The sequence below is a fragment of the Podarcis muralis genome, chromosome 14 (genome assembly GCF_964188315.1).
Source record: "Podarcis muralis chromosome 14, rPodMur119.hap1.1, whole genome shotgun sequence".
Classification (NCBI taxonomy): Eukaryota; Metazoa; Chordata; class Lepidosauria; order Squamata; family Lacertidae; genus Podarcis; species Podarcis muralis.
Genome location: NC_135668.1, coordinates 44,232,407 through 44,504,606, shown reverse-complemented (window position 1 = coordinate 44,504,606; position 272,200 = coordinate 44,232,407). Strand labels below are relative to the sequence as shown.

General features: G+C 45.0%; 2 protein-coding genes across 11 annotated transcripts; one reads left to right on the top strand and one right to left on the bottom strand.

The window, feature by feature from the left end:
• Window positions 1–61,731: 61,731 nt before the first annotated feature.
• TMEM130 (transmembrane protein 130) lies at window positions 61,732–75,327 on the bottom strand. 2 transcript variants are annotated; one of them, XM_077918589.1, is made up of 8 exons: window positions 74,788–75,327; window positions 71,783–72,082; window positions 70,663–70,834; window positions 69,482–69,654; window positions 67,991–68,075; window positions 65,785–65,933; window positions 64,195–64,307; window positions 61,732–62,825 (listed from the first exon to the last, which is right to left on the bottom strand). In XM_077918589.1, exons 1-8 carry the CDS (start codon window positions 74,867–74,869, stop codon window positions 62,643–62,645), a joined length of 1,257 nt encoding a protein of 418 aa, XP_077774715.1. In that variant the 5' UTR covers window positions 74,870–75,327; the 3' UTR covers window positions 61,732–62,642. The 2 variants fall into 2 exon arrangements, with proteins under 2 accessions (XP_077774715.1, XP_028562898.2); XM_028707065.2 differs by having other exon boundaries at window positions 61,734–62,825; window positions 65,785–65,987; window positions 74,788–75,324.
• Window positions 75,328–80,149: 4,822 nt separating this feature from the next.
• Window positions 80,150–246,265, top strand: TRRAP (transformation/transcription domain associated protein). Of its 9 annotated transcripts, none has more exons than XM_077918583.1 (73): window positions 80,150–80,302; window positions 83,924–84,090; window positions 84,879–84,928; window positions 85,820–85,930; window positions 86,150–86,254; window positions 87,496–87,579; window positions 89,464–89,520; window positions 90,323–90,448; window positions 91,429–91,506; window positions 91,742–91,830; window positions 91,988–92,084; window positions 92,708–92,846; window positions 94,165–94,243; window positions 95,552–95,786; window positions 96,426–96,753; window positions 97,456–97,553; window positions 97,734–97,928; window positions 98,457–98,648; window positions 101,148–101,313; window positions 101,433–101,689; window positions 103,544–103,744; window positions 107,937–108,088; window positions 109,518–109,717; window positions 110,797–111,014; window positions 111,119–111,316; window positions 113,045–113,305; window positions 114,892–115,053; window positions 116,099–116,195; window positions 117,655–117,776; window positions 119,527–119,697; window positions 121,162–121,230; window positions 130,318–130,371; window positions 130,512–130,532; window positions 132,305–132,424; window positions 133,409–133,528; window positions 135,007–135,171; window positions 136,047–136,228; window positions 137,155–137,353; window positions 138,286–138,414; window positions 138,792–139,058; window positions 140,960–141,166; window positions 143,543–143,701; window positions 143,822–143,956; window positions 144,141–144,251; window positions 145,740–145,886; window positions 154,111–154,324; window positions 155,259–155,384; window positions 159,823–159,969; window positions 160,185–160,387; window positions 164,108–164,229; window positions 165,571–165,784; window positions 169,040–169,219; window positions 170,106–170,252; window positions 170,519–170,638; window positions 171,297–171,584; window positions 172,762–172,899; window positions 174,443–174,555; window positions 176,219–176,354; window positions 183,221–183,412; window positions 186,308–186,503; window positions 187,623–187,888; window positions 189,638–189,738; window positions 193,028–193,229; window positions 196,298–196,462; window positions 199,909–199,999; window positions 201,905–202,104; window positions 203,526–203,787; window positions 225,509–225,734; window positions 231,575–231,792; window positions 237,220–237,404; window positions 241,213–241,416; window positions 242,524–242,718; window positions 244,981–246,265. In XM_077918583.1, exons 2-73 carry the CDS (start codon window positions 83,991–83,993, stop codon window positions 245,263–245,265), a joined length of 11,589 nt encoding a protein of 3,862 aa, XP_077774709.1. In that variant the 5' UTR covers window positions 80,150–80,302; window positions 83,924–83,990; the 3' UTR covers window positions 245,266–246,265. The 9 variants fall into 9 exon arrangements, with proteins under 9 accessions (XP_077774709.1, XP_077774706.1, XP_077774707.1 ...); XM_077918580.1 differs by having other exon boundaries at window positions 155,244–155,384; XM_077918581.1 differs by having other exon boundaries at window positions 138,286–138,415; window positions 138,787–139,058.
• The last annotated feature ends 25,935 nt before the right edge of the window (window positions 246,266–272,200 follow it).

Here is a 272,200-nt window from a genome sequence, read left to right as displayed (position 1 = left end):
GGGTTGTGGGATCACGACCCGCCCACACTCGCTCTCGCGAGGCTGGCGTCAGCCTCGCGGGAGACAGGGATTCCCCCAATTAGCATACCCTGTGGCGCCAGCCAATCGGCTGGCGGCAGGGGCGGGCCTTCGTAGGGCCACTTAAGGTCAGGGCAGCCCTTGGCTCACCCCCTTTCTTCCCTGGAGACGACGCGGTTTCCCACCCACCCGCCCTTTAGGTTTTGCCACTGACCTTGCTATGGGCTTCGGCTGGTCGCCGCAAGGGGCCTGGTAGGAGTTTTTCCATTTGGCTAATTGGCTGGTTTTGTGAGCCACTTGGTTTTTTCGCCTACCTCGTAGCAAATCGTCACAACTCCCTCGGTTTTGGCGGTAGGCATTGGCCGGGGTATTGTCATGCAGATGAGGTTGGGGGGGAGGAACGCCATCACCTCCCCCAATGCTTGAAGGGTAGTTCGTTAAAGGACTCCGAGGGGCGACGCCTCGTCCGAAACCTACGGAGGCTAGGGCCTAAAGCGCGCCCCCGAGCGGTAACCCCTCGGGGAGCGCCTAGGGATATGCATCTCGGGTGGCTCCCCCTGTTGGTGTTTAACCCTTCCCGGTCAGACCGGATAGTCGGTTAGGGCCAATGCCTAAAGCCAATACCCTTCTTTCCTGTAATCAATAAAGTTGTGGCCATTTTCGCCCATTAACCTAAAACTCTGTGTCCGTTGTCTTCATTTATTCCACCTGTGGGGGGGAGGGAATAGCCACACAAACAGAAAAGTACAATCGAAAAAAGCAATAGAAAAAAGACATAAAAAAGACATAAAGAAAAAAAAAACCAGTTTCTTAGATATTATTCTCATAATCCTCTTTCCAGACTCCCTCACATCTCCCTTTTCTGTGTTCACTTTTACACAATCTTATTCAGCAATACCTCACCTTCTTTCAAATCTTAATTCATATTATACATTTCAACTATTATGCCTCCAATTTCCCCCCATTTTTTCATGTTATTTAAGTTTGACATAATATTATTCTGACTTTACCTTTGTTCTGTAAACCATTTTTTGCATACTCCTTTCATCTATATCACTAATACCATATTATCTTTATATCCCGCATCCTTCTAACATTCATACAATTTACAATACTTTTGCAAATAGTCTTTAAATTTCTTCCAGTCCTCTTCCACTAGCTCTTCTCCCAGGTCTCGGATTCTGCCAGTCATTTCTGCCAATTCCATATAGTCTATCAGTTGCATCTGCCATTCTTCCAGAGTGGGCAAATCTTGTGTCTTCCAGTGCTTTGCGATAAGTATTCTTGCTGCTGTTACTGCATACATAAAGAAAGTTCTGTCCTTTCTTGGCACCATTTGGCCGACAATGCCCAAAAGGAAGGCCTCTGGTTTCTTAGGGAAGGTATATTTAAATACCTTTTTCAGTTCATTATAGATCATTTCCCAGAAAGCCTTGACCCTTGGGCACGTCCACCAAAGGTGAAAGAATGTCAGCTACAGTACTTGTTGGATCTGAGGAGTCAAGAACTCCCATCAAGGGCTTTGGGAGAGCCGCTGTGAACAGTGGTGGCTGGTGCCCATTGGCACTGATAGGGAGGAAGCCAGGGAGACCACCAGCTTTTCCTCTACCACTACACAGATACTCCCTGTCTGCCAATGAGGAAGCAAGGAGAAGCACCTGTTCCTCCTTCCTTTTGATTAATTTTGGCCCGTCCTCCTACTGAGGTGTAGAAGAGGCAGCTAAGGAGGAAGAAGCTGACAGGTTCTGCCAGCCCCTTGCACTGGTTGTAAGTCAGAAGGCAAGCCGTTGGGGACAGAATGAGGGCAGAATGAGGTTGGTGGGGCAGCTCCCTATTCACTCTAATGGACCAGCCTCCATGAACTGAGCCAGAGAAAGAGGCAGGTGATGAAGCAGTTGCAATGGTGCAGAGAAGCAGCAGGTCCATGGGGGCTGTTGTCAGCAGGTCCCTGTTGTGGTGCAGGCCCTTGGCAGATGCCCAATTACTCTGTTCCCTGACACAGACACATGTTAGCAACTGAACGTACTGCAGGCAAATTGTGTGCTCTGCCGGGGAGTTATGGCATCCTGGTAACAGAGACAATATGTTATTTATTTATAAGAATATTGATAAATCAATCTCTCTCTCTCTCTTACACACACACACACACACACACAGAGAGAGAGAGAGAGAGAGAGAGAGAGAGAGAGAGAGAGAGACGGAGAGAGAGAGAAAGAGAACGGTTGTATACCTTGCAATTGATATATGGTGAACTACAGTTCCTTGAAAAGTTCCTTGAGAAGAAGGATTGATTGTTAAACCACACTGTATAGGAATTGCGTTTTTTCAACCCTCAAATATTTGGCTGAACAGGAATGCGTCAGAAGAGAAGTGCCAAAAATTGTGTACAAAGCCCCATACAGCTCGGGAGCAGGTTAGCTGAAAGATTGTCTCACCCATTATATACCCAAATAATCACTGCATTCTGCAGGATAGGGCCTTCTGCAAGTATCTTCTTACCACAAGGTCCATTACACACCATATAGGAACTGGGCCTTTGGTGTGGTGGCCCCTATCCTCTGGAATTTCCTTTAAAAATTAAATATTACACAGCTGCTGTGTCTGTTGTCTTTTCGGCACCTGCTAAAGACCTTCCTTTTCCAACAAGCCTCTTAAGTAGTATGTATTGAAATTGTTTTTAGCTGTTGTTCTACGTATTTCATTTGATTGCTAATATTCACATGTTTTTTACACTTGTTTTAATAGTTTTATCGTTGTATACTGTATTCTCGAAAGTTGTCCCGGTGCTTTACCGTAAAGGGAGATCAAGAAATCTAATAATATAAATAAAAATAAAGGAGGGAGACAGTTGCATCCTCACCAAGGAGGGCGTTCCCCAAGTGGGGGAACACCACCAAGAAGGCCCTGTTGTGGGTCAGTGCCAAGAGAGACACCAACAGGGCCACTGGTTCAGGGGAGCGTGGGGTTTCCATGGAATTTTGGACTGGGTCAAAATGTGTCTTGGGCCAAGATTCTTCTGTTTCCCTGTTCTCTTTTGCTATGGTTATCCTAAAAAGTTAGCAGCCAGTTAATTATGTATGATGAACTCTCCTTTTTCCACTTGGTGGCCTAAATTGGATTCCCCCCCCCCCATGGGCTTGTTTGTTTTGCCAGATGTTGGCCTCGCTCAATTTTTCTGTGCTGGAATGTTGCATTTGAGAGCAAACACACTGCTGTGTTAAATATATATATAGGCAGTGTTCTCCCTCCATGGATTCTTTTGCAGAACTTTTCACAGGATAGCCTCGGGAGAATGGGGTTAGCTTGGGCAGCTTTCGATCTCCGCGTGGTGGAGAGGCAAAAGGACTAGAAGAGAACTGAATTGCAAGAGGAGAATTGGGAAAATGAGAGAATGGTCCTCAAACCCAAAGTCAGGGCAGAATGTAAACAAATGAGCCAGAAAACAGCAAACACGAACACAAATCTATAGAATTAATGGAGTTCTTCAAATCAAGGGTCCCAGCAACCATTAGCAAGTTAACTACATCTTGAGGTAGTTTGACAATGTCAAAGGAACTTCTTTGCTAAAAGATCACTTTCAGTGACGAACCTGGGGGTTAGTAAACTGCTGGCAGAAATGAAGTCAGTGGAGACTGGTCCATGAGAACTTGCCTGGTTTCCTACTTGCAGCTAGTCCAGAGCATCGCCCTGCCTGCCAGATTAACTCTCCTTAGTCTTAGTCGTTCCCTTGTAGACCTCAGAAGGGGGGAGGATGGGTGCAAAGCTAGAATGAGTTGGTTCTGTCTGTCATTGGCTTTGGCTCTGCCTCCTGTTTGGGCTCCCTGCCTTCTGTTGTTTGTGCCACTGTGCAGTGCTTGGAGTCACAAGACTGTTTACATTCCAGACTGTTGGAAGTCTCACGGGAGATGGGAGACAGATGTTGATATTACTGGTTTCCGGTTCCTTTGTTCCAGTTGCCTCTCTGCTTTCACAGAGAGAGGATGTATGTTTTAATTCTGTCTGTGTAGTTAGAAATAAAACCTTTAGCAATGTAGCTCATATTTCTCGTCCTCTTCTGCTGCTTGGACACTCTGTGTAATGGGAACATGCCCGGAGCCTCATCAAAGGCTCAGGTCGTTAATCACCGTCAGAGGACTCAACCGGAGGAGTAGCTCAGCCGAACGCAAGTTCTGATACCTTCTGCCCCTCCAGTCCAAACAAGCACTCCATCCCTGAATGAAGTCACAGCAAGAGGACCACTGAAATCACAAGAAGAAGACACCTGCATGCTCAGGGGCACCCTGGAGTTTTACAGGAATGCAAACCACTTAAAAAAACAACCCTAGCAGCAGCCACAAGTCAGTGTGGACTGAGCATGCTCAATAGCCAAAGACTCAATTTCGAGAGCCAGTTTGGTGTAGTGGTTAAGAGCGGTAGTCTTGTAATCTGGGGAACCGGGTTCATGTCTCTGCTCCTCCACCTGCAGCTGCTGGGTGACCTTGGGCCAGTCACACTTCTCTGAAGTCTCTCAGCCCCACTCACCTCACAGAGTGTTTGTTGTGGGGGAGGGAGGGAAAGGAGAATGTTAGCCACTTTGAGACTCCTTAAAGGGAGTGAAAGGCGGGATATCAAATCCAAACTCTTCTTCTTCTTCTTCTGGTTTGCACGTCATGCTAAACCAAACAATGGCTTAGCACAAGCAAACGAGCTCCCAGAGAAGAGCTTGCAGGCACTTGCCTCCTCAGTATTTTTGCTGCTGGGTTACTCTGAGCTAAGGGCTTGTCTGCACTTTAGTTTGTCCTGGCAAGCACAGGCCCAAGCGGCTATGCTCTTGTCCCACCACTTTCCCAGGGAAAACTCACTCTTTAGCACTCTTTGAGAGCCAGTGTGGTGTAGTGGTTAAGATCGGTAGTCTCGTAATCTGGGGAACCGGGTTCGCGTCTCGGCTCCTCCACATGCAGCTGCTGGGTGACCTTGGGCTAGTCACACTTCTCTGAAGTCTCTCAGCCTCACTCACCTCACAGAGTGTTTGTTGTGGGGGAGGAAGGGAAAGGAGAATGTTAGCCGCTTTGAGACTCCTTAAAGGGAGTGAAAGGCGGGATATCAAATCCAAACTCTTCTTCTTCTAAATCAGAGCAAAGGCCAATCCATGGGGAACCTGAGGGATATTTGCTAGGGTTCAGCACTAGAGAGCGAGTTTTCCTGGGGGGAATCAGGAGGATAAGCAGAGCTTTGAATAATGGTCAGCATCTGTTGTCCAAACTGAGATTCACTGTTTAGCTCTCCTGGATAAACCACGGGACACGGACCATACAAAAACCTTGTTAACAACTCGTTGTTAAGTAAACCCATCTCTGTGAGAATGTTCAGGGTGACAGGAGAGGATATATTGTATATTAATATCTTTCCTAACTTGCGCTAGAAAGTTCCTTTACTTAGCAGAGTTACATTCCCCTTTTTACATGCACAGCAGGTAGCTGGTTGCAGGCCCATGTGAGCCTCTCACTATTATACAATTCAGTCTGTCTCAGATTGAATTATACGTACCTGGTAAGTTCCCTTGAATCCCTCTTAAAAAATATAAAGATGCCACAATCTTATTCAAAGTCAAGAAAAGAAGTTTACTCACATCAGTTCACAGTTGGATTCCTGAAGGCAGACTTAGTTACAAATATGTACATGTGGATCTACCCCATATGGGGGAATAATCCCAGACAGCTAGCAGAGCAGTCCTAGCTAAAAGCTGGTCAAATGAAGAAGGAAGTCAAAAAGAAGGAAGGGTGCTGCGTGACTCATCCTTTTGTTACCTGGACAGGTTAGGTCACGCCCACCTTCTATCACATGCAAAAGGAAGGATGCAGCAGCCAGGAGGAACAGGAAGTTTCGACTGGCTGGACCAAACATTCCCTCGCATGTCTTCTCTAGCATTACAAGGAATGTTGTACTTGACTGCCTCTCATGGTTCACATCCCACAATCTCTACAGCTTCCACCCTGCCCCATGCAAGCCAGCAGGTTGTTGCAGACAGTGGCTGACCCACCCAACGCACTTAGGATGGCACTGCAAGAGAAATAAAGAAACTCATTGCAAGGTTCATTGGAGTTTGTAAGCAGACCTTGCTTTCCTTGAGATTCCTGCATTGCAGGGGTTGGACTAGAATGGCCCCCAGGGTCCCTTCCGACTCTACAATTTGATGATTCCATGAATCTTTATAAAAGGGGCAAGAGGACAGTGTTGTGTCCTCTCAGTGTTTTGGACCACAGTTCCCATCAGCCCTAGCTAGAGCTTCATCATACAGTGGAAGTTCCTAGCCAGCGTTGCCAAAGGTCAGGGTTGATGGAAGGCACTGCGTTCCATCGCAATGGATGTGCTTCTGGCACGACTAAAGCAAAACCGCTACAGGAGAAGAAGCCATTGTACACCACATGTAAGTTATATAGAGAGAAGACGTAGTCAGAGAAAAAAAAAATATAGGCATCTGTACTTGATTGGCATTTGTTCAGAAGCTCAAAAGGCTTCCACACAGGAATCCAACAAAAACCATGGTGATGATCTTTTAAAAAAGCAGTTTGCTGCACTTGGTGAGTAAGTTTCCACATTGTCATAGTCTCCTACATTTTATTAATCCCCTTCTGTTCAGATGTCTGCTTTTGGAGGCTTCCGAATTCTGTGCTATGCGTGACTTTGGCAGTGCATACAATGACTAAAGAAGATCTTTATATAGGAATCCAGAGTCATTCGTTTCAGAGTGCGGAAGAAGGATTCGAACAGGAGGAGGGGACCTTTCTCATACACTTCTTAGCAATGCTTCGGGGGGGGGCAGGGAGCATGCAGGCTAGTGGCGGGTGTGGGCAGCAGCAGAGGTGGTCAGGACAATGGAAGCAATTCTTATCCTTCATCTAGTAGGCTACGTTACAGCTACAAAGGAGTCGGAGGCAGGGATGGGGGAGAAATTTGCTTCAGTCAACCTTTAAAGCCAAACCTATCAAATCCTCATTTTTCAAAACCGGAACTCAGCCATCATTTGAAATTCAGACTTTTTTTGTGATGCAATTCTCCAGCCAACTAATGTTGTTGTTGTTTAGTCATTTAGTTAGTCGTGTCCGACTCTTCGTGACCCCATGGAATAGAGCACACCAGGCACGTCTGTCTTCCACTGCCTCCCGCAGTTTGGAACACTATCCAACCATCTTATCCTCTGTCGTCCCCTTCTCCTTGTGCCCTCCATCTTTCCCAACATCAGGGTCTTTTCCAGACAGTCTTCTCTTCTCATGAGGTGGCCAAAGTATTGCAGCCTCAGCTTCAGGAGCTGTCCTTCCAGTGAGCACTCAGGGCTGATTTCCTTCAGAATGGAGAGGTCTGATCTTCTTGCAGTCCATGGGACTCTCAAGAGTCTCCTCCAGCACCATAATTCAAAAGCATCCATTCTTCGGTGATCAGCCTTCTTTATGGCTGCTCTCACTTCCATACATCACTACTGGGAAAACCATAGCTTTATACAGACCTCTGTCGGCAAGGTGATGTCTCTGCTTTTTAAGATGCTGTCTAGGTTTGTCATTGCTTTTCTCCCAACTAATATTTTTTAAAAAATGCATACACTGGTGGAACGGGTGCATAAAATGAATATGTTAAGGGAAACAACACCCTAAAATGCACAAATTTGGGGTAAATTGCTTGAAAATGTGTGTATGTTTGTCAAAACTGCATACAAAAGTGTTTTGGTTAGGAGGGATTTACACTAAAATCCTGGAGAAGTTTCATAAGTTTATTTCAGGTTGGTCTGATTTTTTTTGACTTATGTCAATATCCATGAAGACCATCACTCTCTGCCATTGGCTTTTAAACAGATCTGCTTAACTTGAAGTTCACTGATTTGTTGTTTTTCTTTCTTTATGTGTCCTCTCTCTTTCTCATACCCTCATTTCCTCCCCCCCCCCCCAAATTATTTTTATTGTTTTTCCAAATCAATACAAATCAAACCTAATTAATTTAATACAGTTTTTTAAATATCAGGTTTCCCGCTCCTGTTGCCAACATATGTCCATCTCTTCTGTTTTTGCTGCATCCTTTTTTCTTGAAATCCACTTAAAATTTCCATGAGATGTAATCCATTCTCACCGCTGCCAATATATCCTCTTTACGAACAGCATTCTTTTTAATTTCCATAGGTCTAAATTCATTTTCTTTTCACATGTGTAGTCATTCAAATCAATATTCTCAGACCTGTTGTGAAGGGATATTGGTTCACTGTTCTACATTTTTATAGTTGCCCATTGTTGGCTCTTTGTATTTCTTCTCTCTTAGTATGATATATTTTTACTTGATTGCGTCCAATGTTGTTATTAGGCATGTCACTCCATGTGGCCAGGATTATTCAAGTGGCATTTCCTGACTTCATCCATGGTCTCCCATTTATTTATTTATTGTGTTTTTATCCCACCTTTTCCTCCAAAGGAGCTCAAGGTGGCATATGTGGTTCTCCCCCTCCTTATTTAATCCTCACAACAGCCCTGTGAGATAGGCTAGGCTAAGAGGCTACGACTGCCCAGGGTCACTCCAGATTTGAACCCTGGTCTCCTGGGTCCTGGTCTGACACTCTAACCACTGCAACACATTGGCTCACTAGGCAGCAGGGCCCAGTAATGACCTTTGAGGGAAGCGGGTGTGTCTGAGCAGCTGGAGGGAAGTCTTTCATTTCTGGTAGCTGGAACTGCTGGCAAGAAACAGTCTCTGTGTGCCTGAATAAAGTTGTGTTTCACTCACCCATCAGTCTGTCCACGTGGTCTGTATGCACAGTTATTATTGCCTGCAGTTTCTGGCTGACAGCTCACACTTAGATTTCAACCAAATTGACAGTTCAAAGGAGGCAGCGTTAAGACAGGAGGGTTTTGCTTTGAAATCCTCAGCCTTTTCTCGTACGTTCATGGAAAGCAGTGATTCCAGGTGTGGTGGCTTCCAAGACGTCATTTCTCTGCACCGCCGTTCTTGACAGCTGATAGGAAAATGTAGCTGACAACACCTGCGATTCCAGTCATTGTGACCCTGGAAGATCTACAGCTGGCCTGAACTGTCTGCCTCCTTCACTATTTGCTTAGAATACAAACAAACAATTGGTTTAGATATTCTTTGCATTTTGATTTTCATATGGTATATATGAAATGTGCATAGAAACACATAGTGAGGAAAACATACAAAATGGCATTATATTAAGAGAAATTTACCTAATGTGGGTGTATAATAATATATATCAGAGATCTGGGACTCAGCTACACAGCTGAAATTATAACGTTATAAGGGCATTATAAAAATGTGGCACCAGATAGCACTGTAGAGCTCAATGGCAAATTGTGTGTGTGTGTATATATATATATATATATGCAGGTTTTGGTGTCCTCGGGTGTCTTCCCGTGTAAAAGTTGGGGTGTCTAGGCGACGTTTCGACGAGGTCTCACTCGTCATCTTCAGGCTGGTGCTTTCGGCTTCTTGTTACTGGAACAGAGCAGGATCTCAGTGTTTGAGTTCCTATAAATACTGTTGAGGAGGTGTGTTGTATAGCCTCCAATGTTCTGGGCAGAGAGGAAGTTCCCAGGCTAGTGTGCCTTTTCTTCTTTTGTTCCTTAATTGCTTGAGGGATATCTTGAGTGATTTCTTGAGTGATATCCTGAGTACCACTTAGGTGGGTCATTAGGTGTGGATTAGTTGCTAAAGCCTTTGTGTCTTGACCTCTTGAACTTTGTGAAGAGTTTTTCTGAGAAGATGGCTGTACTGCATTTAGTTGTGCTCTGGCTTGGCTTCGTGTATAGGGGCGAGCTGTGGTTTTGTGGCCTGTGCCAGCCAGATCTGTGTAGGGATTGCAGGGGGGTGCAGCATCCGGAGGTGCCACCATGGTTTGGCTACTGGATGGTGTCTGTAATTTATCTGTGGAGAGGGTCTGGGTTTGGGTCTGGTGTGGTTGATTGGTGATGGCGTTCTGTGTGCCTCTGGATCTGGTGTCAGTTTTTGTGGGGAGGGCTAATTTCCAGATGTCTGGCAAGCGGGATGTGTCGTCACGCTTGTTCATGTTGTGAGGGTGTTTCTCTATCTCGATGGCTTCCATGATTATTCTCTTGTGGTGATGTTCCATGTTAGAGAGCAATTTGGAATCTGCAAAATTAATTTCGTGTCCTGTTTCTTTCATGTGTTGGAAAAGAGAGGAAGTTTTTTCTTCTTTTTTGACGGCATTCTTGTGTTCTGCGATACGTGCATTTATTCGTCTGTTTGTTTGTCCAATGTACGTGGCTGGGCAGACTTTGCAGGGTATTTATATATATATACACATGCGATTTTTATATCTGTGTAGATGTGCTGGCCCCGGGGGTAAACCCGAGCAATGCGGTCCAGGTCTGGTCCCGAATCCAAGGATTCCGCGAGGAGTCAGTCCAACAGGGCCAAGGCAGGACACGAGGCAGGAAACCAGGCTAGGTCAGGCACAGGATCACAGGCAGGTTCTGGCAAACAGCAACATTGCTCCCACAACCTGGGACGGGGTCCAACAGCCTTTTATCTTTGTTGGGGTAACGGCCAATCCTGACCCCCCGGTGACTCACCTCCCTGTCTTGCCCGAAGGCGAGCACTGATCCTATGAGTACTCAGGTATCTCCTTCTCTCAGAACTCAGTCTCTGCAGCTCGGGAGATGTCGGTGGGTTACTAGACCCAGAGGCCGCCTCAGCCTCTCCTGCCCAACTGGTAGTGGAGCAGCTGTAAGTAATGGCCCAGCTGGAGGCAACGAGATAATCCCCACATCTGGAGCCAGGGCAGGCTCAGGCCCCTGACTCGGCCCAGCTGGAGCTTGTTGCAGGGGAACCTGTGCAGACTGGGGCTCTTCAGAATCAGGCCCCAGACTCGGTTCAGATGCCGCCTGAGGCAGAAGATCCAGTGCGGACTGAGACTCCTCCGGGTCTGAGCCTGAGCCCGAGCCTGAGTCCCAGGCCATCACAGTAGATCCAGCCCTGCCCTGGTTGCTCTTTTGGTACTGGGACAAGTTCAAGGTATATAAAGCCTGTATCAGCTTGGGGCCAGCTAACTTGCAAGCTTGCCATACACCAGTTATGCCAATTCAACCACTCCCATCTGTGGAACTGCCACTGTTACAGGTGCCACATAACACCCATTAGCACCTGGAAGAAATCCATCTTCAGCTGCTATGGAGGCCCACCAAACTCCTCCTTGGCCGCTTGGAGACCTCTTCAGTGAAGTCCTCACTCTGCTGAATCCAGTGCCGACTGAGGCCAAGTGAGGGGCACAGCTGGCTTATATAGCCAGGGAGCGGACCAGAGGGCTCTGGTCCAGTCCCAGAGCCACATCCCCAACTCACCTGTGATTGGCTGTAATCATGGGCAAGCACAAGCAGCCTAGTGCCAGAACTCAGCCTCGTACCATTGCGGCCACCCCAGATCCCAGCCACTGCTTCGTTCCAGCAGCTGGTAAGTGGTCCTTGTTTATATCTGTATCTAGTTGACTTAAGCAATAGAGTTGTGTATATATATGGGTATGCAGGTATGTATGTATGTATGTACTTTGAGGTTATAGTCACCAGTCCAGACAAATCTAGAAATTAGGACCAATATGAATTCATTTATGCTCATGGTGTAAATGGGCAAAAGGGAAATATTTGATTTGGGTTATTAAGGCTGATGTTTAAATATGTAGTAAGGAGTCTTCCCAAATATGCTTACAGATCTAAAATAATATGTGTGCATTACTATATTCTGCTTTTGTACTATATGTATAAAATGTATCTTGGACTGAATTAAATAATATTAGGTTTCTTCTAAGAGTGTGTGTGTGTGTGTGTGTGTGTGAGAGAGAGAGAGAGAGAGAGAGAGAGAAGTTCAGTTGCATGACTTAGCTTGTCTTAGTTGGCACATGTCTGCAGAGGTCTGGAGTCCTATTTTTCACTTGCTGTAGGACTCCTGAGGATTTCAGAATAATTACCCAGCAGAAGAAACAAATGGAAATAGAAAATATGGTTATGGTTAGGCTGCCTTGTGCCAAATTTATTACAAACTCAGTGTAGCTTGCTACTTCAAAAGGGTCATTGATAGCTTTATTTTTTTATTTTTTTGCCAATCAACAATATTCTAAGCTTTTCTAATGCAAGCCACACCTCCCTGAAAGACTGGGATCTCAAGAAATGTGTGTGCTGGGAGAGTAAATGGAACAATATGAATTTGACTGGAGAAAGAAAAGGCAGTTCTCAAGTTTGGGAACCAGTTTGGGGGAACCAAGGCAAAAAATGTCTTATACTGACTGTTGGAAGGAATTTTTTTGGTTGGGGTGGAGGTTGTTTTTGCTCTCTTTTACTGCTTTTTGCTAGTTTTAATAATTAAATTTATATTTTTTTATTGTTTTGTTTCCATGCCACCCAGGAAATATTTAATGATGAGTGGATATAGAAACGTAACAAACTGATAAAGGTGGCTGCTGTTGCTGTGAACTGACGTTGCCTTAGGGCTAACACTGCCTTCCTTTGGGGCTACTTGCTTTCTATCTGCTCAGCCTATATATTGGCAATAAACAGATATTACAAACTTTGTTTTATTTTTGTAGAAATGCGTATCCCAGCTGTATGCATATTTGTTCAGATGCAAAATCCTCTTATCATCCCCAAGTAAACTTGTTTGGGTTTGCAACCCTAAGACTGCAATAGCTGCCAGATTACAAGGGAAAAGAACCAGATGAAATGTGTCCACGTTTGGCATGTTACATAACCTGGTCAAATACTCAGGGCAATTCATTGCAATGAAACTATAATTGGATGAGGCTTTGTATCCGTAAATGGAACAATGGTTTTGCAAATATTTAGAGCTGTTCGGCATCGTGAGCATTAGCAACCAGCTTCGCACCAGATACTTTTGTCTTGTAAATTGACCTGTTCTTTTTAGCTCAAGCGCTTTTGCAATAACCTTTTTCCAGGCTTAGTAACATGCATTGAACTAGGGAAGATAACTGCTGATTGGCATTGCTTGAGTTGTATGTGCGTAAGCCAAGCTCTAGGTGCTTTTAACCCGAGGCAGAGTGGATTTGCTGACACCATGAGAGCCAGCGCACAGCGTGGCATGTGAGTCAGCGAAATCCAATTGTTTGAGCCGAGTCACATATTCAAGGGCATCCCTTGATGTCTCATCACACACTGACTCATTGATGGATGTGTCAAGTGCCTCCAGGAAGCAGAAGCGTGGAAAGGAGCCACTGGTTTTAGAACTCATAATTTTGGGGCAGCAAGAATACTATTGGCACAAAAATGGAAGCAAGAAGAATTACCGACGAGAGAAGAATGGCAAATGAAATTAATGGACTATGCAGAATTAGGTAAATTAACAGGAAGGATTCGAAACCTGCGGGATCAGAGATTCTTAGAAGACTGGAGTAAATATTTGAACTATTTGAAAAGCAATTGTAATAAACAGAGTATGCTAGTAGGGTTGCAAGAAGTTCTGTATGGAGGACTTTGTGAAATATTGCAAGGAAGACTTTGGAAAGAATTATTAGTTAACGACAATTAGTAATAGAGAAATTAAGTAATGCAGAATAAGTGATAAAGAATGGAAAATCTTCAGAGGTTGTTGACGGAAGTCTAAAATATTGTATAAGATAAGAAGTTATGTTAAACGATTATTGGAAATGATATTATACACACACACACACACACACACACACACACACACACTTTTGGTTCTCTGTGCCTTTGGTAGTGAGGAGTCAGGATTCTAGTTTGGAGCATCTTCCTGAGAGTGAAGAATTCTCTGCCTCTGAGAGGACCGCCCCCCCCAGGCTGGTCCCTGGTCCCTGATCAACAGGAAGGGCTATAATAGACTTCCTGTCTGGGGCGGGACTAGCCAATGATGGACAATTCAATTCAGTCCATGTTTAAGAAAGAACCCACCTCATTTGCACTTTCTGAAATAATATGCAGACTGAAACACAGTCATCCTTCAAAAAAATCACACTTCTCTGAATTTTGCAAGGCCAAGTAATGTGTACAGCAAAGCACATACTAGGGCATGAGTAGGCAAACGAAGGCCCGGGGGCTGGATACGGCCCAATCACCTTCTAAATCCGGCCCGCGGATGGTTTGGGAATCAGTGTGATTTTACATGAGTAGAATGTGTCCTTTTTATTTAAAATGCATCTCTGGGTTATTTGTGGGGCATAGGAATTCGTTCATATATTTTTTTCCAAAATATAGTCCGGCCCCCACAAGGTCTGAGGGACAGTGGACTGGCCCCCTGCTGAAAAAGCTTACTGACCCCTGTACTAGGGCAAAGTGTATTAGTGAAAACAACACAAAAAATGTGCTGTATCGCAGAATCTGAAGCGTAGAGTTGGAAGGGAGCACATTCAGATCTAAATTCCAATGTTGTTGCTATGTCTTTTTATGGAGGGAGTGGAGCTAATGTTAAATGACAACTCTTGCCATTTCTATTGCTGTGAAATCCACCTCCCAGGGCGCAATCCAATAATGTGCATGCATGTGGATCCATCAATACACATACAAGAAAGAAGCGAATGTTCAGAAGTAGACAAGCTCCCCTCCCCCATTTTCTTTTGCCAAGGATGTGTCAGGAGAATTGCTGGCTCTGTGTGCAGCTCCCCCATGTGGCAAATCACTGAATTGCAGAGGAAACTCAGTGAAGAACCTTCTGCACTGACTCCACCCATAAAGGATGGCTTTGGGATGCCTCTTCAATTATACTTTCGGCTTTGTGAAAAATTCAGTTTTGGATATCAAAATGGTAGCACACCTTCTGGCAGCTGTTCAGATGCTGGTTTTTCACAAATTGTAAGGAAACAAGAACTCCAGCTACGGAAGAATGGATGTAGTATATATGGTTAACTTAAGCAAAGTATTAAGGATCAGAGAGGGTAGGAGACAGAATAACTTGTTTATGCAAAAGTGGAGTATGTTTGCTGTATGTTGGAGCATCGAAGTACAAGGAGATATACAGTCTTTCATGTTATTGGGTTTATTGTAATACAGTGGTACCTCAGGTGAAGAACTTAATTCGTTCTGGAGGTCCGTTCTTAACCTGAAACTGTTCTTAACCTGAGGTACCACTTTAGCTAATGGGGCCTCACGCTGCCACTGTGGCGCGATTTCTGTTCTCATCCTGAAGCAAAGTTCTTAACCTGAGGTACTATTTCTGAGTTAGCAGAGTCTGTAACCTGAAGCACCTGTAACCTGAAGTGTCTGTAACTCAAGGTACCGCTGTATATATTACTTCAAACCAGGGATTTTTCCCCAGGGGGAACTCACCGGAACTCAGTTCCAGCACCTCTCAGGCGGGTGCCATTGCCATTCTAAGAGAACAAGGCAGGAGGTGTTCACGGTGAGTTCTGGCACCTCTTTCTCTAGAAAAACAGCCCTACTTCAGACTCATGTCTTTTATTGCTTCAGAACTTGTATGTTGTACAGTAGTACCTTGGTTTACAACCATAATCTGTTCTGAAGGTCTGTTGTAATCCAAAACAGTTGCAAACCAAGGTACCACTGTATATGTAAATGATGCTTAATCGACTTTTTAAAAAAAAATCCATTCTGAACACACAGATGCCTAAAAAGAAAAAGAAATCGGCTCAACTATTTATTTTATTTATGAACTGCCAATTCAATTTTAAAAAATGACAGTATGCAATGAAGCCACAAAAACATAAAATTATAAGATCATAACGTATAGAACAGATGATGAACACTATGTGTTTAGTAGCAGAGAGACAATGACTCTTCTGTCTAAATGTGAGTGGTGGATTTATGGAGGAAAAGGTCAAGTTATAACTCTGCGGTTGGAGGCAACCATACTTCTGAATACCAGATGCTGGGAATTGCAAGGAGCTAGAATGTGCTTATGTTCTGCTTGCAGGCTTCCCATGGGCGGGGTTGCCATATTCCCCAAAGTGGAAATCAGGACAAAGAAAACCCAGCCATATGGCAGCCCTACCTATGGGCAACTGGCTGGCTAATGTGAGAACAGGATGCTGGGCTGGAAGGGCTTTTGGGCCTGATCCAGCTGAACTTGAGTTTTTAAAGGCAAAAAAAGTAAACCCCTGACCATTAGGTTCTGTCATGGACGACTCTGGGGTTGCGGTGCTGATCTCACTTTATTGGCCGTGGGAGCCGGCGTACAGCTTCCGGGTCATGTGGCCAGCATGACTAAGCCGCTTCTGGCGAAGCAGAGCAGCGCATGGAAATGCCGTTTACCTTCCTGCCAGAGCGGTATCTATTTATCTACTTGCACTTTGATGTGCTTTCGAACTGCTAGGTTGGCAGGAGCAGGGACCGAGCATAAATGGCCCTAACTATGGCCTACCATATATCACACACCTATATGCCGCTCCGGGGATCAGGACCCGAACCAATGGATTCAAATCACAAGAAAGGAGATTCCAGCTAAACATCAGGAAGAACTTTCTGATGGCAAGAGCTATTTAACAGTGGAATGACCTCGCTCAGAAAGTGGTGGCCTCTCCTTCCTTGGAGGTTTTTTAAGCAGAGCTGGATGGCCATCTGCCATGGATGCTTTAGTTGAGATTCCTGCATTTCAGGGGGTTGGACTAGATGACCCTTGGGGTCCCTTCCAATGGTACAACTCTATGATTCTATATCTCGGATGAGAAAGTTTTGCTTTCATCCATACCTAGCTCAGGAATGGGGAATCTGTTGGCCCCCAGGTATTGTTGGACTGAATCAACCATGATTATTATTTGGATGCCAACAGGTTCCCATCCTTGCTTTGAATATGTCAAGACCTTGAACACATATGATGGAGGAAGAGGAGGAGAAGAAGACGAAGAAGAGTTTGGATTTGATATCCCACTTTATCACTACCCTAAGGAGTCTCAAAGCGGCTAACATTCTCCTTTCCCTTCCTCCCCCACAACAAACACTCTGTGAGGTGAGTGGGGCTGAGAGACTTCAAAGAAGTGTGACTAGCCCAAGGTCACCCAGCAGCTGCGTGTGGAGGAGCGGAGACGCGAACCCGGTTCACCAGATTACGAGTCCACCACTCTTAACCATTACACCACACTGGCTTTAGGAGATATCTCCTAAAGCAAACTTGTCTATCTTTTGAAAACCAGTCCTTCTTCAATATAGTGTTATGAAACAACATATTACAATGAGCAGCCCCCTGTCCGTCCGTCCTCCATTACTGGAGGCTACTTGAATGCAGGAACTATTTGAAATATGCCTCTGTCAATTGAAGACCTGAGCTTTAAAAGCTTCCTAAGTGGCCAGAGGGACAAGCCTGCATGCAAAGAGTTGAGATCAAAGCTTGCAGCTGGGAATCCACACAGGACCCTGCAGAAAGACGAAGTTGGGGTTGGGCATGTGGTAAGCACGCATTCTATGACATGGCCCAAACATGAGTAGCTTGAGAATATGTTCTGCAAATGTGTCAGACACTCTGTGAAGAGTGAATTAGAAAAGAGGATGGTGATTAGGTCAGGAGATGTGACTGGGCTACACAGAGGAGAAAAACAACATCTCAGGGAACAGGCTGCATGTTTAGTGTGGTTCTGAAATGGTTTCTGTAGTTTAAAATGAAAAAAGAAAAAACACAACTGCATGCAGTTTCAGACTGCCAGGCATTCTGTTTCCTTGCCAAGCAGTTATTTGCCCATAGTGATTTTTCTCCAGTTGCTTTTTCATCTTCTGAAGAAAAGATTCAAAGATGCTTGGGGAGAAAAGCATCTTGGAGGACACTTATTTGAGAGGACAAGTGTGAATCAGGAGAGGGGTGCCAAATGGGCCTCAAAGATCCCATAGAAGTGAACCAACCCGACTGACACTTCTTTACACTAATAACTTTCCTTGCATTCATTCTGATAAGTTCTTTCAAAAATCCTATTTCTGCATCAAATTTCTTTTTGTAATAAAAACAAAACAAAACTGCATGAAAATGCACATTGTATGCCTTTCCCCATAAAATATGCCTTTGCCCCTAAACTATATTTGTTTGTACGCATTTGGGGTTGTTTTTCTGAGCCAAGGAATTTCATCTCAGAATTGGGAGAAGTGCAAAAACTGAAGGGTCACAAGTTTGCTCCATCTTCTGTGCGACAGTCCTTCAAATATTTGAAGATTGTTGCCCTGTCCTTAATCTTCTGTCCACTGGGGGTGGACATATCCAGCTATTTTAACTGTTCCTCATAAGTTTTGGTTTCTAGACACCTCACTATTCTGATCACTATTCTCTGGGCACACTCCAGTTTATCAACACCTTTCTTAAAATGTTTCACCCATAACTCAGCACCGCACTCCAGAGGCAGGTTCATACTTTTTTACTTTCCATGATTTGGACACTGTGATTATCTTAATGGAGTCTAAGAACAAATTCACCTTGCACTGCTGGCTTATGTTAAAGAGCTTCAGGCTTGTTCAATACTTGGATGAGGAAGCACCTGGGAGACCCATTTCAGGGATGGACGAAAAGGACTCCAATATTTTTTAATGCACGCTTTCACCATATATTTTCAGTTTCAGTTCCTTGCAGTTTCTACCCCCCCCCCCCCCGTTCTTAAACTCAATTCACATCTCTGGAACAGTTTTTGATCTTTATTTTAAAGTCCTGAGGCAAGAGAATTGCATCACCATATTCGGAGAAGTGAAAATTCCAAAGGACAGCTGTGTTTCAGTTCACATGTTGTTTTGGGAAGTGCAAATATAATATAACATGAAGATTTGATCTGAACTGCTCCCCTATCTCTACCCCACGTACGTCACCTTGACCTCTATGAAAAAGAGAAGGTGCGATGGATGAATCTGGGATTCTTCAGTTTCTCTCATTATCCCCATCTTAAGCTCACCCTTTTTCTGCATCAGTTTGTGATTTTTTAATTATTATTAAAAAGCCAACATGAAATTTCATACACACTTTTGTGGTTCACTTCTTCAAATATACACAGTTCCGGATGCAATATTACCTCATGCATACACATTTTAAAAGCGATTTCCCCCAATATTTTTTGTACAGTGGTATCTCGGGTTACATATGCTTCAGGTTACAGATGCTTCAGGTTACAGATGCTTCAGGTTACAGACTCCGCTAACCCAGAAATAGTACCTCAGGTTAAGAACTTTGCTTCAGGATGAGAACAGAAATCGTGCTCCGGCGGCGTGGCAGCAGCAGGAGGCCCCATTAGCTAAAGTGGTGCTTCAGGTTAAGAACAGTTTCAGGTTAAGAACGGACCTCCGGAACGAATTAAGTACTTAACCCGAGGTACCACTGTACTCTGTTTTCACTACTATAAGAATATTTGTGTGCCCTATTCACTGACATACACATTTTGGGTTGGAGAACTAACAGCTTTCAGAGAAGTGCAGCTTTTGAAGGACAGCTCAGTTCACATATATGCCCTTCCCAACTATCCAGCTAGGATAGTTTAGCATTAAAATGCAAACCGGGCGATGCTCTCTCACTCCCCATAAGAAAAGCTGGGGTGTAAATGTAATAAATAAATGCACATCTGTTCCATTCTCTCCTCTCTTCTCCATTTGGTCAGTGCCTTGCTTCCATACAAAATCAGGCCAAGCTCTTTGGGTCCTCCCCGAAGGATGCTAACAGCTCTCTCTGCATCTCAAAGCTATCCTTGCATATCAGTGTCAAGGTCTGCTTTATGCTGCGCTGTGCCATCTTAGCTGAGTACCGTGTGCCATTTTCTTGACAAATTCTCCCAGGCCGCCGCAACCATGATCACTCCCCAGCCTCAAAAGTCGCCCCGGTCTTTCGCTCTTGCTCCCCAGCTGCAAATTCTCAGATCCTGAGGTTTTGCGAGATTGTTTCTGATCTCCCCGTAGGGAATTTGTGGCTGCTCTGTCTCTAGGCACTTTCCCCCTCTACTTTGTTCCATATTCATGATGGGAACATGAGAAGGTTAAAAAAATAAAAAATCTGCTAGAGATTCTTCCTTTCTCTTCTCTCCCTTCATCTTCATTTCTCCAATAAACTCATTATTATTTTGCCAGAGCGGTTTCTTTCCCCCCTCTAAAGCTTCCTACTTTTCTATTGGCCTGGGAATAATAATAATAAAACCCCACATTTTTATCGATAACAAAAGAAAGAGTGTCTGACAGTCCTTTCTTGAAATGTGTAAGAAGTTCTCTGTGGGGGGTGGGGAACGATCAACAAATTGTTTGAGGCAATATGGAGAAGAAAGGAGGCCAAAGTTGCAGGTTGGGGAAATCTCATGCCATTACATAAGTGCCGGGGCTTATGCTTTTTCCAATACCATGTCTTCCGATCTAAAAGCTCTTTCTTCCTAGTCATTGATGGTAGGGGAGGTTTGTGGCTATTGCATGCCGAACAGCACCCTGCACACGATCCAGAGACACATCCTCAGAGACATTCCTCTTTGCTCTGCCTATCTATGCTAAAAGGCACTCTGCACGTGCTCCAAAGGAAATCCTCAGTGGCATTGCTGATGGCTTTCAGTTTATTTAACGAAATTTTTACAATGCTTAACCGTACATTAAATATCTAACCAGTCTTACCAAAAAGATGTGCATTGAAATTCTCAGTGAAAAATCAACATTTAAAGCAAGTTTATATAAAAAAGTAAAATCCATAAAACCAACAACTGAAGTATGCGTTAAAGCTAAAATTACAGATTTAAATGCACTGCAACTTCATCTGTATTGGTAGGTTTGCCTAAACCAAAAAGCTTTTGGCAGATGCCAAAAAGAATACAGTGACTATCATACGTACATCTTGCTTTTCCTCTGAGGAGGAAATAAACCATTACATTCTCACAACAAACCTCTGTGGCAGGGCAGACCAATGGCATGTTTCTCAACAGCACCCAGTAAATTTGAGCTCATTTTCTCCACCAGGCGCCATGATGTTGTGGTTACGACAAATATTGCTTGCATGTCAACGCTGGAGAGACCACCCGGTGACTCAGTGTGCTGGAGAGACCTACCTGCCTACAACTTCTGCTGCAAAATGTTTCCGGGGCCCACGAGGCATTATAATTAATTAGCTAGTGGGCTGTGCTACTTGCAAAGCCATCACGAGCCACAATCTGTTCCGTTTGGGATTGTCGGTAGCGGTTACATTTGCATAGGCTTCCTCAGATCTGGCCATGTGGAGAAAGCATGGGTGCCGCTGAACTTTCGAGGGGAGAGGCGCATTTAAAAATGGAAGCTGAGGGAAGCATATTTCGCTCCGTGGCATCTTTAGATCCAGTAGGTAAGATAGCTGTGGGCTGAAGCGCACTGCCTCCCTCAAGCATATGGCTGAGTGTGGGGTTTGCGCTCTCGAAAGGCAACATTGGGCATGAATACTCCTCCCTTCTCCACTCCAGAGCATGATGTGCATGGTTGTTCCAATTTAAAAATAACAATGACTCATGCCCACTCAAGGGATGACTAATTTGATGTAAAGTTTTCAATGTAATGAACAAACCAAATTACAAGAGGTGCATGTGTGTGCAATCAGACAGGATGAGTGTTGGTTGGGGGTGTATGGTGGGCAGGGCCGGATTTAGGTATGATGAGGCCCTAAGCTACTGAAGGGCCCTTTATATGTCCAGTTGTCCTTTGTCAACAACAAATTGCCACTGTTTTTTGTGTTGAATATATGCTATGTGGTAATTTATGGACCTAGGAGTGCCTGGCATGCTCTGGTCCATGGGGTCACAAAGAGTCGGACATGACTAAACGACTAAACAACAACAACAACAATAGATATCTAAAGCCATTTTCACATAACAAAATATATATTTTATCAAAGTAATTGTTATTTCTCTTATATTTTGGAAATGTACATCCAGTTTTTCCCCCTTTAAATTTTTTTGGGGGCCCCCAAGAGAATGGGGCCCTAAGCTATAGCTTGTTTAGCTTATACGTAAATCCAGACTGATGGTGGGCCTTTCTGAGATATCTGGTTCAGGCTTCCACAATCAACGATTGATTAATCAGTCAATGGCCGATTGATTACTTAATTGCAATCCATTTTTTTTTGCCTGCCACCTCTGCACAAGATTTACGCCCCAGGTATAATCTGATTTCAACCGATCAGAAGAGAACGATTCAAGACAAGGCGAAGGAGACATAGCCAAGAAACTGAACCGCAACGTCTTATTTATTTAGACGTTTCAAAAGTATAAAGTAAATGTTTCATTAGCAATAATTCATCTCAACGATATTGCAGAACAGAGTGCCCAACAAGATGTCCCAAGTAGAGGCAGTTACTTGAATACCAGATGTAAAGCAGTAGGGACGGGGAGGGGGGACCAGCAGATAAATTGTAGATGTATCAAACCATGCCATCACAGCAGCCATGAAAAAAGGAATCACCAAAATCTTCCCCCTGCCCCTCAGGTGGAATCTCAGGGTATTTACTCTGTCAGGGCTGGGCTGAGGGCAGCAGTCTGGAGTGAGTCAGGACTGAAGAGCAATTAGGATCAGAGCCAGGCAGGAGCAAGGGCAGTGAACAAGTCAGCACCAAAGAACATAGTCAGAGGCACAAGACACATCAGGATTCAGGTAGACTTGAAAGACCCTTCGAGACAGGAAGTCCTCTTAAAATCCTTCCTGCCCAGAGGTAGGCAATGGCCAGCCCTGGTAGTCAGAGTCAGGTGTTGTTGGACTACAACTCCCATCATCCCAGAGCACTGGTCCTGCTAATTAGGGATGATGGGAGTTGTAGTCCAACAACAGCTGGAGACCCAAGTTTGAGAAACTCTGGAGAATGCTGAACTAGACGGACCCAGAACATCTGGTTCTGTATAAAGACGCTTCCTAGGTTTACCTCCGTGGAATTTAGCTGCTAGTCCGTTCCACATGCAAGGACAGGTGACTCAGTTCTGAGCTAGAAGACAACAACCCTTTTAGAGAAAGCACAAGGCTGTAGCTCTTAGACTCTCTCGCCGTTGGGTAAACAATGAAGTTAAAAGGTGGCAGCGTTGTTTCTGAAAGATGCCTCTAGCAGGTCGCCGGTGGAACAGATGACAAAGAAAGTGCCTGCTCGTGCTTAAAAAGAAGGCCAGGGTTGACGTGCGTCATCCTGAACAACAGCAGCGGCTTCTTTCATGCTTCCAGCATCCTACTCTCCACTTTGCCGGGGTTTGGATAGCTAGGAATCAATGTCTGCACCACTCATCTAACAGCATGTACGGCCTTTTAATAAGAGAGTTGAAACAGAAGGCAGCGCAGTATGGGCTGCTGCTTGAGTCACGGTTATTGAATTTGTCCAGGGTACAAAGGTTCTGTTTGCAGCGAGATGCAGCAAAGTGATGAAAGCGATGCCTGCAAAGAACAAAGAGGTGGGAGAGTGGCGTTCATCTTGTCCTGCTCTCAGCCAGCTTTTACTGCTCTGTATACCTTGCCGACAAAGGTCCGTACAGTTAAAGCTATGGTTTTCCCAGTAGTGATGTATGGAAGTGAGAGCTGGACCATAAAGAAGGCTGATCGCCAAAGAATTGATGCTTTTGAATTATGGTGCTGGAGGAGACTCTTGAGAGTCCCATGGACTGCAAGAAGATCAAACCTCTCCATTCTTAAGGAAATCAGCCCTGAGTGCTCACTGGAAGGACAGATCCTGAAGCTGAGGCTCCAATACTTTGGCCACCTCATGAGAAGAGAAGACTCCCTGGAAAAGACCCTGATGTTGGGACAGATGGAGGGCACAAGGAGAAGGGGATGACAGAGGACGAGATGGTTGGACAGTGTTCTCGAAGCTACCAGCATGAGTTTGACTAAACTGCAGGAGGCAGTAGAAGACAGGAGTGCCTGGCATGCTCTGGTCCATGGGGTCACGAAGAGTTGGACACGACTAAACGACTAAACAACAACAACTACTAGTTTTACAGCTGCCCATCACTGCTTGACAGATGCAGGCTATGGGCAGGGCTAGTGGTGAGCACCCCAAAACTGCTCCAAGCACGGTGGCTACCCTTTGGCCCTCCTCTTGTTGGGCTACAGTTCCCACCATTCCTGACCACTGCCTATGCTGGCTGGGGCTGATGGGAGTTGGAGTCCAGCAACATCTGGCCAAAAGTTTCCCTTCCCTATTCTAACCTGCTGCTTGCCATGTGATGCCGGAGAACAGAAGTCAGTGGACTTGGTGAGAAATGGCAGAGCAATCCAACCCACGGAAACCTGCCATTTGGCATGGCCATTGGCTATTCACTAGTGGGGAAAAACACTGCATACAAACCTCATTTGGTAAGAACATAGGAAGAGCTTTCTGAGTTAGGGCAACGGCCAATCTAGCCCAACATCCTGCTCTCACCATGAACAGTGGCATAGCTTCCAAGTGTCCTGATTTTCCTGGGACAGTCCTGGGATTCTGAAAGCCAGCATGGCTTTAATTTGATGCTGGAATGTCCCTGTTTCCCCTACCAGTGCTGCCACCCCCAAGCTCAGGGAGGAAGATGAGCCAGCGTGTCTTCTGAGCATCCCGTTGCTTCTTCATGGCCGCTGCTGTGTCAGGATGCTGTTAGTGGCTCCCGACTGGTTGCCCAGGAAAGTATAAAGACAAGGAAAAGTTTCTTACCGTCCTTTTTTATTTCAATATTTACAGAGAGAGGCTATAGAACCCAGCCTCTTGGGTAATGGCATTGTCCCAAGTGAATCTCCACTCCCCATCTATCCCACTTCCTCACTTCTACAGGTATTGCTACGTGCCCTCTGTCTTTGAGCTCTTTGCTCTCCTACTTTTAAAGCTCGCCGGGTTCTGGGAGATGGAGGGTCTGGAATGCTTTCTAGTGACAATGTGTCAGCCAGGTGCTCTGCCTGCTCCTCCTCTCCCAGTGTGGTGTAGTGGTTAAGAGTGGTAGACTCATAATCTGGGGAACCAGGTTCGTGTCTCCGCTCCTCCATATGCAGCTGCTGGGTGACCTTGGGCCAGTCATACTTCTTTGAAGTCTCTCAGCCCCACTCACCTCACAGAGTGTTTGTTGTGGGGGAGGAAGGGAAAGGAGAATGTTAGCCGCTTTGAGACTCCTTCAGGTAGTGATAAAGCGGGATATCAAATCCAAACTCTACTTCTTCTTCTTCCCATTATTTCCCAACTTTCCCCCTCATCTGCCTCTGAGCTGTGACCTCCCGCAAACCACTGTTGAAAACCTATAATGTGTCTTCCTCTTCCTCTTCCCTGGAAGGGTCAGGATGGGGAGGCGCTCTCCACCATTCCTCCTCTGCCCAGTCCCTGACATGCTGCCACCTTTTCCCCTTGGACAGCTCAAAGCGACTGCCAGAGAGCAGGTGAGGAAGAGAGGCCACCACCGCCGAGGTATTCCACAGATACCTGACTGGCCACTGTGACAACAGGAAGCTGGACTAGCCGTGCCAATGGCCTGACCCAGTTCTCCTTCCGTTCTCACCAGGTGTGTTGTCAATTCATTAGCTTCTCTGTGTGAGGAAGAGCTGGAATCTGTACTCAGCTGCTCCATGTGGTGAACGGCAGGGTGGTGCCCTTCTTAGGGAAGAACCTTCCAAACTGACTTCGCCTACCTTGGCTCACTATTGGACCTTTCTTGGCAGGAAGACACGTAAAGAAGGTCTTGCTCCAGCTGAGCTACAAAGTGTTCCTGAACTCTCCTGTCTTCCCCGTGTTCTGGTTTGGTCTTTAGCCCTTTGTAAGTCCGAGTTGCATCCAAAGTTTGCCCCTATTCAGATAAGCATATTGAAATCAATGGGCATGACTAACAGGTCTATTAATTTCAACAGGTCTACTCTTGAGTAAAAATTAGTTGGCGGCAACCCTACTGTCCCAGCTAAAAGGAAAGGCCAGGCAATGATTAAACTTCCCTAGGTCTCTCAACAGATCAATAAACCATCAGAAAGGAACGGTACCAATGAAGAGCAGAGATTAAGAACAATTACCTTTTTGTCTCTTGTAGAATCCCCTTTTGTGGCGAGAGTTGTCATCTCTCATTAAGGCACAGGTGGCTGCCTTTCTGCGCTGCCAGCCCTCTGTTGCCTAGGCTACATAATGGGATCCCATGCCTTTGAATGAAGGAAGGATAATATTTTTGTGGCCTGCTATTTAAGAGTCACTATGGCTTATCGCTTCTCCCGTAGCTGCCAAATCCTATTTCTACCTTTGCTGTATTGTCTCTGATCACAAAAGTCCTCTCAAAAGTCCCGATCAGCTGGCCGTCAAATGGCGCTCAAGATTCATTCCATGAACAGAGAGTGACGGCAAGGATGGGGGCGGGGATGGTTCTGGGGATTAGCAGCAGGATCCTTGTAGGGATGTGGGCCCTGGCAGGTGCCTGATGATGCCAACCCCATCCCTGGCAAGAACAGAACATGCACTGAATGCTTCAATTGATGGACGGCTAAGAGAGAAAGAAAAATCCTCCAAGTGGAGAGTTCTTATTAGCAGAACTGCCCACTGTCTCTGGTGGGGTCCCTCAGCAGTTGTATATGGTGTGGTGAAAAGGTATATTAACAAACACCCTTGCACTGGGCTGGTAGAATCAGAGTTTCTTCCTGCATAGGATCATAGGAAGCTGTCGGTTTGTTTCTGGGTCCAATTCAAGGTTGCTCATGCCAACATTTAAAGCCCTAAATGACTAAGACCCCAAATACCTGAGAGACTTCCTCCTTCCCTATAGACACTCCTGGGTGTTAATATAAGGAGAGGGGGCCCTCTGGGTAGTTCAGAAGTTCAGAGTGCTGGTGACCCAGGAGAGGACATTGTCTGTAGCAACCCCTAAGTCATAAAATTCAATAAATTAAATTTTCTTCATCAACATCTGACTTCCCGTTCATTGTACAGCTTTCATTGTATGCTGAAGACATGTCTCTTTACCTTTCAAGAGACCCTCTGTTCCCATGAATGTAATTTGTTTTAACTGGTTTTCATTTCTGGGTGTTACACTGTTGTAATCCATCCTGGGATCCACCGGTAAAGGGAGGGTAGGAAATTATAATGATTATAGCAAGCCAGACCAGTATCATCTACCCTGACTGGCAGTGGCAAGGGTCTCTTCCAGCCCCACCTGGAGATACCAGGGGCTGGAACTGGGACTGTCTACATATACAGAGCCCTTCGTATGTCTCTGCATTGCCACACTAGCGCAATAAGTCCCTGGGCGCATGTGAGGAGCTCTTCCCTACAGAGAAGGGTGACTAAGATAGGATGGGGGATCTGGAAACCAAGTCCTAGGAGGAATGCCTGAAGGAGCTGCATATGTTTAAGCCTGGCGTAGAGAAGATTAGGGGGAGGTATGCTAGCGCTCGTCAAATATCTGAAGGGCTGTCCTGCAGGCGACGGAGCAGACTAGTTCTCTGTTGCTCCAGAGGGCAAGACTGGAACCAGTGGGTGGATGCTGCAAGGAAGCAGATTTTGACTCAGCAGAAGGAGGGACGTCTTAATGGAAAGAGCTGTTTAGCAATCAAAGGAGGTGGTTGTCATGAGCCCTGTATCCAGCAGTGAGCTGGACACAAAGTCGGAAGTTGCTGGGGTACCAGATGGAGAGCTGGGTCTGGGTTAGGCCTCAGATCTAACAACAGAAGAGAGGCAGACAATTGCACCTCAGGCAGTTGGACAAGAAGTCCTGGAGGAACCCTCAGAGCCTATAGGGTCAGATCCTGGACCCTCATGGGCACCTGAGCCTGAAGAACCAGATGCCTCTCACCAAATATCACCAGCCCAGCAGTGCTGGGCATGCACCAAGAGGTTGGCTATGGAACGAAGGAGAAGCACTCATCCCCAGGCCAGAGGGTTAGCCTTTTCAGGGTCTGAAGTCCTGTCAAGGGGGAGTTCTGCCTGGAGGAGGAAATCTGGAGGCATAAATGGCCTCAATCTGCTTCCAGCCTTTGTTGAAGCATGTTTCTCACTCGGAGCTGTCCATGGTCCAGCAACCTTTTACTAGCCTTGCTGTTTCCCACATGAGTTCTGGCACTGGACCAGAACATAGCAGTGGTGGGCACACATAGCTGTAATGTGCACTGAAGGTGCTTAAACAGAGATTCGGCAGCCATTTGCTGTAGATGCAAGGTGCATACACTGAGTTGCAGTTGGTTAGGATGATGTCCAAGGTTCTCTTCCAATGCTAAAATTCTAAGAGTCTAAATCAGTACAAAACAAAAAAAATTCCTTCCAGTAGCACCTTAAAGACCAACTAAGTTAGTTCTTGGTATGAGCTTTCGTGTGCATGCACACTTCTTCAGATACACTGAAACAGAAGTTGCCAGATCCTTCTATTACTCAGAAGGGTGGTGGGAATGGGTGATTACCTGTGCAAGTTTCTTGGTGAGGTTGATGGACTTCCATTTCATGCGGCTCAATGTGGTGCCTTCCATAGTTCCAGTTACAGATAGGTAGCCGTGTTGGTCTGCCATAGTCAAAACAAAAAAGATTCCTTCCAGTAGCACCTTAAAGACCATTGAGCCGCATGAAATGGAAGTCCATCAACCTCACCAAGAAACTTGCACAGGTAATCACCCATTCCCACCACCCTTCTGAGTAATACCCCTCCCCACCTTCTCACTATATAGAAGGATCTGGCAACTTCTGTTTCAGTGTATCTGAAGAAGTGTGCATGCACACGAAAGCTCATACCAAGAACTAACTTAGTTGGTCTTTAAGGTGCTACTGGAAGGAATTTTTTTTGTTTTGACTATGGCAGACCAACACGGCTACCTATCTGTAACTAAATCAGTACAGTAAGCCTGCAACTTACATAGCAATTACAATCCAAGGACAGTGGCTAAAGCCAACACCGTTCCTGCCTCAGACACACACCCCCTTTCTGCTCCCTTTTTAATGTATTTTATTTTTTTGCCAGGCACTTAAAGCTGAATGTGCACAAGTTAAATGCACGTAAATTTGTGAGTGTACTCTTTCATCCTTCTGGAAAGCAGGGTAATAATATTCCTGTGTAGGGGCAATGTAACACGAGACCCTTCACTGTGATCTGGGGCTTCTTTGTGCTACCCTGGTGACATGGAGAAATGTTGTGTTGCAATAGTCGATTAAACAAAGCTATTCGTGGATGTTGTTCATGTAGGATAGATGCCAGAAAGTTCCTTGCCCTCATTACTGAAAGCTAGTTGTTGGAATTGAAGTAGCTTGCAGTCACATTTTAATTCTTGTAAACTTAAGGCATTGAGCTTCTGTAAGAGCTCATAGAGGCAGAAGTGTGACATATATATTTTTGGTATAAATAATATATATATATATTAAATATGGTGCTAGCATCCTGTGTGAAAGCAGGCTAAGATCTGGCATACTTCTGGGGAGTGCCCATAGCACAGCAGGAGATCCATGCATGGCGCAGGGAGAAGGCAAGTCTCTCTTTTTTTTTTTTTATAATATTTTTTATTGCGTTTCTTTTCATAATTTTGTAGATTCCAAACCATACAGAATAAATCAAATACAAGAAACAATTTTTGATTTTTTTACAAAAGAAAGCAACATTGTACTTCCCCGCACCTTCCAGATCTGCATTCTTTGTAATGACAATATCAGCAATTTGTTACCTTATTTCAAACCTTGTTACAACTTTCAATTATTATGTATCCGTATTCAATATATTGTATCTCAAATTTGTTACCTTTAAAATAAACATAATATGTTTGGTTCACTTTATCTTCTTTTCTCTTTTATCACTTATTTTGCCATTTGCTTAATCATATTTGCTAAAGCATAACATTTCCAATAACATGCACAATCTTAGGATTCATACAATTTGTAATGTTTTTGCAAATAGTCTTTAAATTTTTTCCAGTCCGCCTCAACCGATTCTTCATCCAAATCTCGGATTCTGCCGGTCATTTCAGCTAATTCCATGTAGTCCATCAACTGCGTCTGCCATTCTTCCAAAGTGGGTAAATCTTGTGTCTTCCAGTTCTTAGCGATGAGAATTCTTGCTGCTGTAGTAGCATACATAAATAACGTTCTGTCTTTCTTATGCACTTTCTGGTCCACCATGCCCAGCAGGAAGGCCTCTGGTTTCTTGGGGAAGGTATACCTAAATACCTTTTTCAATTCATTATAAATCATTTCCCAGAAAGCCTTCACTTTTGGGCAGGTCCACCAGAGATGAAAAAAGGTACCTTCTGCCTCCTTACATTTCCAACATTTATTATCAGACAGGTGATATATCTTAGCTAGTTTGACTGGGGTCATGTACCACCGGTATACCATTTTCATAATGTTTTCTTTCAGGGCAGTACATGCCGTGAATTTTATTCCGGTGTTCCATAACTTTTCCCAGTCTTCAGACATAATGTTATGTCCAACATCCTGTGCCCATTTTATCATGGCAGATTTAACTATCTCATCCTGTGTATTCCATTTAAGCAGCAAGTTATACATTCTTGATAATATCTTAGTTTTTGGTTCTAACAATTCTGTCTCCAAATTCGATTTTTCCACTTGGAACCCAACTTTTTTATCCGTTTTAAAAACCTCTTGAATTTGAGCATAATGTAACCAGTCTCGCACCTTATTTTTTAATTTATCCTGGCTCTGCAGCTTCCAATTGTCTCCAATTTTTTCAATTATTTCCCAATACTTCGGCCAATGCGCCTCCATATTGGGCCTTTTTGGGGCCTTGGCCTCCATCGGTGATAGCCACCTCGGGGTTTTACTCTCTAATAAGTCTTTATATTTCATCCAGACTGCAAAAATTGCTTTTCTGACAATATGGTTTTTGAACAATTTATGAACTTTAACCTTGTCGTACCACAAATATGCATGCCAACCAAAAGCATTATCAAAACCTTCCAGATCTAGGACATCAGTGTTTTCCAGCAAAAGCCAATCCTTCAACCAGCAGAAGGCTGCAGCTTCATAGTATAACCTCAAGTCCGGCAGGGCAAACCCTCCTCTTTCTTTCGAGTGGGAGAAGGCAAGTCTCAATGGCTACCAGCCTCCACTTTCAAATGCAGTATATCTGTGAATGAAAGTTTCTGAGAATCACAAATGGGGAGATCACTGTTGGCCTCTGTGAGAATAGGATGCTGAACTAGATGGGCCTAATCCACCAGCCTTTTCTTATGTTCTTAATGCTCCCAGTCTGCTCAGTGGAAGAGCGCATGCTCTCCGTTTTAGCAGTCCTACTGAATGTTGAGGAAAGATCTAAAAATTAATTGAATTCCTCCCACTCAAGACTGATGGCCAATCATTTATTTGGGGTTTCGAATGCCCTTGCTGTGAAATAGTTGGAGAGTGGGATTTTTTTTTTTTTTTTTACAGCTGCATTAGGGAGTTAATAAGTCTATTACTCACGGAAGATTTAATTTGCCTCAATAATCCCATCTGTAACCATATTTCTGAGCAGTTTCTGCATAATTGCTTCTCCCAGTGACTGATGTCGTCCTGAGCAACTTGTCTGGGCAGTGAACACTTGGTTAACACAATCGGAGGTGCCAGAGTTGGATTTCAGGTTTACTCTTCTAAGTAATGATGGGTGAGCTTGCTCATGTGGGATTTGGAAGAGACGCACTTAAAACAAGCTGAAACTGGATAGGATTGGCTGGCTTTAAATACTGCATTTTAAAACAAGGGGAAGGACTGCAACTCTTAAATGCAGGAGGTCCCACATTCAAATGCCAGAACCTTCAAGTAGGATTGGGAATGCCCTTAGTCTGAAATCCTGGAGTGCCCCTGCCAGGCAGTGTGGATAACACTGAGCCAGATGGTCCTGATTTGGGGAAAACTGCAGACAGTGAAGCAGATTAGATGACTTCAAAAGCATTTATAGTGAAAATAGTGCCCATCTGGCAGAGCTGTGCCAAGTGGGTACAGGAGTTGTTAACAAACATATCTACTAATGGATTAAAAAGGTAAAGGGACCCCTGACCATTAGGTCCAGTCGCGGACGTCTCTGGGGTTGCGGCGCTCATCTCGCTTTATTGGCCGAGGGAGCCAGCGTACAGCTTCCGGGCCATGTGGCCAGCATGACTAAGCCGCTTCTGGCAAACCAGAGCAGTGCACGGAAACACCGTTTACCTTCCCGCCGGAGCGGTACCTATTTATCTAGTTGCACTTTGATGTGCTTTTGAACTGCCAGGTTGGCAGGAGCAGGGACTGAACAAGGGGAGCTCACCCTGTTGCGGGGATTTGAACTGCCGACCTTCTGATTGGCAAGTCCTAGGCTCTGTGGTTTAACCCACAGCACCACCCGTGTCCCTAATGGATAATTTGAGTTATATAGTGTCAGGAGTGAGCTAGCAATATATCGCGTGCAGTAAGTGAAGTAAACTCTTTATTAGAAGAAATAGAATCTGCCCAGGAGTGTCAGATCTAATGAGCACAGCAGCTATTCTTTGGTAGGCCTTGCCCCTAGGTGAAAGGTGTGGAGACTGAAGACCTTCCCACAGCTGCCTGTCTCTTCCTCTCTGGGGTTTTCCCTAAGCAATCTGAGACTATGCTGCCATGCCTGCCTTTGCTCCTCCCACTTCATGCCTCTCCTGGTACTGGGAGACCAGGGGGGAGGGGAAGCTTGCCATAGCAGGGGGATGAGACACCCATGCGTCTTCATTAACCTGACTCATCTCTGCTTCTTGGCCTCCCTCCTCTCCTGCTTTAGCTTCTGATTCTGGGCTCTCTGATTCACAGGCTCTCCCTGCTCACTAATCCTGGTTATCTCTTCAGTTTCCAACATCTCCTCTTCCCAGTCTTCTCCCGCTGACCACTCTTTGCCATTCCACCACCACTCCCCAGGCTCTGAGCCTTCTTCCCTTGAGGGTTCCCCAGCTGCTTCCTCTCACCATTCCTCTGTTTCCAACCAGTCCACGACATATAGCTGAAGTGGTGCCACCTGTACATAGGAGGGAACTTAGCAGGAGCCCCAAGATTTGAAAATGCAGCCCTGCTTCTGCATTCAGAAGTGGTATACAGTGATATCTCGGGTTAAGTACTTAATTCGTTCCGGAGGTCCGTTCTTAACCTGAAACTATACTTAACCTGAAGCACCACTTTAGCTAATGGGGCCTCCTGCTGCTGCCACGCCGCCGGACCCCGATTTCTGTTCTTATCCTGAAGCAAAGTTCTTAACCTGAAGCACTATTTCTGGGTTAGTGGAGTGTGTAACCTGAAGCGTATGTAACCCGAGGTACCACTGTACTACTACTACTACTACTACTAAATTTTTATTTATACGCCACCCTCCCCGGCCAGAGCCGGGCTCAGGGCAGCTAACACCAGTAAAATTACAATAAAAACATAATGGGGGGGGGGACACACCTCCATTTAAAATATGGGTTAAAATACAATTTAAAATGCAGCCTCATTTTAATGGTAGCCCATAGATCAAAACCATAAGGGGAGGGAAACATAAGGCTCAGACTGAGTCCAAACCAAAGGCCAGGCAGAACAGCTCTGTCTTGCAGGCCCTGCGGAAAGATGTCAATTCCCGCAGGGCCCTAGTCTCTTGTGACAGAGCGTTCCACCAAGTTGGGGCCAGTACTGAAAAGGCCCTGGCCCTAGTTGAGACCAATCTAACCACCTTGAGACTTGGGACCTCCAAAGTGTTGTTATTTTTGGACCTTAAGGTCCTCCGCGGGGCATACCAGGAGAGGCGGTCCCGTAGGTAGTCCTGTAGGTAGTCCTGTCTGGAGGACTGTGCCACACACTTCCCCCAAAAAACTTTGAACAGGTTCCTGGGGTGAGAGGCTGGAGTTCCTGCTCTGGGAAGAAACCTTTGTTTGAGGTCACATGGCTTGGATAGAAACTTTATCAAGAGCAATACAGCCACATGGCTGTGTCTGTGGTTTCCTCTCATTATTATTCACAGGAGAATCTCGCATTCCTCCTTCTATTGCCTCACGGCAGGTGTCTCCCTTCCATTTTTATCCAGGAGGATTTTCCATTCAAGATGAAAGCGTCTTTATCACTCGGCGCAATGTGTGGAGCCTGCCAACATTTTAATTAGAGCATTCATTGTAGTGTTAACCAGCTTTCCAAGGAGGCATTTAACAACTTTAAAAAAGAGAAGAAGAAAAAGGGAAAGCTGCTCACTTTCACCGTAATTGTATTAGCTGGGCCGGCTGATTAAAGTTAAATTAGCTCATATCTCCAGAGGCAAGTAACCCTTTTTGAAAGAATGATCCTGGAAGGTGCTTTTATTCCCTACTCACCCGCCCATAAACTCAGTCGCCTTGGCAAGGCACAGGCAATCTCACACTGCCATCTCAGATAGTTAATATTGCATAGAGGCGGGAAAGCAAGTTCACAAAAAGCTGGCTTCTGAGGTTCTGAGCCAGTTTGGTGTAGGGGTTAGAGTGTAGGACTAGGACCTGGGAGACCAGGGTTCAAATCCCCGCTCAGCCATGAAGCTCACTGGGTGATATTGGGTGGGACACTGCCTCTTAGCCTAATCTACCTCACAGGGTTATTGTGGGGATTAATTGAGGAAGGAGAGAACTGTGTATACTACCTTGAGCTTCTAAAAACTAAATAAATAGTACTGCTGAGCACACAAAGGGTAGGACTCAGGAAAGAGTGTACAGTAGGTCTGTCCCCTTGCTGATGTTTTTGTCACCTGACTTGGAAGGTGACCGTGCCTCCTTCTGGGGAGCCTCCTATTTTAGAACCCTGGAAAATCAAGGTTCTAGGATGTGGGTGGAGCCTTGAGGATGCTCCCCACACATTATTGGGGCGCAGGTGGCACTGTGATCTAAACCATCGAGCCTCTTGGGCTTGCCAGTCACAAGGTCGGCAGTTTGAATCCCCGCAACGGGGTGAGCTGCCGTTGCTTTGTCCCAGCTCCTGCCAACCTAGCATCTGCAGAGCATACTAGTGCAAGTAGATAAATAGGTACCACTGTGGCGGGAAGGTAAATGACGTTTCTGTGCACTCTGGCAGTCGTCATAGTCCTCTGTGCGCCAATAGTGGTTTAGTCATGTTGGCCACATGACCCGGGGAGCTGTCTGCGAACAAATGCCAGTTCCCTTGGTCTGAAAGTAGAGATGAACACCTCACCCAGTAGTCGAATTAACTGTCTAGAGCAGTGTTTCCCAACCTTGGGCCTCCAGCTGTTTTTGAACTACAATTCCCATCATCCCTGACCACTGGTCTTGCTAGCTAGGGATGATGGGAGTTGTAGTCCAAAAACAGCTGGAGGCCCAAGGTTGGGAAACACTGGTCTAGAGGTCCTTTACCTTTACCCACACATTCTAGAACTCTGGTTTTTCCAAGGTTCTAGAATGTGGGCACAGCCTTGGCAAGTAACAGGAGGCTCCCACACCTTCTAGGACTCTGATCCTTGAGGGTTCTGGAATGTGGATGGAGCAATGCATATAAATGTTGCCTTTATACAGTAGGCTAGCTTTACAAATGCTCTCTCTCCCTCTCCTCCATCTAGGCAAGTCCCATGGGCCACAACAGAGAGTATTTGGCTTTGGTTGGCTTCTGGAATTTGCTGAAGGATATTTTCCTACGTGCAAATTTTCAGGGCATTGAACCGCTTGAAAAGAACTTCCAGATTTATTGCATTGCATCAACGTTGATGGGGTTTTTATTATAATGGGTGGTATCCAACACACACGTTGCATTATCACAAGGACTTTGGACTATTCAACAGGACTTCTTCCTCTCCCTCTTCTTCCCCTTCACGCTCTCTGTGTGAGTTCCCCTAATTCTCTATAGCAGATTTGGGGAGGGCATGTGGTGTGCATGAGGAAAGGAAAGGGGAGAGTTTTGTTGTGCAAACTGAAATTCTTGCAGCAATAGAACAAGTGCATCGGACACATCCCCATGTATTTTATAAATATTATTATCATTTATTAAATGTGTATGCCGCTCTTCATCTGCATATCTCAGGGCAGCTCACAACACATTTCACTCATGCTTATGTTCTTCAACATGTTGTAAGTCAGCTAGAGATCCTTTTGAGTAACAAGTGGCCAACCAAATCATGACGATAGAAGATTGTGTTTCAGAATTGTTGGATGCTGGCATAGAGAAGACCGCTTCTCCTTTTCCTTTTCTCCATCTATGAGCTGCCCCCTGACACACACGCCCTTTTCTAGAGAGAAACTAAATTAGAAGCAGAGATGTTACAAAACTCCAGCAACTGGATGATTTACTCGACCCTGAATTTCTCTCTGTCTGTGTGTGTTTTGAAAAACATTGTTTCTGTTTGAACTCAAGATGCTAGGCTTTGTATAGATTGGAGTATGTTGCCCTCATTTTTCCCCAAGGGGAGGCAAAAGCATTGCCAGGAAAGAGAAAACCCAATTTGTTGATCTCTGCTGCAGGGAGATGAATGTGAATTGGTTCCTTCGCCACTTTTCCCTGTGTCCTGGAATTAAATGGACTGCTCTCACTGCCAGCTGAGAAAGACCCCCTGATTCAAAATTTCTGCAAACAGGAATGTGTTCTTCTGTGTGGAGAACAACTTGTTGGATCTCTGCTGCAGAAGTGACGCACTTGTCCGGGGTGTGTGTGTAATTCTATTTATATATTTCATTTAGATCCCTCCTTTTTCTCCAATAACTTCAAGGCGGCATATATGAACCATACCCTCTTCATTTAATCCCTGTAACATCCTGTGAGGTAGGCTAGGGTGCCAATTTTTGCCCTTGCACAGGGTACTGCTGAAATTTCAAAGACCAAAGTCTGCCCCTATCCTGTCTCGTGGGATGAGGGCAGATTGAGTTAAGTTACATTTTGCAGGTAAGATTGCAGCCCTAAACACATTTACTAGGTTGGTAGCCACATCGAAGACAGTAGGAGTTACTGCTGAATAAACTTGCCCAAGATTACAACTGTAAATGCATTTATATGTTTTAAATTATTTTCTTTCCCCTTGTTGTGTGGTGCAGACTTGTTCCTTTTCCCCGAGCCTGGCAGGCTAGAACAGGTCATAAATAATAAGAATAATAAAAAGGAGCTATAAATAGATATTCTGCTCTGAATATTTGGCCCAGTATGCAAACACCTGTCTATGCAAAATCTGCCACAATGGCTGTTCCAGCCGGAAGCAATAAAAGTTTGGGAGGATCAAAATCCATCTTTATTTCAGCAATGAAATGTGCTACATTGCCCCTGGTCTCTTTCATCTGAAAAAGTCCAAACTACTTGCTGTAAAAACACTAATTAAATGCTGTAACATCCTTGCAGTGATTCATAAATATGGTCAACAGATGGCCACACTGAAATACTGCAGGCCAAAAAATTATTCGGCTGGGTTTCACCAAAATCACATCAGGGCCATTCAAATGTTGCATTCAGTGAATGTACAAGCTGTGTATGCAAATATACCTGGGCTGTACACTCATTGAGTTCTTCACATGCAGTGTTCAATGAGCGCACAATTCCTGAGCTGTACAAATTGATGAATGTGACCTCTTTCACACAAACACACTTGTGTGTGTGCAGAGACAGCTTGTATCTGTATTTGGTGTAATGCGTGAAGCAGCACATGCCATGTTGCAAGGAGGTTGCTGCTAGATATTTAAAAGCCTGTAACGCAAATTTGCATACGGTAATTGATATGAGTGTATTGATTAATTCATTCATTCCTAAAATGCATATGGCGCTTGACTGTTAAAAACCCCCAAACAGCAGTTTTTAAAAAAAATTATGATCAAATCATGCTGACTTTTTTTGTTTTCAGGGCGTACTCTGTGCTATGTGCACCAGCAGGATTTTACACTTTGGGTTGTATCCAATGTTAGTTACATTCAGGAGTAGACCCATTGAAATTAATGGGCATGACTTACCTTGGTTCATTAATTTCAGTTGGGTCTGCTTGGAGTAAAACACAGTTGGCAACAACCCTGTGAGTGGATTGGGCCCTCTGCCCAACCTTCCAGCTGCTGGCAGGAGCTGCAGCTTATGCACATTTTAAAACTAGCACAAGTCTTGCCCAACATCTGGAATGGCCTCTCCCTCCCTCTCTTTCTCCTATACACAAACACGTTCCTCCTCACACCATGACGTTTACCTCTATGCATATTAAATTTAGTGGCTGGGTGGCTTTTACTGCACTGTGTGTGTGTGTGTGTGTTTAAGTGTGTGTGTGTGTTTAAGTGTGTGTGTTTGTGTGTGTGTGTGTGTGTGTATTATTTATTTTCCAATTAATATTATACATTCACAACATCATTATCCACTTTACCACTTTAGCTCCTTAGAGCCTATCGACTTCCTCCCCATCCCCTGCTACCTGCCTCATGGCTTTCAAAATTAACCTTTATATTATTGCATTGTGTACGCTTTCCCATTCTACTTACACTCGTTACAAAATAGCTCAAAATTTAAATAGAAATAGAAATATAGAAAATTTCTCATCACAAGTCTTCAGACAACCCTGCCAGTGATGTTAATTGCTTACAATAATCTTTCAGATATCGTATAAATTTACTCCAGTCCTTTTGGAATACTTGAAGAAGAAGAAGAAGAAGAGTTTGGATTTGATATCCCGCCTTTCACTCCCTTTAAGGAGTCTCAAAGCGGCTAACATTCTCCTTTCCCTTCCTCCCCCACAACAAACACTCTGTGAGGTGAGTGGGGCTGAGAGACTTCAGAGAAGTGTGACTGGCCCAAGGTCACCCAGCAGCTGCAGGTGGAGGAGCGGAGACGCGAACCCGGTTCCCCAGATTACGTGACTACCGCTCTTAACCACTACACCACACTGGCTCTCCAACACCAACACTTGATTGTGTTGGTTTTGGATTTTTCCTGTCAGCTTCGCCAGTTCTGCAAAGTCCATCATCTTCATCTGCCACTCTTCTTTCATTGGTACTTCTTGTTGTTTCCATTTTGGAGCTAAAAGCATTCTTGCCTCAGTTGTTGCATACATAAACAGGCTTTTACCTTCCCTTGGTATCTCTTCATCCACTACACCCAGTAAAAAGGCTTCTGGTTTTTGTGTTTTAAGTTTTAAAACAGGGAGCAGGATGGTCCCGGTGTGAAAGACTCGTGGTTCAGTCCCCACGGCCCACCCGCTTAAAAACATTCCTGTGTTTGGGAACTGTTATAAGAATTTTAAAGTCAAAGTCGGAAACCTCCCCATTGTCTCCTTCGTCACAAATCCTGTCCTCACAAATCGTGTCTTAAGGGCACATTCAAGATATGAACAGGGTGTGAGCCTGTGACCTAGATTCAGGAATTAAGTAGTTATAATAACAAAAGAGTGGCCAAAACCCAGGTAACTTGCCAGACAGGAGATAAACAACGCACTCAGATTTCTGTTGTAGACCGCCTTTTCTGTGATGTAGGTATGATGTATCTGGGGGAGGTGGTCCTGGACTACTACATCCCTTCTGTGATGTATGTATGATGTTTCTGGGGGTGGTCTGGGGTTTGAGGGTGGGCAATTCCAAAAGTCTATATAAGGGGGGCACCCCTTTGTTCTGGGTCCTCCTCCTCTCTCCTTCATGTGGGGGAGCACCCTGTTGCATCGGTTAATAAAGATCAGGCTTACTAGCTGCTTTGCTTTTCAATACAGTGGTACCTCAGGATGCGAACGGGATCCATTCTGGGGCCCCGTTCGTATCCTGAAGCGAACGTAACCCACGATTGTGCTGCTATGCCCCAATTCGCCACTTCCGAGCATGCACGTGACGTCATTTTGAGTGTCTGCGCGAGTGGTGAAACCCGGAAGTAACACGCTCCGTTACTTCCAGGTCGCCACAGAGCGCAACCCGAAAAGGCTTAACCTGAAGTGACTTCAACCCGAGGTATGACTGTATTCTTTGGTTGGTCTCTGTTATTTCCTCCTACCGACAGAGAACCTCAAAAGAGGACTCTATATGGGCTCTTGGGTACCCCCATAAGGGAAAAAGAGCAGGTTTTTTTTTCTTATATCAGGAACTAGAAGCTACAATGTCCTCCTTTGCTAAAGCGTTCGGTCACTGACCTCTGCGTGACCTTGCGTAACTCTTTGGTTCTCCTCCTTTTGGTCCTCTACATTACATCCCACGTCAAAGCAGCCTTTCTGGATCAGACAAAAGGCCAGTTTTAATGCTACCTTGCTGTTTGGAGCTCCCAGTGTAATTAGGGAACAGGGGAGTCGGGTAAAGGTTAGCGGCAGAGACCCCAATGTGGATGAGAGCCACAATACTGTGTTGGGTGGACGGTCTTTCCTCCATGCTGCAGTAAGGGCTATAATTCAGTGGCACAGAATCTGCTTTGCATGCTGGAGGTCCCAGCCTAAATCGACAGCATATCCAGGGAACTTCTGCCAGTGTAAATACGGAGCGAAATGGCCCAATGGTCTGGCTAATGTAGCTTCCTATGTCCCGTGTCTTCATGCATTCATCCTCCAGGCTTCAGATTCCTCATCCGTGCCTTAAATGCAGCTTCCAATCCCCTCCTTCATCCCCCAAAAAATCCAGGGCTTTAAATAGCTGCTACACTACAGTTCGGCCCACTATCGCTGGCATCTTGACAGTTACTGCTGTACAAACAACAACAGGAAATTAAAAGGAGGAGATGACATTGAGCAAAACTGGCAAGAGGGGCAGAATCCAGCATAAAAAGCTCTCCAAAATGCCTGGTTTTCTGAGCAGCGTTGAAAGTTGCCAGCAGCTCTCTCTCTGCTCCCCATTTCAGCCAAGGCTGAAATGGCAACTCCAGGCGCAGCGAGGTCTCCCTGGGACTCATTAACGTGGTGCGGCTGTTGCTGTAGCTAACGGTGGTGTCAGCTGCCAGGGTGAGGAAGTGTCACCTGTGTGCAGCTAGCGACAATATCCATGCAGCAGCAGACCCTTGAAACAAACAAACAAACACCTGCAGCTTTGTATATGTATATGTGTGTGTGTGTGGGGTTTTCTAATCGACAGCAAATGAGCCTTTGTGAAGCCAAAGAACCCAATTTGGGAGCCGAGAGGTGGTTTCTTATAAAACGCCATTCAAACGCCCCTCGGGGAGTGTTATGATATTGAAGAGCAGTTGAAGAGGTGGAGGTTGGTCACATTTTCTAATAACCCTTAATGTCATTACAAGGCAGAGCGTTTCAAGGCAATTACATCTCTAATCCCTGGAATAAATGGATTAGGCAGAAGCTGTATGCATGCAGGATTTGACTGTTGTCGGAAATGGAAGTAATGTGCTTGGTTGTGTGTGTGTGTGTGTGTGTGTGTGTGTGTGTGTGTACACACAGACATGTGTTCCCTTCTTAAGCATTATCAACATTTCTTACAGCTGCCTTGCCCAACCTGGAGGTCTGGGGTTTCCTTTGCTTTCTATTTTATTACAGTTTAATTGCCGTTTATTATATTTCAGCGCATTTGTATTCTTAGCTGCTTTTCTGCACCGTTTAGTGAAGAGAGGTGGTTTTATTTATTTGGAGAATTTTATCCTTCCTTTTGTGCCCCCTGCCCCCCAAGTCTCCCAGAGTGGCTTATTTACATTCAAATCAGCCTCAGTCAGCAGGTGAACAACCAAGAAGACATGACGAAAAGATTCCTGCATTGCAGGGGCTTGGACTAGATGACCCTCGTGCGTCTACAATTCTATGATTCTATGGCACAAAAGGAAAAAGGGATGAGGAGGGGAGAGGAGAGAAGCAGCCCCAGGTGTCCATCCTCAAAGTTAAAGGATAGTTCTTACAATGACCAGCATGAATGTCGAGAGGAGAAGCCTGATGGTGCTGGCTTCTTGCCACTGGCGGGAGGCTGATTCAAACCTCCTTCCCCTCCACAGCAGCAGCAGGAGGAGAAGGAACTGGCCACTGGAGCCACAAAGTGCTCAGCTCCTTGCTTTACCTTTATGGACATTGGGGGAAGGCACACCTACCCCAAAATATTCATGGCCCCCAAAAGGGCTTTGCCCCCAGGAGCTAGTGCCCTGGCCTCGTGAGATTCTTCGCCACTCCTTGAGTTCCTGCTATGCTTGGCAAAATGTCCCCTGCCCAGAGGGAGCTCAGAGCTGGACTTGAGCTAGATAAAGTTATAGTGACTTTTTAGTATTGGATCAGATTGTTGCTATTAATGTCAAATGTTTTATTATGTTTTTATATGTGTTGGAACACGGGTGGCGCTGTGGGTTAACCACAGAGCCTAGGACTTGCCGATCAGAAGGTCGGCGGTTAGAATCCCCACAACGGGGTGAGCTCCCATTGCTCAGTCCCTGCTCCTGCCAACCTAGCAGTTCGAAAGCACGTCAAAGTGCAAGTAGATAAATAGGTACCGCTCCAGCAGGAAGGTAAATGGCGTTTCTGTGCACTGCTCTGGTTCACCAGAAGCGGCTTAGGCATGCTGGCCACATGACCCGGAAGCTGTACGCTGGCTCCCTTGGCCAGTAAAGCGAGATGAGCGCTGCAACCCCAGAGTCGGCCACGACTGGACCTAATGGTCAGGGGTCCCTTTACCTTTATATGTGTTGAAAGCTGCCCAGAGTGGCTGGGGCAATCTAGCCAGATGGGCAGAGTATAAATAAAAAAAGTATTATTATTATTATTATTATTATTATTATTATTATTATTATTACTACACTCATACCTTGGATCCCGAACGCCTTGGTACTCGGACGTTTTGGCTCCTGAATGCCACAAACCTGGAAGTGAGTGTTCCGGTTTGCGAACATTCTTTGGAATCTGAACATCTGACATGTTCCGTTCCACTTCCAAGGTACAACTGTATTATTATTAGCCCTGCACCCTATCCTAACAACTATTTATGCTAGGCCCTCTTTTCCTGTGCATGCTGGTGTGTCTCAGGGAATGTGGACGTATTCTAGCAAGGATTGTGCTAACAGAAAAAATGGAACTGCCAGCTCTTCAGATGTCGAATTCACTTGACAGTCAAGTCTTGGTGCTGGCAGTGATTACGTTTTCTTTTGATCACATACACACATCTTCTTTGTGCTTGAGTGTCATCGAGGGTCAGACTCAGACTCTTGTAACTAATGTGAGTTTTTCTAGCTAATAAGCAAAATGTTAGATGTCTTCTCTGGGTTTTTCCTTAGTGCTCTTTGAAGTATTCCCTCCCCCCCCCCCAATGAGTCTGACTTGCTTTCTAATGGCTTGGGAACTTAGGAGCTGCCCCCACCCCATCAATAAATTGGTCTGCAAATCCATCCCTGGGGGGGCACTGGACCCACCCACCATTGATTTGCCACAGCTGGCCTTGACACCAGACTTCTGGGTCGGGTGGGGAGGTTAAATGGGAAAAATTGTTGGTTCAATGTGAATGACTTTTGAACTAGGGGGAGTTTGAGGTTTTGTTTATTTTGCTCAATTAGTGGTTCAGACTATTGCTTCGTTTATTACTTGAGTGTTGTTCATGATGTTACATTATATGAAATATTAATGTATTATATGAGTATATTTGAGTACAGTCGTACCTTGGAAGTCAAACAGAATCCATTCCGTAAGTCCATTCGACTTCCAAAACATTCAGAAACCAAAGCAGGCTTCTGATTGGCTGCAGGAACCTCCTGCAGCCAATCGGAAGCCGCAGAAGTGCCATCAGACGTTCAGGTTCCAAAAATAGTCCGCAGGCTGGAACAGTCACTTCCGGGTTTGCGGCGTTCGGGAGCCAAAACGTTTCAGAACTAAGTGGTTCGAAAACCAAGGTACAGTGGTACCTCGGGTTAAGAACTTAATTCATTCTGGAGATCCGTTCTTAACTTGAAACTGTTCTTAACCTGAAGTACCACTTTAGCTAATGGGGCCTCCCGCCACCGCCGTGCCGCCGCCGTGCCATTTCTGTTCTCATCCTGAAGTTTTTAATTTTGTTAGCCTGAAAATGAAAAACGAGCGAGGTCCCAACCAAAGAAGAATGGCAACTTAAGTTGACATAATATGCGCAGCTTGCAGACTTAACGTATAGAATGAGAGAACAAGAAGAACGTATGTTTAAAGAAGATTGGAAAACGTTTATTGAATATATGGGAAATCATCATGTACAGCTGAAACGCTGGCAGCATTAAGATGAATTCAACAGTGTAAATGAGTTTTGATGGATGCAGTAATGGAATACTGAATGATATAGTTTTTTAAAAAATATGCATGGATTTATGATACACAAAATGAACCACGGAAAGAGAAGAAGGGAAGTCATTGATATCTTAAGGATGTAAAAATGAGTACTTTAAATTGTAAAACAGAAAATTTAATAAGCTTTATATATATATATATAAAAGAGAGTGACACCTCTGCCCCCAGGAGTTGGCGCCTATGCCTCATCTATGGTATTAGGTCTTTAAAAGTGGATTTAATGTTCTCTACTGGAAAACCAAACACCCTGAGCTACTCTTCCCCCCAAAATGTCTGCTGACGATACAGGATTCTCCCAATTTGGGGGCTCCTCTCATATGTGTAGGAGATACACACACACACACACACACACACACACACACACGTGATCTATTATTGATTGCAATCCTGATCCATTCTCTTCCCACACCCTGTGATTACCATCCCCGCCACCCCGCCTCCCTATTCGCTCCCTGCTCTTTTAATAGAGTAGCATCTTCAAGTGTGCAAACACCACATTAAACATGCATTAGATTGAATCAAATCGAAACCGCTTCCCTTCGAGCCGGGGCCTGCCTGATAAGCATAAAAACAACGGTGCTCACCAGGCTTTGGCACATTAACACGACACATCATGAAAGATGCATTTTCTTCCCCCCAAATAAGGCTAAGCACTAATTAATGAACGTTTTTGAAACTTCCTTGCCTCTTCTTGCCGCTATTGCTGCCCTCAAAGCTGCTGCTGTCTGGAGTGACAGGCGAGGGGGAATCTCCTTCGGCAGCAGCAGGCTGCCATAGACTGCCTCAAAGTCTGCAAACAGAGCCATTCCCTGTCTAGGGTGACATTTGCCAGCGAAGGAGAGTCTCTGGTTGGCCGTGGCTGGCTGCGTTTGAAATGCCAGCCAGGCAGGGATGTATTTGTCAATGACATCTGCATGTGAAATGAGCACAGGAAAGGGACCTGCCAAAAGTGTATTTTAGCCAAATATCTCAGAGCTGACTAGGGGAAGCGCGCAATACGCACGCACAAGGTCCCAGATGGAAATCTCCAGCTATAAAGGATCAGATCAGGCCCCTGGGGAGAGGGAGAAAGGGTTAAAATGCCTTACTGCTAAGTTGTGGGTGAACATAGCAGACGACACAGCGATTTCTCCAGAGCAGCTCTTTATTTGTAAGCTGGACAGAACTGAACTGCAAACAGCTCAGCCGGCCTGCTTTTATAGGCAGCCGGCTGTCAACAATGTAGCAACAACAACGCAGGGTTTCCCGCCTAAAATAACTGACGTGGACCTGAGTGAAAACTACATACACAATACTCCTGGTGGCCAGGGTGAGAACTTCAATACATAACACTTACCTCCCACAGGTAGGGGGTGTACCAAATTTTAGTGTTGCACAGGGCACCCTTGAAATATGAGAGCCCAATGTCTACCACTGCAATATCGCTGGGTTGAAGCTTGCAAGCTGAACACCAAGTCTTGTTAACAACAACTTGTTTGTTTGTTTGTTTGTACATACCCTGCCCATCTGGCTGGGTTTCCCCAGCCACTCTGGGCGGCTCCCAAGAGAAGATTAAAAACACAATAAAACATCAAACATTAGAAACTTCCCTAAACAGGGCTGCCTTCAGATGTCTTCTAAAAGTCAGATAGTTGTTTATTTCCTTGACATCTGATAGGAGGGCGTTCCACAGGGCGGGCGCCACCACCAAGAAGGCCCTCTGCCTGGTTCCCTGTAACTTCACTTCTTGCAGTGAGGGAACCGCCAGAAGACCCTTGGAACTGGACTTCAGTGTCCGGACTAAACAATGGGGGTGGAGACGCTCCTTCAGATATACTGGGCCGAGGCCATTTAGGGCTTTAGAAATCAGCAACAACACTTTGAATTGTGCTCGGAAACATACTGGGAGACAATGCAGACCTCTCAGGACCGGTGTTATATGGTCCCAGCGGCTACTCCCAGTCACAGTCTAGCTGCTGCATTCTGGATTAATTGTAGTTTCAGGTCACCTTCAAAGTTAGCCTCATGTAGAGGGCATCTTAAAAATTAAAATTAAAGGAACTTTCGCCCACATTCAAGCCAACATGGAGCCTTAAGGTCAGCCCTGGAGGTCTGGCTGCCCTAGGCCAAAGGATGTGGATCACAGTGGGGCAGCAACCCTTTTGAGCCAGTGGGCACATTCAGAATTTTGAGAGTACTGTGAGCACCAGCCACAAAATGGCCACCATGGGTGGCCTAACCCAAAATGGCCGCTACCTATGTAAAAGAGACAGAACCACAAAAAGGTACAGACATGCCCCAAATTAACCTCTCATTTATGTGAGGAGAAACACCTCCTGTGCTTGCTCACAGAGGGAAAATTAATGTGCCCCTCAGAATAAAAGTGAAAGGGTTTCCAGTCCTGGCATCCCATGAAATGTGAGCATGTTAAAGAAGATCTGTTTGGTGTAGGAGAGGCTGAACCAGTGCAAACAGGAATGGAGCAGCAAGAATCAAAGAATCGTAGAGCTGGAAGGGACCACAGGGATCATCTAGTCCAACCCCCTACAATGCAGGAATGTTTTGCCCAGTGTGGGGCTCAAACCCACAGCCCTGAGATGAAGAGTCTCAGGCTCCACCGACTGAAGAGCAGTCTCTTGTGCCTTATGGATTTTTGAATGGGTATTTACTGAGAGCTTTTGTGGGTGCCAAAAGATTGACTGGTTGGCACCATGTTGGCGTTTCCTGATAGTAGAAGTTGATCAAGAAAACTCTGAGCCCCTGGATTGCTGCTGCCAGTCAGAAGAGGCTCCACTGGGCTAAATAGATAAGCGATCTGTTTAGGTTTAAGGCAGGTCCGTTTAGGTTTAAGGCAGGTCTTTCTATTTCATATCCACCTGTCCCCTTTTGCTTTAAAGCATGGAGCTCTTTATACATAATTGGGTAAGATTCATGCTTCAACAAATCAGGCTGATGCTGTTACATCTGCTTTCAGCCTTGCAGGAGTTGTTGATGGTTGCTATTTTCTAGGCAGCATTTGTAAAATTCCTTGAAAAGCCGTTCATTCGCTCGGTGCGCGGAATCATTACTATGGTAACAAATGCAGAAATCTACTCAGAAGTGGCTGCCGTATGTGTAAGCCCGTGTGTGTGTTTGTGTCTCTCACATTACATCACGTGATGTTATCGAAGGGAAAAAAGTGGGTCATACATGACAAGCGCATATCAGGTAGGCTTGCAAAAGAATAAACAATGCAATAAAACCTTGGCACGCTGACTGCAGCTGACTTAGCACAGAAGGGAAATAGAAGGCAGCAATTAATGGAGGGCAAACTCTTGCAAACAAAATGCAAAAGCTTTTCATTTCATAGTGGAATTCCCCCCCCCCCCTTTACTGGCAATGGATGCCAGTCTAAGATTTGCAGAAAAATAATCTATTTATCATCTATCTATCTAATGATCCTGTGTATGTTTACTCAGACATAGGTCATAGTGCGTTTAGTGGAGCTTTCTCCAAAGTGGGTATAGGATTGCTACCTGAAGACTGCAATCCTATGCCCCCTTACTTAGGAGTAGAGATGGTGGACAGATTCAGCTTGGATTGCATTTGAAGATGAACCTCCTGAATTTAAACTTTCATGCTGTGAAAATGCTTTATATTAAAACATTTGGAAAAAAACCATTGAATTTTGCATAGCTCACTGTTGCCATCCAGTGTCACATTTGTTTATTGCACTTTACAGCACATTTGAAATGTTTTGTTTGCAGCTGAGTCCCAAAACAAATGAGTCCTTTAAATGAGTCTGCGACGTTGCTCGGTCCCTGCTCCTGCCAACCTAGCAGTTTGAAAGCACGTCAAATCGCAAGTAGATAAATAGGTACCGCTCCGGTGGGAAGGTAAACGGCGTTTCCGTGCGTTGCTCTGGTTCTCCAGAAGCGGCTTAGACATGCTGGCCACATGACCCGGAAGCTGTACGCCGGCTCCCTCGGCCAATAAAGCGAGATAATAATAATAATAATAATAATAATAATAATAATAATAATAATAATAATTTATTATTTATACCCCGCCCATCTGGCTGAGTTTCCCCAGCCACTCTGGGCGGCTCCCAATCAGTGTTAAAACAGTACAGTACATATTAAAAACAGTACATATTACAAACTTCCCTGTAATATGTACAGTACATATTACAGTACATATTAAAAACTTCCCTGAACAGGGCTGCCTTAAGATGTCTTCTGAATGTCAGGTAATTATTTATCTCTTTGACATCTGATGGGAGGGCGTTCCACAGGGCGGGCGCCACTACCGAGAAGGCCCTCTGTCTGGTTCCCTGTAGCCTCACTTCTCGCAATGAGGGAACCGCCAGAAGGCCCTTGGCGCTGGATCTCAGTGTCCGGGCTGAACATTGCTGAGATGAGCGCCGCAACCCCAGAGTCGGCCACGAATGGAGCTAATGGTCAGGGGTCCCTTTACCTTTACCTTACTCAAGAAATGGGGTGGGGGATCACAGGCCCAGGAGCTAGATGTGGCCCTTCAGACCTCACCACGTGGCCCTCAGATCTTCTTCATGCTGCACCCCTTACTGGCCCAGATTTCCGCCTGAGTATTTTGGCCTGGCTGGAATGTGACCTTGAACTCTGATCATTCCTCTTTGTTCGAGTGGATGGGGGGGGGGGGCAATAAGCAGCCACAATGCATTTGCTGGGAAGCTGGTGGGAGGTATCTGCCCCACCCAGATAGCTGCTTCTGCCTAAAATACACTTTCCTCCCTGAAGTTCTGAAAAAGTATTGCATACCTATTCTCTTCTGGGTCCCCAAAGGAGACAGGAAGTGCTGAAATGACTCTTAAAATTCTCAGTCGGTTTTGCAGGCTCATGACAATGTTCTGATAGATCCCACAAGCACCGAGGCAGCACCTGAACTTTGAGCCTTGCTTTTTACGCAGAAATTCTGAATCCTTTGAGTATTACCCATCAGGGTTTGATCTTTCGTAACTAGCCCCTGAAGGGGGAGGAGAAGAAGTTATAGATTTTATTCAGCAGGGGAATTCAGACCGAGTGGCAAATTTTTCTCTGCTGTAGTATTTTAGGATGCTCTTTTGTCCTTTTGACGTGCCCAAATGGCCTAATGCGAAGACTGAATCCTTTTGTCAGTGCTGGGCAGTGGGCAGCAGTTGGAGGTGAATTGGGAACAAAGCCAGCAGCCAGGGCCAAAGACCAGGGGCTGTATCCAGGTAAGTTTGACTCAGAGTAGACCCATTGAAATAAACAGACCAGATTTAGTCATGTCCATTCATTTCAATACTGGTACTCTGAGTAAAACTAATAAAATATTTCTGAGCACAATTCAAAGTGTTGGTGCTGACCTTTAAAGCCCTAAATAGCCTCAGCCCAGTGTACCTGAAGGAGCGTCTCCACCCCCATTGTTCTGCCTGGATGCTGAGGTCCAGCGCCGAGGGCCTTCTGGCTATTCCCTCGCTGTGAGAAATGAGGTTACAGGGAACCAGGCAGAAGGCCTTCTCGGTAGTGGTGCCTGCCCTGTGGAACGCCCTCCCGTCTGATATCAAGGAAACAAACAAGTATCTGACTTTTAGAAGACATCTGAAGGCAGCCCTGTATAGAGAAGTTTTTAATGTTTGACTTTTTATTGTGTTTTTAATCTTCTGTTGGGAGCCGTGCAGAGTAGCTGGGGAAACCCAGCCAGGTGGACGGTGTGTGTGTGTGTGTGTATGTGTGTGTGTGTTACTGGTTACAACTCTGGTGTACAAATCCATAAATAGCTTGGGACCCAAGTATCTAATGGAGCAACTTCTCCAGTATCCACCAGCCTAGGCACTACAATCAGAAGTGGAGGCCCTGTTCTGGGTGCAACACCTGGCTATTTCCCAGCTGGTATTGACCTGTGACAGGGCCTTCTCAGTGGTAGTCCCCTGTTTGTGGCATGCCCTCTCTGGTGAGGTGCCTCTATCTTCCTCACTATTGACTTGAAGGAGAAATGTAAAGGCATTCCTCTTTACCCTATTTGAGTGCTGAAAAATACTGGCCACGGCAAACTTGCTTTAATATGTTTTTTAGATATTGTTTTGTTGTCAAATATGTTTTTATTTTATTTTAAATTGTGTTGTTCTAAGATCTTGAAGTTTGCCCCCCTGGGCTCCTTTGGGAGGAAGGGCTGGTTACAAACCTAATAAATATACCCAAGAATGGAGCTCAGAAAGACCATGTTGCTTCAGCAAGGCTCAACTGAAACAGGAAGACAGCCCCCACTTTCCCCCAATGCCTTTCTGCCCAGGAAGATCTAATGGCAAGTCTGGGTGGTTGGAGTCACCCAAGGGTTCTTTGCTGAGAGGCTGCTACCTGCAGTTCAGCAGATCCCCACACGGGGCAGCGGTCCACATAACTGAGCAGCAGCATGGCACCTTTCTAGGAACACCACCGATGGGCCAGAGATCAGCTTCCATTGGGCTAAACTAGATCATAGAATTGTGGAGCTGGAAGGGACCGCGAGGGTCATCTCGTCCCACCCTCTGCAATGCAGGAATCTTTTACCCAATGTGGAGTTCAAACCCATGAATCTGAGATTAAGAGCCTCATGCTCTAACCAACGAGCTGTGAGACAATGACGCTTCACAACTGAAGCTTCTAACGTAGGAAAATACAACGGGATATGGATTGGGGCTGTGGTACCAGGGAGGTGGAGTGTTGACTTCATCTGTGCCAACAGACTGGGTTTTCAAGATCTAATCAGCTTTTAGGTGTGCATTTGGCAGCGAACTGCACACAATGCAAAACTACCGACAGAGTTGCACCTTGGGATGAGGTGGTGTCAGGCTTCAGGGACTCAGCTACCTCCCCCTCCCCCTTTGGTAGTAGATAAACAGAACAAAGCAAAAGGAGTCTCTTACCAGTTAGAGATTTTAATGATCACAGAGAGACAACAAAGAATCCATTCCTCATGACATACAAACTGCGGGACAAGGACAAATGTGACTTTAAGGAAGAATGGGAGCTTTTTACAAATTATCTAAAAAGACAGCAAAATGAACTGGACTCCTTGGCAGGTTTTGAATAAGCATACACAAATTTATTGGTTGATAACATGATAGACAAAGCAAGGATATGTATAATTTTAGAACATGCAGAGAATAATATGTGCAGAGAAATCAGAGAGAGGAGCTGAGGGAAGTCCCTGGTGGGGGGGGGGAGGGAGGGAGGGAGGGAAGGGGGGGAATGATGTATGTGATTATATGGTTTGATAATTTGTTATGATGAAATTGTTTAATTTTTTTTAAAAAATAATAATCAATTCCTCAGAATGAAGGTGCTCCCAATTAAGGGTTCCACCCACTTCCTCCCTAGCCACCCACCTCATTACTGCATCTTGTAACCTGATCTCGCAACCACTGTGCTTTCTGTGCCACCACCTTATCTGCCCTCCTTGACCTTGGGCTGATCCAGCGACATTGAGTCTGTTAGCTCTCTCTCTCCTAGTTCTTCTCCTCCTAACTGTTCACCCCCCAGTTCTCCCCAACTTCTGTCTTCTGAACTATGTCCCTCTGCAACCATTGTTCCAAATCTATGCTGCCCCACTGCTCCTGGGAAGATTCAGGATCCTGATTAGGAGCAGGGGGAGGCAGAGGCAGAGGCTCCCCCCATTCTTCCTCAGTGCCGCCCTCCCTCCGCACGGTCCCCGACAGGTGGACACAAACGCACACGCTTTGGTTCTGTGCAATAGTTTAGTTTGCTTGTCCCTGCCAAATGGAGTTGTGACCTTCTTCCCCACTGACAGTGCTGTGTGATGCTGCTTCAGCGCTTGGATTCCCCTTGTGCCCTTCCCTGCCTGTTAACTGGGATGCTTCTAAAGGAAGTGGCAGATGTTGTTTGGAGAGGGTTCCAAAGCCTCGTAATCCTTCAAGGCTCTCTGCTCCATTTCCCCAAAGAGATCCATCACGATTCTGCTTTTGGCAGCCTCTGCTTCTCATTATAGCCATCCTCTTTGATTATTTAAAGCTTTGTGTCTGAGCAGCTTCTCTTTCCGATAGTTCTTCCTGGGAAGATTTTGGATGGGGCGGGGGGTGGAGAGATGTGAAACATCTCAAAGCAATTTCACAATAAAATAAGTACCGTTTGTGCAACAACGGCACGTGTGTGTGTGTGTGTGTGTGTTTTAAATTATAAATAAATAAATACAGACACACACTGGGGTGGAAATCTGCATTTAGAAGGCATGTTGAAAGAGGGACATCTTCAACAGGTGCCAAAAGGACAGTAAAGGTGATGCATGTTTGATAGAGCTGGTGTAGTGGTTAGCGTGTCAGTCCAGGACCCAGGAGACCAGAGTTCAAATCCCCACTTGGCTATGAAACTGACTGGGTGACATTCAGTCTATCTAACCTACGTCACAGGGCTGTTGTTGTTTAGTTGTGTCCAACTCTTCATGACCCCATGGACCAGAACACGCCAGGCACTCCTGTCTTCCACTGCCTCCCACAGTTTGGTCAAACTCATGTTGGTAGCTTCGAGAACACTGTCCAACCATCTCATCCTCTGTAGTCCCCTTCTCCTTGTGCCCTCAATCTTTCCCAGCATCAGGGTCTTTTCCAGAGAATCTTCCCTTCTCATGAGGTGGCCAAAGTATTGGAGCCTCAGCTTCACGATCTGTCCTTCCAGTGAGCACTCAGGGCTGATTTCCTTCAGAATGGATAGGTTTGATCTTCTTGCAGTCCATGGGACTCTCAAGAGTCTCCTCCAGCACCATAATTCAAAAGCATCAATTCAGCAGAAGCTGAAGCATCAGCCTTCTTTATGGTCCAGCTCTCACTTCCATACATCACTACTGGGAAAACCATAGCTTTAACTATATGGACCTTTGTTGGCAAGGTGATGTCTCTGCTTTTTAAGATGCTGTCTAGGTTTGTCATTGCTTTTTTCCACAGGGCTGTAGTAGGGATTAAATGAGGAGGGGGGAGAACCATGTAACACCACCTTGAGTTCTTTGGGGGGGCGGAAGATGGGATATAAATGCAATAAATTAAAAACAGGAGTGAGCCATAAGTCAGTAACACGAAGCAAGTGGAATCAACTCTTTTTTAGGAAAGAAAAAACAGGATCTGCGCAGGTGTCAGGCCCAATGAGCGCAGCAACTCATCTTCAGTAGGTCTTGCCCCCTATGACACAGTTGCAGAGACTGAAAGCCCCTGCCTTCGCACAGTTGCCTAAGTCCCCTCCTCTCCAGGGTTTTCTCCAAGCAATCTGAAACTGCACCTGTGTGGTGCTCATTCTTCCTGTGCCCACTTCATGCCTCTCCTGGTTCTGGGTGACCGGGGAAATTTGTTGCAGCAGGATGTACCTCTTCACTAGCTACTTAGATTTAGATAATTTACTACGGTCAAAGACCAGCTCGCATAACACAATAAAAACAGCATTCATAAAGATAACATATAATAATCAGAGCAGATTGCAGCAATAGCTCATGAGTTAAAATTGAGATATATACACACACCTGTACAACTGAGATTTAGGCTACCATAAAAATTGACCCTGAGGCACCCCAAAGGGCGACTTCAGCATTTCCTTAATAAGTTATTTTATTCTAGAGGATGATCTGTGCCTACAAATCTGGGCGCAGAATCTGGCTACCAGCCAGGTCGTCTTGTGATCTTTGCTTAAGAGGAGAGAATTAAGTTTAGACTTGTCTGAAAGATTGGTGAGCCTCTTCAGCAAAGGATCAATAGTGTCTCTACGAATCTCAACATAAAAAGGACATCTAAAAAATATATGTCCGGGGCTTCCTATTTCCCCTAATAGGCAGGCGGAAAGTCTATGTGCGTACGGGACTCTTCTATAGGAGCCTTCCAGAACCGGTGAGGGCAAGGCTGAGCTTCTAGCAAGAGTGAAAGCTTTTCTTGCATAGCTAGACTTGTTTTTGTCTCTTGACTCCCCTCCTCTCCTGCCTTGGCTCCAGCTCCAGCTTCTGAACTTCCCTCTAGCACAGACTCTCCCTGCTCACGAAGCCCTGTTACCTCCTCAGCTTTCGCCACCTCCTCCTCCCAGTCTTCTCCCTCTGACCACTCATTGTCATCTCCCCCACTAATCCCTGGGCCTACCAAAAAGGCTCCCTTTGCTGCTCTTAATACCATGGGCGGTTTTTAGGGAAGGAGATGGTCTTCCAGGTATTTGGGAGTCTGAGTTATTTAAGAATTTAAACACTAACATGAGAACTTCGAATTGGGCCCAGAAACTAACTGGTAGCCAATGCAGCCATTTTAGAACAAGGCGTTACATGATTTCTGAAGGCAAGCCCTGCCAGCAATCTGACTGCTGCATTCTGCACCAGCTGAAGTTTCCAAGTTGTTTCCAAGGACATTGCAATAATCCAGTCTGGAAGTACAATGGGCAAGTCATCTCTCTCCAGTGACTGTTGAATCTAAGAGCATCCCCAAAGTACCCTGCAACTGACAGACATGACAGGACATTGCAGCAGCAGTGCATCAAAGCACACCTGTAATTAACATGTTGCAACATATGACTAATAGATTTGCATAGCAGGAAAAAACCCCTACATAAGCTGGAAACCATGAAGTGAATGGGACCTATATAATGTCTTGATTCATTTCAATGGATACACTCTGAGTAAGATTGAGGCTGGATATGGTCCAGTGTTTCGATATTTCTTAAATAAATCACACCTATGAATGTTGATTTTATGTATTTGGATATGCTCCTGTTAAAAGCTCCTTTGAGATCTGTTGGATGGCAAATAGCCTTATAAATGGACTGACTGACTGGATAATGTTCCCTCCAGTAGGCGGTCCAAAACACTGACCGCTAGAAGCGTCCGTGGAGATGGAACCCCATCAAAAGAATGGAATAATGAAACACATACATCGTGTTCCTTAGCACAAGTGCCAAGCCAATGCAATGCAATGAATGGAGATAAATGGAGCTCCCATTCATTGAAAAGTGGGCTGTGTCTATCGCCGACTCATTCTGTGATGCATTCTTAAGCAAGGGAGACATCTAGTGCTCAAAGGGTGGAGCGCGCACACAAATGTTGGAAGAATGGAGCCCAAAGATGCATGGTGTGGCAGGGAAACAGATGAGAAAACTTGTGAGCAACTTCTCCTCTTATTCATGTTCTTTTGTGAATGTGTAAATATCTACCATTCTGTTCTCTTAGTCTGCCTTATGCTTGTTCATCTTGCAGCTTTCCCATAGGCTCTGGCCTGGCAGGTCACATTGTTATCTGGCTCCACCCCACAGGCCAACTTTGACTGATGGCTGGGATGACCCACTGCCTGTCAAACACCCGGTGTCCGGTGGGTAGGCAGTCCCACCCACTTGTCAAATCCCATTGCACAGCAATGCTCAAGTGCCTGGCAGCCAGCCGCTGAGATTAATGCATGCCCAGAGGTGTGTGCTTAGCTTGCATTGGAAACTGGGTTTTTAGTGTTGCGGCTCTGGCCCTCTGGAATAAGTTGCCAGCTGAAATGACCAGCCTACTGAAGTTTTTGTTCAGAAGGCTTTCCCAGAAATGTGACCCTGTCATATAGGGAATATTAATTGCACAAACTGTGCCCGCTAGCATATTGGCAGCCAATCCAGCTCCCTCAACAAAGGAGCCGCATAGTGTTGATGTGATGTCCCAGCCAACAACTGTTGCATTCCGTGACAAGCTGCAGCTTCCCAGTTAAGCCAAAGGGAAGCACTACATATAGCACATTGCAGTAGTCCAGCCTGTTAGAATTCCTGCTCCATGATTGCAGTCATGGGATTTTTGTCTATCACATGACGGTATATGTTTTGACTCCACAGAGTGGGAAGTGACGGAGACAGGATGTTTGTGTTACTGTGTTCCGTGAAGTGGGACTATTGTCTTTTGTTCTTTTTCTCTTTGCTGTCTGATGCTAGAGAGAGAGGGAGCCATGTTGCAGTGCTCTGTGTGTGTTTATATGTAAATAAAGGAGATTAGCCAAAATGCTGAGTTGCTGAGGCCTGTCACACAAGGTGCGCAAACCCTGCGGATCCCTAAGTGTGCCGGTGTCAGTTGGCATCAGTTGCTGTGACGTTCGGGCTGAAGAAAGCTTTTGAAGCTCCCAAACGATTGACCAGGAGGGAGAGAACATGCCAGTCGTGCATGTGTCTCTACCAGGGTCCTACTCGAGTGTAGGCTGAGGTTTCCAATTGGCCCACAATGGCCAAAATAAATTTGTCCAGGACAGCAAAACCCACTGGTGACCCTCTGAGGCAAGAGAGAGAGGCTGAACAGCTGCAATTTACTCAGCCAGTGATGGCACATCTGGGAATTTATATATTTGCTCTGCATGCAAGATGTTTTGTGGAAGAAGCAGTCCCATGACAGTCTTTTGTCTATCTGGTTCCCTTTGTGTAGGCCTGAAAAGAAGACTATCCACATTGAGAGACTTCCTAGCCAAGGATTGCAAAGATACGGCTTTCCTCTTATTTCATTAAACATTCCTCCTGGCAAGAGTGCTTGTTTGTTTGTGGGTTTGTTTCAAGGAAAGGCGGAAATTAAATGGGTAGCTGTCATCTGACATTTTGTCAACTGTACAGACAAGATCCAAATAGCTCCTTGTTGATTTGTGAGACTGATAACAAAGATGCTGTGGCCAGCTTCCAACTTCGGAAGGCCTGATGTTGTTGACCTTGAAAGAACAGGAGCCGTTTTGACAGTTTCTTTTTATGCATTGTAAAGAGATCTTCACAGACCCTGGATCGACAGAGCTAAGTTTGCAAACTCATGCAAACACCCCATCGTTCCCATGATGGTGGACCCGGGTTGTACAATGTGCCAATTAATTTAGAGAGCAAATGGGGCAACTCCTAAAATATGGTTCTGACACATTCGTGGGACTCTGTAGCTATGCAGTCAACTACTGTATGTAAACGGAAAGAGAGAGAGACAGAGAAATGAGATCCTCAAAACATATACTTACAAAGACCTGTGATCTTCCAGGATTTACAGAATGTTGAGGGGGATTAAAAAGAAACCAGAGCTGTGGGGAGGGGATTGAACTGCCCAAGCCCCTAATGGCCTTCAGAAAGCATCCTAGAAGAAGTTGCGGGCAGGGGAGATTCCTGACCCTTTAATATGCAGGGATATTCCCTGGAAGGGATTCACTGCAAAGTTTTGTAAAATTTCAGCTCAGTGATTTAATCTTAATGGTAAAGGTAAAGGCACCCCTGACCGTTAGGTACAGTCTCGGATGACTCTGGGGTTGCGCGCTCATCTGGCTCTATAGGCCAAGGGAGCTGGCGTTGGTCCACAGACAGCTTCCGGGTCATGTGGCCAGCATGACTAAGCCACTTCTGGCGAACCAGAGCAGTGCACGGAAACGCCGTTTACCTTCCCGCCAGAGTGGTACCTATTTATCTACTTTGATGTGCTTTCGAACTGCTAGGTTGGCAGGAGCTGGGACTGAGCAACGGGAGCTCATCCCATCGTGGGGATTTGAACCGCCGACCTTCCACTCAGCAAGCCCTAGGTTCAGTGGTTTAGACCAGTGTTCCCCAACCTTGGGTCTCCAGCTGTTTTCGGACTACAATTCCCATCATCCTTGGCCACTGGTCTTGCTAGCGAGGGATGATGGGAGTTGTAGTCCAAAAACAGCTGGAGACCCAAGGTTGGGGAACACTGGTTTAGACCACAGCGCCACCCGCGTCCCTAATCTTAATGGTAAATACCTGCTAATTGTGATGAAGTATTTCAGCTATTTTTCTTAACAACCATTGTGCACTGCTCTGCTGTTTTTACGCCATGTCCTCGGAATATAGGCTTCTGTCCTAAGACTCGTTTCCTCATAATTTTGCTCAGAGAGTTGCATAATAAAGCACTTATCTTTATACTTGGTGCTTATTATTTTGACTGAATTGCTCTCTTGCCTGTACTCCTGCAACCCTTGGTTCCAAATCAGCAAGTTTCATCTTTTCTTTCTTTCTTTTTTAGCAGTGAATGTTCCTTTTTTCCAGGTCATTGATCTGTAAGGTTAAAAAAAAAATCAGTTCTCTGGATGACTTTTTTCCTCCTTTATCTTTTCTGGGCACAACCACTGCTCGCTTTGCCTTGCCCCCCCCCCCTCCTCTGTTGCTAGATTGTCTTTTGCTTTCAAAAGGTAGAATGTCAAGAGTCTTCAACTGCAAATTAATGAATCTACAGATTAATTCATGGAGGGTTGTTTTTTTTTAATGTCAGAGCAGGAAATAGCTTCTTGGGCCACATTCAGAATGACACTCTTACATTTTCTTTGACGTCCGTAAGGTGGATTTCAAGGAGATCGTTCTCTCTCTATAATAGCTAACTAGGGCAGTTGAGTGCCTATCAAATTGGCAGCAAAATGAGGTTCTCAGGTCTTGTGAAATGCAGAGATATATACAGATCTGAAATAGAAAACTGCCCTATGCAGTGTTGAGCACAGAGAGAAAACCAATCTCACGGTCACCCAATGAAGCTGAATGCTGGAAGAGTCAAGATAGATAAAAAGATAGTACTTCTGCATTTAGTGTAAATCACATGGTCTGCCATGGAGTGATGGTCCATCTCTAGATAGTTATCGAAAAATATGGCCCTCTTCCCCTGTTTGCATGGGCTTGTCTGGGAAACGAACCCTACATTCAAAGCCAGAATCCCCAACCTTTTAAGGCCATGGGCACATCTGGATTTTGAAGCAAGTCCCATTGCTTATCGCCACTTCTCACAGACTTCTCCAAATCAGCCCGCCCACCCCAAAAGAGAGAAAGAAGACACACATGAACACACTTTGCTTATCCAAGGAATCCGGGTACAAGTCGGATTCAGTAAGCCGGACCTGGGCTTTGAAAAGAAGCAAAGAAGCCAAAACAGAAGTGGGAAAAGAACATCCTCCTAACTTCCTCTTTAGGCTCTATGGTTTCAACTCAAGGGAGGAAAAGGTAACAGCCCCATCTACCACATGATGAAGGAGGTCCAAAGGCTTCAGAGGCATGGGGGTAGACCTCAAGGACGTCAAGCCCTAAACCAAGAAGTTAAGAGCGGTATCCCCCCTTCTGGTAACCTCTTTCTGCCAAAAAGTAACTTGCACACAATTTTTGAAGGGCACCAGAACTTGCTTTATTGAGGCAGTGAGTGGTAAAACAGAGGTGGCAGAGCCTATTCTGTTTTCGTTTGTGACGGGCGTCAGAGGGAATCTCTGGTGGGTGCCTTCCTTGCTGGAAATGCACATCCCAGAATGCACTTCAAGGTCTTCTTTTGAAATGTGACATCTTTATGTTAAGTATAAACAACATTTCGACAGCTTGCGGGCTTGACAGCCATATAACATCCTCAACACAGCCCTTGCTTCCTGCTACAAGGAAGTAAGTTACCAGATGGCGGCTTTCCCCCTCGGCTCTGGTACCATTTCCTTTCCTTTTCTTTCTTTCTTTCTTTCTTTCTTTCTTTCTTTCTTTCTTTCTTTCTTTCTTAATGGACCTCCTATCCCTATTCTGATTGCTGCAGTACATACGGACGCCTGCCAATATGCCTGCGCAGTAGACCGGCAGAGCTGGTGGTAGAAGTCACCTCTTCGCTGAAGTGCCTTCTGATTTTGTGCCATTATCAAAGCAGTGTCTGGAAGTGCCCTTCTTTTAAAGTGAGATCTACCAGTGAAATTGTAGTTGCTAGATGCCTTTTATGAATATAATTAATAGAACTGAGGCAAAAGGCAAGGTAAGAAGCAGGATGTCTGGTTTGTTGGGAAGAGGAAAATGAGGCCACCATCTTGCTAAAGCTACGCAGGTCTGTGTCTGGTCAGTCCCTGAATAGCTGACCATCCGGGAACCAAGCCACCTTGGGTTCCATGACAGAAGGAAGGAGGGAAATAGGAGTTTCCTTCAGATACGTAGCATATTGATTGGCAATCCAAAGGCACACATGTAGAAAGGCAGAGGGGGTGGGAATGGTCCCCCTTTAAGATTTTGGCTGAAAATGGAAAAACCAAAACAAAACATGGTCAAGTATATCTCATGGGTTGCAGAGGAACACATGCAATAGGGATGGATCTGTCAGTTTTTGTTTCCTTCTGTTTCTCTGTCTTCCAGTCATACTTTCAGTTCATATCTGCAGCCATTTGCTTTTTAAAAAAAAAATCCTCATGAAAATTCAGCAGCATTTTACGTGCGAATTTACCCTAATAAACACATCCTTGTACACAACTTTGATTAAGCCACACTTCTTCTTTTTGCAAACAACTCCCTAACAGAATGCATTTCTGTATGCTGTTTTCACTGCTGTACACACTTTTTTGTTGCAGAACAGAGCTGCAAGATTTGGAGACACGCAAATTCCAAAGGGTAGCTGTGTTTTAGCTGGCTTCTCCGTTCAAAAAAGTGCAAATTAAGATGCAAGCAAAATTACATTTCTCACCCCTCCCAATCCTACAAAATAAAATCATTTGAAGTTCTGACTAAAGTGTGACACTTACACAATATGAGTGCCATATATATGTGTGAGATAGATAGAGCATACATTTATTTTATTTAAAAACAAACAAAAACAAAACCAGCCATTTTAGACTGCAATCCTGAATGCACCTCCTGTGGAATATGTCTTAGTGAGCTCAGTTGAACTTGCTTCCCAGTAAGCCTGCATATTAGCAGTGGGTAGGACTGGGCGATATCTGGTTTTCAACATCGTGATATATTCCCAGCCAAACATCACGATATATATCGATATATGTCTGAAATAAGGAAGGAACTATGTAGAGGCATTGGTTGGCTTCACAGTTGTTCCCACATTGTGATTTTTGCATAACACACATACACACACACACACACACACACATCATGATTCGCGCTAGATTGCCAGCCCAAAAGTTATGAAACTGGTTTTGGACACTACAGTGGTACTTTGGTTCTCAAACGCCTTGGTACTCAAACAACTTGGAACCCAAACACTGCAAACCCAGAAGTAAGTGTTTCAGTTTGCGAACCTTTTTTGGAAGCCGAATGTACTCCGTTTTGAGTGTTACACTTCCAATCTGAGTGCCACACTTCTGTTTTGCGTGGCACACTTCTGTTTTGAGTGTTATGCTTCCATTTTGAGTGTTACGCTGAGGTCTGTCTGTTTTTGCTATTTCTTTTCCGTTTTTGTTTTTGCAGCTCTTTTTTGTTTTGTTTTTGTGACAATGTGGAACCCAGTTCAGCTACTGATTGATTGATTGTGTGACTGCAGTACAGTGGTGCCCCGCAAGACGAATGCCTCGCAAGACGAAAAACTCGCTAGACGAAAGGGTTTTCCGTTTTTTGAGTCATTCCCAAGATGAATTTCCCTATGGGCTTGCTTCGCAAGACGAAATGTCTTGCGAGTTCTTGCGAGTTTGTTTCCTTTTTCTTAAAGCCGCTAAGCCGTTAATAGCCGCTAAGCCACTAAGCCGCTAATAGCCGTGCTTCGCAAGACGAAAAAACCGCAAGACAAAAGAGACTCGTGGAACGGATTAATTTCGTCTTGCGAGGCACCACTGTACATTGTTTATTGCTTTCATTTTATGGGTCAATGGTCTCATTAGAATTTTAGGGTTACCAGACGTTCCCAGCTCCCGGGGACAGTCCCCAGATTTGTAAATCTGTCCCTGGACAAATTCCATCTCCAGAATGTCCCCAGATTTGCAATTCTGTCCCCGGGAAATGTGGCAGCGGCAGCCTCAGCAGCCTGGAGCCAGCCTGGTAGCACAGTTGGCTCTGGCTGACTTCAGGAGCTGCTCACTGCACAAATTGGGGACGTCCGGCAGTACAGATCTCCTGCCCCCTTCCCCCTTTGTTTTGACAGATTGGGGGAGGCTTGGGCGGGCAGGCGTTGCCCAGTTTTTTAAAAACTGTGCATTTATGTTTCACAGGGTGTGAAAGAAGGGCTTTGCACCTTTATACAATGTGCATGTGTGCTTGGGCCCAGGATCTTTTGCCTCACCATCCCCACTACTGACTCCCTGTTGCTACTCTGCTTCCAAAAAAAAAAAAAAAAGAGGGGAAAAAAGAGTGCCCCCAGATATCATCTGGTAACTGTACGTTAGATAGCAAAATTCATGTTAAATTGCTGTTTTAGGGGTTGTTTTTAAAAGTCTGGAACAGATTAATCCATTTTGCATTGCTTTCTATGGGAAAGCGTGCCTTGGTTTTGGAACGCTTTGGTTTTGGAACGGACTTCCGGAATGGATTAAGTTTGAGAACCAAGGTACCACTGTATATCGATATATCGCCCAGTCCTAGTGGGGAACCTTTTTCAGCTGCAGGGACACAGTCCCTCGTGGACAGCCTTTCCAGAGTCTGCATGTCTGAGGTAGCCGTGGCCAGCGGCAAAAGTGGGCATGACCAGAGGTGGAGCAGCACAATGGCTCTTACCATCTGGCAACAGGATACATTTCAGGCATGCTTCACACACGCAAGCACATCTCTTCATCTAGGCAAGCAAGAGGCATTGTGGAAGTTCTAGGGCAAAATCCAGCAAGGCAAAAGCACTTAAGGAAGGTGTGGAGCAGCCCCAAGGGCCAGACAGAGGAGATACCTGCAGGGCCACATTTGGCCCAAAGGGCTGAGGCTCCCCCATCCCCGCTGCATAGGAATGCATTCTCAGTGCAGATCCAAGTCTGCTCTTTTCGGGTGACCTGGTGAAATAACCTGCAACCCAGGGCCCTAGCACAGATGTCAACTTTTCATGCACCAGCAAAAGATACGGGTTGTCCATGCAGCACCCCTGCATGGAGACGAGAGGAGGCGGACAGGAGAAGGCCAAGCCAGCAGCAGTATATGGCAAACGAAGCTCCTGTTCTTCACATGGTGTACATTTTCACTGGCTCACGCAAAGGGCGCAGGAGGCGGTGATGCTCTCGGATCGTCTCGCAAGACTCCTGAGATGGCCAGAGGCAGCAGGTTTCGCAACACATTTGACGGCAGCTCCACTTGGAGCCAGAAGGTGAGGTGTCGGACGTCGGGGAGAAGTCAAAATCGGCAACCTGCGTTTTGACAACGGGGAAGACAAAGCCGGTTCCAAGAATGTCTCGGGTGACAAACCAACCCTCCCCGTGAAGGCTTAGAGAAGTTTAAGTATACTTGTAAGTTTGCATTTTTGGAAAATAGCCAGATGCATTCAGCAATGCATCTAATTCTGTGAAGAATTATGTAGGGTGGCGGCTACTGTGCTGGATTCGAAACCTGGGAGACCAGGGTTCAAATCCCCACTCGGCCATGAAGCTCACTGGTGACCTTGGTCCAGTCACTGCCTCTCAGCCTGGCCTGACTCACTGTTGGTGGGGAGCGTTAGGGTTCTTGCTCCGTGTTTGCAGTCATGAGATTCTTGTCTATCACATGACGGTGTATGTTTTCATTCCACAGAGTGGGAAGTGACGGAGACAGGATGTTTTGTACTACTGTGCTCCAGAATGTAGGACTATTGTCCTTTGTTCTTTCTCTCTTTGCTGTCTGATGAGAAAGAGGAAGGAGCTAAGCAAGAATGCTCCGAGTGTATTATATGTAAGTAAAAGTAGATTAGCCAAAATGCTGTGCTACTGAGTTCTGTTACGCAAAGTGCCAATACTTTGCAGGATCGTAAGTGTGGCGATGTCTGTTGGCATTGGTCGCTGGGATGTTCGGGCTGAAGAAAGCTTTTGAAGCTCCCGAACGACCGACCAGGAGGGAGAGAACATGCCAGTCAGGCATATGTCTCTGCCAGGGTCCTACACGAGAGTAGGACGATCCTAACGGGGGGACATCCAGGAACATGGGGTGTCAGGACCACAGGATCTAGCAGCGATCAAGGGTCAGAGTCAGGGGCTGCAGAGTCTCCATCTATGGAGTCATAGCCAAGAGACCATTGAGCCTGGGACTGATAAACAGGAGCCCATGGGAGGCAAGCTCTCATGCCTGAGCCAGGACCTTTGAGGGTGTGTTCCCCCAAGCTTGAGAAGCAAATTGCTTCCCGGCGCACATCACCAGTCGGGTGGCGCAGCTGAGAGCGTACTAGAAGGCTATGGAGTGGAGGAGGAATGACCTGCCTTCAGGCCAGAGTGTTGGCCCCTTTAAGGCACTAATGTCATGCACAAGAGGGTGGAGCCTAGAGGAGGTGGTCTGGGGGGCAGGCAGATGCTTTAAAAGGCTCAGTCTCCTCTCAGAAGCTAGCCTGGGGTCATACAGAGTGTGACCTGGCTGCCTGCTCTGTGGGATCTGGCCTCGGACCCGAACATGATTTGAGGAATGGAACAGAGTGGCAGCTGTGCTCCATGAGGCAACATTTCATTGCAGGCCCCGCTTGTGATGCAACTAAGGTTAAATTCGGCTTGCGTTCCTCAGCCCCCAATGTGAGCATAGCAGCCTTTACGGAAGTACCTCCACAAGATCCTTTTGCTGTGCGCTGCTCCGGAACGTCACGTAGGCAGCTAACCCCAGCATGGCTGATAAGAGGGTGATGCAAGGCAGCGCTAAGAAAGCTGGGTGGATGCCTGGAGAAGAGGAGAAGGAGGGTGCTTAGATTGGAAATCTAACAGGAAACATCTCAACGCCTTTGTGCGAATCTAAGGTGTGTGACCACACTTGGGCTTCTATGTCCAGCTCCTGTTGCCACAACTCAAAAAGGAGCAGCGTGATTTTTTTCCCCCAGCCCGAGGGCCGCATTGCCTTCTGGGAACCTTCTGAGGGCCACGTGTCAGTGGTGGGGGCGGGGCCAGATGCCAGAGTGGGTGGAGCAACCTATGCACATTTGACTTTGGTACAGCAGGGCGAGTTTCTACACACATTCACACGCCCTTCTCTAGCTGCCATCCAGAGAAGCGTTTCGGTGAGTTATTCCATGTAGACAGAAATGCTCAGGGTATAAAGCAGGGCTTGTGGGAAGAGATCTGAGGGCTCAGGTAGAGAGGCATGGAGGCCACATTGGCCCCTGGGCCTGAGGGTTCCTTGCACTCCTTGTTGTACATCTGGGAAAGGTATAGGAAAGGGGAACCAAAATGGTTGGGCGGTTAGAGCAATTCCCTCCCTAGGAAAGCTTATGGAATTACAGTGGAACCTCAGTTTGTGGACATAATCCATGACAGAGGCACGTCCGTAACCCACAGCTTTCGCATCCTAAAGCGGCGCATCTGCACAGGCATGATTTGGCGCTTCTGCGCATGCACGAGCAGCGAAACCTGGAAGTAGCCTGTTCTGGTACTTCCGGGTTTCCTGCGGTACGCAACCCGAAAACATGTAACCTGAAGCAGACTTAACATGAGGTATGACTGTAGTGGCTTTGCACTTGGGGGGGGGAGGGGAAATTGTGTGTGTGTGTGTGAGAGAGAGAGAGAGAGAGAGAGGGACAGAGGGAGAGAGAGAGAGAGGTGTGTGTAGGATTATGCAAGGGGTAGAAGAAGTGGATAAACTTAAGCCCCTTTTCTCATAATATTGGAACCCAATGGGGTCACCTAAATACGCTGATCAATCTTGTGCAGGAGGAGAAAAGGTGAAGGAATGTAAAGGGCCCAGTCGAAATGGAGCAAGGAGCACTGGTGCACACACCAAAACTTATACAGCACAAAATACTATTTATAATCTATTGGACTCCCTATCTAATGTAGCTCTTTGTTGGAGATGTGTAATATGGACAATGCTTCCTTGAAACACATGCTTTTACTGTGTCCCACACTAGGTTTGGGGAGAAAGTGCTGCTCAACAGAAGCAAGACACTACAGGAAAATTTAAGATATTCAGAAGTGAATAGGCTCTTGAACTATATACCCATTGTATGGAAATTGACAACAATTGACAGCGAAAATGGGTTCTAGGCACCCTAATGGTGGCCAAGAGACTTTTTATAAATGAAATTCTCCTAGTGTGTGTGTGTGTGTGTGTGTGTGTACGTACACACACACACACACACACACACACACACACACACATATATGTGCTTTCCAACTGTGGAGTAGCTTTTCTCCTAACTCTCACCTGACGGCCTCACTTGAATCTCCTGGTACGACTGCAACATGTTGACCCCATTCTCCACTCGCACGCTAAGGCAGTACTGCCCAGCATCCCTGAAGACGTGGCTCAGATTGTAGTGCGTAGCGTTCATCGCCACCAGGTGGCAGTGGTCCCTGTCGAGCGGAACGCATTCGGTCTTGATTAACCAGCACAAGTGGAGAGGCAGGCTGGGAAGAAAGAAGGACAAAAGCTCTATTCTGCTTTAGGTGGCCGGCGCTGCAATTTTCTGTGTGCCAACTCAGAATCAAGCTGAAATGGGACTTTATCCCAGGTAGGGATAAAGGATACATTTGATTCCTCTCCCATTTCAAAACAAGCCTACCAAACGGGGAGTTTCCAAAACAATGCGTGAACCGAAACACTGGGATCTTTTGACATGTGCTGACTCAATTTTCCAATGCAGCTCTCCAGCCAAGTAAAATGTGTACAGAAATGTACAGAAATGCACACACCAGGGTGGAGTGTGCATTTAAATGTGTACATTAGTGGGAAATGTGATTATTATGATTATATTATTATTATTATTATTATTATTATTATTATTATTTATTATTAATTGAATTTATATACTGCCCTACACCCGGAGGTCTCAGGGTGGTTCACAGAAAAGATCACAATATATAAAATCAAAATAAAAGCAATAACTTAAATAACACCCCCCCCAAAAAAGAGACACATTTTAAAAGGGTATAGGATGTCAATCAGGTCAACCAAAGGCATGTTTAAAAAGGAACATTTTTGCCTGGTACCTAAAGGTGTACAATGAAGACGCCAGGTGAACTTCCCTGGGGAGAGCATTCCACAAATGGGGAGCCACTGCAGAGAAGGCCCCGTTCTCGTGTTGCCACCCTCCGGACCTCTCAAGGAGGGGGCACACGAAGGAGGGCGTCAGAAGATGATCTCACCTGGTTGGCCACTGTGAGAACAGAATCCTGGACCAGATGGGCCATTGGCTTGATCCAGCAGAGCTCTTGTTATGTTCCCCTACGCACACATTCTACTACGTATTTTCTTGCCTCTGCCAAAGCAGAAGCGTGACAATCTGGCTGGCAGTGCAAATGGATAAGAGAGCCAAAAACAGCCGCCGCTCCAGATTCATTAGCTCAGCGACTGTTTTTAGAGATGATGTGGCAGATTTTGACCAGCAATGTGACTGTTGTGTCTTGAAGAAGAGTCAACAACAGACCTTTGTCCTGCTGCGTTTCGGGACAGATTCCTGCTCTTTGGACCTCCGTACAGACAGCAAACACCAGCTATCTCATCCTTCAGAGGTTAGCTGCTTGCTTCTCCCTGCTGCCCGGGGCGTAGTCTGCCCAGTGAAAGCAATGCACTTGGCCGTGTTTACTTCTGATCTAATAAACACCCTTGATTTCATAGAGCTGAAAGGGACCTCTGAGGGCCATCCAGTCCAACCCCGTGCAATGCAAGAATCTCAGCTAAAACATCCATGACAGATGGCCATGCAACCTCTGCTTAATAACCTCCAAGGAAGGAGAGTCCACCACCTCTCGAGGGAGACTGTTCCACTCTCGGACAGCTCTAACTCTCAGAAAGTTCCTCCTGGCGTTTAGTCAGAACCCCCATCGTTCTACCCGGACACTGAGGTCCAGCGTCGAGGGCTTTCTGGCAGTTCCCTCACTGTGAGAAGCCAAGTCACAGGGAACCAGGCAGAGGGCCTTCTCGGTAGTGGCGCCCACCCTGTGGAATGCCCTCCCACCAGATGTCGAGAACAACTACCAGACTTTTAGAAGACATCTGAAGGCAGCTCCATTTAGGGAAGCTTTTAATGTTTGATGCACTACTGTATTTTAATATTTTGTTGGAAGCTGCCCAGAGTGGCTGGGGAAGCCCAGCCAGATGGGCGGGGTATAAATAACCAATTATTATTATTATAGTTGGAAACTCCTTTCTTGTAACTTGAATCCTTGGGTCCAGGCACCAAATCCAGCCTCCCAAGACTTTCTGTCTGGCACTTGGGATGCTCCTCAAACCACCCACTCACCAGAGAATTCCTTAAGAGACAACTGATACACATTTCAGCTCCTGTTTCCTATGCCTTCAGGAGGTGCTTGTTGTCCTAGGAAACCCCAGAGGAGAATGCAAATAGCAGATCAGAAGGGAAAGCAGAATGATTTATATAGGTGTTTTTGTTTTTTTGCTGGCTGCTTACCTGCCTTGGATATGCAGCGATAAATTTAAGTTTTCCATCACATGAGCCTCTGTGGATCCAACAATGTTAATACCCCTGACAGCATCTGAGGTAGAGAGGTTAAGAACCGTAAGTTTGTGCTTTGAAGGAAGAGCATTCGGCGCTGGTGTTAATGTAATTAGTATTCTGGGCAAATCTGAGAGGGATAACATTGGAAGCACAACAGCGGGGATCATTCGGCTGGCAACTTAAGGGTTAATCCTGTTGCCAACAGAATTTGGTTCAAGCTGTGCACAGCCACCTATGCACAACCCGCATATCTGCAAACAAATGCAAATACTCCAAAATGTGCCACAGACCTCCTTACAAAGAGAACCCAACCTCCCCGCTCAGCAAAGTGAGCACAGTTAAGCATGTGCAAAGTGCTTTTCTCACTTCTTAACCAGATCCTCACAGCTGAGATGAGGGGAAGAATGCCCAGGCTAAAGAATGTTTTTTTTTCCTTCCCTGTGGGCCTGAGCTTAGACATGCTTTATTTTAGCGATGGGCAGAGATAACTGGAATCCAGCAAGCGAGAACATCTGAGGCCAGTTTGGGAAGGACAACACACAAACATTGTGTCTTTCGATCTCTGCCAAGCTAGACTGGTGACTGGGGGCGGCCGCTGAGACCACATAACACCGGTCCTGAAAGCCCTACATTGGCTCCTGGTACGTTTCCGAGCACAATTCAAAGTGTTGGTGCTGACCTTTAAAGCCCTAAACGGCCTCAGCCCAGTATACCTGAAGGAGCATCTCCACCCCATCGTTTAGCCCGGACACTGAGGTCCAGCGCCAAGGGCCTTCTGGCGGTTCCCTCACTGCGAGAAGTGAAGTTACAGGGAACCAGGCAGAGGGCCTTCTCGGTAGTGGCGCCCACCCTGTGGAACACCCTCCCATCAGATGTCAAGGAAATAAACAACTATCCGACTTTTAGACGACATCTGAAGGCAGCCCTTTTTAGGGAAGTTTCTAATGTTTGATGTCTTATTGTGTTTTGATTGTTCTGTTGGGAGCTGCCCAGAGAGGCTGGCGGGGTATAAATAAAAAAATATGATGATGATGATTTCTGAACCAACCCGGCATTACACTGAATGCTGCGGACTGTTCCTGTTCCATAGCCTACTCAAGAGTCTGTAGCTGCCCTGCCAATTTCAGGCTGCCCTCGGCCAGCTCCTCTTGTCTGGCCCTTTACAACAGTGGTCCTACCTGCCGCCTTCCTCCTCTGCCTCAGTGTCGCCCTTGTGGAACTCTGCAGGGAGGAGGGCGATGGGGACAAAAATAGAATTTGTTGGCTCTGGCTCTGGCCACTGTTGGTTTCCCTGCCTTTTGTGCTGCTAGTGCCACTGATCTGTAGGAAAGGAGACCAAGCCGACTCGGGTGGTCTTTGTTTGCGGATCAGATCTCCTGAACTTGTGTTCCTCACAGACCACAAGGGATGCTGAGTATAGCACTAGCTTTTCCCTGCCATTACCCATCAATTCCAACGCAGCAGAAAAATGCCCTGTTTTCTGGACCATCTTCCTTCGTTGCTCCATCCTGGTCCCATCTTGTCTCCATTCTGCTGTCACCTCCAGGTTCACGGTGCAAACCCCAAGTGTAGGGTAATTGTGGTAGACGGTGGGGTGTTCTGTTGTCATCTCGGTTCTGCAGGTGATGGGGAAACAGTGGAAATCAATTTCTTGTCACGCAGTGTTTGTGTGGGCATATTATTTGATGGTTTCATTCATGAATTGCTTCCTATGCATCTTTAACACCTGAGTAAGAAGAGACTATACGCCATCTGGACTGTGGCCTGGATTCAGTGGTGGAGTGGATCAGGGCCAATAAACTGTGTTTGAACACTAAGGATATGAGCTGAGCCTTCTGGATGGCTCATCTAGTCCACCATCCTCTTCTCCCAGTGGCCAACCAGATGCCTGTGAGAAACCCTCAACCAGGATCTGAGCATACAAGGACCCTCCCATCCTCTAGCCTCCAGCAGCTGGTATTCAGAAGCATTAGGGTCTCTAGCTGTGGAGCCTGAGCATAGCCAGCATGGCTAGTGGTCAGAGGCACTGTGGTTGAGTGGCTCTTATGTCAAAGAAATTGGTCAGCCGTCTACTCTAGACATGTTCCAATCCCTCTGAAATGAAGATCTAGGGCTAGGACTGGGAGATATATCAATATATCATCCAAAACTGTTTTGAAGTCCATACTGTGCTATTGGTTTCGTAATTTTTGACAATATATTGCGTATCATGATGTATGTGTGTGCTATGCAAAAATCACGATACAGGAAAAACCGTGAAGCCAGCCAAAGCCTCTTCATAGCTATATTCTTATTTCAGATATTGTGATATATCAGTATAACATAATGTTTAGCTGGTGATATATTGCAATGTTGAAAACCAGATATCAGTTACGACTGTTCTTGGCTAGGGGTAGTCTAGTCACAGTGATTCATGCCTGGTAACCTCAATTCTCAGTAACTGCAATGCGCTCTATGTGTGGTTATCATTCAGTGTGATCTCAGAGGTCCACCTGGTGAGAAATGATGTTTACGGGGGTGGTGGGGTCTGTCGGTAAGGATATATTAGTACAGGCATATAAATAATGGTCTCTGCTAAAAATCTGTATAAATAAAAGGGAGGGAAAGAAAAAATAGGGACATACCCATCTCCAAAATCCCATTTGTAAGTGAATGAAGCTGACTCGAAATAATTACTTGGGTCATGAAGTAAGAATGATACCCAGGTCTGGGCGCCTGTTGGAGTTCGGGAGTCAAGTTTGTCAAATACCTCATGGTCCTCTGTTTGGGTAATGGACAGATTTCCTACTATAAACTCTGTCGGGGGGAAAAAAATACAAAGAATATATTTAGTCACCTGAAGCTCTCTCAAAGACCTTCCCATCTAATGAGAAAATCTCTCGTTTATTCTTTTTGAGGACAGGCAAATACTGGCATTTCCCCAGCTTTGATCAAGTTTAATTGGTACATGGTATCAACTAAAATTTTAAGTTGCTCATCAGGGGGAAGTACATTTTAATGGAGCAAAAAAATTCTGAGTATTGGCTGAGACTAAAAAGTGGGAAGAATGGAAGCCAACCGCAATAAGTAGCTCCACAGACCAGTTCTATCTCTCTGTCCACCCTTCCTCTTAGAGAGGAAGGAATATAAGAGGACTTCCTGTTCCAGCTGAGCGTTGCTTATGCAACAGCGTCATCCTTAGCTTGGCTGTGTCTCCCAAACTTTGCTATACAGTACTTTTAGTCCTGACTTATGGCTTGCTGCTTCTTTGTTCACCCTGTGGTTCTTGTGTGGTCCTTATCACTGGTTGGTCCCATGATCCCTGGTTCACCCCAGCCAAGGCCTGGCTATGGCAGAGGGCTCTCATCAATTATGTGGGTGAGCAACAGAGATGAGCTTTGGAGTTGTATTGAGAAAGTATTTTTTGTGAAAAGGCAATGGTCACAGGGGAAGGCTGTCCCAGAGCCAGGAAGGGTTGGGAGGCGTCTGAGAACTGATGAGCCTAGGAAAACCAGCATTGTAAAGTTCCTGGACATAGTGGGAGTTCAACATGGCCAGTGGCTTCCCAGATCCAGCCACTGCCATCAAGGAAACCCTAGTCAGGTGAGTCATGGACAGGTAGACAAGGTCACAGGCAAGGGTGGAGAGTCCACCACAGATATTGCCTCCCTTCAACCTAGAGCTGGCCCTGTAGGACATCTTCAGAAGCACTGTACGAGACCCCCTTCTCTTACAGGAAAACATAATAAAATATGCACATTTTACCTGACACCTCTAGCACCGTTAGGTTTCTTGCAATGGTCTGACAGAGCCAGCAGTCTGTGTGCGTCACCTGAACGGAAACAGGAAAGACTCCAGGAAATGGGCTGGTCACTATAATTGTGGAGTCCGCGCCATGCTCGGAGCTCTCTACCAAAGTCAAAGGGGCATAAACCCAGTTGAAATGGTACTTCCGGTCACTAGCGGGTGAGTTGCCTCCATCCTTCACACGCAACGTGGAATGAATCGTAGCCTGTGCTTCTGTCGTGATGGGGCCATCATTGGTAATGTCCAAGTCATACAGGACTGAAGAAATAAAATCAATGTATACGATTTCAGAAATTCACAGTGCAATCCTAACCATACTGACTTCGAAGTAAATTTAAGCCCTGTTGAATTCAGAGTGATCACAGGTAAGACTGCAGCCTTAGCTATGGCAATAACAAAGCAAGGACCACTATCTGTTTTCATTTCCTAGACACACCATAGAGGAGCTCATAGTTGCTGTTTGTGGTCCCCTGTGGCTCAGATGCACAGCTCATATCTACAAAGAGCTGTGAACTCAGCATTGCGGGCCCAGTTTTGCAAAACTTCTGCCCTGCAGCGAACAAATAGGAACCCTCCCTGTTGAACTCCCAGGGCTTGGGGAAGACTTCATGATTTATTATTATTTCAGCAGGCATTTCAAGTTTTTATTTCTCCTAGTTTTACTTTTAAGTGAATTTTATGATGCATGCTTTATCCCTACTGAATGCTGCTTATGCAATATGGCATTAAGCTGTGCATGTACTACAGTCATACCTTGGTTCTCGAACGCCTTGGTACTTGGACGCTTTGGCTCCCGAACGCTGAAAACCAGGAAGTAAGCGTTCCGGTTTTCAAACGTTTTTCGGAAGCTGAACGTCCGACACGGCTTCCGCTCAAGTGCAGGAAGCTCCCGCAGCCAATCAGAAGCTGCGCCTTGGTTTTCGAATGGTTTCGGGAGTCCAACGGACTCCAGGAATGGATTAAGTTTGAGAACCAAGGTTCCACTGTATTTAAATAAATGAATGGTAGATTTTTCTTCTGAACCCAAAATATTTTCTGGGCAGGCGACAACTTGAGAATGAGCAACACTGGTTAGATATTAGTTGGATGGATTCATCTTGCTTTAAAACTGCAAATGATAAATGCGACTTATACTTCGAGCCTGGTGTTAATTTTGTGTTGATACTGATCTGGACATCTGGAGGGCTTTTATTAACTTAGATGTTAACCTTAAGACATATGTGCTGATGACTATTGTATCTGCAATGTGAACGAATGGTGGGGGGGGTTTTTTGTTACTATTGGTATTATTTATATATTATTTCTGTTTTTTATTGCCTTTAATTCTCTCCCCCCCCCTTCTGCCTTCCTTTTCTTTGTTAAACGTTAATAATAAAAAACGATAAATGGGATCCTTGAGCTTACAAGACTTTCCACAAAATGTTCTTCTGGAGACCAGCAGGCCAGTTCTTTGCCTCAGCAGAGTTTTCACTCTCACCTAAGGATAAATACACTGTACCACATTGCCTAGATTCCTAATGTACCTTTACCCAGCCATAACTGATGACAAATGTTAGCACACCAGTGTGATGAACAAATCCAGGAGTGTGATAAATCGCAAGCTATTTAAAGCCAGCTCTTTGAGAAACTGTACTTTCTCCTGCCACTTGGTTCCAAACTTTGGAGGGTGAAAAATGAGCAGGGAATGTAACATATTGGTATATGGTATATGGATGCTGCTTTTTGCTCATTTTATTATTACCGTATTTTTCCGTGTATAGCACACCCCTGTATATAAGACACCCACTTTTTGGGGGGACGACTCCAAATTAAGAAAATGGGGGGATACACTATCCATGTATAAGACGCCCCCAATTTTTAAGGTAACCCATGAAGAATTCCAAGGGCCACAGAGAGAGGCTTCAAAGGCCGTATTTGACCCCAGAGCTTTATCAGAACAATATCCTGCCGACCTGAATGGTGATGACTTTGGAAAAGAAACGAACATCTGTCCTCTGTACGTAAAGCAAATTTTGTAATTGTAGAGTTAAAGCCATCAGATCTGTTCAGCATGTTAACAGAGTACGGACTCAGTGACCGGGCTGTTTCCAAATGTTTGCATTAGCTTAAGAATACTATTAACAATTCCAGCAGCAGCAGCAGCAGCAGGAGCTTCTGTAAAGAGGTCATTTAACAAAAAGCAAGCTAATAAAGAATTACAATCAGGAACATCTTGTGGATTTGGCCAGGCTACTGAACCAAACAAACATTACCAGGACAATCAATTTTCACGTGGTGACTGGAAATTTTTCCACAAAAAGGCCAGAAAAGCATTTTTTAAAAAAGTGAATAGTAAGTTTATCTACCTTTCTAAAACTAATACTAATGTATTCTGATGGCCTGATCTGCACTGCAATATAAAATAATGTTTCAATGTGAATTCTTTCTCCTCATCTGTATTGCAGCGTAAACAAAGGTGTTCAAATCAAATGTTCAAAATTCCTCTCAGAGGCCCTGTCCCTAGGATTAAAAGTTTCTGATGCAGAACTGCTGTTTTTTGCTCTTTTCCCCCAATGGGGAAATGTCCTGGGTGAGAAAAGCTCCTGCCACGCCTTCTTCCATCTTGCACAGAAGCAGAACATAGAGCCATCAACTCCAGAGCTGCGAAAAGCCAGCTCTTCAGACAGTCACTGTCCACCAACTCAGGTGCCATTTATTATCTTTTAACCCCCTGGACCCTGAGATGTAAGGCAATTCTTGCCTGCCCTTCTTCTAGAGGTCTGGAATATAATTGAAATGAACGGTGCAATGTGGAACGCTAGATTTTAATGCAGCCCCTTGAATGCCAGCCAACACACCTTGATATTTATAGCCATGCTCTTGTGCCGGGATGCTGGCAGAATAAAATCTCCGGTGCATGTTTGCATCTCAGGGTTTACAAATCACATTGCTTCCCTTAGACATAGAGAGCTGACCAGTCTTACCTGATGCTGATCTGACATGGCAAAGGAGCAGCACACTGCAAACTACCTTGGAGAGGCTCAGAGAGGCAAGTGTCTGGGCCATTTAGAAAACAGCTTCCAAAGGAAATGTCATCGGCTTGGCTCCGGCAATTGCTTAGCTCCGGCAATCAGGCTTCATCTTCAATTGTGCTAGCTTGCCTTAAGGAGGAGACGGCCAAGTAGCAATGGCAAGTGCTGCCCCCTAAGGGCAAGCTGGTTGTACTGCACCTTGCACATTGTTCCTGCGCTGCAGATGCGGGTCGCATCCCATCCCTGCAGAAATGTTATTCCTAGATTTGTTTGTTTTTGTTTTAGATTAAAAGCAAAACAAATATACAGAAACGACAACCCCCAGAATATTGTGGCTGGGGAAAACTGCTGTTCTTTCTTTTAAATAAATTATGTTTATTGAGTTTTAGAGAACATACAGGAAGCACAGAATATAGGCAAAATCTGAAATCAACGGATTCACCTGTCCCTAAAATTAGGGGTAGGAAGGAGGAGGAATGAAAAACTGGATGGCAAAGGCGATGGAATGGAAGAGGCTGGCTGAGCAGAACACTGAACTGCTCCGCTACACTGCAACATTTTGTTGCAGGTCACATCTTTATTTCCAGTATGAAACAGAATGCAGGTTGCTAGCAGTGCATCCTTAGGAAATGAACTAAATACCAAACATTCAAAAATAAAAAAATCACATTCCTATATATATTCCTTTTCTAATTGATTTTGGTTTTTAAGTTGTAGCATTCTTCTGAATTTTTTTTTCATTTATTTTGCCACACAAGGACCTTATTTGATACAATTATGAATGATGACTAAATATGAAAGTTAAATAATATTCTAATACTTTAGGACAGATGTTTTGGACTACCCATCAGCCCCAGCCAGTCAGATTTGCAGTCCTGCTCTGGGTTGCTGAAAGTATCACATACAGTAACTTTATAGTCATCCACACAACAACCCTGTAAGGCTTGTCAATATTAATATCTCCACATCACAGGTGTTAGATTGAGGGTGACTGAGCATGGTGTGCCTAAAAGGATCTGATTCAAGGAAAATAGTGAAATTTCATCTGGGCTTCTATGGTTTTAAAATTTATAGTACTGCAGAATTATAATCTCTACCCTTCCTTTCTCCATGTATCGCTGGCATCATATACACATCTACTTAGAAGTATGGCATATTGAATTCAATGGGGCTAACTGCTCAGTAAGAGATGTTAGGATCGCAGCCTTACTTTTCTTGAAAATTAAGGAACTAATAACATTGTTGCTTGTGGCAGCCGGACAACTGATTGCACAAAACTGGAAAAATTGAGGGTAGTTGCAACTTTCCATATGGAGACAAAATGTATGGACAGTGGTGGCATTAATGGAGAAATTTAGAAAATATATGTAAGCTCCAAATGGAACTCAAGACTCCCAAAAATTGTATGGAATTATGGTTTGTTTTCATTACTTTCCTGTCTGGCAATCTATAAAACTGGCATGGACAATGGTTGTTTAATGTACTTCGTTGAATACATGGGTGAGAGGTGGGGGCGATTTTTATTGTGGTTGTTAAGTTTATTGATGTATAGGTATGATTTTGATGCTTACCATTGAGGGAAAAAAGGAAGATAAGGTTTACACAACCACTTTGCACACCCTTATTACAGAGCACGCCCTACTGAACGTAGAAGCACTTCCCAGTAAAGATGTATACAGTATAGGATTGCCCTGCGCGCCCCACTGTTTGCATAGGATTGCCCTGCGCGCCCAGGGAAGCGAGGAGGGGGAGAAAAGACAGCAGTGCGCTGATTGGTGGACGAAGGGCTAAAAGAGCGACGGACATAAATATAGGAAAAGTAGTAGAGTGACCCCCCTTCATGGATCACTGCCTTGCCGTGGCGAAGGGGCTTGAAGAAACTCAGAGAAGCTATGAACTATGCCGAGCAGGGCACACAAGACGAACAGGTCATAGTGGAGAGTTTTGACCAAACGTGATCCACCTGGAGGAGGAACCGGCAAGCCACTCCAGTATCCTTGCCAAGAAAACTCCATGGACAAAGACAACAGGCATATAAAAGTTATGACGCTGGAAGATGAGCCCCTCAGGTCGGAAGGCGTCCAACATGCTACTGGGGAAGAGCGGAGGGCAAGTACAAGTAGATCCAGAGCTGATGAAGTGGCTGGGCCAAAGCCGAAAGGACGCTCAGTTGCGGATATGCCTGGAAGCGAAAGGAAAGTCCAATGCTGTAAAGAAAAATATTGCATAGGAACCTGGAATGTAAGAACCATGAACCTGGGTAAGTTGGAGGTGGTCAAAAATGAGATGGCAAGAATAAATATTGACATCCTGGGCATCAGTGAACTAAAATGGACGGGAATGGGCGAATTCATTTCGGATGACCATCACATCTACTACTGTGGGCAAGAAACCAGTAAAAGAAATGGAGTGGCCCTCATAGTCAACAAAAGAGTGGCGAAAGCTGTACTGGGATGCAATCTCAAAAATGATAGAATGATCTCGATACGAATCCAAGGCAGACCTTTTAACATCACAGTAATCCAAGTTTATGCCCCAACTACTGGTGCTGAAGAAACTGAAATTGACCAATTCTATGAAGACTTACAACACCTTATAGAAGTGACACCAAAGAAGGATGTTCTTCTCATTATAGGGGACTGGAATGCTAAAGTAGGGAATCAAGAGATAAAAGGAACAACTGGCAAGTTTGGCCTTGGAGATCAAAACGAAGCAGGGCAAAGGCTAATAGAGTTCTGTCAAGAGAACAAGCTGGTCATCACAAACACGCTTTTCCAACAACACAAGAGACGACTCTACACATGGACATCACCAGATGGGCAGCATCGAAATCAGATTGATTATATTCTCTGCAGCCAAAGATGGAGAAGCTCTATACAGTCAGCAAAAACAAGACCTGGAGCTGACTGTGGCTCAGATCATCAGCTTCTTATAGCAAAATTCAAGCTTAAACTGAAGAAAGTAGGAAAAACCACTGGGCCGGTAAGATACAATCTAAGTCAAATCCCTTATGAATACACAGTGGAAGTGACGAACAGGTTTAAGGATTTAGATTTGGTGGACAGAGTGCCTGAAGAACTATGGATGGAGGCTCGTAACATTGTACAGGAGGCAGCAACGAAAACCATCCCAATGAAAAGGAAATGCAAGAAAGCAAAGTGGCTGTCCAACGAGGCCTTACAAATAGCGGAGGAGAGAAGGCAAGCAAAATGCGAGGGAGATAGTGAAAGATACAGGAAATTGAATGCAGATTTCCAAAGAACAGCAAGGAGAGACAAGAAGGCCTTCTTAAACGAGCAATGCAAACAAATAGAGGAAAACAACAGAATGGGAAGAACCAGAGATCTGTTCAAGAAAATTGGAGATATGAAAGGAACATTTCGTACAAAGATTACCATAATAAAAGACAAAAGTGGAAAGGACCTAACAGAAGCAGAAGACATCAAGAAGAGGTGGCAAGAATACACAGAGGAACTATACCAGAAAGAAATGGATGCCTCGTACACCCCAGGCAGTGTGGTTGCTGACCTTGAGCCAGACATCCTGGAAAGTGAAGTCAAATGGGCCTTAGAAAGCACTGCAAATAACAAGGCCAGTGGAAGTGATGGTATTCCAGCTGAACTATTTAAAATTTTAAAAGATGATGCTGTTAAGGTGCTACACTCAATATGCCAGCAAATTTGGAAAACTCAGCAGTGGCCAGAAGATTGGAGAAGATCAGTCTACATCCCAATCCCAAAGAAGGGCAGTGCCAAAGAATGCTCCAACTACCGCACAATTGCACTCATTTCACACGCTAGCAAGGTTATGCTTAAAATTCTACAAGGAAGGCTCAAGCAGTATGTGGATCGAGAACTCCCAGAAGTGCAAGCTGGATTTAGAAGAGGCAGAGGAACCAGAGACCAAATTGCAAACATGCGCTGGATTATGGAGAAAGCTAGAGAGTTCCAGAAAGACATCTACTTCTGCTTCATTGACTATGCAAAAGCCTTTGACTGTGTCGACCACAGCAAACTATGGCAAGTTCTTAAAGAAATGGGAGTGCCTGATCACCTCATCTGTCTCCTGAGAAATCTCTATGTGGGACAAGAAGCTACAGTTAGAACTGGATATGGAACAACTGATTGGTTCAAAATTGGGAAAGGAGTACGACAAGGCTGTATTTTGTCTCCCTGCTTATTTAATTTATATGCAGAATACATCATGCGAAAGGCTGGGCTGGATGAATCCCAAGCTGGAATTAAGATTGCCGGAAGAAATATCAACAACCTCAGATATGCAGATGACACAACCTTGATGACAGAAAGTGAGGAGGAATTAAAGAACCTTTTAATGAGGGTGAAAGAGGAGAGCGCAAAATATGGTCTGAAGCTCAATATCAAAAAAACGAAGATCATGGCCACTGGTCCCATCACCTCCTGGCAAATAGAAGGGGAAGAAATGGAGGCAGTGAGAGATTTTACTTTCTTGGGCTCCATGATCACTGCAGATGGTGACAGCAGCCACGAAATTAAAAGACGCCTGCTTCTTGGGAGAAGGGCAATGACAGGCCTAGACAGCAACTTGAGAAGTAGAGATGTCACCTTGCCAACAAAGGTCCGTATAGTTAAAGCCATGGTCTTCCCAGTAGTGATGTATGGAAGTGAGAGCTGGACCATAAAGAAGGCTGATCGCCGAAGAATTGATGCTTTTGAATTATGGTGCTGGAGAAGACTCTTGAGAGTCCCATGGACGGCAAGAAGATCAAATGCATCCATTCTTAAGGAAATCAGACCTGAGTGCTCACTGGAAGGACAGATCGTGAAGCTGAGGCTCCAAGACTTTGGCCACCTCATGAGAAGAGAAGACTCCCTGGAGAAGACACTGATGCTGGGAAAGATGGAGGGCACAAGGAGAAGGGGGCGACAGAGGACGGGATGGTTGGATAGTGTTTTCGAGGTTACCAGCATGAGTTTGACCAAACTGCTGGAGGCAGTGGAAGACAGGAGTGCCTGGCGTGCTCTGGTCCATGGGGTCACGAAGAGTCGGACACGACTAAACGACTAAACAACAACAACAACAGTAGAGTGACCATGCAACCTAAACTTCCGGTGAACAATTGAAGGCTCCGAATCTTTATGGCGTGAAGCGGCGCCGCTCTGGCTCTCAGCCGCTCATTGATGAACCCCGCCCCTTTTCCTGACATTCCTTTTGCCCTGAGAGAGCGGAAAGCCAGTTTTTCGACGGGAGGCCGGAAGTGATAGGAGCGCTTCGCTCTGTTTCTTTCGTATCTCTATAGAGAGGAGAGCGAGCCGGAAGTGGCGCTTGGTGTGCTTCCGCTTTGGGGTGGGCAAGCAGCAGGGGGAGGCTGGCAGGCGGGCGAGGAGAGGCGCCCATGCGCCGCTGGTGCCGCCGTCGCTGCTCCGGCCACAGCTGCTGTGCGGAGGCAACAAAGGAAGGCATGAAGGAGCCGGCGCGGCCTGGACTGGTGAGGGTAAAGTGGGGGGGAAACGGAGGGGAAACGGGGCGAGGGGAAAGGGGAGGGGGGACAAGAAAGGAGGGCGAGGCGAGTCCCCCTCCCGTTCTGAGGGGAAAGTGGGCGTGGCTGCGGAGCTTCTGAGGGAGGCCGGAGGAGGCGGAGTTTCTGCTGTGGAGGGAAGAAAGGGGCGGGGCCGAGCGCACGGGCGCCGGGGATTGGTCCGCCGCTGCGCGCGTGGCCTGCGAGGGGGAGGAGTCAGCAGAAGGCGCTGAGGGGCCCCTGACGCCTCGTAGTGGTTAGAGCGGCTTTTCCCTCACCTGCGCTCCCGCCTTCTGGGTGGCTGCTGGACTACAGCTCCCAGCATGCCTCGCCGCTGGCCACGCCGGCTAAGGCTGATGGGAGATGGAGTCCTCACGGGGGGGGGCAGGAAGTTGAGGGACTGAGCGCCGAGGTGCTCCGAGTTCGAATCCCCGCTTGCCCGTGACCCGCCGCCACTCGGCCTAAACTACTTCACAGGGGGGTTGTTGTGCAGATGACGTAGTACGTGCGTCTTACGTGAAAGGAGAACGGGGTGGGGGTAAGGAGGGAAGGGTCCGGCGTAGCAGACTTGGTGGCCGTCACTGCCTCCTGTGGGAGCCAGTTCCATAGCTTCAACTAAAATGGTGAAGATCCGGGTTCACGTGTGTACTGCTGTGCCTAACTTTCTTACAGGGTTGTTGTGTGGATAAATTGTGGGTTTGTACGTGTGCGCGTGCTGATGGTGTGTGTGTGTGTGTGTGTGTGTGCGCGCGTGGTAGAACCATGCATGCTCACCTGGGAGTCCAAGGAAGTCCAACCAGCTGTGCTTCCTTTTAAGACCTGGCACATTGTGGTTCTAAGATTCTGCAGGTATGATCTAGTTGAGATTCCTGCATTGCAGAGGATTGTACTGGATAACCCCTGGGGTCCCTTCCAACTGTGATTCTAAGAAAGTTTTTAGCCTGAGGCAGAATGGGAGGGGAGATGGGTTGCTCCTTTGGAGAAGTGAAGTGAGAGCAGTTTAGGGGGACTAAGAACATAAGAAGAGCTCTGCTGGATCAGGTCGGGCTCTTTTGACAGCACTTTTACCATCCTGCCATTTCCATCAACTGATTCTTAGAGGCATACTGCCTCTGACAGTGGAGGTTTTGTAGATTGTATATGGGCAGGGGGTCTGTTTGGATGAGAGGCATGGCAAACAGTCCAAAACAGAGGCAAGCTTTCATGTGGAAGGGGTTTATTTGTTTATATACCACCCTTCAACATAAGATCTCATGTTGAATTGGAACGGAGCAGGAGAGAGGAAGCATTTATATCTTTACTTGTCAAAATTTGTATCCTGGCAAACAGGGGATGTCTCTTTCTCTCTTTATCCTTACAGCACTAAGGCTTGCCTTAGACCAGACATGTTACTTTTTGAATTTCAGTGTATAAATTTCAGTGGCAAAAAGTTGGCCCATTGCTGAAACGTATTTGTTTAAATGGCAGGATTTCTCCTGCATGAACAACAGCGGTTGCAGTCATGCTCCCATGCTACTGTGTATTCTTTGAAACCCAGCTATTTTAGTGCATGTGAACTGTTACCAAGTGAAAACATCACATGTTTGCCCAGGTTGTGTTATGGCCAATGACTGAAATTGGGGAATTGAACCATTACAAGTTTTCCAGTAGGTTTTTAACAACAACAACAACTGGTTTAGCTCCAATATTTTGCATGATGGGTTGTACCCAGTGAAGTTCTACTCAGTGTACACACCTGAAATTAATGGACTCAAGTTAGTCATATCCATCAATTTCAGTGGATTGATTCTGAGTAGGACTAACATTGGCTACAGCCTTAATATATTTTATATAGAATGATTACCCTGTCACCTAATTAAATAAACATTGATTGAGCAATTGGATGGAAATGTTACTAAGTGTAATTAGTTTTCAAGTAAAGAATCCCACTGGCTTTAGTTCTAGAGATGATACACAAATGCACCATAGCAAGCACTTTAGAACAGAGGTGGGCATCCTTTGTGGCACTTGTGTGTTCCTGGGTCTAAGCCTGTGTGTTTTTAAAGCAGCCTTTCTCAACCAAGTGCCCTCCAGACATTACAACTTCCATAATCCTTGACCACTAGCCATTACTTGGTTAAGGATGATGGGAGTTGTAGTTCACAGCACCTGGAGGGCGTCATGTTGGCTGACCGTCTTGTCTGGCCAAACACTGTAGCCCTAAGAATGATTAATGAAGGACTTCCAACTACTGCACTGAAATGCCTACAAAATAAATATATGGCAAAGTGAAGTCATTTCCTTGCAAACAAGCCTTTGCTTTTGTTGTTGCTTAATTTGATATGTTTATTATTAGTTTTGGCTTTTTGTGTCTTTATTCCTTTGCTCCTGTTTTTAGGCCGGTGATGGTGTTTTTAAATAATTGATCATTGCTATTTTTGTGCTTCTTTTTATCTCTCCAAAGCTGCTTCAAGCAACTTCTTTTGGGAAGAGAGAACTGGGATAGGAGTTTTTGATATAAATAATAATTTATATAACAAATATTTTGAGAGGAAAATTAAAACATCTTATTCAGATGCACATATGCCCCACCTTCAAAACTTTTGTCAGTCGTATTTGACAACAGAGTGGGCAGAATTCATTTCAGTCCCCAAATAATTATTTCAGTGTCACACATGCAAGGAAGGAAAACATTAGCTCATTTTAAGGTAATTCTGTTTCTCCCTCCATAAGTTGAAGCACAGGAAGTATAATGCCATTACGTCAGTCTGTTCTGCAGTCACATTTTGGCTACTGCTTACTCTCAGAAAAGTACAGAAAAGGCACTTTTACATCTGGATCCTAAGCATGTTAGCTTAGAAGTCAGTCCAATTTCTACAGTGGTTCTTACACCTGAGTCACTGTGCATAGGCTTGGAGTACCTTCTTAGGAACATAGTTTGCATCCTTCTTTAGAGAATGCAATCTGACTACTGTTCAACATGCCATGGTCACATCCAGGTTAGATTACTGCAGTGTGTGGGGTTGGTTGTCTTTGAAAAGTGTTTGGACATTTCAGTTGGTTGCAAAATGCAGCAGTGGGAGCTTTGGGTCCTTATACGGCAAAAATTGAGTTATATAGATAGTGTGCCAGAGGCCTGCTCATGTGTGGACCTAGGTGAGCTGTTCCTTATGCAAAGGTGAAATTCAATGCATGAAGGGCAATTGAAGCATCCTATGTGGATGGTTGGGGTGATCCTGGTATCCCACTATGCGTGAGTTGACACCGGGCTTCAGTATAGCTGAATGAGCTTCAGTATACCTGATGAAGCGTCTCCACCCCCATCTTTCAGCCTGGACACTGAGGTCCACCTCTTGAGGACCTCCTCGGTGGTAGCACCCTCTCTGTGGAACACCCTCCCATCATATGCCAAGGAGATAAAGATTTACAAAACTTTTAGAAGACATCTGAAGGCGGCCCTGTATTGGGAAGTTTTTAATGTTTGTGGCATTTTATTATTTTTTATATTTTGTTGGAAGCTGCCCAGAGTAGCTGGGGATACCCAGCCAGATGGGTGGGGTCTAAATTATTATTATTGTTTGTTAAAGTAGCCTTGCATTTTGTTTTTAACAGGCTGAGTGATCCTTGAGGTCTTTAACTCTTCTTTGTAAGTGATAACTTACATTCAAACGAGGGGAAAATGGCATTTGTTTCAACGCAAGGACCCACTGTGGTTGACCAAACCACTTTAATGAAAAAATACCTCCAGTTTGTGGCAGCTCTAACGGATGTCAATACACGTAAGTTTGGTATTTTCAGGTTTTTTCTTCTATTTTTGCTTCATCTGCTAGACGAGTTATTCACACTGGCCTAGTGCAGGTGTATCACTGGCTCTTGCAAATTGCAGCCCGCAAATCAGAACCTAAATTTGGGAATGTCCTCAACCTTCATCTTTCCTGTCATATGTGAATTCTTATTGGCCTTAAGCATGATTTTGAATTTTATCTGTACCAATCCTGAGCATTCTTGATGCTAGCAGGAGTCCCCATCTTTACCGCAGTGTAAAGTCTTAAGTTTGAAGTGGGTTTGCAAACCTTGGGTGAAGAGTGAACCTGGTTAGCATTCACTTTAGGTAGTAGCATTGCTGTAGAGTGAATGCTAGACTGTGATTAAGGTCCTCAGGGAAAAAAGGAAATTGTTTTGGAGAGTGAAGGGAATATGGGCCTGAGGTTGGTTCCTGACCAAGAAATCAGGAATTGGAGTGAGCCAGAGTTGTGTCTGCACCGGGCCATGGTTCAGTAAACTCCACGGTCACCTTAAGCTTTGCTTTAATGAAGAAGCAAAATGATGAAAAATATTTTCTTGAACCCTGAAAAAGTAACATTGTGTGTGACTGCGTGGAGATGGATGAGTGCAGGTGTGTTTGAGTGAGAGTTGTGATTTGTGGAATTCAAAATTTGGGTCATGAGAGCTAAACTGATAAGATCTGACTGCTTCTTGGAGTGCGGTCAAAGAGCATTTCTTCAATATCTGTCAAACATGTCGTTTAACCCCCCCCCCTTTTTATTATTATATTCTTGATTTGTAGCTGATGAAACAAAGCTGAAGATGATGCAAGAAGTCAGCGAAAACTTTGAGGTAACGAAAATCAGATCGCTGTCGTACTGATCTAAACATTGTAGACCTTTGTGGAGAGATTTCAAACAATAATTATGTAAGGTGGCTTCTCTACTAGAGACCCACCCAACTGAAATCTGATCAGGACAGTTAAAATTGTCCCACGCCCCCAAATCTACTTAGGCTTGGTGCAGAGATACAAATCAAGCCAGCCTTGAGTATAACACGTTTGCTGTGAGCCATAGCCTACCAGGTATACCATACAGGTGAGTTTTGATCTGGTGGAGGAGGGACAGATAGTTCCAGCTCTCCTTCAGCAGTCTGCTTGGTTTCTGTGCTGGCCACAGAGGAAGGAAAATTTCTTCCTCCTTAACCAACCCAGAACCACAGTGAACTGGTGGAGAAGGGGTGGATCCCTCCATCATTCCACTGCTATCCTGCTTGGTAGGTTTTGTTTTTGTTTTTAAAAAACTATTCTGCTAAGAGGCCAGTAATCTGCGTTTCTAAGCTGGCCACAGTGGTGGGGGCTTCTGTTTTTTTGCAGCCAGCATTGCAAGGCAAATGACAAGTATCCTAGCAAATTTTCTTTTGTAAGGGGAGCAGGTTACTAACTTTTGTGGGCTTGCTGAAACACACTAAAGTTCAAGTATTGGGAAGGAGGCAATGGGATTGCAAGTTTCTTGGCCGTTTGCACAGCCCTCTATTCTAGCTTGGCAATTTGTATGCATTATCCTCAAAACGAGCGAAATAGCAGCTTGAAGAATTTTTGGCTTGTTTTGTTTTAGTAGCTGCAGCAGCTTGAAGTGGTTGGCTATGAAACCTTTGACTGCCATGCTTTCACTAAAGTACTTAATTCCACATTGTGTACATGTTTGAAATAAAGATCCTTAAAACATTGCTTTCTCCTACTAGAATGTGACGTCATCCCAGCAGTATTCCACATTCCTGGAACACATCATTCCTCGCTTCCTTACTTTTCTCCAGGACGGAGAGGTTCAGTTTCTGCAGGAAAAGCCAGCACAGGTATATTTTGAAATGAACTCTTCTCTTTCTCTCCGGCTTTGTCTTTCAATGAGTCCTTTTGAAAAAAACAGAAGGAAGCTTTATTATTTATGCATAATGGGATTTTATCTGTGTGTTTTTCTTGAATGTGTTCCTCAAGCTGTTAGGGCTTTACCATATGACTTTTCATTGAGTTATACATTTTGATTTGATGACCCTTCTTCTTTTATCTCTCCCCAGCAACTGAGAAAATTAGTTCTGGAAATAATCCATAGAATACCAACAAATGAACATCTTCGACCTCACACCAAAAATATCTTATCTGTGATGTTCAGATTTTTAGAGGTACTGTACTTTAAAAATACAATCTTGGCAGCATTTTTTTTTTTTTAAAGAATTAGTCCGGTTGTGGATTTAGCTACCTTTGAAACTTCATAACTGGAAAGATAACTAGAAGTGATGGAGTACTATTTAAATGTCATGTGTTGTTCTGTTATTCCAATCTGCTTGTATATGAGACACAATGCAGCGAATGAGAGCCCTTAGGGGCAAGTAAAAAAATAGACCGTTTTCATTTTATGTGGCATTAAAAAAAAATCATTTGTCAACTGAGATGCAAAATGCACCAAACCTCCAATTTTCCAGGTTACTTGTGTGGAGAGGTTTTGTAGAAGATTAACCTACTTTCTTATTCCTCTATATGATCGCTGTGTAAAGCTGCATTGCATGTTTTTGCTACATCCTGGTTTTCCCCTCCTCCTCTCCTAATTTATTATGTTTTATTGTTGTCCCCATTGTTGTAAAAAGTCTCTATTTTTTAAAATTTTATTTATAGTTTTTTGTTTATATACATTTCAATAGTTTAACAATAGTTCTAACATTTAAAACCTCGACTTCCTTCCTCCTCTTTCTGCAGTTCCTTAAATTTATTTTATCATTTCCTGCATATTCTAAATTAACAACTTAATCTTTTATTCATCTATTTTGATTATATGTCCTTTTGAAACTGCAGGTTATTACAGTAATTCTGCCAGTGTCTTTATCTGTTTACAATTTGTTTGTAAATATTCAATAAACCATTTCCCTTCTTTTATACATAAATAAATTTCTGTACTGTTTGGGTAGTTCTACACCTATAATTCCCAAGAGAAAAGCTTCTTCTTCTTCTTCTTCTTTTTTATATTACAAATGTTACCTTGAACATCTTTTCCAGTTCATTATATATCATTTCCTAGTAAGTTTTAACTTTACTACAAGACCACCACATATGATAAAAAGTACCTTCTTTTTCTTTGCATTTCCAACACTTAATTCGATTTTGATTTATGCGTTTTTGGCAATCTGCTATGTGTTAGATACCATCTATATAACATTTTCATGTAATTTGTGAAAAGTCTCTATGTACCTTGGGCTTCTTCTCTCATAACAAAATGACAATAAAGATTATTTTTAAGGAATTACTGTTTCACAGAAGCAAATACACTTTTCTGAATAATTCAGAAACTATGACAACTGTAACATTATTTTAAAAGTTCAGGAATTCAGTCATGAAATAATAAATCTGTTCTCTTTCCCCCTACACTTAGACTGAAAATGAAGAAAATGTACTTATTTGTTTGAGGATAATCATTGAATTGCACAAGCAGTTCCGGCCACCAATCACACAAGAGGTAAATTACTTTCTCCTGTACTATTAAAGTTTTATTTTTGTATTACTACTTGGATATGTTTGATTTGTGATTTTGCATTGCAGAAGGTTGGACTAGATGAACCTTGGTGTCCTTTCCATTTCTACAGTTCTATGATTCTGTGCTTTGTCATATTAGAAACATAATCTAATAATAATTGAAAATGCAATGGAAAAGAATTGTACCAGTGCTTCCATCTCCTTATGAAATCTCTGGGAGGTTTCAGAAACCTTAGAATATTGTAATTAAGGACTTAAGCTTCAAGTTATGAGAAAAAGTGCATATAGTTGTGGATTTTATGGATATATTTCATAAATTATTAGAATACTTGTAAAGGAATCATTTGTTTGCTGTTTTACTATTACAGTACACACTATCTTATTGGATGAGAAAACTTAGGCTGCAATCGTGTACTCAGTAAGAAGCCCTATTGAACTCATTGGGACTTGTTTCTCAGTAGATGTATAAAGGATTGTGCTGTTCAGTTCATATAAGGAAGGGTCTTGTCCTTTCCTTTTACCTATGCTCCACTCTGCCTCTCTGGAGTGTTGGGGTGTGTGTTATTCAGCAGGGGTGGCCAGCTCCCAAGAGACTGTGATCTACTCGCAGAGTTGAAAACTGGCAGTGATCTACCCCCTTTTCTGGGGTTCAGGTCAAAGTTGTTGAGCTTCTTTGGGGGCAGCCAGTGATCACCTGCAGACGTCCAGTGATCTACTGGTGGTAGATCTCGATCTACCTGGTGAACGTGCCTTTGTTATTGAATGTATAATGGACCAGGTCCATTAGGTGATGCTCTACATGGTGCCCAGGCTCTCTCTTAACTCAGTGGGGTGGGTGGGTGGTGGTGGGTGCTCCTAAACAGTGCGGAATGGGGCAAAGGGAGGTGCTACTTGGGGAGGAAATAAATATTCAAAAACTGGCTTGTTCCAAGCATTTACAATTAAGGCTGTTACGAAGGGGATAACTCTGAATCTTAACTACCATTTGAGGCTGCAAGTGGGAGAACATATAGAATCACAGAATTGTTAAGTTGGAAGGGACCCTGAGAGCCTTCAAGTCCAACAGCCTGCTATGCAGGAGTCTCAACTAAAGCATCCATGACAGATGGCCATCTCAGCTCTGCTTAAAAACCTCCAATGAAGGGGAATCCACCACCTTCCAAGGGAGTCTGTTCCACTGTCGAACAGCTCTTACTCTCAGAAAGTTCTTCCTTTCTTGTAATTTGAACCTATTGGATTGAGTCCTATCCTCCAGAGCAGGAGAAAGCAAGATTGCTCCATCTTCCATGTGACAGCCCTTTAGATATTTGAAGATGGCTATCATATCTCCTCTTATCCACCCTTACTGGTGGTCTGTTCCTTTTGAGCAGGTTATACCCCTCTAATTCTTCTTTCCATTTATAAGTCTCCTCCCACCAGGTTTCAGTAATGCCTATTAGGTCATATTTGCCATCCTGCATTAAGGGCTCAAATTCATCTTGCTTGTTTCCCATACTGTGCATTAGAATAGAGACAATTCAGATCACTTGTTGGAATTCTAAGTTCTCAAATTAAACTTAGGCATGGCCAATGTATAAAATAATTGAGCAATGGGTTCTGCATCCCCAAGGGACTTGGGTGTGAGTTTCTTAAACAGCTCCATCCTACATATCCATGAATACTGTTGTATCGGTGTAAGTTGGCAAGAGAGTGGTAATCCTACTGGGCATGCTAAATCATTGGATGCCCTAAAACTAGTTACTTAGAACCTGCCCAATTCATTTCCTTTGCTTTTAAAGTTGTTCAGTGTGAATACCTAGAAATAGAATGGCTTAAAAAAAGTTTTTTAGAACATAGACTCATCCTTTTTTTCTCTCCCTTTCCACAGATACATCATTTTTTGGATTTTGTGAAACAGATTTACAAGGAGCTTCCAAAAGTAGTGGTAGGTCTTAATTATTTTTTCCCGACTTCTGAAATCCACATTTTTGACCCATCATGGATAAAATACCCCAACTTGGTGTCTTTCCTTTATGCCTTCTGGAAGACTTTTGATTATTATTATTTTGCCTCGCAAAATTGGCAGGAACTTGCGGGTCTGGTAATCACCCAGCCACCAGCTCCATAAGATCTTGTCAGGATTCACTTGGAGATTCAAAGGCCGGGATGATAACAGCAGCAGCAGCAGCAGCAGCAACAACAACAACAACCTTTATACCACCTTTTTGTATAGTGCTTTCATGTGTTCAAAGTACCTTTTGGTACATGCAAGGGGCTGTAGTAGAAAGATAGGATTGCAATAGCCCTGAATGTATATTGAGAGGGATGCTGAAACACTTGGTGTGGGCTTTGTAAATGCCATATTATAAGAAAAGATGTTGGGAGAAAACAATTAATCATAGACGATCAGCAGTCCCTATTATTGCAGCAGTATAATCATGTGCTAATTGTATCCAGAGATAGCTAATAGCTTATTGAACTATTCTTAGTATGATATTCACAGTTCTGTATTAATTATCAACGATGAGTTTTGCCAAAGTTGCCTGTTGTCAGAGCTCATTGCCAAAGCAGTCGCTCTTCTTCCTCCTTTCCTCCCACCCCATCCCTCAGCAACCACGGAGTCTGGTAGAAGTGGCTTTCCCCTGCTTTAACCACGATTCACCTCTGTAAGCTTATCAGCCCTTGTGAAGTCAGCGAGATCTGCAGCTATTGTTAATGCTTCAAAATCTCTTTGCTTCTTGCCGTAGAATCGCTACTTTGAGAATCCTCAGGTTATCCCCGACAACACTGTTCCTACTCCAGAAATGGTGGGTATGATCACGACGATCGTAGTGAAAGTAAATCCAGAACGGGACGACAGCGAAACGAGAACGGTATGTATAATACATGACTGCAGCTTGTAATAGAACCCTGTGGTTTACGGTGCATCTGCGTTGGCATGAAGTGAATATGAACCTTGGCGGTGCCAAGATGGGAGACTGCGGAGAGCCCCACCTGAGCAATACATCTATAAGCAATAAATATATGTCACCTCCTGTCTGCCACCTGGTGGAGTTTGGTTATCTCTTTTCATCACTGGACACCACTCTTTTTGTTTTTATTTATTTAGCATTTCTGACCCATTCAGTGTCTCACTCCCCTATACAGCATCGGTTTCTGTCCTTTCTGCCTCTCCTTTCTCTTTCACTGACTTCCCATGGGGGTTGTGAGCCCTCCTAGAATCATAGAGTTGGAAGGGACCCTGAGGATCATCTGGTCCAGCCCCCTGCAATGCAGGAATATTCAGCTGTCCCTTATGGGGATTGAACGTCCGACCTTGGCATTATCAGCACCATGCTCTCACTTACCAAGCTATCTCTGGTGCCTCAGATCCCTCCCTACTCCGTTGCCCTGGCCAGGCACGCTCTTTATGGCAGCCCTACTTTCCTTCATAGTTTATCCTCTTCCCTTCTGTCTCTTCCTTTGTGCTGCTTCATGTCTCTCTGCTCTGCCTTTCCCCTTGTCTTCCTTCATTCTTACTCCCCGCCTTGCCTTCTATTTCCCATTGGGAGTGACAGCCAACAGTCTGATGCTGCTCTTTCATCTGAAGGATGTTGTTCTCTGCATCCTCCGCTTGCCCAGCATCATTAAGCTGTTTGTCGGGTCTTCAACAGGGTCACGTGGACCAAGTTGGAGCTTGAGAAAGAAAAAAAAACATGTTGGTTAAAACTTGCAAGCTATATTGAAACAAATAGATCCAGGAAAGCAGATGTCAAACTGTGTTTCATGCTAACAGCTTTTAATTTTTAAAAATCCCATTTTAAAAGAGACATTTTGTGGAAATGTTTGCCCTTTGCTTCTGTTTTTTCCCTAGCATTCAATAATTCCTCGAGGCTCTCTCTCCTTGAAGGTGTTAGCTGAGCTGCCCATTATTGTTGTCCTTATGTATCAGGTGAGTACTGGAACGCTTCATATAAATAACTTGCTTGTGTCTAAATTTCTGCCCTGTCTTCTAGCCATACTTTAGTGCTTTCCTCTCCCCTTATCTGGCATATGAATGGAGGGCGGCTGTAACTTTTGGGGCATCAAGCTGCGAACTTATTTGGGTTGCAGGTTTGTTCGAAAACCGCCTTGTAAGCAACAACCATATATCTTTCATCACACATTGTTTTCTTTTCTTTCTTTAGCTGTACAAACTGAACATCCATAACGTGGTGGCTGAATTTGTACCCTTGATCATGAATACAATTATTATTCAGGTGTCCACACAAGCAAGGTAAGGTTACATAAGAAAATCTCCTGGCGAAGCCTTTTTACATTAGCCATGTAAATGGTAATGTTTAAGCTTTAAAGAAAGAAGCACCATTCATGAGGTAACTTTTTTTAAAAAAGGAAAGGCAAGACTAAATCACTGTTTGACGTTCAATTTTCAGGCAGCATAAACTTTACAACAAGGAACTGTATGCTGACTTCATTGCTGCACAGATAAAAACGTTGTCGTTCTTGGCCTACATAATAAGAATTTATCAGGTAAGTTACATTCGAGAGGTTTGAGCATTCTTGGACAGTGGAGGCAGAGAGTCATGCGTTCCACTAGTTAACAGAACTTTTTTCGATGGGTGGATAGGCTGTATCAAAAGAGAACAAAATAAGAAACCTTTAAACTCCATGTGAAAGTGAAACACTTTTGAAACCCCACCCAAAAAGTATGTGTAAAACAATGTTTTTGTATAACACAGGGGGTGGGGAAAACTTTACTGAACTACAAGTCCCATCAGCCCTAGTAAGCATGGCCAACGGCCGGGGATTATGGGAGTTTTTGTTCAGCCGCACATGGAGGACTAATGATTCTCCACAAAGCCATATAACTGGGGATTTCTGAGGATTCATAGGAGGTAGAAGAAAGCGGGAATTCCCTCTCCTTACTTTCCTTCTCACCCACTCCCCAATTTTGGTTTTTGTTTGTGTTTTTTGTTTGGATTCCTATCCCCATCTCTGCTTAATACAACCATTCCACCACCTCTGTAGATGGGGCCTCTGTATACACAGTGGGAAGTAAGCCTTATTGATGCCTCTACCAGGGTTGAGATTTTAACCTATATATGCCATAAATATAGCTGGAATATATGCATCTATATTTTTACTTTCATCAGGAATTGGTGGCCAAGTATTCTCAGCAGATGGTGAAAGGCATGTTGCAGTTGCTGTCAAACTGTCCTGCAGAAACAGCTCACCTGAGAAAGGAGCTTCTCATCGCAGCCAAGCATATTCTGACCACGGACCTGAGGAGCCGTATGTCCCTTTTGCATATTTTAAATAGTTGGAATATGTTGGTGGGCAAATGGTGAGAGGTGGGTCACAAGGTATGGTTCTGTGTTCTCAGTGTTATGAGTCCTCTCTTGTTAAGGTTGCTTTATGATTGCTGCCAGAGTCAAGTGGGTGCAATTAGCACAGCAGTTTCAGAGCTGGTTTGAGTTCGCTTCACTTGGCGTGAAGTGGATAGAAAATCAGCCATGCCTATGAACTGGAACCGGTCAAACAGGTCAAATCAGACTGCTGGTATCTGGGAATTTAATATCTTACATTGGTAAATGTAAAATCAACTGGAATCTGCCAAATTAAATGCAAAGTCCTCCCCCCCCCCCATAAGGTGCTGGTGAGCCTATAGAGTGGAAAAAGAAAATTTTTGAGTTTACACTACTCTTCCACGGTTACTTTGTACAGTAGAAATATGGGATTGTATACAATTAAGTCATTCTCTGTTCTCCACCCATTTTCTTATGGTGTGTGCTGGATAAAACTTGTTTTTGGATTGTCTAGAATGATAGATCTATAAAATCGTGATTTGACAAAGGTATAGCTTAGCTTAATTCTGCACATGGGATCCAGCTCTACAGACCCCCTAATCTTGCACTTTCCTTTAAGGATTGCAGTCTTGATTGTAACTTAATTGCTAATTAAGTGTGTTTATCTCATTAACAAAAGCATAATGATATGGAAAGTAACGTCTGTGTTTGACTCTTGAAAGGGGCATGTTAATCTCCTTATGTTTCTTGCTTTCGTGTTCTCAGTCAAACCTAGCCGACTCACAAGGCTGTTGTGAAGTGAAATGACATAAAGTAAAATGGCATGTACATCACCCTCAGCTCTTTAAACCAATGAGAGAAATTAACAATGTAGAAATATAGTTTCAGAAGCACATTTTGGTCAGATCTTTCTATACTAGTGTTCCTTAATACATTTAACATAATTTCTTAGGGGAGTATTTCTGCTGATCTGCAAAGGGATGAGAAGACTCTAAATGTTTGTACCACTCCAGTAAACTTGGGCAGGGTGCTCAGAATCAGTTTAAGGAAACAAATATTTGCAAGCTAAGTAAATACCTGCGGCATTTTTTCTTCATTGAAGAGAGCAGCATGTTAAATTCACTTTTGGCAGAACTGCCACTTCCCGAGGATTAAAAGTCATGCTTGGTAGGCTAAATTTTGCAGGAAATGTTTGATTGGTGGCCCAGAGGTTGGACTGCCTTCTGCATTAATTAAAGCTGCTTAATAATTCTTGTTTTGTTGCCTCCATCATGACAGCGTTCTCTTGTCACTTTTCACTACAGAATTTATTCCGTGCATGGACAAATTGTTCGATGAATCCATACTAATAGGCTCTGGGTACACGGCCCGCGAAACCCTGAGGTGCGTAATGAAGCTTGTTCTCTATCTGTTAACGCTGCCAGCGCATTGGATGTTTTAGTGGGTGCACAAGATCATAACCAGGTCTTTGTCCTACCTGCGCTCCCATTTATTGGCTGAAGAAGGCAAAAAGGCAAAAGGGCTGCTCACTCATTATCCCTCCGTGTGTACATTATACCCAAGGAGGCTATAGGAGGACCACACCTATAGACCCTACTCACGACAGGCTGCTGGCATCCCAGTCCCCTGGTGTCCATACATTAAGGGAACTGTCAGAAAGGAGAGTTTGCAGCTCTGTGCATTTTGAGATCCCCAGTTATGTCCACTTCTCAATGGTCCCTGAATGTGCAGATGGTTTGGCATTGCTGGCAGGTGCAGTCCCTCTCTTCTCTCCATTGTGTCTTCTCTACAGGGGGTCGGCTAATAAGTTAATGGTTGTACAAGGCATCTTTTCTTGCATGTGCCATGATGGCTGTTTTCTACTCTACTAAGTTTAGTCCCCAGGTTAGATGGCGCCTTTTATGCCTTCTTCTGCAACTCCTGCAGCCAAGATGGTGCCAAACATATTGCTCTGCTTTCCTTTGGACTACATCAGTGGTGTCCAAACATTTTGAGAGAGGGCCAGATTTGATGAAGTGAAGGGCCGTGGGGGCCAACCAAAGGGCCAATGAAAGGTGTTGACTTTTTTTAGGATTGAAGTTTTTGATCTTTTTTTAAGGGTTGCAGGTGTTGAGGTTTTTTAAGGATTTTACTCCAGGAAATAAACTACCACAGTTTATTAGGCCCCCAAAACGGATTTTGGACATGCCTGGACTACATCAATGAGGCCAGGAGTGGGGCCTTGCCATTTGGGCAGCCCAGGACCTCCATGCGCACTGCCCAGGCTTGCTCCCTAGAGAGGTCACTTTGGTGCTGCTAGCGGCGGTTTGACTCTGTCCCTGGAGGTGTACTCCATTGTCTCTTGATACAGACAGATTCCAACAACCTCCACCATCAGAGGCAGGATCTCTCTGAATACTAGTTGCTGAGAATCACATGAGTGGCGAGAGTTGCTCTTGCACTCAGGTCCTGTGTGCATGCTTCTCCTAGGCTGGCCACCTTGAGAACAGGATCCTAGACTGGGTGGCCCATTGGCCTGTTTATTAATTGCAATGGGTCTTCTGTGAGTAGGACCAGCATTGGTTACCACCATTTCACTCCTCATCACTGTGTGTTGGACGTCTATGTTGGCTTCACACATATCGTCTCAACACATAAACTGGAGATATTACGCTAAAGTAACTAGTATATTTGTTCTTTGTGTGTTCCCAGGCCCCTGGCATACAGCACTTTAGCGGATCTGGTTCATCATGTCCGACAGCATTTGCCGCTCAACGACCTCTCCCTTGCTGTCCAGTTATTTGCTAAGAATATTGATGACGAATCATTGCCCAGCAGTATCCAGACCATGTCATGCAAACTTCTGCTAAATCTCGTGGACTGCATTCGATCCAAGAGCGAACAGGAAAATGGAAATGGCAGAGACATCCTCATGAGGATGTTGGAGGTACTGTGGCATTTAAAGTAGGGGTGCTGGAATGAAAATAGTCATTAAAATCACATAGCTGCTCAGAAACGAGGCCTCTGTGCTGAGGAGGTGGGATTAAATATATATCTAAATGGAAAAGGTAGATTGACCTACTTGGGACCGGAGGTGCTATTCAACAAAGTATTTTACTTGGAGCAGACCCGTTGAAATGAATGAATGTTTAAGTTAGCTCCATTAATTTTAATGGATCTACTCTGAGTTAAAACCTGAGTTGAAAACCACCCTTGGGCTCATGCATTTGCTTCTATTTTGTGCTGCCTCCTGTTTAGAGGGAAACCACCGGTTGTCATTACATCTGAATGGACAAAACTATGGCTTGCACTTGCCCTTCGTACAGGGAATGGCAAAGCATAGTTCGAAGCTGCTTTGTGATCCCAGTTTGGAGGGCAAGTTCAAAACCATAGTTTGTTCGGCTCTAATGGCAAGCGATGGTTTGCCTTCTAGCAGAGGGAGGTGTGTGTGTGTGTGTGTGTGTGTGTGTGTGTGTGTGAACGCCAGTATCATTCCGGCCTCTTTCACTGGTTGTCGGATTTGGCTTTACACCTAGACTCAGATGATGAATCTTACTTAGTTGTGACGGCGCTTCTTGTCCTCCAGGTTTTCGTCCTTAAATTCCACACCATTGCCCGCTATCAGCTCTCCGTGATATTTAAAAAGTGCAAGCCGCAGTCTGAACTTGGGGCAGGAGAAGCCGCCTTGCCCAGTGTGCCGGCTGGAGGAAATGCCGCTCCGGTTCCTGTTCCGTCCCCTGCTCCCACCACTCCCGTGGCCCCTGCCCCGGGGCCTGTCTTTGAGAAGCAAGGGGAGAAGGAGAAGGAAGACAAGCAAACATTCCAAGTCACGGATTGCCGAAGCTTGGTGAAAACCTTGGTCTGCGGTGTCAAGACGATTACCTGGGGTATCACTTCTTGCAAAGCTCCTGGTGGTAAGGCGGCATGATTCGAATTTTACCTGGGCTTTTTTCCTAGGGTGGTGCAACCTTTTTTTTTAAAAAAGCAATTTATCATATGGGTTTTAGTTACCCATTTATTTAAAATATGCATATGAGTATATCAGTTGCTGGAAACCTCAAGAGAGGAGAGTGTTCCTGTGCTCAGGTGGTGGTTGCGGGTTTTCCTGTAGGCATCAGGTTGGCCACTGTGAGACCAAGATGCTGGACTAGACGGGACATTGACCTAATCTAGCAGGACTCTTCTTACGTTCTGGGTTATTATTTCCGAAACAAGAAATGCCCTTTGCGCTTAGGTGGTGCATGCATGTGCTCTAGGTGAAATTCCTCCTCTGGTGATGTGGGAGAAGGGAGAATTGGCTAAGATGCTGCTTTCTGTCTTCAGTTTTTATTGCATTAGGCTTTCTTTGTGTAGCGGTGAAAGGCCCCCAAAGCTGTGAACAGTGTATTAATACAGAAATACAAGCACCCATTTTAAAAATAGTCACATGCATATTTAAATGTGCTGCCTGATTAATTGGGGGCACCTTTTAGATTCAAAGTTTTGAAGCAGATTAAACTGTGGGATCGATTAATTGTTGTGAGCAGCTCTAGTCTTTCCCATTTTGTTGCACAAGTGCACACTTTTTAGCAGTAAGAAGTAATTTCTCTTTCAATTCCTTTTCTTCTTTTTTTCAGAAGCTCAGTTCATTCCCAATAAGCAGCTGCAACCTAAAGAGACACAGATATACATCAAGCTGGTCAAATATGCAATGCAAGCTTTGGATATTTATCAGGTACGTATCCTAGCTGTTGTTTAATTGCTCTGTAATTTTAATCTCCATGGCTTATTCCAAATCATTTTTTCAATTTGCGGCTTTTCAATTGCTTTGGATATTTTGAGACGGGAAGCCAGTACAAATGGTGGTGGGGATGCATGTTGGCTTGAATCCTGTCTTGTGTCTCCGTTGCAAAAGGTTCAAATAGCTGGAAATGGGCAGACGTACATCCGAGTTGCAAATTGCCAGACCGTCAGGATGAAAGAGGAGAAGGAGGTCCTGGAGCATTTTGCTGGTGTCTTCACAATGATGAATGCTCTGACTTTTAAAGAAATCTTCCAGACGACAGTTCCATACATGGTTGAAAGAATCTCTAAGAACTATGCCCTTCAGGTAGTATGTTTCGTGTACTTGATAGTAGTGTGAGCCCTGACAAAAACTTTCTGTTGAGCTTGGAAGATTTCTTTGTTAACATGCCACTGTGTTGTCATTCTGTCGCCTTTACGCCAACCTGGTGCTCTCCAAATGTTTTGGATTTCAGTTCCCATCAGCCCCAGCCAGCATGGCTAGGCTTGTTGGGGCTGATGGGAATTGTAGTCCAAATCATCTGGAGGGCAGCAGGTTAGCAAACGCTGGGTTAAGCAATAAACTACACTAAGTTGAACTGACAATAGCTCTTGTCCTCACTGGAAATGGACAGTGGTTTGGAGGAACTGTTATTTGATGCATAGCTTGCTACTCTTGTTTCCTTCTTGTGGAATCAAATGGGATGTCAGTGAAATGAAATCTGTAAAAAGGCAAGCTACTTGAAAACAATTTGAAATCAACTCAGTGACCGATAACATTAAGCAATTTTTTTTTTAAAAAAATAAATCATTGCCAGTGGTTATTCCTAATTGTTTCATTCTCTCCTTTTGACAGATTGTTGCCAATTCTTTCTTGGCCAACCCAACTACCTCAGCTCTGTTTGCCACAATCCTGGTGGAGTATCTCTTGGATCGGTTGCCTGAGATGGGCTCCAACGTGGAGCTCTCCAACCTGTATCTCAAACTTTTCAAGTTAGTCTTTGGCTCCGTTTCACTTTTTGCAGCGGAAAACGAACAGATGCTTAAGGTAAATGTTGCAAACGGGTAAAAATGGTGAGATCTCTTAATGCGCCCAGGGTTGACTTCTGAAATGTACGTGTGTGTGTGTGTGTGTGTGTGTGTGTGTAAAGCTCAAAATCTTATGGTATCTACCACTATATATATATATAGAGAGAGAGAGAGAGTGTAGTTCCCATGAGATTTTGAGCTTTAGGCCGCAAGCCCATATGCACTTACCTTGCAAGTCCTGCTGAATTTGGTGGGACGTATTTCTGAATGGATTTGTGTAGGATTGCATTGTAAAGGAGGTTCACACTCTGTAAAACATGACAATTTAAGATTGTCAGGGTGGCTTCTTTGTGCATTCAAGTCTGCTTTCGTTCAGGCATCAGGCTATACAGCAAACCTCTTTTGAAACAGAGGGCAGTTCTGAAAGCAGTTTTGAGTTCAATTTCATTGTTTTAGCCATTGTCTAACATACAGCGTAGTACAAAGCGATGGCCACGTGCCAGCCAGTTTCTGCTTTAGAAAGATTAAAATTACAACAACAACATCTCTGTAACCCAATTTATGTCATGATAATGAGAAAACACTGCCTGAGAGTTCTCTAAAGCCAGAATAAGTAAAGCCACTGTCTAGGCTCTCCTCGATGTTATTGTTAGTAGATTTTATATACAGCCAAACCTCTTCTTATGTCTGCCTCTGCTTGCATCCATTTTGCCCAATGTCCGCAGCAAACCCGGAACTAACCGCTGGGTTTGCCGCTGGTCACACATGCGCAGGAGCGGTGATCGCTGCCTGCGCACAATGGTGCCTCTCCCAGCGACCTGTTTCGACCTCCGGATGGACCTCCGGAATGGATTATGGTCGCAGGTAGAGGTTACACTGTATACATATGTATGTGAATTGGTCAACCAATCAACCAATTGGCAAACCAATCAAAAGCAGTTTGTGACATAAGATAGGAAAGTTTGCTATTCAAAGTGGGGAGAATAGAATTCATCCAGATTTACATTTGGATGAATGTAAGTTGTTATTCGGTTCCTGAGCAATGTTTACAAAGCTGCTTTGCTTCCGATGAGAGTTTATTGGCACTGTTCATTCCTTATTGGACTTTGATGGCTTGCTGTTTTAAATACACAGTGCACTATTTTGTTCCTCTGCCAGGAAGTCCTGATTATTCGTGGATTAATAATTGAACTCAAGCACTTCCTGTCTTGTAAAGGAGCCCCAAATGTGTAAGGCATCCTGCCTCTGATGCATTGTGTTCCCTTATTCTGCTGCCAGAACCAAGGTCACTTTCATTTTATAAACGGCAAATCCAATTTAAATGGTGTGATATACTGCCGTCGCCACTCCATGCCTGTTAAATTATTTGATTCTCAAGAATTGATGGTGTGGCCTTGAGTAGACAATTTAATTTGAGTGATGAAAGCTATTCGCAGCAATTGTGAAGCAAGGTCTAGGGCCTTTAGATGTTAATAAAACCCATAATTATTTCAGAGTTTGTACCTGGGCCGAGTCTTGTCGATCTGTCTTCTTCTTTTTTTTGTAATAGCTTGCACAAGGCTTTTAATTTCTTCTGTATTTCTAAGGATGCATTAATCCAAATTGTACTGTGCTAATCATGTTGGTCCCTTTGTGCATTGTGCGTTAGCTTGATGCAGTTCTGTGTGAGAGAACAAGGAAATAGGATGACAAATGGTACAGCATGCTTCAGAAACTGGGGCAGAGCTCATTGGCTCAGTCCATTGATCCCCAGGACTTGGATTTTTTGGTTTCCCCTTCCTTTTATAATAAGCAGATCTCCACTTTATTTATTTAACAGTCACACGCCTTCTGGAAGTCCACAAGTAGTAACAGCTCTCCTCCATTGTTTGTCCCCTAGTGAGTGGTATTCAGTGGCACTGTTGCCTCTGGTTCCATGTAGTCATTGATAGCCTTGTCTGCCTCCATGGATGCATCACTTGGTACCTTTTTATAGTTGGCCTTCCTTTCACGATAGAATTTTAAGCCATGTCCCTACAGTTCGTAGGCTGTCATCCATCCAGACACAGACCAAACACAAACTCACTTGCTTTCAGCCAGGTTACTTTGCAAGCTTTCAACAGAACTCTTCTATTAAGTAAAAAACAAAAATGGAGGGGAAAAATACCCAAAATCTGCTCACTTGATTTCCCAAAGTCCCACGGTGTGGTGCGGATATGCTTCCCGTTGCTTGCAGGAAAATCAAATGTCCTGGTTATATATTTACTTTAACTTCCTTAAGCTTAGTAATTCATCCACCGCAGAATAATAGAGTTGGGAGGGATCCAGAAGGTCATTTCGTCCAACCCCCTACTAAGCAACCTCTGCCATCCAACTTCTGGTTAAAAACCTCAAATGAAGGATGTTTCCAGTCTCCCAGGAAAGAGCCTTTGTCCCTGGGAAATATTTTGCTGATTTCTTGTTAAACGGGCAGTGTGAGTGCACCTTAAGAAAAACCTCTATTCTTCTGTTTTTCGATTTTTAAAATTTTTTTTTGCAGCCACACCTCCACAAGATTGTGAACAGCTCCATGGAACTTGCACAGACAGCCAAGGAGCCCTACAACTATTTCTTGCTGCTCAGAGCTCTCTTCCGATCGATTGGAGGAGGGAGCCACGATCTCCTGTATCAGGAATTCTTGCCCTTGCTACCAAACCTACTGCAAGGTCAGAGCAGAAGCCGGGGGCAGGGGGGGCGGGCGGGGCGGGATATACACCTCCTTTTTATGTCCATGATTGTTGGTAGCAAATCTGGGCTGTTATTGACGCCACCTGTCACATTTCAGGGCTTAACATGCTGCAAAGCGGCCTGCATAAGCAGCACATGAAGGATCTGTTTGTAGAGCTCTGCCTCACCGTGCCAGTCCGACTGAGCTCCCTCCTTCCTTATTTGCCAATGTTGATGGATCCCTTGGTGTCTGCCTTGAATGGATCCCAGACGCTGGTCAGCCAGGGCCTGCGGACTTTGGAGCTGTGTGTGGATAACCTACAGCCAGACTTCCTGTATGATCACATCCAACCTGTGCGGGCAGAGCTTATGCAGGTAAAGATGCAGTTATCAGAAGGGACCTTTAGAGGTCAGTGTTTGCTCAGTTATCTGGCCTGCTTTGTTTTAGCCTTGGCCATCTCTTTGACGGTGATAGAACGTTGGAAGAAACTTTCCTGTTAAATGGGGGTTGAGTCGTCCTTTTGACTTTTGTTTTCTGTAATAGCAAAATGGCCGGTTAATGCAGGTATGTGTAAAATATAGGGGTTTTAATTCATCTCTTCGGCTAGCTGTGCTACTTTGTGAGGTCCTGAACCTACTGTGATACAGTCAAACCTCGACTCCCAAATGCCTCCGTTTTGGAATATTTTGGCTCCCGAAAACCCGGAAGTAAATGTTCCGGTTTTCTAACGTTTTTCGAAAGCCAAACACCTTAGACGGCTTCCGCTAGAGTGCAGGAGGCTCTTAAAGCCAATTGGAAGACGCATCTCAGTTGTCAAACATTTCGGATGCTGAATGGGCTTCCAGAACGGATTACGTTTGACAACCAAGGTTTGATATTGAACTATGTCTTTGAGGTGATTTGTGGGGAGTTTCACTTGTATTTTTAACTTTTCAAAGGCTTTCTGCATATTTTTTCTCTTACTGTTTGTTGCTAAATTCTGCCCCCCCCTTCCTTCAAAGAATGAAAATGTAGGTTGTTGTACCCTAGAAAAATGTTAACATCAAATTCTAATATTTGTCTTTTGGCCAAGGGTGGGAGACTAGAGAAAATCCTGACTTGTTTAGTCATGTTGATGTATAACAGGGATTATCTTTCTCTGTTTTTGTATGTCTTCCCTCACTTTGCTGTTAAACAGATTTGAAAGTGTTCATGTTTATTTTTATTTGTTTTAATTGGGACCATAAGAAGCTGCCTTGGGAAGCTTTAATTGGGACCATAAGAAGTCAGATTGTTGGTCCATCAAGATCAGTATTCTCCACTCTGACTAGCCATGGATCTCCAGGGTTAAAGACAAGTGATATTCCCAGCGCAGCCTGGAAATGTTGAGAATTGAATCCTTTTTGCATGCAAAGCAGGTGCTCTGCCACTGCGGCTCTTCCCCAAATTAATTAACAGTTAATTTAAAATATTTTTGTACCTTTGAGCAAATCTGAGTCCAGGGTGGCTTACAAAACATGTATACATCACAATTTTCCATAGTTCAAGGTGGCTTACAACATGAAAAAGATTCATAATTGCAACGTAATGAAAGTAATCAGAAGCAATGAATAAAGCATGAAAAAGATACACAACCAAACTGAACAATTTCCACACAAAGTGTAAACTAAAGATACAAAGAATTAATAACAGAAACTACCCCCCCCCCCGGTCACCGCCACAAAGCCCCCTAAACAATACCCCAACTCTAGAGTCTGTTCAGCAGACTCAGCTTTTGCAGCTGAATCAGTCAGGGCCCCACCATTCCAGGGCAGGTGGGGAAAGGCCTGCAAGGCAGTGAGCAGGTCTTCCAGGATTCACTGTCAAAATTAAAAAAGTACAGTGGTGCCTCGCAAGACGAAATTAATCCGTTCCGTGAGTCTCTTCGTCTTGCGGTTTTTTCGTCTTGCGAAGCACGGCTATTAGCGGCTTAGCGGCTATTAACGGCTTAGCGGCTATTAACGGCTTAGCGGCTTTAAGAAAAAGGAAACAAACTTGCAAGAACTCGCAATATGTTTCGTCTTGCGAAGCAAGCCCATAGGGAAATTCGTCTTGTGGAACGACTCAAAAAATGGAAAACCCTTTCGTCTAGCGAGTTTTTCGTCTTGCGAGGCATTCGTCTTGCGGGGCACCACTGTACAGCATATGGCATTCTTTTGAACCAACATTGTTCTGAACTACACATGGATGTTTTAAAACTTTTTCCCAAGGCTTTGTGGCGGACACTGCGCAATCCAGCAGAGAACATTTCCCACGTTGCTTATCGTGTGCTTGGCAAGTTCGGTGGCAGCAACAGAAAAATGCTGAAGGAGTCTCAGAAGTTGCAGTATGTCGTGACGGAGATTCAAGGCCCCAGTATTACGGCAGAGTTCTCCGACTGCAAAGCATCGATCCAGCTCCCAATGGAGAAGGTAAGGTTTAATATTTATGCCAATAGCAAAATAATTCCCTTTCCACAAATATTCTAGAAGGGCTTCTGCTGCAGCCTTTTCCAAATTGGTGCTTTCCCAATGTTTTCCGATTGCAATTCCTATCATCCCTGACCTTTGGCCCTGCTGGGAGCAGTATTAGAAGCATCAGGAAGGCTCCATCTTGAGGAAGTCTGTTCCATCAGCTGCCGACAAGAGACTACTTATGCTACAGAAATTCCTTAAGATCCTGTTGATGCCTGTTGCAACCTTTGTGAAACATGAAGTTGTTAAATGGAGCTTGCTTCTTAGAAAGTATGTTTAGGATTGTTGTATTAAGTCTGTGTGGGCTGCATGATGATTCCATTATACTTGAGACCCATCTAAAATCCATTGTTGCATAGGTATGGAGCTTATGCCTGTAGCTCATCTCTTTCTGCCATCATAGTGAAGACTATGATCAGCTCAGAAGGGCATTGTAATGGTGGTGAGAGGAGAATCCTGCTGTGGCCTATAAAATTTCTGAGTCTGTATTTAGGACATAGTAGACTAAGGCAAACAATTTCGTGTTTGTGTGTGTAGTGTTAGTTGTTAAATACTTACTTGGTTTGAGCTTTCTTGCAAATTAATCCAACAGAACCTGCCACTTAAATGATGGGTATATTTTAGCTTGCATATTTTTGTTGTTGGGCTTGCATCCCGGCTGTGAACTCTTGAATCACTTAACAGCATTTGGCAGGTCACGATGTCTCAGCTTTGATCCAATTTGGCCTCTTCTCTTCCTCGCCATTAATGCTTTTTATAAATAGGACTAATTATCCTGTTGCGCCAAGACAGGATATTTTCACCTCATTGTTGCCAGACAGTAAGTGAAACCTTTCTGGCTAAATTTTTCTCCCCCTTAGCATTACGTCTCTGCAGTTCTGAATTCAAATACGCCATTATTTTACTTTGAATATAGACTAGAAATCTGTCTTTGCATAGACAGCCATAAAACGAAAAGTGCTGTAGATATGCCCATACTAAATAAAATTCCTGCCAGCTTTTTCGGGTTGAGTAGGAAGCAATCTCTGTTTACACTATGCATTCACAGAGCTGGGAGTAAAAACAGTTGATCTCTCCAGAATTGGAATGAAGTGCCAACAGAAGAAATCCATCTTTCGTGTTAGCCTTGTATAGTGAGAGAAGTTCCACCTCAGTGGTCTGTGGAAAACTCATTGTTTTTTTTATTGAAAACTTGAGAAAGGTTGTGTAGGAGAGGCAAGCGACCAGTTTCATTCATGACTGGAAATACTATTCCCCCCCCCCCCCTGCAAACAAGAGTGGTTCTGTTGTTAGGGTGTGTGTGTGTGTGTGTGAGTCCTTAGCATTCAAAGGTCACTTTTATCTACATAATTTTATCTCCAGCGTTTAAGCATGGATGATTGGATTTCCTTTCACAATCAGTTAGGCAATGAAATTTCTTATTTCATGGCTCTCAGATGAATTTTTCAGCTGGGTTACATTTGATCAATGTCCTATTCTGGGTGCCTGCTTGCTTCATCTTGGAGCAAAAGCATACTTGTGTGTGCATGTGTATTAAATCAGAGAGTAAGTCGAGATGATAACTTTTATTGGGTTGCCTTGGGTCGGCAAAACCATGAGCCCTGGAGCTTCACAGAGTGGTTGCCGTGAAAGGACTCCTATAAATTGTCATTAAGTTGGTCTCAGACTCCAAGATGCCTTTCCTGAGTCTCATGTATAGAGTGCTTTTTTGCTGTCGCGCAAGGTTTTTTGTACGAAAGTTTGGTTTTCCTTATGAGATGCTTAAAGCAGCATTTTGCCATTTACAGTGTGTGCAAAGCACTTGGCTCACTTTCTCTTTAACTCTTCTGAGAAGGCTTGTTAGGGAACCATTTTGGAGAGCAAACCTTTGCCACACCGCAAGGAAGAGCGTGAAGCAATTGCAGCTGAAGTCGGTGCAGAGCAGGAGGAAGGAGCAAATGTTCCTAAGCTTCTAGATTCCTTTGTAGACCTTTCTGTGCCTAAATCGAGAAAACAGCATTGTACATTTTGTGTGTGTATCTCAGTGACTTCAGATCTCAGTTTTATGTTTAGTATTGCTGGATCAAAGGTCCTTCCAGGTATTTATGGGACAGACAAAAGAAAGCAGAGCGTGTAGTTAAACTATGAACCTTGCTCCCACAAAGTTGTGCTGTAACCCTGGATGCCTTTAAAAGAGGATTAGACAAATTCATAGATGATAAGGCTATCAGTAGCTACCAGCCTGAGGACCGGGACATTTGCAGGGAAACCAAAATGCTTGTTTACCAAGCTATTGTACTACCAACCTTACTATATGCTTGTGAAACATGGACCACTTATAAACGCCATCTCCAGCTCCTTGAAAGATTCCATCAACGGTGTCTCCGAAAAATTTTACACATCACTTGGGAAGACAGGCGAACTAATATCAGTGTACTGGAAGAAGTAAAGATCACCAGTGTTGAAGCAATGATTCTTTAACATCAACTTCGTTGGACTGGTCATGTTGTGCAGATGCCTGATGATTGTCTTCCAAAGCAGCTACTGTATTCCAAACTTAAAAATGGAAAGCGTAATGCTGGTGGTCAACAAAAGAGGTTTAAAGACTGTCTCAAGGCAAATCTAAAAAAATGTAGTATAAACACTGACAACTGGGAAACACTGGCCTGCGAGCGCTCCAGTTGGAGAACAGCCTTTACCAAAGGTGTCATGGGCTTTGAAGACACTCGAACTCAGGGCAAAAGGGAGAAACGTGCTAAGAGGAAGGCACGCTTGGCAAATCCACACCGTGATCAACTCCTGCCTGGAAACCAATGTCCCCACTGTGGAAGGATGTGTGGATCCAGAATTGGCCTCCACAGCCACTTACGGACTTATTGTTAAAATTGTGTTTATGGAAGACAGTCTTACTCGGCTAGGAGTGATCACCAAAGAAGAAGAACCAGCCACCATATTGATGCTTTTATCTCCACAGTCGGAGGCAGTAATGCTTCTGAATACCAGTTGCTGGAAACCGCAGGATTGGGAAGAGTGATCTTGCGCTCAAGTCTTGCTTGAGGGTTTCCCATCATGCATCTGGTTGGCCACCGTGAGAGCAGGATGCTGGGTGGGCCATTGGCCTGGATCAGCAGGGCTTTTGTTACATTCTTAGGCAATCTGCACTCAAAGCATGCAATGTTGCTCTCCAGCAGCTGATATTCAAGCCATATACATCTTCTGAATTTGGGAATTCCATTTGCTTATCAAATCTGCTGATAGTCATCTAATTTGTCTAATCCTCTTTTAAACAAACAACTAAACAAACAAAAAATGCTGAAGAGCGTATGACTGTGACCAACAAGAAATTGATAACGAGAAGAGTTTACAATAAAGTAGACAAAATATCATTACACTTGCAAAATGTATGTCCCAGCAAGGCTTACAGTGAGCCCTTCAGTACAAAACATACTTTATTATTATATTATAATTATTGGTGCTGTTTTTATTATTGTTGTGCCGAAGAAAGCTCTAAGCAGCTGAAACGTCAGCTGCTTAGAACGTTCTTCAGTGCAATAATAATTCTTGTGCAGTATGGTTTGTCACTGTGAAATGTATGCTTTGCAAGTGTAATTATATTTGTCAGTTGCTTAGAGCATCCTTCAGTAATTTTTGTGCTTTGTGGTTCACTGTAAGCCTTGCAAATGTATTCATTATTTTGTCTATTTTATTGTAAACTCTTCTCATTATCAATACATTGTAGTTCATAGTGCTGTGCTCCTCACCATTTTTTGTGGTTGCTGCCTAGAAGGGTGCCCTTGCATGTGACTTTGTAATGTAATCCCCTCTTAAAGATACTGAAGTCAGGGGTTCCCAGACTGTGGTCTGAATACCCTTCAGAATTCAAATTGTAATACAATAAAATTCAATGTGCAAAACAAAGACGCAATAAAAATACAATTAAAAACAATAAACACTGGCACAGCACATTGTAGTTTTTAGAACTGGCAGCGGGGGAAAGAAAAGACGGTCAGCAATTTTCAAGTGGTCTGGGGGAGAAAATGTTTGGGGACCACTGATCTAAGCCAGCGGGCATCACAGAAGCTTGTGCAATTTTTTAGCTAGGCAGCTTCTAAAATGCATCACCTTTTTTGTTCTTACGGTATACTGAAGCAAATTGCTTCCATTGTTTTAGGCCATCGAGACTGCCTTGGACTGCTTGAAGAGTGCGAACACAGAGCCATACTACCGGAGACAGGCCTGGGAGGTGATCAAATGCTTCTTGGTGGCCATGATGAGCCTGGATGATAACAAACACGCTTTGTATCAGCTTCTCGCCCATCCGAAGTAAGATTCTTTTATGATGGCTTGCAAAACTAAGGTTGGCAGGCTGCGCCTAGTTCTTGGGGGTTGCATTCTGCAGAGGGTCGCCTCTTAAGTGAGTGTTACTCGGAGTAGACCCCTTGAAATTAATGGGCCAACATTAGTCATGCTCATTAATTTCAGTGGGTCTGTTCTGAGTTGGAATAACATTATACACAACCAAACAGGTTTGGTGGTTTGGGTGATTTGTAGTGCAGCTCTGCAATGTTGAGATAGAAGGAAATAAATAGGTGGGGAAAGAGATGACAAACCTGGATGCAGAAAATGCACGGGTTGCTGATCAGACACACTGATCAGGGGGCAATACCTTGGTCCTTCTCAGGTTCATGGCTGGGTGTCGTGTCATGCTTGCCAGAGGGTGGTAAATGGATCCCTGGTATTTAGCTTGAATCACTGTTAAAAGGAAAGAATAGACCCCTGGAACTGATAACACTTGCCTATGGAGGACTTTAATGGCAGCCAGGGACAGTGAACATCTTGTAGTACAAAGGAACCTATACCTTGTACTGTCTGCACTGACTGGCAGCAGCATTCCAGGGTTTCAGGAAGTCTTTTCTCCTAGCCCTACCTGGAGATGCCAGGGAATGAACCTGGGGCCATCTGCATGCGAAACAGATGATCTCCAACCGAACTATGTTACTGAACACTTTTCTTGCATTTTAGAACATTCAGAATGCTTCATATGCGTTACTAGTTCAGTATTCCTTACAACAGCCTTATGGAAAGCTCAACAGCACTGTCCCGTTATTATTATAAATAAGGGACTGAGGCTGAGATATATTCCTTTGCCCAAGGCCATTTGCTGAGTTTGTGGTGGAGGCAAGATTTGGATGGGGGATTTCCTGGTTCAAAGCTCATTCTGTTAGGCACTGAGCTTGCACTATTAGTAAACAGATTGATGTTTTTTATTGCAAAACTTGAGTTACTCGGGGAATTACTGTTCCTATTTAAAACCAGTTTCAGGCATTTAGATGATGCAGTAGACATTTTGATAGTAAATCCTCAGGATGAAATTAGCCTATCATGTAAGACTTCAGCTTGGTGCTCCTGTTAACCCCTTTGAGCTCTGGGTAAGTGAACACAAACTCTCTTGGCTGTATCCATACTATTTGGTTGCAAGCCTTGACACGTTTGCCATGGTTTTGAGAATCAGATTCAGATGGCTAGCATCAGCTGTGGCCTGATCCTGATCCTAAGCTACAGTTCTACAGTTCTCCTGATGCTGAGCTACAGTTCTGCGATTCTATGAGCTGCATTTCCTCAGTGCGTCCTTGTGGCACAGGACACATCGGATGTGGTTTCAGATGAGCTTCTCATCCCTCGATCAGAACAAAATGTTCTCTCTCAGTTAAAGTAAATCTGTAAAATTGTTGATTTGTTTTGCTTTTTGCAGCTTTACTGAGAAGTCGATTCCCAGCGTAATCATTTCCCATCGGTACAAAGCCCAGGACACACCTGCCCGTAAGACGTTTGAGCAGGCGTTGACAGGGGCGTTCATGTCGGCAGTGATCAAAGACTTGCGTCCCAGCGCTCTTCCATTTGTAGCCAGCTTAATTCGGCATTACACCATGGTGGCAGTTGCCCAGCAGTGTGGTAAGTAAATGTTGCGCCAGCCATCACCAACCTGGTGCCCTCCAGATGTTGGTGGACTACAGCTCCCATCAGCCCTAGCCAGAACAACCTCTGGAGGGCAGCAGGTTGGTGACTCTTTAACAAGAAGCCTGGAGTAAAAGCACGGCAGTTTTGTTTTCAGGCGAAGATATCATTCTTTTTCAGGTCATTAAGTGCATGTTGTTGATACCCGGTTTTAATTAGTTTCTGTGAATGGTGCCATTCACACTATTGTATGCTGCCTGAAATTGTTATGATAAATGGCAGTTAAGAGGAATACAGTGGTACCTCTGGTTACGAACAGGATCCGTTCTGGAGGCCTGGCCGTATCCCGAAAACTTCGTAACCAGAGGTGCCCTTCTGCACACGCACGGGGTGCAATTGAGTTCTTCTGCGCATGTGCAGGGCGCAGTTGAGCGCTTGTGCACATACGTGCGCGGTGAAAACCGGAAGTATACACTTCTGGGTTTGCCGCAGTCGTAACCCAAAGATTCTGTAACCTAGAGGTTACGCAACACGAGGTATTACTGTACATAATTTTTTGGGTGGGTGGGGAGGTCTATGACAGTAACAGTTTATGGTATTTAGGTATGGGGTGGAGGAAGTAAATGGAGCGGACTCCTTCGCGTCTTTGCCATCAAAGAACTTGGGCTCACCCAATGAAATTGACTGCAGATTTGGGATGGGCAAGAAAAAGGGCTTCTTTGCACCATGTGGGGTTGATTTGTGGAATCCACTGCCACAAGATATGGCAGAGGCCAATGGCATCAATGGCTTTAAAAGGTATTTACCCAGCCTGGCAACAACTCTTGGCCACAATGGCTAAGTTGGGCCTACATGGTCCTATGCAGTATACCTCTGGGCAGCAGTTGCCAATGCCTTCACTCATTCCTTGTGGACTTCCTGGAAGCATTTGGTTATACCCGCGGTCCGGGGAGATCAGGACACTGAACCAGGTGGACCTTTATTCTGACCCAGCAGGGCTGCTCTTTCCTTCTCATCTAATTGAAGCCTCCTTCTTTTCTACTTCCTCCTCTTCCCCGCCTTACTATAAATCCCAGGTCCGTTCTTGCTTCAGTGTTACCAGGTTGGAAGCCAGCCCAGCACGGCCATGTTCCACAGTGAAGAAAACGGATCCAAAGGCATGGATCCCTTGGTGCTTATCGATGCCATCGCCATCTGCATGGCGTACGAGGAGAAAGAGCTCTGCAAAATTGGAGAGGTGGCCCTAGCCGTGATATTTGATGTTGCCAGCATCATCCTGGGATCAAAGGAAAGGGTAACGAAGCTCACTTCCAGCTTTGCAGATGCGATCTTGCTTTGAACAGCCCAGCGCCTTTCTGACTGATGCACATTTGCTTGCTTCTTTCCTTAACCCTCTAGGCTTGCCAGCTTCCCTTGTTCTCCTACATCGTGGAGCGGCTGTGCGCTTGTTGCTATGAACAAGCCTGGTACGCGAAGCTCGGGGGAGTGGTGTCCATCAAATTTCTCATGGAGCGGCTGCCTCTCATTTGGGTTCTCCAGAATCAACAGACTTTCCTCAAGGCGCTGCTGTTTGTCATGATGGACCTAACAGGAGAGGTATTTAAGACTCATATCAATTATAGGAAGCTGCTTGGACCAATGGTTGGTCCATCTAGTCCACTATTGCCTGCATTGACTGGTAGTAGCTCTCCATAGTATCTTTTCCCGGTGTACTTCCTGGTGGTGCTGGGGGTTGAGCCCTGGACCTTCAGCATGTAGAGCTCCAAGACTGAGTTTTGGTCCCTGTCCAGACAGCTTATCGCCTGCTTTTTTTCACCATTGCATTGAGCTTCTGTAATGATACTTCTCACTGAAAACTGGTGAAGAACTTGGAGGTTCTTACACAGATGCTTAATAGTTGTATGATTTTTACCATGAAGGACATGGTAGATTCATCTGGCTCGTTCTCAGTAGGCATTCACCGTGAGTGAAGTCAGCATCATTCCTGTTTCACAGGTGTGTTGTTGGGCCTGAGATTGCTTGACCAGCACTATGCGGGGATGTGATAGTGGCCCCCGTTTAACCATGGTTAAGATATCAGACACGGGCACTTTATTCTGTCTTGGGATCACATTTCTGTCTCTTACCTTCATCACTGTTAAGGGGTATATTGCATTATTGTTAACCATGGTTAAAGGCTAAAAAGGAGTTGAAGTCAGCCTTAAGCTGTGCCTTCAAAATCTGGTTAAATGGAAAGGTTGGTCAGTCTTTGTGTCCCTCATCAGGGTTCAAAGAAGGCCAGAGGGAATGGTACTCCTGCGAGGAAAGAGATTTTACGAATCCAGATTAAAACGAGCATCGAATCCGCTACATGCGGACCTGCCTTTTTCTCTTTCAACTTTGTATGTGTAATTACTATTTTTGGTTGCATGGAAAACTAGGGAAGCGTTCATTTGCTAAATAGCAATGTTTCAGTGTGACTAAACGTGGGGAAGAAAAACAGCATGGAATTGGATAAGCAAGACTTTTAAAGATAACTGAACTTCACTGAGTGAGGTTTTGTCACGTGCTGTTCATCCAGACAGACACTTCCACTTTACTGATGAGGTGTGCTTTGACATCTCACCTTGGAAACATTAAACCACCAATTCATTCTGGCTTTGGAAATGTATCTGTGTAGCCAGCACAAGCTGCTATCCTTGGCCCTCTGTCCAGCACCAGTCTGACTCCCCTGCCTGGTGCTACTGCTGCCTGCCTGCCTGGCATGGCTGCTTCCTGCTTCTTTTGTCACTGCCTCCTACTTCCTGTGTGTTTATCCAGCAGCAGTGGGCAGTGGTGCCTCTTAGTGGAACCAGATTGGCGCTTGGCTCCATTCTGCAGGAGTGGCTGCCATGTTAAGGTTTCCCAAGACGTAGTGCAGATGTTGGGTATTGCATCTTGGTGAATTTAACATGGTAGCTGTGGCATAGAGCTGAGTACCAGCTTGGCTCCCGTAATAATAGCATCATGGACACAATCTCCCATCATGATACGATGCCCGCGACAAATAGCAGATGCTGGGCAAACACAACTGCAGGCAGGAGGGGAACTGGGATTAATTGGCTGGTGGCGGCAGCAAACAGCTGTGCTGCACCGTGGCTCTGACAGTGTCAGGGATGGTGGTCCTGATGGCGATGGGCCCTTTGAGAAAGTGGGTGACCACACTGGTCCTCTGTGTAAAGTTTCCAATCCACGTTCAAGCAGGAATGTTCTTGCAAGCTGGTCACTTCACTGTTGAATTTGGTACTCCAGCGCTGCTCATTAGTTTGCATTGGCAACACACTGACACTTCTGCAATCTGTATAGGTTTCGAACGGAGCAGTTGCTATGGCCAAAACCACCCTGGAACAGCTCCTGATCAGGTGCGCGACTCCTCTGAAAGATGAAGAGAAAACAGAAGACATCCTCTCGGCCCAGGAAAAGTCTTTCCATCACGTGACCCATGACCTGGTGCGAGAGGTGACCTCTCCAAACTCCACTGTAAGGAAGCAAGCGATGCACTCCTTGCAGGTGCTTGCCCAAGTCACGGGGAAAAGCGTCACTGTGATCATGGAGCCGCATAAAGAGGTGAGGCAGCCTGTTAACGTTTAATTGTCTGTGACCTGATTGACACATGCAGCGGGCTGAGATAGCAGTGTGAACTGTAGCACTGCAATCTGCTGGTGAGGAGTCACATTTCACAACGCTTCTTTATTGGGGAAAAAATGCTCTCTGGAAATAGAAAACTAGCACATTTATAATTTGTAAATAGTAAATCATCACCACCACGTGGGATTGGCTTGGCTAGAATCTGTCTCTTGGATGTTCTCGGTGTTTTGCTTTCAGGGACTTTTCACAAGAGAGAGCATTCAAACATGAAATCGTTGCAGCCTTAAGGGTTGCAGTCTACTCTGCCAGTTCAGAATGCTGCTGCCTCATTCTGCTGCATTTTATTAAATATATTTATTTTTTAACATTTACATACCACTTTTTCCTCCAAAGAGCTCATTTTATCCTTTTAACAATCCTGGGAGGATTATTGGGCTGAGAGGCTATAATCGTTTCACATCACAGGTTGTACATATGCAATGTTAAAGCCCTTTCATTACTGATCCTGTATTAATCTGTGTGATAACTCCCTGGAAAAGGTGATACAAGAGCTGCAGCTGGGTAAGCATAGCTCCTAAGTTCCCCAGCAAGCCCTTCGCTGAGTCATGCTTTGCATTCAGGTCTCCCGAGTCCCATCTCCTTGGCCATGCTTGCCCATGAACTAAATATTATCCATTGGGTGCTTATCTGAGCCTTCCTTGAATGAGCATTTGGCAGCACACATCATTTTTCCTTCCATATTTTATTCTCGCAACAACCTTGTGTGATAAGTAGGTTGAGAGATACCGATTGGCTTGATATTTCCAATTGAGCTCGATGTTTAAAATGGTTTTTAGAAGTTTGTATTAGGTTTTATTTTTCCTTGTATTCTTTATACTCACTGATGTGTTTGCTGCCCTAGGTGCCCTTGGAAGGAAGAGGGATATAAATGTCCTAAGTCTCTGTAGGGGCTTGAATGGCTCATCCACGGGCACCTCTGGATGTTGTTGGTCTCAAACTCCTATCCGTCCCAGCCAGCATTGTTGGGGATGATGGAAGTTGTTAGTCAAACAGCATCTGGAGGTGTACAGGTTCTCTAGCCCTGCTCTAAGCACTCTGGCTAATTTTATTTTCTTGAGATTTACATGGAATTTCTCTTTGCACTGCACATTCTGGGAATCCTCCCATGCGATTACTTTTCAGGCCTTGTTTTTCTTTAGACCAGTGTTCCATTCTGCATATACTTTGCTATATCCACTTTTGTGCTGTGTCTGATGATCTTGTGATAACGGGAATTTTGAAAGATTAAAATACTATGATTAGTGCACAAAGGATTAGTCATGATTTTGACCTTGTACGTCATGGAAGCAGCACAGAGGTTATCTAATGCTAGCAACCAGTGAGAGACTTTGCAGGTTTAATTGTGGATGGTTGTATTGAAGGAGTGATGTTTACTGTGTGTCCTGAATTTGGGTTTGATAATCCTGCATATAAGAAGAGTCTGCGATGATTGAGGGAAAGAGAAAGGTGGCGTTTAGACCACACAAACCAAGACCCCTCTTCTGATGCTCTCTGCTATTTTCTAGGTCCTCCAAGACATGGTTCCTCCGAAAAAGCACTTACTTAGGCATCAACCTGCAAATGCCCAGATTGGTTTGATGGAGGGGAACACATTCTGCACCACACTTCAACCCAGACTTTTCACCATGGATCTAAATGTTGTAGAACACAAAGTGTTCTATACAGAGGTACTTCCCTTTGGTCTTTATGTTCACAAATTTTAAAACTAGTCTCCATGGGTTTATCCACGATGCAGTTTTGGGCTACCACCCTATGTACATACACTTGAGAGTAGCAGGATTATTTGGAGGGCAACCATAGTTCTTAAACAATGCAAAACTGATACAACTGAGAAGTGTAAGTATGCTTAGTAAATCTGTCATTCACCAACTGTAATTAATTAATGTTACTATATTTAGACATTGTGCCCTTGCCAGAATGCCTTGGCTTTTCTTCCTGATGCCGCTATACTTGTTTATTTTGTGAAGTTTAATTTGGGTTTTTTTAAAAAAAATTCATTTACAATAACCTCTTGTAAGGTGAAATGCATTTTTAAATGGGGAGACATTGTATATACCACATAGTTTTAAAAGAATTACGATGAGCAGCTCTGATCTGCTTTTTATATGGGTCAGATGCAGATAATTGAAATACCTTCACTGTGTTCTTTTTGACACCTGCTGAAGACATTCTTATTTAGACAAGGGCTACCCAGATGTTTAGAAAGGTTTTTTTAGGAGTTTTGAATTGTTTTAGTCTATTTTATTGCAGTTTGAACCTCCCGTGTGTTTTAAATTATAGTTGTAGATGTTTTAGTGATAATTTTGTTTTATATTTTCTCTAAACTGCTTTGCCGTTTTGCTACAATCAAGCAGTATATAAATTTTATAAAATAAATAAATAAAATTGGGACTATCAGACTGATCCATTGTTTGTAATGATGGTTCAAAATGGACAAAAAGGTAATGGGATACAATATTTAAGTAAACAATTTGGAGCAGTTATGTAATTACAAGGCAGGGTGCATTAGTCTAGTCACATTAAAACAGTAAACAATGATGGGGAAAACCTTCCAAAATGCAACACCTGATTTTTTTGTTAATGAAATTCGAATGGTTGTGTTTGGCTTCAAAGTGCCTTGTTAAAATGACAGGTAAACAATTTAAAGTGTGTTTAGAGCCCCGCTCCCTGGCTCAAAACAAGGAGTCAACTCTTTTCCATCTCCACTTCCAGCTGTTGAATTTATGTGAGGCTGAAGACTGTGCTTTGATGAAATTGCCCTGCTACAAGAGTCTTCCGTCATTGGTACCTCTTCGGATTGCAGCACTGAGTAAGTTTAATAAGACTTTGAATACGGGTGCTATATGCTGCATTGTATAGAAAGCACTAGGGTTGATGCTGTAGTGGGAAAAGGATGGGGCCCTGTAGATATAAGGATGTCTGCAGTCTGCAGTAGCATCTGTAGCATAGTAGTAGGCTGAGCACCAACTTAACTATATAAACATACGTGGCTCCCTTAAACCGAGTCACACTGTTGGTTCACCTAGCTCAGAACTGTCTCCTCTGACCTTGTTTCTCGCTGATACACTTTTAAAAACTGGTGCCATGGAGCAAATCCAGGAACTTGTGCAGGAGTGGGGAGCCTTTGGCTTTCCAGTTGTTGCTGAACCACAGTTCCCATTGTCCTGGGTCATTGGCTATGCTTGCTAAGGCTGTTGGGACTTGTAACTCACTTTTGGAGAGTACAGTGGTACCTCGGGTTAAGTACTTAATTCGTTCTGGAGGTACGTTCTTAACCTGAAACTGTTCTTAACCTGAAGCACCACTTTAGCTAATAGGGCCTCCTGCTGCTGCCACGCCGCCGGAGCCCGATTTCTGTTCTTATCCTGAAGCAAAGTTCTTAACCTGAAGCACTATTTCTGGGTTAGCGGAGTCTGTAACCTGAAGCGTATGTAACCCAAGGTACCACTGTATTGGGAAACCTCAGTTGGTCCAGAATGCGGCATCATGGATGTTGGTGGCTGCTCATTCAAGAAGACTATATTATACTTTCCCTGAAACAACAGCACTGGTTGGCAGTTTGTTTTTGGGCGTCTTTAAAAGTCTTGGCGGTGGGCTTTTATGTCCTGGATAACTTGGGTCTAGGATATCTTAGGGATCGCCTCGTCTTGCATCAAGCTGCTCACTGCTCAAAGTCTAGTAGAGAGACCCTTCTGTGGCATGACTATAGTGGAAGCGCAGTTGGGTGAGGCCTTCTCAGTGGCTGCACCCAATTGTGGAATACATTTCCTGGTGGTGTTCATCTCCCTTGCCTTCTGCTGCTATTTGCTGAAGACTTCTCTGTGCTAGCAAGCTTTTGTGTTGCAGGGCAGGTATTTTTGTTGTTATGGTATCAAAGTTTGGCTAAGTAAATCAGCATGCAATACTAATTCCATTTCATTGGCAGAGCCAGGGGCCGTGTTCACCTGCCAGGAACGGATCACAGCCTTTTTCTCTTCACCGCTTGTCATTCACCGTTCTCTCCTCTTCTGGAACATTTTCCCTCTCTTCACACATGGTGAATGGTCCAGAATTCTAAATGTGCTTTGGAAATCGGCTACTTGTAAAACTACAAATGATTGCCACCACCCCCTCTTCTGAAGCCTGTTGCTGTTGGCAAAGCATGTTAAGCCGTCTGTAATTTGGGAAGAAATCAAAGAAGCGTTATAGAAATAAAAACAAAAGAGTTGTTTCTTAACCTTTTGAATTTCCAGTTAATAAGGAAGCTCAATTTCCTTTGATTTTTGCAGATGCCTTAGCTGCCTGCAATTATTTGCCGCAGTCGAGAGAGAAAATCATTGCTGCGCTTTTCAAGGCACTTAACTCAACAAACAATGAACTCCAGGAGGCAGGAGAGGCTTGCATGAGAAAGGTTTGTGGCACTGAGACAAAGCAGCTTTGTGCTGACTTTTTTCCTCTGCTCAAGAGCTGAGTAACAAGGAAGCTGTTTTGCCATTGGGATTAATGGCTGCTCTGTTTATATCTCTGTTTGCATGATGCCAGTGTAATTGGGGCGCCATGAAGTGGGTTATTTTTTAAAATGGCTTGATCTTGGGCATAGAAGTTCTCTGCTGCCTCTCAAATGTGTACAACCACTTTCCAAAGAAAGAACAACGTTGTTCTGGGGCGCTTTATTGATGTCTTGCTGTGACGGGCCCCATAATCTTGGGAGTGGGCTGTTGATGTCATAGCTATAATGCAACTGAGTGTTTTTAATTATGGTACCTAAATAGCTAATGTAACTATTGATTGCTGCTTAAAACCTGCACCGTACTCGTATTGAACGGCAGGGCTGAAAATGCATTAAAACAGTAAGCAGGTGCTGGGTCCCCGCAGACATTTATAGACAAAATATTGAAGCGGAAGTCTTTTCAAAAGATTTGGAAAATTGAGTTAACTGTCCTACATCTTGATGGCAGGGTTTACGTGGTCCAAGAGGCCACTGTAGCTAGTCTTGCCATTACCCAGATCCATTGTGACACCCACCACCAAGGGGTGATAATAACCCATGCAAGATGGAGTCCAGTATGTCTAGGGTTCTGGAATATACTGTAAACGCAGGCCAGGCAAGGGCCTTGGGCAAAGACTAAGGTGCTGGGTCAGGACCATAATGAGCAGTCCTGCAGTTGTGGCACATTGTTTCAGCAGAACTCTATAGTCTGGGCATCTGACCTGGTGCCTTTTTCTGCAGCTGTTGGCTTCTTCTAGGCAGTGAGGTTTCAGGATTTGGGGACTCTTTTGGAGAAAGCTTTTCTCATGATCAGGTCTTTCCTGATCCTCCAAAAAGTTTGGCCCAGTTACCAGAGTCCAGGTGGCACAGTTACCTTCCTGGGAAGGACTAGGGATTCCTGGGCTGGGACCACGGCAGACACGTCGTTAGTAAATGCTGTAAATGGAGCAGGCTGGTTTGTTTTTGTGTATGTCCTATGTGGCTTTGTTTGTATTCTGCCTTCCTGTTAAACTCAGGGTGGCACACACAAGATTTCCAGGTGGCCTTCCATCCAAGGACTGTCCGCACCCAGACTTGCTTAGCTCCAGCAAGCTCTGACACAAGTGCATATCTCTGTGATATCAGAAGTTTGTCCTGTTGGAAATATCGGTCTCTAAAGTTGCTTATTGCTTTATTGGAGGAATCTTCCTTCCACATGGAGAACGTAATTGCCAGTGTGAAGCTTTTTCATCTGTGACCCAATCCAAATGTATCACAAGCCATGGTTTGCTTTTCTTAACCACAGTTAAGGTGTTTTTTTTTAACCCAAACCATGTTTAAAGACTTGAGGCTAACAGTTTGATTCCCCAGCCATTGCAGTCTTTCTGCTTGCAAGTGGTTTCTCTGGTTATCTGCTGCTACATGCATTCTGGAAGCAGCCTTTGTTTAACAATTTCAGTCATGGGGTTTCACTCTGTTTGGGATCTTTACTAACATTAAGGCAAGAAACCATAGTTATGTCTGCACTGGGCCTGTGTACTTTATTTCTCAAAAGTCACAGTTATTTCAGTAGGGTTTTTTTTTTTTCCTTTCCACTCTAAGGATGCTTTAAACTTGCAGTCAAAAATACCAGCTCACGTAAATGCTTGCATAGAAATACTTTTATGATGTTGCTTCTGTTACTTCCTGTCAGTTTTTGGAAGGTGCTACGATTGAAGTTGACCAGATTCACACACACATGAGGCCTCTGCTTATGATGTTGGGTGATTACCGAAGTTTGACGCTAAATGTGGTGAACCGCCTAACTTCAGTGACCCGACTGTTCCCTAACTCCTTTAATGACAAATTCTGCGATCAAATGATGGTAAGAACATGGAACCGCTTGAATGATTTTTAAGCAAATGTCACTCTGAAATCGAAAGTTTCAAAGAGGAGGCTTAAAAGCTATTTAATAGATTTGTACAAAGAATCTTCTCTCTTTAACTGTGGATTAATTGGGTGTCGGATGTGGGGTGGGAGGAGGAAGCAGGAGTACGTGAATCTTCAGTTGGAAGCTGAATGTGAACTAGTTGGCTTTAAAAAAAGTGCTGCTAAATTGAAATGAAAGCATGCCCCCCCCCCTTTAAAAACAACAAACCACAAAATGTCAGGCTACTTTGGCAAACATTCATAGACTTGGCAACTTTATTTCTAATGCTATAATAAACATCCAGTATGCATGAACAAGAACATGTCTTTAACCATTTGAATCTGCTCCACCTTGTTATTTATGTTTGATGGTGTTGTCCAGTTGTGCCAAATAAAATAACATCCAAGGGTTTAACAGCCACTAGCAACCCAAAAACTGGAACTGGGAACTTGCAGCTAGGCTCCTAAAGAGAATCGGCAAGCCAGTCTCTCTGACCTCACCCCCACCTCCAAACTTGGTCTGTTATGTGTAGGATGTTACCGCTGCCACCTCTTGCTCAATTTTTGCAGCTCGAATGAGCTCTTCCAGCAGAGCTTGAATACTGGAATGTCAAGGGTAGCTGGAGGTGGATTAGTAGCAGAGGTAAAATCCTGGCCAGGGACTCTTCCAGTGGAGGTTCTAGTCATAGGGGCTAGAAGCACGAACAGAATATACCATCTGGAACAGAATCCCTGTTCCTTGCTGTTCTGCTTGGGCATCTGTCTTTCCCTTCAACCTTGGAAAAACTTTGCTGGCTTTGGATGTGTGTGTGTAAAATTACTTGTGTGAGCCTTTTGCAGTACTACAAGAACGTAATGCTAAGCTGAAGCTGATTGGTCTGAGATTTGTGGCCCCTAAGTAGTGGCATGGCCGGGTGGCAGGCGCAGAACTGAATGCTTCCTCTCGCCTCCACTGCAGCTGCCCTTGCCACCCACTCTCATTCCTTCTTGCGCCAGGCACAATGGGGAACTTAGATGTGACCTTGTTCACATGGCATGGCACAGCTGGAAACAACATGTGTTTGTCATCAAGCTGGAGGTTTCTTCATGACTTTAGGATGTAGGTCTTGAGGTGAGCTAAGGTCGCTTATTAGAATGAGTTCCGCATCAGGGAGCATGCAACAATCTTCTCATAGATTCCGGCTGGACAAAAGATCTTATTGACTGCTTCTACCTGGGCAAAAATGAAAAATGCCTTGGCTGCAAAGCCCTCAGTGTCTGCAGATAGCAGTCTTGCCTCCTCACTTAACCCCCCCCCCCCCGAAATGAATACAACTATTATACAAAGTTTCTTTATTGTAAATAATTGCATGGGCCATGCTTAACTAACAGAGGCTGTAAGAAAGCGGGAAATAACACTCGATATTGGATTCCCCCACAGCAACACCTGCGTAAATGGATGGAAGTGGTAGTTATCACACACAAAGGAGGACAGAGGAGTGATGGAAATGTAAGTTGATTCCATTCTTTTTCTGGGGCATGAAAAGCCAAAGCAAATGGGAATGAAATGTTGGGGAGACTGTAAACGGTAGCTGCTTCCTTTCAGCAAACTACATACCTGCTTAATGATTGTCTTTGTGTGTGTGTGTGTATGATAGACAAATTCTTAATGCTTTTACAGATGCTTGATGTTCACCTACTCTATGGTAGCCACGCTCAATCTTGTGGGATGCTAGCTGCTGAATTTTAAGTGTGGAGGAAGACCTTAAGAGTGCACCCTGTTGTAGGGTGAATTGAGCTTGTGCTTTATATGAAAACTGTTGGTTGCGCCCCTAGTGATTTCACTGGCAATCCATCCCAGTTCATTGGATTCAGCAAGAAGCACAAACACTGTCATTAACAGAAATCCATCCTTAAGAAAAACACCTTGACCTGGTAGAGATTTCCCCCCACTCCAAATCAATGTTACTGGATGTTCCGCGTCTCTTGCAAATGAGCGGCATGTACCATTCTCCCATCCTTTTCTGCAGGCTAAATCTTTGTATGTGTGTGTGTGTATATATATATGCAATACATGAAATAATTTTTGGAAATGAAAACAAGACTGCTATTGGAATGAGATTGTGAAGAAAGCTGGGGAAATAATGCTTAAAAGGACGAGGCTTGTTCAATGTTGTGCCATCAGTTTTCCTAGGTATTATCAGCCTATTTGTGTTGGATGTTAGGGTTCCTCAGGTTACAATCCCTAGTAAGTACTAGCTTACTGGTACTTGAAAGTTTTCAGGCATTGTTAATTTCTTGATTTTTCGTGTGCATGTGTTTAATTCACCCAGGAGCTTCATTGGCACAAGACTCGGTGAATGAGAAGGAGTTGGGCCAAACACCCACCCCTCTAATGGTGGACTTTTGCAGCCTCTTTTGTCTAGTAGTAGTTGTGCAGTAGCAGCAACTTGCTCTGAGCTACGTGTGCTCTTTCATGTAAACAAAAAAGTTCTCTTGCAGACTCTTAATGTTTGAATATACATATTTATCTATAATTCATTCTTTAAAAGGGGGAAAGAGTGAAGAAGCTTGACAAGGCAGTGTCCGAATATGGTTTCAGTCTGAGTGTGAACATTTGGCTGTTGTTAAAAGCATTGTATGTGGTGATGTGGGAATACAGGCCTGGTAAAACACCATTAGTTAATAAACACTTAGAAAGGACGCACCACCTTTTGAAGCATTGCTGCATTATGCGCTAGGCTTGGAATCTGCCCAGTCCTTTTGAGACTGCTGTGCTTCAGCTGCTAAGTATGGCACAATCTATTAAGCACTGTTCCACTTTAGCAAATTATCCCCCCACCCCTGCTGCCCAAATATACCTGCAAGGCTTTAGGAAGACAGGAGCTTGGTAGTTTGCCCCAACAGAGTCCAAAGGGTGCTGCTGGATGAGGCTAAAGGCCCATATATTCTAGCATCCTGTTTCTTACGGTGGCCAGCCAGTTGCTTCCAGAGAGCCCACAAAGAGGATATGAAGGCAGTAGCCCTCCTACATTCTTCCTCCCTATCAATTGATATTTCCAAATCTGTTTCCTATGAACCTGGTATCCTGTATAGCTAGCATGGTTGATACCTGCTTTTCTGGTGGTGGCACTTGCCTGCAAAGCTGGCATGTTTTGATTTGGCTGTTCACTTTGTGCTGGGGTGGCCCACATCGTCCCCTGCAGATGTTGCCAACTCACCATATGTGACCATTGCTAGATCTTGCTGGGGCTGATGGCAGTTGTAGTCCAAAACATCTAGAGGGCGCCATGTTGGCTACACTTGGACATGCCTAGCATACATGATCTAATCATGTTGTAAAGGGCCACCACTGTAGTTGGCGGCATAAATGCTTGCCTGAGAGTGACTTCCTGCTGCCTCAAGATGGCCGTAATCTGAGAAACGTTAGCAATGGTAATTCAACTCATGTAGGCTACATAGACTGTGCTATTCCTTTATATCTGGCAGTGTGCAACCACTAAAAACACACACATTCTTCCATACATCGCAGTAGGTGCAACTGCTGCTAACAGCCAGGCTTTAACAGATGTACTTGCCATGATGAGGGTGACACAACCCTCTGGGGAGTGTGACATGCAGCCAGCTGCCCAGGGTGGAACAGGAAGCGCTCTTAACCAACCTTCTGACTCTGGAGCAGGAAAGCAGAGGAGGAAAACTGGATGCTCCTGCTTGGTCCTTTGTCCAGTGGTGTCCAGGCAACGCTTCTCCTGCCAGATGCTTCTCCTGCCAGAAGGTTGCAGGCAGCTTTACCTGCAGCAATTGCATGTTGATTGCCCTCTTAAAAGACAAAGTCCAGCAACTGGAGGAACGTGTAGCTACGCTCCAAAGAATTAGAGAGCTGGAACTCTTCTTGGAAGCAACAGAGCACACCGTCTCCACCAAGGAAGAGACAGGGGACTCCCCTGAGAAGGTGGCTAGTTCACCAACACAGGAGCCAGATATATGGAGAAACGTGACTCAAAGAAGTAGGAGGCCCAGGGTTCGCTCTGATTGTTTAGAAATACGCAATCGCTTTGAGGTCCTTTCCCCTAGCATGGAAGACGAAGAGCAGACTCCATTTGAGGATCTCTCCCTCATTACAGTCGATCAGGTATATGAAGACGAGGAGCAAAGGCAGTCCTCTGGGAATGTCCAGGCGACCTTGGAACCGACAGCTCACAGAAGAACCCCGACCAGACCTAAGAGGAGGCGTGTAGTGGTGATAGGGGATTCCCTACTGAGGGGAACAGAAGCAGTGATCTGTGGGCCTGACAAGATGTCTCGGGAAGTGTGCTGTCTCCCCGGGGCTAAGATCCAAGATGTAACTGAACGACTGCAAGGAATCATAAAACCCACTGACAAATACCCCTTCCTCTTGGTTCATGTGGGAACCAATGACACTGCAAGCAATAGCCTCCAGAAGATCAAAAGAGATTACGAGGCTCTGGGCAGGAAATTGAAGCAATTAAATGCACAAATTGTCATCTCATCTGTCCTCCCAGTTGAACGACGTGGCCCAGGGAGAGAGGGAAAAATAGTGGAAGTGAACAACTGGCTTCGCAAATGGTGCAAACAGGAACGGTTTGGATTCTTAGATCACGGAATGCAGTTTCTTGAAGATGGACTTCTGGCAAGCGATGGGCTGCACCTCACAACGGTTGGGAGGAATGTTTTTGCAAAAAATCTCAGAAACCTCATCAGGAGGGCTTTAAACTGACTAATGTGGGGGAGGGAGACAGTGCTCCTGAAGGTAGGAGTCTATCAATTGATGAAGATGATCATCCAAATGTCATAGACCGAATGGAGCAAAGAGCATGCAGACCTAGTGGTGGGAGGAGAAAATCCTTAAATAAGAGACACGGGGGAATGATTAATGGACTTCAATGTCTGTACACTAATGCGCAAAGCATGGGAAATAAACAAGATGAGCTTGAGCTCCTGGTACAGCAAACTAAATATGACATAATAGGAATCACTGAAACCTGGTGGGATAAATCCCACGATTGGAATGTAATAATGGAGGGATACAATCTATTTCAAAGAAACAGACCAGACAAGAAAGGAGGAGGAGTGGCGTTATATGTCAGGGATGTGTATATCTGTGAAGAGATCCAAGATTTAGAACCTCAAAGCCAAAGTGAGAGCATTTGGGTCAAAATTAAGGGAGAGAAGAATAACAGTGACCTCATTGTGGGAGTTTACTATAGATCCCCAAGCCAAACGGAGGACATAGATGATGCCTTCCTGGAGCAGATGGCCAAGCATGCAAAAGGAAGGGAGATAGTAGTAATGGGGGACTTCAATTACCCGGATATTTGTTGGATGTCAAACTCAGCCAAGAGCATAAGGTCAAACAGATTCCTCACTGCCCTTGCAGACAACTTCATTGTCCAGAAAGTGGGAGAAGCAACAAGAGGAACAGCCATTTTAGATCTGGTCCTAACCAATGTTGATGACCTGGTTAGTGGGGTAGAAGTGGAAGGATCATTAGGCGCGAGTGATCATGCTCTTCTGAAGTTTACTATACAGCGGAAAGGAGCAGCCAAGCATACTAGGACTCAATTTCTCGACTTTAAGAAAGCCGACTTCATAAAGCTTAGGGAAGTGCTGGGTGAGATCCCATGGACAGTAATACTAAAAGGAAAGGGAGTTCAAGATGGCTGGGAGTTTGTTAAGAGGGAGATAGTAAAAGCACAACTTCAGGCAATACCAATGAGACGGAAACATGGAAGGTGCCTAAAGAAGCCAGGGTGGCTATCTAAAGAACTTTTAACTGAGTTAAGATTAAAAAAGGATGTGTACAAAAAATGGAAAAGGGGGGGAACCACCAAAGAGGAATTCAAACAAATAGCCAGCACGTGTAGACACAAAGTCAGAAAAGCTAAAGCACAAAATGAACTCAGGCTTGCTAGAGAGGTTAAAAGCAACAAAAAAGGCTTTTATGGGTATGTTCGTAGCAAAAGGAAGAACAAAGAAACCGTGGGGTCACTCAGAGGAGAAGATGGTGAAATGCAAACAGGGGACACAGAAAGGGCTGAACTCCTCAATGCCTTCTTTGCCTCAGTCTTCTCCGATAAAGAAAACAATGCCCGACCTGAAGAATTTGGAGCAAATGATTCAGCAGAGGAAACACAGCCCAGAATAACTAAGGAGATAGTACAAGAATACTTGGCTAGTCTAGATGTATTCAAGTCTCCAGGGCCAGATGAACTGCATCCAAGAGTATTAAAAGAACTGGCAGATGTGATTTCAGAACCACTGGCAGTCATCTTTGAGAATTCCTGGAGAACAGGCGAAGTCCCGGCAGACTGGAGGAGGGCAAATGTTGTCCCTATTTTCAAAAAGGGGAAAAGAGAGGACCCAAATAATTACCGCCCAGTCAGTCTGACATCAATACCAGGGAAGATTCTGGAGCAGATCATTAAGCAAACAGTCTGTGAGCACCTAGAAAGGAATGCTGTGATCACCAATAGTCAGCATGGATTTCTGAAAAATAAGTCATGTCAGACTAACCTGATCTCATTTTTTGACAGAATTACAAGCCTGGTAGATGAAGGGAACGCAGTGGATGTAGTCTACCTTGATTTCAGCAAGGCATTTGACAAGGTGCCCCATGATATTCTTGTAAAGAAGCTGGTAAAATGCGGTCTTGACTATGCTACCACTCAGTGGATTTGTAACTGGCTGACTGACCGAACCCAAAGGGTGCTCATCAATGGTTCCTCTTCATCCTGGAGAAGAGTGACTAGTGGGGTGCCACAGGGTTCTGTCTTGGGCCCGGTCTTATTCAACATCTTTATCAACGACTTGGATGATGGACTCAAGGGCATCCTGATCAAATTTGCAGATGACACCAAACTGGGAGGGGTGGCTAACACCCCAGAGGACAGGATCACACTTCAAAACGACCTTGACAGATTAGAGAACTGGGCCAAAACAAACAAGATGAATTTTAACAGGGAGAAATGTAAAGTATTGCACTTGGGCAAAAAAAATGAGAGGCACAAATACAAGATGGGTGACACCTGGCTTGAGAGCAGTACATGTGAAAAGGATCTAGGAGTCTTGGTTGACCACAAACTTGACATGAGCCAACAGTGTGACGCAGCAGCTAAAAAAGCCAATGCAATTCTGGGCCTCATCAATAGGAGTATAGCATCTAGATCAAGGGAAGTAATAGTGCCACTGTATTCTGCTCTGGTCAGACCTCACCTGGAGTACTGTGTCCAGTTCTGGGCACCACAGTTCAAGAAGGACACTGACAAACTGGAACGTGTCCAGAGGAGGGCAACCAAAATGGTCAAAGGCCTGGAAATGATGCCTTATGAGGAACGGCTAAGGGAGCTGGGCATGTTTAGCCTGGAGAAGAGGAGGTTAAGGGGTGATATGATAGCCATGTTCAAATATATAAAAGGATGTCACATAGAGGAGGGAGAAAGGCTGTTTTCTGCTGCTCCAGAGAAGCGGACACGGAGCAATGGATCCAAACTACAAGAAAGAAGATTCCACCTAAACATTAGGAAGAACTTCCTGACAGTAAGAGCTGTTCGACAGTGGAATTTGCTGCCAAGGAGTGTGGTGGAGTCTCCTTCTTTGGAGGTCTTTAAGCAGAGGCTTGACAACCATATGTCAGGAGTGCTCTGATGGTGTTTCCTGCTTGGCAGGGGGTTGGACTCGATGGCCCTTGTGGTCTCTTCCAACTCTATGATTCTATGATTCTATGATTCTATGATTCTATGTCCTGTTGGGAAAGGCCAATGGTGGGAAAGAAGGGTTGGGCATTGCTGCTCAGGGCACCTCTTACCAGCGGTGCCCAGTCGGCTATCCTCCTAAACAGGAAAACCCAGCAGTGTGTGTGTGTGTGTTTTGTGTCGGGCGACATTACCTGGGGTGACTTTGAGAAGCTTTGCCCAACCTGGCGTGCTTCCCCCACATTTCTGTTTGGTAGGGGAAAAGGGGATGCTGGTGCCTACAGCCTTGACCAGCAAGACCACTCAAAAATCGCAGATCCCCATTAACAGCTGGGGCTTTAATCCTGTAAGCACTTGCCACTGGAGTTAGTCTGGCCCAACAGCAGTCTCAACTATTGTTAAAATGTGGAGGTGTGTTGCAGAACTGTTCTAGGCATTATCACTTTCATCGCTCATGGTGAATTCCTGCCCTAACAGCTATTGGGAATCAACTGTGGCTATCATAGTAAGTTCCTTCTGCTGCCACTAGTGTTGACTCTGGGGGAGGAGTAACCATTCGGAGAGGGGGAGTGGGGGACTGGGCACTGGACGTGGGGGTGCTCCTCTTGCTCCCCCCCCCCCCCATGAGGTGAAACGCAAGTATATTTTAAGTGCTGCTCCGCCGTGTCCCTCCTGTTTTTGTGTGCAAAATACGGCTCCATGCTGTGGACAGCGAAGAAGTGACTGGGGGTTGCTTCATCATCGTGAGAAGTCTAGCAGGCGCTTTCCCTAGCCTTTCGCTTTCAGCCTTTCCACTAGCTCTTCAAGTGCAGCATCCCTCTGGGAGTTCCCCCAGAGTCTGAAGCAAAGCCACCCTGTTTGCAAAGCAATAGAAATACTGCGCTTTCAGGAAAACGTAACTTGAAATTTTAAGAATGCTGTTCTCTCTCTCTCCCCCCCCCCACCCCCCGTGTGTGTGTTTTTGTGTGTTGGGGCAGACTTTACCCAAATCCTTAATCTCCTTTCATACCAATTAAAAACAACAACAACAAGGTTCTTTATTGCTTTAATATGTATCTGCCTGCAAGAGGTTTGCATTCCCCGTGCTAATTAAGCCGTGCTTCATGGCTTCATGGATTATAAAGCTGGCACTGCTGTATTGGATACTGTTGACAGCATGATCATATGCATGCAGCCATTGTGTTTAGCTGCAGGCATGCATTAAGAGTGTCTCCTTCAAATCGGCTAAAAATGGATTGTTTCATTTGTCACTTTTTCTCCAAGGAGCTCAAGGCAGATCCCCATTCTCCCTATATTGTTCTCACAGCGATCCTCTAATATAGATTAGGCTTGTAGCTGTGCTTGAGCAATCACACCTGAGCTTCATAAGACGCGATGTGAACAAGCTTTGTTCTACGCTATGGATTTCCTCCTTCCTTTGTGCAAGCCAGGGATTCACCACCTTACTAGAGTCTTCTGCTATACCAAAACCAAGAAACTATGGTTAATGGTTTCCAAACAGGACAAGGTATTTAGTGAATTGTACCATGGCTTCGGGACGCGGGTGGCGCTGTGGGTTAAACCACAGAATCTAGGACTTGCCGATCAGAAGGTCGGTGGTTCGAATCCCCGCGGCGGGGTGAGCTCCCATTGCTCAGTCCCTGCTCCTGCCAACCTAGCAGTTCGAAAGCACATCAAAGTGCAAGTAGATAAATAGGTACCACTCCGGCGGGAAGGTAGATGGCATTTCTGTGCGCTGCTCTGGTTCGCCAGAAGCAGCTTAGTCATGCTGGCCACATGTCCTGGAAGTTGTATGCCGGCTCCCTCGGACAGTAAAGCGAGATGAGCGCCGCAACCCCAGAGTCGTCCGCGACTGGACCTAATGATCAGGGGTCCCTTTACCTTTACCTTTACCTTTACCATGGCTTCATATCTTGGTTTACTGGGAAATCTTTAACTATGATTTCCTGGTTTGGATGTAACAAGAAACTAAAGTTAACTAAAGACTTCCTGGCTTATGCAAAGAGAAGAATGAAGCAACTGTATGTAGCAATCTTATCTTGTCTAATTCAGCCAATATAGCATCATCCAAACTTAGTCAGTGACTAATGTGCATTTTGAGAGTCCCCTCCTCTTCAGGCTGTTTGATAAGCTGCCCTACAAATCTCAGAAGATCCTGCTTCCATCCTCTAACCATTCACAGGCATTTTAAGACCTTGCCATGACTTCTGTTGAGAAGTGGTAAAAATGTGTGCCTGTTCTCTCCCCGGTGGAAATGCTACTAAGCGCTGTTGTTAATTATTATGACGCACATCAGTTTTACTAGGTTAGCCCCAAAACGCCTCTTAAAGTTTCATTTTAATTTTCATTAAAATGGTTTGTGAGAGTAATCAAACAGCAAAATACAATAATACAGTATGATGTAAAACTGTGGTTCCACTCGCTCAGTTGCTCACACATTTTGCACCTGCTCAAACACACCCATAGCTCAGCCAGTCTGCATCAACACCCATTTGCTCACACTTCCACTCAAAACACACTTTTCCTCACTCTCAACAGTTACCTTTGCTCAGCACTCCTCTGGGTACATATATTACATAGAAATGCCATACTACAACCTTTTTTTTTGCCAAGGGTATCGTTTGTGATTCCGGTTTGTTCTGTTCTACTCTATTGAGCGTTGAAAGGTGGTTTGTTTTTCTGTTGTCTCTGTGGGCATTGCCTGTCTCCCAAGATAATCTGAATGCGGCCTTCACTGTCTTGTTCATCCCTTAATATCCTTCCTCTTCCTCCTTGTGTGCAAGCTTTAAATATATATATAGATATATATATGGGAAGTTGTATGTATTCAGTGTGTGTACAAACAGCCAAAACAAAAAAAAGATGCTTTTCCTCCCCATCCTCAGGAGAGTATTTCCGAGTGCGGGAGATGTTCCTTGTCTCCATTCTGTCAGTTTGAGGTGAGAATCTAACCCTACTAAAGTCAGTTTCTGACTCTGCTCTGAAGCATAGCATATACACTTTTCTTTTGCATTTACGTTTTTGTGGTTGTCGTTGTTGTTCACGCTGTGAATTTTTGTTTTGTTTTGTTTCGGTTCAGCCTGCCATGGAAGGGGTAGAGGTGAGAACTTTCAGTGGAGGTGCCCAGGAGGTTCTTTGTTTGGGTTCCGTTCCGTTCCTTTGTCTCTTTCTTTCTCTCCTTCTCCCTCTCCCCCTCTCTCTCTGTTTATGGTTTGTTTTGCTATGGTTTGTTAGCTGTATTTGTTATGTACTGGGCGAAGTGCATTGTGCCTTGAGTGCAGTGCTGTGACTTGTCCTCTGTTGTTTGTCTGTGGCGGAGTTGTATCAGTAGCATTTGCTGTGACCTGTGGAAGGACTTATAAAGCATGTTTTCTTCTTTTTTTAAAAAATAATAATGAATAAGTTAGGAAGTTTTTGGTGCAGTTTCCCTCCCTCCCTGTACATACGTTGAGCGGAAGCCTTCTTGAGTTGCTAACATCTAAAAGGAACAGATTTCAAAGCAAAAGCTGAGGCCCCACTCCTAATTCTAACGTCTGACGGCTGTGCAGGCCTCTCTGTTCAAGTGGGGGAGACTTGTGCTTCATTCAGTTCAGGAAATGCAACCACCTTGCTAGACCTAATGTACTGTGTGTATGCATGCACAATTTCTTGCCCCTTTTCCTTCTACGGTGTTTGTCATAACCCGACATAAGAAACTACCCAAATGGTTAAGTGGAAGTTTGCTGCGTTGGGGTCTGTGGAAGAGCTCGGAGGTCGGTGGCTGATGACCTTTGGGACTGGTGAGGCAGAATGCAGGGAGTCCGAACCATAGGTGGAACAGAGCCAATGGGAAGTAGAGCCAGATACAGTGGTACCTCGCAAGACGAATGCCTCGCAAGACAAAAAACTTGCTAGACGAAAGGGTTTTTGGTTTTTTGAGCTGCTTCGCAAGGCGATTTTCCCTATGGGCTTGCTTCGCAAGACGGAAACGTCTTGCAAGTTTGTTTCCTTTTTCTTAACACCGTTAATACAGTTGCGACTTGACTTCGAGGAGCAACTCATAGCACGCGGTGTGGTAGCCTTTTTTGAGGTTTTTAAAGACTTTGGTGATTTTTGAAGCTTTTCCAAAACTTTCCCGACACCGTGCTTCGCAAGACGAAAAAAATCGCAAGACGACAAAACTCGCGGAACGAATTAATTTTGTCTTGCAAGGCACCACTGTAATTCTAGTTTTGTCCCCATCCTCCTCCCTGCTAACCTCAGCAAGGGCAACATGCAGGCTAAGGAAGAGGAAGCTGGCAGGATTTCTGTGATCTCCTGGACTGTTTGTAGCTTAGAAGGCAGATCGGTCGAGGCTGGATGAAGGCAGGCTGAGGTTTGTGTGGCAGTGCCCTGCTTGCCCCAATGGACCAGCCTCTGCTGTAGGAGGGTAGAGTTGAATTTTGAAGTTGCTAGCCCATATGAATTGAACTCTGATGCAGGCCAAACAGAACTCTTCCTTTATAGTTTTGTACAAGCCAGCTTTTAGCAGCAGCTTTTGCCTTTTGGAGAGAGTCACGCAGTTAGTGTGGCCAACATTGGACATTCACAAACCTCCATACCGCTGTTGTCATACCATTTTTTTAAAAAAAATAAAACCCCAAAGTTTTAAAGTTGCACTATTGAAGCAAACTGAACCATCTAGCCACCCATTGCCCCCCCTCCCCCAGAACAAAACAGCTATCTTACGTGCCCTGGGTAAGTAGTTGTTGTTTTAACTCCTTGCTTTGGTTTGCCAGCCATGCTAACACCTAGAAAGGGGAATAGAGTTCCCATTAGGATCTGTTGTGTGTTGCATTCGAACGCTGCCTTAAAGTAAATGGATGCTTGCTAATGTTTCCATTTTGTCTGTAGGAAATGAAGATTTGCTCAGCAATTATAAACCTATTTCATCTGATCCCAGCTGCTCCTCAGACACTCGTTAAACCCTTACTGGAAGTTGTGATGAAAACAGAACGGGCTATGTTGATAGAGGTAAAATGGCACTTAATTTCCTTAATTGCTTCTGCTCTTCCATTTGTAATACTTGCTTTAATTGTGTTTTGAATTGTTTCAACTCCCCTGTGGAATCCATTTGATTTAAAACATTGATTTGTGGACACCCCTCTTGTACTCTACTCCATTTTTAAAAGAGTTTGGAACTAGTTCTAATGGATTTTCAAGGTTCAAATGAGAATTTAACTGTGTGTGTGTGTGTGTGTGTGTGTGTGCGCGCACACACACACACACACACACACACACATACAGAGAGGGACATACATAAAGGTAAAGGGACCCCTGACCATTAGGTCCAGTTGCGGATGACTCTGGGGTTGTGGCGCTCATCTTGCTTTATTGGCCGAGGGATCCGGCGTACAGCTTCCGGGTCATGTGGCCAGCATGACTAAGCCGCTTCTGGCAAACCAGAGCAGTGCATGGAAACACTGTTTACCTTCCCGCTGGAGCGGTACCTATTTATCTACTTGCACTTTTTTGACGTGCTTTCGAACTGCTAGGTTGCCAGGAGCTGGGACTGAGCAACAGGAGCTCACCCCGTCATGGGGATTCGAACCGCTGACCTTCTGATCGGCAAGTCCTAGGCTCTGTGGTTTAACCCACAGCGCCACCGCGTCCCCCAGGGACATACATACATACATATATAAAGTGGAGGGAGATCAAACTTGTGGTCAGATTAGAATTACATGTAGAAATATAATGTTCCGCTGTAGCTATATAGAAACGTTTTGCTTAGTTTGCCCTTGAGAGAAAGGGCCAGATATTGTGACATTTCAAACATTTCCCAACTGAAAACACTGAAGGTTCAGATGTGCTGGAGAGAAAACCATAATTCTAGGCTTGGGCACTGCTGGCATGTTTGCAGTCCTTAGAAAAACATAACCCAAGAGTGCAACTCTAGCTGCCTTGAACTTGTCCACATGCTAAATGAAGCTTCTTTTTCTCTGGGATTTGTTTTCGCAGGCTGGCAGTCCGTTCAGGGAACCATTAATAAAGTTTCTGACGCGTCATCCATCACAGACGGTTGAGTTGTTCATGATGGAAGCAACCTTAAATGATCCACAGTGGAGCAGGATGTTCATGGTAACTCATGGTGTTTTGCTTTGTTTGATTGACTTTCAATGCTGGTGGATGATCAAGGTGCTTGCAAGTGTAAGATCTTTCTCCGCTGTCACCTAGCAGCAGCCATGGGCTGCAGCAGAGGAAAAGAAGGGAAGCTGGGCTATTCCATCGTTTTTTGTTGGCATCCGTCTGTCTTGAGAAATAATGGAGTGCACCTCCGGGGGTGAAGTCAGACTGCTGTATTAGCAGCACCAAAGTGACCTTCTCAGGGAGCAAGCTTGGGCTGTGTGTATGGAGGACCTGGGCTGCCCAGACCCCCCTCTTGGCCTCACTGATGTGGTCCAGAGGAAAGCAGAGCAATGTACCAGCTTGGCTGCAGGAGTTGCCGGAAGGAGGTGTACAAGGCATCATCCCAACCATCTTAGGGCCTCCACTCCAGATATGTGCAGAGTTTACTCCTTAGGCTTTTATTCTGAAGATATCCCGCAAGGCACTAGAGGTTTAGGATCAGAGTTTTCCTTCTCCTAGGCACACTACCTTCCCAGGTTGTTGAGCCCCATGCAACAGCAGCCAAACTCCAGGAAAGTGCTTTGATTGGTCAGCTATTCCATCAACTGTGCTGCTATTCTATTTTGCTTTGTAGCTCACTTGGCCAAACTGTGCTCCTCACTTTACAGCGTTGCCAAAACACTGCCTATGCAAGCCACAGATGTCTGGGGCGTCTCCCCAGTAACCATTCTGCCCTACTTTGCCTTGTCTCCTCCTTGGCCTCCTACAGTGCTAAGGCAGAAACTTCATCATTGGCTGTCACACTGCACCTCATATATGAGCAAGACAGATGCTGGGGAACTGTCTTGGCCTGGCTCTTCCTAAGCAGCTGATCTGGATTGTCCACTTTCTCTCTCACCTACTGGGCAACAGTCTTATGTTTTGTCATCACGCTGCCGTTCTCTCGGCTGCCTATTGGAGGCTATGCAAACTGCAGTGTGAAAACATCCTTAAAATTTTATTATATAGTAAGAAATATAATTACCAGCATGAAGAACGGAGGGAGCTGCATAAAGGAGGAGACATAGGGAAGGGAGTGTACAGGTGAAGATTTAGAACAGTTCTTTCATCTTTATTTGCTCCATTAGTGTTTTGTTGTATCAGGACTTGGACTTGATCAGGACCTGAAGTCTGCCCACTGCTCTAGCTCAGTCTTCCTAATCTGGTGCCCTCTAGATATTGCTGGACTCTGGCTTCCATCAGCCACAGCTAGCATGGCCAGTGTTTTAATGATGGCTTTTTGTAGCCCATTGTTTTCTGAAGGGCACCAAGTTTGAGATGACTGATGTAAATAATGTATGATATTTAAGTAAGCAATTTTAAGCGTAAGATTGCTCAGATATAGCTGACACTGCACCCATGTATAAAACTGCACAATGTATGTTGCTGGCAGACTTCCGAAACAATTCCTTGCCTTCATCAAGAGTTTTCTTTTATCGTTTCAAAACCAGAGCTTTTTAAAACATAAAGATGCGAAGCCACTGCGTGATGTTCTGGCAGCTAATCCAAATCGCTTCATCACATTATTGATACCCGTTGGTACTCAAGCAGCTGTTCGCCCTGGCTCTCCCAGCACCAGCACAATGCGCCTTGATCTCCAGTTTCAGGCTATCAAGGTATGGCATTCCACCTACCGAATTGCACTAAATAGTTCACACCTGCGCCTTCTGTTTTGGTTTGAGATTTGGGGAATCTGTCCAAGAACAATTCCTCCTTGGTGTATTTCAATGGTAGTTCTCCCCCCACTCCTCTGTTTGTCCCATCAGTCTATTCCTAATCCTTTGTTGTTGTTTTTACTAGCAAGGAGTGCCCGGTGCTGCCCAGGAACTTTTAGAAACCAGAAAAAAATGTGATTTTTTAAATAGATAATGTAATTTGTGCGTTTGGACCCGTCATGAAAACAACTCAGGTGAAGTCACAGGAGAGCCATTTTTTTGGTCCACCATCTTGGTTCAAAATGGCACCTGGCCTCCAAATGACTATGAAGACACCCTCCTCCAGAACTCTCATGCTGAGTTTGGTGATTATATATTGAGAGGGAGCTGAACATGTGCCAAAAAACACCAAAGTCACATTTTGGTCCACCATCTTGAATTAAAATTGTGCCTGGTGTCCAGACATTGACGAAGTCTGCTCCTGCCTCCTCAGGAACCCTCATGCCGGGTTTGGCAATGATATCTCAAGAGGCGTCTGAATGCATAGAAAACAAACAAACCGCTTTCCAAAATATATAGTAGATTGGCAGCACTTGTGTGTGTGTATCTGACCTCCTTTTGAAATTCTTCTAAACTGGATACGCTCCTGTATTGCTCCCTCCCTCCCCCCCACCTTCCTGCTTTGATCCCATTTCCCTTATGGTTTGAAGAGATGAGAGCAGTTCTTAATGTCTTTCTCCAGAACTACTGGAAAGGAAACATTAAATGGACATAACTAATAACCCGCTTAGGGCTATTTAAGTACCGCGTACATGTCCTTGCTTTTGTTTTGACAGATCATAAGTATTATAGTGAAGAATGATGAGTGCTGGCTGGCGAACCAGCATTCCTTAGTGAGCCAGCTCAGGCGAGTGTGGGTCAGCGAAGCTTTTCAGGAAAGGCACCGCAAGGAGAACATGGCAGCCACAAACTGGAAGGAACCAAAGCTGCTGGCGTACTGCTTATTGAATTACTGCAAGTATGTCGATCTGCGAATGCTGCCGTGTAGGCCAGGGATGGAGAACCTTTCATGGCCAAGAGCGCCGCATTCCCTTCTGGACAACCTTCCAAAGGCCACATGGCAGTGGTGGGCGGGCCAGAGGCAAAAGTGGGTGGAGCAATCGATGCAAATATTACAAGCGGCTCGTTTCTACAGATGCTCCTCCTTCCCCTCTCTGTCCTCAGCCTAGACAAGCAAGAAGCATTGCCAGAGTTCAAGGACACATTCCAATCAGGCAAAAACACTCAGGGCACGAAGGAGGGCTAGCAAAAGCTTTGTCCCGGGAGAGTTCCGAGAGAGAGAGGGCCGGAAGGCTGTGCTTGGCCCCCAGGCCTGCAGTTACTGATCTAGGCTAATAGCAATTCTCCAAGTCTCCCAAGTGCCAGTCCTTATGCAGCCAAAATGGTGCCATCATTGTTCCCTGGACCACTGGCCAAGCTGTCTGGGGCTGATGAGGGTTGGAATCCAACATCTGGAAGGCCACAGGTTCCTCATCCTAATGTATGCTCTGGTTAAACAGAGGCCTCTTGGGTAGTTGGGAAGCTAAGCTGACTTCACTTTAGCTCAGGTGTGGGGAAACCTTTTGCCCTTGAGAAGTTGTTGAGCTGCAGCTCCTATCAACTCTGACCATTGACCATGCTTGCTGGGTCTGATGGGAGTTGTAGTTCAGCAACAGCTTGAGGGCCAAAGTTTCCCATACCAGAGTGAGCAAGTGATGGGGAAATACTTCTTGCTGGTGAGGAAGGAGAATGATGGGTTAGCTGGGCAGCTGGTAGGAGCTAGCTTTCTTTGTAAGGTGTCCACTGGAAATTTGGGTGTTTCAGCATTATACAGAGCACGTCTTTTTCAGAACTCCTTTCTTAGCTTGATGTTGCTTAGCTTTGTATATTTTACTTTTTCCTTAGGCGGAATTATGGTGATATAGAGCTGCTCTTCCAGCTTCTCCGGGCCTTTACCGGCCGTTTCCTCTGCAACATGACTTTCTTAAAAGAATACATGGAAGAGGAGATTCCCAAAAATTACACCATTGCCCAAAAACGGGCACTCTTCTTCCGCTTTGTTGACTTCAGTGATCCCAACTTTGGAGATGAGCTTAAAGCCAAGGTAAAGCAAATCATTTAAATGAAAACGGGTTAGTATTTTTAGGTTCCATTTCCGTGGGCAATGCAAGTTGCTTGCTTAAATGTCAACAAGAGTTTGATAATTGGCAGAACTACTTCTGTGAAAATGCCAAGCCTAAAGAAGAGCAATAATGGGTGAAGTCAACAATTATTCAACTTCCATTTGATTGCCCCGATTCTTGAATATTGACATACCTGTTTGCCTGCAGCCTTTCTTTTTTTGGCGGAAGAAGCTTAATTTCCAGAGGGATCCACAGTGACTCTTGGCACTAATCAGTCATAGTCCTGCCTGCTAAGTTTGCAATTATCTGGCACTTTAGAAGAGAACAGGGAAGCTTCCTGCTTGCATTGTTATGCATTAAAAAAACCTTATCGCTGAAATTTTAAGATAATTTAAAATTAATTGCCCTGGTTGTTAGTGTAGTATATCTTGCTGTAAGCATAGTTGCTGTGTTTCTGTATATTTACTCTGAAGCAGAGGCAACAGCTTGTTCAGTGCCAAAGACCATAATAAAAGCATAGAAAGCATAAGAGATCTGCAGCTGGTTTGCTAATTTGGTGGCACATAATTAACCTCTCTTGCACATAATTTGATCGAAGAAAGTGGATATCAAGGAGTTAAGCCTTAGTTGGCAGAAGCCTGATACACTTGGAGAGTTTTCTCCATAATAGTTGAGGTTTTTAGTTATCGGTTAGCATCAGTCATCAATTGCTTTTAAAAGCATTATTTTAACTTAGAATTGTGGGGGGTGGGAGGGGTGGGCAGGGGAGAAGAGACCTTGATAGTTACATCTTATTGATTTTTTAATTCATTTTATTGTGAACCACTTTAATCTTTTTAGGGAGAAAGGACAGAAACCATTCAAAATAAACAAATAAATGATTTCTCTCTCCCCCCCCCCCCCCAATCTGCAGGTTCTGCAACACATTCTGAATCCGGCTTTCTTGCACAGCTTTGAAAAGGGAGAAGGCGAACAGCTTCTGGGGCCCCCCAACCCAGAAGGAGATAACCCCGAAAGCATCACCAGTGTATTTATAACAAAGGTAGTTCAGCCTAAGGAGGGGAAAAAGCAAACAAACCCAAACTGGGCGTTGGGGTGGTGGTCAAGTTGAGATCAGTAAGGACTGTCGTTTGTTTCCAAGGCAAGGTCTCAGCTTGATCAGGAAGCCTTTGTGGCATTTCCTGGTGCGAAGATTCTCTATGGCCAGCCTTGGGTGGCTGGAGACATTCCATTACCTGGAAAACCTTTGCTGCCTTGAGAAAGTCTCCAGCCCTTTGGGGTCTTAAGACATGGAACAGCCATGCACAAAGCTGCAGGTTCCCAGTAGCTCCTAGCAGTAGCTCCTGGTGAATTGAGCCCCTTGCACTTTGTTTGGCGATGCATCCTGAAATTCCTTTCCTTTTCCTGTTTTGGGGTCAGGTACTTGATCCAGAAAAGCAAGCTGACATGCTCGATTCGCTCAGGATTTACCTCTTGCAGTTTGCCACTCTTCTCGTGGAGCATGCGCCGCACCACATTCATGACAACAACAAGAACCGGAACAGCAAGCTGCGGCGCCTCATGACCTTTGCCTGGCCCTGCCTGCTCTCGAAGGCATGCGTGGACCCAGCCTGCAAATACAGCGGACACTTGCTCCTAGCGCATATCATCGCCAAGTTTGCCATTCACAAGAAGATAGTCTTACAGGTAATATGTGTGTGTAGATTCATATTTAAAACGTGTCCACAATCTTTCTGCGTGCCCCCCCCCCCATTCTTTGAAACTGGACATTGGTTAAGTAGCCATGTTAAGTGGACATCTTAAGAGCTTGTGGTGTCAGGCCAAAGGTCCAGTTAGCCCAGCATCCTGTTCTTACAATGGCCACTCAGATGCCCGTGCGAAACCCTCAGGCAGGAGCTGAGCACAAGAGCATCTCACCTCCTGTGCTTTCTAAAACTAGCCTTCAGAAGCACTGCCACCTGCAACCATGGATTGTGGCCATGGATAACCTTGTCCTCCATGAATTTGTCCCACCCTGTTTTGAATTCATCCAGGTTCGTGGCCGTATATAGCTACATATGTACCAGATACATTATAACAATCATAATTTTATTATTTATGTGCCAGCCATCTGGCTGGGTTGCCCCAGCCACTCTAGGCGTCTCCCAACAAGATATTAAAAGCACAATAAACACTCCAGCATTAGAACTTCCCATTGCAAGGCAGCCTTCAGATGTCTTCTAAAAGTCATATTGTTGTTCATCTCTTCGACATCTGACGGGAGGGCATTCCACAGGGCAGGTGCCACTACCGAGAAGGTCTTCTTCCTGGTTCCTTGTAACTTCACTTCTTGCAGTAGGGGAAACCGTCAGAAGGCCCTCAGAGATAGACATTTTTTGAATGTTTGAATTTATAGACCACCCTTCACCTAATTAGGACAGGGGTGCGGAAGAGTGTTAGCTATAAAACATAAAGGTTGGTGGGGTTTGAGATATTCACGATGATGAGAATAGTGGTCGGGTTTGTGCTGTTTGTGCAGCTTTCACATGAGTTGGCCAAAGATAATGTTGTGATGATGACAACTCTGTGGACAAATCCGTTCTTCCTATTGTCTAACCCTCCTGGGCAAGTGTGTTTTGAAAATCATAGTACTTGTGGTTGGAGGAAGATTCCAGGGAGCCGGAAAGATCTTGGAGCAGACACTCCAATACATGGGAGGATGGAAATAAAATGACTGTTCCTCCATTATGTTGTCCACTTGGTAGTTTTACAAAAAGCGCCAAATTATCAATTATACACAGTGGTCTTTAACTGGTCTGGACCCAAAACCCACCTCTGACTTACAGTCTACCACATGGGTTCCACTTTCATGTTTGCACTTTTGATTTATACTTAATAATACACATTGTTAACCCTAAAATGTCAGTTCACAGAGCAGTGTAGCTTAGCATTACTACTAAATGAAAAGCGGTGTTTGTTTTTTTTACACTTAACCTTAGCCGAAAGGCTGAGAAGTTATTGATTTTGCATGCTGGGAGAAGTTTTTAGAAAGCTGCAGAAATAGACTGGAAAGTGAACAGGATGCCCCCGCTACATACAGCGCTCTCTCAGGATAGATATAGGAAGGTGGGCATGTAATTGGCCAGAAATATGTATCGTATTAAAAAAATGGTATGTTGCAGAACTCATGTAAATTGATAAAACAAGTGTTTATGTTTATTATTACTATTATTATTATTATTATTATTACCCTGCCCATCTGGCTGGGGTTCCACTCTGGGCAACGTACAACATCTATAAAAAATAGAAAAAACATTTAACACTTCCCTAAACAGGGCTGCCTTCAGATGTCTTCTAAAAGTTATGTAATTCGTTATCTCCTTGACATTTGAAGGGAGGGCGTTGCACAGGGAGGGTGCCACTACCGAGAAGGCCTTCTTTGGTCTAGATAGGCTTAGTTGGAATCCAACATGGCAGCAGCAACATTGGCGCACTTCACCTGGTGTAGCCTCTTGACTCAGCTGTGGGTCCAGACCCCCTATTGACAACCTTCATTTCCTTTTCTGGATTTTATTTTATACAGTTCTTTGTGTTCTCCTCCTCTTCAGGTGTTTCACAGCCTCCTGAAGGCTCATGCGATGGAGGCACGAGCCATTGTCCGGCAAGCCATGGCTATTCTGACGCCAGCAGTGCCTGCTCGGATGGAAGATGGCCACCAGATGCTGACCCACTGGACAAGGAAAATCATAGTGGAAGAAGGTCACACCGTTCCCCAGCTGGTCCATATTTTGCATTTAATAGTCCAGCACTTCAAGGTATTTATCATTATTATTTATTAAAATTCTCTACAACCCTCCATCTGAAGATCACAGGGCGGTTTACAGCCTAGAAACACAAAATTACTTACGAAAACAATACCCCCCACCAGCACAGTTTAAAAGGCCATGGATGGTTTAATTAACCAAGGGCCCAGGAGAAGAGGAATGTTTTTTTCCTGGTCCCTAAAGATATGAAAGGAAGGTGCCAGGGCGAGCCTCCCTGTGGAGAGCATTACACCAAAGAAATCCTGCTCACCAGGGGACAAGGTTGAAAATTGCACCTATCCTGCCCACCAGTTCTCTTTCCCCTCTGCCTGCCATCACTGGGCTCCTCTCCTCTGAGGGTTATAAGCCATTGATTTGGAGGGGACTGGGAGCTTGCTCCCTTTCATCCGGTCTGATTACTTGTTGAGCTGCTTCTGAGCAAGTGGCCAGTCTGAAAGCTGCTTCCTCACACGTTATTCCATAAAATGGATTAACAGTGTAATGAATGGATACGATGCCGGCCATAATGTTCTCTCTGTCTCATACTAGGCATTAAGATTGGCCTTGACCCAAATAACTTCATAAGTGGTGTTTGCATGGCATAAATTTTCAGTGCACACAGAAACCCTCTGAGATGTTCTTAAATGCCAGAGAACACAAATCAAATTTGGAGTGGCTTGTTTCAGCACAGAACACTTTGTAAGGGTACTTTGTGTTGATTTTCAGGCTGGATTGCCTCTGAGGGCCCAGGGGAGTAATTTTGGTGCAGGGCGAGAACTGTTGCGCTCTTGGTCCAGTGAATACTCCTTCTCCCAACGTTTCTGGTCATTTGGAGCTACTGCGAAAGCGCTTTTGTCACTTTAGAATAATACCCCAAAGATTTGCTCTTTTTGTGGGCTCGAGAGAGAATCGCAAACCTGAGATGAAAGTGGTCTGTAATCCATCGGCCAGAGGCACTTAAAATACAGTATACAAACTAGAAAGCTTGGCTTTTCTCTTCCTTGTAATGCACTGACCCTGCTAGGTTTCAAAGGCACTGGCGGAATCAGTGTGTCCCTAGGCCTGCTTTGCACAGCTTGAATTGAGGAGGAAGAGTTAGATGGCTCCCAGCTTCATAACCTGTAAAGCATATTTATCAGCTCGGTTAGAAAAACCTGAGGCTCCTGGACTGAAAAACAACATTGCCCCACACCTGATGAATGCCTAGTTGCCAACGCTGTTTAGCCCAGGGGTGGGGAACTTTGTACACTCCAAGCACAACTTTGCCTCCTGTGCAACCTACCTTCCAGGAGATACCAGGGCCAGAGGCAAAAGTGGGCAGAAGGATGGATGTCTCTCTTACCTTTACACAATATACTGCATCACAGCCATGCAAAATCCATGCCCTTTTCCCCTGCCCGCGAGCAAGAAGCATTATCAAATTTCAAGGGCACATTCCGGCCATTCAGAAGGTGTGGTGCAGGGTTATTCAGAGATTTGCTCGGATGGGCATCCCAAGGCTTGGAAATGACTGAAATGGGTTTTTTCTTTTTTGTAACTTGGAAAATATCTGGTATTATTTCTGAGCGTATATCGGATTCCTGTATCTCCTGTTGTCATTGGAAGCACGACGATGGGGTCCATTCCTAATTCCTCCACCCTCCCGGGAACATAAAGATTACATCTTTTTCTCAGCCCCTGTACTTACCATTAATTTTGCTCCAGTGGCAGGAGAATGGAGGAAGGGAGAGAGAACTCTCTTCCTTCTTAATTCCGAAGGATAAATCATATTTGTAGAAGGTATGGACATTATATAGGGAGATAACCATTGTAACATGCTCCGTGTGGGGCTGCCTTTGAAAAGTGTTTAGAAACGTGAATGGGCTCAAAGAGCCGCAGACAGATCGTGGACTAGGGCTGGTTCTAGGAAACATACGACTCCCTTGTTACGGCATCTCTACTACTGGTCTGTTTCTGGGCACAATTCAAAGTGCTGGTTATGTCCTAAAAGCCCTATGCACACTGCTTAGGTCCAAGCTGTCCGACTGGGTTCTGAGATCTTTGGGGGAGGCCTTTCTCTCGGTCCTGCCACCCTCACAGGCATGCTTGGTAGGGCCTTCTCGGTGGCTGCTCCTAGACTTTGGCACTCCCTACCTAGAGAAATTAGATTGGCTTCCAGTCCTCCTTATTCTAGGAGGCTTTTGCAAACGGACTGCTTTTAATGAAATGACTGGTACCATGCTGTTTTCATGGTAATTATGTGTGTTTAATAGTGTTTAATGATTGGTTTTTTTCTATGTTTTTACCTGTTCTTATTTTATCTGCAAGTTGCATTGAGTCCTTGTCAGGTAAAAGGCAGGGTATAAATATATATGTTTATATCAATAATTGTGGGTGAAATTTCCACAGGTTTACTATCCAGTGAGGCACCATTTAGTGCAGCACATGGTGAGCGCCATGCAGAGACTGGGCTTCACTCCCAGTGTTACTATCGAGCAAAGGAAACTGGCTGTGGACCTGGCAGAAGTGGTCATCAAATGGGAATTGCAAAGAATCAAAGATCAGCAGGTAAGAGGACTTCAGCTGTTTCGTTGCCTGGTATGGAATCCTTGGCCTTTCTATAGAAATCCCATATTGAGTTCAATTTCTTTGGCGCTTCTTTCTCCTCTCTCCCCACCTCCCCCAAAGCCGGATTCCGATATGGACCAGGGTGCCAGTAGCGAAGGAGCCAGTTCCGCCTCATCTGCTGTGAAGAGGGGGCTTTCGGTCGATTCAGGCCAAGAAGTGAAGCGGTTCAGGACTGCGACGGGGGCAATAAGTGCAGTAAGGGTCACTCCCCCCCCCCCCCCGATTTCCTTGCAGACAAAATTTAACTATACCTGTACTTCTTTTCATATCTTCTTGGTGAACTGTGCATGTTTCAACAAGGACGCAGCAAATTGCCGTCCCTTTTTCACTTCAGATGTGCTTTCAGATGTGCTGCTTTATTAGTCGTCTTCTTCTTCAGGTATTCGGACGCAGCCAATCGTTGCCTGGAGCTGATGCGCTCCTTTCAAAACCCATTGACAAGCAACACACCGATACGGTCATCAACTTCCTCATTAGAATTGCTTGCCAGGTACTGTGCATTTCTCTTCAGTATGATTTGCTTGATTGGTGTGAAAAAGACAGCATCACTGTTCCATTGAAGGGAGATCTGCAGTGTTCCATTTGCTCTTCTCCTCCCTTGGACTTTCCATGGGTCGTGTGGAGTAGGACTTCTTTGCAGGCTACAGAATGCATTGCTTCTTATCCCCACTGGGATGCCTAGCATAGGAAGGAGGTGATGAGAATGACTAGGCTGAGGAACTGTGTGTTAGCATTTCACTCCTCCGTTGCTGATGTGTGACTGTTACACCACATGTCTGTGTTTACTTTCCAGGCTTGGAAAGCCTGAGAACGGAAGCTAGCCTTATCACTTCCGCTCTGTTGGGTTTTGGTACTTTTTACTTTGTGTTCTCTCTCGGAGCTGAAGTAAGAGGATGCCATGATCACTTTGTCCTGTATATACTGCTTAATAAAAGCTTAGAATGAGCATCCCAATCTCTACTTTGTTTCTGCTAATCTCGTCTTCCGACACTGTGCTCTGTAATTAAACTGTAACCAGAGCAGCTGCAATTAAAAGAGTGCTTTCTCCAGTACCAGCCATCTTGGACCGTACAGTGAGGCCTTCTTGGTGGTGGTGCCACCGGGGGCTGCCCTGTGGGAGATGATTTATCCAAAAGGAGGTCCTGAGGGCTATTTCCTTCCGCTTCTATGCATCATAGGGTTGCTCCCTGGCCAGAAGAAAACGCAAAATGCATAAGAAGCATCCCATGGCCTAGAAATGGAGGATATCTCACAAACCTTGGAGTAGGTTTGGGAGATCTCCTTCCACCTCCACCTCTAAGAGGTCTTCTCCTACTTGGCCCCTTCGGTCCAAACAGGCACATCCTTCCACCTCCTGTATCCTTTGGGCCACCACTGAAGCAGGCGTTGTGGGGTGAATCTGCTCTTCTTCTGGGGCCTGGAGAGCTTTTTATACATTTTGTGCCTTCTAGTTGGGGAGCAACCCCTATAGCGCACAGAAGCAGGAATAATAGCTCGCTGGGCCTCCTTTCAGAGAAGTGTCCTCTGTTCAGACCCACAAACGATAATTCATAGTAACAGTTCCCTTTTTGTTTGCATTTGCTAAATGATGGGCTTGTCTGCAGGGGGAGTCTACTTCAGCATGCAAGTCTAGCTTGTCATCTTCTGGCCCTCTCTATACAGCAGGGATGGGCAGCCTAGGGCCCTGCAGTGGTTGGGTTCCAATGCCCATCAGTGCTAACCAATATGGCCAGTGGGATGATGGGAGTTATAGTCCAGCAACTTCTGCACAGCCTTTTAAACTCTCTGTGTTTTGGGGGGGGGGTATTGTTTTGTTTGTTACCATGGTATTTTTTGTGTTTATGTGTTTTTATATTGTAAATTGCCCTGTGATCCTTAGAGGAAGCGTGGTATAGAAATTATTGTTGTTGTCGTTATAATATTGACAACAACAATAATAGTATTTGCTACTTAGTAATTATTCTTGTTAAATTTCTAGGTAAATGACAACTCAAACACGGCTGGCTCTCCAGGAGAACTGCTTTCTCGACGTTGTGTCAACCTTCTGAAGACAGCTTTACGGCCAGACATGTGGCCGAAATCAGAGCTCAAACTGCAGTGGTTTGATAAGCTTCTAATGACTGTGGTAAGTTAATGTTCCAGCCTTAAACAACTTTGAGAGGCATCAGTAAGAAACAATATAATTAAATGCTTAATAAAGTACCCTGTGTGTGTTACAAGTTGTCATGTTGCAACCAATGTATTGATTCATTTAAAAATATATATATATATGAAGATCCTGAGAATGTGTTGAGGTAAACAGTGTGGTGCTCGCTGTAGAGAACTTGAAATGTCATGTTAGCCTATTTAATTGCCAATTTAATTTGATGTCATGACTTGGTAAATGTTCAGCTTAATGGAATTGATTTATAGTCTCAAATAATTACTCTTGTCTTTGTTCTTGACACCAGGATTAGGATAAAAAGTCAACCGCTGAGAATTGGAAATGAATGCTAGTTTTTGCATTGTAACACTGATGAGATGTTAGTATTTTACGCAAGTATTTTTTTTTTTAATGTTGAGCTCCCGGAGAATTTTCCTCATCAGTACTGTGAGAATAAGAGGAAGAAGATTCTACTACCCTTGTATTCTCTTTCCAACCATCTGTCCTTATTGCTTACCCAGCCTTGCATTTAACAACTTCCTAGGCAATAAGGAAATAAAATACAGTATGAGTGAGCGAGTGGGATGCAACACTCTGTGCCCTCTAAGCTTGGTGGAAGGAAAGTCATTCTTTCACCTCTGACCCTCCTCTGTTAGCATACTTCCTAGAATAAAATCATTATTATTTACGTCTGCTCAGTGACTGGTATCCCAGGTTTCTATGCTGGACACAGAAAAGATGGTTCCCCTCTTCTGTGTCCAACATGGCAGTGCAGTAATCTAGCCTCTTCGCAGGCCTGTAACTTTGTGGCTTATTTACAAGGCTGAATTAATCTCGCTGCCATGCAGTTGTTGTCTGTTGCTGAGGTGGGGTGAAGGCTTGCTGGTTGCAAGTTCTTCATGGACTGGGGAAGAGTTAGCCTATCTGTAGTAACTGAAAAACGTAAATGGGGACATGCACAACATATACTTTTCAGCAAGTGTGGAGCCTCTCAGCTGATGGTATAGTCTCTAGGTAGCCTTGCCCAACCTCCCAAGGAACCTCTTTAGGCATTCACAGTTGGTTTGGAAATTCACTTTGTCTGGTATAGGCTACTTGAAGGACCACTTGCTCCCATGTAAATTTGCCTACCTGTTAAGGACTATTGCTGTGGGGGGGAGGCACTTGCGCATGCACCTGTCTTCTGAATTAAGGTTGGTGGAGATGCAGAAAATGGCTTTCTCTGTGGCACCACCTTCAAATTCTGGTTCAATTTCTTCCTTTCAATTTCTTTCAAAGTTCTTCCTTTCTGACATGTACAATGCCATTGTTGCTTTTTCAACTGGCTTTTGGCTTATTCTGGCTTTTAAAAGTTGTTTTGGGGTTGTATCCAGCTACTCCTCCTTGGAGTGGACCCACTGAAATTAATCAACATTTCTATCTCAGGTCCCTTAATTTTGATAGGTCTGCTCTGAGTAGGACTTAATTGGATACACATTTATTTACTGCATTTTATAGATTGGATCTTTGTTAGCCGCTGTTGAGCAGTATTGCCTAGAGAGGAGACAAGACACTATAGATTTTATGAATGAACGAGCGAATGTGTCAAGAAAGGCGGCCTGGAGCCCTTGCGTTTCCTACAGGGATGTTGTTGCAGCTTTGTTCCCTTGGTTCTTTTTCCGTATCCTTGAGGTCAGCCTTGCCAAACACCTCTGTGGCAACAAGAACAACACAACATTGACACTGCCGCTGCATGTTTGTGTGTAGAAAGGAGCTGGAAAATGGGAGAATTGGTTTGGAAACTAGGCTATGCGACTGTGGTGGGATGTGTGTGTCTGAAGCATGCGAAAGTAATCTGAAAATGTGGACAGCTGCAGGAGAGGGAAGCTCCTATCTTTAAACATCTATCCACACCAGTAATGTGTTCCATTAAACATGTTCTGCATCCAAATTGACCCTTAACAGCTGCCTAATGAATACCAGTGGTATGAGCAATAGCCTTACCCGTTGCTGTGTTTGGATGCTAATTGCCACATTTTGCGTTATAAGCACCAGTCTGGAATATTTATTTTATTCATTAGCTGGTGTGTATAGCATACAGCTTATACTATACATGTCTATTTAATGAATAAAATAAATATCTCTTGACTGCGGCTTGCATTGCAAAATGTGGCAATTAGGCTATAGATGAGTTCATAGTTTATTTTCAGACTGCATAGACATCCAAGTCCTGAAAACGCTACGAATCCATTGACACAATGGTCTCTTTCACAGCGTACCAGCTATGGGTCTTGATATGCAAGGTAGGACTCCCTAGAGAGGCAAAAGGAGCAGCCAGAGAGAGAATAAGCTGTCTCCCTTTACTCAACAAATTGTAGTTGGACATTAAAAACCTACTTTTTGGGGAGTCGTTTGTGACATAAAGGATCTGTGGGGCATTCTCCTTGGTGCTTTTCATGTGTTTTCCTCCCTCTTGGGCCTTCAGGGCTCTAATAATTTAACAACATTTTATATCTTTATTAAATTTTTGTCCTGCTCTTCCTCTAATGAGCGCTCAGAGTAATGTGAAAGATTGTTCTCACAACAACCTTGTGAGGTAGGTGAGCAGGAGAATGACTAACTCTTGGTCACCAAATGAGCTTCATGACTGAGTGGATTATGGGCTGAGGTCTCCTCAGCTATACTCTATCACTCTTAACAGGGTTGGGGAGCCTGAGGTCCTCCAGATGTTGCTGGACTAAACTCTCATCAACTTTGACCACTAGCCGTTCTGGTTGGGACACAGGCGAGAGAGACCCTTGCACTCTTCTCATCAAGTGGAGGGTAGTTCCCATTTCCCTCGCTTCTATTTTTGGGATGGTGGTGGTTGCTCAACGCTTGGAAGACAACCTGCAAATGTTTGTTCAGCAGTGAAATTGGGTCACTCAAACAAACAACTATATCACAGTTCTTTTCTTGGATATGTTTGTTAGACACTTTTTTTTTTCTTTTTGGTAAAGAAAGCAATCTTCATAGCAGGAGATGCATTCACATTTCCAGGTTGCAGTTGAGCTGGGTTTTTTTGAGCTACGATTCATTGTCCTGTGATGGATGCTTAACTTTTCAGCTTCTTCATCTTACAGCAGCTAAACTGCTGGTTAACCTTTTCTTGCAGGTCACTGTGGCTGTGAGGTTTTTGTTTTGATTTTTTTGGTACACTGGCTTTTGAGTTCAGCCGTTTCCCCTGTGGTGACTTTAGAAGAAAACCCACAGCTTTTTTACATGCCATCTTTTGATTGCTCTATAAGTCAACTGGAGAGCATTCCCATTAAAATTCAGTCCTTAGTAACGAATGTTAGTTGCGCTGGGGAAGATCAAACTGAATTACTTAACAGCTACTCTGCACATTGTCTTCCTTCTTACAAATGAAACAGTATTACACAGCGCCGTAAGAATTATCTTTGGCCTACCTTCCCCGCTCTGAATAATTGAATGCATATCTATTATTCTAGCACTTGTCAGAAGCTCTTGTGTCGTGCAACAAAGACAGCACACATTGGGAGCCAAATAAAAAGGGAGCCTTGCTTCCCTCTGCTCGAAGGGAGATCGTTTTGACTGGAGGCCTGTTTGGTATCAGGCAAATGGAATTGATTTGAAGAATGATCAGCAAGCTTGCTGAATAGAAGACGTCTGGGTTCAGTCATTCTGTTGTTGGACACAGAGGACATAAAGATGCAGCGTGAATGTGCAGCAGCTATACAAATTTTCTTCACTCTCAGACTCAATGATACATTGCCCAGTGTGGGTTACTTGTACAGCCTGCTCCACTGTGGTTGACAAATGTTGACACGGAATTCTGTGTCTAAAGATGAGGAGATGAGCAAAAACATCGGAAGCTGTTTTATATCAGGCCAGGCTCTTTGTCCCCCAAGATGAGAGACAACTGGCTTACTAGCAGTACATGTGAAAAGGATCTAGGGGTCTTGGTGGACCACAAGCTTAACATGAGTCAACAGTATGATGCAGTAGCAGAAAAAGCTAAAGCTGTTCTAGGCTTCATTAACAGGAGTATAGTGTCCACATCATGGGAAGCAGTAGTCACGCTCTGTTTTGCGTTGGTCAGACCCCACCTGGAGTCTTGTGTCTAGTTCTGGGCTCCACAATTTAGGAAGGATATTGACAGACTGGAACATGTGCAGAGGAAGGCAACCAAGATGATCAAAGGTCTGGAAACCAAGCCTTATGAGGAATGGTTGGAGGAGTTGGGTATGTTTAGCCTGGAAAAGAGGAGACTGAGAGAAGATACAATAGCTGTCTTCAAATATCTTAAGGGCTGTCACATGGAAGATGGAGCAAGCTTGCTTTCTCCTGCTCCGGAGGGTCAAACTTGAACCAATGGCTTCAAGTTACAAGAAAGGCGATATAGACTAAATATTCGGAAAATAACTTTCTGACAGTGAGAGCTGTTAGACAGTGGAACGGACTCCCTTGGGAGGTTGTGGGCTCTCCTTCCTTAGAAGTTTGAAAGCAGAGGTTGGATGGCCATCTGCCATGGATGCTTTAGGTGAGGTTCGTGCATTGCAGGGGGCTTGGACTAGACGACTCTTGGGGGGTCCCTTCCCATTCTATGATTCCATCTAGCCCAGTATGTTCTGCTCTGACTGGCAGCTGTTCTCCAGGATCTTGGGTCCTTTCCATCACCTGCTACCTGATTCTTTTGCCTAGAAATACCAGAGAATGAACCTAGGTGCAAACTCTGACTGAGCAATGGCCCCTCTGATAAAATCCCAATTGAACGGGACCAATGTGCCAGTCTCCTTAAGGGCACATCAGAGGTACCATTTCATATATTGTTAAGGGGTGAAGAGATTTCACCCCTGTGTGGGGGGAGAGGACATAATTTCTCATTTGGGAGAAAGAAAAGCAGCAGAATATTTGGTATGGTTACTTCTTACATCTCACGTTATCATAGCAATGTCATCAACACGCGCTGAACTATTGCCACCCCCACCGCTTTTTTAAGCGAAATGGATAGGTGCCGATTTAATAGTTGCTCAAATTACGGAGTTAGCCAGGAAGGGGCACCTGAAGAGCAATTGCTCGTAACCTGTGAAATAGTGGTCCTCTGCAAATTGTGCCTTAGCACACCCTGGTGTAAAGGTAGGGATTAGAAATGATTACGAATCATTTCACCCTGTCAAAGCAGGATCAGTGAAACCCTCAGTTTGGGGAAAAAATTGCTATAAATTGTTCCATCAATGGTACTTAGCACCAGCCCAGCTTAACGCGACAGTCTTCCTTAATGCATTTAAATGTTGGAAAGGTGGAGCCCTTATGGCAGATCTTTTTACAGATGTGGTAAGAATGTCATTTTCCATAGAATAATTGGAATATAAATAGATCACAAGTAATTGAGTGTCCTCTGAATGTAGAGCCTTTATTTATTGTGTTGTGGGCCACCCCAATCTCTGCCAAGGGGTAGCAAGGGATTCCAGGGGTTTTGGCACTTAACCAGGGGTTGTGTTGTGGTGCCCACCCTATGGAATGCCCTCCCATCAGATAAACAACTATACAACTTTTAGAAGACATCTGAAGGCAGCCCTGCATAGAAATGTTTTTAATATTTGACATTTTATTGTGTTTTTTAAAAAAATTCTGGAAGCTGGCCAGAGTGGCTGGGGCAACCCAGTAAGATGGGTAGCATATAAATAAAATAAAATAAAAATAATTAATAATTACCAGTAGTAGTAGTAATTCATTGCTTTGGAAAGAGGAACATCAGATATTGGAGTCTTTAGAAATATGGTTTATCTTACATATATTTATGCCTGAAGTCTTCATTGGAGGGGGCTCAGAAAATTAAACCCCCAAAGTGTATCTCATTGCTTCTCTCATAGCTTCAGCAAGCTTTGGTCCAAAGCGGCAGCCGGTCATGGGCCTGTCTTTTGGTGCAGCCTCTTCCAACCAGTGCACATTGAGTTCCATTTCCTCCATCTTCTTCCCAGAAGCCTTTGCAGAAAAGCAACACTTCCTGTTCTGCTTCCAGTATCCCCCTCCCCCATCACCCTGGCATCTTCCATTTCAAAGGCCTCTTGCTAAAGGCACTTTCTCCTGTGGTGACATCAAGCCCCTTGTAAACCTGGCACTCTCCCTTTTTTGTCTTTTGCTGAAAGTCTCATGTTTTGTCAGGGTAATGACTGTGTAATCACCTACCTTTGTCCTTTGATGGCAGCTCTCTAAGCCAAGCTCCTGAGGAAGCTGGCTTGACTTATTTTTTAAGGTAGAAGGTAAAGGGACCCCTGACCATTAGGTCCAGTCGAGGATGACTCTGGGGTTGCAGCACTCATCTCGCTTTATTGGCCAAGGGAGCTGGCATACAGCTTCCAGGTCATGTGGCCAGCATGACTAAGCCGCTTCTGGCAAACCAGAGCAGCACACGGAAACACCATTTACCTTCCTGCCACAGCAGTACCTATTTATCTACTTGCACTTTTGTGCTTTCAAACTGCTAGGTTGGCAGGAGCAGGAACCGAGCAACGGGAGCTCACCCTGTCACGGGGATTCGAACCACCGACCTTCCGATCGGCTAGCCCTAGGCTCTGTGGGTCTCCAGCTTTTAATAAGGACCTTTTTATTATTAAGGATTACAACTCACACCATTTGAGGAACACTGTCTTAATGCCCTGCTGCATTCAATGATCAAACCCCACATTTACAAATTTCAGAGATTATGGGGAGAACCTGGCACCCAGGAATTTTAGGGGATCCTTGTCCCTTGCAAACCTGTAGCAAAATTATTTAATATGACTTGCCCAGCATAGTGAAATCATCTACCTGTGAGGGTCTCCCCTGCCTTTCAAATCAGCTTGCACAGTTCAGGCCATGAAAAGTCACAAGCAGAGAGGAGTTGCCGAGAAAATAGCTCCAGATGGCTCATATAGGAGATTCCAGCTGCACACTGCAGTTGCAGACAAAATATGGACAAGGTCACTCTTAAGCTACTGACCCAGAGAAATTTTTATTTGATTCCTTTCTAAATTGTGGTAAATGGCCAGCTTCCATTCAAAGAGTATCGTCAAGGGGAATTTGACTTGGAGCCTGGTACTGACTATCCTATTTCCTTTCGTAACAATCTCTTGAAGTCCAAATGGAGGTGGTGGAGATAAAAATTAGGGCGTGCATACATGCAGGAAAGAAAACAAACCTTTCTTACCCAAGAAGTATACCTATTTACATGTTTTAATTAAGACTGTTACTGGAAAAATCTTAAAAGTCATGAATTTTAGCCAGGTATGCCAGTAAATTTGCAGAAGCAAGAAGTATACTGACCATGTGTGCCTGTGTTGCAACTGGCATCTTAAATAAAGGGTGCCTATGTGCTGCTGTCCAGATGTTGTTGTACTACAACTCCCATCAGCCCTATCCAGCATGGCCAATGATCAAGGATGATGGGAGTTGTAGCACAACTGCTGGAAGGTATCACACTGGCTACTCCTGTAGATGCATTCTGTCCTACATGGAGGAAAAAGCCAGGAAGCTCTCTTTAAATGGTGCTTTCTATCAGCAGTTACTAATACGTTTGTGAATTGAGAAAAGGGTAGTCTTTGCTTTGGCTTTAAATCTGCTTCCTAACATCTTTTCAATGAATCTTTTTTTAAAAAAAATGAAGTGAACAATATAACCCTACTTTTAATAGTGCATTATTCTTTAATATTAAGGACAAAAAAACGAACGTACAATAGTTTTGGTTTTCCTATGTGGTTCAGTGGAACGACAGCTTCTTTTCAGAGAGTTTGATCGACCATAGAGAAAACGTGTTGGTTAGTCGGAAGGGATGTGTAGGGAGTGGGATCACAGAGTGAGCTCTCCATCTCTGACCTCCAGGTGTTCAGTACCTTGGTGTCTCTCTACCTGGATGAAGACTGCAGTGTCTCAGACCATGTGACCACAACCAACAAATGTAAAGAGGTTGGAAATTGAGATTGTGGCGCAATCCCACTCTCCTCCCTTCTATGTGTGTATTCTAAATGCGATTCATGTTCAAAGAGCATATTCTGTTCAGGAATAGAGTGTATTTGTCCAAACACATCAGGGCTGTGTGGTAATGATTGATGCAAGAATTAAAACCCTCGCACTAAATCCTGAAGTCACTTTCTTGTGGATTTCTTGTATGTGGGGTTTGGGTGCATGTATGTGAGTATGGTAGAGACTGCTAATCTTTTATCTGTCTTTTGATGTCTTATTCCAGGAACAGCCCAACCAGGCCAACTTTGCCAATATCTGTACTGGATTGGAGGTTCTCAGCTTCCTCCTTACCGTACTCCAGTCTCCAGCTATTCTGAGTAGCTTCAAACCTCTGCAGCGTGGGATTGCCTCTTGCATGACATGTGGAAACACCAAAGTTCTAAGAGCTGTCCATAGCCTCCTTTCTCGCTTAATGAGCAACTTTCCTACAGAACCAAGTATGTTGGGGAGGGGCAGCCCCCTGCTCCCTGCTTTATTTATTTAGAAAAAAACCTTGTATGATCAGGGGTAAAGGGCGAAACATCTCCAAATATGCGATCCTCTCATTTGTGCTGGTTTTTATGGACTGTTTTTTTTTAAAATATTTGCACTTTCAACCCCAATTAAAAGAAAAAGTTGAAATAAGTAATCATGAGAAATACATCATTATCCAGTGGCATAAAAACTTAATAACCTGTGGCAGTTATTACTTTGGCTCAAGAAATGCATGTCATAAATTTAATGTCTTTTGCAATTACCATTTTTCTGCTTTGAAGGTGCAGTTTTTCAGTTGTTAAACATGGCTATTTTAATAAGACAAGAAAGGGAAATTGGGTGTAAAGCTAGACTTTAGCTAACGGGATGAGAGGGAAGAGGAAGTAAGAAGTCTTAAAACTGCAACTAAGAGAAATGTATGGTTGTGAACTCATTACATTTCAGGTAGGAAACATGAAGAGAAGTCCTCAGTCTGCTGCAGAAACTCACTAACAGAGAATTCCAAGTCCCACAAGAGGGCAATATCTTTATTAGGCCCATCAAAATGCCACAAAGCAGTGGACAGGACAAGCTTTCAGGTTCTCCAGAAAGTCTTCAGCAGGCTTCCTCAACCTCGGCCCTCCAGATGTTTTGAGACTACAATTCCCATCATCCCTAGCTAAGGATCATGGGATTTGTAGGCCAGAAACATCTGGAGGGCCGAGGTTGAGGAAACTTGGTCTTCAGCAAGCTTCATCAGGGATGGGAAACTTCAGGCCAGGGGTTGAATTTACTAGTAGCAGTGTAAATCCAGGTATGGGCATTTGTGTCCATGTGCTCACTGCTTGAATGAAAGTTGGCAGAAATAAATACATATGAATCTATCTTGTGTTCGGTTTATTGTTAACTGTGGCGTAGGTACTTCAAGTGTTGCCTCAAAGTATGAAGAACTGGAGTGTCTCTATGCAGCTGTTGGGAAAGTTATTTATGAAGGACTTACTAATTATGAAAAAGCTACAAATGCCAATCCTTCTCAACTCTTTGGTAAGTTCCTGGTGCGTTACATTATTAGGGCTGGGCATTTGACTGGTCAAAACAGATTCGGCCAGTTGACTGATCATATATTGTCAAATATTTTTAAAGCTTGAGCCATTATGAAAGCAGCAAAGAAGATATTCAGAAAAACTGTTCTAGTGTAAGTGCTTTTGGCTGTGTAACAGAACTTCGTTTCCTCCTTTTCTTTCTGCACATGCCCTAAATCTGCTCCAGAGAGGTAAAATTCAGGTGTGCTTGTGCTAGCAGAACACTGCCCATAATCTTTAAGAGATTTGATACTTACATTAATTACAAGAACCAAATTTGATATCACTTGTAAAAACTGACAGATTTTGTTTTAAGCATGGGTTTTGTTAACATTCATGTTCTTACATTTTTAAAAAATGTTGTCTTTTCCTGCAAGGAGCTCAGGGTAGTTTACCTAGTACTCCTCCATTTTTATCATCACAGAAACAATCTGTGGTAGGTTAGATGGGATGTGTGTGTGCGTCACAAAATTGCCTGATGCGTTTCATGGCTGAGTGAGGATTTGAATGTGGATCTGGCCCTAGCATAGCACTCTGACCCTCAGGGTTGTTAGATACTGCCCTCCAGATGTTGCTGGACTCCAAATCCCATCAACTTCATCCAGTATGGTCATTGATCAGGGATCAGTGTTGTAGTCCAATAATATCTGGGGAGTACCCTGCTGCTCTGCTCGGCCACTGTTTTCCTGTTTGGAGATGCCTGCAGTTTCAGCAGATAGCCAGTGTTGGTTAGAGCATGGTGTTGATAACGCCAAGGTCTTGGGTTCGATCCCCATATGGCTTGTCTGCATGTTCCTGCATTGCAGGGGGTTGGACTAGATTATACTTGAGGTACCTTCCAACTCTACAATTCTATGATTCTTATATTTATTTTGCTTCTAAGGTTGTCTCTGGTTTCTACAAAGGTGGGGGGCAAGTTGCCCTCACATCTGCCTTTACGAACAAATGGCGCCATAATAAGATAAACTAAAAAGGAAGAGATAAGCTGCTGTCTACACATTGAATATTGCAATCTGACACTTAATGGATCATAAGTGGCTATTGAAATGTGGCTAGAGCATTCATGATCCTCTAGCAGATGGCTCAAGAAAAATAACGAAAGCAGATGTTGTTTGTAGAATAGGCTTCTCTTTGGGAATCTGTGTTTTTTCCTGAATGAAGCCATCAAGTGTTAATGAATAAAATATTTATTTATTCTGTCCAGCTGCTTAATAGCTTCAAATATATGCATGTCAAAGACAGTTTAAGCTTTTTGACCTGCTTTATGTTCCTTTTGAACTGTTCAAACCTGCCCCCTCCAGAGCCTCTCCACCAAGGCCACCCCTGCTTTTAGAAACGAATTCTTTCCAATATGCTTTTCTTGCCTTGGCATGGCTGACAAGATCCATTTTCTCTTGTAGGAGTGTGGTCTCCTTCTTCAGTCCCCCCCCCCCAAGATATTTGGTCAAGAATTGCATCACTTCTATAATGTATTTACAAAAGCCGTGATTGATAAGCCAGGACAATGGTTTGAGTGTAATGAACCTCTTGTAGTGAGGTCTCTGGCAACGATTGGCTGAGCTTCTCTCGCTGACATTGGTTGAGCAGCTCTGATGCTTTACAGGGACAGGGCAGGCAGAAGGACCAAGAGGTATAGAATCATAGAAGGACCAAGAGGTATAGAATCATAGAATCATAGAGTTGGAAGAGACCACAAGGGCCATCGAGTCCAACCCCCTGTCAAGCAGGAAACACCATCAGAGCACTCCTGACATATGGTTGTCAAGCCTCTGCTTAAAGACCTCCAAAGATGGAGACTTTGGACGGAGACGGAGACTCCACCACACTCCTTGGCAGCAAATTCCACTGTCGAACAGCTCTTACTGTCAGGAAGTTCTTCCTAATGTTTAGGTGGAATCTTCTTTCTTGTAGTTTGGATCCATTGCTCCGTGTCCGCTTCTCTGGAGCAGCAGAAAACAACCTTTCTCCCTCCTCTATGTGACATCCTTTTATATATTTGAACATGGCTAGATGGACCAAGAGCCTTGGGCAGGGATAGCCAACCTGATGCCCTCTAGGTTCTAGGACCACCACTCCCTTACCATCTGCCATGCTGGCCATTGGAGTCTTACGACCTCTGAAGGGCACTAGGTTGTTTAATTCTGGCATCATGGAAGAGCAGACTTTAGAAGGCAGCTGGCCAGTAGATGCAGGATAGCTAGGAGAATGGAGCTGGAAAGGTTATAGTGGTTCCAGAGCCCAGAGGAACGATGAGAAGACTAGGCTAGTTGGAGGAGCCACAAAAGAGGAGATCATATTGGAGAATGAATGAGCAGAGAAAAGTGCTTCACGTGACCAAGAGCTACAAAAGTAATAAAGGCTAAAATCCACACGTTGGGTCAAAATAACCAACGCGCTCTTTAGCTTCATCCCTATCGTTTGTTTCAAAAGCACTATTTAAACTAATAAGCTTATATGTTGGCCACAAGTTGCACGCGATCGCCAGACCTATTCTGTTCCTTTGTTTTCCAAAACAATAGACTCGTTTCAGAGACAATGCTGAATGTATTCTCTTCATCCTTTGCATCCGCAATAAGCTTCTCCTCGTTCATTCACATATTAACTTTTTGATTAAACAAGCAGGGGTTGGTTTTCTCTTTTGTCCCTTGTCAAAGTGCCTGAGCGGGCAGCGCGGATGTGTTGAAATGATTAAACAATTTGGCAAGTTGGGTCTATCCTCAGCTTGCCACAGAATTGCTTCTGTCAATAACGCGGGCCTGGAATTGCAATGGCTTGGAGAGCTGGCTGCTTTAAATGGCAAATGTCCTTCACTATCCTAGCCTGTGATCTGGGTAGACAGATGTAATTTCACTTTGGGAATTGCCTATTTGTCAGGTGTCAGGTTGTGCTGTAGAACACACTAACCAAGAAAGATACTTCTTATCATTTGTCCAGAACACTCCAAGGTTATAGAGCCTAGTGTTGTCCCCACCCAACCCCCAAGGTAGTACACAATGTTACTGAGGACACCTCACCCCCCCCCCCCGAAAAAAAATAATATCCCAGCAAGTCCATAAGCAAAGTGCAAACCCTTATAAGATGCAAAATGACAAGCATGCTTTATTGAGAGGGAGGCAGGAGCCTGAGGCGTAGAGGGAAATAAGAAGAATAAGTTATTTAATCTCTTGGCTACCAAAATTGGAGTGTCTAAATCATTTGGGGGGGATTTCTGCAGAATTACTGAGTTATGGCTTGATAGCAAGAGCCTTGGAGATTAAGTGGCTGGGTTTTGACAGCGGAAGCGTTTGACCTGCCGCAGGTGTGAAGGCAGGAGGTGCCCTGTAGATAGCAGCCTGGCTGTTTTGCATTCAGCAGAGCCTCATCAGTTGTCAAATGCAAGACCTACCCTGGGAAATGTTCAGAAGTCATTTGAACGTTCACAGAGAGCGCTTGGCTTGTTTCTACTGGTGATTTCTTGGTCAAACATTTTGCTGTATACTGTAGCGAACAATCTGCCACCATTCGTTGGGCTGGGGGATCTTGTTATATGCTGGCCTGCAGGTTGGGTTGTATCCAACCAAGTTCTATTTCGAGCAGACTCCGTGAAATTAATGGACCTGTGTTAGTTGTGGACGTTAATTTCAGCCGGTGCACTCTTGAGTAGGACCAGGATTGGTTACAATCAGATGAAAATGACTTGACTAGGCATTCGGCTTAATAAACTGGGGTTAAAAGAGTAGGAATGGGCAAGTGAGATTTGAACTAGCCATGGGAATGGGATGTGGAACCATGGGAAAGATGGCATCTCACGAAGAGATGGGATGCTCAGATGTGAGCAGTCATCCAGTGCAAGGGAGGTCCAATCCCTAAATTAGACTGCCTACAGTTGTTGGGTTGAGTGGGGGGAAAATGAATTTAGCGAGGATAGAGGAATATATGTTTTTATAGTGTAACACCAGTTGAGGTTGGGGTGTGGGTGAAGTCGGCTTTGATGCAAAGTAGAGAGTGGAGGAGACTTTGGAAAGGAGCTGAACCCATATTGAGCCATTTGACTGTCCAGTCTGTAACTCTGTTAGAGAGGAGTCACTCATTGGAAGGAAAGATGGTTGCCAGAACTCACCCACCCTGTTAAAAGTTTATATCAGGCATAGGCAAACTTGGCCCTCCAGATGTTTTGGGACTACAACTCCCATGATCCCTAGCTAACAGGACTGGTGGTCAGGAGTGATGGGAATTGTAGTCCCAAAACATCTGGAGGGCCGAGTTTGCCTATGCCTGGTTTCTATCTTTGAACTGCTCCTCCACAGTAAAAAGTAATGCTTGGTTGCCTTGTTCAAAGTAGGACAGCAACAAATGTTTCCCCCCCTCTAATTATTATTATCTTCATTAATGTATGGGTTTTGTGTGTGTACGTGTTTCAGGTACTTTAATGATTTTGAAGTCTGCATGCAGCAACAATCCCAGCTACATAGACAGATTGATTTCGGTCTTCATGCGATCTCTCCAGAAGATGGTGAGGGAACACTTAAACCAACAGACCCAGGCAGGGGCAGCAGAAGCAAACACAGGTAATAGCTTGCAACTCCCTGTTGGCAAGGCTCAGCTGAGTGTTACAGTAACGTTATTCCTTGATATAGGGATTGGACTGCGTTTTGAAGGCTTTCCGTTTCAAAGTGTCCCCAAAACTAGGGAAGATTCAGACATGGTTTTCAATCGGAAAACCCTAAATCGTCATGTACATGATCAAATAATGCGTGTGGCTCAATTCTGATTCTGTCTGCAGCTGGTACAAGTGAATTGGTCATGCTGAGCTTGGACTTGGTGAAAACCCGCCTTGCTGTGATGAGCATGGAAATGAGGAAGAACTTCATCCAAGCTATTCTGACATCCCTCATTGAGAAGTCAAACGATGCCAAAATCCTCCGCGCTGTGGTCAAAATTGTGGAAGAGTGGGTGAAGAACAACTCTCCAATGGCTGCCAACCAGGTAATCTAAAGAGAGCTTCCTGTAGAGAGAACAAAAGAAACTTCCTACTACAGTGGTGCCTTGCAAGACGAAATTAATTCGTTCCACAAGTATTTTCTTCTTGCGAGTTTTTCGTCTTGCGAAGCACGGTTTCCCATAGGAATGCGCCGCGCGCCTTCCCCTCTGTCCCCGGACCTTTTTTAAATCAAGGGAAGGGGCAGCGGGGAGAAGATTGCTTCTCCCCGTTGCCGCCCCTTGGTTCAAAAGGGGTCCGGGGAGAGAGGGGAAGGCGCGCGCGCCTTCCCCTCTGTCCCCGGAGATTGCGGGGCTGGTAACGGGGAGAAGCGATCTTCTCCCTGCCGCCCCTTGCTTCAAAAGAGGTCCAGGGACAGCGGGGAAGACGCGCTGTGCTTCCCCGCTATCCCCTGAGCTTGCGGGGCAAGCTTCGTTTTGCGAAGCAAGCCCATAGGGAAATGCGTCTTGCGAAGTGGCTAAGAAAACGAAAAACTCCTTCGACTAGCGAGTTTTTCGTCTTCCGGGGTACCACTGTATAGCTTTGTCTTGTTAGATGTTAGCTCACCTAATTTGACAGTCAACATGTTGTAGTAGTTGAAGTTCCAGATGAGGGTTCAAATACCACGCCAGACACAAAACTCACTTGGTGTCTTCAGTCCAATTAACTTCACCAGCTTGTTGTGGGTGGGGAACCATGTATGCTACTCCAAGCTCTTTGGAGAAAGGGAAGCATAAAAATGTAACACATCTTATTTATTTAAGTTATTTATATATTGCTTTTCAGGCAGACCTACTCAAGCAGTTTGCTGAAGAATATTAAAACAACAGGCACCATTTTTTTTAATGTTACAATAAAAGGAAAATACAACTTGCTATTGCTTCTGCATCTCCAGTCCCCTCAGGGCAAGATGGTCCTTTAGACACCCCTGTGGTGGCAGCTGGTGGAGGGAAGGGCCGCTGCTGTGGGAACTAGGTGGTGGCAATTCCCCAATTTTCTTTATTCTCCCCTCCCCCTCAGGGCAAGATGACCTAGTGGTAGGAGTTAAAAAAAAACATTGAAAGTTGAATGAGCACAGTTCCTTACTGGGCAGGGTAGGGAACCTTTGGCCCTCCAGATGTTGCTAGACTACAGCACCATCATCCCTGACAATTGGTCTGACTGGCAGAGAGTGATGGAAGTTGTGATCTAAGCCATCCGGAGAGCTACAGGTTCCCTGCCCCTTGTAATAGGGTTTGCTTTTAATTGCATTTTCCTATCAAAAGGACATGTTCCAAAAGTAAACGTTGACCCTAGGATAACATGTCAATGCTTCTTTAATGCTGGGTTTTACAGTATTTATTTGGAAGAGGGATAGATAGCACAATGGACCCCAGTAGCCACTCTTCCTGTTTGGGTTTTCTCTGTTTAGGTCCAGGGAATGCTCCAAAGTGATGGCATCAAGGGATTACACACACACACTCACACACACACGTGTGCTGTAACATTGCTCACATTCTCTTTCTTGTGTGTGCACAAGGGGAATTTTGTATCAAATACCACACCCGTTTTTGCGTGACTCCACAAGCAAAGCAGTTCTGAGATTTTGTGGCTGTCAAGGACGGCTCAAAGCCAATCCTGCTGTAGAATTCTCCCTGTAACGATTTGGCTGACGTTTTACATTAATCCTGCAGTTGATAAGCAGGCAAGAACATAGTTATCCACACATTTTGCAGTATGTAAGCCCTGTGGTTTTTCACTCTTAAAAAAATTCAAACTCCCATAAAACCTCTAAATCTTGTTGTAGCTTTTGAACCATACTCTTTGCTGCTTTGTTCATATCCTGTGTTCTTTGCATTTTGGACTTAAAAGTGTAGTGGTTTTAATGCTTCACTCTTATTTATTGTATTACTTATTTTACTTTTTTTTAAAAAAAAACCTGTTTTGTTGTGTGTTTCCCTTTAAACTTTTTGCTGCAGGGCAAAATGTAAATAAGTGTGAAAGCAGCGTTTTATGTAGTCTGAAGGGACGCGGGTGGTGCTGTGGGTTAAACCACAGAGCCTAGGACTTGCCAATCAGAAGGTCGGCGGTTTGAATCTCCGCAATGGGGTGAGCTCCCGTTGCTCGGTCCCTGCTCCTGCCCACCTAGCAGTTCGAAAGCACGTCAAAGTGCAAGTAGATAAATAGGTACCGCTCCGGCGGGAAGGTAAATGGCGATTCTGTGCGCTGCTCTGGTTCGCCAGAAGCGGCTTGGTCATGTTGGCCACATGACCCGGAAACTGTACGCTGGCTCCCTTGGCCAGTAAAGCGAGATGAGCACCGCAACCCCAGAGTCAGTCACGACTGGACCTAATGGTCAGGGGTCCCTTTACCTTTATCTTTACCTAAGGTTTATTGACATAGTGCATGGCTGTTTGGCTGAAGTCATAGGTAAATTAGTTGTATACTCAGTGATGTCTTGACTAGAGAAGGAAATAAAGAAACCAGGGTGAAGCAGAACAACATTTTAGTCCACACAGTAGGATCCCCAGTGCACACTTAACCCTGCAGTTCAGAGCCTCTAGTCTCCATCTCACGGAGTCAATCTAAGAGGATACAATGGTCAGTGGCATCAAAAGCCACAGAGAGATTGAAAAGATGGATAACTTTTAATTGGCACTCATTGGATGTCAGGCGTAGATCAGTGATTTAAACAATAAAGCACCCAGTGTCCATGAAGTAACCCATTATTCAAAGAAACGAAACAGCTCAGTCATAGTGGTCACACAATCCTTCCCAGTAGGTCTTGCCCCTATGAAGTAGTTGCGAGGCCTGAAGGTCCCCACCTTCCCACCACTCTCTAAGGCTCCTCTCTCGGATCTCCTTCCCCAGCAGCCTATGGCTCCGTCATAGAGTTTCTCGTTGCTCTACCCTCTTCAGTTCTTTTTGTGTTCTGGGAGACCACAGGGGAGGGGAACTGGTCGCAGCAGGATGGGGAGACTTCCTGGCTTCTTCAGCACCCAGCCTCCACTCTGCCTCTTGTCTCTCCCTCCTCTCCTACTTCTGAGTCCGGACTTCTGTCTGCCACCGTCTCTTCCTGCTCACTAGACCCTGTTGCCTCTTCAGCTTCCAACACCTCCTCCCATTCTGCTCCCTCTGACCACTCAGCATCATCCCACCACCAATCCCCTGGCTCTGAGCCTTCTTCCCCTTGGGGGTTCCCTGGCTGGAGCCTCCCGCCACTCCCCCTGCATCCAGCTAGTTCGTGACATTGGATTGCTGGTGGGTACCCCATAAGTTCCCACCTCCTATAATTTTCTTTTGCACTTCTGCAAAACCTGGGGTACCCTTGTGCTTGCTGGTCCCTGCCAGTTGAGTGTAAATAGTGCCGTTTTGGCTATGTAAGCAATGGTATGCACAGTCTGAATATCGGAAATAGGGGAAGGGCTGTAGCTCAGCGGTAGAGCATCTATTTTGCATCTAAAATGTCTCAGATTCACCCCCAGCATCTCCAGGTTAAGCTGGGGGAAACTGCCTGAAATCGTAGATAGCTGCTGACAGTCAAGGTAGACAAGACTGATCTGAATCAGTGTAAGGTAGCTTCCTATGTTTCTAAAGAGAGGAAAAGATGTAATTGCAACTATGTCTGCATGCTAGGACCAAGACATGGAAATCACATATAGTCCATAGTGTTTGGAGGATGCCAGCACTCCACAATTTCAAAGGCAAAGTGAAAAACTAATTGCTGTCTTCTTTTTCTTTTCAAACAGACACCTACGCTCCGGGAGAAGTCCATTTTGCTAGTAAAAATGATGACCTACATTGAAAAACGTTTTCCAGAAGACCTTGAATTAAATGCCCAGTTTTTAGACCTTGTTAACTATGTCTATAGGTAATTATAGCAATTAATCAACTGGTTCAGCTTACTGGTTCATAATTTGGGCCATGTATGACCTTAATAACATACCATCAATCTCTTAAAGCTAATCTAGATGAGTTTTTAGGTGGCAGGGGCGGGTTAAAGTAACTATTCTTCAAAGTTTCATAAATTTTCCTTGTTCATACCTTCAAATCCTTGGTCAGTCTGCATTTTCTTTGCTAGGTGAAATCAATATATACCGTGGCACATGTTAAATGCACTAATCATGTGCCAAATTACACGGTGTTCCACAAATAATCAGGGATTGCAAGAGTTCAGAATTTTTTATTTTATAATAAAATATAATTAATTTGAGGGTGTGTTTTTTTTGCAATTTGTTAAATCCCAAACTCTTCCCTATAAAGCATGTGAACATACTTATTTATTAGTGGATTTATATCCCACCTTTTCTTCAAGGAGCTCTAGATCCATTTACATGCAAAGCATATCCTCTAGCAGCAAGCTATATTCCTATATTCTTGGTTGTCCATGTGTATATTACAGAAGCAAGACCTAGGAAGTTCTCCCTAGGGTGTGTCTTCGCTTCTGAGAGCATAGTCTCTGTAGGTCAGAGCTTTCCAAACTTTTCATGTTGGTGACACACTTCTTAGACATGCGTCACTTCGCCACACAGTACTTTAGTTTTGCATCATTTCATGATACAGCAATTCAGTTCTACTAGGAAACCGGAGGTTAAGCTAACCCCTTTTCAGCCTCGAAAGGAGCGTTTGTGTGACACACCTACACGCTGCAGCTGACACACTAATGTGTTGCCACACATAGTTTGGAAAGCCCCACTCTAGGTATTTGCAAATTCTGCTGTGATTGACCCTGCAAGTGCCGAGTACAAACTTTCATATGTTTAAAAGGGCACCGGGTCATTCAGAGGCTTCTGAGCAGGTTCAGCTGAAAGCACATAGAAACCCCTTTCAGATCTTTTTGCTCGATGAGTTAAGGCCTGAGACAAGCCCTGACACTTCACCTGTGGGGACATTGGGGTGGACAGGGCTTAGCCCTGTACCACTTTAAACCTTGCATGTTCAGGAGGATGGTTGAAGAAGGCTTTTGTCTACCTGCAGTGTTGGAAATAGGGCTGAGAAGTATTCTGGGATTCCCCCAGCGCCTTCCAATGTATGTCGGCAACACAGAAGCAAAGAGCACACTCCAGAAAAAGATGAATCCTCCTACTGTCTGATTTCCTTCATGCAAACTCATCCTGTGATTCATGCCCCTCTACCTTTTGTCACAACCTCCCCCCCCCCCCCAATCTCTGCTTTGCAAGTTCTGTATTTTTAAATGCTGCTTTTTTCCTAGGGACGAAAACCTTTCGGGCAGCGAACTTACCGCTAAACTTGAACCAGCCTTCCTTTCGGGACTCCGTTGTGCTCAGCCGCTCATCAGAGCCAAATTTTTCGAGGTTTTTGACAACTCCATGAAGCGCCGTGTCTATGAGCGCCTGCTTTATATCACCTGTTCTCAAAACTGGGAAGCCATGGGAAGTCACTTTTGGATCAAGCAGTGCATTGAGGTAGGAGTGTCTGTGATGTGAATGTTTGTAGCATTAGAAATGCATGTGGTCTGCCTAACATCTTGAATATCATTAGAATTAAATTATACATACCCTACTAAAGTCCCAAAGTGATTTACAATCAAAGAATACAATAAAAACCACAAAATTATAATCAGAATTTAAAATTATAGTATAGTATCACTGGTGCGAGGGACGCGGGTGGCGCTGTGGGTAAAACCTCAGCGCCTAGGGCTTGCCGATCGCATGGTCGGCGGTTCGAATCCCCGCGGCGGGGTGAGCTCCCGTCTTTCGGTCCCAGCTCCTGCCCACCTAGCAGTTCGAAAGCACCCCTAAGTGCAAGTAGATAAATAGGTACCGCTTTATAGTGGGAAGGTAAACGGCGTTTCCGTGTGCTGCGCTGGTGCCGGCTCGCCAGGGCAGCTTCGTCACACTGGCCACGTGACCCGGAAGTGTCTTCGGACGGCACCGGCTCCCGGCCTCTTGAGTGAGATGAGCGCACAACCCTAGAGTCTGTCAAGACTGGCCCATACGGGCAGGGGTACCTTTACCTTTACGTTTTATCACTGGTGCGGCCCAAAGGCCTGGGAAAACAAAAACAAAAATGTATTTGCCTTGTGCTGAAACGGTGTTGTTGTTTTTTGTAATTCACTTTGGTTTTTTCTTGTAATCAAACCGTTAATAAATTTTATGAAAAGAAAAAATGAAAAAACAAATACATCATTTTTGTTTCCTATCCATGAACTGCTAAGATTCTGTATGAACTTCAGTAAATGTTGATAAGTTGACGAATGTGCGTATGGCAGCACAAATGAAAGCGGGCAGTCACCTGCTAGTCATTTGTCATTGTTCATGAGTGTAACCTGGAAATCTTTGAGATTATGTAGATGCACGTAGGATCGTCCTTGTTCTCTTGCGATAGTTGACAACCATATATTCACTGTAATATATGCATCTGTGTTGAACAATGAAGGATAAATCAAGTTAATAAGGCGAAAGCTCAAAAGCTAAGAGGAATACAAAGCACTTTCTGATTGAAGATGAAATAATGTGGATTCAATACATAACCTAAATGCTTGCTGTGTGAATACTAAACAATTACTTAAACACTAAACAAGAGAACTGAATGGGAAGCAATTACTTTAATGTAGCAAGCTACCCCCTACCCCACAAAATAATTAGTGCTCATAACCGCAGGGGGGTTAGGCGGGGAATAGCCAGACACGTAAAAGAATTATGTGTTTTAGCTTTTCATTCCAGCTGCTGTTCAGCTACTTTTTTGGGGGGGAAAGAAAAAAAGAAGAAGTATGGTTGCGTTTTAGGTGCGAGAGAGAACTGATCTAGGCATCCTGACTATATCCTCCTTTTGTTGGTTCCGTCATTTTTATATTCTGCCCTTCCTCTCATAGGGAGCACAGGGTAGCTTACAATAAAAATAATCGAAGGACAATTTTAAAGAGGCCTTAACATCCCTTAAGGCCAGGGTTTTCCTTCTCCTAGAACCTCCTTAAACCTCCACTGCCTTGCGGCTATACTCATTGGTGAGAGAGGCTTTGAGACTAACCCTTGAGAAATAATCTTTTATCTGCTGCCTTGTGGGACAACTCCAGGAAAAGAAAAGGCCAAGGAATAAACCCTGCACAGATCCAGAGTGGAATCCCTAACACAGTTGGACGGCGCCTTGTACGCCGCCTCCTGGCAACTCCGGCAGCCAAGCTGGTGCCAAATGTACTGTTCTGCTTCCCTTTGGACCACATCAGCGAGGCTGAGAGAAGGGTCTTCTTGTCTGGGCAGCCCAGGGCTTCCCCATATACTAGCCTTCAGCCAGAAAGGCAGTCAAAACTTTGCTTTTTAATCGTGCCTTTGAGCTGCCCTAGATATTTTGAGTGCCGTGTTACCGACTCTTGCTTTCTACTGCCATCTTGTGCTCTTTTGTACTGATCTCCTTAAGGAGGAAGAACAGGATATAAATGATTTCAAACAACCAAAAATAAACAACTGCCTAAGCGAGTGAATTAAAAAATGGAAGCAGATGCTTCCAATCCCTTCCTCGCAGCTGCACCAGGGGAGGAGAGGGTCACAAACATCATTTTTAGCATTGCAACTGAACTAGTCCAGTAAGTTTCACTGCTCCCCAATGGAATCTGCTTCCAGGAATAGGCAGGATTCATGCGACGAGTTCTGCTGACAGCAAGAACATAAGAGCCCTGCTCAAATCAAGCCAAAGGTCCATTTAGTCCAGCATTCTGTTCTCAAAGTGGCGAACTAGATACCTGTGGAATGCTTGCAAACAGGACCTAAGTATCACAGCCCCTTCCCCACTTGTGATTCCCAGCAGATGTTATTCATTGACCTAATGCCTCCAAGTAGCATAGCTTTGCCCTCCATGAATTTATCTAATAGTCTTTTAAAGCCATTCTGGTCAGTGGCCGTCGATCCCTCTAGTGAGAACAAGTTCCATACTTTAACTAATGCACTTTGTGATGTCCCTCTTTTTGCTCCTAAATGTTCCCTAAACTCAAGTGGTCTAGCCAAGGAATGTAAAACTCCCCTCCTAAATATGGGTTGCCTAGACTGGCATGGGGGACGCGGGTGGCGCTGTGGGTAAAACCTCAGCGCCTAGGACTTGCCGATCGCATGGTCGGCGGTTCGAATCCCCACGGCGGGGTGCGCTCCCGTCGTTCGGTCCCAGCACCTGCCAACCTAGCAGTTCGAAAGCACCCCCGGGTGCAAGTAGATAAATAGGGACCGCTTACCAGCGGGAAGGTAAACGGCGTTCCGTGTGCTGCGCTGGCTCGCCGGATGCAGCTTGTCACGCTGGCCACGTGACCCGTGTCTCCAGACAGCACTGGCTCCCGGCCTATAGAGTGAGATGAGTGCACAACCCTAGAGTCTGGCAAGACTGGCCCGTACGGGCAGGGGTACCTTTACCTTTTAGACTGGCATGGAATGTCCTGGGAGAGGCAAACACCTGATTGGTTCTTAGCCAGGACTTGGGCAAGATGGGAAATGTGGTTTATCATTTCTGCCGATGTGTCACTAAACCGTGATTAAAGCCAACAAAGGAAAGGGAGACTTTGGCCCAGAGGGAATGGGAGGTTGGCTGTAGCTTAGTCCCAGTCATCTTGGCCATGAGAAGACTTCTGCACAAGGGTGCTTACTTACAAGTGGTAATAAAATAAACATGCAGGAGTTCTTTGGTACGTTAGTCTCAAAAACCAAATAGTTTCATGACCGCTTTTAAAACATATTTAGCTCTTGCTGGCTGTATGCGAAAGAAACACCACAATTGGGACCAGCTGCCAAGGTGCCATGCTGCCATCCATCACAAATGTCATCAACCTAGCCGACAGCCACGACCGGGCAGCATTTGCTATGGTGACCCACGTCAAGCAGGAGCCTCGCGAAAGAGAAAACAGTGAATCTAAGGAAGAGGTAACTTGGTTTTCATATTGCAATATGCCTTTTTTTGCCTTCATTCCATTTAAGACGTGAGCCCGTCTCGTTCCGAGTTTATTTTGCTCAGTACTGTCTGTTCCGACTGGCAGTTACTCTAATAGTCTTGGGCAGGAATCTTTCTGAGCCCTGGTCATTTTCATTAGGGATTGACTCTGGGACCTTCTGCATGCAAAACAGGTTTTTTACCCTCTGAGCTATTACCCCCTGCCCTGAAGGAACAGCCCTTTCCCACCTAGAGCAAAAGTCATGACTCCATCAACCCTATACCAATTCCTATCTACTCTGACTGACCTCTGGTCTCTAAGGTCCCAGGCAATTACTTTTCCCCCAGCCCTGGCACTCAAGATCCTTTTACCCAGAAATGACGACAATTGAACCGGGGGATCTACTGCTTGTAAAGCCTCTGCTTATCGCTTAGCTATGGGCCTTCCCAAAATAAATGTCAAAATATTTATTTCAAAGAAAGGAGGGGGGGGCTGTGCAGGAGGAGGAAAGGGAAGTTTGCTGTGGGTCAGCTGTGTAATTTTAGGTCTGTGGCTTTCCAAAAGTCATTGGATTCAAAGCCTTATCAGCCCCAGCCAACATTGCCAGTGGATAGGGATGGTAGGAGCTGTTGTCCTGTAGCATCAGTTGGACCACAGGTTAGCCAGCCTTGCTCTAAACCATGACTGAAAGTTTACATTCCTGCCCAAATTGCTCTCTTTGAAATTCACTTCAAAAGAGGTTTTGTCCTGCAGCATCATTGCTCAGCCAACACAGGTCTGAAGTCATGCATTTGTTCCACATGTTCAGATCTTTGCACTTTAGTGTCTTTTTATATCATCTCAGACCTCATGTCTTTTTTCTTTTTTATTCTTTTTAGGATGTGGAGATAGACATTGAGTTGGCTCCAGGTGATCAGACTAGTACACCCAAAACCAAAGAGCTTTCTGAAAAGGACATTGGCAACCAGTTGCACATGCTAACCAACCGGCATGATAAATTTCTCGACTCTCTTCGAGAAGTGAAGGTTGGTCCTTTGCTAGATGCCTTGGGTTGTTCCTTAGGAATGGCAGTGTATACCCATTTAAAGTTAGTTAATAACTGTGCATAGGATTACGTGGTGTTTGTCATAGTATTGCTGCAGCTGTTCCATAGCTGTGCTGCGGAATAAGACTATGAGGGATGAATTGCTGGTCTTTATGTATAGAGTCATGGCCTGTGGAGGGCGGGGAGGCAGGCGAAGGAAGCTCCTTCATCATTCAATATGCCTAACTGTATTGATTTTATTTCAAGACTGGAGCCCTGCTAAGTGCCTTTGTGCAGCTGTGCCATATTTCCACGCCCTTAGCTGAAAGGACTTGGATCCAGCTGTTCTCCAGATTGTGGAAAATCCTATCGGATAGACAGCAACATGTGAGTGTGAATTTTTTATTATTACAACAAAGCACATTTTGAAGGTGTGAAAAAAATCTGAAACATTTTAAAATTACTAATTTTTTTGTTGCCTCATGCTGTATATTGCAACTGCAGAAAGCATGTAAAACTTTGGAGGAATTAAGTGCAGTTGGTGAAAGAGAGACATTCAAACTTTCTTGGGAATTATATATTAGAGAAATCGCTAGTTCACCGTTTCCCAAACTTGGGCCAGGACTTGTATTTTATAAATGTAAACAAAAAAATCCTTCCAGTAGCACCTTAAAGACCAACTAAGTTAGTTCTTGGTATGAGCTTTCGTGTGCATGCACACTTCTTCAGATACACTGAAACAGAAGTATAATATAAATGTAGGCAACTAAGAAAACTTCCTTTAGTAATAGTTGATGAGCTCCAATTTTACATGGTTTTGTTGTATATAGTAAACTGCTTGTTTTTTCCACAATACAGGCAATATGTAAGCACTTTTATAAATAGTATTTCTGAGACTAGAAGTACACATTTCAGCATCTTTGCTATTTGAGATCATTGCATGCGATCTGTCCCAATATATTGATGTTTCAGTGTTGAAATGACTTGATTGCTTTAACACGAAGATTCAGCAGTTTTTCCTACCCTCCTTTCTCTCCTCTCTCAGGCCCTTGCGGGAGAAATCAGCCCGTTCTTGTGTAGCGGGAGCCATCAAGTGCAGCGGGACTGCCAGCCTAGTGCACTGAACTGTTTCGTGGAGGCCATGTCTCAGTGTGTCCCTCCCATTCCAATCAGGCCCTGTGTGCTGAAGTACCTGGGTAAAACACACAACCTCTGGTTCCGTTCGACTCTGATGCTGGAGCACCAAGCCTTTGAGAAAGGACTCAGTCTCCAGATTAAGCCTAAGCACTGCACTGAGTTTTATGAGCAGGAAAGCATAACTCCACCTCAACAGGTAGGGAGCAACCATAGTTCAAAGTGATAGTAGTCAAATTCGCTATTTCTTTTAAATTTCACCGGTTTCCCTTACTTGAGGATCTGCAGCCCAGAGTGGCTTCAGATCTTGGCTAAGAGAAACCTTGGTTGCTTCAGCTGTGATTAAAGCTAGCGGATTGTTTTAACTGTATTTGTGTGCTGGGAGGGAAGAATTTGCGTTAAAAAATGACTCTGGTGAGGAGAACCCTGTTCCCAAGCTTGGCTTTACAGTGGTACCTCGGGTTACATACATTTCAGGTTACATACGCTTCAGGTTACAGACTCTAACCCAGAAATAGTACCTTGGGTTAAGAACTTTGCTTCAGGATAAGAACAGAAATCGTGCTCCGGCGGCATGCCAGCAGCAGGAGGCCCCATTAGCTAAAGGGGTGCTTCAGGTTAAGAACAGTTTCAGGTTAAGAACGGACCTCTGGAACGAATTAAGTACTTAACCCGAGGTACCACTGTATAAGTTTGTGAACCAAGGTTAGCAGTACGTCTTTCCTGGCCCTTGGTGGCTGAATTTTTCCTGCACACTCCGTTGTTCAAAGTTGAAACAGCTGATCTCACCCCCCCCCCCAAAAAAAAAATTAGCTCATTTTTCAGTAAGTGCTTGAGCTTGGCAGGATGTGGAGGAGAGAGAAAGAGAGGGGCAGAGTAGGATGGCCACGCCCACCACTGTCATGTGACTTCTGGAAGTTTGGCCAAGGGTGTATGTATATGACCCACAAGGTAAAAACGTCAACCGCCCTTTGGTGTAAGCGATGGTTTTCTGTGGGAGTGCCGACAGTCTTCTGCAAAGGTAGATCCTGGCCTGCCAGCCTCCAGCATTTCCTTGACATGGCTCTCCCAGCAAAGCTAGCGTATCTTCAGTCAGCTGATAAAATGTTCTAAGCCTTGATGGAATCAGGCACTCAACATATTGTGAACTGCAAAAGTATAGGCCTATTCCAGAAGTTCCTTTAACTGAGTAAGCCCAAGACGCCAGAGTTGCCCGTGTTTGTTTGGCCAGCTGCCTGATTATTCCAGTTCCCGGCTCATAGCTTTATTGCAGAAAATGTCTGCTTCATAATTGGTCGGTCATAAACTTTGCGCCATAGCAGCAACGTTTATTATATTGTTATTGTTGTTCTTTTTGCTTTTCCTCTCCCTCTAAGGAAATACTCGATTCTCTTGCGGAGCTGTACTGTCTATTACAAGAGGAGGACATGTGGGCTGGATTGTGGCAGAAACGCTGTAAATTTCCGGAGACGGCAACTGCTATTGCTTACGAGCAACACGGCTTCTTTGAGCAGGTAGTATATTAGATTAAAAATTGACCATATAAATATGGCAAGCACACAGAGTGCAGGTGCGTGATTGTACTGGAAGCATTATATAATGTCCCTGTATTGAAGAACAGGGGCTGCCGACAACCTTGATATAGCATGTCTTACAAGCGGAGCTACAGTCAGGCAGCGCATGAGCGAGTTTAATTGAAGGGCTTTTTCACGCCTCTTCAGACAAGCATTCCTCTGAACTTGACCTTTCTGATCTAATTGTTTTAGTTGTTCAACTTTTAATTGTTATGCTTTTTAACAGGCTTGCTTCCAATTGTAGATGTTTTTAACCTTTTGATGGAGTTTGTTTTATTGTATATTTTAAAGACATGTGGATATTTTATACTTGTAAACCACTTGGAAGCCAGTTTTGTGCATGTAAGTGGTATAATCACCATGCGCTGTTGAGGGAAGTGAGGGGCAGATAGGGCTTGTCAACCTGGGAACGTAGCCCGCCTAGGAGAAGGAAAACTCTGACCGTAAACAACCTCTGCCTTGCGGGACATCTTCGGGAGAAGAAAAGGCTAAGGGGAAAACCTTACACAGATCCCAAGTGGAGTCCCCAAGGCACAAAAATGCACAGCTAAGTGTAGTACGAGAGACCTGATTGTCCTGGCTGTGACAAGCTAATAATAATAATAATAATAATAATAATAATAATAATAATAATAATAATAATTTATTACATTGATGCTCCACCCTTCTTCTCAAACACATTTGTGATCAAGCAATGCTGTTAAAAGGGATGCGGGTGGCACTGTGGGTTAAACCACAGAGCCTAGGACTTGCCGATCAGAAGGTTGGCAGTTCGAATCCCCGTGACGGCGTGAGCGCCTGTTGCTTGGTCCCTGCTCCTGCCAACCTAGCAGTTTGAAAGCACGTCAAAGTGCAAGTAGATAAATAGGTACCACTCTGGTGGGAAGGTAAACGGCGTTTCCGTGCGCTGCTCTGGTTCGCCAGAAGCGGCTTAGTCATGCTGGCCACATGACCTGGAGGCTGTATGCTGGCTCTCTCGGCCAATAAAGCGAGATGAGCGCCGCAACCCCAGAGTCGGCCACGACTGGACCTAACGGTCAGGGGTACCTTTACCTAATGCCGTTAAAAATAAAATGCAAATATATTTTAAGCGCGGGGGGTGGGGAGCGCAATTAAAACAAATTCAGAAAGAGATGTCACCAAATCACGTGCTTGGATAGCCTGATGAAATAGAGGGGTTTTCAACAGGCATCTAAAATAGTACAGTAGTACTTGCAATTAATGCAGATGGGTGATATGCACATTCCCCCCCCCCCCCCATATCCAGGAGCGAGGGCCATACATGCCCATCAGTGGCACCAGTCCTCTGCTTGAGGAAAGAGAAGCTTTACTGAATGCAACTGTGGATCTTATTGGCTACAGTCTGTTGCACAGCCTTAATTCTGGCTTTTCAGATCAGGAAATAGTGATGCAGCATCTGCTTGAGAGTGTGCCTCCTCCTGTAGGATCCCGTGAGAAAATAAGCTGCTTCAATTTCTTCTAGGCACAAGAAACCTATGAGAAAGCAATGGAGAAAGCGAAGAAAGAACATGAAAGAAGCAATGCTTCCCCTGCCATTTTCCCAGAGTATCAGCTCTGGGAGGACCACTGGATTCGGTATGTTAATTGAATTTGTTCTACTGCTCGGTTTTGATGTATCTTAAAAGATTTGATGTGAGGCTGAACGTAAAATTCAGAAGATATTGAGGAATGGGCAAATTTACTTGAATCTCCTGTTGTTTAACTGATGCCTCAAGCCCATCAGTGGCACCGTTTGCTGTTGGTTGAACAAATCTCATCATACTTCTTCCAGATCAAAACAGCTATACTGGAAAAAAACACCTTGCTTTTTTTTAAAAAAACACCTTTAATTTGCCATGGTTAAAACCTCTTTTTAACCATGCATTTTAGTAAATGTTTTGGCAATAAAAACTAAAAAACAATTTGGAAGCTTAAAAATTCGGCCAAAAACCAGGAAAACCTGCCTGGGTTGTGTGTGCTCAGATGTGCAAGTATGGCTCAGCCAGGAACATCTGGATACAACTACCGTATTTTTCCATGTATTAGGCGAGGTTTTTTGACTCAAAAATCATGTCAAAAAACTGGGGTCGTCCTATACACGGATAGTGGCGTGGCCCACACTCTAGGGAGCTTCCTGCCCACAGTGGCATGGGGGGAGTGGCTGCCCACTTTGCCAGCCCCCAACAATGGTCCTGCTGGAGTGATCGCGCGTGTGCAATTCCCCCTTTAAAAAGCTCAAAATCTTTGGGCCATCTCCCCTCATTTTCTTTAAATTTAGTCCCCCAAAATAGGGGGCGTCTTATACATGGGGACATCTTATACACTGAAAAATACGGTACAGTGGTATACCTCAAGTTACAAACGCTTCTGGTTACAAACTCCACTAACCTGAAAGAGTTACCTGGAGTTGAAAACTTTGCCCCAGGATGAGAATGGAAATCATGTGCCGGTGGCACAGCGGCAGCAAGAGGCCCCATTAGCGAAAGCATGGCTCTAGTTAAGAACAGTTTCAAGTTAAGAATGGACCTCCGGAACGAATTAAGTTTGTAACTAGAGGTACCACTGTACTAGCTTTTTAAAAAGCTTGAGTACTTTGGACCAACAACACCATCACATCCATGCGTTGAGACTAGCTGGCCTAGCATGTGGAGCCAGTAGCGATGCAGAGAAAGCTCCCTTTGAAAGCGTGGCTTCCAGAAGCCTGAATTTTGCTTCTAGGACCTCATCACTACATTTCCCCATGTAACTGGTGGCAGGCAGTGTGCACCACAACCACTCTCTCCTCCCCAGCACTATCTACCAAGCGCCGGGCATTTCCAGTCAGCTTGGATTTAATTTTGGGTTGCATTTGTTTTTTTGAAGAAACTAAGGCACCAGTGCTACTCAGGAGGTTGGAAACTCCCTGATCCACTTAAACAAGTCTTGCTAATGGCACCGTCTGACTCCGGGATATCAGAATCTGCTTCAAATCACCCTGATTTGCCTCACTGTTTGGGATGCTCGCAGAGCTGATGCATACCCCTAGTATTTATAAATTTGGAGGGGCGTTCTTCCTTTGTAACGGTTGTATGCTTGACTTTGCATTTCAGTTGTGTTTTACATATTTATTGCAAGCTGCCCAGGGGAGTTTGTTTGTTTGTTTGGGCAGCCTTTTAAGTGTCACAAATAAGTTCGTAAAATAAACTCCCTCTATTAACTATTTGAAATGGACAAAGATACTCTTAACCAGTGAGATCAACCTTGTGTTTCCATTTTCAAGGTGCTCCAAAGAATTGAACCAGTGGGAAGCTCTGACAGAGTACGGCCAATCGAAGGGTCATATAAACCCCTACCTAGTCCTGGAATGTGCGTGGCGCATCTCCAACTGGACCGCCATGAAGGAGGCGCTGGTGCAGGTGGGTGTCCTTCCCCTTTGTCCCGGAGGATCCGGTTTAATCCATGATTGTACAAAGTGCAACTGTTGGAAGGCGGGCCTGCAGCTCCTATCAATGGAAGCTGCACCCTGTGGGGTGGTGGTGCGCGTCCTTGTGATGGAGTGAGCAGCCAGCGAAGCTCGTGCTCCGCATGCAGGTTTCCCAGATTTTTGTCCTAATTATTTCTTCAAGGGAAGAAGATGCTGATTGAGCATCTGCAAATGTAACACGGACAACTGGCTTCTGCTTCCAATCATTCTTGCCCTGTGTCTGGGGAGCTTTTTTAGCAGACGAGAGGAAAAGGGAGGCAAGCGAAGTGCGCAGGTATGCACACTGCAGTCCCCTGGTTCTCAAGAAACATCTGTCAGTAGGACAAGATGAAGAGAGTCAGGCTACTTTCCCTGGCTGCAGTGAAGACAAATACCTTTCGAGGAGCTAGATGCACTCCTGCATTCACAATCTTGCTTATAGGAAGGTGCTACCTCCCAGGTCCGTTCCAAGTACACTGGAGCTAAGAGTGAATACTTCTAAAAGTTGTTGTTGTTGTTTAGTCGTGTCCGACTCTTCGTGACCCCATGGACCAGAGCACGCCAGGCACTCCTGTCTTCCACTGCCTCCCGCCGTTTGGTCAAACTCATTGCTGGTAGCTTCGAGAACACTGTCTAGCCATCTTGTCCTCTGTCATCCCCTTCTCCTTGTGCCCTCCATCTTTCCCAACATCGGTATTTTCCAAGGAGTCTTCTCTTCTCAGGAGGTGGCCAAAGTATTAGAGCCTCAGCTTCAGGATCTGTCCTTCCAGTGAGCACTCAGGGCTGATTTCCTTCAGAATGGATAGGTTTGATCTTCTTGCAGTCCATGGGACTCTCAAGAGTCCCCTCCAGCACCATAATTCAAAAGCATCAATTCTTTGGCGATCAGCCTTCTTTATGGTCCAGCTTCCATACATCACTACTGGGAAAACCATAGCTTTAACTATACGGACCTTTGTTGGCAAGGTGATGTCTCTGCTAAGAGTTATGGGCAGCCTATTTAGTTGGGGATGGCTCTTTGCCTTACTTTTGTGTTTGAGCCTCCTCACAGCAAGTGACCTCTGGCAAATCCCTTCTCTTCCCTGTTTATGCTCTTAGTCACAGCAAACCAGTGAGGACTATTTTTTCCCTTCCTTGGATGATTGTGCTCCTCTTCGTTCTCTGTGAAAACAGGGATGGCGAACCTGTGGTCTTCAAGATGGTGTTTGACTGCAGCTCCCTTAGCTTCAGCCAATGTCACCAGGGATAATGGGACTGGGCCACGGGTTCCCCATCTCAGATATCAAACCTAAATAGAAAACTACAGGTTATGAGCTTGTTCTGATGTAAAGGGTTTTTTTATCATCATTTACCTGTGGTTGAGCAGTTTAGAGTGGGCTTTGAGATCACTTCCCCACCCCCTTCAGGAACACCAATTCCCCTGCTAAGTAGCTACATTAGTATTTATATTAACTGATTTAACCAGGGTTCCTGCTTAAGCAATAATCTGAAATAGTCTCACATTGTGATTTCAGATACCAGGTTACAGGTCCGGTTGAGGCTTCTGTATATCAATATCGCCCTTGGCCTCAGGTAGCAAAATGTCTTGGGCTGGTGCTAGTTCATTTGGTACCCTGGTTAGCTCTAAAGTCACTGCTGATGCGCCTGATAACTTAGGCACAATGGAGAAATGCATGTGTCAGGAAGGTGACAATGGTGGGAAGGAGCATGTGGTTTGTCAGCCAGTGTCCTATAGGAATAGCTGCCAAAATATCCACATGTAAGTAATACTGAGAAGATAGCAGAGTCATTGTCTCTTTCATGACATGGCATGGTTCTTTCAATAGTTCTGAGCTTTCATTTGTTTCATTTTGGCTCCAGTATTTGTGCAATAAGCTAAGTGCAGCATGGTCTGATATACTTCTTCTTCCTCCTCCTGAGTCTCTCTGTTTACTTTCTTAAAGCCAGCATTGGGAACGAAGGCATAAAACACCCCTGATGGCTAATTGAGATGTATTTCAGTTCGGGTGGCATAATTTCAAATAAAAAATGCGTTAGTGATAGATCATCCACTTCTTTATTCAAAGGCAAGATGCCCTGCGTTAGTCCTTAATGGCACTGCCTTGCAGAACTTGCACGGCATAGCTCAGCAACCGAAAGGACAAGAAATCAATAAAACATGTTTTGAGGCTTTAGTTAGCAAATGGCAGAAGTGGAATGGCTCGGACTGCTCATCGTTCAAAGTTCTTAGTCAAAATAATTGCAGCCTGGGCCTCCAGCAATTAATATTGCAGCCAGGCATGTTAAAATAGTACAGGTGATGCACCTGTTTTTCTTAGTTTAAAATCACGCCTTAACACTTTTTCTGTTAATGAGTTTATTTTTCATTTTAATTCAGAGGGGTAAAAATAAACATAATATGGATGCAACAGAAGACATGTGAGAAAAACTGCAGTTAGGAGGAATGGTTCCGATACTGTGCTTGACTCTTAGTTGAGCATGTGTTTCACTGGCCCCAATTCAAATGTTATGGTTAAACCATGTCTTGTTCATTGGCATTGTGCCTTGAGCTTGTGTGCTACCTTCCTCATTTTCTGTTTTGCAATAAATATAGTTTGTTGGGATTTCCAAATCAGGCAAACCGTGATGCTGAACAGGCTGGTACAGACATAATACGTAAGCCATGGTTCATGCTAACCATACTTCAGACTCCAAAGAATGGTTTATTTTCCTGATGCACAGGCGAATTATAGTTTGTATGATTTCCCTCTGCCTCTTCCTTCCCTGAAAGTCCCTAGATGCTAAACCATGGTTCATCAGATTGCCTTAGTTTAGGCATCAGAGCAGAGCATGACTTGATTTTACACCTGAATTATATCGCAGCCTTGGGATTTCTTCTTAATAAGTCAAGGTGCAGAATAGGTTAAATGCCTAAACGTATTTTGAGCTGCAATTTTGTCTCCTCTATTGAAGTAAAGAGAGTTGGAGGATGTAGTTGTTCTAATGTAGTCGCTGCAAAACAACAGTTTTCAAATAGGTGAGCTTTGCCCTTTATGACACACCATGTAGTTACATCCCGTCTCCTTTGCCATCTCTACTGAGCAATGTGGATTTGTATTCTGATCATCCTTGTCCTTTCATAGGAATCACTTGAGAATATATGAGCTAGAACCACATACGTGTGTGTTTGTATGTGTGTGTGTACCTGATGAGTTAGTCCTTCATAAAACCGGGGCTGCTGTAGAGCATTCAAAATCTAGTAGATTGCTTCAGGGCGCTCTGTTTTTCATGTCTAAAATATCTTGAGTGTGTGTTCGGGTTGAGTGAAATTCATGCTGTATTAAACATTTATAAAGCTAAGTGGCTGCGAAGAAGGGAGGACTGGTTTCAATATATAGCTCCTTCTTGTCTCACTGGTAAATCCATAATTCAGGCATGTGGGGGGATATTTAAGAACTTTTCTACCTTGATGCGATTTATTTCTTTAAAGAAATTAAAAAAAAGGCTCAGTAAAGCTTACTCAAGTATCAGCATCATCCACATAGTAACTTGTCTCTGATTGAAGCTTTCCCAAGAATCCCAGCATGAATCCCAGTGAAGTTCATATTTAAGTCAAACGACAGCTCCTTGCTCAGAATTCTGTGTTCTGCCTTAATCTGGTGTGCTGAACTCAGCTGTAGTCTCCCCCACCCTTTTGTGTTTGCATAAGCTTTCAGTTCTTTGCTGGGTTTTAATGCAAAGCTACGGGGTGTGTGTAACTAGGGAGGTTAGTGGTTACAGCATGAGGAAAGAGATGAGCTGTGTGTGAGCACTCCTAGACGGGAGCTTGCAAATTTAGCAAGAGACCAGTCAAAATCTAACCTGAATGTGAACTGTAGACCAGCTATATTCTGCAGCATTGTACCCTTTGAGCTCCCCAGCCATATCACCATAATAATCATCACCATCATATTTTTTTATTTATAACCCGCCCATCTGGCTGGGTTTCCCCAGCCACTCTGGGCAGCTCCCAACAGAACAATAAAAACACAATAAAAGATCAAACAGTAAAAACTTCCCTAAACAGGGCTGCTTTCAGATATCTTCTAAAAATCAGATAATTGTTTATTTCCTTGATATCTGATAGGAGGACGTTCCACAGGGCAGGTGCCACTACCAAGAAGGCCCTCTTACTGGTTCCTTGTAACCTCACTTCTCACAGTGAGGAAACTGCCAGAAGGCCCTCGGCACTGGACTTAAATGTCTGGGCTGAATGATGGGGGTGGAGATGCTCCTTCAGGTATACTGGGCGGAGGCTATTTAGGGCTTTAAAGGTCAGCACTAACACTTTGAATTGTGTTCAGAAATGTACTGGAAGCCAATGTAGGTCTTTCAGGACCGGTGTCGGCAGCCACTCCCAGTCACCAGTTTAGCTTCCGCATTCTGGATTAGTTGCAGTTTCCAGGTCACCTTCGAAGGTAGCCCCATGTAGAGCACATTGCAGTAGTCCAAGCGGGAGATAACCAGAGCATGCACCACTCTGGTGAGACAGTGCGCAAGCAGGTAGGGTCTCAGCCTGTGTACCAGATGGAGCTGGTAGACCGCTGCCCTGGACACAGAATTGACCTGCGCCTCCATGGACAGCTATGAGTCCAAAATGGCGTAGTTGCATTGTATCTTGGAGTGGTGGGTGCTGGAGTTGCCACATGACCTCAGCACTATAGTTCATCATCCTCCCAGCCTGCCACACGCTGCCGTTTCTGATGGTTTATGCTTCTTGACATGTGTGGGAGCAGACAAAGGCTAGAGTTTACCCCGAGATGGAAATGCAGTAAATAAACAAATTCAAGGGCTGTGTAGAGTGAATCCGTTCCTTTCAAATCAATAGCAACATTTTCATGGAATTTGAGATTTGGATTATCTGGAGACATCAGTACTAGGGTGGATGCTAGTGGAAAATATGATTCTGTGGGGGCATCCTCATGCCCAGGAAAGCCGTGTTGCTTCCTGTGAAATATTAGCAAGAAGCTTTGCTCTCAGTGTCCAAGTGCTTCTATATATTGTTTCATAACTGTGGATTATGTTTGAGGTAAAGGTCCAGAATACTCTGTACTTTTAGCATTGGTTAAGGCCCTGAAGGACAATTTGGGAAATATACACAGACACAGACACACATAATATCGAGAAATTTAGCATAGGAATGAAACGGGCTATGTATTATCTCACTCAGCTGTGAAATAGGGAGTTGAAATAAACATGTCTTGATAAAGATTGCTTCCAGGATGAAGGAGTCCTTTTATCTTTGAAGGGGTGTCCACAACTTGAGTGCAGCCATAGGAAACATAAAGTTTTCTGCATTATTAAGAAAGGAGGTCTGGCGCTCTGAGGACAGATACCTGCTGCAGTCCTCTCTCCTGAAAACTCTACTTTACTCAGCTGTTGGGTATTCACTTTCAATACTTTCAATAAAGTTTTAACAGAACCACGATCATGGAAGCCCAATCCCTTCAATAATTATGGAATCATTTCATAATAATGATCATCATCATATTTTGGTCCTGTTTCCGCGTCCCCCCTCCCCCTGCAGCTGTGCAATACTGAATAGATTGCAGGGTAGAATTGAAGCCTTGAATTGCAGCCAAGTGAATTGATCATGTCTGACAGCTTCGCGTTGTGAAGGCTTGCAGGCTGAATCGACGTGACAGCCACCAGCAACTGCGGACATGCCATAGCTGGAGCTTGGATTGAAAGAGAGATTTTCAGTAATGAGGCCTATACTAATGAACTAAAGAGAAAATAAGTGAAGCTGTAAATTGAGCTGCTCTGAATTTTTTTTTTTTAAGCCAGAAAACATGTTTTTCATAAATACAAGGATGTTGAGGCCTGATGGCCTCCATGCTGCTTCTACATTTATGCTTACTGTCCACTTTCCACTGGAGGTAAATGGCGCTGGTGTTGCTTAATGCGACAGTTTTGAGCCACCTATATAAACCCAGTACAAAGAACTGGAGATCTTGAGCTTGACCAAACAATGGAAAACTGTGTTAAGTTCTATAACAAGTGTGTCTCTGGACCTCAAATTGAGACTCCTACAAGCAAAAATAATATTTAGAACGTACTGGACTCCATTATGCTGGTCATGGACAAATTTAACGATACTTGGAATTCATTTTTATAAATACCGTATTAGGTTACGGTCTGGTTAACCGCAGTGACAGCTTTTTGTAATGTCTACAAGTTTTTTTGTTTGGTTTTATTTTCTGTATGGGTGCTATTTCTTCTTCTTTGCATCTTATCTTACTCTGTGCACTTGTAATTATGTACTTTTTATCTTTCAGTAAAGAATATAAAATAAGAAATTCCCACCTGCTCCCACCAACATGGTAAATCATTGGGCATGATGGGAGCAATGTAGTATGGAGGGCCACAGGTTTCCCTCCCTTATTTTAATGTCCGCCATTTTTTTAAGCTAAGACACAGTTTGTTTTAATGCATGTGTGTCTGCCAACAGACCTTGGTTTCTTTGGAGCTCTCCGAGTCAGGACATGAAACCATAAGTTGATAACAGTTTTCTAAATGTGGTTAACTGTTACGAATCTTGCAAACTATTGTCAAGCAACAGTTTGGACCCCTGCAGCACAAGGGCAGCATCATGGAGACAGGTGTGAACTTAGGAACTTGAATCCTGGGCAGATGGAAAACGAAAGTGGGCGAGCAATTTTGCAAACCGTGGTGTGAGTTTTTCACCACGGTTAGCAGAAAACACGGTTTTGCGTAGTGTCTGAAAACCCAGCCGCTATTTTTTTCTTTTGCAGTGTTTTCGCCTACAAAAAGCATTGTAATGTCTTGTTTTGCCCCAAGGTGGAGTTGAGTTGCCCCAAAGAGATGGCATGGAAAGTCAACATGTACCGTGGATACCTGGCAATCTGCCATCCCGAGGAACAACAGCTCAACTACATAGAGCGTCTGGTTGAAATGGCCAGTGGCTTGGCTATCCGGGAATGGCGAAGACTTCCTCAGGTGGTTTCACACGTTCACACGCCCCTTCTTCAGGTGAGCCAGAGATTGCTGTGAGTTGTCAGACCCTTCTTTTGGCGGGGGGGGGGGGGAGGGGAGTATTGTTTTCCTGATTTGCCTTTAATTACAGGCTTGTTTTTATCCTGTATTTTATTCTGCAAACTGCCCTGAGAACTTATGATGAAGTATATACAGTGGTGCCTCGCAAGACGAAAATAATCCGTTCCGCGAGTCTCTTCGTCTAGCGGTTTTTTGGTCTTGCGAAGCAACCCTATTAGCGGATTAGCGCTATTAGCGGTTCAGCGGCTATTAAAGGCTTAGCGGCTAAAAGGCTCTTAGCGGCTTAGAAAAAGGGGGGGGGAGCAAAAAAAAATCGCAAGACTCGCAAGACGAAAAATCGCAAGACTCGCAAGACGAAGCAAGCCTATAGGGAAAATCGTCTTGCGAAGCAACTCAAAAACAGAAAACCCTTTGGTCTAGCGGGTTTTTCGTCTTGCGAGGCATTCGTCTTGCAGGGCACCACTGTAAATCTAATAAATAAATCTAGGACCCTCATAAACACAGAAAACTTTCTTGTTGTTGCTGCAAAAGGTGATTCTGAGAAACCTAGTCTTTAAAATCAATATGCAGGCACTGCATGGGAGTTTGTTCCTAAGTTTCCTGTAAGGAACCATGCAAAGAGCAAGGTGAATACACACGCATGCACACTCATCTTGATATGCCATGCCTGTTTTTAACCCCCATGGCACTCAGCAAACAAAAAATATTGCAGGACATGTTATTCTATTTGTTTATTAGACCTGTTACCTGTCCTTTACTGTAAGGCCCCAGGGTGGGTTGCAGCAATAAAATATACAATTATTAAGCAATTTCAATCATAAAAGAAGCAAAGTTTTGAAACAGTTCCATACATAAAACCATTTAAAATAACCTCACGAATGCAATACAATATCTAGCTATATAAATAGTTCAAATAGAGATGCAGACTGGGATAATACTGGAGGTTGTCTATGCATCCTTGCATCCCTTTTGTGGCATTTTGTGCCTTTTTGTTTTAATGATAACAAACTTCAGCCTTTCCACATATTAAGATGAGAGCATGTCTGAAAGAGTTAAGATGAATAATAGGCAAAGTGCTGCATCGACCTCTTTCAGTAAGTAGGAGCTACCATTTCAGTTTGCCACACGCGCACGGCTGTAAGAATTAATAGTGATAAATACATTCTCAACACTTCCATGCGCATTGCGTGGCATGTCGAAAACCTTCGTATACATTCTCATTGTCAAATTGCTAAAATAGGCAGTGAATGACAAAGTTGCCAGCATGGCAATGAAGCTACTCAGCAGTAATTACTTTTTCCTGCATCAGATAGTGAGTGATTAAATACCTGCTCGAAAATTAAATTTGCATGATGAATGGGAGTAGGATGAAGGTTAAGCTATTGTGAGCGCTGAAATTCTGGTGATTGTGTGTGTGTGTGTGTGTGTGTGTGTGTGTATGCCTATGTGTTTGCAGGTGCTGGTGGTGTTTCTCTCCTTAATTTATTTTGTTCCCAGAGATTCGTGTGTACGTGTAGACAGATTTTTTTGGGGGGTGGGAGGCAGTTATCTTTGTTGATTAATAGCTAAGACAAGTGTTCATCTCTCAAGAAGCTGCTTTGTTAATGGTTACATCTCTACAAAGGATTTGAATTCCAGTAAAGTTTATAGACCTGCCCAGAGCTTAACTAACTCTGTGCCACTTTTGGGTGGCTGTCAAAGTGCTGCTGGGTTGCATTTGTCCTGCGTAAGGTGAGTACATATTGGATTTGTAGAAAGTGTTTGAAGGAAGGGCTGTTTGAAGTAAGCCAGAGTGGGGTGACCAGGGGTCACCAACCCTTTTGGATCCATTGGTACATTTGAAAACTTGAGAGTGTGCTATGGGCACCATCATAACGGGTTGGTTCTCTTTCCCCTCCCCAGTCACACAGAAAAAGTTTATTCACTCTTCTCCATCCTCTTTTCCAAGGCGTCTGCATAAGTCATATCCAGTAGAATTAAAAAGGGTCCTCTTGGATTTGCATGATTTCAGCCACCCACCCCTCAAATAACCCCTAAAACAAATTGAAGTTTACAGTGGCAGACTGAAAAATTAAAAGATATGTATCAGATGCTTGCTAGCACCAGAGAAACATTGATCTAAGGCAGCTGGAGGGCACCACGTCCGCTACCTGTATCCTAGGCTGTGCTATTTTACACATGCTGTTGCACCTGGTGCATCTATAAGCTCTCATCCATTTCTAAGCTGAGTTGTCCCAGAATAGAGAGGGAACAGTGCTCAGTCTAAAAGCCAGGAACCCGGTTCTGAGTCCCTGTGATGGTCAGTTTAGCTTCCTGGCCTTTACAGTACTATTTCCTGGAGAAAATAAAACCATTTAATCCGCTTTTTCTTAGCTATGAACAAAACTTTCATAGATCCACCATTTTACTCTTCTCCAAAGCAATTCAGAGACATGTCACCGTCTGTATAATGCCATATGGCCGGTGAGTGGCACTTCAAAAACAGCATGTTATATGCCGTTGGAGACAACAGCTGTTTGGTGTTGGTGTTGGGTTAGCAAGACCCCTGCCATGATCTTAAAGCAGCTTTTCTGTCCCAGGGAATGTGTGTTGTTTTGCATTAATGGTTATTCATGGCCCTGTTTGTTTCCTTAGAAGAGGGTGGATAATGAACCTTGATAATCTGATCAACGGCATTAAAAGAAATCAGCCAACTATATTGTGACGTTGATTTCAACATTCTTCATTGTAATGTGCGAATGGTCTTCAGTGGGCAAAACAAATCACTTAGCTGTCGGTGCTGCAAGACAGCCCCCCGCCCCACTTTTTTTCCTTCCTGATGAGGAACCAATGACACATGTGCTATAACTTTTACAACCTTCATCCTCCTAGGCAGCACAGCAAATAATTGAACTTCAGGAAGCAGCTCAAATAAATGCAGGGTTACAGCCGGCCAATCTTGGGAGGAATAACAGCCTGCATGACATGAAGACTGTTGTGAAAACTTGGAGGAACAGGTTGCCAATTGTGTCGGATGACCTGTCCCACTGGAGCAGCATTTTCATGTGGAGGCAACATCATTACCAAGGTAAAAACACCCAAGTCCCATTATATCCTATTTCAGGGAAGACACCCTTCCCTTTCCACTCCTCGCATAAAAGGTATGAATTTTTGGCTTTCAAAAACACATAAGGAATTGTGTCCTAATTCTTGGTTGGCAAGGTGATTTTATTATTCCTGCCGTTTAGAAAACTATTTCCTAAAACTGTTGTATCTGAGACCTGTTCCTAGGACAGAAATAAAATGCAAAAAATTGAGGGTGATTTTAAATTTCCATTTTCATAAGCAGGTCTGGGGAGAAAAATCCCCAGGCACCAAAACAGTTGATGCTGGTTGATTTAAACTTCAGGCTCTTTATAAGGCTGGGGCTTAGGTGTATGAAATGTTTTTCCACTCCGTTGATGAGGCACAATCATGTATATTTGACAATGTGCATCAATCTGGGCATTGAAGCATTCAGAGCCAAGACTGGGTAGGTGGGTGAGTTCATATGTATTTTTATCCAGCTTTTTAATCAAAATATTTTCTGAGCAGCTTACCAATAGATCAAGTCGCATAGTACAATACAGACAACAACAAAACTCAATAAAAACAACAAGACAAAGAAAGCAAGTGGAACTAGCATAGCACAGGCCAGCAAGATAAGGAAAGCCTGGGTACATAAAATGATAGTCACCTATCGTTTTATGACTGGGAGGAGGTGTTTCAAAGCTTCTGCTTTCGTTTAAACGAGCCCATGTCAGAAATTTCCAGCTGTGGGGAAGGGGGTACATCTGAGCCTTGGAGGAACCTGGGTTCATTCATGTCCTTCCAGAGATGTCAAAACTTTTTTCAAAGAGGCCCAGATTTGATGAAGTGGGCATGTGTGAGGGCCAACCAAAGTTGTTGAGTTAAACTGACCGGGGGGCTGGATTAGGCCCCTGGGCCGGACGTCAGACATGCCTGTTCCAAGCCATAGTTTGCTTGATTTCTCAGTGAGCCATAAGGTATTGAAGAGATGGCTTCGTGGACTGAGGCAATCCAGTGATCTTGCCAAACCCTCTGCAAGATCCCGCCTTAAGGATACCAACGTAATGATGATTCAAAATTAAACGTGTAAATTCATTTAATGTAATTTAAAAAGTTTTGCTCTCTCGGGTTTCCCTAGCCATCGTCAGTGCGTATGAGAACAGCACTCAGCACGATCCTAGCTCCAATAATGCCATGCTGGGAGTCCACGCTTCAGCCTCTGCCATTATCCAGTATGGGAAGATCGCTCGGAAGCAAGGGCTGGTCAACGTGGCTCTGGACATCTTGAGTCGCATTCACACTATTCCAACGGTGCCAATTGTGGATTGCTTCCAGAAGATCCGACAGCAAGTCAAATGCTACCTCCAGCTGGCTGGAGTCATGGGCAAAAACGAGTGCATGCAGGTATAGCTACGGCACATGTTACTATGGGGCGTCATAACAGTGGAATGTTGATGTTGTAAGGACACCAGTTATGTATGCAATGTTAAATGGGATCAAGGAGTTTAGTGTGTGTTCTGTTTTGGATGGGCTTCCCTTGAAAGATTAGGTTGCCACTTGCAAGAATGTGTGTGTGAGAGAGAGGGGAAGGGGGGGAGGGAGAGAGAGAGATGCTAGAGTAGGGATAGTCAACCTTTTTATACCTACCGCCCACTAATGCATCTCTCTTGATGGTAAAATTTCCTTACCACCCAACAGTGCTCAATGGAAGGAGAATTCAGCTTGTGCCGTGGAACCTCCTACCACCCACCTAGAATCCTGAAACGCCCACTAGTGGGCGGTAGGGACCAGGTTGACAACCCCTGTGCTAGAGGCCTAGTTCACCATTGTGACACAGATTGCTTTCTACCAGTTTGGGCTGGATTGCCAGCTGCAAACACTTCTCATTGGATTGCTGTCATGCGTTATATGCGGGGCTTCCCTTGAAAACACATACGGCCTCCGAAAATTTGAATGGCATGGCCGTTTTATTATGCAAATTGTGCTGGTTTTCAAAGACTTCTGCTGTCTCTTTATTCACATCTTTAGCTTAATTGTCTTTAAAACTTACCTTTGAAAGCCATAAACAACTTGGTTACCCAGATACCTGCAGGAACTATAAGGCTGCGCACAGACTCCCTGAGTCACCCCATGGCCCTGATCTGGGCGCCCTTGATCAGCCCACACCACGCCAACCGGGGGACCAACCAGCCTTTATCAGGCCTCGGATCAATTTGTATCGCTCCCCACAATTTGTCTTGTGGGGGAGCTGCTTGCTTGCAAGCACCTTTCCTGCAGGGAAGCCCCCTGCAAAGGAGCCGCAGCCTGCAGCATCACATCCTCCATCCTGCATGGAGGAGCAGGGCATTGGTGGGAAGAAGGAGAGGCCAGGCCTGAAGCCTGCCAGGCAGGAACTCCTCCCTTCTTCTGAAAAGATGCACCTGGCCATTTAGGGCCCTCCTACTCTTAAGTCAGGGACGTGGGTGGCGCTGTGGTTTAAACCATAGAGCCTAGGACTTGCTGATTAGAAGGTCGGCGGTTCAAATCCCCACGACTGGGTGAGCTCCCGTTGCTCGGTCCCAGCTCCTGCCAACTTAGCAGTTTGAAAGCACGACAAAAAAGTTCAAGTAGATAAATAGGTACCGCTCCGGTGGGAAGGTAAACAGTGTTTCTGTGCGCTGCTCTGGTTCGACAGAAGCGGCTTAGTCATCCTGGCCACATGACCCGGAAGCTGTATGCCGGCTCCCTCAGCCAATAAAGCGATATGAGCGCCGCAACCTCAGAGTCGGCCACGACTGGACCTAATGGTCAGGGGTCCCTTTACCTTTACCTTTACTCTTAAGTCATTTCATGATTTTTCTCCTTTCCCCCACCCAATGCCCACATTTCCTTCCTGCTTGACTCCTTGGCCCTTGACAGTGCAAAAGGGTAAAATATCAGTGCACAAATTGCAGCAGCGCTAGTATGGATATTATTGCCAGTTCTGAGTTCCTGATTCAGAACAAGAAAAATGGTTACATTTAGGTATGGACGGTGTGACTCTTCACCATTTGGAAGCTCATGAAATATCCTTTTAAGAGTTTCGATACTTCGTTTTCTTCTTCTTCATATGTTTCAATTTGCCTTGTGATATATATTTTACAGTTCTTGCTGTGTAAAAAATCTATTGAACAGGGCCTTGAGGTTATTGAATCAACAAATCTGAAGTATTTTACCAAGGAGATGACTGCAGAGTTCTACGCGCTGAAGGGGATGTTTTTGGCTCAGATTAACAAGTACGTATGACTGGGTTAGGTGTTGAGCACACATCTGGGAATGTATATGCCAGAACACTGTGATTCAGAGGCTAAGTAAAAAGCCACAGTTGAAAAAGTCACAGCTTCATGGTTGGTGGGAGTAATTACGCTCATTATCTGTACCCCACACTGCATGGAAGAAAGATTGACTGCAGCTGCCCACCTGTGTGCTGAGTTTTCCAGTGGTGATATAATTATTTTTTAAGAGTAAGCAGGGATAGTGAGGGATATTTTTCTTATTATTTGTTATTTCTTATTATTTCTTATTATTTGTTTTAGTTCATAAAATTTATACACCACTTGATCATAAAAACCCCTCAAAGCGGTGTACAAAAAGATAACAGTAAAGTCAAGAAAAATTCACAAACCTACTTTAAAACATAACGAAAGCTAAAACACTAAAGCAATAAAATCACCTCAACTTTCTAAGCGTCTAGGTGGCAGGTGTTTTTAGCAAGGAGCTGAAAAGAGTACAGTGAAGGCTCCTGCTTGATCTCAATAGGCAGGGAGTTCCATAGTGTACACATTAAATGATTGAGTTCTTACAAATGCGGAACGTGTATTATGTGGCACCTGTAGCAGTGTCTGTGGAAGTGGGCTCATGTGGGATGAGATGATCTAAAATAAATGGTAAATGCTAAAATAAATGGTAAATGGGGGTTCTCTGCCCTCTCTCTTTGGCAGCCCCCACCAGGCCTGTAATCTGATAGAGATGGAAGAGATCGCAACTAGAAGTTAAAGTGAGGTAGTTACTTTTGAGAGAGGGGCTTAGGACCATCCTTTTGCACTGGGAACCCCGGGACCAATCAACCTTTTAAACCCATTCCAAACAACGTAATCCTAGATATATGTTCAGTTCGAAGCAAGTCTCATTGAATTCAGTGCGTCTTACTCCCATACTCCCCAAATCCCACATTTCTCTTAAGGTTTAGCACCAAATGACCCACCCCGGACAGCGAAGGCAAAGAAAAGGGATAAAAACTCACTCAGACACGTGACCCTTCATGGGGCTTTTCACACTGCTTCTCTCTATTGGCACTTGTTTCCCCAATGCCATTAACCAATGGCACTTGGCGTCACCACGGCAACCAGAGGAGCAGGACCCAGATAGCGTCCATTATGTTCATTTCAACATGAAGGGGGGAGGGCAAAGAGAGGGAAGGAGGGAGGGGGAAAGTGAAAGCGTCTCTGAAATTCCAATATAAAAAATGGAAGCCTGTAGAACATTGGCAAAGCTTGTGACAACGATTTAGTGGTGGCACTGTGGGTTAAACCACAGAGTCTAGGACTTGCCGATCAGAAGGTTGGCGGTTCGAATCCCCGCAACGGGGTGAGCTCCTGTTGCTCAGTCCCTGCTCCTGCCCACTTAGCAGTTCGAAAACACATCAAAGTGCAAGTAGATAAATAGGTACCGCTCCAGCGGGATGGTAAACGGTGTTTCCATGCGCTGCTCTGGTTTGCCAGAAGCGGCTAAGTCATGCTGGCCACATGACCTGGAAGCGCAGCAACCCCAGAGTCGGCCACGACTGGACCTAATGGTCAGGGGTCCCTTTACCTTTACCTATAGTAGAGAGAGATAGACTACCAGTCTTCAGCTGGTGGATCGGGGCCTACAAGTGGCTCACAGTCTGACCCAAGATGGGCCACACCAGTTGTACAACTCTTGCTTTTCGAAACTATTCCAAACGGGGGAGAAGGAGAGGCTAGGTTTAGGGTACCTCTACATCTGTTCAGCAGTAGTTTGACTGTCAGCCGTTCTGCGCAAACAGATTTTCAGACTCCCTCCAGATTGAACTTGATGCACTGCGCCACTTCGCATGCTGAGAATGCCGGAGAAGCTGTTCGTTGGCACTCTGCTGTAGCCACTTCAGAGGCGGAAAATCAATGTGCTTTTGAAATGTATACCGCCTAGCTTCACAATCGCTTACGGCAGAAGGAATCACTGTCCTCTCTCCGGAGGAAATCTAGAGAGAATTTTAAATAGGGGAAAGGTAATTAATTTAGCAAGGAAGCACAATGTGCTCCTTTTGAACAGCCGCAAGTGCGCCTTTAGAAGGTTTCTCCATCAAGACGGCCGGGCTGAATAATTTACACTGCTTATCTGCCATCAAGGACTTTCAAGTGCCAACTTTACCTATCCTCTTGTCAAAAACGTGGTTCCTGTACAGTGTCGGAACTGGCGCTCCCAGTTTCATGTTTTCAAGCTACGTGCCAAAAATCGTTCTTTATTACCCTTTCCCAGCTATCGACTGAACTGGGACCCAAAGGTCACTTGCGCAGCCCCTCTTCTTCCCACTTGGCCTGCAAGGCAAAAGGAATAAAAGAGAGTCATCAGGGGTGTCAGTGATAGATAACCTGAGAGGCGAGGGAGAAAGGAAGTCTAAAGACAAATCCTGTTGTTAGCAGTAGAAAGCCGTAATAAGGCAAGCCATTTATCAGCCTTTTCCTTCAGTAATAAGTTGCCGCGCCGCACAGCCTAGGACACGAAAAACTGTTAGCAAAAAATAAAGTGGCTGAGTAATACCCAGGCTAATTAGCTGTTTAATAAGCTATTTGACAGATAAGGTTATTTTCCATTTGCCATGTTTTTCTCCTGCTCCCATCAATTTTTTTATTGCTGCAGGCTGTTACTCCAGGTTATGTGGTCCAAACTTAAGTAAAACTGAGAGCAGCTTCTGACACTTGTGCTGACGCAAAGGAACAGGAAGTGCTGACGCCTTGTGCTTCCTGTTTCTTTGCATTGTCATAATGTCTGAAGTAGGTTTCTTGTGTCTTTCCCCAGAAGGGAGCTGTGGATTTGTGCAGTTTCTCAGCGGAGGGGGGAGTTGCAATAGATCTATGTTGGGCTTTAGGCTGAGGAATAGGAAAAATGAATTCATCCAGCAGACACATAATTTGGGTGGGGAATTTGCACTGGCTTCCTCTCGCCTCTAGGATATAAAGTACAGCTACTTCCTTTCCCCACGTTATTATAAATCAGCCATTGCCAACCCGGTGCCCTCCAAATGTTTGGACTATAGCTGCTATTCACTGGCTGGGGCTGATGGCAGCTGTCATCCAAAACATCCGGTGGGGAGCAGGTTGGTGAAACCTGTTACAAAGCAACACATGGATATTTTTATTTTTAGTATGGAAAACTCCAGACGTTTCTAAGAACCGTCTTGATTGTTTTATTTACGGATTCTGCTGTTGCATTCCATTCTCTCTTTGTTGTTCCTTGCGCTTGTTAAACTTCATCAAATATCCTGCCCCATCATGTTTCCCCCAGGTCCGAGGAAGCAAACAAAGCCTTCTCTGCAGCTGTGCAGATGCACGACGTTCTAGTGAAGGCCTGGGCGATGTGGGGGGACTACTTGGAAAATATATTTGTGAAGGAGCGTCAGCTGCATCTCGGGGTCTCGGCCATCACTTGCTACCTGCATGCCTGTCGCCATCAGAATGAGAGCAAGTCCAGGAAGTACTTGGCAAAGGTGAGGCCCTTTCCATCTGGCCTAGGGGGCGAGGCCCAGACTCACCAGCCCTACTATGTTATATATATATTCTGTAGCTGACCTTTGTAATGTCTCATTCTGAAATCTTTAAGATAATATTTTAGTTTTCTGTTATGTTGCTTTGACTATATACTCTATATTTGACTTACTTCAGATTGTTTTATTTATGTTTTATTGATTTAATATGCTGTAAACTGCGGGTGGCGCTGTGGGTTAAACCACAGAGCCTAGGACTTGCCGATCAGAAGGTCGGCGGTTCGAATCCCCGCAACGGGGTGAGCTCCCGTTGCTCGGTCCCTGCTCCTGCCAACCTAGCAGTTTGAAAGCACGTCAAAGTGCAAGTAGATAAATAGGTACCGCTCCGGCGGGAAGGTAAACAGTGTTTCCGTGCGCTGCTCTGGTTCGCCAGAAGCAGCTTAGTCATGCTGGCCACATGACCCAGAAGCTGTACGCCGGCTCCCTCAGCCAATAAAGCGAGATGAGCGCCGCAACCCCAGAGTCGGCCATGACTGGACCTAATGGTCAGGGGTCCCTTTACCTTTACCTGTAAACTGCTTTGAGATTTTTCTTAAAAAGATAAAGCAGTATAGAAATTTAAAAAATAAAATAAATACCGTGAATGCAGAGGTGTTTGTGTATGTGGCTTATAAGAGGAGCTCCGGCGTTTCTGCCTGACATACAGATTATACCGTTGGGAATGGGCTGTTGTGACAAGGATGCTGATACGGCGCACAATTCATATGTTTTAAACACAGACTCAAGGCTTCAGCAGATGTTGGTGCACATAAGCATTAAACGGCAGACACGTCGTCGGAGGAAGTCAACATGCACACTAGCTGTGTGGACAGTGGGCTTTTGCACTCTAGCACAGTTCACCAGAGTTCAGGGAAACGAAAAATGGGGTGTTGTTCTCTTGCCTTCTTTTTTTTTCATTTTGAGGATAGTCATCCTTGAAGACGGGTGCACAACAGGCGTTGCCAGCTTTCCTGATCCTTTCCCAAGGCCATCTATCATGGCAAAGACATGGTCTCCACAACCAATTGGCAATTAGCCAGAGCTGACTTAGGTTGGGGGATGGAGAGGTGAAACTACCCATAGCCATCAACTATCTGCTTTCAAGGAAAGCGGGGGAAATTCAATTGACTCAGATATTCTCCCCTGATACATAATGAACTACCCAGATGCTCCTGAGGCCACATTCCCCCTCCTCCATTACTATATTCCTACTTTAAGAACCCTGGATGTACACATCCAAATGACTGCAAACCTGGAACAGCTTCAGATTCAGTTTCCATGGTTCCCAGTACTTTTATTTTTATTTGAGGTCACTTCAGTGCTGCTTATTGCAGCGGATGGACTTCACCTCCAGGGACGTTCTCCATTGTCTCCAGAGACAGACGGATGCCAACATCAACAGCAATGTGTGTGTATATTGAGGAGTTGGAAGTTCAAACATGTGGTGTGCTCCAGTTTGAGGAAAGCTGGGTTATTGGGGGAGAGAGAGACTATATCAATTAGGAAAAGCTGGAGTTAGCAGCTGCTAAAGCAGGCTAATAGAAGGGTGTCTTTCTTTCTCAGTTCCCTCTAGAGCAGGGGTGGGCAATGGGGTGGTCTCCAGGAGTTGGACTTCAGCTCTCAGTTGTGGATAATGGGGGTCCAACAGCGTATAGAAGGCACGGTGTTGACCGCTTTTGGAATTTACTGGGAAAGGGGCCAAGTGGAAGTTGGGCTAGTTAGACGAAGAGCCTTGCTTTCTCCCTGCGCAAATTATAATATAGAAGTTGAATTTCTTGACATATCCAAAACTAGCCATATATCACAATCGTTATTGTGGCCCCGGTTTCAAAAAAATCTAAAGCGCACCCCAGAACATACCCAGTTCTATCTGCTGAAATGGAAGTTTAATAATGGATTATAGCTTCTAGCACCTGAGCTTCAGTTGAACTTCTGTTTAATCCAAAAGGTTCTAAAATGGATTTCTCCCCTAATCTTTGACAAATGACTACTATTGTGCCCTGTATTTAAGAGAGAGAGAGAGAGAGAGAGATTTGTTTGGGCAAGTTGCCAAACTAATTCAAATGTGAGTTCCTAAATGGCTCTTGCAGTCTTTCAATACTGCTTTCGTTTTAAATGTAAAGTCTGTATAAACGTGACCTGCTGGTTATCTAAAAATAAAGAAAATGTACTGTTTTTACCAAACTAGATTTGCATTTGTGTATTAATGGGCATTTTGGGGTAAACACATAACACTACACACTTTTAGCTGTGAAGCAGAACAGAGCTGATTTTAATCTTGCAGCTGTTGCACATTACATTTAATTCTGCCAGCTTACTTCTTTCCAAATATTACTATTTAGGGGATTTGACTTCATATTTTGCTTCGTTTTTGCATTTGTTAGTCACCTAATAACAATTCTCCAGCTTACAAAAATATCTTACAGATCTGACATTTATTGTCTCCAAAATAGTTTGGAAGCTATCCCATTGTTTGTTTGTTTATTCTTTTTATAGGCGAAGGTGGATTTCCCTGCCAGCATTTGGCATAATAATCATGACCTCTTTAACCCTTTTCAGACCTGTTCTACATCTTTCTGGACTGGAGCAAGATACAAAGGGCTTATCTCATAATAGAATTCAAGTTATTCCAGTGAAGATCGTCATATCACACTTTCTCTGATACCTGTTGCTCACTAGAGTGGTTTCCTGTTGAATGGAAAGGTCTTTCCCTTCATTTAGGACCTTGGAGACTGTTTACCTGGCTGCTGAAATAAAGTTTTAAGTTATGGATAGCTGAGATGCCTGCATTGCAGGGAGTTGGACTAGACAACCCTTGGGGTGCCTTCCAACTATTATTGCACCTAGCGTTAGTCCTACTCAGAGTAGATCCATTGAAATTAATGGTCGTGACAAAGGTGAGGGGGGTGGCAGCATGCAAAAACCAGAACTTAGCCTTTGCCCAAACTCTTTCCACGTGCGGGATATTGAAATGTCAACTACCCATTCTCCTATGAAAGGACTTCATTTTCATTTTTGCTCTTTTCTTTTAGGTCCTTTGGCTACTGAGCTTTGACGATGACAAGAACACGCTAGCAGATGCTGTTGACAAGTACTGCATTGGAGTCCCCCCTATCCAATGGCTGGCTTGGATTCCACAGCTGTTAACCTGTCTGGTTGGGTCAGAAGGGAAACTTCTGTTAAACCTTATTAGTCAGGTAGGGGGGTTTGCAATAATTCCTGATTCATTGTTTCTCATACTTTAGAAGTATAAGCGTTTTATTTATCCATTTTTTAAAGGTAAAACTGAAGGCAATATAATTGTGTTTTTAAAGGTCCCCACGCCCCGAAACTGTTACACTGTGTGTTGTGTATTTTCATATGTGGTGTTTAATGGGTTTAGTAACGATAAAATGGCATTGAATACCATGATTCCAGAAGGGATGCATATCTGTGAAAGGAATCACTACTTCAACTGCAGTCTTTAAATAGGGATATTTTTAATTGCGCATGAAGTCACTTGCAGATGATGAACCATACAAAATAGTGCTGAAACCTCAGATCAAATGGCAGATAACATGTAAGATTATTTATTTATTTTACTTACTTAAAATATTTGTATATCGCAGTGTCTTTGAAACAAATACTGACGTGGTTTACAGCAATCATAAATATATACATACAGTATGTGCATAAAAATAACCTCACATAAAAAATCTAAAATTGCAGATCATGAGCTGATTGCAGGATAAAGTTTTTCTTTTTTATTTATGATGTCCCATCTTTGGCGCAAAAGACTGAAAGCGGTTTGCCCAGAATTGGCTTTGTTAAATCCTTTTTTCTTTTTTTTCTTTTTGCAGGCAAAATGCAGATGCATGCTTTAAATCACTGTTAATTGCACCAAGACTTATTGTAACTAGGTATTGGAAATTCATGGAAGGAGCCTCTTTGATGAATTGGTATAACTAAGCTTTGGAAATTTAAGAAACTCTCCAATAAATTTAGAATGGCACAAGATATAAAACAAAAGGACTGCTTTACAATTGAGCAGCCTTCCTTCATTATGTACACAGGGAAGAATGACCATAAAAGACTTCATATATGCATTTTTGGTTGCTTTGATTACTTTTTATGTTATCCTTACTTCGCCAAACCTTTATTAGGCATTGCAGATATAGGCTACCATAAAACATCCATATATAAAAATTTAAAATATATGCAAATAAACAGCCATGTAAAAATACATAATAATGGGGATTTTCATTGGCATTTCTTCCTGCTAAATAGTGCCGCTCACCACTCTGAGAGATACCTTTGATTAAAAACTCAGCCACTCAGCTTCCAGATTATATTGCAGTTACTTCCGGGTTAATGTCAGACAGATAGAATCTGATATTTTCATTTTGTCGTGATGTTAGACTACCCCAAAAAGGGGATAGCATGTGTTTGCGTAGCTGGGGGGTGGACAAATTCCTACGCCCCACAAATAACCCAGATGAGCATTTTAAATAAAAGCACACATTCCACTCATGTAAAAACACGCTGATTCCTGGACCATCTGCGGTCCGGATTGAGAAGGTGATTGGGCCGGATCCAGCCCCCAGGCCTTAGTTTGCCTACCCATGGTGTAGGAGTAACGGACACCCACATACACACTGCAAAAAAGGAGGAGCAAAGTGTTTGGGAGCTCCTCACACGTGTGCAGTCCTGCTCATTTGTGCAGTCCTGGCAAGCTATAGTATGGCTTTCCATGCTGTGCAAATGGAGTCAAAGAGTGATTTGCTTTTGCAGACCGTCATCTCTGGTGCCGCTATAACAGCAATGGTGTTGGTATAGCACAAGCTAGGCTTTTATTTATCAGGAGTCTTTAAATATGTGAAATACAGAAACGAAATCCTCGCCATGATCAGACTGTTCCAGCTGTCATTACTGTACATTTTATGCTGATCTCAAATGGGCCATTACAGGCGGGAGTTAATTCATTGCAAACGTTTTAAAGTGACATTTCAGTTCCTTTGGAAGCAGGTGCGGTATATTTTTTGATGAAAAGGATGGCAAGAGGAACCTCCTGCCATATCTTATCGTCTGCCTTGCCTCATAGAATCTGGTCAGATATATTGTTCCTATCATTTAATAGATACCAAGATGTATAGATTTAAAGGCAAAAATGGCACATTAATGTGTGTTCACCGTTTCCCCCCCCCCCTCCTCTCCCCGGAGGAGTCATGAAACCTCTGCTTGGTGAAAGTGGTATCCCTTTACATTAAGTGGCTATTTTTCACCCAGTAGAGCAGCAGTTTTGTGAGATAAGGTTACGCTCTAATGGGCCCAGCTAACACATCGTGCTGGGTTCATTGGGAATTGTGGTCTTATTTAAAGACTAAATGCTGTCTTTCTGTGCCTCTCTCTTTTTATCTGCATCAGTAAGATCTTTTTAGTGCTCTGTATGCTATCTCATTATGCAGATGTCTGGCTTACAAAGTAATATGATAGAATCCTTGTCAGCTTCCCTTTATAACCCTTTCGGAGCGGCTTTTATATCAGATTGGGCGATGCCTTTATCAGGATCTGATCCCTACGTTTAGTTAGTTAGTTAGGTTTCTTACGTGTCCCTTTCACCTTAAAGGTCCCAGAGTGCGTTATAGCAATAAGATAGACATTTTATAAAACAGTTAAGGTCTGTAAACCAAAAAAAAGATAAAAAGCAGTTGCGTATACAGTGGTACCTCTGGTTACGAACTTAATTCATTCCAGAGGTTCCGTTCTTAACCTGAAACTGTTCTAAACCTGAGGTACAACTTTAGCTAATGGGGCGTCCCGCTGCTGCCGTGCCGCTGGAGCACAATTTCTGTTCTCATCCTGAGGTAAAGTTTTTAACCCGAGGTACTACTTCTGGGTTAGCAGAGCCTGTAACCTGAAGCGTTTGTAACCCAAGGTGTTTGTAACCCGAGGTACCACTGTATAAAGCAATTAAGATGGTTCCATATATGAAAATGCAAACATTTAAAAACAAATGTCCACATATAGAAACCCTTTCAAATAGTTCCCTGGGATAATAGCAGCATGGGATAAAGATCTCCTCTCAAGAGGATGATTTGTATAGACGAAGAACTTCAATATATAATTAAGAACAAAAACCCTGAGAGAGAGATAGAAAAAAAGAAGAAGCACAAAATGTCTAATTGTGCAGAGTGGACCAGCACACAAGGGGGGTAAGGTATGCTATTGCTGGTTTTAAATAACTCTTGCAATGATATATAGACCTTGGACACAATGGAGGATTATAAATTAGATGGACTTACGAAAAGCAGTTTAAAAGGTTACCCAAAGAACCCACGGAGGGGAGGAGGGAAGCCTTGAGATTCGGAAGAATCTTGTGTCGTCTTCTTTATTTGTGAATATGAGTGTGAATGAATTTGTAAAATCAAATAAAAGCTGTATTAAAAGATATGCTATTGCTCCCCACCACGTTCAGGACTTGCGTTGAAATATTGCCCAGACAGGCCCTTTATTTTTACCTGCTGTATATATCATTATTTTTAAAAATATTTTTGAGTAGTTATGCTTAGGCATCAATCAGTTGGCAGATCTGTTTGGATCACAGTATTTTTCATGAGGCCATTGAGAATTCACATGTGTTGTGTTTTTTTTAATGGCAAAATAGGTTGGGCGAGTCTATCCCCAGGCAGTCTACTTTCCTATTCGGACCCTCTACTTGACACTGAAGATAGAACAGCGGGAGCGCTACAAAAGTGGTAAGCAGCAGGCATACCATGATGTCCTTGGCCCTTTCTCAAGTTGGGCAATTTGCCTCAACTTTGCTTCTAGAGGCAGCTTCTTTGTTCAACCACCTTATGCTTACAAAATGTGTGTGTCAATAACCTGATAATAAAATGGACCCCAGTTAAGTCATAGGGTTTTTTGGGGGGAGGGGTTAAACAAATATATACATATGTACGTACTGATGATCAAGGGATGCAGGTGGCGCTGTGGTCTAAACCACTGAGCCTCTTGGACCTGCTGATCAGAAGATCAGCGGTTCGAATCCCTGAGACGGGGTGAGCTCCCGTTGCTCGGTCCCTGCTCCTGCCAACCTAGCAGTTCGAAAGCATGCCAGTGCAAGTAGATAAATAGGTACCGCTGTGGCGGGATGGTAAATGGTGTTTCCGTGCGCTCTGGCTTCCATCAACGGTGTTCCATTGAGCCAGAAGCGGTTTAGTCATGCTGGCCACATGACCCAGAAAGCTGTTTGTGGACAAACACTGGCTCCCTCGGCCTGAAAGTGAGATGAGCGCCGCAACCCCATAGTTGCCTTTGACTGGACATAACCATCCAGGGGTCCTTTACCTTTACTGATGATAACTTGAATTCCATATTTTAAAGTGTAATTGTATTGTGGATTGTTATTACTGTACCAGGATAGTATCTCAGGTCTGTAATCCCTCCTACCCCATTGTTAATTCATATCAGATCTCACAGATCCCAAATTCATTTTCCTTTCATTCAAAATGTCCTGGAGGTATAATAATAAAAGGCGCTCCAGATGCCTGTGGTTTTTTTTTTATATTAAAAAATGTGGCACCAACATGACAGCAGTGGCCGTGTTAAATTAGAGTTTCAGTATATTGGGGTCATCTACACCCCTGGCATCTAAGGTGCAGTGCTCCAGGAGGCTACAAAACTGTTGAATAGTGGCTCCCAAATGGTGGTCCACATACCCAAGGGGTCTGTGTCACCCTTCGCATAACAAAAACTACTATACAGATATCAAAATTTTCAAAAGTAAGGGGTACATGGCTTGGCTTTTGAAAAACGGGGGGTCCGCAATACTTAGCTAATTGGGAACCACTGCTATAGAATGATTGACAAACGCACACCCCTACTGTAGGAGAACATGTGGATTGTACAGTGGCATGAATTAGACTTTAAAACATTGCATAACTGACCCTTTAGTTCATTTCCATAACTCACCCTTTTATATTGTAAACTGCCCTGTGGTCCTCAGATGAAGGGCTGTATAGTAATAATAACAACAACAATAATATAGGAGCATGAAAATATCCTAAATGCCTAACAGGGTTAAAACAAATTGCTTCTAAGTGTTAGAGTCTGATAAGAATGATCAGAAATGCATAGCTTGTTTTTAAGTTTTAGGCTTTCTCCCCTTTTGCTAGACAGCATTTGGTTGCTGTGTAAAACAGATTATGATATTACAGTATTCTCTCTGGACAGTCTTTCTCGGAAATGACTGTTTCCTTGTGGCTAATGGTGACTTTGGAGCCCAGACATGTTGTGGGATTTTATGAATGGAAAGGCTACTCTGAACGTCTATTCTAGAAATACGTTTTAGCAGTTCCTGGCACACCAAAACCAAGCAGTTGGAGGGGAAGAAAGTGGAGGACTATAAAGCTATTTCTGTTTTCCAGCGTGGGTCTTCTATGAAATATTTTCTTTTTGTCAGCTTTATTGAAGTGGAAACAGGAAGTATTTGTTTGTAGCAGAAATTCTTGTAAACGTTTTGTGTTAATAATGTGCCTGTCGATGTAGTGGGATTGCAATTCCTTTTCTAATTTACAGAGAAATTGCAACTTATTTTTAAGGTTCTGGGGTGCTTTGTAGTGCTAATGGTGTTTTCTGGGAATTTTTCCATCCCCTGTAAGATTCCGGACAGCAGCAGCCAAGTTCAGTCGGAAACCAGTCCCATTCGGCTTCGGACCCTGGGCCAATCAGAGCCACAGCTCCCATGTGGCGTTGCAGCCGAATTATGCACATGCAGAGGGAATTGCACCCCACACTCCTCTCCTCTCTGGAAGGGATAGTGGATCAGATGGTCTGGTTCAGAGAAAACTGGCACGAAGAGGTATGTTTCTTCCGTTTAGAACTGGAATTTTTAAAACGTGTACAGGGGTCTCCCCACTTACGCCCGGTTTATGTTCCCAGGAATCCCTTGAAAAACTGTTTAAAAAACAAGTAGCACTGACCAGACAGGTGTCATTGGTGGCTCTTAGTCTTCCTCATTGTTAGAGGGTGATATGCAAAAGCTGCTGGGGTTGCAGTTGCAAAGGCTCCTGGGATTGCTAGCTGTTTTCCTGCTCTTTTCGGGCAATTTTTGCTCTTTCTGCAGTTTGAAATGGATTTATGTAATTATTTCCCGGGTTCCATATTAGATTGGGTGTTACGTGGTCATGTGCGAGCCAAACGCACGTAGGTGGGAAGAGGCCTGTATGTCACCATCCTCCTTCCCCCTGCTCCTGGTATTGAGATCGTTTCAAGCTTTTGCACCTTGCACACTGATTCAAGGGGGCTTGCATTTCTTGGGACTGACTTGGTGCTCTAGGCATTTGCCCAGCCTGGGCTCAGACACAGCCAAGGTGGCTTGTTGGGCAGAAGGCAGGGAGCCCAACAGCAAGTGTAGTCAGACCAAACAGGAAGCAGAGCCAGTTAATTTTAGTTTTGTCTCAATCTCCACCCTCTTGAGTTCTACAAGTGGCAACACTGGGACTCAGCAGCAGCAGGAGGAGGAACCTGACAGGTCGTGCTACCACCTAGGCTGGTTGTGAGTAGGAAGGCAGACGTGTGGACTTAATTATTATAATAATTTATTTATACCATATCCACCTGGCTGGGTTTCCCTAGCCACTCTTGGAAGAATAAAGGCTGAGGTTGGTGGGGCAGTGCCCCATTTGCCTTAATGGACAAGCCATCCCTGCCTCCCATTGACTTCTTCCTACCTTACTTCCCATTATTTAAGTATGTATATAGCACTTTGCAAGTAAAGCAGACCTTTCAAAGTTGTTTACCAGATGCTGAAAAGCGACAGCAGTTTCCGCGAAGGATTTGTGCAACCAAAGGGTGGAATATAGAACATTTCGGAAATAAATGTGTGTCTAAAATTGCTGTTTGGACTTCCTGACAAGCAAAAAGCAGTGCAGGAAGGTTGCCTATATGCAGACAGGTTTGCAAAAAGCTAGGAATTGCAACACGCTGGTAATGTGCCACATGTGTATTTATTTATTTTAAAGGGTTTTTATCCCACTTTTCAGGCACAAGGGCTCCTGGAGCATTTTTTTACAGATAAACCAACAAAATAACCCCAAGTCAGTCCCTGATCTCAGGATTGCAGTCTAGAATACATGACAGAAAAGCAAAGCCGGTTGGGGAGAGGAAGAGCAAAGTTCTTAGCACTGCTTTCTGTAGCTCAGAATGTTGCTGTACGGTGCCAAATGTGTACTTCATTATTTCCATTGAAAAAAGTGCTGTTTTTGTGTTTGATGGCATTAGGTCCTTCGACAGCTTCAGCAAGGCCTGGCAAAGTGCTACTCTGTCGCCTTTGAGAAGAGTGGAGCAGTTTCAGATGCCAAAATCACCCCCCACACGCTGAATTTTGTCAAGAAGTTGGTCAGCACCTTTGGTGTCGGTCTGGAGAACGTCTCCAATGTCTCCACCATGTTTTCCAGCGCTGCTTCGGAGTCGCTAGCGAGGAGAGCCCAGGCGACGGCTCAAGACCCTGTCTTCCAGAAACTGAAAGGGCAGTTCACAACAGGTATGTGATTTTTATACTGTTTGTGGTTAACTTTCACCCTACAGGTTGTGATCCAGACACTGAATGTTTTCTGCTCTGACTCATCTGGGAATAGTACTTTGGAGGTTTTTAAGCAGAGGTTGGATGATAATGATAATAATGATAATAATGATTATTTATTTATTTATTTATTTATAATGATAATTCATTTATTTATTTATACCCCATCCATCTGGCTGGGCTTCCCCAGCCACTTTGGGCGGCTTCCAACAAAATATTAAAATACAATAATGCATCAAACATTAAAAGCTTCCCTAAACAGGGCTGCCTTCAGATGTCTTCTAAAAGTCTGGTAGTTGTTGTTCTCTTTGACATCTGGTGGCTTGAGGGCGTTCCACAGGGCGGGTGCCACTACTGAGAAGGCCTAGTTCCCTGTAACTTGGCTTCTCGCAGTGAGGGAACCGCCAGAAGGCCCTCGGCGCTGGACCTCAGTGTCTGGGTAGAATGATGGGGGTGGAGACGCTCCTTCAGGTATACTGGACCAATGGATGTCCGTCAGTAAGGGATTCTTTAGTAGCTGTGATTGCTGCAGCTTGGGCTAGATGACCTGTGATGGGATGATGAGCTGCTTGTGCGTAAAATGCAAGTCCCTCAGAGTTTGATCAGGTTTTCAAACCTCTGCCTGTGACGGAGCCCCTCCGGCATGGCTGCGTCAATCGCTAGTAGAATCCGAAAGTGGTTGCTTTCGGAAACGTTTCCAACATAAAAGCTCTTTCACGGAAACACGTCTTCTGGACTCTCTGCGTGACAGTTTCCGGCGAGGCGTGGGTGTCCCTATAGGAGGTCCTGAGACCTCTCCACTGTTTTCGCTGGAAACGTCTCTGAGCCACCCCTCCGACTCACTTTCCCTGGAAGTTCCTGCTCGCCCCCTACTGGTTCCCTCTTCAGCTGCTCCGTCTCTTTCAACCTGAGGGAGCCTTTGCACCTCCTGTCCTTCCGATGGCAGTTCCCTGACATCCACCTCCCCTCCAGGGCCCCCTTCACCCCCTCCCGTCTCCTCCCCTCCGGGCTGGGAGGAAGTAAAACCCCTGAAAGAACCTTCCTCATCGTCCGAAGTTTCGAACACTTCCCTCCACCTGCTACTGTCCCTCGTCTCTCGATACTCCTCGTCTTCGGAGTCTATTCCCTCTTCCAACTCCGACTCCGTGAATCCTTCCATTTCCTGTTCCTCGTCGGTGGTGCCGAAGTACTCCCTCCTAAACCTTTCTACCGGCTGTGGTTTCCTAGGGAATCTTTGGTGGAACGTTTCTATTAAAACCTCGTCATTGACCTCCCCTGCAGTCACCCAGGTGTTTTCTGACTCCGGTTCCCCTTCCCACGCCACCAAATACTCTACCTGATTTCCCTTCCACCTGGAATCGAGGATTTCCGCTACATGGTTGCTGCGTTCCCTCTCTTCCAAGGCTGGTCCCCTGACGTGCTCCCCTTCACGTCCCCCCCTGTATGGTGACAGTAACGACCTGTGGAACACTGGGTGCAATTTCATGTGGTTGGGTAACCGGAGTTTGAAAGCCACCGGGTTGACCTGCTGAATGACCTCAAAGGGTCCCAATCTTCTGGGCCTCAATTTCTTACAACCCCCTTTGAACGGCAACCCTTGGGTTGACAGCCACACTTGATCCCCCACCCTTATGGTTTCACCTTCCCTTCTGTTCTTGTCTGCCTGCTTCTTATATTGTGCCTTGGCCCTTTCTAAGTTGAGCTGGAGCTGATGATGGATCGCTTCCATCTCTTCTACAAAATGTTCAGCCGCTGGAACGCTCCATCTCTCCCCTCCCTCCCCTGGAAATGCCCTGGGGTGACACCCGTAATTAGCCAAAAAGGGGCTCATCCCTGTGGACACATTCTCCGCATTATTGTAGGCAAATTCTGCCAGCGCCAACTTTTCGACCCAATCGTTCTCTCTGTCATTGACATAACACCTCAGATATTGTTGAAGAATGCCATTTGCTCTTTCCGCCTGCCCGTTGGTTTCAGGGTGCCGGGCCGTTGAAAAATTGACTTCCACGTGCAGCAAGCTCATGAGCTTCCTCCAGAACCTGGAAGTAAATTGTTTGCCGCGGTCTGAGATCACCCTCAAGGGAGCCCCGTGCAACCTAAAGATGTGTTCTACAAACAACTTCGCTGTTTCTTCCGCTGTGACTGCATGTGAGCATGCTACAAAGTGGCACATCTTTGTTAACAGGTCTACTACTACCATGATGGCTGTTTTCCCCTTGGACTTCGGCAGATCCGTCATAAAATCTATTGATACCGCTTCCCAAGGCCGTTCTGGTGTGGGTAATGGTTCTAATAACCCTGCCGGCGCCCGTCTTTCCCCTTTGGCTCGCTGACATTGGTCACACCCTCTTACATACTCCCTTACATCTTCCCTCACCTTGGGCCACCAGAATTCCCTGGTAACCAACCACATGGTCTTGTGTTGCCCAAAATGTCCCGCCGTGGGGCTATCGTGCAACTGCTTGAGTACTCTCCCCCTCAATTCACCTTCGGGTATATACAGTGCCCCTTTGTAATACAATGCCCCATTTCTTTCCTCAAAACCTTCGGGGCTCTCGCCCTCCCCCCTGAGTCCTCTGAGCTTATCCTGGGCATATTCATCATTTTCCGTTTCCTCTACCAGTTCTCGTTGCCCCACCAGCGCCGCCCCACACACCCAGCGGTCCTCAGGGATGACATGTCTCTCTTCAATCGCCCCCTCCCCCTCCCAATACTCTGGTTTGCGTGAGAGAGCGTCCGCCCTGACGTTTTCTGGACCTGGCACATAACAAATTTCAAAGTTGAATTTAGAGAATTCCTGTGCCCATCTCACTTGTCGTTGGTTGAGCACTCGAGCTGTTCTCCAATACTCTAAATTCTTGTGGTCGGTGCACACTTGCACCTTGTGTTGTGCCCCAATTAATAAATGTCTCCACCTCCGGAACGCTTCGTGAATGGCAAGTAGTTCCCTGTCATACACCGTGTAGTTCCTCTCGGATTTATTCAGCTTCCGCGAGAAGAAGGCACACGGTCTCCACTCTGACATACTCCTCCCCGGTTGAAGAAGTACCGCCCCTACCGCCCGGTCGGACGCATCGGTTTCCACTCTCATGGGTTTTCGTAAATCCACATGCAGAAGTTGTTCTTCCGAGGCGAAAGCCCTTTTCAGTTCTTCAAATGCTCGCTCCGCCTCCGCCGTCCAAACAAATTTCTTCTTGCTGCTGAGGCAGTCGGTGATGGGCGCCGTCAAGTGGGCAAAGTTCTTGATGAACTTCCGATAAAAGTTCCCAAACCCCAAGAATCTTTGCACATCCTTCTTGGTCTTCGGTGTCTTCCATTCCAGTACCGCTTGGACCTTGCCTGGATCCATGGCCAATCCCTTGTCTGACAAGCGGTACCCCAGGAATTCCACCTCCTTGGTATGAAACTGGCACTTCTCCAGTTTCACCCACAGCTGGTTAGCTTGCAGCCTGCCCAACACTTCTCGAACGTCCCTCACATGCTGCTCCTCATCCTCCGAATACACCAACACGTCGTCTAAAAAGGCCACACAGTTCTTGTAGAGCAAAGGCCCCAGAACGTGGTTAATAAACGCTTGAAAGCACGCGGAGCCTCCTTGTAGACCGAAGGGCATAACGAGGTATTCAAAGGCTCCCAAAGGGGTGAACATGGTGGTCTTCCATTCATCTCCCTTCCTTATGCGTATCAGATTGTACGCCCCCCGCAGGTCCAGCTTTGTAAAAATCTTTCCCTTCCTTACCCTGGTCAAAATGTCATCAATTCGGGGCATAGGGAAAGCCAGGGGTTCCGACACTGCATTCAAGCCCCTGAAGTCACACACAAGTCTCGGCTTATCTGTGTTTTTTTTGTCCACAAAAAACACTGGGCTGCCCCCCACCGCTCGGGACTCTCTGATGAAACCTCGCTTCAGGTTTTTGTCAATGAACTCCCTCAGCTCCTGCATCTCCCTGTCGGACATGGCGTACAGCTTGCCCACTGGGAGTTGGGCCCCAGGGAGTAGGTTGATTTGACAGTCAAAGGGTCTATGCGGCGGCAGTTTGTCTGCTTCCCTTTCGCTGAATACGTTGCTCAGATCTGCGTATTGCGGGGGCACCTTCCCTCTGCCCATTACTTCCATCCCGGCTAGGGTGACTCTGTCTCCGCCCTGAACCTTCCCCTGCTTGCAGTGTTCTAGGCAATGCGCTGACCCAAAGGAGACCACCCTCTGATGCCAGCCCACTAGCGGATCGTGTAGCGCCAGCCAGCTCATCCCCAAAATGATGGGAGCTCCTCCCAAGGTGGCCACATTAAACGCTATCCGTTCGGTGTGCCTTGCCACCCTCATTATCATCGGGACAGTCTGTTGGCTAACTTCTCCTCCCAACAGCTCTCTGCCATCAATCGTGGTCACCTGCAAGGGATTACTTAAAGGGATGGTCTGTATCTGGTGCTCAGCTGCAAACTCCTTACTCATAAAATTACAGGAGCTGCCTGAATCCAAAAGCGCCTTGACCTGTAGGGGGTGTCCATTTGGCAGCTCTAGTGACACTTCTATCACTAAAGCAGGTCTGGGTGGTTCTGGCGTGGGCACTTTCACTGCTCTTTGGCCTGGCTGCTGTGCCCCGACGGTGGCAGCCAGGCGTTGGCTTTTACTTGCTCCTGGTTTTCCTCCTCCCTTTCCCCCACAGCTCCTGCCATCCCTTGCCATTCCTTTCTTTGTGGGCAGACTCTGGCAAAGTGCCCTGGCTGTTGGCAGAGATAACATTTCTTGGCGCTCTTTCCCTCCTTCTTCCGCCCTTCACTGGGATTTGAAACTGCGCGCGCCCGCGCTGTTCCAACTTCCATCGGCTCTGCCGGCGGGAAAGGTGGCTCTGGAATGTCCGGAATGCGCAGTTCCCTCCAACGTTCTCCTTTCCCTTCCCGCCTTTCCAAAGCTCTCGCTTCTTGGCGCGCTCCTATGGCCAGCGCGGATTTGGTCAGCTGATCCATAGACTCCGCCCTTGGCCCCCGGGAAAGTTCATCTTTAACGGCCGACGAAAGCCCCTCTTCAAAAAGCATTTGGATGGGTTCCGCCGATAGGTCCCACCCCAATTTATGAATCAGCATAGTAAACTCAGTCCAGTACTCACGGACAGATCGGCTCCCCTGCTTGCAAGCCATTAACTGCCTTCGTACCACCCCCTGCTCAATGTCACTGGAAAACATCAGGTCCATGGCACGAAAAAACTTCCTCGTGTCCTTTAGTATCTCATTATTCACTGCCATCAGGGGTCGAACCCAATCCTTCGCCCCCCCTTCGAGATGGCCAATTACAAAAGCCACTCGCGATTCCTCGTCGGGGAAGTCATCATACTGCAGGTTGAGAGCGTATTGCATCTCAGTTCTAAAGGCATGATAGTTTCTGGGATCTCCCCCGAATTTCTGCACCAATCCTGGCACCTTTCTGGCTATCGAGGTGGTTTTCTCCTTTCCCTTTTCTGCATCCTGAGCCCTCCTCTCCTCAAGCCTCGCCGTTTGCATGGCCAGCTGGATCTCCAACGCCCTGTACCTTTCTTCCAGGCTTGGACCTCCTCCAGCTGCTCCTGCTCCTCCGGTTCCGGCTGGGTCGCTCATGATGCCGCTGCTTGCACAAGCTGGCTTTCAGGGACTTTCGGATTGCTGTGATGGGATGATGAGCTGCTTGTGCGTAAAATGCAAGTCCCTCAGAGTTTGATCAGGTTTTCAAACCTCTGCCTGTGACGGAGCCCCTCCGGCATGGCTGCGTCAATCGCTAGTAGAATCCGAAAGTGGTTGCTTTCGGAAACGTTTCCAACATAAAAGCTCTTTCACGGAAACACGTCTTCTGGACTCTCTGCGTGACAGTTTCCGGCGAGGCGTGGGTGTCCCTATAGGAGGTCCTGAGACCTCTCCACTGTTTTCGCTGGAAACGTCTCTGAGCCACCCCTCCGACTCACTTTCCCTGGAAGTTCCTGCTCGCCCCCTACTGGTTCCCTCTTCAGCTGCTCCGTCTCTTTCAACCTGAGGGAGCCTTTGCACCTCCTGTCCTTCCGATGGCAGTTCCCTGACATGACCCTTGAGATCCCTTCAGCTCTACAATGGCTACGATTCCTTTTCTATCCAAAATTTGCATCAGAAATAATGATGCTTGCTATTCCTTCAAGAAAAGGTTTTTCTTTTTCCCTCCTCTAAATCAAAGCAAGCTTCAGATGTAATGGGAAACCGCTATGAGAATGAGCCACACTGAACTTCAGGAATGCATGTAGCCTCCCTCGCTGAGACCCAGCCGAGGCTGGAGCAAGTTGTTGCTGTTGTTTAGTCGTTTAGTCGTGTCCGACTCTTCGTGACCCCATGGACCAGAGCACGCCAGGCACGTCTGTCTTCCACTGCCTCCCGCAGTTTGGTCAAACTCATGTTAGTAGCTTCGATAACACTGTCCAACCATCTCACCCTCTGTCATCCCCTTCTCCTTGTGCCCTCAATCTTTCCCAACATCAGGGTCTTTTCCAGGGAGTCTTCTCTTCTCATGAGGTGGCCAAAGTATTGGAGCCTCGGCTTCAGGATCTGTCCTTCCAGTGAGCACTCAGGGCTGATTTCCTTCAGAATGGATAGGTTTCATCTTCTTGCAGTCCATGGGACTCTCAAGAGTCTCCTCCAGCTCCAGCTGGAGCAAGTCCTGGAGGACAAGTTGCTTGATGGGGAGAGGAAGCAAAAGCGAAATGATTGCTGATTTAGAGCAAGAAGGGGACAGAAGGCACAGGAGGAGATGCTTTCCCAGCTCATCCAAACCAGGATCGAATGGGCTCTTGCAGATCATTGGTTCTCTGCTCCTAGGCAAGGAACCACAGTGCCTTTCCGGTGTTGCTGTCTCAATATATTGTATTCATATTGCCTGCTATTTTAATTAAAGCAGTTACCATGGAACCAACCCCATGATGGAAACCTCTCTCATCTCATTCCCTTTTATATCTACAATGAGATTGAAATCTTCTTCTGTTTTCAAACTAGCCACAGTTCCCTGTGGCATCCAAACTTGGGGCACTATGGTTTGTTTAAACAATGGCTAGTGAGAACAATTGCATTTGGCTTGTTCTCACTAATCATTGTTTAAGCGACAACAGCTTCCAGAATTCAGACATCACAGGGACAGTGGAAGTAGGAGCTTTTGCAATCCATGTGAATATGAAAAATGAGGGAGAAAGGAAGTGTTTAGCCCAAAGTTGGCCACTGTCCATTACTGTTCTGGTAAACCAAGGTTTTATGTTACGTCTGAACTCGGCCTATTTTCTCTGTTGCCCTTTAGAATAGTATATGAGCATTTAGAAAGAATTAGGGAGCAGCCTAGTGAGTGAAAGAGAGTTGGGTAATTTCCTTTATCTGCTATAAATGTCACAGAATTATGTTAAGAATCCTTTTGTGGCATTTAATTCAGTAAAATACCTAATTCATTAACTGAGTAGGAAAACAATTATATCAAACCATTTAGATAAGAAAACAAATCTCAAAGTAGTCCAGGTTTACACCTAAAATGCACAATGTGCTTGTTGGAAGAGTTATATGTTTATTTTCCCTAAATTAGAAGCATCTGTGTAAGTGATGTGATTTAAACTTTGGTGTGTCTGGTACTCATGAAATTATTAATTTTTTTTGCCATTTGAGTTTGATAATTTAAATCAATTGCTTTAATTGGCCTTTAAGGGGGCAATTTGGGAAGTATTTTGCTACTGTTATTCGTTTTCTGTTAACCAGCTTTGCTTTCTATTATTTATAGAGCAGCACTACATGAAAACTATTATTTGTAAGGAGCATCTGTTCTTTGCCATTTTAGATTCTAGCCTTCCTCTGGCACAAGGTGTATTTTATGAAAGGGAAATTCTGCAAGCTGAATCTGGGCATTCCTTGCTCTGCACACTCATGAAATGCTAAGCAAATGGGAGTTGGAATTAAGCCCCATTGAGCTTGATGTGATTTATGTCTTGAGTAAGCATGCTTGGGACTGCAGAATAAATGCTTCTGAGTCTCTGAACTGACTACTTTGACCCCTCTGCCAGTGAAAAGGGCAGCAGGCAGAATGTTTTGTTTTGTTTTTCAATTTCCACCCTCTTTTACTGACAGCAAAGAGGCCAACCTTGAAGGATGTGTGTGCTTGCCAAGTCATTGGCCCTAGCCTAGAGCCACCTTTCCACCTCATTTCAAATGTGTTTGCTCTACTGGAGAATTTGTGGTCCTGGGAGATGCTGTGCATTGGGGGCTCAAGAATATGCTAGGATCTTTAGACTCTCATTCCCAAGATCTGAAGCTCTGTAAGTTAGCCTTCCTTTTATGTGGCTGGAATGATTACAGTACCCCTATAACTTTTTTTTAAAATGTTCATTTCCTCTTCTAGTAGAGCTATGGGATCTATATATTTCATGAACTAAATACGATTTGTTCTCTCTCTCTCTCTCTCTCTCTCTCTCTCTCTCTCTCTCACACACACACACACACACACACACACAAGCAAACCTAAATGTGTAAAGCAAAGTGTGTGTTTTTGAAATCTCTAGGTGGCATTTAAGTTGTGGAAGTGTGAGGATCAGCCCTGGTACTAAACATTTGCATTGATCATTATTTATTTTCTTTACTGAATATATTTATACCCCTCCTGTCTCCCAAGTTGGGATTCAAGGCAGCTTGCATTTAAATGCAACCTGAATCAATAAAAACAAACTAGTTAAAAACAATACTTAAAACACATCAAAACACATTTAAAACCAGCAATTAAAATAGCTTGCCCTGACAGCAGCCCTGTGATCAGCATCGTCTGTCTGCTCCTTAGTTTTCAAAGGCCTCTCCGAACAAGAAGGTCTTAGCTAGCTGGCAGAAGGGGAGCAGAGAGGGAACCAGTCTGACCTCTCTTGGGAGGGAGTTCCACCATACGGGAGCAGCCATAGAAAAGGCTCCCTCTTGCGTCACCAGCAGCCGTGCTTCTGATGTTGATGGGAGCAAGATAAGGTGCTCACTTGAGGGTCTTAGCACCTGGGCAGGTTCATATAGGGGGACACAATCCTTTCAGGTAGCCTGAGTTGAACTCTTATGCCAAAGCACTTGGGGCAATTTACAGTTTGAAATAGTAGCTTGCATTCTTATGAAAAATGGTAGGAAAGGGGAAGATGGGGATGAGCAAATTCACGTCCCTTCTGTAGTTATATTGTTACACGATGGCCAGTTGGAATAGTCATTTAGGAGGTTGTTCCGGCAGGGAAAGGGCCAAGTAGCAGCTGGGCTCAGCTGAGCCAATGGAGGAGTCTTTGCTCTTCCACCTCCTCCTCCTCCAATGCTGTCAGGTGAAATGCTGCTACAGGAAATTGAGCCAAATGGGTCGGTCACAAATGAGCCAGTGGAGAGGACCTTGTTGTCTCACCCCTCCTTTGCATCTAGGTGGGATGACAGTAGCAGTTGAGAGACAGTCGGGATACAGTGGTACCTGTAGAAATCAAGTATCACAGAATCATAGAATCATAGAGTTGGAAGAGACCACAAGGACCATCGAGTCTAACCCCCTGCCAAGCAGGAAACACCATCAGAGCACTCCTGACATATGGTTGTCAAGCCTCTGCTTAAAGACCTCCAAAGAAGGAGACTCCACCACACTCCTTGGCAGCAAATTCCACTGTCGAACAGCTCTTACTGTCAGGAAGTTCTTCCTAATGTTTAGGTGGAATCTTCTTTCTTGTAGTTTGGATCCATTGCTCCGTGTCCGCTTCTCTGGAGCAGCAGAAAACAACCTTTTCCCCTCCTCTATATGACATCCTTTTATATATTTGAACATGGCTATCATATCACCCCTTAACCTCCTCTTCTCCAGGCTAAACATGCCCAGCTCCCTTAGCCGTTCCTCATAAGGCATCGTTTCCAGGCCTTTGACCATTTTGGTTGCCCTCCTCTGGACACGTTCCAGTTTGTCAGTTAAGTAAATCAAGTATCATTAAAGTAAAAAAGCAAAAACGGCTTACGTGTACACTTTTAAAACAACGAAAGGCAACTGTTTGCAAGTGTACAAGCAGGGAATTACAAAGGCAGGTAGCTTTAGCCGCATAAGGCAAATAATGGAAAAAAGTCGTTCCTGCAGACCAAACTCTGAAAAGCTACCTGAGGCACAATTTAAAGGCTAATTTGCTTTGAATGCAAGGACCCTGACCCAAGTAGCATCAAGTATAGTGGTACCTCAGGTTAAGTACTTAATTCGTTCCGGAGGTCCATACTTAACCTGAAGCTGTTCTTAACCTGAAGCACCACTTTAGCTAATGGGGCCTCCTGCTGCCACCGCGCCGCCGGAGCCCGATTTCTGTTCTCATCCTGAAGCAAAGTTCTTAACCCGAGGTACTATTTCTGGGTTAGCGGAGTCTGTAACCTGAAGCGTCTGTAACCTGAAGCGTATGTAACCCGAGCTACGACTGTGTTTAAGTACAGTGGTACCTCAGGTTCAGACGCTTCAGGTTACAGACTCCACTAACCCAGAAACAGTACCTTGGGTTGAGAACTTTGCTTCAGGATGAGAATAGAAATTGTACGGCGGCAGTGGGAGGCCCCATTAGCTAAAGTGGTACTTCAGGTTAAGAACAGTTTCAGGTTAAGAATGGACCTCCAGGACGAATTAAGTTCTTAACCCGAGGTACCACTGTAGTTTTATCCCACTTGTCCATCAAATATGCTCAAGATAACTTCAAAAATAAAGGTTGTTTCTTTTAAAGTCATAATAAAAAGGATTGTTCTGATGAAAATATTAAGCATGATGAACAACACCATCAAAATCCGCAGCATTAATAGGAAGGGATCTTTATATCTTTGATGAAAAACCTTACAGGAAGTGAAATAGTTTTCACGTGAAACCTAAAAGGTGAAAGGGTGAAGGCGTATCTGAGAAGGGTGTTCTGTAGATGGGGTGCCACCACAGAAAATGCCCTAGCCAAGTTACCACCTGCCCCTCAGAAACAGGAGGATATTTAGAGGAGGGTCTCTGATGACAGCTTTGTGCAGAGGAAGGTGACCCTTTGAGATATCTGGATGTCTTGAGCATTCAAGTTCAGTCAGGGTCATAGCATTGCATGGTGTTACAGCCACAATCTGAAAGAATGGTGCAACTGGTCTGTATTTCTTGAGCAACAACCCACAGTAAACTGGTTTTGAAACTGAGGGAAATTCTAAGGTAATTTGGGATGCTGGCATTCTGAATTCGCAACAGGGGAATTGAGACAGTTCCTCAGAACCTCGCTTTAATGAGCATGGGGAAAGTGGCCTTACGGGATTCTTGTGTGTCACATCTATGCCCTGCACATTAGAGAGCATGTTAAGCTCTGCATGAAGTAATCTTTGCAGCACAACAGTCGCATGACAGTAGATAATGGAAGCCTTGAACCATATGATCAAATTTAATGCGTGGCAGCTACTAGGGAAGAAGAGAGTTGCCAGCATATTGTGCTTCTTCTGGGTTTTATGATAAGTCAAAGGGATGCAGCTGCAGTTAATACATATGTGTTGTTTCTCCATGCTTAGAAAGAATAGACAATTTTTCCTGTATGCGATGGTACTTCAAAAACTCATATCCATATTAAAATTGGTATATAGATAAAAAGTGTTTGTTTGCTTTGTGTTTGTTTATTTCAGAGTAGGGGAAAATTGAAGAGGATAAATGTTCCCTTTTAGCATATAAACTAAACAGGAGTTGAAGTATTTTCTCATTCTAAGCCAAGGCCGTGTGTGTGTGCGTTTGTGTTTGTGTTCTCCCGAGTAGTTTACTCCTCCCGCTGACTCCAGATAGAGGCAGGGTCATGTGAATCCAACAAAGAAGATGTGTGGAGTCTATGGCCTCCAGTGCTGCTGGATTGCATCTCCCATCTTCCCTGAGTGCTGGACATGCTGGCTGGGGCTGATGGGAGCTGGAGTCCAGCAACATCTGAGTGGTACCAGGTTCCCTGCTTTAGAGAGCGCCTCCCTCATTCTCTACCTTTCTGCTCTGCAGAGTTAAAGCACTCTTGCAACTCCAGCTCCAGCTTTTTGTCAGTCGCAACACAGGCTGAGCAGCTGTGCTCTCCCTCCTCTTAGAGGGCTGGTTCTACCATCTCCATGCTTGCGGCAAAAAGTGGCCAAACCTGGGTCAGCCGTAAGGTGAACAGCTGAACAGAGGAGGCAGGAAAGCATATGGAAAGGTGCTTTGTGCTGCCTCTGTTGAAGCATAATGGATGATACAACTTCACTCTTGCCATTTCTGCACCAAATTTGAAATTAAATTTTGCTCAACTCTTTTTTTAATGCATTTGTTGATGTTTGTTTTTTCAGTTCTTCAAATGCCAAATGCAGAGTTTTGGCTTTTTTGACTAAGTTCCACTTTTTATTGTGTGTGTGTGTGTGTGTGTGTATTCAAACAAAGGATGAGATTTTCCCTCGACTTCCAAGATAAAGTAATAGCAATCAGGATACAAAAGGGATTTGCTGCTTTATAGAAGAATGAAAAGTTTTCTGATATCTTCTACAGATTTGGAACGTTTTATTTTTCAATTATGATTAAGCACGAGTAGTCACAGGATTACAACAGCACTTTTAGTTAGCGCAAGATGAGATTACTTTAATCTGTTAAACTTGGAGTTTGAATTAAAGTTGAAGGGTGGAGGGGGAAATGGCTGCAATTAGATTGGTCAGTACGCTTGCCTTTTGGAGTTTGGGGGATTCAATTCATTTTGCAGAAAATACATTTTTGATTAATTTGCAGCAGTAATAGAATTTATGCTTCTGAATTAATGGCGAGTTAATTACCATACCAGTCCTTAGCCGAGAATGAATCACCAATTTGTGCAGTCTTGGTCTTGACTTATGCTTTGAATCCTCCTTTTTCTTGAGTTCATGGTCCTTTGGCCCTTGCAAGGGTTTAGAGCTAACTGCTCTCCAAGATTTCTGAAAGTCTCACAAGTTTTCTCTACTAGTACATACGGTTGCTATTATCTAAGCCTTTAGGTTTCCAAGGCACGATGGATTCAAGATCTTCTAAATATTCTTGCAATTTCCAGCCAATGCCATTCAGGCGTATTTGCAAAACCCCAATGTTTTTGTAACCTGGTTTCCTTTCCTTTAGCCCAGATTCAATATAACAGTTGAATAACAGTTAAATTTTGGGCTGTAGACCCATTTAAGGACTGAGTTTGCCAAGGGGTGTTAAATCTAAAAAAGTTGCTAATCCAAGCCAGTTTTCCACACCCAAATCAATGTAACTGTTTGAACGTGATAGCAGCTCACCTTCCCTGAACAGAGAAATGGGCAGGTTCTCCTCTTCCCAATTGATCAAGGAAGAGCAACCACCGGGCTGAATCAGAGAGAGAACCAATTTGACAGTGTTCTCTTTCTCAAAACAATTTCATATTATTACCAAGGATAGGAAAACAGTGGCACCTTTCTTGGTTAGACTTGACAGGCAAAGGAAGACATGGGAGCTTCAAGAGGGATCTCCAGCCATCATCATTTCAGGGACGTAGAGAGTAATACAGGAATATAGTATGAGGAAAAGCATGAGATTAGGGTTTTACCAGTCAGTGTAATATCTTTTTCTCCCCTCATCTTTCTCTGGTCCACATGTCCTAAATAGATACCTGGTCAATAAATGATAAAAGATGACTCCAGAGCTTTTAGACTGGTTACCAAGGTTGCCTGTATCATTAGGCAAGGTGTTTCATGTAGCAGATGTTTGGATAGAGCAGCGAATTGTCAATTATTTAGGTAGTGGCTTTTTATTTTCATCACAAATATACACTTTTTTTTAATTATTTCCTGCCCTGAGCCATATTTGCTAACTTGTGTTAGTCAAGGTTCTGTAAAGAATGGTTATTAGGCTTCCTATCCCACTTTAGAAGACACTTTAGGAGACAGGAGTGTCTGGTGTGCTCTGGTCCATGGGGTCACGAAGAGTCGGACACGACTAAACAACAACATCCCACTTTATCCTAGCCTTCAGTATTCTTATTCCTTCTGTCCAATAAAAGAATCTTAGTCCGTATTATTGCAATTTCCAAAGGAATTTCCGTGTGGAGTCCAGAATTCTAAAAGTGGACTGCCATCCTCTCGTTCAGTCTCTGGTGCTTAAACTAACGTAGGTAGTAAGTGTTGGGTTTTAGTTAGGATCGGTATCGCAAAGAGATTTCTTTTCCGCCTAATTAAGCTGTCTGCAAAGCAGGGGAGCCGCTCCAGAATGCCACATAGCTGGTAATTCTTTGGATGTACTTAGACAGGCTCTGTATGGAGCCCCTGTGACACGAAGAAAGAAAGCTAATTAATCGAGTGCTCTCTGTCATTCCCATCTGCTACCAAGAAGCAAAACAACGAAGGAGAACGGGAAGTCTAAAATAGGTATTTTCAACAAACTGGAGTGATTCCTACGGTGAAGTGAATGGCTTGGTGTGTTTTATTTTAATTAACACTGCTGAATATTTTTGCTTCAGCTATTTGCATATCATTAGCAAGAATATTGTACTTGCCGTTTGGTGACATTTCCCTGCACTTTGGGGAGCCGATGAGCGGCAAACAATGCCGTATTTCATGTTTCTCTTTCTCACCCAGCGATTTGCTCAGATTGTGCACTAGAGGGTAGGCTTGGAATTATAATGAGATTTTTTACAAGTACGTTCACAGTAGATGCAAGAGGTGCTGGACTGGCTGCATAAAAATTAAAAGACAGCTGCCAAGAAGGGCAGCAGTCCTTTTTCGTCTTCTTGCTAACACCTTTGTGACCTGGAAAGCACTTTTTACAAATAAAGTTCCGTACTGTGAATACATTGCAAAATGAATATTAATTGTCCTACTGACAACTAGCCTTATGGCAAAAACAAGCTTGTCTCCTCTGGTGATATGATGCATCTGTCATTGGTCTTGGGATGTTGGTCCAGTAAGAGAGGTTAAGTTGTCATCCTTTGAGCACAGGATAATGAAAGAGAACATTTCACAAGGCTTCACTTGTTTGCAGTGTGTTTTAAAGGCTCCTTCCGGATTCAGGTGCCAGTGTGCCTCTGGTTTATGGTCCGATTTAGCACGACTCTCTGTAAGGTTCATAGGTGTGACTTGCAACTGGTACAAAAATACAAAATAAGTTGGGAAGAGGGGCTGTGAATGGCGAGGAGAAGAGAGCCCTCCTTGAAAATGTAAAAAGCGAGAGCCCCTGACTCCTAAGACTCAAAGGAGCAATGCGCCCAGCTTTAAGCAATTTTGATAGGTTGACACCTTCACAACCTGGACACCAGAGTGTTTAAAGCATGTGGACAAGGCAGCTGGGACTCCCTCTGTTCCCCCACACTTGTCACTTCTCTCGTCAAGCCCTCCCTCACCTGCCCTGGGCATGCAGAACACCAAGTGTACCCAATAGCATGTGAAGGAGGAGACCGGTGGCAGCAGGACTGGGCTGGAAAATTCTTGTGTGTGTCCCATTTAAGTGAGAGTTACAAAGAGTTTGGGTTTCTGTTTTGCACTACTGAGGAACATTTCAAACCAGTACAGTGGTACCTCGGGTTACAGACGCTTCAGGTTACAGACGCTTCAGGTTACAGACCCCGCTAACCCAGAAATAGTACCTCGGGTTAAGAACTTTGCTTCAGGGTGAGAACAGAAATCGTGCTCCGGTAGTGCGGCAGCAGCGGGAGGCCCCATTAGCTAAAGTGGTGCTTCAGGTTAAGAACAGTTTCAGGTTAAGAACAGACCTCCAGAATGAATTAAGTACTTAACATGAGGTACCACTGTACTTGATGCTACTTGGGTCAGGGTCCTTGCATTCAAAGCAAGTTAGCCTTTAAATTGTGCCTCAGGTAGCTTTTCAGAGTTTGGTCTGCAGGAACGACTTTTTCCATATTTGCCTTAAGCGGCTAAAGGTACCTGCCTTTGTAATTCCCTGCTTGTACACTTGGAAACAGTTGCCTTTCGTTGTTTTAAAAGAGTACATGTAAGCCGTTTTTGCTTTTTTACTTTAATGATACTTGATTTACTTTAATGACACTTGATTTCTAAGTCACACTTCTTGCCTGAAGAGTGGGGGAAATAAATAAATAAATAAGAGCAAGTGGAGCCTTGTAGTTCCTCTCCTCCCCCCCCCCCAAAAAAAAATTAGGCATGCTTATTTCACCATATAAGTTCTACATTTAAAGGCCTCTATCTTATTGATAGGCATCTGAAGGCAGCCCTGTTTAGGGAAGCTTTTAATGTTTGATGTATTACAGTATTTTAATGTTTTTTTGGAAGCCTCCCAGAGTGGCTGGGGAAGCCCAGCCAGATGGGCGGGGTATAAATAAATTATTGTTGTTGTTGTTGTTGTTGTTGCTTTGCCTAATTGGGCCCTGCATTTAAATATTCTGTTTGCCTGTGTTAGCCTTCCCCAATCTGTTGCCCTCCATATTTTGCTGTAATACAAGTCCCATCGTATGGCTGGGGTTCATGGGAATTGTAGTTCAACGACATCTGGAGGCTACTGGACTAGGTTAGGAGGCTCAAATGTGGCTGCCATCCAGCACTGTGCTAGTGTAAGAGAAGACCCTTTTGCTTGGGTGCAGCCCTCAGTTCTTTGACGCCAGTTTTTTATATCCCAATTCCTCCTTGCTATTGAACTCAGTGGACCGTGCTTGCTTTTGCTCGCTTCTGTCTAATAGATATTTTAAAGGTTGTTTTGAAGATTTAAATTGAAACGTGTTCATTGACACCAGTCTATGCACATTCCCCACCCCCCGGTCATATGAAAAGATTCCTGCGCAGATTTATAGGGAGTATGTAAATTGCTCTACTTTAATTTTAGGAAAGTACTTGAAAATGGCAGACATCATTGTTCCGTGTCAAGTGTGATAGAACAGTTTTTTATTGAAACTGCTAGGGAATTTTTGAGCACAGTTGAGCATTAAATAGGTCTTAAAGTTTTGAGCCCTGTAGTGCTGTTCAATATGTGTTATCTACAGATAACCACCTCTAAATTATTTTCATGTTTAGCATATGAAAGCCGGTATGTCTTAGCACTACCTTTCTAATGAGCTAGCATGACTTGGGATGCACTTTAAATTTGAGGGAAGGGGCTGGCTTTTTTTAATAGCGAATGCCAATGGAACCTGCAACAAAATGTTGCAGTCCATACAGAACTCCCTGTTCAAGATTCCAGTCAATCCATTCCATTGCCCCTCCCCTTTTCTGCCCTCAGACCCCCAACTGATCAGCATTCCATTGTCATTGAGCATGCTCAGTCCTCATTGGGCTGTTTGTGATTTTTTGCCCTCCCTCCGTGTGGGTTTTTCCCTTCACCAATTTCTTGTAGCTCTGAGAACCTCAGCATTTGTCAAAACCAGTTGATCATTCTTTGTGGATAGTGCTATTTTGGCTACATAAGAATTCACACTCAGAGATAAAGGTTGCTGTTGTTAAATATCAGGGGCAGCCGACATGGTGTCCTACAGATATTGTTAGACTCCAACTCCTATCAGCCAGCATGGATAGTGTTCAGGATTGATGGGCGTCATAGTCCAGGCTCCCTGTTGCCGCCACCTGGTATATATTTTGATATGGTCTTAGTGGTTTGTCACAGTTTCTGGATCCATCAGGAACACTCAGCCTGGCACAAGCTTCTCCATAATATCTTCAAACAATTTGATTATAATCATGGTACTTTTGAGGTATCTAAATAATCTTACAGGGCTTGATTCAGGTTGATATATTTTCAGCACCTGGCTTCCGTCTTGGGCGCATTCCTAGTGACATGTTGACAGAGCTTGATATGGAACCCAAAGTGCCCCTGTGTAGATGGAAGCTGGCTTGGCTCTTTATGGCAGAATGCCCTAAGATGTCCCCTTCCTAGCCCCCAAAAGGGACCCTGCAGTTCCTAGAGCTAACATGTCCTACAAGATACAGCCAGGCTATAGGACAGGCATAGGTAAACTCGGTCCTCCAGGTGTTTTGGAACTACAACACCCATCATCCCTGACCACTGGTCCTGTTAGCTAGGGATGGTGGGAGTTGTAGTCCCAAAACATCTGGAGGCCCGAGTTTGCTTGTGTCTGGTACAGTGGTACCTCAGGTTACATATGCTTCAGGTTACATTCGCTTCAGGTTACAGACTCCGCTAACCCAGAAATAGTACCTTGGGTTAAGAACTTTGCTTCAGGATGAGAACAGAAATCGCACGGTGGCAGCAGGAGGCCCCTTTAGCTAAAGTGGTGCTTCAGGTTAAGAACAGTTTCAGGTTAAGAATGGACCCCTGGAACGAATTAAGTACGTAACCAGAGGTACCACTGTATAGGACAATAAGAGGTTCAGACTGGACACAAGGCAAGGGGGGGAGAGGTTCAGGTTTGAGAGTTGTTAGGAAACCCTCTATTGCTCACACAGAGCTATAGTTCACATTGCGGTTTAAGTGTCAATCCCTCTTCCCAGGGCACTCTGGGAGCTGTAGCTCTGTGGGGGAATTGGGGTCTCCTAACAACTCTCAGGGGCCTTAACAAACTGCACGTCTCATAATTCATGACAAAGTGGTATGATCCTGCTTTAAATGCATAGTGAAGATAGGGCCTTACTTGCAAGGCTAATGTTTGTGCTGCTTAAATGGAATTATGTTGTCTGCAACATTGTTCTTCGGTAGAGATTTAATTTATTTAGCACGTTTGTGTCTGTTTGAAACATTTCTACCCTGCCTTTTCTTCAGATAAAATCCACGTAGCTCCCCCATTTCAGGTTTATGCAACGTTCTCAAAGTGAGTACCAGTAAAAACAATTTCTAAACAATAATACTATAAATCATAATAAATACTAGGATGAAAGGAGGGTAAATCTAAAAAAACGCAGAGATGGCCTGGAAGCCAATACTACATAGAACAGCAGATTAAAACCATTCATTGTGAAAGTAAGTTAGTCGCTGTTTGGTAAAAGCCATTATTAAAATGCCTGGATGAATTGAGCACTTTCTACTACATGATGCCTGACTCTTAGAAATGGGGATATCTGTGATTGCGTTTAGACATATCTTGCCTTAATATGCTGATATATGAACGATCCATTTTTCCTGTGCACAAAGCCCCTTGGCGCCTCTTTTTGCACAAGGCAAACCAAGAAGTCTTCCATGTAGTTCTCCATCTCATCCAAAAAGGAAACATTAATAACTTCTCAAGAAACCAGGCTATTAAATCATGGTTTGAAGTTGGGTTGCTGTTATGGCTTTTTCTGAAACTATTAACCATTGTTTCCTGGCTTGGATGAAACGGGAAACAATAGTTAATTGAAAAGTTTTCAGTTTGCCAGCCTACGCAAAGAGAGGAGACAGTTGTTTTTGTGGACAAAAGGTTTGTTCATATCTGAGATTATTAATGAGATAGGTTCATTTAAACTCTCCTTATGGAGATCATTCGACAAAGGGTGTCATGCTCTCTCTGGTTGTGGGCCCAGTTGTAGTAAGACAGAGTTCATCAGGGTTCCTGTTGCATAGTAAAGGTAAAGGTACCCCTGCCCGTACGGGCCAGTCTTGACAGACTCTAGGGTTGTGCGTCCATCTCACTTAAGAGGCCGGGGGCCAGCGCTGTCCGGAGACACTTCCGGGTCACGTGGCCAGCGTGACAAAGCTGCATCTGGCGAGCCAGCACAGCACACGGAAACGCCGTTTACCTTCCTGCCAGTAAGCGGTCCCTATTTATCTACTTGCACCTGGGGGTGCTTTCAAACTGCTAGGTTGGCAGGCGCTGGGACCAAGCAACAGGAGCGCACCCCACCGCGGGGATTCGAACCTTTCGATCGGCAAGCCCTAGGCACTGAGGCTTTTACCCACAGCGCCACCCTGTTGCATAGGAAGCAATAAATGACATGACAACCTTTTTGGGATCGAAATGGCCACAACTTTATTGATTGCAGATGCAAGGAAGGTTTTGGCTTAGGCATTGGATATGTATACTGGTTGCTGGATGACAACTTCATCAGGGTCAGTCTTGGGTTAAGCATCCCCACGTGACACATATCAAATACAGGTGACCCATGTTGTTGTTGTTTAGTCATGTCCGACTCTTCATGACCCCATGCACCAGAGCACACCAGGCACTCCTGTCTTCCACTGCCTCCCGCAGTTTGGTCAAACTCATGTTTGTAGCTTCGAGAACACTGTCCAACCATCTTGTCCTCTGTCGTCCCCTTCTCCTTGTGCCCTCCATCTTTCCCAACATCAGGGTCTTTTCCAGGGAGTCTTCTCTTCTCATGAGGTGGCCAAAGTATTGGAGCCTCAGCTTCACGATCTGTCCTTCCAGTGAGCACTCAGGGCTGATTTCCTTCAGAATGGATAGGTTTGATCTTCTTGCAGTCCATGGGACTCTCAAGAGTCCCCTCCAGCACCATAATTCAGAATCATAAATTCTCTGGTGATCAGCCTTCTTTATGCAGGTGACCCATACAGAATGCCAATTGGGGAGTTCTATGGCCTGTTAGCCCTTGTCTGGACATACAGGCAAACCCCTTTACCATGGGGTACGCTGATGCTTTGTTCCTGGGGAGAGAGGGTAAGTCTCCTCCTACCGCCACCTGATTAGACTAAAGATGCAACCCAACTGCTTTTCCCACCAACAAGTTGTGACAGTTGCTTGGAGGTAGGCAAAACCTCCAAACCAACCCAATTAGCTGCAGGCAAATTCCTCCCTGACCCTGAATAAGGCGACCAAGCCACTCCACAGCAAGGTCACACACGTGCACCACCTGCTTACCTTTAGATGAGGACAAAATTATACAAGGCCGGAGGGTGGGATGTCTGATGCTGCTTGGAGGCTATGCAGCCAGCTTTTATGATTTGAAGACGGACCTGAGTGGAAGCAGGCTTACCGAGGTCTTGTCTCCAAATTCCCACCCTGCAGCCTGGGCTCTAATTGGCCAGTTTAAATTCAAAAGAGGTAGAGGAGTCCCATCACTCCCTGTGGCTAGCTGGGGTTGATGATGCCAGCCAGCCAGCCACACAGGAACTTTCCCCTTGCCCACAGCCACACTAGGCCGCAGCTACCACTGCTGTCGAGAACGGTTATTGGTCTTTCTCACTTGCCTCGCTTCCAAGAATTTCCTCAGGCACAAATCTTAATCCTTAAGTAGATTTGTATGTGAATTAAGATATAAGACGGTTTCTATGAGAATTAAAACACATGACTTGATAACATTTGTTGTTATATTTTTGAAGGTGTTGATGCCAACCGAAAGGTGGGTGAACTGCCCGACCAATGCTATGTGGTTAATTGTTTCTCTGTTGCACTGGTACAGAGAGAGGTGCTCAGGGACATTTTTAAAAAGGCAGTTTTAGACGTAGCCCAACAAGAAACAGCATCCACATAATGGGAAAACAAATGACAGAAACAAGTATGTTTAATGTGTAATCTCTGCCAGTGTAAATTGGAACAGATGAGCTTGAATCGCTTTTGCTAACAGCTCATCTATTTTATACATGGATTTGCTTGGCAATAATGTGTGTTAGGCTAAAAGTGACTACTATAATAATTTCTGTTGTATGCGATAATAATCTTTCCTGCTTTACTTCATTTTACTATTGTGCAAATAGTAAAGAAAAACGGTAGCAGTTCCCTGGGATAAGGCTCCAAAGCCCAGATACCTTAACTATTCAAGGTGTTTACACCAAGCAGAGTTTTGATCAAATACCTGCATCACATTTCTAACAAGCAATTTTCTGTTGGATTTATTTTGTTTTATCTGCTAGATTTCGACTTCAGCGTGCCAGGCTCCATGAAGCTCCACAATCTTATTTCTAAGCTGAAGAAATGGATCAAAATTCTCGAGGCGAAAACAAAGCAGCTTCCCAAGTTCTTCCTCATAGAGGAAAAGTGCCGATTCCTGAGCAACTTCTCAGCCCAAACAGCTGAAGTGGAAATTCCTGGAGAGTTCCTTATGCCAAAGCCGACACATTATTACATCAAGATTGCACGGTAAATCCGGGGTTGGAAGCTAAGGCTCGGAAGTGTACTAGTTATACGTACCAGAACTTCTTGGGTTAGTTCCCGGCTAAGGTGCTGAACGTAGGTCACTAGTAGGACTAGGTAAAGGTAAAGGTACCTCTGACCATTAGGTCCAGTCGTGGCCGACTCTGGGGTTGCGGCGCTCATCTCACTTTACTGGCCGAGGGAGCCGGCGTACAGCTTCCGAGTCATGTGGCCAGCATGACTAAGCTGCTTCTGGTGAACCAGAGCAGCATACGGAAACACCCTTTACCTTCCCGCCAGAGTGGTACCTAATTATCTACTTGCACTTTGACGTGCTTTCGAACTGCTAGGTTGGCAGGAGCAGGGACTGAACAACGAGAGCTCACCCCGTCGCGGGGATTCGAACCGCCGACCTTCTGACCGGCAAGTCCTAGGCTCTGTGGTTTAACCCACAGTGCCGTTAGTCATAAATTAGCTTCAGTGATTTCCTGGGAACTTAAGTTCAACTAACGCGGTCTGGATCCAATCCAAAATTAACCTCTCCATTTTCCTGGGCTTCTCTGTTCTCCAGACACAACCATCTGGGGCCTGAAACAGTTTCTGCCACCATATTTGGTCGGGTTTACAGACGAATTCATGGAAGACGAGCAGGAGAGCCACGCCACACATCTAAAGCACATGACTCCCCCCAGAGAATCCTGGGAACTGTAGTTTCCTTCTCACAGATCTACAGTTCCCGACACCTTTAACGAACCACAGCAATGTGTGCTGCACAGGAATTTAAAGTGACACAGGCTGTACTCAAAGGCTTGTTATCTAAAGATAGATTACAAAAGAAAGTAAAAGGATAGCACCACACATCATCTCTCCTGTTGCCAGCTCCTAAGGGTGTGCTAACATTGTTTTACCCTAGTTTTTAGCTGATGTTTTTACCAAGAAGTTTTAACTGCAGCCTTAAGTGTTGATTTTGTTTAGATCTGTTGTTTTTTTGTTGCATTTATAAATATACACTCTTTTTCCCTATCTTGCTCAGAGAGATTTTAGGTTGAAAGGTAGAATACAAATCCCATAAATAAATAGAAAACGCAGTGTAAACAAATAGCTACAGTTAACAGATCTAGCAAAAAAAGTACAATTTTGCCTTATTCTCCCTGAGAAGTGTAATATTTCAGTTTTGGAGCATTTCTGTTTCCTGACAATTTCTTTTCCTTAGGAGGCAAAATTGCAGACTAACCTTTTTTCTTCCATGCATTGATTAAAATTTGGTGGATGCACCAAGGGTTGAACAAAATTGGCCTTCCCTGTCTTGAGCCATTAGTTTCCTACCTTTTTCCTTTTTCCTTTTTATTTCAAGGCCTGATTATCTACTTTGGTGTCTTGCCAGGGATTAGTCAGATGTTCCCAAGGGCTCCCAACAGCAGTGTGCATCTGCACGCTTGATTCTTTCCAAGGCGAGAGAAACTAAGCCTGCCAACAGGAAGGCATTCTGTCCTTTATGGAGTCCTGACTAACAAGCAACTACTTTCTGGTGTGTGGGAGTCAGTGTGCTGTTTTTAAAATCCCTCCTGCACAGTCATGAAAGCTGAGCTTGGCCATTTCCTGCAGGGGTGAAGACAGAGACTGCAGAGAGAGCATCTTTACGGAAGTCAGCATTTTATGGAGTAAAGGGTTCAGAGCTGTTGATTTTAAGTGGTTGGTACCCAGCTCTCAAACCCTGTGCTAGACGTATCTCTTTGTCATTCTAGAATAGCATTTGTGAGATCCGGGTGCAAACCTATGGTTTGCTGGGGAAGGGCCATAGCTCGGTGGTAGAGCATCTGCCTTGCCAGCTGAAGGTGCCAGCTTTGATCCCTGGCATCTCCAGGTAGGCCTGAGAAAGGCTCATAATCTTGACAGCCACTGCCAGTCAGTGTAGGCGATACTGAGCTAGATTGACCAATGGTCTGACTTCCTAGATTGACCAATAGGCAGCTTCCTGTATTCCTAGCTTGGGAGTCACAATGGCAATCTAAAGGACCCTTTGCACAAATTGAAGCCACTTTATTTCCCCACTTGTATGCTGCCTTTCCATGATGCAGTCAAACTTAAAAGGCGGCTTACAAATAAAAATAGCAAAAGAATCCCAACAGTAAAACAAAATAGCAGTGAAAGTAGCATTAACAGCAGCAGTATCAATCATAATTTTCCCTTTTGTCCTGGGTTTTCTTCCCTGCCAAATAAACTTAAGATAGCTCTTTCTGCCATTCCTTAAAATTTTGAATATCATTAACTATAGTTATTGTCTGAAATAGCATCTTTGGAAGTACATTCTTTTTTATAGCAGAAATTTTGCCCAACAGTGACAATTGCATTCAGCTCCAAATTTGCATATCTTTTTTGATTTCTTTCCAAACCTTTACACAGTTATCATTAAAGATATTATTACTATTATTATTATTATTATTATTATTATTATTATTATTATTATTATTATTCGCCATTAACCATATCTCCAGGTATTTCACTTCCTTTTCACTCTTTATACCACTGAGTCTTTCTAGGTCTTTCATGAGTTAACCATCCATATTTTTGACTAACATTGTTGTTTTTTGAATAGCAAGGACCCAGTATTATCTCTCTTGGCTCTTGAAAGAGATTTAAATCCCACCCTTGTTCCCAAGGAGCTGTTAGCTCTGCTGCTTGCTGCAGCCAGACTCAAAATTGCCTTACGTTGGACATCTGCATCAATTCCCTCTAGTGGAATTGTTTGGGAGAGTATGGGACACAGCCTTGGCCGAGCCTTTAAACCATCACAGGATGGTTTTTAAAACAAGACCATTTTGATGTGAGATGGTGACCATTCATGTGCTTTATAAATAAAAATAGTGCACTGCATAGGCCCACAACAATACACATCTCTCCGTGGCAAGGCTACCTTACCAGTATGTGGCTCTTACTTCCAAACTGTCCCATTGCAGAATCTTATTTTATTATGATGTCTGCAGAGGTATGCTGAGATTTCTGTTTATTTTATTCCAGCTGCAGTAATGTGCTCCACACATTTTTTTGTTTCCTTGTTGTTTTTGAAAACTTAAAAAAGCACTTTTTTAAAAGAAGAAGAAAAGCAACAACAACGAAGTAAAAAGTAAATAAATACTCACCTGAATAAAGCAGTCTTGCTTAAAAGTGAGGGAAACGGTTTTCCAGCCATACAGGACGGAAGGGGAGGAGAGGTCTTCAGTTTTTGCCAGTTCCTCCCAGCTGCTGCCCATCACACGACAGCGCACACCATTCGGGAGGGTTCCCCCAGGCTGTTGAGAGCAGCTGGGGCGAGGGAGGGAGCAAGAAGGCTCTCTTTTTCTCAGCAGAACTTTGCCTGCGGTTTTTGAGGTTGAGAGCCTAAGAATTTTATTTTTGGCGTGAGCCAAGATCTAAAATAGGCCTACCCATCAGTCCAAATGTACAGGAAGCTGCCTTGAACCAGGTTAGATGACAGCTGCTTTCATGGGCCCTGACTCCTCGGGCGCTCAGGCAGAGGTCCTGCTGCCACCTCCTGCTCCCTGGTCCCCTGTCTGGAGGTGCCAGGGATTGACCTGGGAACCCTTCTTCACGCAAAACAGGTGCTCAGCCGCTGAGTTGGCTCCACCTGCACCACTGCTCAGTGCTCATATGGAGCAATGGGTTGTAAAAAGTGCTCGGAGTAGGTCCGTCGGAATTAATGGGCGTGACTAGCATAGGTTCATTAATTTACCGCATCTATTGTTGTGTGGAATGTAGTTAGATGCAGTCTTCAGTTCTGTGTGCTGCAGGTAGATAAATTGACAGGTTGGAAAAGGTTCAGAGAAGATGGTTCAGATGGTATGGAAGTTGCATCCTGTGAGGAATGGTTCAATGGATCATTCAGGCTTGAAGAAGACAAGGCAGAGTGAGGCCATGCACAGGTACTACCAAACTGGGATAACTCAGAGCATGAGACTCTAAATCTCAGGGTTGTGGGTTTGGCCCTGTATATCTGAAGGAGCGTCTCCACCCCCATTGTTCAGCCCGGACACAGATTCTGCACCAAGGGCCTTCTGGCTGTTACCTCGTTGCGAGAAGTGAAGTTATAGGGAACCAGGCAGAGGGCCTTTTCAGTAGTAGTAGTAGTAGTAACAAGAAGAGGAAGAAGAAGAATAATTTATTATTTCTACCCTATCCATCTGGCTGGGTTTCCCCAGCCACTTTGGGCAGCTTCCAACAAAAGATTAAAAATACATTAAAACATCAGTCATTTTAATCTTCTAAAAGTCATATAGTTGTTTATTTCCTTGACATCTGATGTGAGGGCATTCTACAGGGCAGGCACCACTAACGAGAAGGCCCTCTACCTGGGTCCCTGTAACTTCGCTTCTCACAGTGAGGGAACTGCCATTAGGCCCTCAGCACTGGACCTCAGTGTCCGGGAGATGCGTAACTATATAACCTTTAGAAGACAACTGAAGGCAGTCCTGTGTAGGAAAGCTTTCGAAGTGTTATGTTTTATCATGTTTTTATATATGTTGGAAGCCACCTAGAGTAGCTGGAGCAACCCAATCGGATGTGCGGGGTACAAATAATAGAATTATTATTATTATTATTAAGCCCCATGTTGGGCAAAGGATTCCTGCGTTGGAGGTGGTTGGGCTAATTGATCCTCATGGTCCCTTCCAATTCTAAGGTTCTCTGATTCTACAGTACCTGTAGGGCTGTCATGCAGAGGGCAAAGACTGGTGGTAGAGCAACTGCTTTTATTGTGAAAGGTCCCAGGATAGCATCTGCTGGTTGGGCTGGGGGGGGGGGGGAGAGACATCTGTCTGTGACACTGCCAGTCAGTGTAGACAGTATGGAGCTAGATGGACCAGTGGTTTAAGGCCGCTTCCTGTGCTCCCAGGGCAGGGCTAGATTTAATGGGAAAAACGTAAGAGAAATGTCTTAACGGTAAGAGCAGCTCACCAGTGGAACCAATTGCCATAGATTTTCCTGTGTAGATTTTCGTGTGCTGGAGGTTTTGTAAGCAGATGTTGGGCAGCCATCTGTTAGGGTTTCTCTCTCTCTGGATTTTCCTGCATCAGGCATGTGGTTAGATTAGATGGCTTGCAAGACACACACAGACATACACACACACACACTGCAGCTGTGTGATTCTTCTGTTGGCCTTGTTAAGTATGTGTTGGGCTGCAGGTAATGGGCCGGATTCAGCTTGGTGGGTTGAGAAGTTGTGCAGAAATCGAATTAAGACATTTTTTAAAGGAGAATGGATTTAATTTCTGCCTTTCAAGACCGTTTTGGATACATTTCGATTTAGCTCTTCCATGTGTACTTGAGAGAGATTTTGGGGATGGGTGTGTGTGTGGCAGCATCAGCAGCAGTGGATGACCTTTAAACTTCTGTAACTGCTCTCAAATCTGAAGCATCCCATTGTATGCTCAGTCTTCTGTTCCCGTCGTGGTTTCACTGACAGTAATATGGAAATCAGAACCCAAGCTACACCAAGCGACTTGGTTTTGTTGTTTCTGTCTATTGAAAAAATCATTTCTCAGTCAATTTGGAGAAGACAAAAGATGCTGGAAGCTTTTCATACAAAATACCAGTCTTGGCTGAGCCGCGTAATAGAAAATGTAGCTGCATCATTATAAAAATTCATAATGAGAATGTTAGTTTTACAAAAACTCAGCCGCTAATATGCTTCATTTTGTTAGCTTTAAGTATGGCATTTCAGGGTCTCCCCGCCCCCCCTTTTTAAAAAAAATCTTAGCTTTCATCTTGGAGGAAAGAAATGAAGCTTTAGACTTTGAAAGCTCAGGTGCTTTTATCTCTTTCTCTTTCTCTCTTCCCCACCCCCTTGATAGGTTTATGCCCAGAGTGGAGATAGTACAAAAGCATAACACTGCAGCCAGAAGACTCTATATCCGAGGTCATAATGGAAAGATTTACCCGTATCTCGTAATGAACGACGCTTGCCTGACAGAGTCACGCAGAGAGGAACGAGTATTACAGCTCCTTCGCCTCCTCAACCCCTGTTTGGAGAAGAGGAAAGAAACCACAAAGAGGCATCTCTTTTTCACAGGTAGGTATGGGTGCAGCGAGCTGTTCCTAGGATTTCAAACAAGGAGCTCTAAAGGATCATACGTCTTCAGGTGCCTTGAATAACTTTTTGTTATGCGCAACCTCAAGATGTGTTGTGTTGAGAAGACAAGTCCTGAGTTCCGAAGGGTCCCCTGGTACGCCAGCTGTCAGTCCTCTGGCTGGAAGGATGCAAGGAATCCTTTCCCAGACTCTGGTTCACGCTGAGGTTTGAATACACAAAGAAGCAGCAGGAGTTTCTCCAGCTCTTTCTTAATGGCGCAGAGAAGAGAAGACTTCAACACCCCAAGCCCTTTGCACTCGTCAGAGGGCTTGCTCAAAGGAGACGTGGAGTCTTCTTCCACTTGCGCTGCAGTTTGGAGCTGGAAAGAAACAGCAGGAGCCTTTCCTGCTATTTTTCTCCATCCCTCCGTGCAAGCTAAGAAGTCTTGCGCTCTCCAAAGCCCTCTGCAACTGTCCACAGACCAGGGTGGGCGTTGCTTGTGAAAACATTTGTGCACCTTTGCTCATTCACCTTGATCCCTCTTTTACATAGCAGAGAGGCTCCCACAGTGGCAGGAGTGGGGGACCTGTGGCCCTCCAGATATTGCAGGACTATGGCTGCTATCATTTCTAACCATTGGCCCATGCTGTCTGAGGCAACCGTGCAAAGCCGCAATCATGTAGCTCAGATGGTAGAGCATGAGACTCTTAATCTCAAAGTTGTGGGTTCAAGCCCCACGTTGGACAAAGGATTCCTGCATTGCAGGGGTTGGACTAGATTATCCTAGGAGTTCCAACAGCTCTATGATTCTAAGTAAAAGAGTGTAAGATGTGACTTACCTGTACTACTGCTACTAATTATTGTAAAAAATATAAAGGTCCCCTGGATGGTTAAGTCCAGTCAAAGCTGACTATGGCGTGGCGCACTCATCTCGCTTCAGGCCAAGGGAGCCGGTGTTTGTCCGCAGACAGCTTTCCAAGTCATGTGGCCAGCATGAATAAACTGCTTCTGGCACAACGGGACACCATGACGAATGCCAGAGAGCACGGAAATGCTGTTTACCTTCCTGCCGCAGCGGTACCTATTTATCTACTTGCACTGGTGTGCTTTTGAACTGCTAGGTTGGCAGAAGCTGGAATAGAGCAACTGGAGCTCACCCCGTCACGGGGATTCGAACTTCTGACCTTCTGATTGGCAAGCCCAAGAGGCTCAGTGGTTTAGGCCACAGTGCCACCCGCGTCCCACTAATTATTGTATCCAATGTTAGTCATACTCGGGAGTCAACCCATTTGGTGAACATTGGTCCATTAATTTCATTGGGTTTTCCCTGAGTACGGCTTGGTTGTATATAAGAACAGAATGTAGAGCCTTTGGCTGGTGATGCAGCAGGTATAAAGCGGAGCTAAAGGCATCCCGGCAGAGCCTTAGTGAAGCAGGAATAACCTTGTCGCTGAAGGTCGCTTCCTCTCTGCTTGCCAGGCCTTTCCTCTCTAGTTGCTGCCGTTCTCCCGAGCCTCCCATAGTTTTGAGCCAGGGTTGGGCTTTCTTCTTTCGGAACGAAAAATTGTGCTTCACGGCATAATCGGATAAAGCGAGCGTGTCAGCAGTAGGTGGATTTTTATCTGAGCAGAAATTATCCTTGTCTCTGACATAAAAGTGAGCAGAGTAGCCCACGACTCTCCAGATTTGCAGCTGGCGTGGTGTAGCAATGGGAGGCTTGAAATCCTGTTCAGGGTAATACAGCTCTTCATTCAGAAATGCCTTTGTGGGGCCTGGCGTCTAGTACAAACAAATGGTTCTTTCTTGTGAGTTCTCTTTCATAGCAGAGCTCTTGAGTGTGCCGAGAGTGGACAACGAGTGCCACTTGACACACTTCAGGCCGATCATCACGGCAGTGGGAGAACTGATATCTACATACTTTGCCAGTCTAGAATCTGCTTTGATGTAGAAGGCGTCTTCTTCTTGCAAACCCTTTTCTCCTTGTGCTTGTTGCTCATGAGGCACCATAAGTGAACAGGGTATTTTAGTCCTCTGGTGGAGCCCAAGCTCAGGTTTATTATTATTATTACTTATTTGATTTATATACCCCTAGGGCAGAGTCCCACTGGTCCCATCACCTCCTGGCAAATAGAAGGGGAAGAAATGGAGGCAGTGAGAGATTTTACTTACTTGGGCTCCATGATCACTGCAGATGGTGACAGCAGCCACGAAATTAAAAGACGCCTGCTCCTTGGGAGAAAGGCGATGGCAAACCTAGACAGCATCTTAAAAAGCAGAGACATCACCTTGCTAACAACGGTCCATATAGTTAAAGCCATGGTTTTCCCAGTAGTGATGTATGGAAGTGAGAGCTGGACCATCAAGAAGGCTGATCGCTGAAGAATTGATGCTTTTGAATTATGGTGCTGGAGGAGACTCTTGAGAGTCCCATGGACTGCAAGAAAATCAAATGCATCCATTCTTAAGGAAATCAGCCCTGAGTGCTCACTGGAAGGACAGATCCTGAAGCTGAGGCTCCAATACTTTGGCCACCTCATGAGAAGAGAAGACTCCCTGGAAAAGACCCTGATGTTGGGAAAGATGGAGGGCACAAGGAGAAGGGGACGACAGAGGATGAGATGGTTGGACAGTGTTCTCGAAGCTACAAACATGAGTCTGACCAAACTGCGGGAGGTAGTGGAAGACAGGAGTGCCTGGCGTGCTCTGGTCCATGGGGTCACGAAGAGTTGGACACGACTAAATGACTAAACAACAACAAAAGGGCAGAGTACAACATAAAAAACCTATTTTATGGAGCATAATAATAGTATACTCATAAAATAATCATAATAATAGTTGTCCCCACATTTAACAGGTTATAGCTAGGGCCAAAGGCCTGGATAAAGAGGAATGTTTTTGCCTGGCACCTAAAGACATGTAATGATGGCACCAGGCAAACCTCTCTGGGGAGAGCATTCCACAGTCGGGGAGCCACCACAGAAAAGGCTCGTTCTCATGCCGCCACCCTCCAATCCTCGCAGGAAGGGAGGACATACAGGAGGGTCTTGGATGACAAACGCAGGGTCCGGGTCAGTTCATATGGGGAGAGGCAGTCCTTAAGATATTGAGGCCCTGACCCGTGTAAGGTTGTAACATCCCCCTTTGTAGAATGGTTTGCAGCAAAGAGAAGTTTTAACAGGGATTCCTGTGCCTAGATAGGGCCTGGTGTGCGTCTTAATGTATGGCTGGGGAAGACTTGTGTCTGAAACCCTTGAGAGAGCCACTGTCAGGCTGCAAAGACAGTAGTCTGCTAGATGGATTGATGATTTGACTCTGCATAAGGCAGCTTCCAATAGTCCAACAATGGGTGGAGAACCTTTATGTCCAGATCCTATAACTGGTGGGGAATCCAGCAAACCAGATATTTATTGTTACCCACCGCTGTTAGCCAATTTTGACAACCCGCCAGTCATTCCACTGCTGTTATCTGCTGGCACAAGGCTGGCAAAGCTTCTTTCTCCAGGGATCATTTCCACAACTGAGCTCCCCAGGGAAATCTCAGTCACATAACCAATCCAGCAGGCTTGATTGGCCGTGCCTTTAAAACTGCTTTCTGCAGGATCGGCGTCATGATCAAGTTCCCCACAGGGTTGGGTTGTGCAGTTGATCCAGCCACATCTCTACTTGTCCCACACCTGACACCATGTATGATATTGGGTGTGGGGCAGCTGCAAGTGGTTTGGGGGAAACAGTTTGTGGGCCAAATTGAGACCTTTGCTGGGCCAGATTTGGCCTGCGAGTGAGAGGTTCCTAACCCCTGTCCTATGGCAAGATTGAGGAACACGTGAACCAACTCCTACTAGCCCTAGCCAGGGATTTTACCATGGCAGCATCTGGGGGACCATTTGAACACCTGGATTTTTGACCTTGGCAAAGGCAACAAAGGACAAACAAGGATAACAAGGGACTAATGTGAAATGCAGTTATTATATGCAGTTAAGATTGGGTTTCAGCTAGCCAAAAGGGTTACACAAAGGTTTCACAGGGAAGGTTTAAGTTTTGGGTTAATCTCTTACTCAGTTCAATGGTTGGTTGGTTGATTATTAAATCTGCAGACATTTGCATATGAGGGGAAAATCCCAAAAGCTCTTTTAAAAAGGTGTCCCTCCCTCCAAACCTGTAACTCCAGGTGTTGTTCAACTACAGCGCCCATCATCTATGGCCTTGGGAACGTTGACTGGGACTGATAAGAGTTGGGAGTCCAACAACAACTGGAGGGACAGAGGTTTCCTCACCCTTGCGCTTAGCAGTGCATGCATGTGTTGCAGCTTTTGTCCTCTTAGGAGAGGCAACCCCCCCCCCTTCTTCTCACACACAGAAGAGAGTGTCTTTTTGTATTAAATCATTTTAAATGCTTTAAACTCTGCTGACTGGTTTTAATGAGGGGAGCTTTTATAGGTCTGTTGAAATGTTTCCAGTCAATTTAATCGAACCGATTAATCAACTTAATATTGCGGCCAAAGTTTTGAGGAGGGACGATGTCAGTTTCCGCAGTTCAGGAAGGCTTGAAGCTCTGAGGGAGCTTTCGCTGCAGCTGTAAAGCCATCTCCTCAGCCTTTGGGAAACGTGTATAGAAAGTGGAGGCTCCATCCCTTCCAGGCTCTCATTCAAGTCCCAGACCATGTAGGTGCTTGATCTGCTTTACTCTCCTGCAAAGTAGCCTCACGTCTAGCTAGCCAGGTGCTTCGACAGGAGGTTTTGCTGGCCATTTTCTCTGCTGCTGCAGCTCGGGGGGTGATGGGCATGTATGTGTGTGAGAGAGAGATGGCCAGGATCCCAGCCAACTGGTGTGGAGACCCCTGTTCTTAGGGTGGGGGTGCCTGGATTCAGTGCCACCTCTGCCAGTGCAGGTCTCTCTCCAGGGAGGGGTCCTGCTCCCCCCACTCTTCCTCCAAAGAGACACAAGAATCATAGAGTTTTAGAGCTGGAAGGGACCCTGAGGATCGAACCCGCCCCCCTTGCAATGCAGGAATATGCAGCTGTCCCATATGGGGACCAAACATGCAACTTTGGCGTCAGCTGAATGGGTGATGTCATCTAAGAACATAAGAAAAGCCCTGCTGGTCCAGTCCAGCATCCTCTTCTCGCAGTTGCCATCCAGGTGCCTCTCGGAGGCTTACAACCAGTACCTGAGTGCTCCCAAGGAACAAGCCAGCCTTTGAGAAGCTGAGGATGGTAGGAAAAGCAAAGAGGTTATGGATTTGCACGTCTCGGGAGAGAAGAGCAGACATGGAGGCTGGGGAGGCCTCAGGAGAGCTTTAAAAGCAAGGACAAGGCCTGATGGTTATGGCTGTCCTGGGGAAAGGAGGAAAAATAATCTGTTGGGCTTGTTCGCTTTGATCCTTCAGGACATTAACTTTACATTTCCCCCTTTCTCCCTGTCTCCAGTCCCCCGAGTCGTGGCCGTCTCTCCACAGATGCGCCTGGTCGAAGACAATCCTTCATCTCTCTCCCTCGTGGAGATCTACAAGCAGCGCTGTGCCAAGAAGGGGATTGAGCACGACAGCCCGATTTCTCGCTACTATGACAGACTGGCAACCGTCCAAGCGCGAGGGACCCAGGCCAGCCATCAGGTATTGTAGTCTGTGACGAATGCGTTAAGACGCTCTCTGCGCCAGGCCTGCTCTTCGTATCCCTTTGCTTCCCTTGCCTCGTATCTGATGCATCAATCTCATCTTTTCACTCTCTTGCTCTCCCATCCCCTTCTTTTTATCGGCAAAACAATCTTTCAAAGTAGATCTGCCAGAGGACTGAGTGGGCACCTGCATCGCATTAATATTGTGGCAAAGCTCCGAAAACATAAGCCCTCAAAAGAGCCTTGTTACCTCTCCACCTTGTATGATTAATAGAGCGTAATTATGACCGGAAAAAGACAAGATATGCAACAAAGAAGTTTTGTTAGGCAGCTGTGGGCTGTTGGGTGTTTGGCGTGGGTTGTTTTGCTTGTCAGAGCCATGAGTCCCACAAGAGGCAGCGATGGCCATCAACTTGGATGGGCTTAAAAGAGGATTAAACATATTTCTGGAAAGATAAGGCTCTCCATGACTACTAACCATGACGACCATGTTCCGTCTCCACGGTCAATGGCATTCTGCTTCCTTGTACCAGCTGCTGAAAACCATAGGAGGGGGAAGAGTGTGGTTGTGATCAGGTCCTGCTTGCAGGCTTTCTGTGGCCATCTGGCTGGCCAATGTGAAGACAAGATGCTGGACTGGATGGGCCATGGGCTTGATCCAGCACGTTTGAACCAAGGGAACCCGTGGTTTTCAGATGCTTTTAGACTACAGCTTCCATCACTTCTCACCATTGGTCATCCTGGCTAGGGGTGATGGGAGCCGGAGTCTTAAGAGCATTCAGAGGACCACAGGATCCCCATCCCTAATCCAAACAGTACTTCAGGAGAAGCTTGCTTCATTGAGAAGTTCTTCCATGAACTCACCGTGTCACCTTGGGCCACTGTTCCTCCACTTTGGTTCTGCAATGGAGAGGAACCATAGCTCAGTTGTAGAACGTATGTGTTGCCCGCAGGAGGTCCCAGATTCAATCCTTTATATCACCCTTTTAAAAAAGGGGGGGTCAGGTAGCAGATGATAGGGAAGCCCCTTTATATGAGACCTTCAGTCACCCCTGCCAATCAGTGCAGACAGTCCTGGACCAGCTTCCTGATAATGCGACTTAACAATACAAAGCTGTTAAGGATGACTATAGTAATGTGTATTAGTTGCTCCAGACACCCAGAAAGCCCTGCCCAAATGCTCTCCCTGTTTTGTGTTTCAGTCCACAGACTGGTCTCTCCACCATTCTCTCTTTTCAAAAACGAAAACAAAAAAAGGAAGCTTTTTTTCCATTTGACGCTAAAAAAACTGTCCGATATCTGCCATTTCCCCCCCATAGGCTAACTAAGACACAGTTTGAATCTCCCTGAAGTGGTGTAATTAAGGCTTACTATTCCATTATCACCCTTGCCCATTTATAATAATAAATAGTTACTTTAAAAGCCTTAACACATATAATTAAGCATTGTGCTGTCCTCTTTCTTCCCATTGAAATTGATGCAGTTCCAGGTGTGTTGTGTCTTGAAAGTTGTGTCTTTAATAAACAACCTTTCATTCCTTGCACAGCATAAAATAAAATTAAGTGACATGGAACATCTGTCTCTCTCTCCCGTTTTCTTTTTTGAGGCTCTTCCCTTCTGGTTGTGGAAATTTAGTCCCTCTCTCTCTGAGTAATTTAATTTAAGCAAGTGTGATTATCATTCTTTTCTAGTGCAGTGGAGCAGGTCCCCACTTTATTTTCCTCCTTCTAATTAATTAGGCCAGTCCACGCTGTAGGTAATTAAATATGGAGGTAGTTCACAGATGTTTACATGGGAGGCACAACTTGGCTGCGGAAAGTGTGGTAACATTAATACTCAGATGCTTGAAGCGGATCTTGATTGCAGCCAGAGCATACCAGGCCCTGTGCAGACTGCGGAAAGATAGTATTGCCTCTCAGTGCTTGAATGTGCATCACGACATCTGTGCCATGCAGGGAGGCGTAAGAGGTTCAGAGGCTGCTTGTGGAAACCACAGCCCAAAGCCCACACTTCAGTAGCTGGGCCTGCAGTTTAGGTCTGGGGAGCCTCTGGCCCTTCAGCTGTTGCTCAGCTCCCATCAGCCCCACCCAACACAGCTACCGGTGAGGGATTATGAAAGTTGTAGCCTGTCAGCCTCTGGAAGACCACAGGCTCCTTGCCACTGCTTTAGTTACAAAGCTGGATGGAGCCATGCTAGATGGATAAAAGTTTGGTTCGAAGAGGTTATGGGTGCACCAGTCTCTTATCATCCTACCCACTTCTGCTTGCTTGTTTGTTCTTAAATCTTGCCTACATTGCATGATATAATTCAATCACATGGGTGAGCTATACAGCCCAATTTGAATAAAATGAACAGTAATACAGTATCATTCAGTGGCTATTACACCATCCTTCTGCTGGGATAAAAGCCTCATGGGTGTGCAGCCCAGTCTGATATCATGGGTGATACTTCCTTTCGTCTAGGAACAAGCTAGACCTCCTTAGCTTCAGCAAGGTTTCTTCATATTGCACCCCTGGACAGTTTTAACTTGGCTTATTGAGCGCCTACAGTACATACTCCCTCTCCTGAAACCCAGTGGCATCTATTGCCACTAATGCAACAACAACAACAACAACAACAACAACAACAACAACAACAACAACAATAACAACAACAATAATAATTTATTTATTTATATCCAGCCCTCCCCAGCCAAAGCCGGGCTCAGAGCGGCTAACAACAATAAAAATAACACAGTTTACATAAAATCACGATCAATTAATTGAAATACATTCTAAAATCAATTCATTCTAAAATCAATTCGGAGTCAAATTAATGGCAACCATTGGGCTAGAGTTTTATGAGGATTACGGAAGGAGGGGGTCAGACTTTGCCTTGGCCAAAGGCCTGGTGGAACAGCTCTGTCTTACAGGCCTTGCGGAAAGATGTCAAGTCTCGCAGGGCCCTAGTCTCTTGTGACAGAGCATTTTACCAGATCGGGGCCACAGCCACCTGGTCGAGGTCAGCCTAACCTCCCTATGGCCCAGGATCTCCAAGTTCTTTTTATTTGGGTTACCATTTTATCCTTTCAGTTCTATAGCAGAAGACCTGAAATATATTTTACCTCCCAAGTCCTGTGCATTCTAAAATACATTTCAGTCAGGCTTGCCTCTTCACCACGGGCAGTAAGGAATTCCATGGAGGCAAAACGAGCAGGTGGGCAAGGGAAGGACTCATTTGATTTCCACGCTGGAAGGAAAGCGCAGAAGCACAGAGGACTGATAGAGAAGGGATCCTTCCTTCACTTGCTGGAAGACAGGTTTTTGGCACTTTTAAGCAGTTTTGTTTCCACGACAGACGAGGCAGCCAGCTTAGAAATGCAGGCTGCTGCTCTCGAACCAGGCTAGTTAAAAAGAAGAAACCCCCCTGCAGACTATAACTTTTGTGGGCTTACTTAAAAGCCCGATTTTTTAAAATAAAATAAAATAATGTGCTAAAATATTCAAAGGACTTAGCATTTTGCTTTCAGCTTTCATTAAATGAAGGTGTTGCTGTTTTAAAAAAACCCACCCCAAAATGGTTAAAGGGAGCTCTTCTTGAAGTAGCTTCGCTTGCAAGTGTAACATGACACAACTCTAAGGATTTAAATCAACCTGGAATAAATAAATACATAATGTGTTTCTGTTGTCAACCGATGTAAATCTGTCCATCCCAATAGCTGCAGTCTTAAGTGCTTAATTATAGTTGCAAAGGCCACTTTGAAGTTGTTTGAAACCTTATAGAAATACATGATGCTGATGGCTTTCCTCTCCCTCCCCCGTTTTAGGTTCTCCGTGATATTCTGAAAGAGGTCCAGGGCAACATGGTGCCTCGGAGCATGCTGAAAGAGTGGGCTTTGCACACCTTCCCAAACGCCACCGATTACTGGACCTTCCGGAAGATGTTCACCATCCAGTTGGCACTGATCGGGTTCGCAGAATTTGTCTTCCATTTGAACAGGCTTAACCCTGAGATGCTGCAGATTGCTCAGGTATGCACTGGGACTAGTTTGCAGGTTGCATAATCATCACGTGATGCCCTTCAGCATCCAGGGGCAACTTGCATAATGAATAGTAAAGGTAAAGGGACCCATGACCATTAGGTCCAGTCGTGACTGACTCTGGGGTTGCAGCGCTCATCTCGCTTTATTGGCCGAGGGAGCCGGCGTACAGCTTCTGGGTCATGTGGCCAGCGTGACTAAGCCGCTTCTGGCGAACCAGAGCAGCGCACGGAAATGCCGTTTACCTTCCCGCCAGAGCGGTACCTATTTATCTACTTGCACTTTGACATGCTTTCGAACTGCTAGGTTGGCAGGAATAGGGACCGAGCAACAGGAGCTCACCCCGTCGCAGGGATTCGAACCGCCGACCTTCTGATCGGCAAGCCCAAGAGGCTCCGTTGTGGTTTAATCCACAACGCCACCCGCGTCCCTAAATAATAATAATAATAAATAATAAATATGACATAATAAATATGACAACACAAATAGAAGTTTTTTATAGCATTTGTGTCTTTTCATCCGTATGGGTTACTAAGGCATCTCACAATTGTTGTTTTGTTTGTTTGTTTGTTTTGTTTAGTAGATTTATATCCCACTTTATATTTATGGCCTCATCTGCACTGTGCATTTAAAGCAGTATCATACCACTTTAAGCAGCCATGGCTTCCCCCAGAGAATCTTGGGAAGTGTAGTTTGTTAAAGCTGCTGATAGGAGATCCCTGTTCCCCTCTATGCAATACATTATAGGAACAATATTTTTCCCTGCCCCTGATCCTCTACTAGCCCTTTATTCAAGATTGATACTTTATTGAGGATGTTTTTCGTCTGTCATATTTATACCCCTGCTAATAAGGAATAGTGTACATGTCTGCAATTTCTTATTAACTATTGTCTCTGCTCATAATGCCTGAGCAGGAGTCTGTTAACGTAAACATGCCTTTGGAAAAGCTTATTTTTATTCTTATTCCCCATTTACAACTTGAATGCAAGGGAAGTCTTTCAGATTTGCACGGATACAATCAGTTTTGGATAGCTTTTCGTTTCTCTTCTGATTCCCATGCTTATAGTTTATATGTGTGTCTTTAAAAAAATCTCTAGGACACTGGCAAACTGAACGTGGCATACTTCCGTTTTGATATCAATGATGCTACCGGGGATCTTGACGCCAACCGCCCCGTCCCATTCCGACTCACACCAAACATTTCTGAGTTCCTCACTACCATTGGCGTTTCTGGTCCACTCACGGCATCTATGATTGCAGTGGCTCGCTGTTTCGCACAGCCAAACTTTAAGGTATGTACAGGTGTGGGTGGGAGTTTGTGTGTTTAATACCAAAGAATTGATTTAGACTCCTTAGCTTTCATCTTCTGTGAAAGCCATCCAATCTTCCTACCTGGCTCTTCTTCTTTGCTTTCTCTCTCCCCTGCCACTTCGCAGGGGCAGAGAAAGAGGGGTGCAGGCTGCCCTAGGTGTCACCACTGAGGGGGCTGACAAAATGCTAGGCATCGCTCACCGTGGGGCCCGCAGCGCACCCGAGCCAGGCATCTCTCCTGGGAGAGACATGGTGGCTTGGGCGCGCGCAGGCTCTGCGCTGCACAAATTGTCCGCCTGCTGCCTCCCCCCCCCAGCTGTAGGGCAGCTGAGTAGGAGGAGGCAGGCAGACTCCAGAGGCCCTGCTGTGTACCCCGCCACTATGGGCGCCTTGCCCTGCCCCTGTGCGCACCACCCCAGGCGCCCAAGCGACTTCCTCCGCCGCTGCCTCTTTGGCATAGAAACCATAAATAAACCTATCAAAGGGAGGGTGTGTGTATGAGGGTAGGGGAGAACCGACTGGTGGGGAAAGAGTTTATCACCCACTGCCATTGCTCTTCTGATAATGCCTTCCCATAGGCAGGTTTCCTTTTCACCGAGAAACAAAAGTATTCTCTAGTTTAACATGTAGCTCCACGCTGGCCTCTCCGCCTTCGGGCAGAAATCTCATATAAGCATAATATGAGCTTTTTATAAATAAATAATAGCCCTGGCTTTGCAGTCCTCTACGGAATTGGCCCCACTTCCGCGGCAGTACATTATAGCGAAAACGCCTGCGCTCCTAGTAACTGTTCCCCCCACTTTTTTATAGAGTAGCTACTTATGATCGGTTTGAAAACGTAACTTGCAGGTATATGAGCTTGATCCTACGATGTCCCTAGAATTCGGCTCACAGATGATAACCTGCATCCCACAGATGGTGTGGCGTGTCCGTCTCCCCACCTGCCCTTTCTGAATCGCCACAGTAGATTGTACACTGAGCTGAAGCACATCTGAAAAGAGCTTTGCTGGTTTGACCCTATTTTTGGGGGGGGGGGGTGTTTCCAGACAATTAGAGAATGAAGTAACCTTCCCATGTCTCACAGCAGATCCGTAAAAAGTCTAGCTGATGCCTGTGCGGTCCTGTTTCTTGGGCAGAACGCTGCAAAGCGGACAGTAATTCTGCTCTCAGCTTGGCCTGTTGGGTTGAAATTAACGTGCCTCAACAGTTGCCACAGCATTCCATCAACAATGCTGGTGTCTGCAAGCCTGAGAACGGTGGCGCGGGATGCAAATCAGCAGCATCGTTTAGGTTTCCCCACGAATCATGTCGCAAATAGGAATCTGTCTTGGCGGCTTGCTAAGTGCAAAAGGAAGCTCATGATATATAGTGGTTTTGATGGAGTTTGGCTCTTGGCAGGGTACAGTTTGCTCAAGGAATGGGCTTAATTCCTTTTTTAAATTCTGACGCTTCGCCAAGGTGAAGCATCTCCTCGCAGCTGGTGGCAAATTTGCAATCGCCGTGTTACACCAAACACGCCACGTGACGCACGAAGAACGCAGGTGGTATGCCTGTATGATTTTCTTAATTAGGCATCTAAAGACTCAACCTGCAGTTGTGCTAAATCCTCTCTTAACTTCTTAAATGCAAGGGGGCAGGGGGGCAAACGGCCAAAAACAAAAGCGGGGAGGATCAAAATTATAGAAGCGTTGGATTTTTCTGAAGTTGAAGGCTCGGGTTTTTCAGATCGATCGGAGCATTTATATTCTGCCTCTTCTGTTCAGGGCTTGCTTACAAAACACAGAAATTGCAGTTTTGCAGAAAGAGTACGAAACAACTACAAAAGAGACAAGGGACAGAAGTGGGGTTTTTTCTAAGTAGAGGTATTGTCTGCCTGATCAAATACAAGCTTCCTGAGTTGAAAAGGGCTTCAATAAACAGGAGTAAAATACAACGGGGGAGAAAGATAGCCACGCATCATGGGGCAAAGGGGTTCCATAAGGTGGGCACAGCCAAAAGTAAACCGTCACAAATGGTTCTAGAAGGAAACATCAAATGCATAGCCTTTAATAACGCAGCTCACTCTAGGCTGCAGTGGTCTGAACACGCCACCGTAAAGAGTTTTGTTGTTGTTGCTAAGGTTTATTGCAGGAACGCCAAAGCACCGCGACGGTACATTTTCCTTGCAGTTTGGCTAAGTCCCTTGACAGTCCCTCCTAGTTAAACATAATTATTTTCCCTTCCTCCCTCCCCGCTCCTCGTAGGTTGATGGCATCCTGAAGACGGTGTTGCGGGACGAAATAATTGCTTGGCACAAGAAGACCCAAGAGGATACTTCCTCCCCGCTCTCGGCAGCAGGGCAGCCGGAGAACATGGACAGCCAGCAGCTGGTTTCGCTGGTTCAGAAAGCCGTGACCGCCATCATGACGCGCCTGCATAACCTGGCTCAGTTCGAAGGCGGGGAGAGCAAAGTCAACACCCTGGTTGCTGCGGCAAACAGCCTGGACAACCTCTGCCGCATGGATCCCGCCTGGCACCCCTGGCTCTGACTTGGCGCCGTGAAGTTCTTACGGCCTGCAGTTGCGGTGGGGAGAAGGGTGGGGAAATGTGAACACTTCTTTGTGAACCATGCCTTGCTTTGCCGCTACATCTCCACCCGTCCTGACCCCACCTTTTCATCAGTCTTCGGTGTGATCATGTTTACAGAAGTACCGCTGCCTCTATGCCCCTCGAAGTCATTTTTGCATGCTTATCGTCCAAGGATCGCTCCTTTGAAGTGGCTTAGGGAGAGGAGACAGTGAACCATCTCTTCCTTCGCGCCGCCGCGAGGATGTGCCTGTGGCTCGGAAGCTGCAGGCCTACTCGTTCGAACTTTTTGTTTTATTTCAAGAACACTTTTAAGGAATTCGTATCCCCCACGTTGTGGGTCTTCCTGCGTGACGTTCCTGTTTTTCATTTTATAAAAAGTGTTTTCTTCGTTGTTTACCTTCCGATTGGTGCAAAGACTGCTGGAATGAATGCCATTTTAATCCAGTCACATGTGCATCGCAGTGGGTTTGTACAGTGGTTTTGTAACAAAATGTATAGAGAAACGGGGGGAATTGCCCTTTTTGAGTCACTACTGGGTGAGAAATGATCAAATTGTGCTAGTTTTCTCCCTAACTGTTGCAGTGCATTGTACAGATGGACCCATTTCTGAAACCTAGTTTAGAGACTCACTTCTGTGCAGGAGGAGCACTGTAAAAGTGAATTTGTCATCCATTAAGTTGCATATTTTGATGGAACCAGTGCAACACAAGTCAGAAAGTATATGATAAGCTGGTTATGTCTTGAGCTTTGCCATCTTTAAATGTGTATCATTAAGTAGCTTCTCGAGGAAACGTTTTTAGTTTTTACCTTTGTAATTTAAAAGAAGGGGGGAAAAGAAATGGCTTTTATTTGGGTCCATGTTAGCATTTTTTTTATAAAACTTGCAGTGTTCAGAATGTTACAGTTCCAATTTGTACAGAGTGAACTTTTTCAAAATAAATATTTTCTAAAATGCTTTAACGGTGCTTGTTTTCCTGAAGTGGGCTCAGTGGCAGTGAATTAAAATAAGCAGTGGCAACACGAGGCTTCCAAAGTAGAGAGGGTTGATGGCATTAAAACACTCTTCCCAGCAAAAATACACAGTGTGCAGATAATCATGTCACTTCCTGGTAATGCAGATATTAAATCAGCCCAAGAACAAGACCCATACATAACAAGAGCCTGGTGCAGTAATGAATTTGCTAGCCATTTGTGCCATTTTAAACAGGGCCTAGGACACCCAGCGCCTACTTGAATAATTAGCATTTGAATAATTAGTCCAGAGAGGTTGGCAGCAATCCTTCCTGTGGCTATGTTTTTTAGTATGGCAGTAGGTGAGTTCTTGTTTCTCGCTGAATGGAGAACAGCTCTCGGTTCATAATGGTGTGTTCCAAGAACCTGCATCCGGCTCCTAAAAGATTTAAAACTCCTGGCTTGGTACAAGCTTATGAGGAGGTACCGTATTTTTCGCTCTATAACACGCACCTGACCATAACACGCACATCGTTTTTAGAGGAGGAAAACAAGGGAAAAAACATTCTGAATGAAACAGTGGATTTTTGTGCTTCATGCTGTGGCCATAGGCATGTGATCTGATGGTGAATTTGGGGTGACCCAATGCAAAAATCCTGAGAATTCCTGTGGATCCATGCTTTGTAACCACGTTTTTGCACCATTGCAGCCCCAGGCAACAGTGGGTGCATGATTTTGGGGGGGCAGGCTGTAGCCATGGACATGCTATGTGATCTGATGGTGAATTTGGGGTGACCCAATGCAAAGATCCTGAGGATCCATGTGGAGCTATGCTTTGTAACCACATTTTAAGTGGGGAGCGAAGAAAAAACAAAGAAGGGACATGAGAGGGGTGTGCAGAGAAGCAGCTGGCTAAGAATGCAGGAGAGGGATTTAACGGGAGGGAGGAAAGAAAGGCAAAAGTTTCCCCCCACCCAAGCCAGCCATCTCTCTCTCTCCCCCCCTCCCCCCCTCTCTCTCTCCCCCCCCCCTCTCTCTCCCTCTCCCCCAGCAGCACCGGAGCACAGAGAGGAATTAGAAGGAACGACACACTGTTTTCCCCTCTGCTTGCCTGGAGGGGAGGGGCTTTCCCTGCTCTTTGTTCCGTTTCAGCAATCACAGCAACGAAACAGAGAAGGGTGGGCAGTAAGACCCTGAGGCAGAATGCAGGAAAGCAGCCGCTTCCTCTTTTCAGGTTTCCCTTCTCCGTGAAGCGCGATTTGATTTTTGCCTGATTTTTCGGCTCCAGGGACCACACATTCGCTCTATAACACGCACAGACATTTCCCCTTCCTTTTTAGGAGAAAAAATCTGTGTGTTATGGAGGGAAAAATACGGTATGTTTGGTTTGGGACTAGCGGCAGTATCTCTGCTGAGAAGGCTCTTCCGTTTGGTGTGTTGGTCTTCTGTTTTAGCAGCAGTAGCAGCTAAAGAGAGCTTTTCCTTCCATATATATTGCTGATTGTATTACCAAAATGCAGAACACAGTGCATTATATATATTTAAATACACATATTGTAAACATAAATGCTAAATATGGAGAGGTAACTCTTATAAACATTCATTTAGCACCTAGTCTTAGTCTAACAATTATATAAAAATTGTTCAGTAGCACCTTAGAGACCAACTAAGTTTGTTCTGGGTATACGCTTTCATGTGCATGCACACTTCTTCAGATACCAGATATTAATTTTGACTGCGTCATACCAACACGGCTACCTACCTGAATTATATATAAATACACCTTCCCTTAAATTACTTCGACCACCACAGCACATTAGATTTAGAAAGCTTGAACAGGTAGCAATAATAGAATGACATGATAAATATTCTGTCATGGGTCGGCAGCTTTCACATAATTGTTTATAGCAGACCTTTTGAAAAATAGTCCCATCTCACAAGTGACCATAAATTGCAAACCTTAATAACCCTGGGTGATCTCCCAAAAAGTCATAGGCAAGAGTAGAACTATTGGGTTGTAGCCAGCTAAGTTCTACTCAGGAGTAGACCAATTGAAATTAATGCACCTGTCAGTCACGTCCATCGATTTCAATTGGTCAGCTCTTAAGTAGGACCAACATGGATACCAGAGTGATCACTTTGGTGCTGCTACCACAGCGGTTTGACTTCACCTCCCAAGGTGCACTCCATTGTCTTGGGAGACACACAGTTGCCAACAACAGACTAACGTTCCGTGTCACCGTAGGCTGCTTTTTGGAGGGACTGTGTCTGAATTTTCACCAGTATAATTCTAGTAAAGGGACCTGACCATTAGGTCCAGTTGTGGCCGACTCTGGGGTTGTGGCGCTCATCTCGCTTTATTGGCCGAGGGAACCGGCGTACAGCTTCCGGGTCATGTAGCTAGCATGACTAAGCCGCTTCTGGCAAACCAGAGCAGCGCATGGAAACGCCGTTTACCTTCCCGCCGAAGCAGTACCTATTTATCTACTTGCACTTTGACATGCTTTCGAACTGCTAGGTTGGCAGGAGCAGGGACCGAGCAATGGGAGCTCACCCCGTCACAGGGATTTGAAGCGCTGACCTTCTGATCGGCAAGTCCTAGGCTCTGTGGTTTAACCCACAGCGCCACCAGCGTTCCATAATTCTAGTAATCATGAGCAAATACATACCGTACGTTTCCGCATATAAGACTCTGTTTCTTTAAAAATCATGCTAAAAAATGGAGGTCGTCTTATACATGGGTAGTGCATAGGGTGGACGTTTGATTTGTTGCTGCTGTGGCTGTTAGCGGCTATTGTGTGTGTTATTGGTTGCTGCCCCCCCAAAATGCTCAACAACTCTGGGCAACCCTCCACTAAAAAAGCTGAACCACTCTGGGCCATCTCCCCCCCCCCATTGTTTTAAATTTGAGTCCCCCAAAATAGGGGGCGTCTTATACAGGAAAAAGTATGGTAATTGACACAGTGCTTTGTTAAAATATGGACCTCGCTGCCACAGGAGACAGTGATGGCCACGAACCCGGATGCCTTTAATAGAGAATTAAATTCCTAGAGGAGAGGGGCCATCAGTGGCTATGCTCTGCCTCCACAGTGGAGGCAGAAATGATTCTGAATACCAACTGCTGGAAACCAAAGGTGGCGGGAAGAGAACTCTTGTGCTCAAATTCTGCTTGCAGGTTTCCCAGAAGTAACATCTGAATGGCCACTGTGAGAACATGTTACTAGACTAGTGGACCTTTGGCTTGATCCAGCAGGCTGTTCTTACTGTGTTCTTATCCACCCCTGGTTTAAAAATAACGCTTGCCATACTTCCGTTTTGAAGTGTGCGAAACATTCCCCAAAGCTTTGTTTTTCTATCGCCCCACACAATTTAGCCTGTACATGCGCTTATGAGAGAACATGCTTGATGGAAAGTACTTTTAATTTTATCAGCTTGCATTTCTGGTCCACGCCCATCCTAAAATGGGTTGAGTAACGGCACATTAAAAACATAACGTATCATTTAAATCCCATCTCCGTGTTAACAAGCTGTTTCTCTCCCCTCCCTACGCTATTCCTGCTAATGAGTCTTAATTCTTCGTAAGCCCCACTTCAAATACTTTCAAGTTCCTTTCTTGTTAAGACATCTCTTGGAGGATTTCTCCATTGCTGTTCATATGTTTATTTACAACGAGCCATTTCTTGAAACGTCCCTTTTGTTGCCTGCCTCGGGAATGGTGTCTTACGGCTGAAGGCAGCCATCCTGTGCATAGTTACTTTGGAGTAAGCCCTACTGAGTACGGTGTCCATTAAAAAGGTAAAGGGACCCCTGACCATTAGGTCCAGTCATGGCCGACTCTGGGGTTGCGGTGCTCATCTCGCTTTATTGGCTGAGGGAGCCGGTGTACAGCTTCCGGGTCATGTGGCCAGCATGACTAAGCTACTTCTGGTGAACCAGAGCAGCACAAGGAAACGCCGTTTACCTTCCCACCGGAGTGGTACCTATTTATCTACTTGCACTTTGAGGTGCTTTCGAACTGCTAGGTTGGCAGGAGCAAGGACCGAGCAACGGGAGCTCACCCCGTTGCGGGGATTCGAACCGCCGACCTTCTGATCGACAAGCCCTAGGCTCTGTGGTTTAACCCACAGCGCCACCCGCGTCCCTACAGTGTCCATTACTTCTGTGCTATAATAAACCTCTGGCTAAGTTTTTCTCAAGAGTAGACTCAAGAAAACTAATAGACCTAATTAATTTCCATCAGTTTCAATGGGTATACTCTTGAGTATGGCTAACATTGGCTACAGCCCTTCTTGGTTATGCAAGCCCCCATGCATTCATTTTCAATAAGCCAATCCCAAGCATAGATACCAGAATCTGTAGGGGCACATATTTCAAACATACACGTAAGGGTCCAGTCTAGACCTGATTCCTGATTCTTTGAAGTCTTTTTGAGTCCTGCTCTTTGACCCATCATTATTTAACATAACATTGGTTGCAATTCTGTAATTATCTGCCTTGAGCTGCATGTAGGACTGCAGGAGAAAATGGATTTTGCTACCATTTTAATCAGAAAGTACCTAATTCACACTTCTCAAACCAATGTGCGCACCAAGGCACGACTAACCTTTGAAACAATCACTTCTCTGAATTTTGCAATGCGGTTTTCCAGCCATCCAATATGTACCAAAAAATGCATCTGTTGTGGGGAAAATTGCATAAAAATGCATACAAGAGTGGAAATGATCTCCAAAACTGCATTGCATTAGGGGAAATTGCAAAAAATGTCTTGAGTCAAAAAAGAATACAAGAAGAATGTGTGTGTTAGGGGGAAGTCACACTCCCTGCGGGTGAATTTTCGTAAGATTATTATCATTATTTAATGCAAATTGTTATGTAAATGTGGAAAACTAAAGGGAAAATGAGAAATTTGTAGAACCCAAGCTGGAAGATTTGTCTACAATGCAGGCATGGGTGAAGGAGACCAACCTTTGGAGGAAATGGAAAGGATCAGATCCTCAGTTCTCAGACATCACAGCTGGCAAATGGAAGACTTTGCAAAACAACACCTTTTTGGGTAGGGGTAAAGTGATACTGGGATGGGGTAGGGGAGCTAAAATGTTGCTCTCATTCAGAGAACAGCCTTTTGGATTAAATATCATTGTCCCCCCAAGTGAAATCGTGTAGCACTATCGGAGTGTTTTCAGTCGTTTTCTAAGACTGGTGCCTTGCTCTCTGTTTGCCACCCCTCCCCCTCCCCCCGGTAATTGGGCTCTTTGTGAATTGTCAGATATAAAGAGAGAGAGAGAGAAATTAGTCTGTAGGTACTAGAGAAAGATGACTCAGAATCTGTCTGTAGCAATGAAAGATTTGTTTTTCTGATGGCAGCAAAGCGGGAGGGTGTTGCTCTCAAAACTATAATTGTTTCAACCCGATGGATGATGTGTGTATGTTTTAAAAAGGAACAGCAGTTTAATTCTCTGGTAGTCCCATTGGAGACAGGGCTGTCTCAAGACATTTTACTGCTCTGGGAGAAAATAAATGTGTCCTGCAGAGGCCAAACTGAGAAAGGGCCAGCTGTCCCATTTAGATACCAGTCCCTGCCATCTCCTTTTCCTGCTGCAACCCTCTCTTGTCTCCCAAATTTACCTTGGTAGAGTAGATGTGGGGAGGGAGAAGAAGAAGAAGAAGAGTTTGGATTTGATATCCCGCCTTTCACTCCCTTTTAAGGAATCTCAAAGCAGCTAACATTCTCCTTTCCCTTCCTCCCTCACAACAGACACTCTGTAAGGTGAGTGGGGCTGAGAGACTTCAAAGAAGTGTGACTGGCCCAAGGTCACCCAGCAGCTGCATGTGGAGGAGCGGAGACGCGAACCCGGTTCCCCAGATTACGAGACTACTGCTCTTAACCACTACACCACACTGGCTCTCTGGACTGGGTAGTGGTGGTGGTGCTTGAGTAATTCACCCCTTGCAAATTCAGATAGGAACTGACTGATCAGGTCTGGCCCTACCTTTTGGCAGAGTGATGCAGCTGCCTCAGGCAGCAAATGCTGGTGACGGCATGGAGCTGGAAGTCAGAGAGGTGTATGCCTGGCAGCCTGCTCTACACCCCTTCAGCAGCTCTGCTCCCCTCAGATACAGTGGAGGCTTTCGACCCTTCATCTGTGTTGAAGGAAGAGTCAGCTGCCAGTCCGGCCAGCTTTTATATGAATTTGGGGAGGAGGCGAGATTCTTGTCCTTAGACTCAGGCAGAAAAATGACTTGGGTGAGTTGTCATGCTTGGCAACACCGAGTCCTCAGAGGATGAACCAAACACCCTAAAGGACCCAGGCCCTTGAGGAACAGGCAGGGCCACCTGGATGCAATGCTGAGGATCTCCTTGGGAGGTCCTCAGCCTGATGAAGAACTCCTGGAACTGTCAGAGGAGGGAGCCAGAACCATTCAGTCCTGAAGAGTGTTGGTGCCAAAAGCTTCAGGTCCAAGCTGAAAAACAATGGCTTATCTACAAATCCATTCTCATTGGCCTACTCCTAAATAAGAGGTCTATCTGTGAGCAAGAAATCCCCATACTCTTTCACTGCCTGCAGTTGTGGTTAGGGTGTGGTTTAAGAGCACATTTTTTAAAAATCCAATTCTCCCGCTTCAGCTCTACTCATGGGTAATTACTTTGAAGTCAAGTTGTCCACTGGCAACAGCTATGCGGCTTCGCTCCGTGGAAGAAGCAGACGATTCGAAGCACCGCGCCGCTCACCCCACTTCGCTCCGGATCCCCGAAACCGGGTTTCCCCGCGAGTAGGGGAGGCGCAAAAGGTGCCCGCCGAATCCCACGCTCACAGGCTTCTCCCGCCTGTGATTTTTTGCGGGTCTCCGCCTTCGCCGTGGCGGCAGACCCAAATTCCCACAGGGCAAATTCCTCCCGATCAGAGGAATTCCGCCATTACCGAAGGCACCAACCCGGAAGTCCCCACTGCCTGCAGTTGTGGTTAGGGTGTGGTTTAAGAGCACATTTTTTTATAAGTCCTCCCTCTTGGGAGTAGTACCTTTTGGCAGTAGGCACATGGTAGGCACTCCACTGCCGCCTGCCCCTGCCACTTGCAAGACACAGGTAAGCAGCCACTGGGGCTTGTGGTGCTCTTGCATCATTCCCCCCCCCAATATAGTTCAGCCCCCCACAAGGTCTGAGGGACAGTGGGCCAGCCCCCTGCTGGAAAAGTTTGCTGGCCCCTGGGCTACGTGGTCTCCAAAGCCTCCTTGATCCCTGTCATCCTGACTCTATATACATAAATCACGAGGAGGGCACAAGCCCCAACCCCACCTGCTATTTGCGTTTCTTGTTAGAATCCCCACCGGAGCAGTCCATTTAACCCAGGGTTAGGTGATCTGCTATCATAAGCAGCTGGCAAGGAAACTAGGTCTGTACATTTCTTCCCCGGAGAGGGGGCCAGGTGGTGCGGAGGCGGGTCAAGGTGCCCGCATTTATTATTTTTAGAGGTGACATTAGCTTTATACAGCCAGCAAAGCAAGGGCCCGAACAATCAAGCCATGCTTGATGGCGGCATTTCCTTTGAGAGAGAGAGGGGTGATATTTATCTGCAGCTGCAAAGGCGCTCTGTCAGGATCTGCCCGTCATCAATCAATCAAGGCCTGCCCTCCTTCCAGCCCCAATCTGCTTAGACTTTGTGGGTTATATTATTATTATTATTATTAAGGGAAAGCTTCAGTCTGTTATCTCGGAAGGGCAGGGAGCCTTGGCAAGTGTTCTGCTTCTCTAAGGCACATTAATTCCTGTCTCCCTACGCTGCCCAGTGGTATTTATAAGACTTTGGCATTAATGGATCAAATCGCCTCGTTCAGCAAGATCTTTTGATCAGTTGCAGTTGCTCAATCGGGAACTTGAGGGTAGGGTCAAGATCACATGGAAAACCTTGGTGTCTCTCAACGTACCGCTGCAGCCGGTTTTTAAATTGAGGTCTGCGTGTGTCACAGAAGTTGCAGGCCTCTTTTAATATCGAAGCGAGGCCCCTCTCCCACCTGCGTTCCTTTCAACAAAGGAGAGCAATTATTCCATAAAACAGAGCCAGGAGATGATAGATGTATTATTTAAAAGGCATAAGCTGTGTGGGTGTGTATGCTTTTATTTTTTTTAAGGTAACTTTAGTGCGCATTACTATATAGTCTTTAAAGCAATCATCTCATTTTCTTCATTTCAGAAAAGCAGCTCGTGAAATAATGACACACACACACACACACCAAATTCCAAAGCAAAACAGTAAGTTAGCAGTTGTGGTCTCCGGGCAGGGCTCAAGCTGTGTAAATACTTATATGTGCATTGCGTTTCTATCCCATCATTTTACTCAAAAGGAGCTCAAAGTGGTGTAAGTGGTTATCCTCCACTCATTTATTCCCCACACCAAGCCTACAAAGTAGACTAGGCTGAGAGGCAGTGACTAACCCAAGGTCACCCAGTGAGTGTCATGGCTGAGCGGGAATTTGAACCATGGTTTCCCAGGTCCTATTCTGACATCCTGGCTCTTTGGGATATTCTATGCCCTGCCTGGAATGTTCCGATTGCTTGAGTTGCTAGTCTTTTAGTTTCTAGAGAAAGAAGGAAAAGTGTGAAGGCAAGATTTTGTCCGGTTGTTCAAAACAACAACCATAAGCTTGATCTCTGGTTCCAATCCTCTCCTGGCCAGTAAGTGTAAAAGCACTGATAATAATGCACACCAACACTTACCGTATTTTTCGCTCTATAAGACGCAGCAGACCACAAGACACACCTAGTTTTTGGAGGAGGAAAACAAGAAAAGAAATATCCTGAATCTCAGAAGCCAGAACAGCAAGAGGGATCGCTGCGCAGTGAAAGCAGCGATCCATCTTGCTGTTCTGGCTTCTGGGATAGCTGTGCAGCCTGCATTCTCTCCATAAGACGCACACACATTTCCCCTTACTTTTTAGGAGGGAAAAAGTGAGTCTTATAGAGCAAAAAATACAGTGTTTTAAAATGTCATAATGCATGTGGGGACCTTGGAGTTGCCTACCTGCTCTATGATTGGGGGGTCACCAATGTAGCGCTGGTGTATATTATTATTTGTATCTGAATGTTTCGGTTGCCCCTTTCTGAACCATTTTTTTTCAACCCTACAGTATCCTTTTGGAAGTGAGGATACCAGAACTTAGCACAGTCAGTAGTGAACTAACTAGGATGAAATGTGCATGAAATAGCATAGAAGGGTGTTATGTACTGAAGTTCTCACCCTGGGCCAGCAGGGGGATACTGTAGATAGTTATGCAAATGAAGGATCAAAAGTGACGTTCAGTGATTGGAGAGTTAGAAAGTTGCTACAGTTACGTTGTTCTGGAGCTCTATATAAGCAGGCTGACTGAGCTCTTCAGTTCAGTTCTGTTGTGGCCTCTGAATAAACAAGAGCTGTTTGAAGAATTGCTGTGTCGTCTGACATGTTCACCCACAACTTAACAAAGAGCATGTAAGGGTTGTGTGCATCAGGTAAAATGTGCATTTTGGGTGGGGGAATCATACTAAAATGCTGACGAGTGTTCATGTCCACTTTCTAAAATAAATAAATAATTCACACGTGGTTGTGGAACGCTGGAGAGACTGAAACATTTATTTATTTATTCCTTGCCCTTCCCCGAGAACTGGGATTCAAACCCGTTCACACAAATTGAAACAAACACAGATAGCCAAAAAAAGCTATTACAGAAAATAGCCAACAAGTAATTAAACCATAAGGGAAGTAAAATGACGCAAAAACAGATCTATTAAAATGCAGGTAGTATAAACAGCACAGGGCTATTAAAAGCCCTTTCCTTAAAAGCAATCTGTTCCCAAAAGGCTGTTGGAATAAACCAGCCGTCACCTCCTTGGCTGAAGGACAACAAGGAGGGAGACAGCCCCTCTAAGGAAGGGAGTCCCAAAGCCTGGGGGCAGATGCCAAGAAGGCCTTCTCCTGTATCCCCACCAACCTTGCCTGTTAGGATGGTGCGACTGAGAGAAGGGCCTCTTCCCAAAGACCCCACAGCTGGGGCAGGTTCTTATGGGAGAATCTGGTCCTTCTGTCAGCCTGGGCCTAAGCCATTGAACATTGAACTTAATGTGACCCCTGAGTCGAAATGTATAGGAGTGTGCCTTAAGTCTACACCCAATCCTTGGTTTGCCTGGTGAGGGTTTTTGGATATCTATGCACCAAATTAATGGGTAATTCCAGAGCTAGATAAATGAAGGAATGATCCTGCAATACCTGGAGATAATGTAAGGTTTTTGTTTGTTTGTTTGTTTGTTTGTTTGGAAAAAGAAACCTTCTGTTGAAGGATATGGAATTGCATTCAGGAACATTGAAAGAAATTCTACTCGTAACGCCAAAGATGAGCTGAGAGGGAACCAGGAAGGGAAGATCAGAGGGGGGCGGGACTTGTGCTTGAGCTTTGGTTTGAAAGGACGTGGATTTGAAGAAGGCATGGGAGAGAGACATCTGTCAAGGAGAAAGTAGCCTAGCTGCCTCCCATGTCAACAAGAGATGGATTAAGGGAGGCATATATTGTGCAGTGGGCACAGTTTATTGGACAAATCTCCCACAGGCGAGACTGAAATCAGTTAGTGCACAAACATATGGTTCTTTAAATAAAAGCTTGGATGCAAAACAAGGTTATATGCCATTAGCTGCATTGGAGGGGGGGGGACCGTCTTTCTGTTGGGAGGGAATGGGACAAAACTAGGGGCGGGGGAAGGAGATAAAAATAAGAGCATTGTGTCAATCAAGAAAATATCAAGATGCCTTACACTAAGTCTCATCATTCTTCTGTCAAACCCAGCAAACATCTCTTGCAACTGGCACTCTTAACATCTTTCCCACTGGTGCTTTCTAAAAAGCTTTCAGCCAAAGACACTAGGGGTTGAATTTTTCACCTTTTTATTTACTATTCATCTATTTCATCTGTGTCCCATGGACTGCAAGAAGATCAAACCCATCCATTCTGAAGGAAATCAGCCCTGAGTGCTGACTGGAAGGACAGATCGTGAAGCTGAGGCTCCAATACTTTGGCCACCTCATGAGAAGAGAAGACTCCCTGGAAAAGACCCTGATGTTGGGAAAGATGGAGGGCACAAGGAGAAGGGGACGACAGAGGACGAGATGGTTGGACAGTATTCTCGAAGCTACCAGCATGAGTTTGACCAAACTGCAGGAGGCAGTGGAAGACAGGAGTGCCTGGCATGCTCTGGTCCATGGGGTCACGAAGAGTCGGACACGACTAAATGACTAAACAACAACAACAACTGCATTTGTACCCCACCTTTTCCTCCAAGGGGCTCAAGGTGGTGTACATGTTTGTCCACTTCCTCACAACAACCCTGTGAGGCAGGGAAGGCTGTGAAGCAGTGACTAGCCCAAGGTTGCCCGGTGAGCTACATGGACTAGTGGGGATTCGAACCATGGTCTCCCAGATTCTGGTCCGACATTCTAACCACGTCCCCCCGGCTTTATGGACTTCACAGGTCACTTTCATAACTCATTTTCCCACCATGTCTTCCTTGTTGGCTACCATCAGATTGCCAAACAGTTTGACTCCATCCCCTTGCCCAGCCAGGTATCTGTGCAGTAGCTAGTAGCCACCAGCCACCAAGCGCCATTAGCAAGCACATTCAGCTTGCAAGCTGCCCTAAAGGTCATTTTGCAATCTTTCAAACACGAGGAGGTGCTTAAGGAGAACTCCCTGGATTCTTGGGCTTAGCAAACTGTTTTTTTTTTTCCTGTCGGAGCCAAACTTACTGAGAATTAACACTTGCTGACAGGCTCCGCTAACCCTGTCAATTTGTTTTGCTCAATGATGCATTTTATGTTTTGATCTGGATAAAAATGAAAAAAGAAAGAAAAGAAAACCACATTAACAACATGCACACACACATCTCCCTCCCAGCCAATAAATTTTCTTCCTTTTATATTATTGTAAATTTGAAGCATACTGTACCCCCTCCAGCTTCTTTCACCCCACCCCACCCTTCACCTCCCAATTATATGGAACCATTTGGGTAGAAATGTCTAATGCCTTCCTGAAACAGGGGGGAGAACCGACGCAGTGAATATCTGAAGTAGCCCATTGATACGGGCATAATTAGATTTTTATCAGTTTCAGCTAGGTGTAACTGTTTCATTACCATTGACCCGGATTACTTTCCAGCGTGTCTCCCTCATTAAAATCTACAGCACCTATGCTAATAGGTTTTGTTTCCATCAAGATATAATGAGGGCTGGCAGATCTGCATATTCTCTGAGCGAACCCAGAAGAGAGACAAATATTCCGTTTTATTACCACCTGACAGAGACATAATGATTTCTGAGAATCTCATTACCATCATATTATGCAATGATTTAACTGGAAAAGTCTTCGCCTTGCCGCAGCCTGGCAGCAGTAGACTTTCGGAAAGCGACTGCGTGGCGGCTCTGTTCCCTCTTTCTAAATGACATTCATGTTTCTGCCTTTACATTTGCAGCAGCTCTTTGGGAAGGCCGGAGTGCGTGTCACAGCACAGAGGCGTGATTTAGGGAACTGCCTCCCCGCAGCATGATTTAATCTGTGCACACTTTGTCAAGCGCTTGGGAAACGGGGAGCAGTCGGGGACAAATTCTGAACCTGCTCTCAGGGACTCCAGTGATGCAAGTGAGAATTTCAGGGTCCGAGAAGAGGCCTTAGCCTTGTTTAGTGGTCATCAACCGCTTCAGCTAAAGTTTATTTTCCTGACACGGAAGCAGTGCCATGGTTAGATAGTTTTAGACCCTGGGCCAGAGGAGGCTGGTCCATTAGGACAACTGGGATACTGGCCAACCAACTTGTACCTGCTCTCAGCCCATCCTTACCTGCTCCACTTTCTTAGAGCACTTTCCCCTCCTGCTGTTTCCAGCAACTGGTATTCAGAAGCACGTTGCCTCCAGCAATGAAGATAGAACGTAAGCACCAGGGTTAGCAGTCACTGATAGTCTTTTCGTTCATGAAATAGGGAGTCTCCTAACAACTCCCAGCACCTTAGGAAATGGCAGCCTCCAGAATTCTTGTGGGGAAGCCATGACTGTTTAAAGTGGTACCTTAAGGGCAAATGGGAGCACATTGTTGTAAACAAAATCTGCCCTTTTCCCCTTATGGGACCCCTTATAGAGTCCTTACATAGGTTCCCTATTGGTAGGAGAAAATAACAGAGGCCAACCAGAGAATATTGAGAAGCAAAGCAGCTAGTAAGCCTGATCTTTATTAATCTGTTGCAACAGGGTGCTCCCCTCACACGCAGGAAAGGAGGAACCCAAAACAGTGGTGTGCAAGCCCTTATATAGGCTTTTGAAATTGCCACCCTGTAGATCAAGACCACCTCCACATACATCATACATACATCACAGAAGGGGTGTAACCTAAGACCACCCCCCAGATACATCATACCTACATCACAGAAAAGGTGGTCTAAAGCAGAAATTTGAATGTTGTTTTTCCTGTTTGCCAGGTTATCCGATTGCCTTTCCTGATTGTCTTTCCTGATAGTCTGTCACCCATTAAAATGCTGATTACTCAATTCCTGAGACAATGGGAAGGCTCCCTGAAGGCTCCCTGACACCCTCCCTCCTTGCAGAGAAAACATTTGGTCAGTAGATAATGGGAATCAAAAATGGCTTCAGGTCGGTCTTCCTGTGCTGATCTGTGTACGTGCTGGGTTGGTACACTTATGAACATTTAACATATATCTAAGACCTCAAAATTCCTATCACAACATCAACCTGGGAAGGAAGGAAAACTCTGATCTGAAATCTCTGCTGCCTTGTGGAATATCTTTGAGGGAGGAAAGGGCTAAGGAGTAAGCCCTACTACACAAATCTGGGGTGGAGTCCCTAAGATGGTTGGATGGTGCCTTGCACGCCTCCTTCCAGCAACTGCTACAGCCAAGCTGGTGCCAAAATTATTGCTCTGCTTTCCTTTGGACCACACCGGAGAGGCCGAGGTGGAGGGGGTCTTGTCATCTGGGCAGCCCAGGACCTTCAGACACACTGCCCAGGCTTGCTCCCTGTGGAGGTCACTTGGGTGATGCTAACATAGCGGTTTGGCTTCGCCCCCGGAGATGCCCTCCATTCTCTCTCGAGACAGACAGATGCCAACACCAAGTGCTTTTAAATGCATGGTGTGGGTGCCACCTCTTTGTATGATGGAGGTATGAATGCCACGGAATTATTGTGAGCATTTGGTGGGGTCAAAATTGATTGAAGGAGCATGATATACCCGTAAGAGAACGCCCACCGCCACCCTCAGTCCCTGCACTCCAAATCATTTACTGTTTGTTAGTTGGCTGGCATGTAATTTCCTCTGATTATGTCACCAAATTGTAAACACAGTATTTCACCTGGGAGTGCTATTGTTCGTTTTATGGAGCATGCTTCCCAGTTGGAAAATGAACCATATGGTCTGTATGTCAAGAGACAAGGGGAAGGGAGTGAACCTCTCTCCACATGGAGAGTTAACAGATTGGCTCCTAATTAAGATCAGATGGCCTTAACAATGAATCAGGCACTCCGCAAACCTTGTTTGTTTAGCTTTACATCTGAAATGAAGGTATCTTCAGAGACCACACACAGGGAGCTGTGCTGTTGGGAGTAGGGGAGTGTGAATTGGACAATGCCAGTTTCTTGAGAAGATCAGACGGAGTGGTGATATGATAGCACCTTCAAATATCCGAAGGGCTGGAAGATGGAGCAAAGCTTGTTTTCTGCTGCTCCAGAAGGTAGGACCTGAAACAGTAGATTCAAATGGCAAGGACAGAGATTTTGACTAAATGTTAGCAAGAAGCTTCTGACAGTAAGAGCTGTTTCACAGGAGAAAGGACTACTTTGGAAGATGGTGGGCTCTTCTTCCATTTGAGGTTTTAAAGAAGAAGAAGAAGAAGAAGAAGAAGAAGAAGAAGAAGAAGAAGAAGAAGAGGAGGAGGAGGAGTAGTTTGGATTTGATATCCTGCTTTATCACTACCCAAAGGAGTCTCAAAGTGGCTAACATTCTCCTTTCCCTTCCTCCCCCACAACAAACACTCTGTGAGGTGAGTGGGGCTGAGAGACTTCAGAGAAGTGTGACTGGCCCAAGGTCACCCAGCAGCTGCATGTGGAGGACCGGGGAAGCGAACCCGGTTCACCAGATTACGAGTCTACTGCTCTTAACCATTACACCACACTGGCTCTCTTGAAGCCCTTGAAACTTTGGTCCAAAATGAAGCGGTCAGATGACTTGCTGGGATGGCCTTTAGAACTCATAGAATCCACTTTCTAAAACAGTGGCATTGGCTGCCAGTTCATTTCAGGGCCTAATTCAAGGTGTTTCTCTCACCCCTGTTGATTTTAATCATATTTTAATATTTTGAATACTTGTTTTTAATTTGTTTTTTTTAAAGACCCTGATAGTTGCATTTTTCTATTCAGCTTGTAAACTGCTATTAGGCTTTATTACAATCAAGCAATATACAAACATTGTGAAATAAATTTTAAAAAGCAGGTTCCCTCAGGTTATGCCCCACTCCAGGCCAATTCCCTCACTTGTACCATTCTCAAGCGCTTTTGCCTGGTAGCATAGGCACCAACTCCTAGGGGCCTCCTTCAGCCCCCCAATAAAACATCTGTGGGCGCTGAGGACCCCCCAAAGTTGATGGCCATTGTTGCCTTTCCTTCTTCTCCCTGTCTGGACTTCATTTCCCAACTAGCCCTGTAAAGGAACTTGTAAAAGGGTTGCTGGATGGCAAGGGAGCTGGGATTGGGCAAGAACCTCTGAGGTCATTTCTTATGGCCCTTGTGATTGGAGCCAGAAGGGGTATGTATACAGGAGGACAGGACGGGGATGGAGCGAGCCGAGGGAAACACGGCACCTCGGCTTCAAAACAAGAAGAGGAAACTGAGATCCTCCATCCTGTACAGTGGTACCTCGGGTTAAGTACTTAATTTGTTCTGGATGTCCATTCTTAACCTGAAACTGTTCTTAACCTGAAGCACCACTTTAGCTAATGGGGCCTCCTGCTGCCGCTGCGCTGCCGGAGCACGATTTCTGTTCTCATCCTGAAGCAAAGTTCTTAACCCGAGGAACTATTTCTGGGTTAGCGGAGTCTGTAACCTGAAGCGTATGTAACCAGAGGCACCACTGTATTACCATTCTTGTCTGGGCCATCTCAATATTTTTCTTCAAGCTGGCACTTCTGCCTAGTAGGAGTGTGTCCTTGATGTATCAGAATGCCTCTTGCTTGACTGGAAGAAGAAGAAGAAGAGAGAGGGGGCGAATTTATGTGTGGGAAACTAGTTTTTGTGTGGCAGAAATGCGGCTGACTGAAGAAAGGTTAAGAGAAACAAAGGCTGCTCCATCCATCTGTCGCCTCTGGCCTCATCCACCACTGGCTTGAGGCCCCCGGAAGACTACTTAAGAGGGAATGTGGCCCTCGGGCTTTAATTCTCCACCCCCGCCGTGCCAACCCCCCCTCCAGTAAAACAACCACCTTTCTCCTCCCTTTCTGCATATATTTAAGATGATGGCATATGGGATGGGGGGAGGCAAGGAGAAGCTTACACACTAATAGTTTATCTGAGTAATGAGGCAGTAAATGCTATGGAACTCAAATGCCATCCCATAAACTATGAGGTTGCTATTGCAATGCTCGTCTCTGGGATGCAAATATCATCTGCTAGAGGTTGGGTTTCTTTCTTTTTCTCTCTCCCTTCCCCTTTCATAATTCTTGCATATAAAAGGAACATTATGTTGATTGTATTGACTAGGAAGAAATAAGGTCACTGCACAACGATGCTTTGAAGTGGAACTCGATTACAGATGCTGCAGAGGATTGTGTTTTAAATAAACTCGGGGAAACCTTATGGCGAGAAATATTCAATCCCATTTGTTTCCAAGCAGACTGTCAGTTGTGTAACTTAGTTAAAAAACACCAAGGTTCTCTCTCTCTCTCTCTCTCTCTCTCTCTCTCTCTCTCTCTCTCTCTCTCAAATTGGAGGTATTGTCAGGCTTCAGCAATGAACAGGTTCTAAGTAGGGAATTTCTGGCCCACCTCACGTCTTTGGTCTCCAAATCACATCAGTTCCAGCTGGCATGGCCAGTGTTCAGGCATGATGGGAGTTGGAGTCCAACAACAACCACTACAGGCAGTCAAGTTTGGTCATCAAGGGGAACGGACTTGCATTGCACATGGAGCCAAACCAAAGGTCCAAAACAGACAGAGGTTGTGGTCCAGAGCAGCATTTTTAAAATCTGGTTATATTATTATTATTAAAGGTAAAGATAAAGGTACCCCTGCCCGTACGGGCCAGTCTTGCCAGACTCTAGGGTTGTGCGCTCATCTCACTCTATAGGCCGGGAGCCAGTGCTGTCCGCAGACACTTCCGGGTCACGTGGCCAGCGTGACATCGCTGCTCTGGCAAGCCAGCGCAGCACTCGGAACACCGTTTACCTTCCCGCTAGAAAGCGGTCCCTATTTATCTAATTATTATTATTAGCCACTTTTAATTCCCAGATATGAAGGTGTTAAGTAGGATACTGTAGCTTATTTCAGAAATGTTTTTGATATTCTTGATATTTTATTTCATATTTCATAACCCACTTTGATGCACTTTGTATGTTATGATATTTTACTTATATGCTTGTTGGTTTTATTTTGCTCAGGTCTATGACCACATAATAACAAGACCAGCGCCGGGTTTAGGTATAAGCTAAACAAGCTGTAGCTTAGGGCCCCACTCTCTTGGTCCCCCATATACTTGCTTTTAATTGTATTTCACTATTAATATACTTCTTAATTGTATTTCAGTTCAACAATTACTTTGATGAAATACGTATTTTGTTATGTGCTAATGGCTTGAGATACCTATTAGGTGCATAAATTACCATATAGCATATATCTAACACAAAAAAACAGTGACAATTCGTTGTTGACAAAAGACAGCTGGACTTACAAAGGGTCCCATTACCTTCAGTAGCTTAGGGCATCATCAAACCTAAACCCAGGCAGCGACTCGTGCACCTTCAGCCATCTGTAATGCATGGACTACTCATGGTGGCGATAGATGTTGGAACATCTGTTCATTGCTTCTTAACTCTTCAGCAACTGTTTCCTAGATGCAAAATTGGCTAGATTCTCTGCAGTTTCTGCCTTGGCATTAGTGAAGGGCCTAAGAGGATGCTGTGATCATGGGGAAACCAGGAAGGAACAGTGGTTGTAGTGGAAATGCGGAAGACAATTGTATTTCGAGGAGTTAGGTGGCATGTCCCTTTCCCTTTAACATCCCCAGCTTCAGGTCTGCTGAATTCTTGTGTTTCACACACCTGTCGGGAGTTTCTTGGGTTCTTCTGTGTTGCAAGTGCTGGCTGGATACTGGCTGCAGGTAGTGGGAGACTCTCAGCCGCTCTGTATTAATCATGAGTAATGCCAAGTGCACTTGATTACATCAAGGCAGGCTATAAAAGCCATAGGTGGGAGGGGCCCGGAGACCTTCTACCCAGATCAAAGGACCTGATGCTGGGAGACCGACAGTCGGAGTCTTTCTCCTGCTGCTCTACCTGGGGCTCCGGGCAGCTGAAGGGGAGATTGGGTAGCCCCTGTCGGGTATGTTTTATTTTATGCTTTGCATGCCTGCCTGTTTATTGTTAATACAGTGGTGCCTCGCAAGATGAAATTAATCCGTTCCGCGAGTCTCTTCGTCTTGCGGTTTTTTCATCTTGCGAAGCACGGCTATTAGCGGCTTAGCGGCTATTAGCAGCTTAGCGGCTATTAACGGCTTAGCGGCTTAGCGGCTATTAGCGGCTTAGCGGCTTTAAGAAAAAGGAAACAAACTCGCAAGAACTCGCAAGATGTTTCGTCTTGCGAAGCAAGCCCATAGGGAAATTCGTCTTGCGGAACGACTCAAAAAACGGAAAACCCTTTCGTCTAGCGAGTTTTTCGTCTTGCGAGGCATTCGTCTTGCGGGGCACCACTGTAAAGCTGTTTTGGTTCCCCTTCCACCTCCTCATTCCTGATATCCTTGGAAAGAACTGCTGTATTTGGCAGCACAGTGGTGCAGGGAGGGAATTTTAGACTTTGGATGTGATGGTCTTAACGTGATCGCCCCCACTTTCTTTACTAATGTGCATTATTACTTCAAAAGGTGGTAAGAATTTTGCGTTTGCTCCTGTTTCTCATTCTGCTGACTGGGGCCTTGCGCTTCTGCTCGCCCATCATAGGCCTGGCTCGATGGCAGCGCTGGGGTGGGTTGCAGTGATTGGGCTTCATGCGCACGAGACAAACCTGTAGTTAGGGGTGTAGGAAGGCGGGTGCGGGTGGTGCGGTCCGCCCTGGGTGTCATCCCTGAGGGGGTGACAGAACGGCACATCGCAGGGGGCGGCACTTACCGTGGGGCCTGGCCTGCAGTGCGCCTGAGCCACGCCTCCTGCGAGTGACACGGTGGCTCGGGCCCTGCGTAGCCGGAAACGGCAGTGTGGGGCTTGCGTCCACCAGGCGAGCTCCATGGGCAGCTTGCCGCGGCGCCACCCTGAGGGGATTGCCACAGTGCCCCTGTGCGCAGATCGCCGCCCTGTCACTGTGGGCAGATCGCCCTGCCCCTGCTGCTTTGGGTGCCGGAGCAGCTAGCTATGCCCTTTCCTGTAGTCTGGCTTAGTACCAGGCAGATTGTGATGCTCTTGTGACAAAAACAGAATATTATTCTGCACCTTGAGCCATACTTTTGGCTGTTAAATTGAAACCGCAGTCCACCGCCCTTAAGAAACAGGGCGCAAACACTCGTGGAAAATAGCTCTTTTGTTTTCTTTTTTAAAAAAGCAACAGGCTGCAGAATTGCTGCTTCTTTTTTCCTTTTTTAAAGCCCCCCTCCCCAGTCAATGTTTGTAAGGAGCTGCCTCCCCCCCCCCAAATAAAACAGTCGCTTGTTCTCGCCTTGGCTTGGTGGCAGCAATTAACAATCAAACGCTGTCTTCAAAGCTCTCCCAGCACCTCTGATAATGGTGTGCAAACAAGGCAGCGCATACAAAAGCCCAAGTTCATTTCCAGCTCCATGAGGAGCATGAGGGAAAAGGGTTGCCAGCTGGGCGAAAAAGGAGAAAAAAAGGATAAAAGGGAAAAGGTTTGCTTCCATTATTTTTTTATTTTTTTAAAAAGGCTATTCCAAAGGAAATAGAGGAAACAATGAATTATAATAACCAAGGAGAAATTTTAAAGCCACACACACACACACACACACACACACACACACCCCACCGAACTGTGGAGAACCAACATATATTCCTGTTACAGCAACATTCCCTCACTTGCTTTCCCTCCTGTACATTGAAGCTGTGGTCTACCAACATGGTGTTGATTTGCATTTATATCCCAACTGTTTTCTCCAAGGAGCTCAAAGTGGCATACATAGTTCTTCCCCTCCTCCTTTAATCCCTCCAAAAACCCTGTGAGGTAAGATGGGCTGAGCAGCAGTGATTGGCCGAAGGTCGCTTCAGGATTCAGCAGGATTCGAACCCTGCTCTCTCAAGTCCCCCTCAGCATTCCATGCCTGGTCCTTCCCCCTCAACATGGCCTTGTGGCATGCGGATCAATGGCAACCAATTACCCCGCTGCACGTTTCTGTAATTTCCGGCAGCGGATGCCGTTATCTGCTAGGTAAAGTGGGCAGGATTTTTATTTTTATATTTTAATTGTGCAGTAACACTCACAAGCCTATAAAACAGCTCTTTTGCCACAGGAAACTGTAATAAGCGGAATAAAAACACGCAAATATTTTAATTAACTTCATGTCAGAGTGAACTGGAAGATACAGGCGGCGTTAAATTAACTCAGCCACATGGCCCAGCCGATTTGAGAGGGAACCTATTATATAGCTCAGGCTTCTAAGACAACTACTTTGGGAACAAAAAAGTCTTCTTTCCTTAATCCATCAAAACAGTAGAGAAAATATTGTGCCACAAAGGATGGAGAAGGGGGGGGGTGTCATTGGAGAGGGAAAATTCCTGTTTTTTCTACTAAACTGTCCCTCTTCTTGCCCACCCCAACAAGGAAGGTATTCTGCTTAAGGAATCTTCAAACCTGAGGAGAATGCATTCATTATTTTTATTTTTATCCCAGCTTTTATTAAAGGAATTCATGATGGTTTGCATAACTCCCCCCCCCCCCCACTTTATCCTCACAACAACCCAGAGTGCCCATCTGCCCAAGGTTACCAAGTGAGCTTTTCTGGATGAATTAGGACTTGAGCCCAGTCTTCTGAATCCTAGTCCAACAAAGTAACCATGGGCCAGGAATAGGCAGATGTAGAAACACAGACTTGTCGAGCTGAAAGGACCTCAAAGATAATTTAGTCCACCCAGCAGGTTAATAATAATAATAGTCATGCCTCTTGTTACGTTTGCTTCAGGTTAAATCTTTTCAGGTTGTGTTCCGCGGCGACCCGGAAGTACTGGAAAAGGTTACTTCCGGGTTTCACCGCTCACGCATGCCCAGACGCTCAAAATGTCGCCACGCGCATGCGCAGAAGCAGTGAATCGCAACCCGTGCATGTGCAGACGCAGGTTGCGTTCTGCTCATGTTGTGAATGGGGCTCCAGAATGGAACCCGTTCGCAACCAGAGGTACCACTGTAATAATAATAATAATAATAATAATAATAATAATAATAATAATAAATAATTAATATATTATACCCCAACCATCTGGCTAGGTTTCCCCAGCCACTCTAGGCAGCTCACAACAGAATATGAAAAACACAATAAAACATCAAACATTAAAAACTTCCCTAAACAGGGCTGCCTTCAGATGTCTTCTAAAAGTCAGATGGTTGTTTATTTCCTTGATATCTGGTGGGAGGGCATTCCACAGGGTGGGCACCACTACCGAGAAGGCTCTCTGCGCTGGTTCCCTGTAACTTCACTTCTCACTGTGAGGGAACTGCCAGAAGGCCCTCGGTGCTGGACCTCAGTGTCTGGGCTGAATGATGGGGGTGGAGACGCTCCTTCAGGTAGACTGCGCTGAGGCCGATGCAGGAAATCCATTGATGTGGCCATTCAGCCACTGTTCCAGAACCTCTGATAGGAATCCACTACCTTCTGAGATGTCTATTCCACCCAGTGGCATAGCGTGGGGGGTGTCAGGGGTGCCGGCCGCACCGGGCACAACATCTGGGGGGGGGGCGCGAGTCCAGAGGGCCCAGCCCCGTCGTGCCCTCGGCCCGCCCCTATTGTCAGAGCGGCCGGCCAGCCTCCGCCTGCTCCTACCTTGCCCACCCGAGGACTGCGGCAGCACCAGCCCCCGTGGCCACCTACCCCCGCCTCGCCCATTGGCTTGCCTCCCTCGGCCCTGCCTCTCTCCGATGGCCGTGGGGGTGTCCTGCTCGGCGCCGTCACCTTTTTTCAGGAGGTAGGGAGGCTGGACGGGGAGGTGGGGTCGGAAGCAGGCAGAGAAGGAGGGGAGCTAGTAGCCAAAAGGGCTGCACCGGCCGGCAAAGGGCCGGGGAAAGTTTGGAGAGGAGAAACGCACCGTCATGATTTCCCGGTGGAAGCGGCAGGATTAGGGATGGCGAAGCGTAATTACGCACGAATTTCGCTGGGTGAGAGCTTCGGGGATCGATCGGCGGAAATGGGAATCAATTGGAATATGAGAAAGAGAGAGAGAGAGGGACCATCATTCATAGGCATAGATTTGTAGGGTTAGGGGGCGCAAATCCACGGGTTAGGGGGCACAAATTACTTGCCTTGCCCTGGGTTAGGGGGCGCAAATTACTTGCCTTGCCCCGGGTGCTGACAACCCACGCTACGCCGCTGATTCCACCATCAGATCGTTTCTACCACCAAGGAGTTCTTTCTAACAACTTCCTAAGTTGAAACCCATCCCCTTTTTTGTCAATTGGTCTAGGACTCTAGGTCTAGTCCTGTAGAGCTGTCATGGGACCTATAGTTCCATCAGAATCCGGAATGGTTCGGCAGCCCAAGGTGGAAGAGAAGTGGAAGGAAGCAGCAGCAGCACTGGAAGGCTGTTGACCCAGGGGTGGAAGATGGAGGGCCTCCCCCTTTGACATCTGATGTCAGAGAGGAGGAAGCTGATCTGTTGGGTCTCTCAGACACCCTCTCCTGCAAAAGGAAGACCTCATAAAATTGTCCAAGGGGGAAAACAACAACAACAACAACAACAACAACAACAATATATTATTTCTACCCCACCCATCTGGCTGGGCTTCCCCAACCACTCTGGGCAACTTGCATCAAAATATTGAAATACAGTAATGCATTAAACATTAAAAGCTTCCCTAAACAGGGCTGCCTTCAGATGTCTTCTAAAAGTCCGGTAGTTGTTGTTCTCTTTGACATCTGGTTGGAGGGTGTTCCACAGGGCGGGTACCACTACCGAGAAGGCCCTCTGCCTGGTTCCCTGTAACTTGGCTTCTTGCAGTGAGGGAACCACCAGAAGGCCCTCTGTGCTGGACCTCAGTGTCCAGGTAGACCGATGGGGGTGGAGACGCTCCTTCAGATATACTGGACCGAGTACATCTACAATGCACTAAACCTTACTTATGAAACTGAAAAGATCCAAATGCAGGGGAAAGGCCAATGTCATTACAGAGAGCGTTGTATAACCAGGGTGCCATCACCCAGAAGGCTGTCTCTTGAGTTAGCACCCATCTCCCTTCACTGGGTGAGGGAACCTGCAGAAGGACCTCTGATCAGATCTTAAGATCCAGCTGCAGTTGGACTACAACTCCCAGCAGCCTCAGCCAGCATCGCCACAGGTCAAGGGTGATGGGACTTGTAGTCCAGCAACAGCAGGAGATCCACAGGTTTCCCCTTACCTGTCTCAGGCAAGATTTGTATGGTTCACTTTCTGGTGGGAGGACCAGGCTGCAGACCTAACTGTGTCTTCATAGAAGTAAGTCCCATGGAATTCAGTAGGGCTTACTTCCAAGTAAGTAGCATTAGACTTGCAGCCTCAGTCTCTCTCTTAATAACTCAGAATGAGAGCAAGTAGTGTTCCTCTTATTCAGTGCAGTGAGAAGCAAAATGAAGACGGGGAGACCACATTGGAGTCTTCCACTCTCTGTTCCTCTTGCCTTCCTGTGAGCGAATTACTATAAAGCGTCTCCATGGAGACAGGCATTATGATAATGAGCACTGTCGAGGGCTTCCCGTTGAGGGAATAATTACCAACCCCTGCGAAGAATACGAAGCTCTAAGGGAGAAGGCAACCCTTTCACAATGGTGAGCTGAAAACAATAGTGGCAAAAGGGGAGGTCTTTATGCAGCTAGGCAAGAAAACAACAGGGTCAGGGATGCTGGGAACATGCCAAGACCCACACCCTTGAAGGGACTGCAGCGTCAACCTCCTGGACCCTCTTCTTTCTCCTTCCTGCCGCTATCTAAAATAAAAAAATTAAAAAGTCCTTCCAGTAGCACCTTACAGACCAACTAAGTTTGTTATTGGTATGCGCTTTTGTGTGCATACAGTTCTTCAGATACACTGAAACAGAAGTCACCAGACCCTTATTTATAGTGAGAGGGTGGGGAGGGGTATTTTTCAGAAGGGTGGTGGGAATGGGTGATTGGCTGAAAGGTGTGGTAAACCTGTAGCTGTCTTATTACAAAAGAATTTCAGAAACAGACTGGAAAGAGAAGTTGCTGAATTGCAACTTATTACCAAACTTAAAACCATGGAGAGACCTGGTCTGAATAGAGACATTGGATTCTTATCTCATTATACATTTTTGCCATTTCACCCCTGGCTTTTTCCTGTAAGACCAATTGCAGTCGTTAACAGTCATCAACAGGTTTACCACACCTATCAACCAATCACCCATCCCCACCACTCTTTTTTATTTTATTTTATTTATTTTGTTTTGTTTCGATACGGCAGAGCAACACAGCTACCTACCTGTAACTGCAGCTATCTGTTGTTGCTGCTGCTGCTGTATTCCTATTTCACCTTTCCTTCAAGGAGCTTGAGTACATGCTTCTGCTCCCCATTTCATCCTCACAACAACCCTGTAAGGCAGCTTCGTCACTGATGGATGGTGACTGGCCCATGGTCATCCAGAAAGCTTCATGGCTGTGTGGATAAGTGGAGCCTGGTCTCCCAGCTCCAGGTCTGACCCTCTAACTCAGAACTGCCAACTGTCCCACGCTGAGCGAGACATCCTGGATCTACAGAAGCCACCCTGGCTTCTGATTTAAATCCCAGATGTCCCGCTTCCTCCGCTGCCACTGCGTGAGGCCAAGGCTTCCTCAGCAGCCACTGCCGCAATTACTTCAGCCAAGGCTCGGTGAGGCTGCTGAGGCACTTCAGGAAGCCGGGCCAAACTTCTGGAAGCGAGTCACCGGCTTCTGGAAGTACGTCAGCAGCCACGACAGGCTTCAGCTGAGGCCTTGTGGCAGAGATGTCCTTGTGGCAGTGGCAGCGGTGGTGATGGTGGTGTAGAGAGAGCCCAGCCAGCGAGAGTAAGGTGAGGGGTTGCAGCGGCAATGGCGGGCTGAAGTGGCCTGAGCGTAGGGTGAGCGGCAAGGTCATGTGTGGCACTGGCGAGAACGTTTGGCCCTCCAGATGTTGCTGGACTACAACTTCCATCAGCACAAGCAAGCATGGATAATGGGCCAGGGATGATGGGAGTTGTAGTTCAGCAACACTGAATGTCTTTCCAGGCTAAACCTCCAGCAAACCCATGTATGCCTCCAAATATCTGAAATATCTGAAATGCCTTTTTAATTAAAAAAATTATGTGATTGAAAAGCAGGCATTATTGCTAACTCTGTAATGAATGGGGAAAAGTGGTTGATAAGGGGGGAATATGCACTCTCTATTACTTTAGATTTTCCTTTTGAAAAAGATACTCTGGTTTCACTGATTAAAATTCCTCTTTATTTCATCCCCCTCCCCACCCCCGGTCAATTAAACTTTGCTAACATGAAGTGAACATGGGGAGAG

Bases quoted from the DNA above. Each gene is read 5' to 3' on its own strand.
- TRRAP (XM_077918579.1), top strand. From the start codon at position 83,991: ATGGCATTTGTTTCAACGCAAGGACCCACTGTGGTTGACCAAACCACT. The intron at 138,416-138,786 runs TAGTTCAGCCTA...TCCTGTTTTGGG, and splicing joins CAGTGTATTTATAACAAAGG to GTCAGGTACTTGATCCAGAA. The intron at 200,000-201,904 runs GTAAGCAGCAGG...ATCCCCTGTAAG, and splicing joins GCGGGAGCGCTACAAAAGTG to ATTCCGGACAGCAGCAGCCA.
- TMEM130 (XM_028707065.2), bottom strand. From the start codon at position 74,869: ATGGCCCAGACACTTGCCTCTCTGAGCCTCTCCAAGGTAGTTTGCAGT. The intron at 69,655-70,662 runs GTATGTCCCTAT...CATCACCTGCAG, and splicing joins AAATGGGATTTTGGAGATGG to AACCGAGATGACAACAGAAC. The intron at 65,988-67,990 runs GTAAGCAGCCAG...CTTTCTTCCCAG, and splicing joins TCGCTGCATATCCAAGGCAG to CCTGCCTCTCCACTTGTGCT.